Source organism: Pezoporus occidentalis, unplaced genomic scaffold (genome assembly GCF_034315485.1).
Source record: "Pezoporus occidentalis ecotype Australia unplaced genomic scaffold, CSIRO_AGI_Poc_V1 ctg184, whole genome shotgun sequence".
Lineage (NCBI taxonomy): Eukaryota > Metazoa > Chordata > Aves > Psittaciformes > Psittacidae > Pezoporus > Pezoporus occidentalis.
The window spans coordinates 321,439-582,500 of record NW_026913683.1 but is presented as its reverse complement, the minus strand read 5'-3'; the positions used below and the strand labels follow the sequence as shown (position 1 = coordinate 582,500).

Sequence of the window (261,062 nt, the reverse complement as noted above, 5' to 3'; positions counted from 1 at the left end):
GAAAATTGGCAATTGAGATGATAAGAAAGTGGCTTTCTTGTGCGAAATCACTTCAGGTAACAGAGATAACATTAAATAACATACATTCTATGCACCAAGAACAATGTTTTATGTACCAAGTCTCTTATCTGTCTCTTCTAATGACTTCCCTTAGCGGGTTGTTAGTACTTGACAGCAGGTCTCTGTGCGGGGAACTTTTTTCCAATTCCACATTCAAAGGAGGTCCATCAGAGAACATGATTGGCAATTTTCGTCATAATCTGCACATTATTAGCATCAAAATTGACATGGCAGTAACACTGGTGGTTTTTGATGTGCCTTTCTTCAAGTTCAAGGAAGTCCCTCCAGTAGCAGTGGTTTGGTATAGCAGGTCTCAGTTACCCAGTGGTGGCTTTTCAGAGGCAAAGACGCGATAGAGATGCGTGAGAAATAAATCCAAGAGCCGTTTTATCGGGAGGAGAGAAAGACGCGAAGAAAAAATAATTAGATTTAGAAAAGTGTCTGGAAAGTAAATGCTTCAGGACAACAGCCTACACCTAGAGAGATTCAAGTATTTCCCAGATAGTGTGGATGATGGTAGTTAGAAAGCGTGAGTTTAAAAAATGCCTCTCCCCATCCTGTCAATCTCACACTTCCCTTCCCGTTACTGGCTCGGCTGCGGCAACCTCATTAGCTACCGCTCGTCGCACGAGACATTGTCCGTTTTGTCGAACTCAAACCGAAATAATAACCAAAAGGAAGAAAAAAAAAAAAAAACAAAACCAAAACCAAGAAACACATTCCCTTCCGCAGCATCACCCTCCCTGCGCCCGCTGGCCCTGCGCCGGGTACCGGGCACTGCACGGCAGCGCGCACCGCGGGGCCGCCTCCGCGGGGGCGCAAGATCCGCGGAGCGCCCTCCCCGCCGGTCAGCAATAAAAAAATAGACGGAACCTTCTGGCCGAGGCCGGGGTCTCCCCGGCCCGCCCCCCCCAACCCTGACCCCTGTACAAAACACCCCCCGCCGCCGGGCCCGGTAGTTATCTGGTGAGCGGCGCCTCCTCCCGCTGATCCGGCGAGGCGACTGCGGCCTTGCTGAGCACGGCGGCCGAGTAAGGCAGGAAGCCGCTTTCAGAGCGCTGCCCCGCCGCCGTGCAGGGGAAGTCGGCGGCAGCGGCGCCCCTTGAGCCCAGCGCCGAGGCCGCCGCCGCCGCCGCTGCTGCCGTCTGGCTGCTGTGGCAGCTGAGGCAGGAGCAGGGAGCCGAGCCCCCCGGCGGCCCCGACCCCGCCGCCGCAGCTGCTGCTGCCGCCGCCGCCGCCGCCGCCGAGGCGGCCGCGCTGCTATTGAGGCCGGCGGTGGCCGGTGTCTGATAGAGGCCGGGGTGTCGGAAGCTGCAGAGCAGCTCCGGGCGGGAGTAGGGGTGCGAGAGGGCCCGGAAGGTGTCCAGCGGGCGGATGGAGGTGGCGAAGGGCGCGGCGGCTGCCCCTGAGGCGGCGGCGGCAGCTGCTGCGGCGGTGACCCCGACGTGCGGGTAGTAGTGGAGTGGGACGTGGGAGTGAAAGGGATAGGGCAGACTGCCTGTGGCAGCGGCGTGGGTCATCATGTAGGTGTAGAAGCTGGGGTCGGCCGGGTGAGGCCAAGACATGGCCAGGCGTTGCCTCTTGTCCTTCATCCGCCGGTTCTGGAACCACACCTGCGCGGGGAGACAAGCACAGTCCGGCCTCAGCGCCTTTCCACTCCTCACCCCACCGCACCCGTCGCCGGGCACTCACCAGTACCCAGCGCCAAGGCGGTGCGGCCTGTGGCCATACCGCTTGTAGAAGACCTCTCTCCTGCCTGTGTCCTGTGACCCTGCCCTAGGGGACCGGTGGGCACAGTCAGTCCCCTGGGTCCGGGGGGGACCCTTCGGTCTGAATAAACATTTCCCCTTCAGTCGCCCCCTCCCTCCACGCAGGGCTGTGTCTTTAAGATATTGACGCGCTTATCCCGCCGTGTTTAATAGCTGCGTTTATTTTTCCTCCCCTCTTCTCTTTACAAAATGTGCTAACGCGATAAAAAACGATGAGGAAAATAACTTCTTAAAACGCAAACGAAAAGTGTGAGGTGTGGAGCGGCAAACGAGCACAAGGGATGAGTGCACCTAAGGGCCCGGCGGGCCCTCAACCCCGGAGAGAAGCCGGCCGCCGGCCCGAGGGAGCCGGGGTACGCGGGGCTGCGCGGGGCGCGTCGTACCTTGATGGTGGTCTCGGGGAGGTTGAGGGCGGCGGCCAGCTCGCAGCGCCGCGGCCGTGACACGTAGTTCTCCCGGTAAAACTCTTTCTCGAGGCGGGCGATCTGCTCGCGGGTGAAGGCGGTCCGGTACCGCCGCACCTGGTCGGCCCCCGCCGCCGAGCCGCCCAGCGTCCCGCCGCTGTGTAGGCTGCCGATGCCGCCGGCGGTGGAGGGGACGGTGGCGGCGGGCGTGCTGGGTGCCGAGCTGCTCTCCGCGTAGCCTGCGGGGCGAGCGTATGGGTGAGAGCGGACAACGAGGCGGTCCCCAACAGCCCGGCCGGGCCGAGCAGGACCCGGCCCTGGGCGCCCGTCCTTCAGGCCAACCACCCTCCTTACAAATCACTGCTCCTGATAGAATCGATAAAGATGGATTGGGGAGGGGATGAGGGTATAGTCTGGGGGTTTGTTTGGGAAGGATTTGGTTATTTTCTTTTTGAGTCACTTTATAACCCCGTGGTTCTCAGCAGAAGGGGTAGGGGCTGGTGACTGCAGGCTGGCCGAGCCCTGGGGAGAGCGGGCGAGGGTGCTGGCCTGGGCTGGTGCAGCTCTTCCGGGCTGCGAGGAGACAGGGCTCGGAGCTGGCTTTCTCTCCTCCCACTGCAGTTCTTATTTTCGTTTGAGACTTAAGAAATAAAAGCAGCCATAAGAGCCTTTTTTTTTCCTCCATAGTTACGTCCAGGACCCCTTCCTTTCCCTGGCACATTTGACAAAAAAGGCATGCACTGTGGCCCGTAGGAAATCCACTGCTCACCTGGCTCCCCCTCCCCAATTACAGCAATAATAACAACCACCGTCCGTCACCATGCCCCGCAAAGTGCAGGGAAGGCGACAAGGCTGTTTCAAACCCCCTGTTACAAGCAAAGGAAAAGTGAACAATGCCCAATTACCCGAGGTGGACACAGACGGCACGTTGCATATACACAGAGCAGAACACACACAGACAAATACTAGCACTTTCCTCGCATTCCACCCTCTCTCTAATTTAATCTATGTCTGTATATACATACATATACAGCTCGAGAGGCGCGGAGAGCTCCTAAAGGGCAAGGGAAAATGAGGAGAAAGCTTTCCCTAAATGTTGATGGGTGGATATTTATGCCCACATATATTCCGGTTATATATCTGTATAGCATGCACACACACACGCACGTACCCGGGCAGTGTGTCTCGGCTATCGGGATAGCGCTGTAATTGCAATAATATTTTACAGCCTGAAGCTCTGTCTTCGCAGAAGAGAGAGCGCCCGTGCAGAGGCGAGCAACTTTGGCGGTGGTGGTGGGTTTGCTTTGTTTTTTAAAGCCGGCTGGCAAAGTGCGGGGCTTAGATGGAGATGATAAAGGGAGAGTTACCTTTGTTACTGTTTTCCTTCAGCTGGGAGGAAGTGAGGCTGGCTGGGGAGCGGAGCGCAGAGCAGCCCACCTCCACATCACTGTTCATATCTGCCTCTTGAGCAACTTCGGAATAAAGGTTGATTTTCTTCCTGCTTTCCGAAGGCGGGATTTCGGAGGAGACGGTGCTTTCACTGCTGGGATGCTGAAGATTGAATAAAGTGTCTATTTCAAATTTGCCTTTGGCAGAGATGTCCCCTATAGCGCTGTGCAGGGAAGCGGCAGTCAGTCTCGGGCTGAGGCGACCACTGTGCGGAGAATTTTCAAGGGCCTCCAGCACCGCATTTCCAGCTGAGTCTGACAAATTCGAGAGCCTTTTGCCAGCTGTAGGGCTGTGCAGCCCTCTCTCCATCAGGATCATCTCTTTTCTTATTCTTTCCATCATCTCAGCTTTATAAAAAATGTCAAAGTTGCAGGGCTGGTCCTGTACTAATGATGAGCTGCAGCAGGGGCTAATTCACATTCAGCCCGGCAAGTGTCTCTAAATATTATTATCTCTTTTTGAGGGAGGTGTAAAAATTGTGGGATGCCAAAGCGAGGGAATGACTGGTCAAAATGACCCATACATCCTTTCTAGCCCGAAATGTCATTCATCAAAAAGTGGTGCTCGTCATTAAGGTACGAATGACGCTGTTCGAATAATCATTTATTGTAACAGGTTTATAAGCAAATAAATACAAGCTCCTGTCAGTGGATAATGAAGGCGGCTTCAGAGCAGACAAATATATCCAGGTGGAAAGAAAGAAAGACAAGAAGTGAAGAGTAAAGCTCTTGTCCTTAGCTTGATCAGATCTTGCTTGAATTGCTCTGGGGTTTGGCCTCTGGGGTGGAATTGACAGTCTGATTAATAAAATGAGCTGTGCAACATTTCCCCCTTCATTTAGGTGCATCATTATGCTCTGATTTTTGTTTTGTTGCCTTTTAGGTCCTAATGATGCAGCTTCTCTCTCATTTGTCCTCGGACAGAACTACATGTTAAATATTAGATAATGCTTTTCTTTATTATTATTTCTGAGGCGGATTTTAGATCGCAAAGCGAGGAAATGCTGGAAGAGGACCAGAGGACTGAGAACCTCCTGCCGCTGTTATCTCTTTGCTCTTCCCTCCCATTTCCAGACCACATTAGTACTTTTATTTAGGAATTTACCCTGACACCCCCACGCAACCCTCATACACGCGAACCTTATACCCAGACTTTGTAAGACCGCTGCTTCCGGCGCGCATTGATCCTGGAAATTAAAATATTTGTTTTTAATCTAATATATTAAAATTCGAAAGTATTTTTCTTCGTTGCATCTTTAAAGACGATCTCTCTTTTACTTTTTAAAATCCTGCTTATCAATGAAGCTAGCCTTCGATTTATTCTCCCCTCTGGAACAACACTGGCTGTTGTACAGTGTGATGGGGGAAAATAACAGAAGGACACTAAATGCATTCGTGATTTTCAAACACTCCGCTGCCGTGCCATTCCATCCTCCCGGAGGGTTTCTCTCCAGCCCTCGCCTCCTTCCCTCCCCACCGGCAGGAATGTCTACGTATTGAAAGAATTTAAAAATAACAATAGAAATAAGTGATGGGGGTTTAGTGCCCGCAGGCTTCGAGCTAGCAGAGACACCACCTCTAGCACCCTCTCTCCAAAGTTACCTGTGGCTCAGCCAGCTCATCCCTCCGCTCTTTCCAGGGTGCCGCTCTGCAGGGAACACGGGCTGCCGCGCTCGGCAGGCGTGACAGTCGGAAAGTCTCCCTTCAGCGATAACTTTGCTAGTAATAATGACGCTGATGGCAACCATTTAAACGAAGATAAATCCTTTGTCGTTAGCATCTCTGGAGTGCGCTTCGGTAGCTGCCCAATCTTTATTCTCGCAGTGATTTTTTTTCACCCACATCATCTAGTATTTAGACCCTAAAAAGCTGAGTTTCATCTCCCGGAGAAACACCCCAATGTTTCCTGTGATTAAATGCGGGTTTGATTTTTTTGCGAGAGCTGTTCCTGCTAATGTTAGTCACATACATCTCCTAAGTTCTTGTGCTCTTGCGCATGATTCATAGATCTAAAATGGGATACTTGTCAGATTTTTTTTAATAATGTGTTAAAGTCTCCCTAAACATTCCACCAAATATTTGGGAAACATTCTAGGCGTTGTTTGCAAAATCCAGCCTTCTATTAAGGAGCGTTTTATGTCAGCCCTTTGAAATGTAAATTTAGACTGCAGTGTGGTGTCCTGCATTTTACAGGCCCAAACCCAGATAAAAGTAAATAACTTTTCCTCGCCCGCGAACGATGCGGAAGGGAACGGAGCTAGGCGCAAGCTGAGGGTAGACCCCCAGGCTACCCGCCGCTCCCCGTCTCCCGGCTTTGAGCTGCCCCCCCGGCCGGACGGAGGGCAGGGTGTCCCCTCTGCTACACCCACCGAGCGTGGCTGAGCGGGCAGCAGGGTGGCTCGCAGGCCGGCCGGGGTCTCTGAGCCCCCGTTACCCCGCCGCGCCCGCGGGAGGAGGAGCGGAAGCCTGCGGCCAGGTTTATTGCTGTCGTTTGGCGCCCTCGTCTGTTTTCTTAAGGGCTGTAACAGGGAGAGCATCTTTCCCCCTGCTCTTTCGGAAACCGCAGACGAGATGCCACATCTCGGAGGCACTCGTGTGCTTGTATGTGCACAACCAGAGTCGGCATAACATTACACTCCAGAAATGTTACTGCACCACTAAAGAGGAGGGAACGCATTTTATGTTATTCGGTGCGGATGGTAGAGACTAAAGGAAAAGCCCCAATGTGAGAAAAATGTTACACACAAGTGTGGCTGTGAATGATCTTTATTAGTGTTATGTTATATTTTGCACCTTTTAATAATACTGATCTTAAGTTATATACAGTGTATCTTAAAATATAGTTACACTCATATGCAAGGGAAATGACGTTATAAAAGACGTTAATAATCCACTAAGTAGATGTGAGGTAACAAAACTGTTCCCTGCCATGCAGTTAATCAGTTCACCCCAAACTGTCAGCTCACTAATAAACAAGTCATCTGATATTTATATTCCCAGCAAACTAGAGGCATTTACCGCACTGATGTTTATCGTGCTTTTTTTTTTCTCCCCCACAACAATAGCACAGCCTAAAAATCTTTCAACATATGTTTATAGAACTTCAAAACCAACAGCTCGGCTTAAAGAACCTTCAGCATCAGAGAGATATTAGTGAGCAATGGGGGAGGAAGTTTCAGAGACCGCCAAAATATGCGAGGTTTTGTCAGACGCTGTTTACTCAGTTGTTCTTGTAAGTTTAAATGGCTGCTTAGGCCTATGGCCAAAAGTCTTAGCACTTTTACCTTGGAAGCTATTACTCAAGGCATCAAAGAACATTTCAGTGCCCGTTTATTAAATCTGAGCTGGGAAAAAGAGGTCACGCAACCTAATTGAAATGAAGTTCGTATGAAATCAGCCAAACAACACCTCGGTCAGCTTTTCACGACTCCGAGCGTGCTTGGGAAAACGGACACGAATATCTGATTCCTCCTCCCCGGTGGGGCAGGCTGCCAACAGGGGCCCGGGGCACCAGCAGCTACTCGTGGCAGCGCAAGGTCTCTGGGACAGTGTCCGCGGAGGGGAGCAGGCTGCGCTGCAGGGTTCCGGAGCTGCGGCGCTGGGGGCATTGGTTACCGGGGGGTGCCGCAGGAGCGGGGCTGCTACGGCGGACCCTGCGGAGCGGGCGGGGGGAACACGGAGCCCACGGCGTCGCCGGCGGCAGGCTCTGCGGCGCCACCTGGCGGCGCTGCGGTGGCACTGCGCAGCGGGGCCGCGGGCTCTGCCTGCCCTGCCCGCCGCAGGCCGCCTGGCAGTGCAGCTCCCCGGCTTCCACGTGTCTCGGTACGCACCCCGCTGTCGCTCAGCTCCGACTCTCCCCTCCGGTTCAGATTGTGGTGCAGGGCCACCCGCGGGGAGTCTGCCTCCTGTTCAGTCCTGGTTCTCCTTGAAATGTCACCCCTGCAGCGGTACAGGGCACGAACCCGGTGTGTCCCGAGTCACGCGGGTCCGGCAGCACCGTCCATCCCCTTGCTTCCCATGCGGACATCCCCTTTTGCGGGCTTAATGATTACATGATGTCTTCTGGGGCTGCCTTTGCACACAAACAGGTTTCAATTTAAACGATAAAGCCTTACTCCCGACGCAAGGCGACCCAGCCGATTCTTCGTCCTAGGTCGCGTCGGCGTCAGGGTCTGAGTACCCGAGGTCCCCGTGTGGCCTCAGAGGGGAGGTGGGAGTCAGGCAGCGGCCAGCACCGCCCGTGACCTTAGAGCTCAAGTTCAACGCCCGCAATGTTCTATCGCCCGTCAGCTCTCCGTCTGGGCCAGGGCGCAGAGAGTCCTGAGAAAATTTTCTCCGTCCGGCTCGAAATGGAAAATTTAAAGCCGAAATAAATAAAGATATGAGAAACTATGGCACGGATCTGGAGGGGAAAAGTAGTTTATTTTTCCACACGTTGCTGCTAAAGCTTTTCATTATCGTAATTCGGGCAGAGGAAAATAAAAGTTTTTCTGTTCTGTTTAGCTATTAAAAGTCCACGCAAGTTAAAAGGTAACGGAACGCAGTGTGCACGGGGCAAGGTTTGAGGGAAGTATAAGCCGATTTTTTTTCTCTTAGTTTACCTTCTCCGTTTGTCCTGGAAGACCTTTTCCCCTTCTTTTTCTTTTACTATTTTTTTTTTCTCCCTACAATAAACACTAACAAGAGAAGCTACTTCCTGAAACAGCTGAAAAAAATGTTTTTCCTGGGAGAGACCAGGCGGAAGACAGAGAGCAAATAATAAAAGACTGTCCTAAAACTTGAGTGGAGTCCTAACTCCATTAAATCATAGCAAATGTATCTGAGGAAATGAGATTATTTCAGGGAGTGGGAAACAAAAATAACCAAAACCCACTTATTATTATTCGGGAGCAGAACACAGCCAGCGATGCTATCTACTTCGTGTGCTACCCAGATTCCCGTGCAATGTGTCAATAGGTAATGCGGAGCGGCTCCGCGGGAAGGCAAGTAGTGTCCGCAGCGGAGGCCCGGCCACACCGGCACATCAACCTGCCTGTAGCTGAGCTAACTCTCGGTGAGGACTGTCCCGCCCTGGCAACGGGGACAGCGGGTGGCTCCGGACTGGGGTTGGGGCGGCAGCACGGAGCCCTGCACTACCCCTGGGGCCGGGGGTGCAGGACGTGTCCTGTCACTTGTAAAATGGGCGGATGCTCCCAGAGATCCGACTTTGCCTTATGAGCTCATTATTTTTATTCGTGTGCATAATATCCTGCCGTGCAAGTCAGTGCTGTTTTCTACACCCTCCACAAAACGGCTCATTATAGAGTTGTTGTTTGTCGTAAACCCTCTCAAAGAAACTGTTTTCTAGGACACCGAGGGGCTCTCGTTGGATAGAGTTGCACCGTGGTTTGTTTTGATGTTTCGGAGCTCAAGCTCAAGCTCCGAATCCCTGAGCTTTAGGTGCTCATTTCTTTCGTCGGCCTTATTTAAAATGTCGTGACGAGAAAGAAAATTTCATTGCATTTATGGCAATGGGAAGCACAACGGAAGATGGAAAATCAAATGGAAAGATGTCCGGAGAAATAGTCTCTCATTTCTCAAGACTTCAGTGCGTTAGCAATGCTTTCACTAGGAAGCTGCATACAGGGAAATAAAAGGATGAGAAACTTGTGCCTCGACAAAGTGTCCTAATTATATATGGTTTCATGTTCTGAGAGTAAATACTGACTCCATTTATAACCGAGGGAAACCCCTAATCACGCCTGGCTCACTCAGCTGATTATGAAAGATTAATAGCAGTTAACTGGTTAGAACTCTAGAACGTGTTTGCCATCCGGTTGTTGATGTGCACCCTTTGTCATTCCACCCGGCTTCCAGAAACTGCCGACGGCTACTAGACTGCTAGTCCCCTCCGCGCCCGCGTCAGCCCAGAAGTCAGGGGGATGCCCACCGCCTGCCCTGAGAAGTCACCCACAGACCCCAGATCTTGTCAGCACTGTGTTTCACCTCTACGGCAGTTGCTTCTTCTCTCCTGCGCCTGAGCCTCCGTCGGGACAGCAAACACGGCCTCAGCTCTACTTTTTTTCAGAGAGCGCGAAGTTTCCCTGCCTTTCCCAGCGGAGCTGCCGTAACTTGTTGCCCTCCCCGCCGCAGACAGGGCTAAATGTCTGTAATACACAACCGCGGAGCGACAGGAGCCGGCCCAGAGGGGCAGAGACTCGTCTTCTCTGCTTTCTCTATTTCGAGCTCTTCGCACTGCTGCAACTTCCACCTCGACCCAGCTGGAGAGTCTAGAGAGACGACAGAAGGATTTGCCACAGCATTGGGTAGTCACCACCAGAACAGCCGTCAGCACAAGCAAATGCTGCTATTAACTAGTCTGCCTTAGCAAATGCTGCGATTTAACTAGTCTGCCTTACCACGACACGGACTGACACTGCAATGGTATAAAAGCCACATCTAATGAATGCCAGGTTTAGCATCTTGTGCTGCACACAGCCCTGGTGCCTTTTCCTGGCTGGTAGCGACATCGGGGGGGGGGGGCTAAAAGAGGGATCTCCTATGGACCGAGAGCCCAGTGGAGCCGGGATTACCTTCTCCCCACAACAAAGCCCTCCTACTCCATACATGTCCGGGAAGGAAGGAGGTGTGGAGGATGGGATACAAAAACCGTGCTGGGGTTTTCTTCACCCTGCCGCAAACACAGCAATGAGCTGGGGAAGGCTTCCCCGGGGATCCGGTCAGATCTCTGCCCTCGCCTTCGACCAGAGCCCCTGCCTGCGGCTTCAAAAGTGCCAGCGGAGGTTCATGGTCCTTCCCTGGCCCTTTTGAAGCTGCAGGCAGGAGGAAAGAGGGGATGAAAGCGGCGGGGGCGAGGCTGGCCCGCAGGGGCATCTCCGCCGCCCGTCCGCCCAACCCCTCCCCAGCGCCGGGGCCGCGGCGGGGCGGGAGCTCGGCGGCGGGGCGGGGGTGGGAAGGGGGGGGGGGGGGGGGCTCCGCCGGTGCGAACCGGGGGGCTGCTAGGCGAAAGGGGCAGTACGGGCAGCGGGAGGGTCACATGTTTCGACAGCAGCCTATGAGCAGCCCCCCGGCCTGCGGCAAACTAATCTGGAGCCGGCCGCCCCCACCCCCGTCCCCCCTCCCAACCTGGACTTCGTTTTTATAAACGTACCGCCAGGATCCAACCTGTTGGAGGCAAATAACCATTTGCATCATGCCCGGCCGGGGACCGAGCCGCCGCCGTCCGCGATGTGCAAGGCCATGAGCAAAGCAGCGAGCTGGGAGATGGACGGACTGCGCGCCGACAGCAGCAGCGGCGGCGGCGGCGGCGGCAGCGGAGCCCCAGGGCAGTGCCGTAATTTTCTCTCCTCGCCCGTTTTCGGGGCTGCGCACACGGGTCGAGCGGCCGCCGCCGCCGCTGCCGCCGCCGCCGCCTCGGGGTTCGCCTACGCCGGCGGAGGGGAGCGCTCGGGGGCGGCGGCGAGGCCCGACCCCCCGGCCAAGGACTGCCCAGGCTCCGCCGCGCCGGCCACCGCCCCTGCGCTCGGCTATGGGTATCACTTTGGCAATGGATACTATAGCTGCAGGATGTCCCACGGGGTTGGGATCCAGCAAAACGCCCTGAAGTCTCCCCCCCATGCCTCCATTGGCGGCTTTCCTGTGGAAAAGTACATGGACGTCTCCAGTCTGACCAGCACGAGTGTCCCAGCCAATGAAGTCTCCTCCAGGGCGAAGGAAGTGTCCTTCTACCAGGGCTATACAACCCCCTACCAGCACGTTCCTGGGTACATAGACATGGTCTCAACGTTTGGCTCTGGGGAACCGAGACACGAAACATACATTTCAATGGAGGGCTATCAGTCTTGGACTCTGGCTAATGGCTGGAATAGTCAGGTTTACTGTGCCAAAGATCAGACACAGAGCTCACACTTTTGGAAATCGTCCTTTCCAGGTACGAGAGGGAGAGAAATGGTCTGACCTGCACCCCCCCCCCACGCCTCCTCCGCCTGCCAGTCCCCTCCCCCGCCCCTCGGGCCGCAGGGGCGGACTGCCGAGGTGGACACGCCGCACAGGCACAGAGAGGAGAGACCGGGGGGACGGTGGATTTTCCTTTTTCCTTCCCCCACCCCACCCCCGAGGAAACCTCACCCTCTGCTTTCCGCCCCGCGGGACAGACCCTGGAGCGCCCCCGCCGCCCAGAGCCAGGGTCCCGGTCCCCGTCCCGAGGGCACCAGGGCTGCCGCGGGCTTCTTCTCCTGCTGCCTCTTCCCTCGGCGGCTGCTTTTGTGTTCGCGTTAGCAGCTTGCAGGACGGTGCGCGAAGGCTTGCAGTCCTCTGCCTCTCCGGCCGGCCACTGACCCGGCCCCAGAGCACTTAAGAGGCTGGAAGTAATGAGTGCACAGAGGCACAAACCACATGCAAACAAACCTGGGAAACACACACCAAAGCGAGTTGTGTGCGCGCTGCCAGCTACGACCTGTCCTCGGCCCCCCGGCCAAAGAAAGCCCCCGACGTCCTGCACGTTCCCTAGCGATGCATGCCTGCAAAGTGATGACAGTCCATCAAGGTCGTAGTGCTTTACTAACGCGCAAATAATGTGGCAGTGTAAATAATAATAAACTGTAAACAACTCCGCATTATTTATTTGCCCTTGAAACCAGTGCCCAACAAGTACTGGTTATTTAAAAGCCTGTAATAAAATTCTAATTTTTCACATAATGTCTTTTACCATAGGGGACGTTGCACTAAACCAGCCCGATATGTGTGTCTACCGGCGTGGGAGAAAGAAGCGAGTGCCCTACACAAAACTGCAGCTTAAAGAACTCGAGAATGAATATGCCATTAACAAGTTCATTAACAAGGACAAGAGGCGAAGGATATCAGCAGCCACAAACCTGTCTGAGAGACAAGTTACCATTTGGTTTCAGAACAGAAGGGTGAAGGATAAGAAAATAGTCTCCAAACTGAAAGACAATGTATCTTGATCTATTAGTTGCGGACAGTGGTGGATATATAAACTCAATTTACGACCAGCTAAAGACTTTTGGAAAGACTTGAAAATATATTTAATTTTTTTTTTTTTCTCCTTCCAGCGGTGGTGAAATTTCGGGAATTGTTTTCCATGAAAGTCAGCGTTTTTCTCTCAGTGGAAGGGAGTGCTGACAAGTCTTGAATTATAGTTCTGTTTCTTCCTTTTGAAAACAATAATATTAATTATATTTTCTGTTCTTCCCTCTAGGCCAGTATAAAGGAATTTAAATACGTTGAACAGTTGCAGTTATAAATTTCTTAAATGCTTAACTCTTTGGGGGGTTCTGTATTATTTTTTTTCTGAGCAACAGTTAGTGCCAAAAAGTGTCAGTTTTGATTTGGTATCGTAAACTTCAAAACACACCGACTGAAAAAAAAAAAAATCAATTGGAAAACGCAAGAAATCCGAAGTCCGGACCCGTGGCCGCACCCGGCTGCTGCCAAAACCCGCCGAGCGCCCCGGGACCCAGAGAGAATCCCAAATTGCATGGAGGGGTAACGCCTGCAGCTAGGTTTTGTCTTTTTCGAGGGAAGGAGAGTATCTCCGAGCTGGTGTGGGGCGAAAAACACAGTGCCGGGCATCTCCCACCGCGCTTCCGGCTTCCGTAGGTTTGGGTTTGGTTGAGCCCGGGTTTTGTTTGTTTTGGGTTTTCTTAGAGTGTGGCCTTTTTGTTTGTTTGGGGTTTGTTTTTTTTTTGGGGGGGGGTGGGTTTGGTTTTTTTTTTTGGAGGGGGGTTGTTTGTGGTTTAGGGTTTTGGTTGGTTTGAGCTTTTTTGGGGGGGTGTTTTTTGGGTTGGAGGTTTTTGTTTTGTTTTGATTTTTTTGTGTGTGTGGTTCCCTGCCGTTCCGTTTTCAATAGAAGTATTTCATATAGTTCATATTCCCCGGTTTCCAAAGGAGCAGGCTGTTCCCAGCTATTCGTGTCCAGGCGCTCCTCGGAAGAGTTGGTGGGAGCACCTCAGGAAAGCGCTTTCTTTTCCCGGGACTGACGGGCCGGTTTGTCCTGCAGTGTATAAACCTGCGCAGCCTCTGTGTAAAGTGCCCGCTCTAGCTTATTTGACCGGACCAGCACAAGATTCTTCCCCTTTCTTCTGCCATAGCTCTTAAAAATTAAAATAACAAAACAAAAAAAAAAAAACAAAACAAACTCCTGGTCGGAGAAGTGAAGTTCACCGCTAACTTTTAATTTACAAAACTAAACGGGTGTTAATGACAGAAGCAATAAATAAGGGATTTCAAAAGATGCCGTAATTTATATAGGCCGAAAGGCCAGTATTTCGTCGGGTTTTTATTATTTTAAACCTAGTGTGCATGTTAAGATATACACAGGGTGATCAGACATGCTAGTCAACTACTAAGAGAGAGAAGCAGTATCTCTCTGCTAATGTGCCTCGTCTAATTATTAAAATGTGTGTGTTCCGAACTAGTATTATTTATTTTAATATGCTATTGCTCTAAACACTTTGATTACCAGTGTATGTGTGTAAGACCTACGGTAAGACTCTTTCTCCATAAACCATATCTTTTCTTGTCTTCAAGTCTGCTTTTACTTTGTGTTAGGATTATTGGCTGTTCCAAGCTGTTAACAATGTTGCCAAACTGTTTCTGAACCGTCTTTAATAAAATTATTTCTTTTCGATATATATATATATAAACGAGAGTACAAAATTCGCCTTCTTCTTGCAGCACGGCGTTTATCGGCTTCCAAGTTTGCCTGGGATCTTTCCAGGACCACTTAAAGACCGCGGTTCTTGGGAAAGGAGAGATAGGTACGGTGCGAAGCACGCTGAAGTAGGGAAAGGCGTGTCCGGGCTCGCCTTTCCACCGGGGAAGGGTTTTGGGAAGAAAGAAGTACTTGCCGGTGGAAAATATCCGAGGTGGGAGACAACGGGGTGTCTGTCTTTCCTTCTCCTCCGAGCCCGGCTCTGCCTGCCCGGTGCCTAGAGCGGCCCAGCGCACCTCAGTTTCCACTTCCAAGCTGCCCTTTGCCGGTGCTCCGGGGGGGGGCTCCTCAGCGGCAGGAGCGGCCGGCCCAATTCGGCACCCCTCCGTTCGCTCCGCACCCGGATGGCTCCAGTGGGGGTTATCTTCTGCCTCCTCCAACCTCTTCCTTCCCCTTTCCCTTCCACTTGCACATTCATGGGTTTTGAAACGTTTATTTTCCCCGAACGGATGGGGAAAAAATCCATCTCGGAGCATTTCAGATTTTATCGCAATATGCATTTTTGTTTGATTCTGGGAACAGAGAATACTTGTGGGACACATCATTTAGGTATCTGGAACGGCCTTCTCTGTTGGTGCAGATTTGTTTTCCTTGAATATTTTAAATTCTTCTTTCTCCCTTTCCTTGACACCTCCCCATCCTCCCTACTTTGGTCCTATTAATTACGGAGTAATTTTTCCTTCCGAGGAGTCTCCCTCTGGCCGGGCACTGCCAGAGCTGTCGTATTTCCCGGCAGCGGAGCCTTCATGGGCTGTTCCCTTCCTCCTTCCAGGCTTAACCTTTGGCTTTGGTGGACTCCGGGCTTTCAGACGACGCAGCTTTGCCAAGGCCAAAGCTCCCTTTCCAGGGCAGGAGGAAACACGAACTGGCTGGCAAATGGGTACCAGATGGAGAGGACCTTTAGTCTTGTAACAACGTGCAGAAACGTTAAGAAACCAGCAGCCACAGCCGGGAGGAAGGGGAGGCCAGGGCTGCGGCACTGGACACAGCAGCCGTCCACCTAACAGTGCAGATTAAAAGACTTTTTCAAGCCTGGAGCTGGGGCATTGACAAGCATTATTCAAAGCTCCTGCGCCGGTAGCCTGGGCTCTTCCAAGCGCTCACGGACCCGGCAGGGCCGTGGTGCTCGGCGCTTCACCCAACGCGGACGCGGAACCCCCGCGCAGCCGCAGCTGCAGCCGGGCACAGCCGGCCGTGTTTAGACAGAAGGGCATAACGCTTCGCCGGAAATGTAGCGCGCATTAGTACAGATAATTGATATGAACCTCGACAAAGTGGCTTGCAAATGCGCAGTGGCACGATGATGCATTGCAGGCCTGCCGCCTCGCCTGCACCGCAGCCACCATGGAGCTTGCTTGGCTCCTGCCAGGCAGCGCTATTTCCCAGCCATGTCTGAGGCAATCCTGCCATCTCCTGGACAACCCCGGGCATAGACAGTGGAAGCCTTAGCCTCTCTTCAGGAGCTGCGTTTTCGAGTGATAAACGAGCGAGGGAGACTACTCGGTCACACGCAGAGCAACCTTCATCTGTAAGCTTGAAGAACATGTATGCCAGTGAAATCATAGCGTGTGGTCAGCTCTGATGTTCAGGCGATCCGGTTGCCTACTTAAAAAAAAAAACTAAAGAGCGGAAAGGAGCGTGTGAAAGCAGCCCTCCGGGTCGCTCTGTTCCTCAGCGGTGATATTTCCTGTACAGACACAGGCAGGGGGACACCCGCGGCATTCTATCGCCGCCCCCCAAACCAGAAGCCGGCTGGGGCTGGAAAAAACAGCACCAGTCCGTTCGAGGCTCTCCGCCCCGCGGAGTGGCCAGCCGCCCCTGCAACGAGATGTTTCTGTCAGTGCTTTTCCCTGCAGATTTAAACGTAAACATCACTTTCCGCAGCTGTGTCTCCAGCTACTCCCGATTTTTCTTTTCATATTTTTTTTTTCGCGGTATTAATTAGCAATTACAGATGAGTTGAGCATTAATTGAAAGCTCTGTTTTCTCTAACCCCATAAAAGTTAGTTTGAAGTGTCACCTTTCTTTCCGGTAACTGGGAACTCACATCCATTCCCTGTGTTTATTGAGGGCTGAAAAAAAATATAGTCTTTGAGCACAAAAAGTTCCTTCTGTTTTCTGAGAAGCGAAAATCAGAGTCAGCTTTTTTCGTAAAAGGCGATTATGAAAATAAACTATTGCCCATTCTCATGGGGAGAAAAAAAAAAAAAAAGCAGAAAACAACTAAGCTAATAAGAGGGAGATTCAATTGGTAGACATAACTCAAACAATAAAAATTAAAGGCAGTGGTCAGTAATATCTTCCAGCGGTGCTTGTGTGGTCCTGTGTGGTCTAGGAGGGAGCAATCATTTAAAGCTTTCTTCCAGGGCAATGAAATTACTGCAGAATTTACCCCAATTTCCCATTAAATAGAAAGATGAATTTGATTAGGAGAATGTCAAGAGGGGCAAGCGTCTCTGATCTCGGAGTAGAAATAAAACCAATATTAAAACTATGATTAAGAGGACAATAACACGGAAAATTAACCCTACCTGTTAACTAGGTTCAGGTTTTTAACGGAGGTAATGAAAGTGGCTAAATCCGGGCATTAAGACTGTTGAAGATGGGCTCGCTTAAACTCGGGGAAATCCTATTGGAAAAGAGGTCGGGGACAGAAAGGCCCGGTCCGGGTGACGAATGGGCCTCCAAAGGCGCCCTGGGGCGGCGGCACCGGAAGGTGTTCAGGAGCGCGGGTCTCTGTTGGGCTCCGGCAGGGTGCTGCTCCCCGAGTCGCCCAGTGGCTTGTCTCCTTCGGGGGCCTTTGGGTGAAGCACACTGAGCCTCGGCTTATCTCTGTGGGGAGAACACCGCCTGCCGATCCTCATGGTCTGGGAAAGGACACGAACAACATCCTGGGAGGATACTCTCAAATATGATTTTATTTGTACTTACTCCGGTGTAAAGGGGAAAATGGGAGAAATAGCGGAATAACTGGGCTGTTGTTTGATCTCTTCAAAATGTAAAAATATGTATAAGATCCCCAAAACAGCACCGTAATAACACCGTAAGGGATATAATTTTCTCTTCAGGGGAGAAAAATTCCTCATACGCAGCTTGGGAGATAGCAGCGGGGTACCCAGCCGATCTGACTCTGCTCTGCCCACCGCTACGCTCCCATCCTCTGCTGCAGAGCAGAACCGGCCAGTTTCTTTTTTGCAGTCTTTCCATTCTGTTTGAATGTTCGTTTGTCTGTTTATCTCGGCGGCTCCCTCACGTAATTCCGTGTTGCTGTTGATGTTATTCTCAGTCTGTTGGTGGTTTTTTGTTTGTGTTTTAAAGACAGAATAAACTCCGGGATTTAGAGGTGTAGTTTAAAGTCTTGCCTTCTCTTTAGAGTGAAGATGAAAGGTAAAAAGGGTAAAAAGGGCAGACTTGCGTACCTAAGAAAATACTAGTCATTAGTGTACCAGAATGACGATCATGGCAATATCCGAACAATTAATTTAATTGCAAGCATATGCAGATGCATATCATGTTGCTTGCAATTAAAACAAACGCGTATATAAAGCGGACATAATGCGTATTCTGCGCACAGACACACACACACAGAGGCACAAGGTGTGCTCATCTGCACAGAAACAGAAACACATCCGTGTGTCCTAAGCACTCGCATATACTGGAAAGGAGACAAACGTAAGTTATTCCGAGCCCGCTGAGCACACTTTTATCGCGGTGATAGTTTTCGCCCCAGCAGCTGCCCAGGCCTTGGGGAACTCCAGACCGGGGGGTGCTGCCAGGCCCTGGAGGGGGTCTGTCGGATCTGGAGGGGCTCCGCCAGGCAGGGGCTGCGCCGGGGACTGCCCTGTCCCCTCGGCAACTCTGTAAATGTTTAGTTTCCCCTCATCTCGCTAGCGCCGCAGCTTTGTCAGCCAGCCCCGGCCACTTTTATAGAAGCGGAGACCATGTTCTCCCCTCCCCCTTGCGAGCTCGGTATTTTCATATTTCAAGTGTTATCATAAGACTTTTTAAAAGGGGGAGAAAAAAAAAGAGACGGGGAAAAAAAAAGGGGGGACTCTGTGGCTCGGTGGCTGGAGGCGGTGCTGAAATTACCGGCTTTGAAGAACCTGTCTGCAAAGTTTCGTCCAATCGTTTCAGGCTTTCCGCTTATTCCCTGTTGTAACTAAATACTGCTGTAAGAACAGCTGAAGTCCTTTGTTGGAAATGTGTGATCGCAGTCTCTACAGATCTGGCTACGTTGGTTCTCTCTTGAATTTGCAATCTCCAGATTCCTTTTATTTTCCCAATTTGCGGGCTAATGGCAGTCAATTGGCGGCTCTGCCCACCATTTCCTACCCCCGGAGCTCGATCCCCTGGACTTGCTCAAGTTCGTGCGCAGCCCAGCCGCAGAGCCACGCGTTCGGCGGCGCGGCGCAGCCTTACCTCCCCGGCTCCGTTCCAATCAACATCAGCTCCAACGGCAACAAAGAGTGCCTGGAAGACAACAATAAATATTACGCCCATGATGCGAGCTCCAAACAAGAGGAGAGATGCAGGCAAAGGCAATCTTTTGCAAATGACCCAACTGTTACTCACGCAGCCAACTTAAAGCCCGTAAAGTATGACCACTCGAGCCTGCAGAGGGGTTTGCATGGCTCGGCTGCTCTTTTTGAAGTGAATTCCTGCACTTCCAGCTTAAAGGAGGACATCAAGAATTCCGTCAACTTGAACCTGACAGTTCAGCCCGCAGCAGTCCAGTCATGCCTCAGACCTTCAGTGCAGGATGGTATGCCTTAAATATCTCGCTTTAGCTAGAAGAGAGCTAGCGATACTTGCTTTCTAGGAGATGCCTGTAATTGCTCTGTAACCCCCCCGTAACCCATTCGAAGCGATAATCGCTTAATCCAACTCGGATGTAGATAGCAATTGCGCTGTCAGATGTGCTTTGCCAGATTTGCCGACCTAGTTTAGCCCTGTTATCTTGCGGGTGGTTTGGTTTTGGTTGTTTTTGGTTTGTTTTTTTGTTCTTTTTTTTTTTTTTGCATATTCTTTCTAATGCCCAGACCTGATCCACTAAATTATCGACGTGTTTGTTGTAGGTTTGCCTTGGTGCCCCACCCAGGGGAGATCAAGAAAGAAACGGAAACCTTACACAAAACAACAAATTGCTGAATTGGAAAACGAGTTTCTCCTCAATGAGTTTATTAACCGACAGAAGAGGAAAGAACTATCAAACAGACTGAATTTAAGCGATCAGCAAGTTAAAATTTGGTTTCAGAACCGGCGGATGAAAAAGAAAAGAGTAGTAATGCGAGAGCAGGCGCTTTCTATGTACTAGAGCAGAGTCTGCCCGTTTCTGCATGAACTTGTGCCCGGAGTGTTCACCCCTAGAGTAGAGCGTATTCGTGAGTCAAACGCGGGGACTGCGGTTTGTGGGTTGCTTTTGTTTTTACCGTTTAAACCAAGTTCTCGAAATGCGTAGGACCCCTTCGTAAATTGGCAGGCGCAGAGTTCTTAGCCAAAACAAAGAAGACAAGCCGGACCAGCATGGAAACCTGTATTATCAGCTTTTAACCTTTCTTTCTCCATTTATATATAGTTCCTCATGCTTCTTACCCTCTCTTTCCTCGGAGAACGAGTGGTGCTAAACTAAAATCGATTTCTTCTGTCTGTATGTAAACACCGTTTTGCAGCAAAAATAAAGGAATAACGCCTAGTAAAGACGTCAGCTCTGTGAATCCTGGCCGCTCCTTTCATCTGCTGCTCTGCACGCCAGGGCAAGCCTGCGGCGCCGTCTTGTTTTGTGGTTTGGAGTAACCTGCTCGAGCAGCGATGGGGAAAGTGGTTAGCAAATAAACCTTTTTCTTGTTTTCTTTTTCCTTTTTTTTTCTTTCCACCCTCTGCTCGGAGCTCCAGATCCGGCAGCAGCCTGGCAGAGAGGGCACGTGACACCCACGCAAGGCCAGCGCGTAACCTGCGCGCCGGCTCCGCGGTGGCATCCGCTCACGCTTGCCCGACGGCAAGGGCACGGGCCTGGGTAATGGGTGGAGGGGAGCCTGCGTGCGGGCTGGGGATGGGGGGAGTTGCTGCTGCTCCATTCCCCGGGTACAGAGGACCGGCTCCCCCTTGGGAAGATGCTCTCCGCTGCCCCCGTCGTGCGCCAGACGGACACCGGGGGAGCGCGACGTACCGCGGAGGAGGAGGGGCAGCAGGGCCCGGAGCAGGCAGCCTCCGAGGCGTCGTCGCCGGTGCCGCCCCAGGTGGCCGGGCCAGGCCGGGCCCTGCCCTTTCAGCGCCGCTGACTTTGGCCTTGCCCAAGCGCTGCCCCAAACAGGAGGAGGGAGAGCGGGTGGTTTGAGGCCGTGGAGGGCTGGGGTCGGGGACTGGGCTGGGGCAGTGCTGCGAGCAGCCGGCGACAGCCTCTCACCCCGAGGTGCTGCCGGCGCAGGAGAGAGGAGAGCCAGGAGGGTTTGGTGGGTTTGATTATCTTGAGGGACGGTCCCCATGGCCGTTTCAGCAGAGTCTTTTATGAGGGAAAGGGGAGACCGCTTTCAGTTTTTTCCCCCAGATATAAACCTCAGAGGATAACCCAACCAGAAGGGGCTGGGAGCATTGCCCAAGCCGCTTGATTATTGGTTTAGGACGAGAAAGTAATCGATTTTTTTCCCGCATCTTGCTGACAGACTTTCTCTGCCGGGAGCCACCAGGTTCTGCAGTACCAGAGGAGCCAGGCTGGTAGGAGCTGCAGAGCTGGGGTAAATGCGGTTGTTATCGCCTTGGTCTGGTACTTCAGAAAATAAATAAAAATAATAATAATTTAAAAAATCACGGAATTTTAGGGCCGGATTAAAACTCCTTTTGGCCTCAATTTCCACATAAATCTGTTTCTAATGAAGAGGCGTTTCCACACGCAAAATCTTGGGTTGTCTCCCGCAACACTAATGACAATAACGCTGACAGAGCCTGCGTTATTTTCTGGTCTATAATGTAAGCTCAGATATGGCTGTGCTGGCCGTACACAAGGCTAAATAACCAGAAAGAATGGCACAATGCAGCTACCTATTTACACGGGGCGATTGCCTTCCTGAAGGCAATAAACTCATTATTTCATAAAAGGGTATATTTGAACTTCGTTCCTACCCACTCATTTTCTTGCGATGTCTGCTCGCAAGGGCACTGTGGGACACATGATTTTGGATCCCTAAGCGGGCAGAGATGCAGTCATCTTCCCAAAAGCTTTCCAGAGATCCCCAAAGGTAATGTTCGGGTGGTGTTTTGGGAGGGAAAATGAAACCCAGCCCATCTCGGAGGCGGCATTTCTCGCCGTCCAGAATGGCTACCCTTGCCGCATTGCCCATTTCAGACAAAACCTTGCCTCGCCTTGACGGGGTTGCTGCCAGGGGAAAGCAGGGGTGCGGCTGCGCAGGGTGGGAGCTCCCTGAGGGTCGGGGTGAGCACCTGGGCATCCACAACCTGAGGCACTACCCCTGGGTCCCTCCAAGTCGTCGAGACGTCCAGCCCCGTAATGGGAAATGGTGCATTGCGGACAATGGAAGTCTCTTCATTCTGTAGCGTTTCCCTAATTAAAAAAACTAGAAGCAAGCTCAATGGTGCAAGCCAGGAGAAAAGAAAAAAAACAAAAACAAACAAACAAAAAAAAACCCACAACCAAACCACAGATCCACAGATAAAGCCTCTTTTCTTATTCTGTCCTGGAAATACATTAATTCGGCTACAGTCCATGAGAAATGGACCCTTTATGCCGTCATTCCCTATCCTAACCAGCCCCAGTACAACCAGTCCCTTTATTACATGGGTGATGTGAAATCCGAAGAAGGTCCTCGGGCGAAAAGATGTGAAAGGCGATGTACTGTTTATCAAACGTATCTGACCCACGATGATGGCTGATTGTAGAGCTTCTAGCCTAAAATCGCCTACGGAAGGACCAAAATCAGAAGAGGTAGGATCTAAATTGTGATGTGATGCTAAAGTACGTGTGTTATGTATCTGTGTATGTGCCTGTATATAGAGAGGCACATATTTCAGCAGCGCCCGCTGTGTGCAACCGTGTGTGCACATACACACACACGCAGACGTGCATATCTGTGGGCTAAAACTGTTCACAGACACACAGGCGGTAGAAAATCGTGCATGATTTCACGCGTGCCCATGCCCCAGGTTTCAGCCGTTCCTCTGGAACAGCAGGCGACGACACACAACTGCACACACACACACACGCACACGCGTGGCAGAGCTGCAAACACAGAATGCGCGCTGCCTGTGCGGCTCTGCCTGCGCGCACCCGCCTCACCCGCCCTGTGGGCACATGTGTGCGCACACGCGTGTGCGGCACGCTGGCTGGGAGGGCTTGCAGGAGATGCGCCCAAGTGAGGTGGATGTACCCCCCGCCCTCCGGCTGGATTATTTCGGGTGTCCTTTCCCCCCGTCCCTGCTTTGCGGGTACATGGGGTGCGGTGCGGGAAGGGCCGCGTCGTCCCCCCCCAGCATGCAGGCGGCCATCCATCCCTTTATTTATTCCAACATAAACATCTTTGCATTCCGACCGCAGCCCTAACGTGATAAAGCCCTTCCGAGGGGACTCTCCATTCCTCCTCTTTTGATAAGGCTGCAAACGCAACTCGGCTTGTTGGGAATGGCTCTGGATGCCTTTGTGCTTCCTAAAAGAGCATAAATAATTAAGGTTTGGCAGGGAGGAAAAGCTTTCTTGCAGAACTGTAGTGGCAATAAATGAAATGACTCAGAATCTCTTCTCCAGTCGGTTTTTACGAGAGCTGCCAGACAGTGTCTGTTCACGTTCTCCAGATACTAGGGGCGCCATAACAAAGTTAAGGTCAAGTTAGTGTCTTATCTTGGGTGGCACAAAACACCGCATCTTCTCCAGCCGGACTGGGTGGATTTTTCAAACCCGAATGTTATGCGAGTCGCCTTGATTTTCAAGGAGGGCTTTTGGAAATGTCACTTGGACCTGAATCCTTGGTAATTCCAGGCAACGGCTGCAGATGTTTCAAGACGCCTAACGGTAAAGTATTCGCCTGACTGTGGACATGATGTGCATTTATGTTTCTATGCTGTCTAATCTGCTTGAAGGGGAAAGAAAAAGGGGGGTGTATATGTAATGCTCAGAGCTGGGCTGGGAACCGACCCCAGGATGAAAATGCTGTGGCAGGCAGGGACCCCCAGCTCTGCCTTATTCCAGCGGGGTCTCTGCTATGGTATTGGTCTCACATTCTCCAAATTAGATTGCTCTTTAAGGGACTGTTTCCTAAAAGGGCTTAGTATTAACAAATCGTCGCCATGTCTTTGAACTTGAATTAGTTGAAACCGGTTGGCTCCTGCGCCAAAATTTAACTGGTGCTAGGCTTGCTGCATCGAAAGGAAGGTGAAGGGTTCTGGCTAAGGCGTTATTAGTGTTTGAACGGGAAAGAAAATGAAGCTCCATAGGTTCCCAGAGCCATCTCTCCTGAGGAGATAGGCGATGAGAAACCTGGGGGCACAATCCAAACGGGTCCCTGCCCTGCTCTGCTGCAAGCTCGGGGTGGTAAGTGACACAGGAGCCATTTTAACTGCGCAGGCATCGTTTTTAGGAGGTTGTTCATGTGTTGCATCAGAATCGAAGGGGCTCGAAAGTTATCTACAAAAGAAGGGAGTGGTGGTTTTGTGCCTTGATTTCTGGTGATAGCTCGCGAGGGTCTATCTGCTGCAACCAACGTGTGGCGTCTAAGATGGCTTGCAGGCGAGGCACCAATACAAAACCCACCATATTGTACAAAGAACAGAAAAAAGATAAAGGGAGGAAAAGGGGGAATGAGTTTCATCTTATCTGCTTGGCTTTGGTCTTTTGCTTTTTAGAAAGGGCAAGCTGGGCTGGGGTGAGGAAGCCCCTTGGGCAGCCCTCGCATGCTGTGGGGGGCCGGAGGATGCAGGAGGGTCAGCGCCGGTGGTGGTGGAGCGGAGGGCAGGGTGCGGGGAGCAGGGCGAAGGGAGCAGGGTGCAGGAGGCAAGGAGCAGGGCCCTGGGGGCAGCCCGTGCTGCGGGGCTCCCCGCATCGAGACCCTCAGCGGCGTGGAGCAGAGGTCGCGCTGAGGCCCCTGTCGCAGCGGGGCCGAGCCCTCTGTGGGCACGGCCGCCTTGCAGAGCCAGGGAGCCCTCGGGCCTTCCCCCGGTTTGCCTGTGATCTGGGGCCAGTTCTCTACCTGCCGGGCTCTCTGCATGCTGTGGGACTAGGCGGCTGCCTTTCTGGAGGTGATCTGGGGCCTGCCGCCTGGCCGGAGCTCCCGGAGATCGCCTGGGTCCAGCTGGTGGCCCCCTCGGCGTGAGGAGCTCGCTCAGATTTTGGGTGTATTTGGAGAGCGGCATGTGGCGAGGCTGCTCTGGCTATGCTGTACAGTGGTGGAAAAAAGGCATTCCCATAGAGAGCTGGCAAACGTATCTGGAATGAGGGATTGCTCGAGCATAGGGCTATTGCTGGAGCGTATTATTTATTCTCTTCTTTTTTCAGCCTTTGTGACCTGGGTTGTGCTCGTGTATGTAAAATAATATTTCAAGGCGAAAAAGAAAATTGACAAAAATGAGCCCTCGAAGGCAGGGCGGCCGCGGGGCTGGCGGCTGTTGTGCGTGTCGCCCGCTCCCAACCCTGCTTTTCCCTTCCAATGAAAATGGACATTTTGGTGGGAGTTGGAGGCACGGGAACAGAGGTCACTTTGTGTGCTGCTTTGCTTCCCAAGGAAACCGTGCGGGGTGGACCTCTCTTGCCTCCCTAGCCCTCTGCTTTCCAGAAGAGCCCGAAAGTGTCTCCCTTTCATAAAAGCGGTTTCTGAGAGATGTTCTGTTTGCGTATCTCTGATCTCAGTTTGTCTCTGGCGCCCTGGCACAAGCGCGCACTGTTTGGGCTTGTAAGCTGGGGAAAATGAGGTGATCGGGACTCGAGCTCTGGATTTTGTGACCGGTTCTGATGCCAACTGTTGATTGCTGGACCCGGGCGGGCTGATCCACACGTGCGAGTGGCACTTGCCTTTCCTGAGTGAATCACCATCCGCTCGCTCACCATCTGTGCGAGCGGCGATGGCCGGCGAGCATCGCTCCCGCTAACGAGGAGCCACCGAGCTCCAGAGCCGGGGGCGCCCGGCGGGCTCCCGCTCCCCTGGGGCTCCCTTCCCCGACGGGCGGGCCGGGCAGTGATGCGGGCGGGGGCTACTAACCGCGGAGTTCCGCTCCGGTTTGCAACAGCGGTGGGCAAGCACCCGCCCCGGCGGAGCGGCCCCAGGTGATCACCGGTACCACCGACGTATACCTCACCGCCGGGGGAAAGGCTGAGGGTGAAAACCGGCTGTATTTGTACAAAGGCTGCTCTCGCCTCTCCGTGCTGGGAAGGCTCTTTGGAGCGGTGTTAGGAGCCTTTCCGAGGGGCTGATATAGATATAAGGACATTTCTGCATCGCGTCACGTGACATAATTACCACTAGAATCAATCAAGATGAATTGCACGTCAGCACACGGTGGGGATTTTTTCTTAGTTGATCCTGTCCAAACCCTCTTGTGCAATAGATGGATCTTGTTCAATGCATTGAAGCCTCCTGGTTGCTTGCAATCGCAAAAAGGAAGACATGACTGAGTTTGACGATTGCAGTCACGGCACTTCCAATATGTATCTGCCAGGGTGCACTTATTACGTCTCACCCTCAGATTTCTCTACGAAACCCTCTTTTTTGTCGCAGTCGTCGTCCTGTCAAATGACTTTTCCTTATTCTTCCAATTTACCTCATGTCCAACCTGTGCGCGAAGTGGCATTCAGGGAATACGGATTAGAGCGCAGCAAATGGCAGTATAGGGGCAGTTATGCTCCTTATTACTCAGCTGAAGAGGTGATGCACAGAGACTTTCTGCAGCCTGCGAACAGGAGGACGGAAATGTTATTCAAAACGGACCCTGTCTGCGGCCACCACGGACCGTCTCCCGCCGCCTCCAACTTCTACAGCTCGGTGGGGAGGAACGGCATCCTGCCGCAAGGCTTCGACCAGTTTTACGAGGCAGCCCCCGGACCCCCGTACCAGCAGCACTCCGAGGGCGAGGGGGACGCGGACAAGGGCGACTTGAAAGCCCAGAACAGCACTTGCAGTAAAACACCTTCCAGCCAAGAGAAGAAAGTGACACCAGCAAACAGCGCCGATTCCCCTTCTGGTGAGGCTGTTGCAGAGAAGAGCAACAGTTCAGGTAGGTATCAGTAGTAAATTGGGGGCAAGAGTACAAGGCCAACACTTTGTCAAGCCTCATTTTATGTGCAATTTTATAAGCATCCAAAGGATTTTATATATCCTATAAGATTTCCTTTACCGTTGTAAAGCGTGTTTACGATAGGAAACCAATTTAGGTGGGCTTAAGGTATTCTTGGAAGAGGATATTAATTGTTATTAAATTGTTGATTTGGCGGGGGGAGACGGGGAAATTTCACAGGTACTGCTCAGAGCTGCCTTCGGTTTAGAGCTTAAGATCTTCGTTTGTTTGGGGCGGGGGGTGGGTGAGAGGAGTTTGAGAAACTTGGAATTTTTCCAGCCCATTTAAATATCTCTCTGTGTTGCTCGAAGTGCTCTCTTTTAAGGAGAAGTTGGAAAATATTCGCTTTTTTGTTAACTCATCCAGAGAGCAAAAGCCCAGGGAATATTTTTTCTTTTAACTGTTAGAGGGCTGTTATCCAGGCAATGTGATATTGTCAAAGTCTGACCTCTTCCTAGCTAAGCGTGTTCGCAGCAGCACAAATCAGTTTCTTCTCTCTTGAATTTCAGCAATTCCCCAGAGATCAAGGAAAAAGAGGTGTCCCTATACCAAATATCAGATAAGGGAACTGGAACGGGAGTTTTTCTTCAACGTGTACATAAACAAAGAGAAAAGACTGCAGTTGTCCAGAATGCTCAACCTCACTGACCGGCAAGTTAAAATCTGGTTCCAGAACCGAAGGATGAAAGAAAAGAAACTGAACAGAGATCGACTCCAATATTTCACTGGGAATCCCTTGTTTTGAAAGGAATAAAAAATTAAAAAAAAAAATAGAGAGCAAGAGAAAAGGAAGAAAGAAGAAAAAGAATATCTCGGTCTCTTTGACCTGCCATCTGAATGCAAAAGTAAATTGGTTTACATGACACATCCACCCTGCGGAACTCAAAGTTTCATTTTCATATGCAACTCCACACACTGAATGGCCACTGGAGATTTTGGGGCTTGGAGGAGCAGATTCCTGATAAGGGGAAACTAGGACAAATCCAACTGTCCACTCTCCAGTGTTTCTCGCCAAAGGTGCTTTTTTTCCTCTCTCACAGTGCCAGCAATGGACCTGCAGTGTGTCTGGTAGTTTTTGCTTACAATTCATTGAGTTCTGGGGGGGGGGGGGGGGGGCCCTCTGTTGTTGCTTTTGAGCTAGGGTACCACTTTCCTCCCTTTAAGTGAATGCGGTTTATTTAAGAGATGGTAAATGTACGTTCGCTATATATAAAATATATATATATATGTTTCTATTGTCATCGAAAAGCATGGGCCACTGTCTTTTTCATGTGAATAAATGGTTTCTAGTAAAGTTAAGGTTATAACTTCCGTGCACTCTATGGATTTCCATCTCCAAAGGATTCTAGCTCTTCCCGGGTTAGAGCCAAGTTCAATTGAATAATAATAGGAAGCTGCCTAGTCGGGTTATTTTGAACGCGTTTAAATCAAGATTAGTTTAGATGTGTAACTTTCTCTTTGTAGGTATGCGTAACCTTCTCTTTTCGCCGTGAGGCAGAGCCGGTATGGCTGGCTGCAGCCCATCACTTCTGATGGGACTGCAACTGCTGTAAACATCGAAAAAGGCTTTTATTTTTAATTAAAATAACAATAATTGACAGTCTCACAGGAAGGCCAGAATCCCCAACGCCAGTGGCTGTTTACTTGTTAGTGAAGAGAGAGGCAGAAAGACGGAGGGCTCGGAGCGAGGCAGACAAGAGGGAGCTATAAACAATTGGCACTAGTTGGGGGGGGGAAGGAAAGGAAAAAAAAAAAAGAGACCCTTTTGGAGGCAGACGGGTGGATCTCTTGGATGCCGTTCCTGGGGAGGGCGAGCGGAGAGCCGGGAGCGCAGCCCGCGGCCCCATCCGCGGCTGCGGCGGGCCCTGCGCGGGGGCCGGCATCCGGCAGGGCTCTGCTCCGCGCCGCTTTATCTTGCGTGACCTGGCTGGGCTGTTTACAAAACCTTGAACTGTCTAGACAACACCATAAAAACCGAGGTTCTAAACAGCTTAATTGGGTTATATTATACACCTTCTGGTGGGTGAAAAAGAGATTTCCGCAATGTGCAATAAAGGCGAGGAGTGAGGAAAGAATTTGCCTGTTTTGAATAGGACGAAGCGGCGGCTCTCACTACGCTTGCACGCAGGGAAGGCAAAAGTGCACAAATAAGTCAGGAAAAGCCCGAGAATTCAAAAAATGGAGAAATAGAAGCGGAGGGAGGCATGACTTTTAAAAAAATTATTTTTAAACCCTTTAGCAAGAAAAACATAAGTGTATGCCTTTGAACTTCCAAAATGTCAAGGTCATCACCTTTAACCTTTCTGAATAATTAGGCGCCTTAAGGTTCCTCTGTTATTTTCAACCACCACCCACTCTCTCTCTCTTACTGTGTCTCCCTCCCTCCCTCTCTCACACACCCGCACAACCACACACACAGTTATTACCGCATAGCTGGCCGGATTAGCAAATGCATCATAACGCAGAGAAAGCCCCGGCCGGGTCGAGGTGAGCTCTCGGCGGCGGGCGGGAGCGTGCCCCGCTCTGCTCCGCGCCCGCCTTGGCCCGCCGACTCCCGCGTCCCCTGCCCTTCCCTTCCGCTCACAGAAATTCACCCCAGATCTCCTTTTTTTTAGCTCTAAAAATAAAACAAAAAGGGTTTGGGGATGGGGTTTGAGTTTTGTTTTTTGTTTTGTTGTTTTTTTTTTCTCAAAATGATAATAGGTTAGCTGTTGGAAATGCTTCGTAATGTAAGGAGAAAGATGATCTCTCTATGCCTTTCTCCACAAAGCCCATTAATTAGAAATGCGCGAAGCGGCGGGGAATTTCTCACAGCGTTTCGCCTGACCTTATAGCAAAATTCTCGCGTCTCTCCCGAGCCTTAATCCGCAGGACAAGAACGAGGCGTTTGATTTTTCTGCTCCCTGCAGCGCTTTAACAGTCTACCTCAGCGGATTAATACGCCTTTAAAATGCTAAGACACCGCAAAAAAAGAGCCGCTGAAATAGAAACAACTCAGCATTAATCTTGCATAAACGCTCAAGGACAGCACGGTTACGTTTCTAGTTAAAAAGAACAAGAGAAACCCGTGATCGGGAGCAGACGGAGCCTCGAAGAGAGAACCCCGGGAGAGGCAGGCGGGCGGCCGCGGCAGTGAGCGCAGCGACCACAGGGAGGCGCCCCGAGGCGCTGCAACGCCCACGGCCGCCCGGCTCCCTGAGAATAACCTCACTGCTAGTAAAATAGCTAATATATAAGTAACGATAAGATTTCAGGGCCTTCCAAATGAGAAAATAAAGCATCAAAAAGATTTATTAAACAAATAACCCATAACCGTGACGGGATGGAGAAATACGCCACTTTAAAGGAGAAGAAAAAAAAAATTTGGTCGTAATCTTTTATAATGCATCCGAGCTTTAAAAAAAAACCCACCATAATTTTAAGCAAGAAAAAAGGCCACCAAAACTCCAGTGATATCCCGAATTCGTTCCCTAGAACGAAAATATGTTCATTCCTTTAAGAGCAGCCTTAACGCCAATGAAACAAAAGTAATACAAACCCCATGCGTTTCCACAGTTCATCTTCGGCTCTTAATCCAGGCTTTTCTTAAAATAAACCTTTAGGCACAGAAAGCATAATTTTAAAGACACACTGTACTTAAGGGGAGATTACTGTTAGATCCTAGAGAGGGCTTATTTTTTTTAGAAAGAGCGAGAGACTAAAGCAAAAAGGCAATCTTTTTTAATATTCGAACATCACTTTGCCAAGGCATTCCTGAATGAAATCCCTCTCTTTAAAAGTACTATGGAGATCTATTAAAATGAAAGTAGAGATTAGAAAATTAAAGTGAAGCTTATGAATTTCCTGGATGCTCTCCAGTGATCGAGCATGTTCCGGTTTTTGTTGATTTTCTTCTTTACATTTTCCCTCCAGTGCGCACTTTTGGTCAGAATGTGAGGAAAGAAAGGGCTTCGCTGCTTTCTGCTTTTTTTTTCAGAATTAATCGAAATCTGTTTCACGTTGTTTCAGCCATATTCTGCATTTTTTAAAGTCCCTTCTCTCGTGAAAACATTTGCTGGCACTTTGTCTGCTGGGTTGTTGGGGCTTGGGGTTGGTTTGTTTTTAGAAGTTCATTGTTAACACTTTCCTAGAAATAGCCTTTCCGTCGGTAATAAAATGGCATTGTACAATCTGAAATCCTTGGGATCCCTGACGCCAAAGGTAGTCCTTAGAGGCGCAGCCGGATCCCGAAGGAAAATCCCCTGGTCTCTCGGTGGAGATACCCATTTCGAGAGGGAAACGTTTAGCGAAGTTTTTGTGTTTGTTTTTCTTGGCTTGGGAGTGTTCCTTGTAAGCATCCACACCAACCCCAAACCCATCAGGCTTCATGCTAGGCGCTTTAACAACTCGCAGTTACAGTGAGGCTGATCGCAGCGAATGTGAAGAGTGATGGGAGCCAGGATGTGTTATTAAAAAAAACACAAACAACTATATACCAGAATATGGAAATGCAGCTTCTTTTTTGAATCCTCGTGTAAATGTGATGATTTCCACGATCCTATAACCCCTTCTATTATTCCCCCCCCCCCCTTCTCTGTTTTATTCCTTTAGACAGAAGAAGCTGTGAGCTATTTCCAAGTGTCTATGGGCTTGTCCTTTAAGGAGAACGAAATGGATATTTGCTTCTTTTCTGATTAAACTACACATGCGGTAGGAATCTGCCGAAAGATAAACACGCAGCCCAAATACCGAGGCTGAGGTCTGCATCTGCGGCCAACTTACAGGCTAAAATCTCATCGTAGCAGATACTCGCTTCTCTGTCCGCAGAAATATAGAAATACAATAGAGGAAGGGTTGAGGCTTCGGGTGATGCTGAGAGGACAGTCTGGGCTCCTGTGCGATCCCCACGCTCAAAAACACCTTTGAAGAAAAGACCATCATACTATTTTATTTATTTTATAAGCTTTCATATTTAGGAAGAGGCATAATGTCATCAGTATGTCATCCCGTACCCCCCCGCGTCCGGTCTGCCCCCGACCCCCTCGGTCAAAAAATCCAGGGAATCTGAGCCCTCAGCCCAGACGCCGACTGTCTGTGAAAATATGGCACATAGAAATCTGGGCAACGTGACAGTTGTATTATTAAAAGAAGAAAGGACACGATATCGTAGCCAATTTTTTTTTTTCGTCCCTGAAATAAAAACTATTCTTCAATCTCCCTGCAATATAACATCATGGCATAAAATATACCATCCTCGCCTTTAAAGACACCTTAAATGAAATGCTGAAATCGAGTAAATGAAAGGAAACTTCCTAAAAGCTTCCTGGGTTCCAGCCTGGTTTTTAAATAAGATATTTCCCTCAACACCTTTGTTACTGAAGGCATCTGCAAAATATCTAGCCTGTTTCGTACCTCGCTCCCATCCCCCTCACATAATGAGACACAAACAGAGCAAATTGCAACTATGAAAATCCTCAGCACAGCCGAGACAAGAAATAATAATCATATCACCAGTAATAAGGTTTAGGAAGATAAGGCAGTGAAAATTAAGCCCTGCTGCCACGTCTGGTAACCTCAAGTTTTAGTCCTGACATTTGCTAGAGGAGAAAACTGTAATGTCCACCTATGCTTTATTACAAACAGTGATTTACATCTGCATGGACCCATTGGTTGTTGGTTTTTTTTTGGTTTTTTTTTTTTCTCCCTCGTTGGGAAAAATATGGGGCTCTGAGAGCCAAACCTTTATATTAATGTAGATTGTATATCTCATTTATTGCACAATATTGATTTATTTATTAATGTTAATTACTTGATTCCATTTTAATATGATTTAGAACAAGAATGACATTGAATGCCCAGAGCCTAAGTCCCCAGTTCCCCAGTGGCTCTCACATGTTTATTCAACTTCTATTTACATCAAACTTAAACTTTCCTACTGTTCATTTTCAATAATAAAAAAATGCTGCCAGCTTTTAAACTCCCTAATGATTTATCATGAGCGAAGTGTCTTACGGAGCCGTTTACCAGTCCTGAATACGATATTTAAGTCATTATCATCGCAACCATCAGCTGAGATCCCGTGTAGTGACATGCGAGAAATGCATATTTTCAGTTGAAAAAATCAAAGAACCCTCATGTCTAATCAGGAGCCGAGCAGTCAGCTCCCTCAGCACCGGCCAGGCTGGCGTGGAAGGCAAGCGCAGCCTTTGCTTATTGTTTTAACTTCGCTGCCGGGCGAAACCCGCTGTAGAGCTCTGGGCTCACACTTCAGCTGGGATATTTCTGGGACCCCCTTTTCTGCAAGTGTAAATAAAGATTATGAAAGAGCCATTTGATGGGCATAAAATTCCTGATTAGATTTAACAGTCGAGTCTTAAACTGTGTCAAGGAAAATAGTATTTTGTTTCTTTAAACTCTGTGGGTTGTCCGGGCTGTTGTTGCAGAAGAGGAAATTGCTGGAAAGCGAGGGGGGGATGCGGGGCTCGGAGGGAGCGTCGTGGTCTCCGCCGCAGCTTCTCCTCCTCCTCCAGCGCAGGGAAATCTTAGCCATGGCTCTGATAATGATCTTAACTTGCCATCCTGGCGGAGCTCGACCCTCGGCGCCGGCGGAGCGCGCCCGCGGAGGGGCCGCGCCAGGCGCAGGGGATGCTGCTGCGGGAAGATCTTGAGAGCAGCGACTATGCCGAAGGTAATATTTAAACTCTTAGGCGAGCCAGGAGCCGGAGACTGCAGCTATAAAAGACTCTGGCTCTTAACCTGACAATGATGTTGTATTTGAACAGCTGCGATAAGGTTTTAAAGGGTCTGTCTCATTGCCACAGCGAAATTTTAAATAGGGTTATTGTTTCCAGCAGTGCAAAGTGTACGGTAAAAGTGCAAAACATCCAAATGCCAAAGAAAGGGGGAAAATGCAAAACTACGCTGGTGGGTTTTCCGCCGTGTGAAAGGCATGTTTAAATTTTTTAAAATCCTTTCACGTGCTGCCTGCTTCTGGGGACCTGAAAGGGCGTTTTAATGCAAGAAAGGCCCAAAATAAACAGGCGGGGGAATCAGAAACAAAAATTATCAACAAGTTCAGTTTGTCTGGATAAGAGTCCTTGACAGCATCAGCCCCAGATAGGAAACACCCCACTTTGAGTACAGTAAAAAAAAAAAGAAAAAGAAAAAGAAAAAAGAAAATAAAAAAAGCCTACAAACCAAAACAACACACACAGAGAGACACAAAAAACAAACCAAAAGAGAACACACCAAAAGCACCTAAAACCCACCAAGAAAACAAGGGGAGGGGAATTAAAAAAAAGAAAAGCAAGGGAGAAAGATTAATAAACAGTTTGCGCCGTCACTATTTAAACTGTAATAGATGCGGGTGTAGATAGGGGAAGGAGATGTGGGGGGGAAACAGTAAAACAGATTTAAAATGTTGGGGCTGAAAACTCTGGTTTGTCATGTAAACAGTTGCTGTTGCCTTCGGTATTTCTTTTGTTTTTTATCATACAGATGCATTTGTCATTCTTCAAAAACAAGACAAGGAAAGAAAAAGTTGCTGAAAGAGTTGCAGTGAGGTTATGAGTTTCTGTATGTTTTTTAATGAGCAGCACCACAGAAGGAGAAATTATCTTTATGATGCTTTCGGTTTCCAGGGCAAGTGAAAAAAAACCACTTTCTTTTTTTTAAAATGTCTTTAATTTCTTTTTTATTTTTTCCTCTTTTTTTTTTTTTTTTTTTTTTTGCTTTCCCTTTTCCCAGACGGTCGGGCGAGAGCGTAGTAAAATAATTTTAGGAATGTGGCTTCCCTATAAAACTCGAGTTATGACAAAAGTCTAGCTTTTAATATTTGACAATTTGTGTTAAAACAAAAATTGACCTTCTCGGTTAGCAGCAAGGCAAAAAATCAATAGTATAATTTTCAATAATTCATAACGCGAACGCCATTATGCTAAATCTTAACTATTAATCTTATCCTTTACAAAGTCTGGATTGATTTGTTAATAAAATATCTTCCCGTGCGCGGCAACAGAGGGTATAACTCTGGAAAAAGCTTCAGAAGCAAGAAAATTACCAAGTAGCCCAAGAATGTAGATGAGGGTTTTATTGATCGCCCCTGATTCTCCTTAATACGCATTAATAAATCCCGCAACCTTTTGTCCCCGCACTTGTCAGACGCGGGGCTTTTACGGGAGCCATGGCGGACAAGCGCCGGTTTGGTTTTCAGCCCGCCGTGCCACCCGGGGAGGCGGTGTTGGGGGGAGGGGGGGGGGGGCTGTGTGTGCTCCGCACCCGCGGAGGCTCCGCGGCTGTGGGGGGGGCCCGGCCCGGCTGCCGCAGCGCGGGCGCGGCGAGGCGGGGCGGTGCGGTGCCGGCGCGGCGGCCTAGGGGTCGCTGTTGACCGCGGCGGGGCGCGGCGGGGCGGCGCGGCGGGGCGCGTCAGCGACGGGGCGGCGGGGCGCGGGGCGGCGGGCGCTGCCATTGGCCCGGCTGTCATGTGGTCGCGCGGAGGCATCCGCAATTACACGGGAATGTTTTCCTAGAGATGTCAGCCTACAAAGGACACAATCTCTCTTCCTCAAATTCCGCCCCAAAATGTCCTTTCCCAACAGCTCTCCTGCCGCTAATACTTTTTTAGTAGATTCTCTCATCAGTGCGTGCAGGAGTGACAGTTTCTACTCCAACAGCGCCAGCATGTATATGCCACCTAGCACAGACATTGGGACGTATGGGATGCAAACCTGTGGACTCCTTCCGTCTCTGGCTAAAAGAGAAGTTAATCACCAAAATATGGGTATGAATGTACATCCTTATATACCTCAAGTAGACACTTGGACAGACCCGAACAGATCTTGTCGAATAGAGCAACCTGTTACACAGCAGGTCCCCACTTGTTCCTTCACTACAAATATTAAAGAAGAAAGCAATTGCTGCATGTATTCCGATAAGAGATCCAAACTCATTTCTGCAGACGTCCCTTCCTACCAGAGGCTGGTGTCTGAATCATGCCCCATTGAGAACCCCGAGGTTCCCGTCCCAGGATATTTTAGACTGAGCCAGACCTACGCCACTGGGAAAACCCAAGAGTACAATAATAGCCCTGAAACGAGTTCAACTGTAATGTTACAGTTAAACCCTCGCGGCAGCTCCAAACCGCAGATATCTGCTCAACTTCAGCTGGAAAAGAAAATGAATGAAAACCCGAACAGCCAAGACAGCACCGCTAAAGTCTCTCAAGTGGAAAGTCCCGAGCCCAAGTCCACGTTGCAAGAAGAGCGGAGCTGCCTGCCCGAAGGCTCCGTGTCCAGCCCAGAAGTCCAGGAGAAGGAGAGTAAAGGTCTGTATTACCGAGTTTAAACCGTGCCGTGGTGTAACTCCAACACGCCAGCACCATAAAGCAGGCTCGAATATACTAACGAGCATCACAGCCATCACATTTAATGCAAAGGAGTATTGGGCTGCAGGTGCTGTATCGCTGAAGATTTTGGCAGGAAAAAAAAAATGCCACACTGAAGGGTCCAGGGATTTTCTGTAGAGGTCTGCCTCTCCTGTGCATGCAGACCTGCAGACAGCCTCCGTGGTGCGGGGAATATAGCCGTCTGCTCCTTAGTGCGCTGCAGCAGCCAAAAGCAGCTCCATACCTCTAAAAAAAAAAGCAGGTCTGGAGGTTGTAAAATACGACCAGCTCAAGTTTTCTCTCGTAAGATTTCGCTGATTTTTTTTTTTGTTGTTGTTGTTGTTTATATTTTTTTACTGAGCCTTACTGCGGTTTGATTGCATTTAAAGTTAATTACGATCCTATTAAAATAGGTGAGGAATAGGTGCTACCAGGCTGGTTAAAGTTGGAAATAAAAGCACAATGAAAGCAGCAGTCCGCTATCTGCCTGGTCCAAAGATGGAATGTTTCAGTGTGATGCTTTAGATAACCTTGGGTTTGTCTCCAGAAGTGCTACAGTATTTTTGAAATGCGCTTGAAAGCTAAAGGTGGTGTAATCTGATTTTATTTTCCCTTTAAAAGTGCACTAGAGCTTTCCTTTTGACCGGCGTGTTTCGAAGAATCCTAAAACGGGAATTTTTTTTCCATATAAAAATGTACTTTGCAACCTCTAGGTCGATTTTTACCTTACGTGTGCATGGAGATTCTCTTTATCTGAATTATATTTAACATCCCAGGTCTAGGTTGATGTGGGGCAAATTTCTTTCTGGCGGGAAGAAAATCTAAAAAGAAAATGGAAAAAGAGAAAGAAAAAAAAACGAGCTGTGGGTGTTAATTTCTTGTACGTCTTTATGTCATTTTGGCTGGCAAAACGGCCATGTCTGTTCCTAGGTGTGCTTGTGTAATTCAGCTGATGGCTGGGGAGATGCTGCTTCCAAATACAGAGAGAGGGGATTTTGTGATTGGGATATTTTCCTAGCAACTGTCGTGGGAACCCGAGGCGGCCATGGCGGGGATAGGCCCGTTAAAATCCGGCCATGGGGCTCATGGCAGGTTAAATATTGTTGAAATGCTGAACGCCAGCTGAGAAGTGGAGAGTCAGTTGCGGGCCGGGGCAGGAGGAGTGCAGGGCGGTCGCAGGCAGGGGCCGGGTGGCGGGGCCAGGCAAGCCCAGCCTGGCAGCGGGTCCCCTCCCAGTGCCCACCCCGCACCCGAGCCCTGTGTAGTGCCCGCATCCACCATATCTGCCAGACACTGCAGAGGAGGGGTCATGGCCAAGGGTACAATCTAACAGCCTGAGGTATTTTTGATTTTTTGTTCTTCTTCTTCTCCTTCTTTGATTTTGATAGAGGAAATCAAGTCTGATACTCCAACAAGCAATTGGCTAACTGCAAAGAGTGGCAGAAAGAAGAGGTGTCCTTACACTAAGCACCAAACACTGGAATTAGAGAAAGAGTTCTTATTCAATATGTATCTCACTCGAGAGCGCCGTCTAGAGATCAGTAAGAGCGTAAACCTCACTGACAGGCAGGTCAAGATTTGGTTTCAAAACCGCAGAATGAAGCTCAAGAAGATGAGCAGGGAGAACCGAATCCGAGAACTGACCGCTAATCTGACCTTCTCTTAAACCCTAACCCCGGGGGGGGCACCAGTGAGGAGTGGGCACAGCACCGCCACTTGTTAAAGGCAGGAGAGACTGTGGCAAAACCCGGCATTTCCCAGTTATGTTTTGTTTTGTTTTGTTTTGTTTCTGGTAGAATGTGACTTTTCGTCCTTCTTTTAGCGCTGCAAGTGAATATGTATTACTATGACGAGTATATATAAAACCTAGCACGTGTAATTTATTTTTGTTCTCATCGTAATGCAGGGTAACTATTATTGAATATTATCATTTGGTCTTAACTTATTGGAACTGTCGAACATCCAAGCAATGTGACTTTTTCATGTTTTTACTAACAAAATGGTATTTATGTGGGGCTGTTACACGGGCCATAACGTTTGGAGTACATTCAATACTTTAAGAAAAAGGGGGGGGGAGGGAAACTTTGGGGGCGGGGGGAAAGAGAAGCACATTATAAGGTAACTATCCTCGCAAATGAACTTCGAGATTGTCCTTCGTAAAATGGAATATTCCCTTCTTCTCCATTGTAGACATTTCCTTGTGGTGCATATGTGGAATAGTAGTCGTTCAGCAGCAATATGTCCTACTTGTGCATGTTCTGTTCGCATGTATAATGCAATAAACTCTGTAAACTACTGCGGTTCCTTTGGTTTTCTACAAATACTGAAAGTACAGATGCAGGTTGGTCTCCTGGTCTTTCTCTGTGAGCAGCTCTTTGGACTGATGTACCTTCTTTGACATTTTCTGGTCTTTGTGTGTATCTGCCTGGGTTTCTTTCTTTCTTTCTCCCCCCTTTCCTTTATTTTCTTTTTTATTTTTTTTTCTTCTCCCTTCCTTTTTTAGGGGTGGGGTGGAGACTGGGGCGGGAAACGATGTAAATCTGATTCATTTATAATTGTGCCTGTAAACAAATGATTAATTGATAAAATGTTGTGTGATGTTCCCAGTCTGACAAACTGAATGCAAAAAAAAAAAAAAAAAAAGAGAGAGAGGGGGGAAGGAAACAAAAAATAAAAACGTAGTAAAATACTATGACCTCAACTGGACATCCTCATCCAATCAACTCATAAATGGTAAGTGATAAAAATTCTTTCTACTACAAGCTGTCAGCAATATGTATGTCATTTTATTTGACGTTCGCATGTTGATTTAAAAAATATCAGTCACCGCATGCTTACAATGTGTAGACTTTGATTTCGTGTCTGTACTCTCTTAAAAGAACCCCATCATGCCACATGTAAAGCTGGGCACAAGATAAATGTTAAGGAGTTCAGTTCTTGATCAGCTCAAGAGCTTTCGGAAGATGGTGGATGTGAAAATGTTTCCTCAAACGTCTGGCAAGGTTGGCTTTTTTGAGCAGAAACGCTCCAAGCGTGCTTACAAAAATACACCGGCCTCTTCAAACCTACTTTTGTCACCCTGCACCGTTTCTGTTTACTCAGAGATCGTTTTATTTAGCGCAATTCCATTTTAGTAGAACACATCCAGATAATGACGTTCGCGACTCTTAACCCTTTCTGTACATAGTTGAGAAATGTTATTCGCAGGGCTCTGCTGAGGAAGGGTGTGTGTGAGACAGGGAGCGGGTGAGTGCCTGTGTGAGGAGAAATACTCAGCAGAACTGCAAATGGCTTGCAAATGAACATGACTCCAAATTGAAGTGCAAATACTTGGGCATACTTTCACCTTCAAACAGTACTGGAAAAATAGCGCGGCTACTGTTCGCGCTGAGAAACCAGCTCACTCACCATCAGCGCCCATTCCTCCCCTAAGCAGTTTCTAAATCAAGAAATTAAAAGCAAGATAGTGCCAACATTGTATGACTTGGTGGCACTAGTACTGGTCACGTTGCAGCTGGTGGTGTTGCATTTTACTCTTTTGTTGCTGAGATTTAAATTTATATCAATTAAGTACTTAAATTTAGGCCAATACTTCCTCATGTGCACGTTCACTCGTAGGGCAGAGGTATATATTCCTCAAACCAAAGCATCATAATTTTGATGCTGCGGGAGCCGCAAGCCCGTAGGTATTTTGTGCTTGCTCTCCTTTCGAAAACAAACAAGAAAACCGGTGCTCAACAGCCCCCGCCCCCCCGCCTCCCCCTCCCCCCCCCCATATCTTTAAATATTGCATACATTTGAACCGTCTTTTATTTTCCTTTAAAGATACTGGCTACATCACCAAAGAAGTTTCAGCAGTGGGAAGTAATTAGCTGGCTACATACCAAGTGTTTAACGTATATAGGAAAAAGGAGGCTCACTCTAATCTGCCCGCTTTATAAATTCTTATCTGTGTAAAGCGAGGGACAACTTTTCGCCATATCAAAAACCCAGCTTCTAGAGAAAAAAATATAGAAGTATGAGAAGTAAAGGAAAATACTGAAGTGTGAGGAGAGAAACAAACAACCACAAGGGGAAAAAAAAAAGGATTTTTTTTTAAAAAAAAAAGGTTTAAAAGAGAAGAAAAAAGGAAGAAAACAACCCCAGAGAGTAATAAATCATTAAATAAACAGGAATTTCAGTCCCTTCCTCATAACGGCCTGGGAGTAGGAAGTGTTTTCGCAGCGCTGCTGTCGCTGGTGCTCTCGGCGGGCTCCCCACTAACCGTGTGCTTTCCTCCAGATCCCGGCACAGCCGCCGTCCCTCGCTCGGCAGAGCAGGCGTGGGGAGAAGACCATGGGTAATCTGGTTTTCCGTACTAACCGGGCACCGTGTCACTCGGGGAAGGCTAACCGGGCAGGGAGAGGGGGGAGGGGAGGAAGGGAAGGCAAAGGAAGGAAAAGAAAGCAAAGCGGGCAAAAATCTCACGTAGGCATTGAACGTGGCCAGCGCGGCCCGGCCCAGCTCCCCCACTAGCTAGGGGCGGAGGAGTCAGTTCTGCCGGGGAGGGGGGCTGCCCCTGCCCCGCGGCCGCGGAGCTGCCTGTAGCCGGGCCTGGCTGTCTCCTCTGGGCAGCGCTGGGCATAGCCGGGGGGGCTGCGCTGGGGCTGCGTAGCCCCAAAGTTTCGCAGATACCGGAGCCTGTGTTCAGCCACACGTCAGTTGTGCTTGGAGACACAGGTTTTGCTGTTTCCATCCGTCCGTTTTATTAGGGACACATTAATCTATAATCAAATACACCTCATAAAATTTTTATTGAAAGGCATAAAATCATTACAGAGGTCTTCCACCTGTTTTAAAACAACACAATGGGCATCTCTTTTTAAAAGTGTACCCTTTCCATGGAAACTTTCTGTCAAAGAGTAGGTGGGGGAGCAGATAATAATACCCGCACATGCTCTGAAATATGGAAGTACCGCAATGTGCTTTTACTGTAACATTTTCCTGTTTTATGAGAAGTCGTTACAGTCCCAGCTTGCGATGGTTTGTTTTTACAGGCAAGAATCCCCCTTTCCCAGCGGGTTTCCTCAGCAGCTTGGAGTGTGATTAGCAAGCCAAGGCTGTTGGATTTATTTAAACACCCTGCCTCTCATTGATTAAGAAATGAGTGGCAGAAATCACTCAAAGGAGGTGAAGAAATAGTGCGCGCCCGCCGCGGCCGTGGGCTGCCAGAGCGGCCACGCCAGCCGCGCCCGGGCAGGCAGGGCTGGGCACCGAGGACGGGCAGGGCAAGCAAGGCAGGGCGGGTGGGCAAGCTGGCAGAGAGGACGGGCAAGGAGGGCAGGGCAGGCGGGCAGGGCGGGTAGAGCGGGCGGCCCCTGCGAGGTCCGGGAGCGCTGTGCGGGGCTGTTGTTGATGATGATTTTTTTTTTAAATCACAGCAGCCCCAGTTTAGCGGATTGATTTACTCTCAGTATTGGTAAATATGATCACGTGGGCTGCGCAACCAATGGTTGAGGGTTGCAGTCTGCAAAATACTACGATTGTTCTCCGGGAGGGTATCATATACAGTTAACAGTGTAACCTTTTATATGACTACGAGGGGAGCCTAAAATGTCGTCTAGTGGCACCATAAGTAACTATTATGTCGATTCTCTCATAGGCCATGAAAGCGAAGAAGTTTACGGGAGTAGATTCGTCCAGGGAGGTCACAGTGCGACCTCCAGGCCATCAGGTGTTGCAGAGAGTTCAGATTTTTCTTCCTGTAGCTTTGCACCAAAATCCACCGTGTTCTCCACCTCCTGGTCCACGGTTCACCCTCAGCCGTCTGCGGCAATGACCGGGATCTACCACCCCTACATGCACCAGCCCCACTTAGGGGCAGCCGACGCCGGCCGCTACGTGCGCTCCTGGATCGAGCCCTTCCCGGGCTTCCCGGGCGGCGGCGGCGGCGGAGGCGGCAGCGGCTCCGCTTCCAGCTCCGGCTCCTCCAACGGGCGCCACTACGGGATAAAGCCGGAGACGGGAGCAGCCGCCTCCTCGTCTTCCTCCTCCTCCTCCTCCTCTTCCAAAAGGACTGAGTGCTCCTCGTCCCGGGAGTCCCAGGGGATCGGTGTGCCCGAGTACACGTGCAGCTCCTTCCTCCAGGAGCCCCGAGAGAAGGCGGCTGCCGGCAGCTCCAAGGACCCCGCCGCTTGCAGCCACAACCCTAGCCCGAGCAGCGATCTGAAGGAGGAGAAACAGCAGCAACTTGACCCAAGTAAGTAAAAAAAAAAAAAAAAAAATAGGGGGGAGAGAGAGGGAGAGAGGGGCAGAGAGAGAGAGAAAGAAAGAAGGAAAGAAAGAAAGAAATTGCCCCTTTGATTTATTGCCGAAACCTGTAAGGCTCGAATGTGCAAAACTGATAGTTTTACTAACCTATAAAAACGTCTAGACGCCTACCCCAGCGCAAGCAGCAACAAGCACCCATAAAAGACTCCACATAACCACCTACCATCAAGACATCATTTGTACAGTAAACAGACTGGGGCATTAAGGCTTTTATGATAATTCCTCCAAAGTTGTGAAAACAGTCCATCCTTCGTTAAATTAATTTAACGACCTTTCTCTCTCCTCCCCACCCCCCCGCCCCTGGCCCCCTTTCCCTATATACATCCCTTCTTCCAGATAATCCTGCAGCAAACTGGATCCACGCTCGTTCAACGAGGAAAAAGCGTTGTCCCTACACAAAGTATCAAACTCTGGAACTGGAAAAAGAGTTTCTCTTTAACATGTACCTCACCCGAGACCGCCGTTACGAAGTAGCTAGGATTTTAAATCTCACAGAGAGACAGGTCAAAATCTGGTTTCAAAACAGAAGAATGAAAATGAAAAAGATGAACAAGGAGAAGGGCAATAAAGGAGACTAACGCTGGGGTAGAAACGCAGTTGGGGAATACTGCTTTAGATTTGAGCTTGGGAGGTTTGGGTTTTATTTTGGATTTGGGTTTTTTGGTTGTCGAGTTGCCTTTTTGGGGAGGGGAGGGGTCTTTTTCTTTCTTTCTTTCTTTTTCTTTTCTTTTTTCTCTTTGTTTTCTTTTTTTGTTGGTTTGGTTTTATTCATTCTGCCCCTGTACTCTCAGCCTCACATACGTTTCTCCTCCTCCTCCGGGTCCCCCCCCCCATCTCTCCCAGGAACTTTAAATCAATCTGGTCCTTTTTTTTTTTTTTTTTTTCCCTTAGCTAGAAGTGAAACGTGGTCTATGTCAGGTATTTTCGGAAATATTGTCTTGCTCGCCAACGTGTTTTGCAGAATCGCTTCATCCCCCCTTCCTCCTTCCCAGACCGTTTGGTTGATATTGTGAGTGCACGTTAGCTTTGGGAACTCTATCTGATGCTAAATGTTTGACATGTTCCTTAAAAGTGATGTAGTCTAGATAGTTACTTTGCCAAAATAAAGGTAAGGGAATTAATTATAATTACGGTAATAAAATATATATTAAATTACAGTGACTTAAATCAATGGGGTGCTGTGTTGTCCACGATTTACTAAGAGGAAACCTCTCCCAAAACCTCTGCTTTCTAGGTCTGAATTTCGCTCCTTCGCAATAGATGTCACAGAGAGGCCACGAGCTATCCCACACACACACCTTTAGTGCACTGGTAGGAGGTTGTCTCATCCCTGAATCCGTTCGCAATAGGCCTAACGCCTCCCGGTCCCCGGCTAGCTCGCGACCCAGCCCCCGGTGACTGTTGTATTAACTGCCCAGTGTCTCGAACTACAGACCTGTTGTAATTGTTGTCAGTTATTACACAATAAAGTCTGCCGTGACCGAACGACAGCGCTGCGGTGAGAGGACAAATCTGTGCGCCCCTCGCGATGCTCTCCGCGCAGCCGACCCTACCGCGCAGGTCCCGCGGGGCCTCAGCGGGCCGAGCACTGCCGGGCTGGGGCCGCGGGAAAGCCCGGCCTCGCTGCCGGGCCAGCAGCACCTCTGGCAGCCAAAAAGGCCGGAGGAAAATCACTTCCCCGCCGCTCTCGCCTAATCGACGTTTGCTCTCGGAGGGCAGCGGTGGCGAGGCCGACTCTGGCCTCTCCATGTAGGTGCATGGGCCGCGTAACCCTCCTGAGCGCCTGGGTTACCAGCGCTCTCTGAAACACCAGCCAGCTCTTGGGACACCTTAGGAAATGTTCCCACACCGGTCCTCCAGAACCAATGGAGAAAAATGACGCCTATTCGCTTAAACTTATTTTATTGTTGGGGGCCGCTTCCAATCTCTACACTTTAATCTGAAGATTGGAGGGCTCTGGGGGGACCCGGCTGCTTCCAAACGTTGGGCTTTGTTGGCGAGAGTTCATTTAGCAACGCGTCTCCTGCCTGCTGCATTTATAAGCTCACATGACTTTATCAAGATAATTGAGATGAAGTTCATTGTAAAAAATGCTTTGTTTAAAGAGTAACCATTAAAATGAAGGACCCGTAAATATTTACGAGCAGTTCGGTTAAATCAAGAATAAGGGGAGAGCTGAGAGACCTGGTGTTTAATGTTTTTTACCTCTGTAAAAAAAAAAAAGAGCAAAAGCCTGCAGTGCCAGGAAAAGGTGTTGCATTGCTTCCCATCCATTGTGGAGAAGATACCTATAATTCTTTTAAAACAGGAAGAACCGTGGTATAATAAAACCATTGAGATGGCTAGACGTCTGGACCTAATGAGTTTACGATATGCTATGGCGCTTTTCTTTGAAACCACCTTATTTTGATGTTTGTGTTTGTTAAAAGGGGGGAGGAAAGGCCAAAAAATCCAGACAAACTAGGTCTTAAAATCTTGGACTATAAATTTCAATATGTCAGCTTTGGGCCAAGGCAACAGACTCAAAAAAGACCCGAAGGTCACTGAACTGAGAGATTTTACAAAGTCCACTGATTTGTTGAAATGTATTTTATTGGATCTTCCACTGCGACGTTAGCCTCTGTGTTTGCGGAAATAACTATGGAGGGGGGTGATCTATAACTAACAACAAGTAAACAATATTCTTGCCACACAACAGTTGATTCCAGCAAAGGCTCTGGTAAGAAATTGTCAAGTCCACACCATCTCTTTTAAATATTTTATTTCTGTCAGATTGACAGTTTCTACCTTGTCTATTCCCCCCTCCCCCCCCCCCCCCCCCGCCTTTGTTTACCTATTTCTAATATGGTGTGCGTTGTTTCAAAATGGCAGAAAGAAAACCAAACGTCTTGAAAGCCGAAACGCGGTTTTTCCAGGGAAATGACTTTTTGTGTCAAACTGAACAATAATTTAATTGCTACCCGTTGGTTGTGTTAATATATGTTTGCACGTATGCGCAGTCGCGTGCACACGCATCATACCGAATAATTCACAGGCATGTGTGGTGAAGGGGGGGGGGGAGGATGAACAAAGATCCATCTTTACTTTCGTTTACATAAGTCAATCCATAAATACAGAAATGCATGGGCAAACGAAATAACATGTTCAAGACAAAACCGTGTAACTCTGAAACTGCCACACATGGAGAATTCGTGGTGTAATACGTGGGGAAACACGATCGAAAACGCGATAGCAGCGGTCTTCAAAGCTCAGGCGTCTTTGCTGGCTGCCATGTGTAAACGAGGCGCATTCTTTGTATGTAGTTAATTATAGCACTGAGAAAAAAATAAAAGAGGGTCACCGAAATGTGCTAAGAAAATGGCATTCTGAAGTCCGGCTGACAAAAAAAAAAAGGGGGGGGTGAAAAAATGGGGGAAGGAAAAGAGGGAAAAGGAAAAAAAAAAGGAAAAATAAAAAGAATGAAAACCATTCCAGAACCAGCTAGCACAGGAAGGACCGCTCAGCGCTGAGGCCCCGCCGGGACAGTGCAGAGCCGGCCGGTGTCCCTCAGTGTCCCTTCGGGGTTCTGGCGGAGCCGCGGAACGGCGACGGGGCCGGGAAGCTGCGGGCAGCGCGGGGCGGGAGGACGCTGCCTGCCATCACACACCGCCAGAGGGCGCCCGCGCTCCACTTTAGTGCCGCCGCCGCGCCTCGTGCTCCGCGCCCCGCGTACTGCTCTGCGCTCTCCCCGGCCGCGGAGAACCGCTGCTGGGACTGCAGCCCCATAGGGAGTGGCAGTGCTGACACATGGGAGGCGGGTGGTCTGGAGTGGATATGGAAAGCATCCACGCTGACCCTCCGCGCCTCTGCGCGGAGTGAGGCAGTTTGCCTGCTGCCGCCATTCTGCCAACACACCGCCTGGCCTGGTCTCCTGCCTTCTTGCTGCTCTCTTGCTATGGCCTTTTGCTTCTGCTTCTATCTATCCTTGTAGCATTAAAAGTCCGTGCGCCACCTCCGGGCCTCTCTCACTCCAACACCCCCCACCCGCCTGCTCCCCGGCTGTCCCTGAGCCTTTGCCAGGCTCCAAAAGGCGTGTGTTCCAGGCCGCCGGGCCCTTGCTTGGGCGCGGGTGTCGCTGCGGGCCTAGAGCCCGTTCGGACACTCATGTGGTGGTTAGCAGGGCTGGTCACCTAGACAAAGCAAGTTAGTTGTGATGGGGACCGGGAGGTCGGAGGGGTGGGGGAGCAGAGTGTGATGGGGAAGGAGCCTGCGATGCCTTTTATGTAACCACAAATATTTTTTTGTCAATTCACACCAGATGGTCACACGTGGCTCTAGCGGGGCCAGTATTATATTTCACCTAGATTTTTCGTTTCTCTTCAAAATAGGGCGGACTCGACCTCCTGGGGGTATCTGTCCAAAAAGCCGATTCCCACCGCAGGACAAAGCAGCGAAGAGAGGGCTGGAGACAGCACTTCTCGAGGCTCGGGGCCCCGCGATGGCTGTCAGCCCGAGGAGCAGGGGCAGAACCGAGCCTACCGGGCAGCGCTTTCCTTCCTTCCTCTAGTATAACGGGGCTCGCTTATTTGGGACCGCGTCCCCGAGCGATGCAAACCCCTCATCCACATATTTTCCTATTTATTTTTTATTTTTCCCTCCATCTCTCTGCCTCGGTAATGACGTCCACCAAGGGTGAAATGATGGAAAGTATATTCATAGGCATGATTTCCATTGTCAATTAACCTGGAGCCTCAGCCATGCGTGCACGGCGTCAAGGGTAAATGTGCATCTCATTTCCCAGCGCTCTGCTCGCCTGCAAGGGAATGACTGGAGGGTCCGCAGCACCCCTCCGCCCTCGGGGTCTCCCCGGCTGCCCTCGCCGGCACCCCCGGCTCAGTGCGCCGAGCACCGGCTCCCTCGGCTGGTCCCCCTAGCCGAACGGCGGTGCAGGCCGCGGTTCAGAGCTCAGCCGCGGCCCTGGGCCCCTAGTGGCCTCGCCCCGGGCAGCGCGCCCGCGGTTATCGCGCGGGATCTGCGCGGCTGCCTCGCCTGTGCGCGGCGGGGGTTTCGTTGGCTCCTGGCGAGCGCGCACCGGCGGGGGGAGCGGAGGCGCAGCGGCTGGGGTGGATCCGGGCAGGACTGGGCCGGGTTTTTTTCTTGCCTGAGGAGCGGCACATGTAAACTGAAGCCAAAAGTCCCCCCTGAGCTCATGAGCGTGTGTGTATGTGTGTGTGTGTGCGCGGACTGCTGTGTGCCTAATAGGAAATAGTAAAAGCAGTGAGGCAGGTCATTTTGGGAGCGATTATAATCCAGTCCTGGTCACCACATACACGGAGAGCGGGAGCGGTGAGCGCACAGGCGAGCGGCGACGGCATGAGCGCAGCGTAGAGGCACCAGCGGCGGCGGCGGCGGGAGCAGCGCCCCGCGCCCGCGCCCCCACCCGCCGCTGCCCCCTCCCAGATGAGCTCCTACTTTGTCAACCCGCTGTACTCCAAGTACAAGGCGGCGGCGGCGGCGGCGAGGGAGCCCATCAATCCCCCGTACTACGACTGTCACTTCGCGCCCGAGGTGAGCGGCCGCCACGCCGCCGCCGCCGCTGCCGCCGCCCTGCTCTACGGGAACGGCGCGGCCGCCGCCGGCTTCCCGCACCCCGCGCCCGGAGGGGCGGGGGGCGGCGGCGGCGCAGCAGCGGACTTTTACCACCCGGCCGGGGGGAGCCCCACGGCCGCCTACCAGCCGCCTCCTCCTCCCCCCGCCGCGCCTCCGCCTCCTGCCCCCTGCAGCGGGGTTACCTGTCACGGGGAGCCCGCTAAATTTTACGGATACGATAACTTACAGAGACAGCAGATTTTTACGACACAGCAAGAGGCCGAGCTGGTACAATATCCTGACTGTAAATCGTCCAGTGCTAATATTGGCGAGGAACCAGACCACTTAAATCAGAGCTCGTCTCCTGCTCAAATGTTTCCCTGGATGAGACCACAAGGTTGGACGCAGTCAAAAATTTGTGCTTCCATCTCACGTCTGAGTTCGAAACTTTCTTTTCCTCCTCCCGCTTCTTTCTTGCTGCATCTCGCTCCCTGCCTCTGCCGCCCTCGCTCCCTGCGTCTCTCCCCGCAATTCCTATCGCCGCGGTGGCTTGCGATAATAAAGCGATACAGTAAGCAAACAGAAAGCTCAGCAGAAGGCGGCTGTCACCCCAAGAATAGCTTTAAAGTCCATTTGGACACCGAGGTGTATCTGCCGCTCTCGCCCGGCTCCTGCCGCAGCCGTCCGAAAGGGAGGGAGCAGGGCCGGGGGACCGGTCATCAGATAATAAAGTGACTCGGTCCCGCAAAGCCCAGTGGAGGGATGGGGAGCCGAGGCACTTCGTGCATCTGCTACTGCTGTTTGTCCCGCACTCGTGTGTAGAACTCGGCTCTGCCGAGCTCTTTGCTTTTTCTCCCTGCGTTTCTGTGGGGTTTCTCTCGAGGGATTCCAGAGGGGCCCGAGCCCTCGCTCCCTGCTTGTGCCTGGTTTTGAACGACCACACCAACTTCCAAAACCTTGTGTTTTTGTTTTAAACAGCAGCGCCGGGTAGGAGGAGAGGAAGACAAACATACAGTCGATTCCAGACACTAGAGCTGGAAAAGGAATTCCTCTTTAACCCCTATCTGACCAGGAAGAGGAGAATCGAAGTGTCCCATGCATTAGGACTCACCGAAAGGCAAGTAAAGATCTGGTTTCAGAACAGGAGGATGAAATGGAAAAAAGAGAACAACAAGGACAAATTCCCCGCTTCCAGACAGGAGGGAAAGGAAGGAGAGACCAAAAAGAAAGCACATGATCTGGAAGAAGACAGAGCTGAGGGCCAGACGAATTAAATTTTGCCCGAAAAGCCTTTGCCAAAGACCATCAGAAACAACCAGCGCCACAGCCCGACATGTCAGCCTGTCTCCCCCTGTACGAGGTCCTGCCGTAGGACGAGTGTACCTCTGCTTGACGTTTCTCTGCTTCGGGTGCTTCAGTTTATGGTTTTGTTTTTAACCATATCCGGAACAATCTCTAGATTTAACAGTTCATCTACTTTTTGCAAATTTGATACAGAGTTTGTAGCAATACATTTCTAATTTTTTTTTTCCCAATCTTAAAAGACGGTGATTGCGAGAAACAACATAAACTTCCTAATAATGAATTCCAATAAGCAAGACATTTAACGACGGTTTATTAATCAAGTGCACTTGTACTATTTTAATTCTTGTTCTTATGTTGACTAAATTAAATAAATTTAATAAATTTGAAGAACTTAGAAGTATATTTAACCTTCTGCTATGATATTTGATTAAAATAAACCAAATTTATTCAAATATAAACTGTATCGGCATCTTCGTATCTTTTTCGTAATCCACTCCACCAGTAAACCTCACTGCCCCTCCACGTCTGGAATAATCCCCCCTGCGCCTTTATCCGTACTTCCCCCTGTGCTGGGTGTTTCGGTGCGGTCTGGGAAGGTCACATTGGCTGCAAATCCTGGGTTTCTCTCCCTGCTGCCTGCACACCCCGCCAGAGTCTCCAGACATGGCTCTGCGGGATCGTGGTGGAAGCAGCGGACAGCAGGGACCAAGGGCCCACTCTCTGGCTGAGCCACGCTGCGGCCCGGTCCCGGGAGCCCCCTCGGTGTGTGCGCCCGGGCCTTGCTTTCAGCTTTCCCACCCTCCCTGATCTGCGGGACGGAGGGCCCGGGGGCTGCTGCCACCAGACAGGGGCTTTGCCTTGCCGAGATGGGCGTTGCTCCTGATCGGTGCTGGGCTTCCATCCGCAGCCAAACCCGGCGTAAACGACCCTTGTGGATGGTTGACGAGTGGAGAGATTAAAAGCTTCTGTGGCCTTACGTGGAGTTTTCTCGGGAGCTGTAATGGTTAGTGCTCCCAAACCACACGTAAACGGAGAGAAGGGCATTTTTCCCCCTATTATGGCATGTCTTGAGTGCGTTCCCCGCGAAGGCCACAGCCGGAGAGAGCAGATTCCCCGCAAGATTCCCCGCAGCCAAGGGGAGAGGAGCCCGCTCTGATCAGTAAAACGGTTTATCTCCCCTTTTCCCCTCCCTCCCCTTTCTCCCGCTCCTCGGCGAGGTCCCGCAGCCTGCAATATCCGAGAGGATGGCCGACAGCAGTCCTTTTTAGGAACAGTAGCCAGAGCGCTGGGGTATGAGGTATAAAACCCTACTAAGATATTTGCGTCATTTTTTCTCCACGGCCTCACGTCCCCGTGAGTGATGGCTACGTGAAGAGGACCTGAGGGACGCGCCAGCCACTGCCACGAACACGAGAAATTTACATTATCTGCCCGGGAAACTATTAGGGGCCGAGCCGGGCCCCACTCGAAAACACATCGAGGAGCCTGGAGGGGTGCCTGCCTCCGCCGTCCGCGCACAGTGCTGCGGCCCTTCTCCGGCGCCCACCGCTTCGCTCCAGGGAACAGATCCGGCACGGCGGGAATCGCCATGCCCGGTGTCGGGAATTGTATGGTGGGCTTGGTTCATTTCGTTTCCCTTCCCTTTACCCCGTTCCCGCCACCGAGCCAGGCACATTTCCATTCCTGCAAAACAGTAGCTCTAGAGGGAGTCACAAGCAAGCGGAGCTATTGTTCTAGGTTTATTTTAATCACGTAGTTGGTTAAAGGTTGTAAAAGAGGGGAAACTGCAGCAAAGAGGTGAAGTAAACATTTTGCTGCATGGATTTGCATAAATACACGGGTACCCCTAATGTCCAGGAAGGATGTGGAGCTGGTGGCGGCGCAGTTTAGGAAACCCAGTCTCCACCTTGGTTTTCAAAATACCAGTTGCCACTGACACCGGCGTGTTGGGTCTCAGGTCAGGGTAAAAGCCTCTTCCCTGCGCTGCGGTTGTGGCCAAGCCCTGGTGCAGCAGGTCCCTGCAGGCGCTGCCACAGAGATATCAGTGCCGCAGACCGGGACGGCAACAAGGGAAGCGCGTGTCGGAGACCTGCACACCTGGGCGAGCACTAATATTTATCCGGGAAAGTTCTGATGCTGTGGTTGTTTTTAATTTCCAGACAAAGAGAATAAAATTGGAATATTCTTGGGGAAGTTTCCGTTAAGCATCGCTCACCCTGGGCCGACTGGGAACGCGGCCACGTAGACAAAAGCTGACTTCCTTGCGCGCACATCTGCAAAGGCCTAGCTGTAACTGGAATAGTCCCTGTCTTATTAAGAAAAACAATAAAAATTGATGTAGTTGTTAAGGTAGCTCCCCCTTACAGCCTGGCAGCTGAATCTCCCCTCGTTCGTAGAGTCTTGCTAACAAAAAGAAAACTGATCCAGAAATTGTCCCGGGCTGTCAGTAAGCCCCCGACTAACAGGACTCCTCGAGATCCGGAGCAGGCAGTGGTATTTTGGCAGAGAAAAGCCGTAGCTGTGTGAGTAGCGGAGGCAATGGAGGAAAGAGGCCGCCTGTGGCAGCAGCAGTGCGGATATACCACACCTTTGGTTTCCGCGGTATTTCTCCGCTTCCACCCCGGGCAGCTCTGCCGTGAGTGCCGCAGAGCGGCCGCGAACGGTGCCGGTGCCGGTGCCTCGGCCGAGGGACATGACACACGCCTGTGATATTCACGGGTGTGCAACTGCCAGAAGCAGCGTGCTAAAAGGATCTTCCATCTTTGGAAGTGTTTACTTTTGTTAGCTCTATTTTCGAAGCAGGTACAATCAACACGGCGGTCACTGATGGAGCGATCTGTTTATTGTCTAGAACAAAAATTGAGCAAGAACACTCCATCTCCGAGCAGAGCATTCCCTGTGGACACGGGGCAGGTTTTAGCTTTTTCTAGTACTTTCTGCGAATTTTGCCCCACATCCTAGTAGCCGCGGTAAGGTTTTCTTGGGGACAGGGGCATCCCCACCGGCGGGGCCGTGGGCAGCCTGGGCGCGATGTCAGCGCCCGCCACCACCCTTGGGCAACGGGCACACCGGGTGGGGAAGCAGCTAAGACTATTTTTAGGTCAGGAACGGCTTCGGCTTCAGTAGTGGGCGCTCAAACAAGTGTGGATGCTTTTAGGGCAAGCCGGAGCGGAGAGGGGGGTGAGGTGGGGGGATGAGGGTAGAGCCCTCTTTCGTTGGGGACCGACATGGAGCCCCCGGCGCCGCGCGGTCCCCCTCTTTGTGCGGCTCCGAGGAAGCTCACCCTTCTCCCTGCGCGGATCTTCTGCGAATGGCCGTGCTCGAGGGCCTCCGCAACCGCGCCCGGGGCGCGCAGGCCGCGGGCAGGCGGGATCGGGGACTCAGTACAAGCGCAGCACGCAGGCGAAAGAAACATGGCGCTGGGAAGCAGTATGTGCAAAATCCGCAAGGAATTGCAGTAAATTCCTTTTTGTTTGAAGAAAATTTACAACTTGGTAATAGACCTTTTTATGACCTATTTGGGCTCGTCATTGGCTGCGGCTGGTCATGTGCAGGCAGCGAGCGCTTTCATGGCCTTTTCCTGATTTCCCTGGCGAATTTCCCCCTGCATTCTGCCTTCAGAGAGCCTCAGCCCCTCTTTTTCTAACCTTTGTCTAGGCTGAGGTGTATGGCAGTCGCCCTCATGTTTGTGCCCTGCACCCTAAAGCCCGCGGCCGGTCGCGCCGTTGCCGTGCTGACACGTCCCCAGACCCGCTGCGCTTCCTCTCCCGCGACAGGGGGGGAATGCGCTGAGCTCCGCGCCCGCCGCCGCGCTGGCTCCAGCCCCCCGCTCCTCTCCCGCCGCTTGTTGCCGACACATCCTCCGGCACACGGATTGCTACGCGGGTGCAAAATGGATTACAGCGACCGTCCCGGGCTCCTCCGCCGGCGGGCAGTGCCGCGAACCGGTAAGCACTTGGCTCCCCTCGGGATTGCAGCTGGTTCCGCACCCGCGTACCGTCCCCCACTGCAGCACGGCGACGGCTGCCCTGTCCTTCAGCCCCGCTGGTCACCTGTCCCTCACAGTCCCTTATTTTCCCTAATGCCATTTGTATTATTGTTACTATTATTGCTATTATTACTGTTGCTGTTATTGCTACTGTAATTATTGGCATTGTTATTGTTATTAATAACGGTTGTGGGTACGCCGCGGGTTGTATAAGGCTGCTGCGTTGACTGGAACGGAAAAGGCGTTGGGGCCCGAGCTGGAGTTGCGACCCGAGCCCCTCCGCCCCGAGGGCCGGAAGGCTGGGGCGTAGCGCTCGCAGGCAGCATTTCTTATGAGCGGGGTTTCTTCCAGTAAAAAAGGCTTTTTTTTTCTTTGGGTACTTTTTTCCCTTCCAGTCTGAAGCGCGGTGTGGTGATGCTGCGGTTTGATTTCCTCATGGCGGAAGGGCGGTCGCGTAACTTTAAAGCTTAACAGGTGTTTTCTCAGGAGAACCGGGGTCAGAGCTCCCGCAGAGGCGGAGGGCGCGGGGCGGTCCCGCCGAGCCGGTAGCGCCGGTGGTTGTGCCCGGGGCCCCGCCGGGGCGGTTTAGCATATCCTTCTCTCTTCACTGTGCATGAGCCAAGGGTGAGGTTCCGACCGGCCCTGTGGGAGGCACAAGGGCCGGGCTCCGCAGCCGCACAGAGCGGGGAGGGCTGCGCGGAGCCACGGCAGGGGGACACTTCGCAGCGCGGCTGCTGACCCGCGTGGAAATCGTGGGGGACTCAATAGGGGACGAGTTTGCGGGAAAAAAAAAAAAATCCTCCACCCAACCCAGGTTTATTTTGAAATATGTAGAGGAGGTAGAGCAGTCATATAAACTATATCTGCGATACCCATACATGTGTATCTACCCTTATCTACCCTTAAGTAAGAACATACTTACATACGTATGTTCTCTGTAGAACATTGGTCCTTTGGAAGTATATTATTTTGAATACACATGTATTTTACATATTTCCTCTTAATTTTCAAGATGTGAATGCACAGTAGAAAATCCGCTGCCTGGCATTGTTACATCGTTGGTCAGCGATGGAAATGCACTATGCCATTGCACTGCAGAAATTTAGTGAATAGGCAATTTACCTCAAAAGCAGCCGCTTATTTAACGGTAAAGCAAACCGCCTGAATAAACCATCCCTAGTGAGAATGCAAAGGGGTGGGTCGTGCCCAGGTACATATTTTGAAGCAGCAGGAGAAATTATTTAATCCATCCCTGAACATGTTCCCAGCTTGCTGAGCCCAAGACCAGCTCAGGAAGCAGTAGGACGCTTTTTCCTCCCGCTTTGGCTCTGCAGTAGCCGGCCGCCCTCCGCTGCTGAAGGACTTGGGAATTATTTGGGGGAAATCGTTTTCAACATAGCAACAGTCTTTAAGAGTAACTTGTAAAGTATGTATTGAGTTAGGTTTCACTCTCAAAATCTCTCCTAGGTGACACAGTAATTGTAGCTGCTTGGCTATAAATCTCTCCAAAAACTTAAAAAAATCTCGTCCTTGAGCTGTTTTGAAATTATTTGTAGCCTGGGGAAAAAGAAGGAAACAAAAGCAGGATGTTCTAACGAATTCTTATGTGCATGTACGTCTGCGGGTCCATATGCTGACACATGCGGATACACATATGCATTTATGGTCCCACTGGTTTATGTGGGAGTTCGTTTTTTTTTTCCTTTCTAAACGGCTTCCTTCCTTGCTTGCTTTTGTTCGTTTTTATCTTTTTTACTCCCCCTTTCATTTCTTTCATTAACATTGAAGCATAAATATGTGTATGCTCTTAAATATACCTGTGTGCGAGTGTTCGTAACGCTGTATGGATGTGTATATATATATTTATGGCACATACGAGAACTATTTTTATATACATTTATACACAAACGTGGGCGCCTGTGTGAGTGTAGATGTGTTGGCGTGCTGTAATTTTTGGAACACAGAATCCACATTTACATTTCTCACACCTGCTCCGTTTTCCGACGTGTTTGGCAGAATCTGAGTTATCTCATTTTTTTGTTGAAAGGAAATAGCAGAGCCCTAGCCTACACGTTACTGACTCAAGGGCAGTGAAAGAACAGCAGCACAAAATAACCCTCAGGACAGCGCAGGCTGCATTCCCCGGCAGTGCCCAGGTATCCCTGGCGCCAGCTGCCATTTGGGGTCAGGCTGGGCTCCCTCTTAGCTGCTCCAAGTCGCCTGAGCGAGAAGAGCAGCCTCTGCTCCCCGACCCTGGAGGGGTTTTGGGGCAAGTAAGGGAGGCGATGTGAACCGTGGATCCGGGAAGCCCGAGCAAAGAAACACACGTTGGGTTTGCGCTCTTAAGAACCCCAAAACCCGCCGATTCTTTTATTTCCCAATAATGTTTCTCTTTCCCCAAACAAATATAATTCTCATGGGGTGTTTTATGAGTGCTTGGGGCAGAAAAAAATCCGAACAAAGACAGTATTTCACCCCTCAGTTGGCAGGCAGCTGTTAAAGGTATTTACGGCTCTACTGCAGTGCGGCACTCAATGCTGCTGAAGCGGGAGAGATAAAAACAGGAAGCGAAAGGAAAAGATGAGGCACAATAAACATTGCAGCAGGTCGCAGGGGCCGGGCGGGGCGCGGAGGAAGGGTCCTGCCAGAAACAAGAGGCAATAAAACTGCATTCAGCGGCAGCAGGCTCTGTCCAAACCCGGTACTCGCCTCCCACCAATGCGGGGGAGGAGGAAGAAGGGGGGGGTAGTCCACATCGCCCACCCAGCGCCTCACGCTGGAGCCGACCCGAACTGGACCCCGCCAAGGTGCCGAGGCTGAGGGCTCAGCCCAGCTTCCCGCCCGGCGCCGCCGTCGAGGCCCGGCTCCGACGCATCTGCCCGCGGGTGGTGCCGCCCCGACGGCTAGCGCCGGGGTCACCTGCCCGCTGCTTCCCCCCTCGGGTGGTAGGGCCAGGCCAGGCCGGCGTGCAGAGCGGAGCGGCCGCCGGGGGCGCGGTAGGCCCTGGCTGCCTCCACCAGCCATTTTGTCTCCACGGCCTCTTCCAGGAGAAGGCGCTGTAGGACAAGCCTGGCCGCTCTCCCAGCCCCGGAGAGGGGTCTGCCTACCCGCCGCCCCCCACCGCTTGCCCCGGGCCCCGACCCGGCCTCCCGCCTGCCCACGGGAGAGGTCCACAGGAGGAGCCCTCCCCAGCCGTGGCTCAGTTGTCCCACTGCTTCCAGCCCTGCGGCCTCCCTCCGCCCCGGGTCCCCGGGCTTTTGCACGCACCCGTGCCCGCCCCGGCGCACTCCCTGCCTTTCCCCACGGTGCCGGCACGGCTCACCTCGAGTGCCCCGCCGCCCTCCAGGTCACCGGCCGCCCTTTGATGTCGGGCAGACACTTTTTCCTTCTCTGCCCCTTTGATGTGGGTGCCAGAGCACCATGGCGGCCCGCACCCTCCTCCCTGCTGGCTCCCTTCCACCGGGCAGAGCCCCCCTACCCTCTGCAAGAGGGGCCCGGCAGCTTTCACTGCCTCCACCTCACCTGTTACCTCCAGGTTTCATCTGACCCAGGCTTGCCCGGACATAACCCTGGTGATCCACAACCCCTCCAGGCCGTGCCTGCCCCACCTCGACGCTCCCACGGCCCCCGGCCTCCCCTCCCTGCTCCGCGCTCCTCGCCCTCTTCCCCCGCGGACCCGGGGTGCCGCCGCCGCTGCCCCCGTTTGATGTCGGGGTGCGGCTCGCTAACCGCCCTGCCTGCCCCGGGTCTCTGCTGCCGCCGGATCTGCCCGCGGGCACGGGGAGCTGCGGGCAGGGGCCTTTGCATGCCCACATCCTGCTCGGCGAGGGCATAGGTGGTGAGGTGACTGCTGAAGGGTCAGGGTTATGAGAAAAGTGAGGGCTGTTTTGGACGCTATCAAGGTGCTCTGTAGGTCTTCAAAGTCAGAGATGGAGCCTGTCATTTTCTGGTGGTGTGGATGCTGGCAATCATGTCTATCAAGTGCCATCGAGAGCGACAGTGGTTTACACATGTGATTCAATTTCCCCAATCCTTTTAACTCAAGTTACCAGAGGGAAACCAATTGTTAGTGGGTAACTTAATTCCACACCTTATCCACCTCCAGATCGTCAGTCCTGAATATGAGAACTGGCATAAAAACCTAAATGAACTGGCCAGAGCTTCAAAGTCAACTTTCACATCTGCATTTTAGAATAAGAAATGGGAAAATCCTCCTAATTCCCTCTTCAAAATGTCAGGGCTGGAATTACTCAGTTACTGAAACATTCTTCATCTTGCCCATGATCACAGGGAGCTGTATCTCATTCATCACCTCCTCACTACCCCACAGCCTCACAGTTCCCAGCCCCAGCCTCAAGGCCACATTTGCCAGAGGCACATGCCCGGCCCGGCTTTGCAGGGGCTGACTCTCCGGCCGGGCGCCAGCAGTGCTGCCACGCCGACTGCCTCTCCGTGGCTCTTCTCCCACACGCGTGGGATGCGACCCCGTCCAAACCAGGGTCTTTTATTGCCCACTGGGTAGGCCAAGAGAGCCGAAGCTGTCTCGAATACCAGGGAAGGTAAGGGGAGCCGATCACAAGGGCTGGAGCTCACTCGTGGTCCCCGTTGCCCAGGACCGCACCTCCACTGTATCCAGCACCAGCTGCCAGGCCTGGGGCAAATGCCTCTGCATCACGGTTCTTGTCGTCCCAGCCTCTTTTCCCTACATTTTGTTGCACTTCCCTATTGCATCCCTACCCCTCAAATCCTGATCCTTATCTTTTTTCCCCACCTTCTCAGGGGACCAGCATCCTGGCATCTTGCACCTGCCTGCCGCTGAGGCTGTTCCCCAGATGCCAGAGAGAACTGCTTGTTTTGGAGCAAGGGGGTGCCTGGAGGCTGCCACAGAGCCTGGTCCCACACAGGGCAATCCACTCCTGCCTGGGGGTGAATGGCCGGGCCCCCCGAACTTTAATCGGCAGTCCGATAAAACTTCTCAGACTCCGTCTGAAAGGTCACCTTGCACAGTGCCCCTGCCAGCTATTCTTGGCAGGGAAGGGCGCAGGGGAAAAAGTCATTCCCCGACTTAGGCCATTATAAAAGCACACAGGTGATGCCAAATGATTAAAGCATTGACACAGCAAAAGAAACAGCGGAATGCAGAGTAACTCTGCATCTTAAGGAGCGAGCAGGGAAGGTGCTCAGGACACCTCTTGTGCTATGAGGGAAAATGAATTGATCAGCTGTGATGTGAGCCACCTAAAGAGCACAGCGAGAGGTGAGCTGCCCCTTTGGGGCAACTTAGAATTCGTGTAACAGGCAGATTGGGCAGGACATGGCCGATTCAGAGGAGATCAGGAGGGACTTAACCAAGCACCACCCAGCTAGTGCCAACATCAACAGGGAGCTGAAGCTGTCCCGCTTTTCAGAGCTGAGACCCAGAGCAGGAGTGAGACTGTATCCGCACTCGCGGGCCGGGGCAGCAGCCGGTCCCCGTGATCTGCGGCTGGTCCTCGACGGGGCTGACGCGACTCCTCGCCCTCTGGGGAAGGCACAAGCCACTCCTTGAAAGAGCTGGGAGCTGCTGGCAGCTCCGACTTCCTCATTTCAGCCATGATAGATTAGGAGCTGATGCCCGGGTTCCTTTATGCTATGTGGCTGCCAGGGACATTTGACTTCCTGTGCTCGGGCTCCTTGAAATTCTCATTTGCTAACTCACACCCTGCTCCCTTCACACCAGGGCTGTTTTATTGTTTTATAACCGTCCTCAAACTTCCAGTCCTCAAAGATTTCATTGTGGCAGGCTTCACACTTTCTTCCTTTCCAAAGCCCGGAGCCCTCTCTGTTTCCAGCAGTTTGGTCCCTCACAAGGGTCCATTGGTGCCCGGAGAGTCCGCAGTCCCTGGTACAGCTTTCCCGAGATACAGCTCAGGAGATGAATAAGTCAACACAGTTTTCCAGGGCGCCTGACCAAAATCTCAGAAATATCCAGGGAAGGGAGAGGCAGAAGTCCCTCTCTCTGAACTACCTCTCCTTTTTTTTTTTGCCTTCCTGGCAATGGGCTTCCCTGTCTCCTAAGAGGTGCAAAGAAAGACTTGAATGGGTACCCACAGCTAAATTAACCCGGCTCCTTTCGCAAGAGCAATTTAGCAGTGGTAACTCTCCTCTTGGCAGCTTTCCCTACAACACGCTGCTCAAAAAGGCAGCTGAGCTGACCTTCTGCCCATCCCCGCTACTCCGACCCATTCCCGTTTTATAGGACAGATTCAGAGAACCTTTATTTAGCGAATAAAAGTTTAAAGCCGAAGGTTATTTATGGTTCCGCAGAGATAGGTCCTGAGTGGCTATTTAGGAGCACGTGATTCCAATAAACTTTGTTTTATGGCTTGAGAGTTGACAAGCCAAAATATAATTCCCACCATAAATTAGTTTAAGAGCATACAAGTGCAGATGCTTTCGTTCCTGGAAGCAGTAATCGGGAAAATGTTAGCAGGGATCCGTCTGCGGGAATGCGGCCGTGCAGGCACCTCTGCTCCCGGGTCTCCCCGGCCGCGGGGGAAGCGCGCAGTAAGTCCGCTACCGGCCTCCCCGCCACCAAGCTCGGGATGCCGCTGGGCCCGGAGCAGCGCTGCGGAAGCGGGGCACAGGCGCTGCTCCGCATGGCCCTACGGAACGGCTTTGCGGGGAAAACCGACAGGTAGAGCCCAGGTGGCTAGGGTAGCTCAGGGATGAGCGGGGTGCTCCCGACGGAGGTTTCGGAATTTAGCGGGACATCTTATCCGGAGCTAACCTTTATTTATTACCCAAGAAAGATAAAAGGGAAAGTAAGGGTAAGGGAACGTTTAGTGCTGAAATGCTGATATGACTCCGCCGTCCTGGCAAGCTCTGAATGCTAACCAGAGTGGGCAGAACTAAATATACATATATATATATTTATTTTTTTTAATAAAAAACCAGTCTTGGGAAGCTCTACCTAATGAGCTACTGATACCTGGGCAATTGCGCTGTGTGTAATACAATAACTCTTCAAGATATCGTAGAAAGGCAATAGAGGAGGTTGAAAAATCGCTCACAGAAAAGAACCCCCCAATATTATTTACTTTTGAACATACGATGCGTTTCAGGAGCGTTAGGCTGGGCGGTGGTTTTATTTTGCTTATTGTGATCTTTGAATGCATTTATAAGAAGATTTGAAGGAAAGTTCAAGTCAAATCTATCCTTCTATAAGGCAAACAAAGACACACGTCTCGTGGTTACTGTTAGGTTAATTGGGTCATCTTAAAGGGGACCTATTTTAGAGTAATCCGAGCTTTATTCTTATCAAATTCTGGCTCTTTCTGTGCTCAGCATGGTTATGATGCTGCGTGTCATATTGTGATGTTTTATGGGTGATGGTTTAGCAAAGGTGATCTGAATATTTCATTTGTGACTGGGTTGCCACAGAACAAAAAAAGGCCTTTGTTATTCCTTTTTCCGCCACTGAAAGAGGGAGGTCTGGTTTTCCATCCTTTTAGAAATTAAGTGGTATAAAAATCTAGACTATGAATATTAAAAGTGAAAAAATCACACCCCAGGCACAGGGAAAGCGTGTATTCATAAAAAACTGCCTGAATGAAACGTGGCCCTCATTCGGAAGGGGCTTCCACCCCACCACTCTGCTGCTCGCAGGATTTACCACCAGCTCCTCTCTGCCTTCATCTATCAGATGTGGTCTGTAACTGATCTCCAGAAATATCACCCGTATGTGGAATACAACAGTAACAAACGTTTTTATTGCAACAGGTTCGCCAGTATGGAAGAACATCCACTGTGAGTAACCTTTTATTTCTTGTAGAGCTTGTGTTGCTTGAAAATCCTGTTTCTTCCCTTCAAATTGGAAGAATTAAGAATGATGTATCTCTGAGGAATATTGCTAACCACCCAAAAAAAAAAGAAGAGGCAAAAGGCTATGTCAGCATGGGAAGGCTCTTGTGGTGTCAGTTTGTGGTATCATGTTGTAATCCTGGCTAGCGTTAGAAGTACAAGTGCAGCATCCTGTGGGATTATTATGGCTGTATAGGTGTCCTCCTGCTTTTAAGACACTCTGAAGCAATTAGCAGCGATTCCATTTCGGCTCGGCTGGTCTGTACAGCGCCTCCCCGCGCAGATCCTGGATGGATCACTTTGTATCCCAGCGCCTCACAACCTTGGCTACTCCCACTCCTCTCTAGCCTGGATTTGAAGCAGAGACGTGCTTGCTATCTAATGTTAGCCTCGCTTGGCACAGCCTAGTGAACGGGCGAAAGAGGAGGCGGGCTCTGGAGGCTGCCAGCGCCAGAGCCACCCGGGTCAGCCACTCCTGCAGCCGGGTCGCTCCGATCCGCCGCAGCTGAGTTTTCTTCAGGCAAGGGACACTCAAACGTGGACTGAAATGTTGGGAAGACAACGGAAGGGAACGGGTGTCTGATCTTAGGAGAGCTACCTTTTACTCTAGGGGTTTTTGCATCCCCGATGCTCCCACGGGATTTGGCCGGGGGAACCGACGGGAGGGCAGCAGGTCCGTGTGTGGCAGGAAACGCTGTTGAACCTCTCTGGCTGCAGGATGGAGCCAAGTGTATTAGTCCTGGTGCTTCAGGCTGAGAGTGGCTTGTATCTCAAACAGGAAAAGAAAGCCTGGGCTATTTGGAGATTAGTTAGGTACACATTGCCCTCCCCTCTTCTGCCAGCCCTGTTCTGGCCAGGAGGAGCATGTAGAGGAGCAGAGCTGTGTTTATTTGCTTTTCTCCCTATTTCCCCTCTCTGCTTGCTGATAAATAACCTCTTTCACTGCTTGTGCCAGCTGCTTCTTTTTTTGCCTTACGTTGTGATATTGGTTTTCGAGCCCTTTAAATACGAATTAAAAGATCGCCTCCAGCGTTTAAGTTTTAATTTTGTTCCATAGATAACTTTCCTCCACTCGTAGATCAGTTCTGTGCTATATAGATGCCCTTGGCATTTTATTCCAGGGCCGGCCCTAAATGTATGGATTACTTGTTTTCTGCCCAAGTAAATTTAGCATACTGATTATGAACCAGAATACAAAAAGCCTGATAGATCAAAAGTATTTTGTATGGGCAGTTGAACAGGAGGTGAATATATAACGCTTTTGTTCATCAATAACTCTTTGGCTTTGACCTGTCTGAGCAAGTCGTGCAATAAGGTGAAACGCAGGTCACGGCGTCTAACAAATATGAAAATGTGTAGTATTAAGCAGTGCGGGGAGCTGCTGCTTCCCCGGCCCCATTGCTTCTCCCTGGGCAGCCCTCTGAGAGCTCGTCCACTCCCGGGGGCTGCCCCAAACCCCACCTCGCTTTGGGTGTGTGTGTTTCACCCTGACAGTTCAGCTGGGTGGTTAACACACCCACCCGGGGGGGAGGTATCCTCCTTTCCCCCGGAGAAAGGAGGAGAAAGCAGAGAGAGACGCTGAAAATAGTTGGGTGGAGATTAAAATAATCCGGGTGGGGGAAGAGGGGGCCACAACGGCGACAGAGAGGGGGAAGGAGATTAGGGACACAAAGTCGTTTCGAGTTGCACTTGCTGTGAAGAAGACACCAGGGCAGTGGTAAGAAAGCAGATGTTTAAAAATAGCATCCCCAGACCAGGCAGCTGGGAATTGGAGCCAGGGAAACAAACCGGTACACATCGCTCGGATAAACGCAACACCCCCAAATCTGCCCTCCGCAGTGGCTGGATGTATTACCCCTGCACCATTATTTGTCCTTATGGTGCCTGTTTTAAATAGTGGAAGGAGAAGAGGTTGACCGCAGGACAGCAGTGAGGAGCTGGGTCAGACACAATTCATGAACTTTTGTACTCCTGTGTGCCGCTGTCGACAAAGTAAAAATAATGAAACTTTGTGATATGTTTGTAAATGATTTCGGCTGACCTCTCGCCCTGCCCTTCACCATAAACGCTACGGCGGGGAGAACCTGGGAGGGTGAGAGGCTGCGGCTCGCAGGCAGCTCGCAGAGATAATAGCTAGACCAGCATAATAGGATGAAGGTAAATTTGGAAAATTTGGAAACTCTCTTCTTCCCAAAAGCGACTAACTCCAGCCTTTTCTCTTCTCTTTTTCACCAATCGCTGTTTCTGTTGTCGGCTGTTTTTCTTCTGTTTCAATATCTCTTTTATTATTATTTATTATTATTTTATATTTTAGGGGGAGGGGAAATTCTGACCATGGAGAATATCTTCAGATTCGTGTTAGTCTAAATATATAAAGACTCTTTCTAAATTATTTTAACCATTATTATTCCAAGTGGCGTGATTTGACCGGTAACGTCTGTTTTCTTAAAAAGGACGTAGACGGCAGAGCATTTAAAGTGAGCAGCAGGTCTTTCTGAGAATTTTGTAGGCGAAATTCGTCGCTATAAATTGGTGGAGAGTCGTATGGCTGTATTGCAGCAATAATAAGAAGCGTGAATCTTTTCTGAAATCCCACCTTCCTGCAAATCCGTATCTCAGAATTGAGTCCCAGCAGAATAGTTTGCATTCCTCAGAAGACAGTAAGGACTAAGAGAATTGCAAAGCCCTGCTATATTGTAGATGAAAACAGAATGTTATTACGTTGTCTATATATACCCTGTAGAACCGAATTTGTGTGATATTCATATAGTCACAGATTCGATTCTAGGGGAATATATGGTCGATGCAAAAACTTCACCGTTCTGCAAATGGTTAGAAGTTTAAATACGGGCGGAATCAAAAGGCATGTCCGTGATGAACACCCAGAAATTACAAAAGTTTTTGTGCCTCTCTCCTATTTGCCAGGTTTTAGGACGTCTCTTCAATTTCAGTTGTCGTTCAGTCGTAACTTTCACTGACAGACTGTGAATCCAAACAGTTAAATCTCAACAGAAGTTATACATTTTATTTAAAAAAATAACAACAAAAAAAATCCACTAATCGGTGACTGAATCTTTTTAAAGATACTCATAAATTAGCCAGATATGCCAGACCTTAGCAAAATTTTCCCATCAAGGGCTCAGATCGCATCCAAATATTTACAGCAACAGCAAAAGAGCAGCACTCGCCTCACTGGAATATATTTACTTGTGCTCCTGGAATGATACTGATGAATGAAGACCGAATTTATCTCATTAAAGCCGTGATATTTTTAACTTAAATAAATGCCGTCTCTAGTTCAATTGATTGAACTTTAGTGGTTAGTGAGCGATTTCTTGCCATCTGTATGGTTTTACATGCATACGTGTATAGCTTTACATATATAGGCGTGCGTTGGCGTCTGTGCGCGCATACGTATGCATGGAGATATATATTGAGCCTTGAAAGTGAATTGAGAAGTTACTGATTGCCTAATTTTATTCAGCAGAACTAAATTCTGGTAACTTTTGGATGACCTCTGCGAGACAAAGGCAGAACAGATCTATTGTACAACATATTACCCTCTTCTTGGATGGCTTCGCTTTCTCTCGCCTCCTTATCGGTTTCCTCCCTTTTAACCCCACTTCAGCTCCTCACTCCGAATATTTCTTTCGGTGTTTTACTTAAAGCGAGGTAACAAACCCCGGTGGCGGCCGCAGATGGGAAGTCTGACGGCACAGCACAGTCAACCGGGGCGGAGGGCCGCCAGCTCAGACAAAAGGCTGGCCCTACCTGCGGGCCAGGGGGAGCACCGCTTCCCCAGGGGTGCCCCGTACCTCGGCACCTGCTCGGGGGGTGCGACCCGCCGGGAAGGGGGGTCACTCGGTTACGGGGATATTCTGGGGTGAAATCGGTGGAAACACTGAGCTGCGGCGAAATCCGGTGATGGGCTCCCGGCTCCCCATTGGCCGGGCCGGTCACATGCCCGCCTAACTTTATTCAGTTGACAGCAAGTAGGAGGGCTCTATGGCAGGGGGAAAAAAGACAACACGAGAAAAATTAGTATTTTCTACCTTCAGAAATTAATGGCCATGAGTTCGTACATGGTGAACTCCAAGTATGTGGATCCTAAATTTCCTCCTTGCGAGGAATATTTGCAGAACAACTACCTAGGCGAGCAAGGGGCCGAGTACTACAGTGCCTCGCAGGGCTCTGATTTCCAGCACCAGGGACTCTACCCACGGTCAAACTACAGCGAGCAGCCCTTTAGCTGTAGCAATGCCCAAGGCTCTGCCGTGCAGCCGCGGGGTCACGGACAGGAGCAATCCGGCCCGGCGAGCCACTTCCCCGGCCAAGCAGAGCATTGTCCACCGCCTCCAATGCCCAACTCGCGAGCCTGCAGCCAGCAGCCGGCCCTCAAACCCCCCCACGGGTCGGCACTTAAGCAGCCAGCAGTAGTTTACCCCTGGATGAAGAAAGTCCATGTTAACTCGGGTAAGGATCCTCTTCTTACTTTGCTCTTCTACCCTGCCTCCGGCCGCCCTCAGCGGCGCTCGCTCGAGTCCCTGCCAGGCTTCTGGGCGAGCTTTTTAAGCCGAGGTAGCCAATTACACTCATCATAAATTTTTATTGCCGAGGAAATAGGCCGTTGGCCATGCGGGGCTTTACCGTGCAAGGGGAAAACTCTATTTCAGGAGCCTGCTAGGGGCTCCCAGCCTACCTAGCTGCCTGCCTTAGTGGGGGGAGAGCAGCCCGTCCATTGTAAGGCACCGGGACGAGCCCAGCCCGGCCACATGCTCGCAGCTCGTAAGGGTTTTCTTTTGTAAAGTCGAACCGGCAAGTCAAGATTAGCTTTGTAAAGTTCTCCGTATTTTTTTCCCAGTGAATCCCAATTACAACGGAGGGGAACCTAAACGCTCTCGCACAGCTTACACCAGACAGCAAGTCCTAGAACTGGAAAAAGAATTTCATTTTAACAGGTACCTGACCAGGCGCCGCCGTATCGAGATAGCCCACACTTTGTGTCTCTCTGAGCGCCAGATCAAGATCTGGTTTCAGAACAGAAGAATGAAGTGGAAAAAAGATCACAAACTGCCCAACACGAAGGGCAGGTCTTCTTCCTCTGGTTCAAACTCCCATTTACAGACTGGTTCCAAGGACCATCAGACTGACTTGACAACTTTGTAGAAGAGGTGAAATTTTCCATTTCATCCTTCGCTTCTGACCAGTACTGTACATAACTGACACTGTCCAAGCAGAACCTGCATATAGCAGCTAAGGACTCGAGAAACTGTCATCTTTCTTTAAGGTACTGTTGTACAAAGGAGACAAAATGACGCTACTTTGGACTTTATTTTATTTGCCTCTGCTAGCACAACCTAAAAAAAAAAAGGGGGGGGGGGGGAAGAAAAGGAGGAAAAAAAAAAAGAGAGAAAAGAAACATCATGCAGGCAGTGGGAATTAAGAAAATATTAAAAGAGACCTTCTGTCCATAAAAAGTAATAAATCATTGAAAATGAAACTGTCCTGTGTTTCAGTTTTAAATTCGAAAGTGAAGGTTTGATGCTTTATACTGGAGTTTTTACTTTTAATTGTCTTTTTATCCCATGCAATTTCGGGAGGATGCATTTGGGCAAGTTAAAGACAGGAAATTTATAGCGTAGTCTTTTATTTGAACATGAAGACTACTAATTGTGAACTTTTTGTGCTGCTTTACCTTTCTTGGTGTAATGAAAATACTTGCTCATTTCCATAACGTCTCAGAAGGTGTTCATAGGACTTAAGTGAAAACGGGTTATTCTATGTACTGATAGTGTTTGTGTATTTATTTATTTGTTAAGTAGAAGAGTGAAGATAAAAAGAAAAATAGTAAAGCCAAAACCAGGAAAGGGGAGCTGAAATACAACATTTCTCCTTTCCAGTCTCATGAACACATGTATAATGTTTACTTGTCTTGAATGTACACAACTTTCTTGTCCGGGTTTGGTTTTTTTTTCATTTCCTTCTTTGTGAATAGGAAAAGCATCCCTGCTCCTTACTGTGTGCCATCCAGGGCTAGAAGGCTTGAAATCTGTTTCCAAAGTCTGCTCTGCTCAGTGTTGTGCTTTAAATCATCGATACCTCATTTAAAAATGGATGGGGGTGGGGTGGTGGAAACAAGAAAAAAAAAAAGAGACCACAACAAAATAACTCCCCCGCCCCCCCCCCCAAAAAAAAAAAACCCAGAGTGAAAAATGTGTGAGATTTCTGATCTAACCTGAGCCACTCAAAGCTGAATGCATTCTTTCAACCAGATTTTTAATATCTTTTCTTTCTGAGACACAGACGGGAGATGTGGGTTGTGCTTTGCTTTGTTTGGGTGTTATTTTGGTCTTTTTTTTTTTTTTTTTTTAAAGAACAGTGATTGTTTTTAAGCAAACCACATGACTGCCATGGCTGAAAATCTCTGAGAGAGTCGCTTTCAGGGAAAGAGGAAAGGCTTGGACGGGAGCAGAGCTGGTCTAATACCCATCTATTTGTCCCTGGGTGTTGGATGCATCATGCCAAAGTTTTGGTGCGCTGTAACTCCCAAACCCAACCAAACCAGCTCTCTCAGCCACTTAAACCTCCTCTCAAGCGATTTGAAAGCTCAACCCTTATCTCCTGCACCCTCAGGGCAGCCTGGGAGAGGAACCAATATCAGCGAAATTGTAACGAGGTGATCACTTTATTAAAAGAGAAAAGGGGCAAAGAAGGAAACTCGGAGCAAAGGCGGAAGGGAGGTGGAAGGAGCAGGGGGTGAGTTAACGTGCCCATCTCCAGGCTGGGTGCTTCCTACCCAAGACCCACTGCTTTTTGGGCTTGCTCGGAAAAACGTGGCCAAAACGGGTTTGAATGCATTCGAAAATGAAAGGCTAGCTTTTCATCAGAAATGTATTCGGCAGCATTAGCTGTGGCCAGCGGTTAATTTCTGCCCCTTTCTCATCCCTAGAAGTCCGTAAAGTCTCTTTAAGACCTGGTCTTTTGTTTTAGAGCCTGGAGAAAACTCTTTGTTCTTCCTTAGGGTTAGCCCAGTTCTCAGACTTGCACATGGCAATACTTGAATATCTCCACGTCGTGATATTAAAGATGGATATTCCCGCATTATTCGCGTCATTGTTTCTATGACAAAAAGCACCGAGTTCATACATAGTAAAGACGTTTTTTTTCTGACGCCTTCACGTTGAGAAGCTGAAAAGGTATTTTACTGAAGTTCGGCTAAATTGCAGGAGCAGGTTCACCCAGAGGACAAATTTTCTATTCGATTAGTTGTATTTCAGCCGGGAAGAGTGACCTCTAAACCCTTAACCTTTTGGACCCAAACTACCCTTCCCTTTCTCTGGCATGGAGAGCAGCTAGCAGCAGCGCTTGAGGAGGGAATTCCTGAGACAAGTTTTCAAGTTTTGTTATACCCGGATCCTGTGGTAGCGGCCTTTCGTCTCCAGAGCTGTCCAAAGCCCTCCCTTTGCTCTTCAGATGAATCCAGGGAAAGGCAAAAAAAAAAAAAAAAAAAGAAAAGAAAAGAAAACCCACCCCCAAAAAAAGGGGGTTGGGGGGAACCTTCTCTGGCTGTTCTTGAAAATGCCCCTCCTGGACCCCCGCTGTTCACTCAAAGTCTGTGATAAGTTGGTTGGGAGCAGGGCAAAAGGGTTGTCAGAGAGAGCCACCAACTTTGGTTTCTGTGGTACAGTTCTGGAAAATAATGGCCTAGGATAAGCAAATCCTTACTTTGGGCTTCTTATCAACAGAGATGGCTCCCAAAGTTAAAGGACCAAATTCTGCTCCAGATTTACTTCCCCCACCCACTGAAGTCAAACAGGGATGTATCTGCGAGCAGAATTTGTCTCATTGTCTTTTGAAATGTTAATATCTCCAGGATGAGTGTTGAGTTCAACACAGCTCTTACAGCCCCTGTTGCAAGCCCTCTTTGAGCGAGGCTGGGGGCACTGTCAGTTTACACAGTTGTAATTGCGCTGTGAGCTTGGATAATACGTGAACTGGAGGCAAAAAGTACCAAAAGAAATAGTTTCCAGATGCCAGTGCTCTGTAATAACGACCAGGAGCACCCACTGGTCACTATCTCTCCTGCAAAACGAACCTGACATTTATTTCTTATTGGTTTTTAACCCTCCTTCAGAGTTACTTTGTGTCGAAAGGGAAGGTGGTTATTTTTGTATATCATGAGTGAAACGTTGTGCGTTGGAGCCTTTGTTAAACGGTTGCATTGTCCAGCAATACTCTCATCTCTGTTGAAGTGTGATGCTTTTTATAGACTTTGCCAATGTTTTGCTGCCATTGATTAAAGCGTTATTTATACTAAATGTCGCCTGTAGTTTTGATGTAAGCCCTCCGTATACATTTGAAATAATAAAAGGTGTAGAGAAATAGATTCTGGTTTGTACCTTGAACAAACAGTCCTTACAAGGTGGGTCTTTCTGCTGTGAAAATGCTGGTCCCTCCCATCATTACAGTGTTAAAAGATGAGTGACTGCATAGCATCTTTCCAAATGTCCCTTTGAACAGGTCTGATGATCGCCCCAGCTATAATGGTGTGACTTTAGGCCAAGCTGGAGTCTATATTTACATTTAGGCTGCAGTTAAAAGTGCCTGTCATCCATTTGCTACTGCTTTGCATTTAACAAGCCCTCCTAGAATGACTCCCGGATTTATGCATGTGCGATAGGAGACGAGGAGCCACACCTGAAGTCACCTCGATCCCCACACAGATGGGTGCCTTTTAGGTGAGTCCTGGACGGAATCCATTCAAAAAAGAAATTTGAAATGGAAATGCTGGAAGTAGCTCTTCCTGAGCAGTAAGCTTTCCTTTTTTTATTTTTTTATTTTTTTTTTTTCAGCCGATACAAACCAAAGACCACGAGAAAACACAAACTTGGGGAGTTTAAACTTTCCTGTGCACCTAAAGCAAACATTTATTCATTTATTTTTAATCCCGCTGACTAAGCACCTCAGACAACAACATGCACCTCTGGTCAGCAGAAGTCGATTGTGTTATTTGTTACAAGTATTTGCCACTGAAGACTTATCCTCCCCTGGAGCGTGGTCAAGGTAGGGTCCAAAGGGAGAGCACCCCATTCGCACAGGGCAGGAGAGGGGTGCCCGGGTGAGGCGAGGGCCCTTCCCACCGGGGTGTGCCGAGGTGGGTGCGGGTGCGGTTCTGAGCACAAGTTGAAATGTCGAGGCACATTTTGTGATTATACTTTCTCTCTCCTGTTTAATGGCTCCTCCTGTTACTCCCGATACATCAATACGGTTCTGTATATTATATCACCACTAGTCGTTAAGGTAAGAATGAAGAGGAAAGGCAGAGTCAATAGCAACCCCACTCACTGTACAGTACAGTAAATAGGGACCTCTCTGTGCAGAGCCACACCGTTTCCAACGGCCATGTTTGTTAGCCCTTTCCCCTGATTCTTTTCTCCTTTTTTTTTTTTCCTTCCCCCCAAGCCTAGAGACCAAAATAACCTCGGTAGGAACAGTCATAACAGGCAGAATTTCAAAGTGCAAGGAAGATGATAAGAATAGATTTCTACAAGTCCTGACCACGTGATTTGCGAAATAATTAATTCAGCACGTCCCTTAAGAAACACGGAGTCGTCATTAATCTGCCAAGCAAAGGACTCTATCAGACTTGAAAACTGAAGAGATCCCAAGAATATAATATACAAAGGGTGCAGTCCCTCTCTCTGCACACCTAGCTCTTTGCTAGCTGCCGAAAAAGAGACGCCCGGTACGTAAATATTTTTTACTTTTATTCCTTCTTATTTAAGCCTTAATGAACTCAGCTGTCAAACGCTTGACAAATAGGGCACGTTGCTTCCTGATTTCCAGCTCGGCAGCGGCCGGGAACCGGACCGGGCGCAAGCGGTGACCTTTGCTTCCCAGGGAGCAGGGGAAAGAGGGCGAGCGCGGAGCAGCGCGGAGTGCCGCGGAGGAGGCATGCTGACCGCCTCCATGGGCGGCGGCGGTGGCCGCGGCCGCCTGCGCGGGGAGGCGCGGAAGGAACAATGCGGCTGTCAGGACAGCCGCTGCCCGGTGCTACCGGCAAGGAAGGGCCCTCAACTCCTTTGCAAGCAGGGTCGTAAATTTTGCCGCGCGTCTTTGACAGCGGGGCTGCAGCGGGGCCAGAGCCAGCACAGGGCGCGCCTTCCTCCACCGCCCACACAAAGGCCGGCCACGGCCCCGCTCCCGCAGCCCCGCTCCCCCAGTCCCGGCCCCGCTCCAGCCCCGGCCGCCGTTCGTGTCATCCCTAGCCTCGCCGCCCGGGCGGAGGAGTCCGGGAGCATCCAGCCCCCGAAACGGGCTCGCCGCCTTGCAAGTCTCCGATCGATAGCTCGGACTAGGGGGAAATGGTATCTGTGTTTGTATATGAAGCCACCGTCTATGAACTCCACAGAATATGGACAACGAGGCTGAGATTTCTCTGTGAAATCCCAGAGTCAGCTGGAAATACTTTCTGCAAACAGGATATTCTTTATTATTCCTTGCTGGAGTAATTTCTAAAAAAAAACTAGATTGTAGCTTTTTATTACTTCCGTTTCGGTGGCAGGACAGAGACAAAGTTTCCTATGTTATGAATTATACATTCAAACAATAACACATTAATTCAATTATTCAAAGATGACAAATGTTTATGTGCTTTGGTAGTGACTAAGGAACAGATTTGCTACTTCACGAGAACTCCTACGTTTTTATCAATGAAGTTTTATACTATCCTGTTGGTCCGGGAAAGAAACCAAACTCCACCAAGAAACGCAGTAAAACGGACCCGAACATAAATCGCAGCCCTTTCATAAAAGCGTTTATTCCCGCATATAGCCCGGGCTATTTTATCAGTTTGACAATTGCCGGAGTTGTTGTTATAAATCATCATAAGTAATTCCTGAAAGGGTGCGAGGCTGCTGGGGGGCGGGCGGAGACTGTAAATCTTTCTGTTTTATTGCTCTATGAACATATGCTCCGATTGAAGAAGTCTTAGATCCTTTACCAGAGACAAATTCGTGCAAAGCTGGAGTCCCACCAGCCAAAGGATTAACATTTCCTTAATAGGCTTTTTTTCAGTCCCCTTTACGATGTCTTAATTCTGGTGGCGGTGGTGAAGGTGCTCCTTCCTTCCTTCCTTTCTTTCTTTCTTTCACCCGCCCTCCATTTTCACATTATATTTCGCTTTTTTAGATTTTGTAATTTATTTTTATTTTTAAGCCCTAGACTCAGACAAGACACCCGAGGGCTGTGGGGCTTTTTCCAGGTGCTTCGAAACTGCCCTCCAAAAAGTCATTTTCTTCTGAATCCTCTTTGTGCTTTTTGCTCTAGTGGTGCCCAGCTTTTCCCTCCACTTTTGTGTAGGAAAAGAAAGACCTCTCCGTCATCCAAAATGTCTAAACAGCGGCCAGAATTATGTTCGGCTTTGTGTGTATGTACACAAGTATGCAGAACACGCTGTGAGTGTAGGGGTTGCTGTATGTACACACAGACACGCGAGCGCGGGGGGCTCTGCAAAACTACCCAGACACCGAAATATATGGCTGACGGAAAAGGATATAAAGAACCATTACCTCTTACTTGAGGCGAGATTTAAGTGCATCATTTCGAAGAAATATAGGGTTATAAATCCGAAGCCGTACACAATAATTTACATTGAACTTATGTTTCCATCACTGGACTCCAATCTTTTTATAACTGGTTTGCAAAGTCAGGAAAAGCAATGTTAATTTAGATAAATGTTACAATGCACTTACGGTTAGTATTGTAAGGTAATACGTTACTGTCACATCCCCATGCTTTGGATGGTAATGAAATCATAGCAGATGTTAGATTAGGTGTAGTGTATTTATAGCCACAGATATGTTAGAAAAATCAAACAGAGGAGCTAATATAGGTGTTTTTTGTTTTTGGTTTTTTTTTCTTGTTTGTTGTTTTTTTTTTTTTCTGAACTGGAACTGTTGGGTAGCTTTGTGGGTACACATGACGAATATACTTCGGGTTTGCTCTATGTCTCTTCATACACACAGGGAGGGAAGGCAGGCTCAGGGCAGACACACACACGCACAAATGTCATGAGGTTGCTGGCATGGCTTTTTTCTTCCCCAACGCTTATTTAGCCTCCAGACAGGGGTAGTCCCTGCTACCCCACATCTTCCCGGTACGGAGAAGGAGAAAGCAAAAATTCGCTCACGCCAGCGAGTCCCAGCGCCTTTCCACCAGAGCAGCGCTGCTGTGGAGCTGCCCCCTGCGCAGGCTCTCTTCTGCGGCCGGTCCCAAATACCTCATCTTTCTCCTCCGGGAATTTCTGCGCCCTGGGATCATCCCGCGGAATTCACCTTTTCCCCAGGCTCCGCCGGCCTCGCGGGGAGCGTAAGTGCGAGCGCCGCCGCCGCCGGCCTCCGCGGTGTAGCGCGGAGCTCCGCCGGGAGGAGAGCGGGCCAGTGCGCGGAATACGGGGTGCGGCGAGCGGCCCGTCCCGCGGGGCCCGGGGAGGCGGCCCCGGTGAGCAGGGGTGCGGGCGGCGGCGGGGTGCGCGCCAGGCTCGGGCCGGCGAGCTGCTCCCGTGATCACGTGGGCCCTGTTCCTGTATTTTAAGGCAGTGCCTATATTTCTGATTATAAAGGGGTTTCTCCTGCTGGCCCCCAAAATTCATCAATGGCCGCACGATTTAAAACCAAAACAAAACACGAGCCGGCCAATTGCCGCCTGTGGTTGCAGGAGGCTGATGGCTGAGGGGTTGTGTGTTGACTTTTTTTTTTTTCCTCTCTCTCTCTTTTTTTTTTTTTTTGTAAGCCCAACAAATTCCGATTTCCACTCGCTCTCTTTTATTGGTAGTTGAGCCTGAGCTTGTTTTCGCTCTATCGGGAATTCTGGTGTATGGAAATGTCTGTAAAACCGCAAGATCAGGTTTAGGAGAGTATTGTCTTCAGACAAAGGGTGAAGGATATATTCTAACAACTGCAAGAGCAGATCCTGAAAAGTGAGGAGTCCAGGTTTATGATAAATTGATGCACAGGTAAGCAACTGCATGACAAAATGGGACCTTTAACCACAGGGGCTGCATTATTGCCTTTGCTCAGAGACTATCTGGAATTTGTTTGCAATCTCTGCCCATAAGGGCTGCAAATGCATGGACTGGTCCCCACCTCTATGAACGCTTTACGCTGTATCTTCTTTTAATTATGCTCCTTAAAGAAAATGTAGACTCCTTCCCAAAGGCTAGGGGAAGACGTTTAACCCTATCCTCTTCCCAATTTTTGCTGGTTGCAGGAAGGGAATTGCAAACAATCGAAGGAACAAGGGGCAGACGACTTTGCTAGATGCTCCCATTGCCAAAGTAAGATTGAGCATCGCGTTAATCATTGCCGTGGGTAGCCGGGCAGGGGGTAGCCGTGTTGATTTGTAAAGGGCGATTTAAACCAGGGTCATCGGTATTGTAGCCCCTGCATAGGGTATCTTAAATATTCCTGCCAAATGTCTTCCAAAATCTTTTCCCCTCTCCGTGCATTCCTGTTCCTCAGTGGCTGTTGTTTTCATCACCCAGTAGTTTTGGTGTTGATACTACCGGTATGCTCATGCTTCCTAGTTACATACGCTGTCTGAAACACGACTTGATATTTACGTACCGAGGAGTTTATTGCCCTCCATTCGTGCAGTCTGATGAACCCGGCGGTGGGAAGGTGCCCAAGGGGATCAGCCTGTGTCCCTTCTGGTGGACGGGGGAGCTGACAGGGGCCGTGCAGCCTCCCCGCACACATCTGCAGCTCAGCTCCCTCTTGGGCTGTTGCAACTAGCCCGGCTTTCTCAGAAGCGCCTGTCCCACCGGTCTGTGGCCTGCCTGCAGCCCGGGTGAACTCTCGGTTATGTTTGTTAGACAGCCCCTGCTTAAATCCCAGCTTTGTGCAGGCTGGCAGGAGTGGGTGTAGGGCAGAGCCGGACATTGGTCGCCCCGGCCACCCCGGCAACTCCTCAGTGGGGCCGAGGTGTCAGTGGGATGCAGGGCAGGAAGGAGAGGGAAAGGGAAGAAAGGAGGAAGTTGGGGTGGTTGGTGTGATTTTTTTGTTTGTTTGTTTTCCTTTCTGTTGCGTGTTGCTCTGCTCGATCAGAAGTTAAAAGCAGTGAACATTTTTCTTAGCTCTATGCCTCCAAGCTGCTGGCCTGCCAAGTTAGTCAGCTGAATCCAATTACTGCAAGCAGCATTTCATTTGGCTCGATGGAAGCACTCACTTACAACTTCACCTAAAATTTCAATAATACCTATATTGGGCCCACGCCTGAATAATTCTAAAGATTTCCCTGCGTTTAGCTCTGGCGACTTCTTCTCCGAGGTGGGCTCTGCGGGAGCAGCGCCGGGAGCAGAACACAGCCCCAGCGTGCCCGGGATCCCCTCGCCACAGAACAAACTTTGGGGGCTATTCCTGTGGCCGTGGAAATCCCGAGATTTGGCCAAGCTCTCACCAAGTACAACATGTTTAGACCAAGAAGGTTTCCGCTTGTGAGGCTCAGGAGCTGCTTCAGGAAGGAATGAGAAGTCGATAATTAATTAGGCACAAAATGAAAACTTACCGTATTAATCAAGAGCGGCTAACAATGACTCGGTTTGCAATATTATGATCTCTCCGCTCAGGGGCTAAGGTGCAACGCCACTTACACTGCCTTCAAACACTCTGTAAAGTGCTATTTCTAATGACCCGTCTTTAAAAAAAATAAAGCACTTAAAATTGACGTACACCCACGTGAATATATTATATAAGACGTTGCCGGGACAGGCCCAGGCCAAGAACCCGAGTGAGCATCATGTGTAATCATGAAGCTCCACTTCCCCAACTCCAGTTTGCCAGCATAAATTAAGGTGATAAGAAGAGGGAATGTTGCATCCTACTTGGTTTGGGTAGGGAGAGAGAAGACTTGGTGGAAAGTTGTAAGGTCTGTTGTGTTGTGAGCTATTGGAGGCGCTTCCGTTGGTTGTTCATTAAGTGGTGAGTTATTGCTGTACGAGGCAAAGGTCATTTCAAAGGCTTATGGTGGCTAGATATCGTCTTTATAATGACCTGGGCTTCTTTGTGGGGGATTTTCTGACACTCTTAAGTTCTTAAAGTCCTGAGTCGACACATAACACAGCCAAATGCAAAATGCTCATTTCGAGATGCAAATACTTGCGGGGCATTTTCAGCTCTGGGGGTTCTCCGCTTTTCTCTCTCTCTGTCTTAACAGGGGTCCGGGGGATAGGAAGGGAGAAAGACCTGCGCTAGCTCTGTTTCCCCAAGGCCCTCCGCGGGCCGTGAGTTGCGGGAGGCAGGAGCGGTGGAGGACCGACGGGGAGCGGGGAGGACCCCGCAGCTCCCATGCAATGGCGGTCCCTCTCCTCCGTGCGCTGAATCTCTGCTCTCCTTCTCTCCTCGGCCCGGGCTGAGAGATCGGGGAGGCACAGGCGGCTCCCCTCCGCTGTCGGTAAGCGGGGCCCGGCAGAGCGGCTGCCACAGGCAGCCCTGCCTGGGTACGACCCGCAGCCGCGGAATTTTGCGCGTTTTTTCGCTCCCCGCCTCTCTCAAAGCACTATTAACAAATGGAGAGAAACATCTGCCCTTTGTCTGGCAATAGATCTGACGCGGACGGAGAGACACGGTGAGGGGCTGAGAACGAGATGTGCATTTATTAACAAAGTCCTAAGGAAGAAAGTCCAAAACAAAGCAGTTTCCGCTGACAGTTCTCATTTTTTGTTGCAGGTCCGTGCCCACGGATTATCCAAAGGAACCTGAAGATCCTACCCAGACAGTTAAAGTCAAAAATCAAGAAAAAACATAAGTGTGGTGAGTTCTCTAAGTTTCCTTTTCCATCCACCTCCCGCTTCCCCCAGTGCTGCAGGCCCTCCGCAGGGACCAAAGCCCGGGCCCGGCAGCCGGACCGCCGAGCGGGAAGCGCTGCTTGGCCGGGCGCGCCACAGCCTTCGACGCCAGATTATACCAGTAAATACCAGCCCGCAGGAAGCCCCGCTGAAAGCGGGGTCAGAGGGAGCCGAGCCCGGCTGGGGAGCAACCTTGCCCAGCACCCGGCCGCGGGGAGCGGACGTCTACCCGTGGGGGTGCTCCGTAGCTGATTTAAGAGGCCTCACGGCGGTCACTGCTCCGTACCGGAGCGCCCCCGCTGCTCCTCTGTCCGCGGGCCCTTCCGCGCTTCTCAGTGCTCTCAGCTCGGAGCAAGACCTCCCGGCTTAGGTCCAGGTCCATCCCCAGCGGTGGGTGCCCGGCTGCCCACGGCAGCCCGCCCAGGGCAGAGGGTTACCATAGCCTGGGTCTCCTGCCCGCGGCCCGGAGCGGCGGCTGGGTCCGGCAGTGGGTCCAGCGTGTTCCTTATATACAGAGCTGCCCCGGGCCGGCTGCCGGGAAACGTGCCGAGCAGGGGATTCTTTTGCCGGGCTCCCTCCTACGCGCCGGCTGCTTTGCACTTCTGAAAGTGCCGTGGCTTGGGAAGTGTTTTCCTTTTCATTCCTGGCCGGAGCGTTTACTGCCACGGCACTAGCAGTCATAAATTTTGTTACAAACCGCAATGACAGGTGCATTGATATGCACCCTGAGAGCTCCAGCTGCTTTAATAACCGCTCCGCTGGCCGCGCTCACCGCCTCTTATTTATTCGGTATCATATTAGATATTGATCCTCAGCAGAATTAAGTGTAGTGGAAGTTTTACTAGAGAGCTGCTTAATATGGAGGTGTCGAGAGGAAAGCGCCGTGTGGACGCTCAGGCTCCCGGCTTCTCCCCAGGTATTGCCGTGAGAGGGTCGGTAACCTCCAAAAGCGTTGGAGCCAGCGGCAGGACGGACAAAAAGCCCCATTATCGTGTCCAACGCCAACAGTTCAGATAAGGTTAACCTTTCTGGAGCGCAGGAAGGGAAATTTGAAACACAGGCATGGATACGTGGTTTCCTACCCTTGGAGACTCTGAGCCCACCTCCCACAGCTCGGGCCCACCATTTGGATGTCACCTTTTTTTTTTTTTTGTTTTTCCCTGGAGGCTGTTTCTGGCCAAACCACCAAGTGTTGAGCCCCTGCTTTGGTGTTACCTATAAAAACATCACCCCGGGCCTTGCACTCGTGGAAAATCAAACCCTGGAGAGGTCTCTCTCCCCTCTTTCTCTCCCTCACTCTCTTTTTAAGATCTAAAGATGAGCCACCAAACAGTTGAGCATTGTCTATGTGATTTATGGCCCATAGCCTCCTTTTTAGGTTCAAGCAGAGTTCACAAGCAGTTGGTATTTCAGAAAAGAAATAAGGCTTTTAACAGCTTAACAGCAATATTCTTTCTTAAGATTCTGCGTATTCTTTTGGGAACTATATTTCACAAGGCACATAAAAGCCCACGCTTAAGGCGGTGTTGTGCTAACAAAAGTCCTCAGTCCAGACCGCTCCCGAAAATGTAGATGATGGAAGTGGAAAACGAGCGACAGAATTATTTTGTACAAAAAATACTTTCAGGACTCTTCAAGATTGTCACAGCATATTAAAAAGCATCTGAATCGCCACCGCCCATTTCCATAGACAACTTTTTTAAACTAAATTTTCCAGGAGAGGAAAATAGCTCTTTTTCCATTTCCATCAGCTTCGCAGATCATCCCAAGCTTTTGTTCAGGGAAGAAAAGGACCCCGGTGGTTTGTGGCAGGGGATAAACCGCCGAGAGCGGCCGCGGATCTCAGGTCGCTAAGGTTATTCTGAATTACACAGACGTGTATAATCCCGGTGAATTTTAGGGAACAGATGAGCGGTACTTGGCGGTACCAAAGGCTGCGGGACAAAGAGCAGTATCCTGGTAGTATTGCTCAAGTATAGGCCGGAGAACGGTAATTATCGGACACTGGTCAAAAATACCTAGCTACTCTTCTCTCGGATGCTAATAGGCTTAAACCCTGAAGAAATAAAACGAACTCTGCAGATACGTTGAGTTACAGGCTTACATTGGCAGGTGAAGCATATGGCATTTTACAAAATTACTGAAACTGTCGGACTAAAACTAAACCTATCCCACAAGAAAAAAATAATGGCAGTGAATATTAAAAAAGCCGCAACAAAATCACAGAACAGTTTCTATCTTGCAAAAAGTGCAGGGAAGTTGCAAGGGAAAAGGGAGCAGCACTCTGGCCCAAAACATCTGCCCCGAGGGGACAGTGAGTTTTCGGCTTAAACAGTCTGATCGGGAGGCCGGTAGGCGGGGAGGGGAGCGCCACAAATTCGCAAGCTGGAAAAAGAAGAGAAACCCCTAAAAATTATCTCCCATCGCTCAGGTTCTTTCTAATGGGGACAAATAAAAGCGACGAGAAACGCCGGGTGAGGGAATTTAATTCATCACAGAAATAAAACAGGGGAGCTGACCTGAGACTTCCTTTATAGTGCAAAGTGAAGGGAGTGAATGGCGCCGGTTACACTTTAACTCCGGAGGAATCCGGGGGAAGAAGGAGGGCGGGTTTACAAAGAGGACGGGATTTTTCTGCCTCTGCCCGGCCGCAGCCCGGGCTCAATCCATCATGTCAGCTCTGCGCGGCCCTGCGCACGCGTGCCGGGCGGGAGAGGGGCGCGGAGGGCTCTGGGCTGAAATGAACGGGGGGGGGGGGGGCCTGGGAACACCACCCCGCGCGGCCTCGCCTTGCTCAGTGGGAGCCCTTCCCTTGCAACCGCGGAGAGCGATTCGTCCGAACTCCTGGGGTCCACAGGCAGAACAAAGCAAGAAAATTCCCCCAAATGCCTCAAAAAGTGGACCCTGGGAAGTCCCGCCAATATGTTCCCGTTCCCCTCAGCACACCCGCTCTCGGTGGCTCCTTCCCTGCTGTCCCCCTGTTCTTCCCTCGTGTGCCCTGCTCTTCTCCCTGGTGTGCTCCAATTTGGCCTGGCTCCTGCCTGGTGATCCTGCTCCTTTCTTGGTGTCTTCTGCTCACTCCCTCGTGACTCTGGTCCTTCTCTGGGGTCCCCAGATCCTCTCTCAGGTGTCTCCTGCTCTTTCCTAATCCCCCCTGCTCCTTCTCTGGTGTCCCTTGCTCCTTTTCTGGTGTCTCCTGCTCCTTGCTTTATGCCCCGTGCTCCTAATCTGGAGTCCCTTGCTCCTTCCTGGATGTCACCCTCTCCTTCCCTTCTGCCCCTGCTCCCGCCCTGCCGTCTCCAAGGCCTACCGGCCCTGCCGAGGCCGTTGGTGCTTGGGTGCGGGGCATTCCAGGGACAGCCTGGAGGCTCCCAGCCGTCGCCCCCCACTGAAGGTCTCTTTTGTGTCCCCACTGTCCCCCTTCCCAGGTGGATACGAGTGGCCCGGGCCGACGACGTGAGGCGCGGGGCGGCGGTCAATGTTATTTGAGCGGGGGCCGCGGGCCTCGGAGATAGCAGAGCGGAGGATGCAGAAAGCCGCTTACTACGACAACGCGGGGCTCTTCGGGGGCTACAGCTACAGCAAGGCCGACGCCTACCCCTACGGCGCGACCCACCAGTCCTACGGCCAGGCTGGCCTGGACGGCGAGTACCCCGGCTCGGCCTGCTCCGTCCAGGGCTCGGCTCCCGGCCGTGCCCCGGCCCACAAGGGCAGCGAGCTGAGCGGCAGCTGCATGCGGACGGCGGGGGGCGGCGCGGGGGCCAGCCAGCCCTCGGGCATCGGCGAACAGCAGCCCCCGGCGCTGCCGCCCTCCTCCCCGCCCAACCCCCCTCCCAGCGCGCCCCCTCCGAAAAAAAACAAGGGAGGCCCCAACTCCTCGGGCTCAACCACCGCCACCCTCAGCAAGCAGATATTCCCCTGGATGAAGGAGTCCCGGCAGAACTCCAAGCAGAAAAGCACCTGCGCCCCTTCAGGTAGCCCGACACCCCCGACCCGGCCCACTGCCCGCCCTGGGAGCGGGGCAGAGCCTCTCGGGCTGAGCCCCTGGCCCTGCACCTTGTCCCCTCCTCCTCCAGGGGCAATGGCCCCCAGAGATGGCTCGGGGGTCTCAGCCTCACCGGGCGCTGCAGGCGGGGAAGGCTGGAGGCTCCTGCCCTGTTCCCCCCGCCAGCCCAGTGGCGGAAGGCGCGGCCACGACTGGCCTGGATGGGGCCTCTAGGGTCCCTGGGGGAGGCAGCTGCGGGGGTCGGTGCGTGCAGGGCAGGGAGGGGTGGAAGGCCTCCCCCGAACTCCCTGCTCCCCCTCTCCGGGGGCCGGAAGAACGAGGGGGGCTTCGGGAGACCGCGGGGTGGCTTTCGGGGGGGACCAACTTGTGGCTCTTTCCTGCAGGAGAAAGCTGCGAGGACAAGAGCCCCCCCGGGCCGGCCTCCAAGCGGGTGCGCACAGCCTACACCAGCGCGCAGCTGGTGGAGCTGGAGAAGGAGTTTCACTTCAACCGCTATCTGTGCCGGCCGCGCCGGGTGGAGATGGCAAATCTTCTCAACCTGACCGAGCGGCAGATCAAGATCTGGTTCCAGAACCGCCGGATGAAGTACAAAAAAGACCAGAAAGCCAAAGGCATCATGCACTCTCCCGTTGGACAGTCCCCGGACCGCAGCCCCCCCCTGAGCGGCCCAAACCACGTCGGCTACTCCAGCCAGCTCCCCAGCGTCAACAGCCTCAGCTACGATGCGCCCTCGCCCACCTCTTTCGCCAAGTCCCAGCAGAGCATGTATGGGCTGGCCGCCTACACGGCGCCGCTGAGCAGCTGCCTGCCGCAGCAGAAGCGCTACGCGGGCGCGGAGTACGACCCCCACCCCATGCAGAGCGGCGGCGGCGGTTTCGCCAACCCCAGCCTGCAGGGCAGCCCCGTCTACGTGGGGGGCAACTTCGTGGACTCGATGCCGGCCTCGGGCCCCATGTTCAACCTGGGGCACCTGCAGCACCCTTCCTCCGCCAGCGTGGACTACAGCTGCGCCGCCCAGATCCCCGGCGGCCATCACCACGGACCTTGCGACCCCCACCCCACCTACACGGACCTCTCCTCCCACCACAGCTCTCAGGGACGGATGCAGGAGGCACCCAAGCTCACGCATCTGTAGCGGGGCGGCGGGCGGCGGGGCCCGCTCCCCTCTCCATTACCTCACTTTTCTGACGGGACAGTGTTACTTTGCTCTCGAGTGCCAACAGTGTTAGTGGATTTGTCTCCCCTAGCAGCTCCCTTCTTCCGCAGCCCCGGGTAGGTCCGCGAGCAGGAGCCTTTCTCTTAGGGCTGTGTTTAAGCATGACAGTGCAATATACTGCAAACCGAGGGACTGGTAAGCTGGTAATGATGTACTTGAAGGTAAGTTTTAGACATGCCGTAGTGTTAGCAGCTCGTCATGCTGAGGTGTTTTAGAGCAGGGGTGAGCGGTGGGAACTCGCCCGCGCGTAAACTTATTCCAGAGAAGTTAATTTATGAATTCTTCCGTAACGTAAGGATCGCATTGGACTAAACGATATGTATTTATTATTTTAAGCGAGACATTTTTGTATCACTGATTATTTATCCTCGTCTTAATGTATTTATGTGGGTATTTGTAGAGTTCCTTCACCAATACTTCGGGAGAGCGATTCAGGTCCGTGGTGACTGACATTTCCACCTATTTAGTATATTCGGTCTGAGCTAGTTGAGAGAGTAGTCTTGAACAGTTGTAACAGTGGCTGGTGTTCGTAGTTTATGTAAGGATTAATTAAGACAGCAAGTCGTAAGTCATGAATAGAGTAAAACAAACTGTGGCCATCACACAAAAGAGCCGTTACACTTTAAAAAAAAAATTAATAGTATCGGAATTATTTTAAAAGTATTTATTTCTGGCTGGCCCCGAGCGCCGGGGTGGCTTGGGGGCAGCTGGCTTGGCCGGGTGAAGCCACCCTTGGCTGGAATCACAGCCGCTTGGAGGAGGTGATCTACAAAGCAGGGACGCTTGGCCATCTTGTTTCAGATCAAATCCTGCGTACAAAAGCCTCGGTGAGGTTAACATTTATTTATTGACTGGGTATCTATCACACATATTATTATTTGGGTGGGCTATTTTATTTTCTTTTTTCTTTTTTTTATTGTTTTAAATTACACTCTGGCTATCTGAAATAGGAAAGATTAGAAGCTTAGAAAGCAAAAAAAAAAAAAATTAGAAATCCTCTGATAGTGCTAATTTCATTAGGGTCTCCATAGCAATCTGCGCAGCAGCTGCTGCCTCCTTTGTTATTTGTACTGTTGTCTTTATACTAACCATAAATCAATTTTTTAGACATCTTTGAAAGCCCGAGCTTTTCCTCTTGTTTTTCATAAAAATAAACTTTGAAAGAAAATTGACAATCAGGTAGATGCAGCCGAAGGGCAGTCGCAGAGGCGGGGTGCGGGCAGGGTCGCCCGACGAGGACGTCTCCGTCCCCCAGGACCGCGGCTGCGGGGCATCGCCGCCTCCTTCCGTCACCAACGGGACCGCTAACACGAGGCGGAATAAATAAAAATTAATTAAAAAAAAAAAGAAAAAAAAACAACAACAAAAAACAACCCCAACCAAACCACAAAACGATGCTCTGAACCCTCGTGTTTCCTCCTCTTTAGTTACACGGCTGTGTTGAATCCCTCGCTGGATTTACAGATACTTCTTTTGTAAACGTTGTCATTAAAGTCTCTTCCTGACGGTACACGTCTCTCCGAGAAGACTGTTCTTACCTCTTTCTAAAAGTGTCGAGTTCAAGATAAATCCGAACTTCCCTATTCCCCATCAACCCGTCTGACGCGCCACTTCCCAGTCTGACAAACACTGCAGCTCCTACTCCATCCTCTAATGAAAGGACATGGCATTCCTATTGTGGGAAATATTTTAACTCCTCCAATTCTGGTCAACACAGACAAGTTTTTTCTCTCTCTTTCTTTCTCTCTCTTTCTTTTCCTTCCTTCTTTTCTTTCTTTCTCTCTCTCTCTCTCTTTCTCCCTCTCTCTCTTTCTCTCTCTCCCTCTGTCTCTCTCCCTCTGTCTCTCTTTCACTCTTTTTCTCTTTCTCTTTTCTTTCTTTCTCTCTTTCTTTCTCTCTCTCTCTTCCTTTCTTTCCCTCCCTTCCTTCCTTCCTTCCTTCCTTCCTTCCTTCCTTCCTTCCTTCCTTCCTTCCTTCCTTCCTTCCACCCCCTTTCCCTCCTTCCTTCCCTCTTTCCCTTCTCCCTTCCTCCCCTTCTTTCTTTCATCACCTTCATCACCTTCCTTACCTTCCTTCCTCACCTTCCTTTCTTCCTCACCTCCTGGTATTTATGTTTGGCTGGACAGTAACAATTCAAAATCCTACTTAAGGTTTTATTTTCCCCTCCATGCAATTTTAACAATGTTGTGCTATGTTGAGAAGTGGAACTTCTGTTAAATTTCACTTTTACCCTAGCAAATTTGGATATATGTGTTGTAGATCTGTAAACAATACAGAACAGAATAAACTACTTTGTTCAGATACATATTTTAACCATTTTGAGCCCTAAAATTGTTTTATCTGGAATTTTCCACACAAATTGTTTCATAGAAGCTCCATTTGGGAGTAAAAACCACATACAAGTAATGCAAAAAGTAAGGCTAAACACCACTTGTGAATTACACTTTATAATATTCCATAAATATATATATGTTTGTATCTCCAGAATTTTCTGTAATCAATGTACCCAGGACTGAGATTGTACATGTGGGTTTTTTTGTGTGTTCTTGAAAACACCATGTATTTTGTACCACCTGCTTCTATATGTGAAATGGCAAGGCACCCCTATTTCTGCAGGGCCATTCCTGGTGTAACCCTATGTGCTTTCCTCAAGAGTTTCCCACCTCCATGCTCTGTAGGTTGCTCTTCAAACAGTGTCCGCTCTGACTTACATGATTAGTCCTTCATTAAATCTGTTAGGAAAGAAAAGGCCGTTTATAGGTAGCCCTTCCCATGATCTGAGGAAGAAGGGGGTTTGAGAGGAACCCTGACCACAAACACAGAGTTACTGAGGCACACTGCTCTGAGATATTTTCGTATTGCAGAAGGATGGGGTTTGCAGACTTAGTTTCCAGTGGGGGGGAGGAGGAGCATGTGCGAGGGGAAATCTTGTAAATAAATTCACTTTTCTTCTCCGTGACTCCGGCAGAGGCGTCTTGTTTGTGACACAGGAGAAGTCCATGATGATAACTTAATTATTGGAAGCAATGTTACTTTAGTGAGATCACTGGCATTTTTACAATGTTTGTACAAGCATCAGCAATCTAGAGGAGAGAGACACTTTGGCACAAGCCAGACTTTTTCTTGGCCCATCATTTAAAACCCATAAATTATAAACAGCCCCCTTTCACACTCAATAGGAACTCAGATCTTTTGCAACAGCATCTGATGTGATGAACTCCAGTCACCTATTTAAAACACAACTAGTCAGCCAAGACCAGGCCTGGGGCTGATCCTAGCCTTGCTTTTCTTTGCATGTAGGAGTCATATCATCCCTTCCCCTCCTTCCCTGCTCCCTCCATCTGCTCCAGACCCGTAGCAGGGTCACTGAACCAAGGCCTCTCAATGTCGGCAGCACTGCTGCAGTGTTTGGAATAGAGAGCTGCTGACAGCACTGGTTGAGGGGCGTCAGGGCTGTACTGAGCTTCAGTGGGTCTGTGAAGGTTCCCCTGTTCAGTGGGTTTTGGGTCTCCAGTTGCTGTTTTGGCTCTTATGGTAACTCACTATTTAATGGGGGCCCAGCAGTTTCCCTGCTGCAAAAGGAGATGAAGCTTTGTGTCAACTCTGTGCAGTCAGTACAGGACTGAGCTGCACCTTTGTACCCTCTTTCTTTTGAGGGGTGTCCCATCCATATCCCTCTGTCTAGGGCCTGGTGAGCAGCACCAGGGCAGGGGAACCCAGTCAGGCGCAGCCAGGAGCTCCCAGGGATGCCACTCTCTTGCAGGTGACACTTATGTGAGGCTGGGGAAGCAAAACCAAATGCATCCTGCTTCATTAGCAAGTGGTCCCTGGGCAAAGTAGGGTTTACAGCCCTGGTCCCTAGGTGGTCCAGGGAGGGATTCCAGGGCACCCCATATGGCTGCCACCGTGGGACTATGCCTGGGTCGTCTGGGCTGCACCAACCTATCCATGGGTAAAGAGGAGGCAGCTGGCTGCAGGCAAAGCAGGCAAGGACAGGCGGCAGCGGAGGCTAGCTAAGAAAGAGGGAGCCCACCAGCATCAGCTAGAAGCCCCCTGACTTTCTTAGGGACCCGCTGGATCATTGATGCTCCGTGGCAAGAAGTCTGAAGGCAGGACCCACCACTGGGGTCTCTGCACCGCTGAAACAGCCTGCAGAAAGGTCTAGGCACAGAAGGGATTACTCTGCTGAGGAACAAAGAAGGTAAAGCGGTTGGGGGTGCTGGGGTCCTGCTGGGAGGGTGCCTCACTGACAGCCGTCAGCCAGGGAGGCAGGGAAGGAGCTGCAGCTCACAACACCATCCTTCTACGTGCCAGACTGCTGTGTGTGCCCAGCAGCCACACACAATGGCAGCCCAGCGAAGGCACAGCATGCTGTGTGGTGGAGAGGCCCAGGCATCCAGCAGACCTGCCTGGGAACAAAAGCTGGAGCCAGACGGGCAGCACAAAGGGGCTGGTGCTGCTAGGGCAATTAGGGCTGCGGTGGTTGGCTGGGCACCATGTGATGTTATACATAGACGAACTGGCTACCTCTGCTTTTAAAAGGCATTAGATGTGCTGGACCACAGCTCTGTTGGCCACAGCCACTTTCCAGGGACTGAGTGGCAGGTTAATCCCTGAACAGGCTCTCCATTCCCATGTGAGCAGCAGCAGTGGCAACTTGGTCCTGGCTGGCAGTGGAGCTGGTGGGGGAGGGAAGAGGCTGGCTCTATTAAGGGTCATCAATCACATGATGAACACTTTTCACTCGACAGCGTTCCTCTGACTTCTCTTCTAGCCTGAGCCAGCTGGGACTCGATCAGAAACTCCAGCAGCAGAGGAATAGCCCAGTCCCAGAGCCCCAGAGCCATGGAGTAATATGGCAGGATGGGACGGAGCCCCTTTGGTCAGAAAGGCTGAGATGCAAAAGGGGACACAGCAAGGTGTCGTCTGTACCAGCACATCCACAGACCTCTGCAGAAACTTCTTGGGAGCAGACTTTGGCCTTTGTGTTCACCTTCAGGGCCCAGGATCCTGGAGCTCCTTGAACCCAGAAAGGCTCAGCTGCAACGATCATAAGCACAAAGCTGAATGAAATCAGCATGGGATCTGTACTATTAGTAGGATGGAGTCTTCTGGGTAAAAATACTCTTGAATGTACAAGTTGAGCACTTCTTTCTTTCTTTTTAGTTTGTTGATGTGCAGTTTTTCTTGCAACAGCAGAAGTTTTGAAGAGGGCAGACAACCTCCAGCCCCTGTGTAGTAACAATCTTTCCTCCAAGGAACTTGGGCCACTTTTTAGGACCTTTGGGAGTAAGAAGGGCTAGGCAAAGCAGAAATCCTGGCTGCAAACCCTTTAACATCTCTGTTTTGCACAGAGCAGCATGGCTTACCTTAATACCTCTGGGTTATCCATACATGTATATTTTCCTATAAAATTCATAGCCATGGGACAGGAAATGGCATTACATGGCGCAGGGGCTCGAGTGGAATTACTCTCCTTGGCAAATCTTTACAGAATGAGGGAGAGACTCCTTTTCTCTGTGTTCATGTGGAGGATCTTTATAGTTAATCCCACAGACTGTGAGAGCAGAGGTCTCTGTCCCAGGCCTGGTGAAACTGCCCCAGGGGTCAGCCAGGAAAGCGGAGCTTGTGGCAGGGAAATACTGGTGGCAGAGGGAAACACGCTTTCCTCAGGAAGAGCGCAAAATGCGCTGCCTGTTTGGAAGGGCTGTGCTTGTGCTGGAGCTGAGCCTGCCCCACCCCAGAGCGGCAGAATGATTTCCCTTCTTTGCCCTGGGGTCTCTGCACATCCCTGGTTTTATTCACACTGTACAAAATAAACTCCCCGGAGCTTCTCCTTTTTCTCTGCTAGCCTTCCTTCCAGGGGCCTTTTATGGTTTGCCTGTGTTAACAGGGACAATGCTTAAATCCCCAGTGTTTGCTTCCTTCTCTTTGGAATGCCCACCCATGCCCTGGCTGTCTCCACACGATGGAGTGCATCCCCACATACCGCTGAGAACCAACTCTCTCTTGCTGTTATGTTGTGGCAGCAGAAGGGCAAGGACAAGGCCATGCTTTAATCAGACCTTCTGTATCATTTTCCTGAGGACAGGGTTGAGCACGGGTCTGTTGAATCTCCTGTATGTTATTGAGACAAGCACAGATGGTGGAGGCTTACTCCAGAGAGGAAAGGCAATGTGCACCAACATCAAAGTAGTCCTTGTGGCCCAGGGCTGCCATTGCCTTCATGCATGTGCGGCTCAAGCAGCCTCCTCAGTGCACTGCTGGTAAGCATCTGCACTCAACGGGGCTTTGGGCTTTTTCACTGGGCTTGTTTCTACATCACATCTTAATTTCCCAGTGGTTGTGTCAGGCTTTGCAGTGGCCCATGTGCTCCCAGAAGTGTGGTGGCACAGGGATTGGTTTGGTCCATTGTTCTCACAGGGGTTTCTGGACCAGCAGCTCCTCTGGTTCGTGCCATTACTGCACTACTTGACAGGCATCCCCAAACCTCCCCGCCATTCTCAAATTGCCTTTGACAGCATCACATTCCTCCCACCCTTCTTTTTAACTCACTTTTCTTCTTCCTCCTTTTGACTTCCAGGGACTCTTTCCTATTAGACCTCTTGCAAAAAGCCAGCAAAACCAGCTGCAGTCTCTCAATTTCCTATCACTGGGACTTAGCCATATAAGTATGAACACTGTGAAATTCAGAAGCATAGAAAATCAGATCCCTGTCAAAAGCCAAAACAGCAACAAGAGATGCTCTGCCTGTGTTTAGCCACTGATTCCTGCTTTCCTCACCCTTGAACAGTCCTGCAAAAACAAACAGGTAGTGAACAAGAAACTCAGTAACAGAATCCAGCTGTGTGAATGGAAAGATCGTATGTTGGTGTGAACATGGACAGCTCTTCTAGCATTTAAAACAGAGCTTTAGGTGTAATTAAACCAGTTGTGTTCTGCAAACAGAAGACTCAAGTAGAGCAGCAGCCCTCCTCCAGAGCCAGTGCTATTTGCTTCATTGCAGGCAAGAGTTTTTACAGCAGGGGAGACTGAAAAGCACAGATGCTCTCCTGCATGGCCAGCCTTTCTCTGCTAAAGAGCTTGGTGTTCCCAGGCTTCTGTTTTGCCAGAAGATGACATTTTCCCAACTGCTCTGATTGCCATGGGTGTGCTGAGCAAGTTTGTATCATCCATAATTTAACCCCTCCCTCAAAATGTAGGTTTCCTGACAAGGTATATTTAATTTGAACTCTTCTTCTAATGTATACAACCAAATAGAAATACAGGTGATATCCCATTACTAGTGCAGCAGGGTAGCATAGATGAGACTGTGTCTGGAGAACACCTAACTTTGTGTCTCTGTGCTTACCAGTGACTGCTCTGTAGATCCCAAGTCCCAAGCACATTAATGCTGCAAAGCCAGCCTTTGCTCTGTAATAGCTGCTTTATAGCAGGTGGGTTGGATGAGCTGGGAAGAAAGCAGGGCTAATAGAAATTGACATCAGTGATCAGAGCCCATATGCAGTGAAGTACACCTATGTCCTTGTGGGCTTGTATCTGCCTGTCCCAGGGATGTGTCATGTCAGGGCCTCTGCAGGAAAGAAATAGAACAGGCCTGCTGTGAACCCTCAATTGGGTGTAATAGTGGGGCAGCTGGGGCTGAGCTGCAGAGCACTTCTTTGTGGGAAAGAGTTGAGGTTGAGTCAGTGAAACGGTCTGATTGTGTCTCCCAATGGTCTGATTGTGTCTCCCAATGGTGTCCCTTCTCTGCTACCAGCCCTCTGAAATCTGTGGAAGACCTTGTGTAACTTTTCCTTCTCTGGAGATCCTGGTTGCCCTTGGTTGGTTGTCACCATGTCAGGTCCTCACAAAATCTGTGGCCTCTTCTTGACCACAACAAGCAGAGCTTTGGCCAAGAGTTTATTGAGCTATTTGGGCTGTTGAGTCTAAGGCACTGAATAAAGGCATTTAAAGTTTGTGGTTTTATTCAGAAATATACTTTTTTATAAGGTACCACCTTGCATTTCCCAACTGATTTCACATCCACTTCCTAAGACTTAGAAGGTTACATGTGCAATTTGAAGCAGCATGATGCAGCTATTGCTCGTGTTCTTTGTCTGTCCACTCCCAAGTCACTGAAGCCCAAGTGTGCTCTGCCCAGAGTACTCTTTTGCTGTTCTGAACTGCACTGACACATGATTATCAGTCACTTAAAAATGCTTCAGGTACATCTCAGCAGTATGCGTAATGTCAGGGAAGTATAATCTTGTTTGAACTCAAAGTTTTGTACAGAATGAACAGTCCTCTGTAAAATGTTAAATTTAGTATGAGTCCTCCATTCCTGGTGAGGTACTAAACACAACATTTTGTATTCAGTGTGAATACAGGTTTTATGGAGAGGGGAAAAAAAAAAATCCTTTCCATTTTGATGCTCTTCAAAATCCATAAACTAAAATTTGTTTCATTAAAAGTAGGTTCCTTGTGGGGAAGATAAGAAAATTAAGTCTTAAAGCAGTTCTCAGATATAAAGATAGAATAGTTTTGGGGCTTTCATTTATTAATCAAGTAAATAGGGTGAAATAGTAAAAGATGAGGATGTGCAAATCACTCTTTCTAAGAGGGATTCAGCAGTCATATTGATTCCAAAGTACGTAATGCAGCTACACTAAGGTGGGAATACTAACAGTTTTCCTGCGTGTGCATGGCAGTCCACACCATACATGGTCTAAAAGACTTCAAGTAAGAGCTACTGGGGCCCACACATGTTTACCTGTAACAAAGACTTATTTTTTTCCTAATTCTGCAAGCATAATTTATAATAGGACTGCTTAGGGATCTTATGGAGATGAATGTTTTTATTTCCCTCCAAATCAGATTTCCAGTTATGTTTCAATACAGTGATCTTTAAGTATTGGCATCTTAATGATTGACTTCTATAATCTGGGACAACTTTCCCACATTTTGTAGCGATACACTTTCAAATCGCAATTGAAAGTATCTTGATACCTCTTTTTTTTTCTATTTTATTTCCCTCATCCTGTGAGTTCCTGACATATTTTTATCAAGGTAAATCCGTTTAATGGAACAGACCTAATTTTAATTTTGCAGCTGATCATTACAGGAATTATCCTGATAGGCACCATGTGGGAGCAAGGCCAACCTCTTGCTATATTTAGAAGGAGAGTTTTGTGCAACTTGCAAGCAATTTTTTAATTCTAGTGGTTGAATTTCCTGCTGCATCCACAAGGAAATAGGTCTTGGCTTCGCTTGCCTGAGTGCAAGAGGTATATAGATGCCCCATCCCTGAAGACATTCAAGGCCAGGCTGAATGTGGTTCTGGGCAACCTGATATAGTTGAAGATGTCCCTGCTCATTGCAGGGGGGTTGGATTAGATGGCTTCTGAAGGTCCCTTCCAACCCAAACTATTCTATGTTTCTATGATTATCAATTGACAAGTTAGATAAAACTCATCATTATCCAAATCAAGCATGTGTAGCTCAGACTGAATGGTCAAGTGTCACTTGGAGCCATGTAGGGAAAGACCATCCTTCTTGGAGTCCAGGCTTCATATCCTTCGCACTTGTTCTTGTTGCCTGCCATTCTGAGGGGATGAAACCAAGAGAGGGAGTTGGAGTGGTTGCCTGGGCAGTGCAGCTTGCTGCAGTCTCTGCCAGGTGAAAGCGCTCTGTAAACAGTACTGAATCGCCTAGGGAAAAATGAAAGCCCATTAACGGGGTGAGCCCGGGGATTCACTTTTGAGAGGCTGCAGAGCACTTATCTGATGGAGCGAGACCATTAAGTGCCGCGAGGTGCAGCATCCCCCAACCGGGTGCGGACAGCCTGGGGATGCTTGCGCATTCCTCCTCTCCCCCGGCTGCTCCCCCGGGCCGCGCGGGTTCCCGTGGAAGCTCCCGGGGGCTTGGCCGACAGCAGGGCAAGGGGAGGGGGCAGAGCTGCCCTGGGACGGGAGCCCTGCCAGTCCAGGGGAAGCGGCCTGTCCCGACGGGGTCTGGGGAGGGCTCGGGGTGCTGCCCACCCGCAGCCCCGCACCGGCCCTGGGCAGGTGGCCGTGGGCCGTGAAGCCCTCGGCGCCCGGGACCCCCGGTGCGGGCTTCCCGCGCAGGGTTCCCATTGGCCGCGGGGCGGGACGTGCCGCCCCACTCCCAGCCCTATATTAGGGAAATATTGCCCCAGCGGGGTGTGGGGAGCGGTGCTGCCCCGCAGGCCATGGACCTGGGGTACTTTCCCCTCGCCTTCCCGCCGGGGCTGTGCCGCGGAACCCCGGAGTCACCCTTTTCCCGGCTGGCGGACGGCACCTTCCTGGCGCTGGGCACCGCAGCCAGCGCCGCGTCAGCCCCGCCGCCGGCTGCTTGCGCAGGGGCAGCGGGGTACACGGCCGCCGCCCCCGCGGAGCCGGGCTCCAGCTACCGGCCGTCCCGCGGAGCCGGGCTGCCGGACTGCTCCACATCCATCTTCCCCGGGAGCGGCCGCCCCCCGACGCCTCCGGAGGTCGGCCCCTCCTGCCCCGGCGGTGTCCCCCCGCCCGGCTCCCTGGCCCCCTCGGCGGCCCCGGCGGCGCCCCGCACCTTCGAGTGGATGCGAGCGAAGCGGAGCCCGCCCGGGAGAAGTGAGTGGGGCGGCGGGGGGCGGGCGGGGGCTGCTCCCATCCCAGCTCCCCTCTGATCCCCTCCTGCCCCGACCCCCGCCCAGCTCCCTTCCCCTTCCCCCCGCTGAAGCGCGGTGTTTTTCGGCGTTGCAGGCGGTGCGGCGCCGTGCAGGGGGGACCCTCCCGCCTGCCCCGCACGCACCAGCTTCAGCACCAGGCAGCTCACGGAGCTGGAGAAGGAGTTTCACTTCAGCCGGTACCTGTCGCGGGCTCGCCGTCTCGAGGTGGCCCGCTCGCTGCGCCTCCGCGACGCCCAGGTGAAGGTCTGGTTCCAGAACCGCCGCATGAAGCAGAAGAAGCGGGAGCGGGAGGCGCTGGCCGCCCCCACCGCCGCGCCCGCCGATGCCCTGGGCGGCCCGGCGTGAAGCCCCACGGCCCCCGACGGAGGGGTCCGCCGGGGACGTCGGGGCAGGGAGGGATGCTGCAGCCGGCGGGAGACTCGCGGTGCCCTTTGGCGCGGGACCGCGGCGAGGCAGCTCCCCTGTGGTTGTTGGTATTTTCTTTCTTTCTCTATTGCAACTTATTTACAGTTTTATTTATGAGGATTCAGGGAAAAGTGCCAGCCCGGAACGCTGCTGCTCAAATTCTGCCCGTGGGAGCAGTCTGGCACAGCCTGGAGATACCGGGGACTGCCGCTGCACCGGCTGCCCTGGGCTCGGCGGCTGCCCAAGCAGCCGGCCCCTTCCCCGTTTTCCATTTAAGGAGAGATACGCAGGCTAGGGCAGAGTTCATGCAGAAGAAGGGGGGAAAGCCCGAGAATAGAGCAGAACAGAGCAGGGAAAACTTCTCACAGGAGTATGAGTCCAGGATCCCCTTCTGGAAAAAGTGCCCTTGTCTTGTGCCCTACCCTTCGCAAAATTGCTGCAAAAAATTATGCTGTTTCTGCTTGTATTTATTCCTCGTTTGTTCCTATTCCTTATGCGGCTAGTTTAGTCCAAAATCTGCTTAGTAACCGTGAGGGAAGATTTTTAAAGAAAGTCAGTCTAAGGAGGAGCACCTCATTCAAACTGCAGAGGTGCTGGGATTTTCCTTACAGAGGCTGCACAGGACCAGACAGCAGCCACTCCACTGGCTTCCAGCACCTCTTGCATGTGCCTAGGCAAGGACAAGACAATATAAAACCTCTTACAGCATCTAGATGTAAGATCATCCAGCTCTGCAGGCTTGATTATATCTTACAGTTAAAGAAATGCACCATGTGAAATCTGTTTGCAACAAGTCTTATTACATGCGAAACCTCAAGACCTGTTAAAGTACAGAATAATGCTTGGGTTTGACCACAGAACTCTGGCAGCGAAAGACCAAGAGGATTCCTGGGTCTTTTACCATTCAAAAAGAACAACTGATTACCGCATACGAGTGCAAAATTCACCAGTGTTCTTCACATGTCCCCATTTCATCTTTCCCAGAGGTAAAATAACTGTACTGAAGTGCATAGAAGAGTCAAGTTTAGATTCTTTTCCTACCTGTGAACTGGAAAGCATAACAAGAATGTGGAGAAGAATGACATCTGGATTTATGGGAAGGTGATTTTATTTATTTGTGAGACAAAATGATTTTGGACAGCACATTTGTTGCTCTGGATTTCTGCTGGGTGAAGAACAACTTGTAGCAGGAGGGGAGATGTATCTCAGGGGACCTGTGAGCACCAAGTTCCTGTTTGGAAGCCAGCCCCAGACACAGACAGCTGTTGATTTTTGTTGAGTGCTTGTTGGGCAAACCAAGACAGAAGATGAAGATGGATGTCTCAAGTCAGAAAGTCCATAATGTTGGGGATACTTATTCTCTGTAATACCTTCCATTCTCCAATGTACCCCTCTGCTTATAAGCTTTCCCATGAAGATTTCTCCCTTGGACTGGGAAGCCATCGCTGATGGCAGCTTCAGTAGAGGTTGGCAGGAGTCCTGGGAAACAGTGTGCTCCAAAAGCCAGGCAGGCATGTTGGGATGATGCCATGGCTGAGCATGAGCAAGCAGCCTCCTTGGCAAGGAGGTGGGTGCCCCTGCAGTGAGCATCTGCAGGAGAGGACCTTCTAAGACAGAAGGATTTGGTTACGCATCATATCCCAACTGTACCTGGAAAGTACAATGAGGCTAAAGGCTTGTGGTTGTGCATGGACACAGGGACATTTTTGTTCTGTATATGGTGTTACGGTTCATGTCCCACTGATTCATTTCACAGGTTATCACTGAAAAATTCTCAGGACTGAAGTACTCGTGTGGAACTAGTTGCAACCAAAATATACGGTTTTCAATTCCTTATTAAAGTAATGACACCAAACAAGTGTTACACTGCAGGCTGATCATTCATTAAGAAATAGGAAAAATTATTTCTGTCACCTGTTTTTGAGAAGATGCTATTTAAAGCAGAATAAAACAAAATCTGGTAAAATTAATAAAAACTCAAGGAAATAAAATTTGATTTACAAGCTGAATATTAAAGTCAAGTCAACTACTAATCAACCCTTTTCAGGTGTTCTTAAGGTACATATCTACCAAGTCTCCTGATAGTTTTTGGTTTTTAAACAACAATAAGCATGGACAAGTAGTCAGAATAGCCCATCTTTCTAAGAGCACATGGTTCACACGCAAACTTTATAAAACAGCTGTGTTTTCAGTTACCTCCAAATTTGTCACATGTCTATGGGATTGCCGGTTTGTCAGCCTTTTATTTTCCTAATGATTTTGACATTTGTGCTGGGCACTTCAGGCCAGAGGAATGTTTTCCATCCTGCTGGCATGTTCCTGCGCTACCAACATGGAAAGAAAGATTCTCATTGATTTCAGTGGTGCTGGATCAAGCCATTACAGCACACTAAGTCTTTTGTAATGAATGTTTTCATGCGGTATATTTTCCTGAATAAATAAATACATGTGCAGGCCTTGTAGCAGTGCACAGTTCTGTATCCATCAAAATGACACAGCCTGAATATATATTTACTTGCAAATTAAGATGAAACCTTACAACTCTTTTATGGCAGTCTGAATCAATTTGCTGTTATGAACACAACTGTATTCTGCCTTAAGAGCCAGTACTTAGTATTAAGTGCAGTTTCTGCTCACATGACAGGGCCAGTTTAATAGGATCTTTCTTCTTCACCAGCAGTTTTAGCTGTATGAGAATTAGATATTGCTCCTTTGCACTGTTCTGTCAGCAAGATACCCAGAGGAAGGAGCTAATGCAAGTCATGTGCTAATTCCTGAATAATTAAATGCTAAATAAATGATAGATAAGGTCTAAGATTCCCTCATTTAACATTAATCCCATTAATTGTGTCTCACACACATTCAGTTTGAAGCCTAGCAGTTGGAAACAGGTTTTGGATTAGGCACATGGAGGTAAGAGCACAACCTGCAGTTCTCACTGCAATCTGAACAAATACCCACCACCATATAATTTATCACAAGTTATGAAAATACTATTTCCTGGCCTTATTTTCTCTCAAACATCATTAGAAAACACAGAAAGACCATTCTCTTTCAGTCATATATTAATTTTTGCCTACTGACTGTTGCTCAAAGGGCCACAGGCTACAAAGGGATATGAACAAAATAATATTTTTCATGTGTTCCCATTTTGCCTGAAACAGAACAAAAATATTGATTTGGAAGGCTTCCAAGGAGAAAAAACTTGTAAAATTACTGTTCCTAAGCGGTATATGTGAATGTAGAGAATTCATATCCTTTGGATAGGTAACTGATAACAGAAAATCACACCTCTTTGAAAACCAAGCTTGGGCAAGAACCCACGCTTGCTTTGGTATCTAGCTTTCCATGCAGAACTGAATGTTACTGCTTGCAAATACAGCACAGGGAATGCTTTGCCGAGGGTCAAACCAACGACTCCAGGATATGGTATAAACTGCAGATACAGGTTTATTTCGAGCATGAAAGAACACAGCAGTAAACCAGAAAACAAAAACATGCAACCCAATCCCCACATTTTAATCTCCTTTTAAAAGTGTGCCATTTCCTCTATTTATTGGTAAAACCTGGAATGGTGGCTTACGCATAAACCAGTACAGATTATTAGTAGAGGAGAACAGACTATTACTTCTTTTAAGAAAAACCTTTGCAGGCAAAGTTACAAAATGGAAAGACCTCCTTGTAGTTCCAAGCACTTGTCTCTAACACCTAATAAATCATACTTATGATGTGTCCTGCACTACTCAGCCTAAATTCCAAGGAAATCCCGAGAACACTTGCAAATCCCTGATGGCCAAGGAGAAAGAGGTATGGAGAGAAACCCCAAATAAGACATGGTTGTTACCAGTTTATCACTAAGAGGTGACTGAAGTTTAGGGGAAACACATTCTTTTCTATTAGTGATATATGGCTACATACATGACTCAATCTCAAGCGTTATTTTCTATGACTTTTCTTAATGTCAGTGAACTAGAAGAGTCTTTGTCCAGGGAAAAGCACCCTGTTGAAAGAAAGGAAGGTGAACCAAACGACAAATAACTCTGCTCCCTGAAGTAACAAAGTCTGGTATTCATTCTTCCCCCAGCCGTATCTCCAAAATGCCCCCCAAATAATTATGAGCAATATATAGGAAAAAATATTTCCCGGAGCCAGTGTCTTATTGTATTTTACATTTATCCAGAAATTATTTGCTATTCTTGAACGCCAGCCAAGTGAACAAAGTAACCCTCAGCTGTGCAACATGTGAACCTTCCTTGTCTTAAACTTATGTCTGCACAGAGTGTTAAAATCTCAGATGAAGATACAGTCCTTACAACTATTTGTAAGCAGAACAAGGCTTCCTTTATACTGAAAACATTTAGACCACATGCCCACAAAAGAGCTTTTCATAAACAGTTTTGTTTTTCTTGTGTTTTTGTTTCCTTAAAAAGCAACAGATCCTGGTGATTAGCAGATTGAAAACCAAGCAGTTTAAGTAAACAAACAAATACATGAACAAATACAGTCAGTTCATTCTCTACCAGCCCATCAGACTTCCCAACACCTGGAAAATAGATATTTTTTACTACACTTCATCAAAAAGCATAGTGTTACAGATAATAGACCACAATTTTGAGTTTATTCTGGAAACCGAGGCACCTTTAACCAGGATAGCATATCATGCCTTGTGAAAACGTGTAACAGGTCCAACTCCAGCAGTCTGGCCCTGGCCTTAAGAGTGAGACTCCAACACCTACCACCATGGGGGACATACCTAACCTGGGTGCTTGTTCCCTTACACAGAGAACAAAGAACTTGGCAATGCATCGATCCATGCTGCTGTGGGTGTGCATAGAATTACACCCATATGTGAATTCAGTGGATCAGGAGAGCTGCTTCTGCTGGGCAAAGGAACTATTCCTTCTGCCCATACAGCCTGAGAAAAAAATACCCGCATCCCCGTAATATGATTTCGGTGACATTAATACAGCAGGAGAACCTTGAGAGCTAAGGCTTTCCAGCCATTACTCTTCATCTTAATGGTTGTTCTACACTAAATCTACAGTTCTAATGCCCCTTTTTATGTTCCTTTAACAAGTAAGCTAGATTAAACACAATAAAGTTGATAGTGGTATTTGAAAATAGATAAAAATCTCACTAAATTTTTTAATGACTACTCAGATCGGATTTTGCCCAGTTACTGTTCAGATAATGGAAACAATTTCTAATCCTGGCAGTCTCTAGTATCAGATCCATATGTTAAGCACAGATATTGGAATAATTATTTTTAAAGCACACACATTTATAGATTTATAAATTATACCATTTATGTGGGATAACATTTTCTTCAACATCAGAGTGTATCAAATGTAATGATAATTATGAAACAGTGATAAAGCCCTATCAATAAACAACATCTATCTTTCTCTTTAGAAATTCAGCTGGGTAGAAACATCATAGGTACCTGACACCAGTGGGTTATCAAAGCCGTTTTCTCCTCCTGGAGAGACTAGCCCCTAAAACACAGCTCACACAACAGGGAGATGTCTTATAACAGGTCCAAGATTCTGTAAAATGCTGTGATTGTAACCAGCACTGTGAGCACTGTGACTTTCATTTTAATGTGACCAGGCAGACAGTGCAAAAAAATGGGACAGGACTGTTGAACAGTCTTAATATCACGTCTCACTTAAGAAATGGTCCACCTGGTGCATCTGGTTGCTTTTCAAATGTGGTACCAAATGAAATAGATTTGGTAATCTGATTTGGGACATCACAAGTGTGAATTGTTACCGCAAAAGCCACATGAGGAAAGGATTATCACAACTCTAGAGCTAATAATAACTGTGAAAGAAAAAGGAAAAAAAAGGAAAAAAAGAATTATGTCCTGTCTGCATGTTGTCAGTGTCATTTATGATGTTGTTGTGTCTGCCACCTGTGATCTAAGTCCCGCAACAGAGCTCATCCTCCCCAGGGGCAGATGGCCTTGCTTTCAAGAACTGGGAGAGCATGGCTCTGACCTGTTCTTCTGAAGACTTTTTCCTAAATTTAAAATCCATTGTATTTAATAAAAAGGTGATGGCATACCTGGAAGTTGTCAGCAACAGTCACATCCAGACAGGGACACCAGACACTGCCAGCCTGCAATTTGTTTTGTAAAGCCATCATCAGCCTGAGCATCACTGGTGGCTGCATAATATCCAAGCAGTGCAACCGATTGCTCACGTTTGCTGGGTTAGTCAGTCTCAGGGCTTGTTTTGCATTGGTCCTGCCTGCATTCAACCATGTTGATAGTCCAGGTTGACTGGCCATCTGACTCATTAGTGTACGTCTTCTGTACCAGAGCTGAGATATACTGGCAAGTCCATGTATTCATCTTATTAAACACATTTAATTCAGATCTTAAAAACATTACTCCTTGTCCTGGTTTCAGTGGTAATAGTTATTTTTCTCCTTCCTCGCAGCTGCTGCAGTGCTGTGTTTCAGCTTTAGTCTGAGAACAATGCTGATAACACACCAGTGTTTTAGTTGCTGTTAAGTAATACTTACCCTGACCAAGAACTTCTCAGTCTCAGTCTCCTCTGCCAGTGAGGAGGGGCACAAGAAGCCAGGAGGAATCAGAGACAGGACACCTGACCCAAACTTGCCAAAGGGGTATTTCATATCACAGCACATCATTCCAGTATGTAAGCTGGGGGGAGTCACCTGGAAGGCACAGATCACTGCTCAGCTCAGGCTGGGTGTCAGTTGGTGGGTGGTGAGCAATTGTACTGTGCACCACTTGTGCTTATTGATTTTTTTCCTTTCCTCTTTTAGTTTTATATTCTCTCTCCTTGTTACTTCCTTATCTTTATTATTATTATTATTATTAGTAGTAGTAGTAGTTTTGTATTATACCTTAGTTATTTGACTGTTCTTATCTTAACACGTGGAGTTTACATTCTTTCAATTCTCCTCCCTCTCCTGCCCGGAGTGCGTGTGTGACAGAGTGGCTGCATGGTTCTGAGTTACAGGCTGGGCTTAAACCATGAAACTCCTGAAACTCTTGCCAGCTTTCAGGGAATTGAGAGGCGGTGATGGATTGGGGAAGTTACATTTACACATGGCTGCTAGCCGGACTGAGCTGGAATTCAGATAGCCTGTGCTCTCTGCGCACTCATAGAAACTGAATCTGGCTCATGTGGCTCAAAACATTTCTCAATCAGGCATTCTTTTTCCATCTCCCAGTGTTCAAAGGGCTTCAAAGTGCATATTCGTTGAAAAATGTTGTAAAATCATTGCTGCACTACTTTTTATTTCTGGTTGCTTGGTCTCAAAAAAGACTAAAGGAGACACCTGGTGCTTTTCTCACACCCTTCTACTGGTTCCAGGAAAAGGATCAATCTGATCTGCCACATCTCCTCACAAATCTCAGGAGTTACTCAGCCTCACCAGCTCATGCCCGCTACTAAAAAGACCATATGCTTTTAATCTATATACATTCAAGTTCTTTCAGTCAGTGTGATTTTTTTCCTTACCACAGTTATACCCTGGGGAGAAACTATGTGAAGTATGAACTTCTACAGCTGTAATGAAGATATGGCAAAGCTTTTCTTGCTCCTTTTATGGAGCAAGACAATGATTTTAGATGGAATAGATTCAACTTCTGAAGTTTCTGCTATGTCATATTTAGTGAATCAACTCAGCCTCAGTTAAAAATATAGCAGGGTACTCCTGTATAGTCAGGCTACGTGTTTAGATTGGAAGTGTTGGCAAAAATAAAACAACAATAGGGAAAATTATGCCTTATTTATGAGACACATGGGGGAAATGATTCAGAAAATAAAAAGTCAATTCCATGTAAGCTTTTTACAAAAGGAGGTTTCCCATCTGGAGGCAAAAAGTTTATAAAAGGTCATTCAGCTCTGCAGCATTTAGCTGTAAAACCAAAAAAAAGTCAGTATAAATAACAGATTGCTTCTCTAAGAACTAAGCAATCAGGTAGAACCAGTATGACTCTTATGCTGAAGTGAGAGGGATAGCACAAAAAGCCAAGAGAGAAGCCCCATTCCGGCTCAGCAGAGACAGCATTAATGTGAGGTCAACAATGTTCAAGTCCCTGCTCCAGTGTGTTGGTCTCCCCAAGGATATGGAGGTTGAATGGGATGGTTTGACCCCATGAATTCTCTACCAAACTTTCTTCTTAGTCATTAAGATTTTGTGTTGGGCTTTCATGTTTCAAGAGAGTGCCACACATAGGACAAATGAGTATTTTTGTAGGTCTCTTGCTTTCTCTCTCTTTCTAAAATCTTCTAAAGGGGTTTTGGTTTTATCCCAGTGTGCAACAGGAACACATTTTTAATCTCAAAAATCTTTTGGGACAAGGAAACCATTTCCTGCCCGGCTCTACAATTAATCACAGCACATCCTTCTTACAGTGTGCTACAGATAAATAATTCATTACAGCTGCTTCTTCTCTTCATTCAGGCAAGGCAGTTGTGATCATTTCTACAGGAAGAAGAAGAAAGTTAATTCTTTCTATGCCTGCCTCCAGAGAAGGATTTAGACCCTCTCACAAGAAGCTTTGATAAATTAATAAACCTCCTCATTATTTACCACACTTGTCCAGAAACTGATTTCAATTGCAGCTCTTTAATTTTCCAGATAACATCTTTAGAGTTTGAGAAGATTTGCCTAACCAGTGCCTACAGTCAAACTGTGAACTATTATTCCTACTTTTATTAACAAGATGGGTCTGGATTTTGCTGCACTATGAGTTACACAAATATCAGGATGAACCCTCACAGCTCTTGTGACTGCTTGTTGGAGTCATGACTGTGGCTTTGACATCTGTGCCAGTTTGACGATGCAGTGGTGATCCATGCTTTAAGAAAACAGATTTACTTGTGTCTGGTCAATCATGAATTACAAAAAGATAGACAAATATGGGAGTAGTCTGGTAACGTAGGTTGGATCCAAGGGAGCCAAAGATAGAGTCAGTTTGGCATGGAAACCAGGGCAAAGTCCTGTTGAAGCTATTGTCTCCCTTCTGAGAGCTCCTGCTTGCAGTCCCCTCTGATCTGAGATCGTTTAAAAGGCAAACCCTGGTCCCATATAGCTTAAGCTATGCGAAACCCACTGCTCTAGAAACATGCTCCACCTGCATCTGAGACACTACCAGGATGCTGGGGGCATTGATAGGCCTGATCAGCCCCACCTGGCACCCACATCACAACCTGCCAGTGGTCCAGGAGATCTATTTAAAGCTCAGCCTAAGGCAATTGCTCTATTTGCTCAGTTATGGTTCTTCTTTGGCTGGACTTTGACCTATGAATTGACACTCCTTTCACCGTGGAGGTGCCTGATGGCCTGGGCAGTGAGCAGTGCTAACATGCAGAGTTCTCTCCATGAAAGTTTAGGTAAAGCTGGGAAGATCAAGGTTTGGTTTCAATATCTTGGCTATTTCAGAGCATGGGGAAAGCTGCTCAGCAGCTGCTGTGAATGACAGGGATATGCAAGGGCCTGGGGGCTGGTAATGCTTCCAGTGGGTGAGACAGTGAAGTTGGGATTTCAGCACAACTCCTTTGATGCCTGTTCAGTGCAGCTGTGAGGATGACAGATGTGCTAAAATAGACTTGGCACCCCTGAAAAATCTCACCCTGCTGCATGGAAGAAGGCAAGAAAAGAGGTAAGAAAGGAAGGAGAAAATTGTTCATCTAATGTTTTTTGTACATAGTCTGAGATCCTGTTTGCTTTCATAAAAGCTATTCTTGTGCCTTTTAAAACTCCAAGAAATTTTTTTCTGTCCTCATGTGGCTTGTTGGAAATGCATCAGCATTAATTGATTTGTCAATTTAGTAGGCAGCATCTTCCATTAGTGCAAAGTGGTTAGTGTTAATACTCTATTGCATTTTTATAGAAGCGTGTTCCTAGAAATTATATCTTATCTTGTTTATACAACTGTTAGATTAAAACTTGTACCTGCCTGATTATGAAAATAAGGGAACACTCAACAACATGCAGTTAAGTTTATCATAGTGTGAAACTATTGTAAGATACATCTGAACTGCTGTGAAGCCAACTTAATGTTTTATTGTGTTGGGAATGCTACCACAGGGTATACATGCCAACTTCCCAAGGAAGTGCACAGGAGCTGCAGAGGTGAGTTTGGCCTCAATTTTCAATTCAGGTTCTCATATAAAATGGCACCTCCTTAGTAAACTCACAGGACTGTGTGTGTAATTGAAACTTGCAACTTGGCTCATACTTGGACCATTTTAGCATCATTTCTTACACTGAAGAGCAGTGGATTGCATAAAATGGCAAACACTTGAATTAAAGATACACCAAATGCCTTGTGAGATCCATTTGATCACACTAGTCCAGATCCATCTGTTTCTGTTGTTCTGTGTACTTTGCCAGGTTATTTAGTGTACAGAGAACCTCTGGTGTGAAGTCATGCTAAAAACACCCTCCTGCGGCTGCCTGGCACTGTATGTGTTGGCAGGGAAGGATTTACTCAAGTCTTCCTTCATTGCAGAGATTCCCAGAAGCCATAATAGCTTTTTAAAGACACTGACAGGCAGCATAATGCAGAGCAGCTCCCAGGATGCCCTAAGTTATACCAGAGGGGTAGCCTGGCTGTGGGCCAGGCAAGGAGAAGGCATTTCAGTGCTGGTTTGTTTGCCATCTCTTGCTACCACTTGGCCTATTCTCAAACACCAGCCATATCACACAAGCAGCCTTCAGAGGTTTCACTCGGTGAAATTGCCATACAGTTCTCTTACAGAGAGAGCCACTCCTAATTGAATCTATGACTGTCAGTGCTCCTCCTGTGTCTTGGAAAGGCCTGACTTGTTAGAGACCTGCTCCATGGAAATGGAGAACAGAGGTCCCCAGTTGTGTGCTGAGAAAGTGCTCTGGTGAGGTCTGTTGAACAGCACGTGGCCCCAGCTGGTTGTCTTGTGATGAATAAGGTCATGACCATATGACAACACAGGAAAACTCTGCAGTGTCCTCTTCGTCCTCCAAAGAGGAATGTCTGCTGTCAGCATTTGGCACACACAACCATTGTATCCACCTTAAATTGGACTTAACCTGCTATGTGCTTCGTGAATGAGAACTGCATGTGGCACCTAGCAGAACTCAAATTTAGAGAAACTCATTCAAAGGCCTCTGCTTTCTGGCGATTTGCCCAATCTTATGTTCTGCCATACACTTGGCCACCTAGACTGTAATTTGAATGGCCAGCAATAGTGGCTGTGTTAAAAACCAAACAGTTTAAATTAATCAACAGACTGAAAGTCTTTCATTGCCACTTCCAACTCCTCTTGTGAAAATATTCCTAATAATTCTGTCTGCAAAGGACTTGTACTGCAGGTTTAGGTATCCACTATTGATAGTAATACATTTTATTTAAATATTACCACAGAACAAAAGAACAATACAAATTAAATACATGTTAAGCTGTCTAATATTGAGGGAACTAATAAGAACAGTCTCTTTTTTTTCTAGGCAGGAGATTAATACTATTCAAATTCCATTTTATTTGCAATGGAGCATATGTATATATAGCCTAGTCCTGTTTCTCCAGTGGGCAGTTTAACTGTACTAATTAACACCTTAAATGGTAAAGGCCTCCTCTCTGCACTGAGCACAAGAGTGATGCCTTTTCTCGAAAAGCTGGGAGAGGAGAGAAGCCTATAAAATAAAGGTGAAGGTGGTGATGGAATTGGTTTTACTGGAGATCTTCCTGGAGGCTTTCCTACAAGACACTCTGCTAAAACAGTCCTTTCAGTGGGAGCAGGGAGGAGGACTGGGAATGCTGAAACTAAAACCGCTGTCCTGATCTCCTGTCCCAGAGAAGGGAGCCTGAGCATCTGTGCCATGTGACATGTCAAGGCATGGGCTCAGCTCCACTCAGTTTTCATCCTGTTTGGCAAACAGTTTGGATTTGTCAGTGTGTTTCTGTTCGTATGTATTTGTTGATACTTGATGAATTGTTTTCTGATTTCTGTTCCCTGACAGTTTCCATCACCCACCTTAATTTCTGGAGCTGAGCTTTTTGTATCAAACTGACCTCTACAGAGGAACTGTTCTCTTTAATTGGGTGTCAAGATGAGGATTTGGCCTGGCTCATACCTAGTTCACTCTCAGCCTTATCAGGGCAACTTTTGCATCATGTCTTGTGTTTTTAGCCTTCTAAGTACTGTTGGTGAAGAAAGAACTCAAACAGGACATACCAGTTTAATTTAGACTGTTGCAATCTCCTAATACAAAGGCACTCAAGTTCTTAAGACCGCTCAGTTTCTGTAATTTGGGTGCTATTCAGCTTGCAACTGTAGAAATGTAGCTTTCATCAACATTTGAAAACAATCAGTCTTCTTCCTCACCACTGTTTCAGTCCTTACTCTGTTCCAGTTTATTTACTGTCTCTTCTGCTTTTGCTACTGCTCTAATAGCACACTTAAACTACCAAGTGAAGAATATATTTAATAATTATGCTTAGTGATTCAACAGAAAGTGTCACCAGAGGACTTTCATATTCTTTCCAAACATTAACGCATTTCTGTATTTGTTCCCTATCTTCTAGTACTTGCAGGATTTAAGACTTTTACCTTGTGACAGTGAAATATTGTTATGTTATATCCTTTGCAGTAGATTAAGTCTATTTCATAAAATGGGATAGTCTTAATTCTTACTGAAGTGTCTAAAGAGATGAGGATCAAAAGGCACTGTAGGATAATGGAGTAAGTCTTTCACATATCCACTCTCTTCTCTGCAACCTACATATTGGATGCATAATTTTATGTCATTTTTCCAAAGTTTGGATAGCCCTTTTAGAATTAAGACTAAGGAATTAGTGGTTGTTTAAAGGTAAGACGTATGTCCCAAAATGAAGTTTTTCTGAAATATTAACTTGGGGTGAAGAAAAGGCAGCTGTATCATTTACTGAGACCTTTTAGTTATAGCTTTAGTTATAACAGGACACTTTAGGAAGCATTTAGGTACCAGGATGTTGAAAACAAAATATTCAGTATGGTCATTAAAGAAAGCACCTAAGACTCTCAGAACATCCTCCTTTCATTCGGATCATTTTATGATGGATTTGCCTCCTCTCCTCCATCATTCGTGTTTTAAAGGTAAAAAAAAATAAATGGTCCAGCATTGTTCTGAAACAATCCAGGGGAGCAATATATTCCAAAGCTGTATAGCCATAACTAATCACTTTCATTCATGGTTTATGTCAGGGTAGAATTTTAACTTGCAATTAACTTGCAATTTCAGGCAGTTAGCGGTTGACCTTTTTCTGCTTTCAGGCTCTAAACCAGATTTAGCTATCTCTTCAGAGAACTAATGTGATTAAACCTTCATGTGTGTCAGAGCTCCACATAGATGAGTGGCAGAGGAACTTAAGATGGCTTGAGTCACCTTTCTTGGGAAACTCTAGAGCTGGTTACAGCATTCCAAACAGCTCTTTCTACATTGAATTAGAAACAACCAAACAAAACACTCAACCACAAAACCAACCCCAAACCAAAAGAACCCCAACAAACCAACCAGCAAATCCCCCTGTTGAGATTCCTTCATAAAAAGGAAATGTAAAATAGTGTGAACTTGTGTCTTCAGCTCCTTTAAGATATTGCCTCTACATGTTATGTGGAGCATGTTAAGCTGACTTTCTATCAGTAACAGGGATTCCCTGTGACAGGGGATTTTGAGCCACTGAATTTGTAAATGTTTCTTTTGATGTTGCTCTACTGGTCCAGTGCAACCTTGTCCCTGGATATTGGCCAGTGGTTCTTCCTACCATTCAACAGACAGGAGTTTTGTCTTCACTCGTCTTGTGCTTGTATTTCCAAGTTACGAGAATTACCACACTGTGGCTGAATATACAGTTGGCCTCAGTAACGTTTCCACAGGATGTGGATTCAAAGGGTTTTTCCTCAGACTGGATTGACTGAGAGCAGTAACATGAGGATGTGGACCTTTTGGACTGAGTCCAGAGGAGGGCCATGAAGATGGTCAGATGGCTGGAGCACCTCTCCTATGAAGACAGGATGAGAGAGCTGGGCTTGTTCAGCATGAAGACTCCAGGAAGAGCTGATAGCAGCCTTCCAATACCTAAAGCAGTACAAGAAATCTGACGGGGGATACTTTACATGGGCTTGTAGTGCTAGGACAAAGGCTTTAAACTAGAAGAGATAGATTTAGGTTAGATACAAGAAAGAAATTCTTTACTGGGAGGAGGGTGAGATGCTGGAACAGGTTGTCTAGGAAAGTTGGGGCTGCCCCATCCTTGCCAGTGTTCCAAGATCAGGCTGGACGGGGCTTGGAGCAACCTGGTATAGCAGGATGTGTCCCTGCCTATGGAACTAAACGAGCTTTAACGTCCCTTCCAACCCAAACCATTCCATGAGTGACTCCCAAACACCGGTGTATTCGCAAAAGCCTCTCTCTACCCGTTAAGCACCGTTTAACCGCGGAAAGCCTGTTTCAAACAGGCACCTGCCCCCCACACCGCTTCCCCGTCCCGCGGACCGGCGCGGGTACGGCGTTGGGGGGAGCTGGCGCGGGCCCCGCCCCGCGCGGCAGGGGCGGGGCGGGCCCCGGATGCAGTTGCTGCCCCGGCGGCGCGCGCCCAGTTCCTGCGCGTGTCGTCGGCCTGCTGCAGCCCGCCGGTCGCGACATGTCGCTGGTGGCGGAGGCCTTTGTGACTCAGCTGGCCGGTGAGGGACGTGCGCGGGCGGGTGATGGCACAGAGAGGGACGCGAGCGAGCTGGGCCCCGCTGCGCACCGGGTCGCGGCCGGAGGGAGGCGGCGGGGCAGGAGACAAGCCTTCGCGGCCTCGGTGGCCACGGCCCGGAATGACCCGGGGCTGGGGCGAGGCGGCCTTGTCTTCCTCGGGGAGGGGCGGCCGTGAGGGCTGGCGGCGGTCCGAGAACGTCGTCTGCCTGGCGCTCTGAGGCAAGGACAGGTCACGGCCCGACTCCCCACAGGGCACGGCGGTGCCGGTTCGTCTCGGGGCCCCATTACAGGGTTCCTAGGGCGTAGTTTCACTTTCGTTTAATAACTTCTCTGTCTTTAAAACCATTTACTTTCCCTTAGTGGTCCAAAAACCGGCATCGTATTTATATTTAAGCAGCTGGAGTTGAGTTCCGCAGCATGGGAGAGCTCAGTGCGGTGCCGTCCTCTCCCCGATCCCCATGGCTGAGTCTTGCGTTTCCCATGTTGCTCTTGTGATAAACTGAAGCTGGGCCGCGTCCAGCTGGACGTGAGCCTTGTCATGAAACAGAAATGAGTATCACTGTGGAGTTACGTAGCAAAAAACTGATGTTAATCTGCTCTGAACAGGAAAAATCCCAACATGCACCTCTGATAATTCCAGGCTAGGAAGTTCAAAATACATTTAGTGTTTCACACTGAAACTGTGTGCATTGATCAATTTCTCCTTACTTGTTATTCTCTGTTCCTGATTTCTTCCTGCTAAACAAGCAAATTGTAAAATATGGCAATGACAGACCCAAATTAAATACAGTGCGAAGAATATGTGTGTTTGAAGTGCTGGAAACAAGAAGACAAAGTTCTGCAACAACTGGCTCTTTTCCCTCCTTGCTGAAGTGTTCTTGGGGAGATTCTTGCCTCCCTTTTGGGGTCGTTGCTCTCTGCTTATACAGTCTCATTCGTGTGTTAACAGTTGTACTATTAAGGTGGTGTTTTGAGGGCACCAGAGCTACTCAAGTACTTCTGGACCCTCCTACAATTTAATAAGCTTGAAACAGTAAGCACCTCGACTTTACCTGTCAGTCATGGGTTAAGTGATGCTCATTTTCTTTTTATAGGTAATTTGTTTGCATGTAATAGAAAAATACTGGCAACACTCCTTTTGCAGAGCAGAAATGGTTGGTGCTTATTTTATTAATCATGTACTTCTGCTGGATATGCAGGTAATTACTGTGACTCAAGGTGCAATACAAATCCTTGTTGCAGACCTGAATCATTCTTCAAAACAAAATTATTGTTTTGAAAGGCATTGTCTTTGCTTTCTCAGAAGCAAATCAGTGTCAAAAGCAGTTACCTGCCTTGAAAATAATACAAAAAAAACCTTTTGCCAGTGGGTCATGTCCTTCCCAGCTTGTCTGTACTGTGTACCAGTCCCAGACTAAAACTAAATAATGGCAAAATCATTCAGTTTGTGCATATGGAAGATTTTTTTTTTTGGAAGGGGAGGAAGTTATTCAGGATATTGGCCAATACCCACCACACTTCTAGTTTTCCTGTGACATTGCACAGACACAGAAATTATTTCATTCTCATACCAAGAAGATATGAATATCCCACAAACGTAGGAATGTTTGTGCGGAAGAAAAATGGTGTATCTGCAATGAAAAAATAGCACTTAAGAGTGACACTTGTTTTAATAGTGTCTTATCTGTGGCTGTGAATACTCCCTTTCTGACATGTATGGACAGAAGTGTAAGAATGATTGAGAATTTTTTCCGTGTCCATAAAAATGAAATTTCATAGGCCTGTCATCGGGGGTGCTGTTCATGAAGACAGCCGCTTTGTCATGGCGGGTAAAATGAACTAGTGCTGCTCTAACACATAACAGCTATGAAGCATGGGTCTTTGCATGCAGGTGTTTGAAGACAGTCATCCCAGCATAGTTTGTTTTCTAGAAATGTTTTAAAAGCCAAGGGGAAGGTTTTAGTAGGGAAGAGGATCACAGCTTTGTTTTACACAGTCTTGCTTGTGTATATATTAGAGGTTTTTTTTTTCAAATACTACCTATCTTTACCTTTCCTCCATCTTATGCATTCACTTCTGATATCCCCTATTCACTGTCTTAGTAGAAATTGAAACGCAGAAAATACCATCTGAATATAAGAAAAACTTTTATTTTACTGTGAGGGTGGGTTAATGTTGGAACGGGTTGCTCAGAGTAGTTGTGGAGTCTCCATCCTTGAAGGTGCTCAGTACCAAACTGGAGGTGGTCCCAGGCAACCTGCTGCAGCTTCCCCTGGACCTCCAAAAGTGCCTTCCAAACTCAGCTCTTCTGTGGCCATCAGTTGTTCAGCCCACTTGTGCTGCTGCAGTAGTTCAGCACCCTGTCTGTGTAACATGCATTCACCTGAACATGCTGAGTATTGCCTGCTGCTGTAATGCATTAACAATTAAATACAAAACGATGACTAAATCGCTTATGTGGAGTAAAACACCTGCTTTAGTGCCACTCAACTGTTTGCTTATTCAGAAGGATAAAGAGGTTGATGCTGTGACTCAAGGAATAATAAATATTTCTAGGCTTCATGAATTGCAAACATGTAATGTCATATTTTAAATAATCTATTTCTGAACTGTAGAAAATATTAATTAGATAATATGGTAGAGAATTTGTTTAGAGTAGCTCAGCATCAATCATATATTAACAGGATAGGAAATGAGTGTTTATACTGTAAGAAGAATTAGAGTGCCAGCTTTCAAGTGGTCCAGAACATTAATCTTTCTAACTGTACTAGTTTTGAGAAGCTGACTGCTCAAATCATCTATAAAAGATTGTTGAAAAGATGTTTAATTGATCGCTAAATTACTCAATATGCTATACTTTCCACCCCCCCAAAAAACCCCCAAAACATTAGCTTTAGATTAGTGATCAAAAGAGAGAAAATAATATTCTTGTTTGTCCTTTGATGTCTGGAAAATTACTTCTGTTTATTGCCACTGAGTTACGTCCAAGGATCTTATGCTAGTTTTAATACTAAAGAAAATGAATGCAGTTTGAAAAACAGATGGCCTTCTGCCTTTAGATATTTTACATTCTTAGTGAGTCTACCTCCAATGTGACATGCCAGAGCACAAATAAATCTCTGACATGCATGTTTTATGTATTAAGACAAGCTGCAATTTGGCTAAGAACAAATACATAGGGAATGAAACCTGACCACCTAAATTGTTCCTGCCCATAAAGACATAAAATTTAAACCAAGTATGCATTTTGTACATCAAAATGTGCATAGGTAAATGTTAACATTTCCTGCATGTGTAAGGTGAAAAAATAAAGCTATTCTTGCTTAATAATAGGTTGTCTGCAGCACAGATTGCTTGAGCCTGCTGCAGAGGTGCTTGTAGTCAAAGAAGTGGTTTGAAAATACCAAGTTTTCAGGCTGTATAATTTTATCTCAGTGCTCTTTTATGTGGGCTTTTTTTTTGTAATCAAATGAAAAGGAATCCCTTTAACTTTTGTTCAGTTTCAGTACACAAGTCTCTTACGCTGCTCTTGCCAATTTGTGCTCAGGCCACATACATTTTATGACTTGATTTAAACCAATCCTTTGTGTGAATTGCCTATCTAATTTTTTTATTTTTTTGCTCGGGAAAAAAATGATTTTCACAGTTATTATAGTACAGTACATATTTCATTTTGAGGTAGTGTTATTTCTTGGTTTCAAGAAGCAATACAATTACAGTTTGTAATAGAATATGCTTCTGTAGTTGTTTCTGGCTCCATTAAGACTAAGCAGTGTTTCTCTAATCAGCATTTTATTGTTACATATTTTCTGCTAAAGTAATGTCTTCTTTTCTCATGCCAAAAAGAGATTGCTGTAGAGATAACGGTAACAAAATTAGTAAATAAAAAGTCCCATGTATTTTGATGTTGTCCAGTTTGATTTGCAAGTGAGCTTTCATCAGTTGTAGGATGATTCAGACATGAGTGCTGTTTAGGAGCCTAACTGTTCAGCTCACAGGAAGTCATTGGAGAACAACTTTGGAGAATAACCAGACTTTTCTTCTCTTTCTCACTCCTTTTTTTCTCTCTGGTCCTTGACTGCTCTGTTTTCTGACTGTCCCCAGGCACTAACCTCGCTTTTTCCTGTAGGTTTGGACCCTATGAGCCACTTCCTTTTCAAAACAAGAATGAATGGAAGAGCTTGGTTGCTGTCTTTTGCTCTAGTTGGAAGGTGTTGCATGTTGCTGCGCTGCTGGGCATCTTCAGCTGTCTTTTTTGAAAGTGGGTGACAAACTGCAGGTGCATGCAAGCCATGGGGAGGGCAGAGAGAAAGTCCACACCAGGTTCTGAAATGTTTATTATTATTATTTTTAAATTCTGGTCTTCAGTTATTGAGAAGGTGACATAGATTTCACGTGAAAATGGATATTTTAATACAAACTGGAAGAAGCTACATGTAGTAGTAAAGCCTATGAAATGCATAGGAAGGACTGGAAAGATCCAAGGGAAATTTTACAGTTATTACAGAGAATGCAGGACAAATTGATACCAGTCTCATTTGGTAGGGGAGGTGGGAACATCCAACCAAAAAATTGGAATGTGCATACTGAATTGGAAGGTAAAAATGCTGAGATGGGAATTTTTAACAGTTCTGCCTTCTAGCAGTTTTATAATGAAATTGAAGCCAACGTAATGCTTGCATTCTTAGCAAGAACTTCCAATGTCCAACATTTTTTTTCTCATTTGAATGCCGTATTGGAGAAACTCTGGATGCATTGGAGGGTGTTCATGGAAAGCCTTGGAAAAGAAAAGAGGAAGGCTGTGAGGATATGATTAAGACAACAGGATAAATGTTTTCAGATTTTGAAGCAGGGAATCTGCAGTGTTTCCTAGAGGTGAGGAAGAGCTATTGCAAGTGCCATAGTTTTGGGCCGTCTTAAAGGTTGAGCTTTAAAGCAGCATTTTCCTCCTGGCTAGGGGCAGTGCTTGGTTGGCTGACTGCACCAGTGCTGTTTGCATTTCTACCCTGCAGAGTTCTCCTGCCTAGACATTTTGGCTTTTCTTGCCCCTTTGCAAGACTGGCTCAGAGACTCTCTGTAGTCATCACTTTGTGTCTCCTGGTACTGCTGTGCTCAGGCTGTGAGCAAGATAAAGAGATAATGAAGGGGAGCCTTAACAAAAGGCCAGAAGGGGCCAAGGCTGGATGAGCAGGAGTTGTGTATGTGGGGAGTAGCTTTTAGAGCAGGTATGGGATAGTAGGGTGCTGACTGGTGGGACAGATTTGTAGTATCTCTGTTGTGGATTACAGTAGGGGTGGCTTGGATGAGAAAGCAGGGAGCTAGCTCCTTGAGGCACTTTGCAGAAATGGTGCTAAGACTGCCTGCCAGACATCCTGAGGGGGGGAGGATTTCATACTATCACAGAGAAGAGGGGATCTCAGTCTAAGAGAGTTTTCAAAAGACTGATTTAAAATATACAGATGTCAATAACATGGCTGAGAAACCTCCCAGTCCAGTAAAGCACTTAAGGCATTCATTGGTATCATACTTCTACCATCCTATTCTTCACAGGTCCTATGCTTGAAGTTTTACTTCTTGAGTAAGGGCCAAAGAGCACAAGGTTCTTAAGTAGCACAAAGGGAAGGGACTGATTTAGAGATCTATAAAAAGCTATAATTAAGAATTACAGAGCTTTGAGATGGAGCATTTATGCTGAATAACAGGAATAAGTAAAATAGCTCCAGCCTGTCAGGACTTTATAAATAAGTCTTTTGAGATCATTTAGCTGGCACGCTCTCTGATTTTTCTGAAGAAATCCAGATGTTGATTTAGGAACAAGTTTTATTTATGGATTTGATTTTGCTGAGGTTTTTGGCCTCCTCTCCTGATGGGAGGCATGATTCTGCAAGTGCAGAGCTGCCAAGCGGTCACCCTCCTGTGGCCTCCCTTAGCAGTGAGAATGCTGAGCACCCTGGAGGATTGAATCCACAGATGTGTGTACTCTGGAAAGTCAACTCAAAGACAGTAACAGAATTGGACTAAAGCTTAAATATATGCAATTAATAGCTTTCTTGGAGGGTGAAGAAGCAGATCGTGTAATGTTAAATGGCTGTTGCAGTAATGTCACACACTGACTCTCTTAGTGGTGCAGCCACAGGGAACTCAAGTTTGAGAATTGCTGCTGAGATTAAGTCTTTACATTGACAGTCTGCTTGATCAATAATTACCGAGCAGTCATGATTTATCTGAATTGTAATATCTCTACAGAGGAGGCCTGGGATGGATTTAAGCAAATGATGTAATTATTTGATACATGATTTAATGCATACTGTTTAACTTATGTGAAAGTCAGCTTTCATTTGGCAAGGCACTATGAGACGCTTTTTGGTCCCTTGTCAGCAGAGCCTGGGAGTTGCTGATGCTTTCATTTTTTCTTGGCCCTTTTTAGTTTACATGATCAGGCAAATTACTTGAAATTGATTTGTACTGGTGCGGGTGGGTTGAACCAGTGGGTCTTATGGAAGCTAATTCACAACTTTCTTGTACTTCCTTTATTGATCACTGTTAATGTACAAGATGTATATTTTTAACTGCTTTGGTTCCAAAGTGGCTGCAGCTTCACTGGATTAAACAAAAGATATTCCTCCACATATTTCATGTAATAAGGATATAGAAGCACATAAATTCCTGTCATTTTCTTTTTAAACAATGTATTGGTACTTGAAAATACCACTGATTTGTATTATGAAAAGAGAAGAAGTGATCATCTGCTCCATTTTGATGCATCTTGACATCAAGTGGTTAATAATCCTTTCTTCTCCTGGAGTCTGTGGGATAGCTTTCTGTGTGGTTTTCTTGACATTACCACATTCTAGAACAGAGTGAGCAGCAGGTTTCCCCAAAGCACCAGTCTTGGGAAACCAAAAAAAAGTAACTATTTTCCTGCTGATTGCTGCATAATATTTGGAGATTGTAAGTAATAATGTTGGATGTGGATGTTGCCCAGTTGTACGACTAAATTTCTTTTTAGTGTTTACTCTTGTGAGAAAACAATTTTGAGGTATCTCATTATAACTTAATGAAATTTTTACCTAGGGAGATGCTGAAGGAAACTATGTGGAAATAATGTGTAAGTTAATATCTTCGGTGTAATACTGCATTACAGTGATTCAAATGCCAACTTTTGTGTTTTTTTTTTTTTTTTTTTTTTTGGTTTTTAATAGAGGATATCTTGCCTCTTGGCTGTTTTAGCAGGCCTTTAATGCCATGTGAACCAAACCGGTAAATACAGATGTTTTAGCTTTCCTCCTTTTTATGCAAGCTTAATATAAAAATGTTTAAGAAGATAGCAGAAAAGAAACTGGGCCATGCAAATTTGATTACTTTACAGAAGAAGTAGTCTTTATTTGTATACAATTTAAACTTCTTAAGATTTCAGGGAATCGCTCTCTCTGAGAAGATCAAGTATTCCCAGACCAGGTCCTAGCCTCACCTACCCAACAGTACATAGTGAGCTGCGTGGAAGAGGTTGTTAGTTGACAGAGTGCTATGGTTACAGAAGCAGAAAGAAGATTTCAAAGGATAAATTGCTGGCATACTGAGAATTTAGTAAATTTTGTTTATAAGAGATTTGGGGCAGAAATTGCCTTGATTTACTTCTCACTGTATAGTTTCAGTACTTGAGAAATAATAACAGGATAGTTACATTCAGTGTTAATTTGGTAGCTTCTTATTAGGCATAGGCTAATCTTATAGCAGAAAATTATTTCTCTCTGCGCTGCTTTTCAGAAATGTTCTTGCCCCACTGAGTTTCTGTGGTATTGGTAAGAGCTGGGAATAACATAATTGCAAGTTGGGTGTTTTTATACAAAAGCTTTCAACCTGTTGATAACTTCATTTTCTGTGCAGGAGGGAACATCTTGATGCCCAGACCCAGAGGTCTGGGTAGCTTGACAAGTGTGCTAAAGGAGTGTCAGAAAAACAGGGCAAACCACACTGCCTACCCTACTGTTTGAAACTGCCTGTTCGTACTAGACTGCTGAAATGGCGTAATTGTTGGTTAGCATATTCCACAATTTAACATGCAAAGGATTTAGCATCTTCTCATTTTCACAGTCAGGGTAATTTTTTTTTAAGTAAAGGATTAATGAGTAAGGATTAACGGCATAACTGTAAAGCATTTATTTCATTACATCTTTTTCATCATTGTGAAGCTGCTTGGGGACGGTGGATAAAAATGTCTGTTTCCCCCATCCATCCAGGCAGCACTGACACAGAATAGTTTCCTAGTAATTCAGAGTGTAGGAGGTGGAACTGAGTTTTGTATGCTCATAAAGAGATTCTGAACAGCCTGGACAAGGAATTGGTGGGGCTGAGGCACTCTAGAGCATCTTGGTAATGTGGTACTTTCTGTTGCATAGATTTCACTGGGGGAATGTTATGGCAGGCTCTCATTCTTTGAATTAAAATTCATCATTGTGCAAGTATAGTATGTCCTGTTTTGAGAGCATTAGTTGGAGCTGAGATGTGTGTAGGCCTCTGGTGAGCTGCTGATCCCTTGCTGATAGTGAAGTCCAATGGTCTTAAGTATTTCTTCTTACAGCCTATGTGCATTCTCTTCTCTTGTCCCAAAAGGATTTGAGTGGATAAAGTATTATTATTGAAATGACAGCCTGAAACATCTGGTAATGTTGAAATAAAAATGCTATATGGATATCTGTCTCTGGCCTTAGTGTTGCTAAGTAAAACATCAAGTAAACGTCAAGTAAAACGTTTCAGCACAAAATCTGAAAATTGTATTTAAGCAGCATATTTTTAGTGGCAAAGAATTGGACACAGTGGTCATGACTCACTACATTTTGGAAGGTTTTTGTGAGAGCAGAAATGATGTATTTTCTAAGTCATTCTTTGACATGACAGGTGAGTAGTCTAGGAATCTCTTTTAATAGATAGTTACAAACCTGAATAATTAAAACTCCACTGGGAACATGCAGCACACCAGTTCACAGAATTTTCTTCTTCAAAGTTTAATTTGACACCTAAGAACCCTGTTTATAATTTGAAATCTGCATTTTCTATGCTAAGCTTTAAAACACTTTGACTAACAAACACATTGAGCTTAGTTAAATTTCCACGCATTTTTAGTTATCCACAAAACCAGAGATGTTATGTAGGTGGTCTGCTTACCGGTTGACTTCTCCAGTTGTGATGCTGCATCTGCCAATTTCTCAGTACCTAGGATAACAGGGCTTACACAGTGATGATTTCTGTGTCCTTCTCCCTTTAATTTTCACTTCCCAGTAACTTTTGAACTCAGGCTTATTTCAGGCAAATTTAACAGCGAGGACTGATCCTGTAGATGATTGTTTCCTATAACTGGCATTAAAACAAGCAGCGTGGTAGAGGAGAATTAGGGAAAGATGATAGTATGAGGTTTGCTTGTCCTGATCAAGCAGCAGGCAATCCACATGAAAGACTAAATATCTGAATTTGTTAAGCATGGGAAAAGTTTTCAGTAGGGTGGGAAAACAGCTTTTACTAAAGACTGCAAGCCTGAGAGACAGACCCATTGAAAACCACACAATAGTAATTCGAGGCAGAAGGAAGAACCAGGTAGTTCCTTAAGATATGTAGAGAAGCTGTTCCTGTAAGGCATACTTCCAGGCAGTTATTTCATCCTGTGAACAGCTAATGATAAAAATGTCTCTCGCGTAGGATGTAACACATAAATGTGATTCTGTGTTGAAAACTTCTGAAACTGAATTGACATCACATTTGTTAATTTTCTCTTTATATACCTAGAGTCACAGTAGCCGTGGTTAGCAGGGAAATGAACATTTAAAGACCAGAAGATTATAGTTGCCAAAGGATAAACTGGATTTGACTTCATTAGTGCACAAATGATAAGTTTGTGAGGAGTTATTATCGCATTAATCAACTTGATGGATTGGAAATATGACAGAACTGAAGCAGCGTGTAATATTAGTGCCTATTATTCTACAAATTATGTCTTCACCTACATTCATAAGGCAAGAGTCATTGCCGTACATTAAAGATGTTACACATTTTCTCCTCTTGTGGAGGCATGTGACATCCGTTCAGTGATTCCTCCTCCTCTCTTCCCCAGCAGAGTTCTGGTCTTCCTTAACTGCATGTTTTGACCTTTCAACTAATCGAAGCAGCTTGGGAGCTGATACTTGAATTTAGTGTACACCTTGCGAACCTGGACCTCTCATGTAGCAGTGCCTATTTAAACTTCTTGCTCCATCAGAATAAAAGTATTTCATACTCCAGACATCTTGGAGAGGGAAAGCGAGTAGAAATTGGAAGATATGGAACAGATAATTAGTAGGTATTTAATGATTTGATTTCCAGAGGATAGCACAATCTTTGTGTTGTGCCTCCAGTGTCATTGAACATGATCTGCATGCAGTTCTGAATGCATGCTGCAGAATATTTTTTTCTAAGATATGAGTAATAAAACATGAATCATCATGTGAAGTTGATTGTTTTAAAATCCAGTCTGTGGAGTGATAGCAAAATCAGTTATCTTTTGTCTGGTCTGTAAGAACTGAAGGCCTCACTTCAAGGCTTATGAGCATGTACTCACCTCATCCAGACAGGGTCAGAATTGTGACCTCCCTCTGGAGACTATCAGGTGCCAATGGCAAGGGGGTATTATTCATTCATTTTCTTAGAACTGATGAAATTTTAAGTTTAAGATGTGCTAATAATGAAGGCTTAAATTTATATGTGGCTGTTTGTTCTCATTTCATTATTTGTCAGAAGACATATGTTAGTACACAACTAAACTGTCAATGAGTGAATGCAAAGATTTAAAGCTCCTTGCCTTCCCTCAAGTTAGGTGTGTGCTGCTGTGTACTAAGACTGTGGGATAAAGACTTCATATAATGACTAATGAAGTTATGGTCAGCAGATATGGTTCATGGAAATCTGTTGTGTAGTTTTGGATTCTGTGTGCCAAGAAGTCTTTATATGTACCTATGTATGCATACCTATCTTCACAGCTGCATATAGCATAGTGCCAAGATCAGACTGGAACTAGTGTTTGAATTTCTTGAAATATACCTAGCTTTTTTGTTGGAAAAAGAAAAGTCCACTTGACTTTTGTGTGTCTGAAATATTTCAGCCCCATGCTTGTGTAAAAATAGGCCACTTCCAGTTTGGGCTAGAATTCAAGAAGTAGATGTAAATCTGTCATTTCAGTCTGAAGAGGGGCAGGCAAAAAAAAATCAGTTGAAATGGGCACATGCGATTTGAAGTTCTCTGTACTCTTTTCGGCATGTAAAAAGGATGTTTTCCCTGGCTGGTTGCAGTATTTATGAGATTGATGTACATTCATGACTTAGTTACTTCTGTAAGTATCTCGGACTCCAACACTGGGAAGTTTGCTAAAGTATAGTAATAACGTTCTTAATTTCCTCATTCTGTTTGTTCTTGCAAGACTTCAGTGGACCTGAAGAAATGTATGTTAGATAAAATACTTTAAACAGTTAAGGCTGTAGTACTGCAGGCACTATCTTAGTCCTGTTTAAAGAAGTAAATGTACTTCCACCTGAAGAATTTTTACTCCAGGGCAAAACTTTAATGGAGAAACCATTAACCATTAAAACCAATAACTGCTACAATAAAACATAAAACATTTTTTGATGACACTTAAATGTGATTAGTTGCTTTCTCATGCCCATACTAGTATAGCTTTGATAGGCTCTGTGCCTGAATGTTAGAAGCAGTGACCTTTGCAAAACTGTGTACAGTGTTAGAAGCTTTACAGTTCTATGTGACTTACATAAAACCCAGTACTTCATGAATATCCAAAAAGAATGATAGTTAGGAAATTGTGTAGTCTTTTTTTTTCTTTGAGTTCTGAGGACAAAGACAAAAAGCATGACCTTACTGAAGCCAGTGGTGTATTTCTATTTGAACTACAGTTATTTATACACATCATTTCTTTGAAAAGAATAATTTATGTGATTAACACATCAATTTTGTTTACAAATAGCTAGTTTGCATAGAACACAAGGTTTGAATTGGTATTTAAAAATAAATTGTTAATCAGACATGAAGAAGGAATGTAATGGAGACAAAACAGTGTGATAACGTGTTACCTTAATGCTGCCATTAGCAGTAAATCAGTACTGATTATATTTTTGCCTTCCCATAAATTCAAGTCCTGTATGATTGATATAGTGCAGTGGTTCTCAACTGGAAGATGTTATTGTCTTTTATTTCCTTGCCTATTTTTGTAACAACTGCTCAACTGTTTTGAGCAACTGATGATGCATTTTTTTAAATGCATATTGACATTCCCATTTTAGGGTTCACCATCATTTAAAGCAATAGGTAGTCCCGGTCGTTGTGATGGGTAAGTTTCTGACATGCCCAAGTACTTGGTTTGGTGGGTATTACATAGGACCAGTGAGGACACAGCTTTAAAAGGCAGAAAGCTTCTCCATTTCCCCAGTGCATTCTTCACGCTTCGTTTAGAGGTTTGTGCTTCTCTCCTGTGTCTTGTTCTGTTCTTTCCAGAATTCTTTGTTTAGTACCTTAATGAATAGTTGCTCTTGAAAGTGGCTGGAATTGTGATGGGAAAGTGCACAAGGATGTCTTTATGGTGGAGGTAAAAGAGCTGCTTTAGGTGTTTGAGAACTACAAGACCATTCTGTAATGTAGCATGTATCTTGAATTCTAGCTTTTCTTGCAGCATTAAATTTTGGGACTTGGTTTTCTGCTCTGTATTGTCCCTCTGTGAGCAGGAGAGAAGTATGGGAGAAGAGAGTGACAGTGGGATATTTTTAGGGCAGGTAAAATCTTGCATCAGCATCTTTGCAGTTTGAGTTCCTGCTCTAGGTAGCGTTCATGTTCAGTTAGCATCTGTGAACATGTTGTTTGTCTTGCTTAATTAATTCCTCCTCTTCCCACAGCTGCAGAGCCTTGGCCTGAAAATGCTGCATTGTATCAGCAACTAAAGGGTGGGTACACTGTTCTTTTGCAATTAATAAATACTCTATTTTTAGAAAACACATTAAATATGCACTAAGACAATTAACTGAAAGGAAACACAGAAACTGTAAAAGAGTCCTTTGTATTGTTTGTCTGGTCAGAGGTTTTAGCTATGCTTGCATCTGCCGATATAAACCAGCTATTCATGGCCTATAAGGTCCTTGGTTTATTATTGACTCATTATATTGGCTGCTGTAGGCAGTGTAAAATGATGTGGTTGCAGGCGCAGTTGGCAGATTTACTGCACCAATAGCTGAGGCAGCAGATTTTTGAAGTCTTGTGGTAAAGTGGGCTCTCAGTAAAAAGGAACTGTTAAAATGTATAGGCTAGGATGGTTCAGGCTCCCTTTAGCAGCTCTTCATATATCATCAGATCACATTATGGCCCCCATTTGGGGCTCAGCAGCCTGCTACAGTTGTCAGAAGACTGCAAAGTAATGAAGACTAATAGGTAGCAGCCCTAGTCTTCTAAGCATGGAATTTTTATTGCAGTGAACTTGTCATCTTTCTTTTGTGTGACAGACCTAGACACAGTGTGCAATATTAACTGCAAGCTGCTTTTATAGGTTTCTGAATACTTATACTTTTTAGCCAGAGGAGTTATGAAGATGCGGTTTTATTTAACTTTGATTAGAAGAAGAGTAATTGGCATAAAACTCAAGCATTTGGCTTTTAGTTGTGAACATTTTTTTTATTGTACTTTGAGGTAATGTATGATAAGTGCGATTGCATTTGCGGGAGAAATATTCCTGGTATTCTGGAATTCCTTTTTTTTAAAATTCTTCTTTCTTTTTTTAATATTCACATCACAGGTTTTCTAGTCCAGCTGCATAATAATTATATAAGTGCTCCTTTTTTTATGCGTAAGAAATGCAACCCAGAATGGCTTACGGTTACAGGTCAGTGGCTAAATAGGTACTGTTGTTTGTAATTTTGTTTGTTTTTCTTTCAACAGAGGAACAAATTTTGCTTTCTGATAATGCATCTTCTCTTGCTGTTCAGGTAAAATGTCATCTTTTCTAAACTAAAGATGTTAATTCCATTTTATTTTTTTTTAATAATCACCTAGCTAAAGTAACTGTACTTAGCTAAATGAATAATATAAGCATTATTTCTATCAAAATCAATTACTTATTTCTTGCATCTGATGTGCTTTACATTGTCATTGAAGTGCCAGAGCTTAAAGGACATGAGGATTTTGAAAGACCCATGTAGAGTGCTGCTGCTTGTACTCATATTTATATTGGTCTATGTTTGTACAGTATCTGCTTGTCTACCTATTCTGGGGACTGTGTGTGCATGGTTTCTGTCTTTTGTCTCTTGGTATGCTAGTTTGTCTTGTAACATCTTGCATGAAGCTTATGGTTATTAATAGTATGATATAATAGTATAATAGCCAGAAGTTACTAATTCTCAAACCTCACACTGCCCCAGACTCAAAGCGTGTTTGCTTCATGCTGTGGGCATCAAATCTTTGTATGTCTCTGATAGGTTTTTCTTCATTTCATCATGTATACAGAGTTGAGATCCAGTGTGGTTTTTAGAAATAGTCCATATAATTGACAAAGTTGCATCTTGAATTGACATAAAAGCACCTCTGTGGCTGTGAAGTCCTCATAAACTCCATTAACCTGTTAGGTTCAGTAACCCCAAGTCTCGAGGGGATGTTTTGCCCATTAGTAGAGAGGGCCTGGTTGTCAGAAGTGGTGGTGAGCAGGATGTCTATAAGGTTCCTGTTCTTCAAAGCAACTTTGCTGCTGATGTGCTTAGTAGGGAGTTGCACTGTTCCCCTGCTTTTTGCTTTTTGTGCGTGGTCTGGCTCAGAGCACCTAGAGCAGGCAGTCTTCGGTGGCTGTCCAGAAAGGTTGGATCTCATTTAGCCAAAGTGGGACACTTGGAGACTGTAACTGACATTATTGGTAGAAAGGTTAGAATCATTTGATCGTGGTAACTACTTTCAGGATCTCAAACTTTTTTCCTTCAAGCTAGCAATCTGGGAGATACCTCTAAGAGTAAACTGTCACAGCAAGAAGACACCTTTATCCTTTGCTGGAATGGGGAGTCATCTTTGATACACCAAATAAATGGCCAGTGTTTATTTATTTGGGCAGTGTGTTTTATGTTGTGCCTCACAGCAGTGCAAATAAGCGTTTTTGTTGTTCACTGTGCTCCTTTTAACTCCAAAACCTATATTTTTTGTGGTTCTCATGAATTTTTGCGCTAACAATATATATAGGTGTGGTTTGTATTTAAAATACACAGAAAAGAAACAACATAATTTTAACATTTCCTTTTCTAATGCATCATTTTGCTTTACTGTTTCCAGTCCATTGTTATCCTACACATGTCACTTAGATGATAAATTAACTATAATATATTAAAAATGCTTCTTTTTCTTCAATATTCTCTAGCTGGACAGCTGATAGTAGCCATGGCTATAAATATGGCTCTGGTAGATATCTGATCTTAAACTTTATAGAACAATTTTGTATTGGAGAATCATATCTATTTTGAAGAATCTACATAACATGGTTGTGACTGCGAAAGAATAGCTATCCCTTGTGTCCTTGGTCCATTTTGAAATGATACTAGGATCTGTAGATCTGTAGTTATGTATTACTAGCTTAGTGATCAGAAAGCTTTAAATGTACCAGTGTGTTTCGCATAAGGGAATTGCTGAGTTCCTTTAGAATTTATCTTTTATTCTGATGTGAGCCTGTTTATCTTTTTACTGTTTTTTTGCTTGTTTGTTTGCATTTTTTTTTTCCCCTGGTACTAAATTGGGCGATAGCAGATACATATCTTGTTCATCACTGTTGAACTTCCATCTGGTGAAAACGCTCTTTTGATCAACTGGGACTGGGACTCCAAATCCTGATGCATATGGAGTCAGCCACCATCAAATCTTTAAGAAACACAGTTTGCAACAAGACTGTAAATGCGCTGCATCTGGTCTTTCTGATCTTTCTCAAAATCTCCTTGGAGCACCTTTTCATAATACTGCTGTAATAGATTTCATAGGACATATATGCAGATATCTACATATAAAATAAAGAATAAAATCCAATGCCACAGTAAGTAATTGGAGTAAAAGCTGACTATTTTAAACTTGATGACCCTGCAATAGAGATGACATTTCATGTACATCTTGTCAACAGAGAAGATTAAGCAGACAGCAGAGCAAGTTACTCTCAGAGTAGGTGTAACACATTGTTCTAGGCATTATGTTTGAATTAATGAGTGGTGAGAGCTGCAGACTCAACACAGGAAGTTGGTTGAGTCTTGCTGTTTTAATAATGATTTGACTTATGACTTCTCATTGCGCAGTGAAATCTGGGCTCCTGATTATAGCTACATGTCAGATCAGAGAGGGGGATTGCAAAGTAACTGTGGTAGTGTTCAGTAGTTAAAAACCGGTCAAACCAACAGCAAAAAAAAAAAAAAAAAGGAATTCCCTTTCATCTTGTGGAACCTCTCTGCTGATTCTGGTAGTTGTCTTTTGTTGTTGTTTTTTAATTCCTCTTCTGCCCATTGTTATTGGTGTCCTGGTTTAAACCCAGTCAGGTAACTCGTTAACTCACCCCCCCCCCTGCCTTCTTTCCCTCCCCCTACTCCTGGAGGAATGGAGAGGAGAATCGAAAAGAATGCAACTCCCACAGATTGAGATAAGAACAGTGTAGTAACTAAGGTATAACACAAATCACTACTGCTACCACCAACAATAATAATGATAAAGGAAATAACAAGGGAAGAGAATACATCACCTCAGCACCAGCCGACCGATAACTCGGTCCCCCAGCCCGACCAAGCTCTGATCCATACCTCCTCCAACCCTGCAGTCTCAGCCCTTCTGGGTAACTCCCAGTTACATCCTGGGCATGACGTGCTGTGGTATGGAATACCTCTTTGGCTAGTGTGGGTCAGGTGTCCTGTCTCTGCTTCCTCACGGCTTCCCCTCCTCCCTGGCAGAGCATGAGGCTCACAAAGTCCTTGGCCAAACCAAAACATCATTGTTATCAGCTTGTTCCTGAGCTAAAAGTCAAAACACTGCACTGCACCAGCTACCAAGGAGAAAAATGACTGCTACTGCTGAACCCAGGACATTATCCACCCCTTATTCCATACCATTCACGTCATGCTCAGTTCCCACATTTTCAATATACCATCACTCTTATCTTAGTGCATGGACCAGTCCCTGTAAAGCTGCTAAATCCATCTGGTCCATGATGTCAGGCTCCATCTCTTGTAACAATCTTCCAGAGCAGGAGAGACTGTGTGCAGTGTTCACACTCGTGAATAACCTGGGCAATAGTGTCCATTGCTAAGTCCACCCCTCGATCATGAGTCCATCTCTATGTTGCATCTCTGCTCTGATGGCCTGAAGTGCCATGGGCCCACCAGGCTCAAAATAATTCACTGTCCCCTTCAGCAGTTTCTGCAGCTTGTTGCTGGGGACTCCATACAGCTGCCTTCCATCTCCGATGCTTCCAAAGCACTGGAGGGGCCCAGTGGACTAGATACTTCCCCATACTGTCCCACACACCCTGCCACTCATGACTGTCCTTTGGGGAAAATCTCCTGGTCCTCCTATATCCTTGTCTAACCGCAGACAAGGCCCAAACCCGACTCTGCTTAACTTCTGAGATCAGACAAAATGGTCGTGGGTAAAATACATTCTGTGTGTGTGCCAACATGCTGATACCCATCACAATCAGCAGGCAGGTCCCAAGGACACCCAAATGCCATTCAAAACCTTCAGAACTCTCAGTTGATGCTGCTGTACTTGTCACTGGGGCTGGTGTAGCTGCTGTGCTTGCCGGCTCTCCCACCGCCAGCTTCTCTTTTTCTGAGTCCAGTTCTTCCTCCTCTCCCTTGCTGGGAAATGCTGCGTGGTCTCCTGCATCCTCCTGGAGCTCGGCGGGCGGCTGCCGGGGAATGCTCTCGGCCGTCGCAGGGTTCGGTTCCTCCTCGGGGCTCGGCTCCTCCGCCGCCTTCTCCCGCTGCTCAGCAGCCGCCTCCTTCCTTTCCTCGGCAGCCGCCTCCTTCCGCTCCTCGACCGCCCCGACCTCCTCCACCGGCAGCCGTCCCCTCGCGGCCTCCGGCTCCGCTCCCGCCGCCGCTTGGTCCCCGGGGCCGCTCTCCCGGGCCGCTTCAGCAGCCGCCGGCTCCCGGGGCCGTTCCCCCTCGGCTCCCCGCATCCTCACGAAGACGGAGGCGAGGACGAGGGCCAGGACGGTGAAGAGCAGCCGGACGGCCAGGTACAAGTCCACGGCCACGTCCGTCCCGCCCTGCTGCTGGAGCCCGCCCGTATTACAAGCCATTGCCATAAAGCACAGTGAGACAAGAACCTTAGCCCAAGCCCCACACTTGGTAAACACTAACACAGCAAATACCGGCTCTACGTAAGTTACAACGGTCTGAAGCTGTGAGATCAACAAGAACAACTCTGAGAGCCAATAAATCAGCATTGTGACGAGTGACTATAAATCCGGTCAGATCTGTCGTTATCTCAACCCCTCGTGCCCCACGTTGGGCGCCAAAAAGGACTGTCCTGGTTTAAACCCAGTCAGGTAACTCGTTAACTCACCCCCCCTCCCCCCTTCTTTCTCTCCCCCTGCTCTCGGAGGGATGGAGAGGAGAATCGAAAAGAGTGCAACTCCCACGGGTTGAGATAAGAACAGTTTAGTAACTAAGGTATAACACAAATCACTACTGCTACCACCAACAATAATAATGATAAAGGAAATAACAAGGGAAGAGAATACATCACCTCAGCACCAGCCGACCGATAACATGCCCCCCCCCAGCCCGACCAAGCACCGACCCATACCTCCTCCAACCCTGCAGTCTACCAGCCCTTCTGGGTAACTCCCAGTTACATCCTGGGCATGACGTGCTGTGGTATGGAATACCTCTTTGGTCAGTTTGGGTCAGGTGTCCTGTCTCTGCTTTCTCCTGGCTTCCCCTCCTCCCTGGCAGAGCATGAGGCTCACAAAGTCCTTGGCCAAACCAAAACATCATTGTTATCAGCTCTGTTCCTGAGCTGAAAGTCAAAACACAGCACTGCACCAGCTACCAAGAAGGAGAAAAATGACTGCTACTGCTGAACCCAGGACAATTGGAAACAGAATAAATTAACAATTCCTTTATCTTTCACCGGGTTCAGATTCTTTACATTTGTTGAAAATGCAACATAACTTCAAATGAGTTAGTGCATTATCTCTGGTACCTCTTGGTGTTTGCACTTCTTGTTTGTTAACTGGAAGTAGTGTATTACGCAGTTGTGTTGAAAGTGAAGCCCATTTGATCTTAGGCTGTAAAATCTTGATACTGAATGAAGTTTTATTTTCACTGCAAATGAAGTAAAATAAAATACCAATCAGTAACGATGATCCGGCTGCAGGAAAGATAACATTTTATGTAGAATGAAGGCTCTGTTCTTGTGAGATGTTTAGACCTCTTCCCATTAAAGTTAATGAAAACACATACACCTCCTGGGTAAAGCAACTCATGGTTAAAACCGTTGTCTGCTTATTTATTGTACAGCTTCCATTATAGAGCATTCTTGCTTATCAGCCTTATCGTCGTAAAAAAGCCACCAAACCCCAGAAACGAATGTACAACTGTATTCCAATAAGAAAACAACTCCACGACTTCCAGAAGAGGAAAAATGGAGTTTTAAATAGTATTTCAGTCTGAAGCAGAGAGCCTGTCTAGGCTATTAATGCTTGGTACAGGTAAGTTTAGTGCCTAGGTGGAAGTGCTGTGGCTGAGTAGGAGGGAGTGGGTTAATACAACTGTGCTGTGCCAAGCCTTTTGCTGCAAATGGAGCATCTCTGTGCACTGTTCCAACTTGTCAGGAGGAGGAATGTGGATGTTGAGACTGTTATTACAGGGTCTTCTGAAATCCTTATGCAGGTAGTCTCAGAGTCTTGCTTAAAAGGCTGTCTAAAATGTTCAGGATTGTGAAATTGTCATCGCTGTCCTGAGATTCTAAAGCCTGTAGCTCATTGTGTTAGGATATGTATTAATTGCTCATGCAATTCATGTTGTAAATGGTCTTAATGTATTTCAGAAAAGTGCATTTAGAATTGTCTGTCCTTAGTCCTGAATGACAGAAGGGTGTTTGGACAATTTAAAATTGTGTTACACAGACCAACTGCTTATTTACTTCAACAAATAATCGAATAAATATGTAAATCTTGCGTGATTAATTGGCCTCCACAGATTTATGATTTTTTTTTGGTGTGTACATGAACTGTGGTTTGTTTTTTCTCTAGACAAAACATTAGCAGAAATTTGAACTTGTTGCTGAGGCTTGAACAAAGGCTTAGTACTGAAATGAAAATCTGATGATCCCTTTTTTAAAGAGAATAAAAGCTGGAATTCTTCATGATGAGAAATGCAGTATCAACATAATCAATCTAGCAGCATTGCGTTGTAGCTGAAAACGTGCTTAAATCCCAAGCCATACAGGTGCTGTTTGTGAGTGAAACATCTTTCATATAGTTCTAAGATGAAATTACCCCTGAATGAATAGCATCTTCATTTATCTTCAAAACCTCTGTGCTACCTGCGAATCTACTCTTTCTGCATTCTACAAGAATTACATTATACCATTAAAGCAGTGTTGTGCTGCAGTGTAAAATAGATTGTTTTGGAGAATGAACGTGGCTTTGCTATAAATTACGTTCACAGGTACAAAGGAATTTGTTATTTTGTTTAAAATAGTCACAAATATAATTAAGCTCTTAATTTATGTTAAACTACACATGTGGCCATTACCATAACTGGATTAGGAATTTAATCTGTCACTCAAAGAGTGATACTGAACAGTTTTCATTTATAACCTTAGACACACTATTTCAGTTACAGGGTCTGCAGCTGTTTGATATGAAAACTGAATTATTCTGTAGATTTGTTCATGGTTTTTAATTTTAAAATGTGTTCCTGCAATAAAGTAGAGAATAACTCTTTAGTTGTCATCACATATTTTCCTTTGTATGCTCATGAAATAATGTAAAAATGAAAACAGAAAATGCCTTTCACTCATTCTTACAGCAGTATTGTGTGAGTGCTTTTAGAAGTGCTGCTGAGTCAGACATGGCTTGGAATGGCTCACCCTTTATTAAAAACTAAGCATGAATATATCTGCTTCAAATGAAGCCTGGAGTGTGCCATCTGAAAATAGTGTTCCTCATGTGGGAACGTAAGTTGTGAGCTATTTGAGTCTAGGCATAAGTAATTTCATTCTTGCCTCTATCTCAGATACTGCAATGTGGATATGATTTACATTAAGTTGTAACTAATTTTTAATAAGTATATGTGTTTGCTCATATGTATTATTCTGAGAGGGAACTGGAGGGGAAGAGGAGAGCATTGTGGTGGAACTCTGACAGGGTGATTCACTGCCCACTGTCTGTTACGTTTCCTATTGATGGTGTCCAAACAGGGAGGGGAGGGCAAAGGGGAAGAGAAAGCAAGAGTAAAAATGGCATCTAAAACAATTAACTGTAGGAAAAAATAGAAAACTCCTCCCTCCCTTTTCTTACTCCTTTCCATTGTATTTCATGCATAGTAATTTTCCATCCTTGTCATCATAGAAAGACACAATGGCATCCCTTTCTTGTATTGTTTCAAGGGCGGCAGCAGCAGCAGAGATGAGAATGTCAGTTGCGTGAGAAGAGGATGGAGAGGGTGCCATTTATTGAGAAGAGGATGGGGAGTTGTCCTGTGCCTGGCTGGGGTTTCTGGGCTTTGGGCTTTTGAACTGTGCTAAAGCAGCACAAAGATGATTGCTGTGATTATTTTTTTTTTTTTTAGGTAATTGGAATCTAACCTATTACCTACATTTTGAATTTGAAATTGGGCAGGCTATAGGAAGACAAACAAGCCTTAAGCTGATATTGTCCTTTAAGCAATGCTGTTGTAAATGTATTCTCTATCTCTGGCAGGTGTCACCTGCAATGATTGAAGTGAATGATAGGTATACGATTGTTGCCTAATTTTATAACTAGTGTCACCTCAAAGCTTCCTATCAACCCTTTCATATAGCTTCTGATACTTCATTTTCACAGAGCAAAACATATGAACTGGTTTGTTCTGCACTGACTTTGAGAACAAAGTGGCTCATGCTACTTGCTGGGAGGAGAAGGCAGGGCAGTGCAAGACATAGGCATGTGTGGATCAATGTGCAGTAGGACAGAAAAGGCACCGAGAGGCGTCTCCATGCTTTTTCTTCAGTTTGTTTTTCTTCCTCCATGGCTCTTTCTGTCCTAGTCTGTAATGGTAAATATTGGGAGGGCAGGGAAGGGCAGGCATAATTCATGTGGCACATACTTTTTGCCCTCTGTTCTGTTTTTCCTCATGGACTTGCAGCAACTCTCCACCTCCCTGTTAGAGGAAGGTCTTCCATTAAAAACAAGATGTACAAAGGCAGTAGCAACTTTTTAGACTTGATGCTTTCAGTCTTGAAGAAGAGAAGAAGTTCACTTCACAAGTGCCAGAAGTGTAGGTAATGATACAGGTAGAGAGGCTGGAAGAGTGTGAGAGGGAAGACAGCCTGCAGGGAAGCAAGACAGAGAGCATAAGTGGGAGAGAAGCTGACAGACCCTACTAAGCAGGATCTTTATTTTTAATGCCTTTATCTGTTTCTTACATTAACTTCATCCAAAGAAAGGACACACTTTGTTCCAGAAATAACTTAGAGAAAAGTATTTGTAGCAGACATGATATTAAACAGAAGTTACTAAACTGGACAGTTTTCCAGGCATCTGCTTCAGTCATTGACTGGTGCTGATACTGCACAAGAGATTAGGACCCTGTTTTCAAAATGACAGAAATGCAAATAATCAGTGGAATATATAGATAAAGGAAGCACTCCTGCTGATGTGAGGGGAATAAACTCAGTTCTTCACAATCTGAGATTTCATTAACCTTGTTTTATGCTGCATTAACTAGTATAAGCCATGAAATTACGTATTCCGTTTGAAAGCCTAAGCGTTTTGGTTTGACGTCCTTCAGTTGTAGTGAATTCTGTATATTTACGCTTGAACTAAGTTTTCTTTATTTGTGTAAAGTGTGTTGGGCAGTCATCTCTTGATCTTCTGTAACATGGGCAAGGGGAAAGAAGAATGTTAATCCCTTCTCTTTATGAATTGATACATATAGTTAACTCTTTGGGTAGGTGGTAAGCATACCCCCCCCCCCCCCCCCCCCCAAGTTTATGCTTTCCTGAAGGAATTTAGTTCTTTCCCTGCTTCGAGTTTATTTGAAAGAGTTGTTTTCAGAGTATCGATAAACATTTTCAGTGAGCATCCTTACAGTTACCTTGGACAAAGGAACTTTATCTAAAGTAATGTGTACCAGTTTTACTACAGGCATGAGAGCCAATACCCTCCACCCCCATTCTGAAGAACTGCAACTGCCGTAGTATTATTGCGTGAGAATCCCAGGTGCTGGAATGGATCCAAGTTGTGGCCAGCTAAAGTCACCCTGTTCATTCTCTGGTAGTACATTTTTATTTCCAGAGGAGAAAGAGCAGGAAGTTTAATACTGTTCTTTGGAATGAAAAGCACCTTTGAAAGGCTGTGCTCAGTTAAGTGTTTTATTTGTAATTTTCCTGTTACTTTCTTATCATTTTTAAGTGAATTTTCACAAGGGTTTGATTTTGTGTCACTTGGAATTCAGTTGGCCCCTTTCAGTCCCTTTTTAAGTTGATCAGCCAGATTTATGATGTTAACAACAATCTCTGATGTGCAAGAATAAGCCTGGACTTATTCTTTCAGATCTTTCAGATTGCTCAGCTTTTGATGCTGTGTCTTTGAAGGGGTGTTGATATCTTAATAAATTTCAGCAGAACTGCACTGGGGTGGTTTCAGACTTCAATCTCTCACCCTGCACTCCAAAAGCACTCAGAGGAGCTGAGCTCACTCCCTTTAGCTTATGGTTTCTCTCACAAGAAAAGCAAGGGTTTACTTGTCTGCTGAAATTATATGTGTGAGGTACCCAAAGGGAAATGAGATGCTCTGAGCTGGAATAATCAGTGTTCCACCACATCTTTTGGCAGAGTCGGAAGACATTGCGGTCTGATACCATCTGCACACCAAATGTGCTGGTTCCTTACATTCTACATGAGAATTCAAAAAGAGAGCAAATCCTCCCTTGATCATTAGACTAAAGCATTAAATGAGATAGACTCACAAAAATTGCTGCTTTGGCCTGTTATCTTTAATATTGCTTTGATCTGTGCCAATTTCAACTATTTTGGTAATAGTTCATGCCACTTTCTGTTGAACATCAGTTATCTAAAATCTAATTTATGTAGTTTGAATGTATCAGAAAATAAGATACAAGTTTTCTGGTGCTAGATGTTTTTAAGAATGCATTGGTCATGATTCTTGTCTATCTCTTTTCCTAAAAGAAACCGTAATTTCCATAAATACGAAATGCATTCACTGTGCTCTAAAACTCAAATACCTGTGTTGTTAATACTGATAATTGCCAAAGCCTGTTAGTTCAGTGAAAGCATGTAAGCTCTCTCATAGCAATGCAAATTGAAAGGCTTATTTCTTAGGTTGAGCCCTTGTGGTTTGAGGTAGTACTGTCTCCTTTTGTCAGTTGACATGTATTTTTAGCTAACTTGAAGGCTATACAGTGGACCATTAGCTTAAGCTGAATCAAGAAATTGATACTGGCCTACTTCTCTAGGTAAAGATTAGTTCAGCAGTGTGGATCCAATAAGGGCTGAACTTCTCTCATACTGTGGAGCTTTCCTTTGTTTTTCTGCAGAATGATATGTAAATTAAAATTTAATAGGATACAAATTACAGCATGACGTATTGGTCTTTTAATTCCCTGGGCTTCTGTCTTTTTAAACATGTGATAGCAGGATTGTATTTTTTTTGAAAAAAGGTTTATTGTATAGCATTACATGATTTTTGTCTTCAACTCTTTCATTATTCAGTTTCATCTTGTTTTTGAATTTCATTACTATTTCACTACTCATCTTAAAGTCAATCCTAAATATGGACAAAGTCTGAAGTGGAATAGGTGTTCACATGTTGAAGTTAGTTCCTGGAACAGGCCTCATAAGGCTGCTGCAGAGGCAGCTGCAATGGTCAGTGTTTGTGAACCTTGCGGGACTGCTGGTGTGAATGCAGAACTGGATGGACATGCTCAGTTTTAATCTTGAATCACTCTTCAGTTTCTCAAGCTCAGCCCTGGTCATCAGTTTCATTAGTTTCATTAGAACTGAAGATGACTATTCCAAGGAAGTTTCCTCAGGTTTTTGGTTTGGTGTTTACTTCGGGGTCTGTATTTTTTTTATATTTTTTTTAACCCCACTGAAGGTAGAATGACTTATTTCTAAGCTTACCAGAATCTGCACTTTATTATACAGAATAGTGAGCATTTTTATTTAGTTAATATTTGTTCCCACATTAGAGCTCAATTCTAGTTCAGACTTCTCTCTCCTCTTTTTATTTTTATTACAAAGTGCAAAAAAGGCACATGGACACAGTGTGTTTGCATTTCTGAGATGCCAAAATGGCAACGTATTCTCAATCCTCTTTGCACTAGGCCAGAGGCTGAAGTGGAATTTTCCTGCCAAGTGTAATAAAGGTTCATATTCATTGGTCTGTGGATATTTACTGAGAAGAAGGAGGGAGATAAAGTTCAGATTCAGATTTTTGATGGAAACTTGGCCGAACTCTTTACACTGAAAAGATTCTATTTATAGTTCAGTCTCTATGCTGAGGACTGTTTTTGGTAGAAACCTTGTACTGTGTAGGAGCCAATATATGATGTGATGTACAGTAGGCAACAATTTGCTCAAGCAGCTCATGTAACTTCAGTTTTCTGTGCCAGTGTGTCTTATTTCTGATATGTTGATATGAAAAAGTAAAAATTGTGATCTGTTGACTCACCTCCTTTTGCTTAACTGTGTCTCTGCACTTCCAAGCTTTTCAGTTATTTGTGTGTTGCCCTAACTCCAGTGCAGTTCAGACTTCTGAACTTGCAGTGAGAATAGTACATGACAGTTAAAAATTAATCTCTAGCTTAATGCAGAATTTCAGAGTTAATTTAGTGCCTTACTGTGAAAGAAATTCACTCAGTCTAGACCAAATGGAATTTCACATATTTTTGAGATGAAATTGAACAGCTAAATATTAAGTAGTATGGTTGAATTTTGCTGTACTCCTCTTACCCAAAGGTGAGATTCTTAAGACCTGTTGTTTGATGCCATCAGTTCCACAGCACAGTACTGTTGAGATGATTCTGTTAGCTACTGGTGGAGCCTTCAGAAGAACAGAGTCTTTGTACTAGTTAAATTAGGGTGTATATTTTTGGTGGGTTAGATTGTGTCCAGGAATGTCAAGGGAGCATTTACTCTAAACCAAGTTTCTGCATTTTTGTCCATCTATTTCTAAAGAAGTTGCGTATGAAGCCCCAGTTTGAGCAGAAGACATGATGGAACAGCCTGGACATTGCTAGGTCTGGAGGCCATCAGACAAAGGAAGACATATAAGACTGACAGACCAATTCCTTAAATTCCATTAAAGAATTAGTCTTTTGGGTACTATTACAGTTTGCATGGACTTTGGGATGCTAAGACAGGAAGAGCCTCAATTTTTGGTGGACTCTGATGGGCTCTCAAACTTAAAATGCGTGGTGATGTCCAATCTGGCTAGTGCTTTGTATTTTCTTTAGGTGATAGTTGCACCTTTAAGCAGTAATAGAGGTTCTAGTTGGGGTGAAGCATACTAGAGACCAATTTATTGGTAAATAGTGCAGGACCTGCAATATATGGCTTATGTTGACCATGACTGGTACCCTCTCTTTGTGTGTCTGTCTATATGTCTCTCTGTCTGCATGTATATGTAAAGTAATTGGCTCTTAAAGTTAGGCTAAGGAAATCAAAAGCTGTATAAATCCAGGTTTCCAGGGGATTTTGCAGAGCCTCCACAGTTCGGAGGTGGCTTCTTGTCAGCCATCATCAATGTCTTGTGTAGTAGCTTGTCATCCTAGTTCCTTGCTTTAAACTGGGATTTGGATTTGAGTTAGGTCATCTAAACCTGCAAGAGCCAATGTTGTAAAGCACAATGCAGTTCTTGGATTTTTTTTGGAAAAGGAACAAAGCTTCTGGCTTTTTTGCCCAGATTGGGTTGAGGTTTGGGTACAGATGACTTGGAGAGCAGGAGAGAGGGGAGGGCTGTTTGGGTTATTTTTGTTTGTTTGATGGATACTGGCAGAAGCCCCAAAGTTAGGAACAGGGCTGATACCAGTGTTAGTTCTTGCCTTATGGTCTCATTTAGTGCAGAGGTAAGCAGTCTCAAGGTTAAGGTTTAGGTTACTTTGATGTCTCTGATTAGGGTCTGAGCATCTAAAACTGAGAGAGTGCAATTTACTGCCAGGTCCAGCAATCAGAAGAGGTAGGAGGAGGCTCAAGTAGAAAGTGCTGTGTTGCAGCAGCATTTTTCTTCATGATGGTAGCCTTCTTGGTTTAGGCTTTTTTCACCTCAAGCCACTGTGGATAAACAGGTATAATTTTGGAATCTGGAATTGTGACCTGTCTAATTGCAAATTAAAAATGATTGCTAGGACTTAGCCGAGATGACCTGTGAGAGACTCGAGAAATTAAGAGGTTCCTTATTTGCCATGTTCTGCCCAAATTACAAATATTTTTCTTGATATTTTGGTATTCAACAGAAACATACTAAGGATTTTGTGGTGGTGGCAGGTGCTGACAAAAATTGGTATCCTACTGAGAATGCTTTGAATCTAAGTTTACAGGTAGAAACAGTAAATTGATCACTTATGCTGTCTGTGATTCACATAAGTTAAAGATAGTAAATACTTCCTCCCAAAGCAGACTTGTGCTCTGACAGTAGAGCACGTAGAGCAAAACCTCTGCTAGCAACTGTAAATACAATCATAGAATGGTTTGTGATGGAAGGGACCTTAAAGGTCACCCGATTCCAACCCCCCTGACATGGGCAGGGACACCTTCCACTAGACCAGGTTGCTCAAAGCCCCATCCCAGCCTTCCAGGGGTGGGGCATTCACAACTTCTCTGGGCAACCTGTTCCAGTGCCTCACCTCCCTTACAGTAAAGATTTTTTTTTCCTCATGTCTAAATCTACCCTTTTCTAGTTTAAAGCTATTACCCCTTGTCCTGCCATGTAATGTTGGATGGTGCTGTATGTGCTTGCTGTTACAGAACATGAACTTTGTTAGCCAGCTTTAGCCAGGAGAAATAACTATTATTCTTTTCAGGAGGGTTAAAATATCACTTAATTTTATACAGCCACAGCATCTAATTGTGTCTGTCAGATACCGGTTCTTTGCTCATCTTGAAAAAAACAGTAACAGTAGATGAAACTTCATTTGAAGAATTCCAGTCAATGACTGGATAAGAAACAGTGGTCTAAGAAAGTAAAAAAAAAACCTTGTTTTTATTTTACCTACCCTTTTTTCTTCCTAAAAGTAGTATGCAAGGATCTATACTTTGTAAGCGTGTGCTAAGAGCTACCTAAAACTAAGAGAAATGTATTGAGAACACATTTGTTTGTCACTGGTGTATTAATACTTTTTAAATGTGACTCTTTGTTTCCAGGCCTTTTTACAAATGTGCAATCTGCCAATCCGGGTGGTTTGCAGGGCAAATGCCGAGTACATGTCCCCATCTGGTAAGTGTGGCCTTCATTTAGATTACTATGTTATACCTCCATTTTGATGCCATGGCAACTACGCCTTGTCTTGCTGATAACAGTCGGTCAGTGCTCCTGTGTGTGGGTTGCCTTCCCCCCTCCTCTCCAGTGCGGTTTCTCCTCTGCAAACAGTTAAACCAGTCAAATGCAAAGTAACGCTGGCACAATGTATAACTGCCCTGTGGATGCAGTACCTATATAGAATGCTCGGACAGTTCAAATGCCTGGTGGAAACCTCTCAAGTGCCTGAGGGTGGTTGAATTCTAAAGCAGAAAAACATATGTTTCCAAAAGTGGCTTTATTCTGCATCCAGGGAATATTCCAGTAAATGCTGTTATGTCTTCCCGTTGCTGGGGTGAGACAATGTTATAGAAAGATGATCTTTTTCTACCCTCTCTGGGAGATGATTGCCAGGATGTTGATACAGAAGAAGACTGAAGGGTGCACTGTCATTGTTAGGGGTGACAGGCAATTTTAAATCATCCGCTGATCCATGAGACTCTGGAAAAAATCCAAACCCACCAACAGTAAATTATTAGAAAGGTGACTGGTTGCCTGAAAACATCAGAGGCTGGCCTCAGAAGGTTGCCTGATGATCAGAGTTGCTGAATGCGGGGCAAAATGTCTGGCAATCCTTGCACCCTGTCCTGGATTTTTGTTGTCTGAGAGAGGTTTTTATTTACCTGGTACCTGGCTTTGGCTGATGACTGCCACATGGAAGTGCCTGTCAGTATATGTCTCCCAGCTGCATGGGTTCTGTTGCTGCTACTGATACTTTGGTCAAAGCAGTGAAATTATGCGATTTATAAAAAAAACCAAGTTGGTTGGTAGCAGTGAAAAAACAGCAAAATATGGAGATACATGAATTGTTTGTTAGTAAATAAAGGTAGCTTTGAAACACTGAATCCATGCATAGAGGAGCCTCTTATGTGCACAGAGGAGTGTCTTGCATGTGCAGGAGGACTGGTGACAGTTGCATGCTATTACTTCTCTGCCACTTGCACCCTTGTCCACACTTGCTGGTATCTGATGTAATTTGGGTCTGAACACTTCCTTCTTCTGCTGAAAACAAGGAGCACAAGAGGGAAAACGATGCTGCTTCAGGTTTAAATGCAGGTAGAAATACATGTGTTCTTTTTGCCCTTATTCCTGCAGTCATTATTTTTATTACTATTTTTATTCACTTGCCCCATTTGCTTTCTTTATATTGGTCCTTTAACAATAATTCAGACATGATTTTAATTTGTTCCCTTCTCCCTCCTTAGTACCTTGTCTCACAGCAGCAGCAGAGAGAGATCTGCATCTCACCGTTTTGTGGGGGAAGGTTATTTATGTCATAGTCATTGTAATGACAAAACCCATTCTGAGGGATTTAGGAGTATGATCTTGGTGTGTGAAGCACAGTCTGGTTTAAAACACTGAATTCTGAAGCACAAAGGGGTCTGTGTTTCCTTCCGCAACATGCAGCATGTGCATGCAGATGAAGCCTTTGTTGGTGTGATGAACTTCATTTATTGCCCTTAGGCTGATAGAGCCAGTGAGAAGTGAATCTCATGATTAAGACCATGACTGAATCTGCTATTAACATGAACAGTGTTTGAGCTAAGCTGAGCAGTAGGTTGTGTTTCAGTGAAAAGAGTGAATGTATTGATAATAACATGTTTGGAGTCAGGTGGGTGCTGATCTTGTTCTTTGGGCTGCCTCTTGAGAGCAGTTTGCCCACAGTGAGACGTGGGCAAAGTAAAGTAAAAGGGTTCTCTGCCCCACTGCACTGTGCAGACTTATTTACTGCTTTTGGGCTTGGGGATTGTCGTGGTTTAAACCCAGTCAGGTAATTCGTTCGCTCACTTCCCCCTCTTTTCTTGCCCTCCCCCTGCTCTCGGAGGGACGGAGAGGAGAATCGAAAAGAATGCAACTCCCACGGGTTGAGATAAGAACAGTTTAGTAACTAAGGTATAACACAAATCACTACTGCTACCACCAATGATAATAATGATAAGAATAACAAGGGAAGAGAATACATCATCTCACCACCAGCCGACTGATAACTCGCCCCCCCCCCAGCCTGACCAAGCTCTGACCGATACCTCCTCCAGCCCCTGCAGACTCCCAGCCCTTCCGGCTAACTCCCAGTTACATCCTGGGCATGACGTGCTGTGGTATGGAATACCTCTTTGGTCAGTTTGGGTCAGGTGTCCTGTCTCTGTTTCCTCCTGGCTTCCCCTCCTCCCTGGCAGAGCATGAGGCTCACAAAGTCCTTGGCCAAACCAAAACATCCTTGTTATCAGCTGTGTTCCCGAGCTGAAAGTCAAAACACTGCACTACACCAGCTACCAAGAAGGAGAAAAATGACTGCTACTGCTGAACCCAGGACAGGATTTTTTCAGTAATACAAAACATCCAGCATTTTATGGATTATTTCAGGCATGTAAATAATCGTAAAGGATTTAGTCTTAAATATAAGGTTGATGTTTATCAATTGCACTTGGATGAAGATTTGCAGGACAGATAACCTGGTTAGGGTGGATTGGAGCAGGAGCCCTCAGCTTCACACCCTGAGAGCTGGGAAAAGGGGTATGAGGCAGCTTCTGGGCTTGCTGTGTGTAACAGGGCCTCTTCCTCTTGTATCTCTGCTTGCCTTAAAGCTTTAGCTCAGTTCTGCATGTAGGGAAGGTTACTAGGCATGCAGAGTTGGGAGCCCTTCACACCCTGACAGGTTCCATCAGTGATACAATTATTTCCCAGTCTCCTTTTCAGGACTGGCCATTTTTATCCCTGCTCCATGCTGGACCCTGTGGGCTAAGCTTCATAGTCTGAATGTTGAGCCTTACTAGGGTTAAGTTTTAACCCCATTTTACTTCCATGATGATGAAGCACCTCCTTACCCCTCCCAGCTCCCCAGATTGTGAAGCTGTGGGTCTCATACTGAGAACCTCTTCCTGACCGCAGGACCATGGGGCTAGAAAATGCCAGCTCACAACTGGAGAGTGAAGATTAGGGCAGCCAGTAGGAGCCAGCTGGCCCAGTTGTTGGAAATCTGAAGGACTGGAGGAGGGAGAGTCAAGACCCTTCCTTGCTGAGTGTGTGCTTGCACTTCCCCCTGCTTGCATTCCTGGGCACAGTGCCACATCTCCCGTCATCTTTTCAGCAGCCTTTTCCCCTCAAGTGGGTTAGAAGGGAGGGTGGGAACATGTTGTGTCGTAAAGCTAGCCAAAGGCTCTGTCTGCTTTCCTGGGATTTCCCAGCTGTACTTCAGAGAAACATTGAAGTAAGTCTTTCCAGCAAAGCAAAATCCATTATTAAAATACAAGTAGATAGATTTCACTCAATAACTTTGAAATACACAATTGCAAGTATTATGTGTAGAGGAGGTTCAGAAAGAAGAGGATGTTTGTTATTACAATGTTCTCTGGGTGAGCTATGCATGCTAGAGCTTTGCATGTGCTCATTTGAAAGAAACAAAACCCTGCTGATGTTCAGGGGTACCTACAATATTTAATTGCTTTGAAAATTGTAAATGATGTTTTACAGGTATAAAAGGCTCTTACTTAAAATACATTTCTCATTTTACAGGCAAAGTACCCTTTATTCATGTGGGAAATCAAGTAGTATCTGAACTTGGGCCCATAGTCCAGTTTGTAAAAGCCAAGGTAATAGTATGTTGTTTCTATCAATTAGTGAATAGCATGTTAATCCTATTTAGCTTTGTGCTGATTTGGTGGTCTCTTCTGTAATGCTTCTTAAAAGAAAGATATGCTGGAGTAGGAGTTTGTTAAGGTGGAAATGTTTTTCTTTGTCATTTACTCAAATTCTGGAAGTAAATTCTATGCAGCATAGCTGTATACCAGTGCTGGTCTCTGGGACTGTTCTGTCCCTGGGTCGTGGAGCTCGTAAGCCCAGAGCTGACTGGTTTAGATCCTGAAATGTCAGATACCTGTCCAGATTTGCCTTTACTTCCCCTATATTTTAAAAACTACTGTATTTTCACTGAGCAGTTGGTAAAGCTGTATCACGGATATGAGTTTGGGTTTACTCCTTGCCACAGATACACACTAACGAGGAAGCTGTGTGCTCAAACTGTTTTCACCTATAACTGATAATAGGCTATATTTCTTGCAGATTAGCTATGTTATGTTATGATGATTTCTTTTTAATTCTTAAGGATGTGTGTAAAAATTGCATATGTAATTTGTTACTGAACTACGTAAGAGATCGGGTTCTGAGCCAAAGCTCATTGACTTAAGAAGTCCTTGGGTCAGGCATTGCTGAATATACCAATATCCTTTCTTCCATGTGTGTCTTTTTTTTTTTCCTCTTTTCCCCATTAGGGCCATTCTCTCAGTGATGGATTGGATGAAGTCCAGAAAGCCGAGATGAAAGCCTACATGGAATTAGTCAATAATATGCTCTTGACAGCAGAGGTACAGCAAACCATAGTAACTCCACATGCTTACATAAGTAACTATAGGCAAGAAAGCTTTAGGACGTTTTCCTATATTGGAAATACTTCTTGTTCTTAGATTAGGTTGTTAACTTTTGAGGAGAAAGGAGGCAGGAATAAATTCTCTGTGTGCTATGGGTTGCTTGCTGAATGAAATGTTCTTGTAGACACAAGCCAAATGTATAATCTCCTCACCTAACTGAACTGTGTCGTAGCAAAAATAGTAACCAACTGGAAAATGCCAGTGGTTCCTGCGAACCCACCCAACCCACAGCTGGCCAGGCACCCTGCTATCACCTTCCACAGTGTATGTGCTCACATGCCTAGTGGGAAGCTGGATTTGTGTCCATGGCCAATTAACATGATGCAAGCCCAGCATGGGAACAGTGTTGAAAATGCTGGGAACCTGCAGGTGGCAGGTGAGCTGAGGGCTGGCAACCTGTGCACTAAGTGCAGCTTGGGCAGTGGGAATGGGTCTATGGTTGCAGTTTGGATCTGGTACTGGTAGAGTAAGCACTAGGAGCTGGGCTTTTGTCTTCCAGTTTTAAATTCTTTTCTACATTCAGAGGTCTAACAGAAGGAATGAAATGGACATTTAATCTAATATAGAAAAGAAAATTCTAGTTGTGTGAAATGATTGTCTCTGTATTCTCCTTTATTAAGAAGTTGTGGTAAGTGTTCTTTCTGTTCCTAGCTCTATCTCCAGTGGTGTGATGATGTTACAGTAGAGGAGGTGAGTGGTTCTGTGGCATTTATCATAATTAAAATTTAATGAGAAAACACTTTTGCTCACAATTGCAAGTCCCTACTCATAAATGAAACATTGAGGTTTATATCAGTAATGATACAGTCTTTTCACTTTAATTTCGCTTGCATATACATTTTAGGGAAGTTGTGTCATTACTGAAGGTAGCCAACTGCATAATAGATAGGGCTTTTGTATATGTTTCTGAAGCAATAGTTTTAAATGGTTGTGCTCTAAATTCTGCGCAAATAATTACAGCATATGACACAACTCCCTTTATCTTCTACAGCTCCCTTTCTGATAGAAATTTTTGAACATTAGCTGTTTTGTGCTTAGAGATATCTGTGTTTTCTTGTATGATAACACAGTACCTCTCTGTTTTTAAACAAAGATTACTCACCCAAGGTATGGCTCCCCTTACCCGTGGCCTCTTAACCGCATTTTGTCCTATCAGAAGCAATGGGAGGTAAGGCGAAAGATGAAAGCCATTGGATGGGCTGGGAAGACGCTTCAACAGGTCAGTATGAAAAGTGAAGCTTATTTCTTTACTATGTTTTTTTTTTCTTTTTTTTTTTTTATTAGCAGCAATAAATCTTAAATTATGTGCAACCTGATGGGGTGGGAAGAAGTATGTTTTGCTATGAGCGTACATCTATGGAGATGTTAGTTTTTTAGACTATAGTCCTGAAAATAGGTTGTTAAGTTACAGCCCCCACTTCCTGTATGATGTTAATAGGCACACTTTGCAGGACTGCGGCTTCCCTTGTTAGAGGTCTGAAAAAAAACCCTTCACAAAGCAGTTTTGAGGTGCAAGTTAGTATCTTTCATTAAGCTGTTATAAATGTTATGGGAAGCACTTAATCAGAATTGCCTTATATCGAATGTTAGATTAAGTAACACTTAGCTACCTGCCTACTGTATAGGTCTGACTGATTTTAACAGCTTTTGATGTTACAACATTATATGTTCCATGTTCCCACAATCAGTGCAAATAGAGTAAGGAGGTTATTTTTTGCAGTGTTGGTATTTCCTGACAATACAGATTTCTTCTCTTTTGTGTCTTTTGATAGGTGCTTGAAGATGTAGATCAGTGTTGTCAGGCTCTCTCTCAGCGACTAGGAACACAACCATATTTCTTCAATAAGCAGTAAGTTACTGAAATATTACATACAGAAATGTGAGATACAGATATGTATCTATTCACACACACACGTATACATGGAAAACTCCTAGTTTATTTTAATGTTACATGATTAGTTGTGGAAATACGAATGTGTGACTGGAATATAAGCGTGACATTCCAGAAATAAATAATTAAAGGTCTTAAAAGAAAAGTTTCTGCAAGTTTCTGGTGCTTTTTTTTTTTGTGGGTGGTGGGATTTTTCTTTCTTTTTTTTGTATTTATGGTTACTTTTGCTCCTGCTTGTCTTCTTTACCATTTACCACAATTTATGTAGGCTACAAATGTACACTGTTAGTTTCTCACTTAAAAATTATACATTTAAAGCCCTACTTGTATTTCTTGGATAATCTCTACTAGGAATGAATGTACATCGTGCTGTCCAGGACAGCTTGTCTTGCCCCTGTTAACACTGGGGCAGTTCTTAATGAACTAAATTAATGTGAGGGTGCCTGTGATTTTTAAGTTCTGGGGGAGAAGCTAGCCCTCTATCAGTAAAGGATTGGTTGCAAGCAAAAGCTGAGATTCGCATTCCCAGGGGAGAGAAAAGGAACAACTTGGTCTTCATGGATGTCCTCTGCTTTCACCAGTTTCTGCCAATTGCAAAACATTTTTTTTTCCGCCCTTCCCTCCCCGTGATAATTCAATATTCTTGAAATGTTACGGATTCAGACATCATTGCATTAGTTCCCTATTGTCTCCTGTGCATAGACTGGACTAGAACTGCTTGGGTCTGGATTTCAGTTAATGGTATTTGGATAGGTGGACGTCTTCAAAAGGCAGTATATTGTCTTGGTTGCTTTTCTGTGCACGTGAGTTTGCCCCTTAATCTCTTCCAAGTTGAAAATGGGTGGGTGGTATAAATTGAGTGGATACAGAAATATGCATTATAGAAGACAAGTTTGAATTGCATCTTCTCAAATAATTCTTGAACGTAGTATATACTGAATTTTCTTCCTGTATTTCTACAGAATTGTAGCTTGGGTATTTTGTTTTTGTTGTTTGTTAACCAGGTTTCAGTTACAACCAGTTTCAACCTTTAAGTTCTTTAGCACTCTGAAATATTACAAACAAATTGTGTGGTTTTTGTCCAGTATTTTTCAGTCTGTGACTTCTGGGAGCCTGTAGGAGGTAAATAAGAAAAGCAGTCTGTTGCTGACGTATTTAAGTTATTACACAAGGGTCCACATCTCCACTGGAAAGTTCTTAGTGATCCACAAATAGGCAAAAATTTGTCAGTTAGAAAACCCTTGTTCTGCTTACCTTGAACACTGGTATTGAACGACTTGAAGTTATAAATGTATTTTGAAAAAAAAGAGCACACATGGGCTAGTTATATACAAAGGTCCAAGATGGCTATTCAGAAGGCTTATACTTAAATTAAGGTAGGACTGAAAGCATTCAATAGACAACTGTTTCCCAAAATACCTGTTTTCTTCTGTGTAGTCCCCCTTCAAAAAAAGAGATGTTTTCAGCTGCTGTCATCCTGGAGCTCCTTTTATTATTGGTTGAACAGTTCCTCACTATGTAAAAGCACAAAAAGACAAAAAGGGAATTGGGCATTTATGCTTCCCCCCCTTCTATATTTTTTTCCCTTTGTGAGATAATATTTGGGGCTTTTGGATATACGCCTGCAGAAGAAAACCTCTTAAAATAGACATAATGATCATTTCCCCTTGTTACAGAACTGAAAGGTGGAGCATGATTTAAAGTTGGGTCAGTAACTCTGTCCATTTTTAAAAGTGTTATTTCCACATTTTGAAAGCAAAGAATGATGCCATAGTGAGAACAAGCAGTATACTTTTATGCTGTATGCACAGTTTTAATGTATTTAGTAAGCTCAGTGTTGCCTGATTCTTTACCAATTCTTAGATTGTGTAGCCATCAAAAAGTTATTCAGAACAGCAGGGTTTTTCTTGAGGACTTGCCTTCCAAAATACCTGTTCTATTTTTGTGTTTGTTTTTACAGACCAACTGAATTAGATGCTCTGGTATTCGGACATCTGTTCACAATCCTTACTACTCAACTAACCACTGATGAACTCTCTGAAAAAGTAAAACACTACAGTAACCTCACAGCCTTCTGTCGACGAATAGAGCAGCAGTACTTTGAGGGTAATGATAAAGAGAGCTCCTCAACTGCTGCAGCCCGATCTGCTAAGAAGTCCTTACTGAAATAAGCATGTTGTTTGGCAGCCGTGTGAATTGCATTTCAGTGTTGGGGTTTGTTGTTCAATGGATTGATTTTGAGAATGGAAATGTGTGTTAGCTTTTTAAAGCTGCCAAATCATTCTGGAGCAAGAAAAACCTCTAAATGCGGGTTTTGTGTTGTAGAATATGCTGTGCACATTTAACCTGAAACAACTGTGTGGGCACTTCCATTTTAGAAACCTGTTTGCCACTTACCCTAAAGTGACCTCGGAAAATGTTGTATCTGTATTAAAAAAAAATAAAATACTTCAAAAAGTTTCTCTCTCATCTTTTCAAATACCTTTCTTACGAAGTTTTATGTCTATGTAGTTAGTGAGTGGGATCCTACTGGCAGGAAGATCCTGTTGTTACCTAGTAGACTACAGTAAACTAGTTATAATTACTAAGATGGGAATGAAAGGACTCTTAAAGATCTTAAATTTGTCTGCCTCAGCCAAAATTCATTCAGAAATTGGGTGAAAAAATTGTCTTGGAGCTCTGGAGCACACAAGTGATGTGATTTTATTCAGTCAGTTCTTACTTTGTGTCAAAAGTAGCTCCTGGCTGTAATTACTACTTCTTATGTGTGTCCTGTTTCTGCTTTTATTTCTTGTTCATCTTTGGATTTACATTTTTCTTTCTTTCCTGTGATCTCCCAGTTTTAATCCTCAGCTTGTCTTGCTCTAAAAATGAATTTGCTGGGTAAGATCTGTCTCACTGTTCCGATTTCCAGTATGTTAATGTTGCTTCTGAACTTTGAAGTACTTGCTGAGGTGGTTCTCTTAGCAAAAGCACTTTGTACGAGCCTGTGGGTGGCATGCCTTGGTCCCTCTGTCTCCATGTTATCCTATGGTACATATAGGCACAATAATGAACAGTAAACAAAGAAATATAATTGTGGTGCCCCAAGACCCCTGGCAATGTGGAACTTTTCAAGAGAGATGTCCTGTGTGTAGGCAAGGACTTGATCTGACTAGTATTTCTTTGAATGCATTAAGTGGTAATTTTCTGTTCTGCTTTGTCAGTTGTCCTTGATGCTTTTTCCCAAAGCACCAACCACCCCAGGAATGTGCCGGTGGCAAAAACAGCCCTTGTGAAGTCCTAGGCACAACTGGGAACCAGCTCAGGCTGTTTGGCTAGTTGGAACTGCCGAGTTTTCTTACTATGAAATATATTCTTTTGACTGTAGTACTCTATGTCAGAATACTTAACAGCTTGAACTGGTTATGCAGTGGTCATGAGATTTTTGGCCATTTACTTCTGTCCTAAAATCTGAACAGAAAGCAGCTGTGTATCTTGTGCTGGCTGAGTCTCCCTTGACTGTGCCTCATGAACCATTACTGCTTACCATATCCTTACTGCAGGGGACCACTCTTGTCAGCTCAACGGGAAAATGGAGCTGAATTCTTACTTCTTTTCATCAGTTTTCATTAAAAAAAAAAATCAATTCCTGCTTTTTGTTGCAGAATTCCTACTGGAGTCAAATTCACATAAGCATCAAAGTGTAAGAGGGTCTTTGCCTTTTATCAAATCACTCTTGCCCGGAGAAGAAAACTGCGCTTGTCCTGCATTTCAGTCTTAAAATTTCACTTGTGTATGTTGAATACCTTTTCAAACTAAACCCCGTTAACTTTTGACTGCTTATTGATAATTTCTGCCCTCAAAGTGGTCTGTAGCTATGAACCCAGCTATTTCTGTTGAACCTGCTTTTCTACACTAATGCAACTTTTGGAAAAACTGGAAAAGAATTTGTTGTGGCTTTTCTTCTTAGTTTGGGAAAAATATGATGATATACACTACTTTGAGAGAACATTCTCTAATAATTTCTAAAGCTAGCAATGCCATGGTGGTGGGGAAATCCTGTGTGAAAGCTGAAGTATCTTAATCCAGAGCAATTAAACTTGCCTTTTACCTCCTGCTGTTTACAGAGGACCATTCATGAGTACATTTATAACCTAGATTCTGTAGTTTTGGCAGTTGTTCTTTTACCAGTAGGCAGAACTCCAGGAGTAGTTTACTCGCTGGATTTCTAAACCCACCTATGCACAGGTATTAACTTACATGCAGTCTGAAAAAGGGCAGATGGGGATGTATTCTTCTTCTTTTCAGGCTGTAGTGGCCATGAGCTGCCTTGTAACCTTTTTTTAGCAATTGCTTTAGAACAGCATTGAATTAAACCATGCTTTTATATTTTGGCAAGGCTTCCTTGAGGCAGATCGAGCTCTGGTAATACACCATTTTGAATGTTGAACAGCTCATTATTGCAAATGTTGTTTGGTAACATAGAGCAAGCTTTGTAGCTTCAGAGGATAAAAAAATCCCACTGAGGTAGCCATATGCATTAACCCACTTTGAATGTCTCATCTAATATATACACTCAAATGCTGTGGAAGTGGTTTGGCAAAAGACAGATACTCATCTGTTACAAACAAATTTTGTGTAAATCCACCTGAGCTGCTCAGACTGCACTTAAGGATACAGAGACAGGCAAATTACTGGCATTTTCAATATTGAAGTGTTGGGACAAGCAGAGACTGAGCTCTGGAAGCTAAACTGAATAGTTTCTGAAAGTTTAACCACCCCTTGTTCCTTGTGTGTGACTTTGATAACTTAATTAGTAAAACAAAATTAAATGGGGAAAAAACATTCCTTACTTCCTTGGCTGAAGAGCATACTTTATGTGGCATGTTTGCCACAGGCTGCACCTCATTCTAAGCAATACCTAACTTAAAACTACATGGAAAATCTTGGCTTTGCTACCAGTGTTGAAAATAGCTATTAAAATCCTAGCTGAAGGACATACTTTGTACTTCATAAATACAAAAAAGCATTATGCTTTCTTTAAATGACACTGCTAGCATGACTAGTGCTACAGAGCAGACTTGAGCTTGGAAGTGCAAGGGCCAAAGCTTGTACTCCAGGCTATAACTCCAGTAAGCTGCAATCCTACACAAGACACGAGTGCTGAAAGGACACAGATGCTGATTGCCCCGAAATGCTGTGAATAAACTGGTGAAGAAATCAGACAGCTGAAACTTCTGAAGTTTCCCAAAATTAAGAAATGAAGTAGATTTCTAACAGAAAGAATGGCAGGAGCAGCTGCACCATGGCTTAACATACATCCTCTGAGTATGCCCCACCAGGAACTAGGGGAGTCACTCAACCAAAACAGTACAGAGAGTCCTAAAAGTGCTCAAAACTACAAGTGGATGGACATTACTGAGCCTAAACAACGTATAAATCACTTGCCCCTTGTGGTTTGCTTCTCGCAGTCTTTTGTTTCACATAACAGTAGTTTCATAGGGTTGAGCTAAATGTTAGTTGGAAAGTAGCAGACACTTTCCTTGCCTGATGGAACTAAAACAATTGGGAAAGTCCTGGTGAACACAGAGCTACTCCTCCACTCCTAAAATGCTTCTTTGGGGTTCTGGAAGAGACTGATCCCACTCAGCACAGTTACCTGGTTGTGTCCTTGCTGCATTTTGGTGTCTGGGTCCTAGCTGAAACACACATGGTGCCTGTTCAGATGTGGAGGTCTCATTGTCCTGACCAGCACAGCAGTGTATGCATGGCTAAACTGTAGATCCTGCATACCCTGCAGCATGGCATGTACAGCACAGAAAATGGAGCAACATCTTGCTCCACCACAAGCTGTGGCAAACTAGCTTGGATTTGAAAAGGGCCAGGATTTCAGCCACAGGCTAATTTATAGTTCATTGTTTCCAGCTGATGGCCCTCCCTGAGCACCTGGTTTTCTGTCCCTCTGCAGAAAGCTCTCTGACTGGGGAGTCTCTGATGCTACATTGTATGATGAGATTTCAAGACATGTGAAGGAGCTTTGGTGGTAGCAGCTTTTGCTAGGACCTATCACTCTTCACGTATCAGTAAAACATATAATACTGAGTGGTGTTAATGAGATTCTAATCTGCTGTTTTTCTCTGCCTTTTATTTTGTTTCTCCTCCTTCTCCCCAAGGAAAGAAAAAAACCTGGCAATCTCCTGCCTCTTAGATGTACTTCAAGCTCAGTGTTGTGGTAAAAAAGGAGCCTAGCAGGGCCCTGCACATGGAGAACGCTGCTGAGCTGCACTTAATGATGCCTCTTAGGATCAGCTGTGCTGCTAGAAAACACTTCATTTCCTGTGGCTTTCTTTCTTTATAAGCAAAGTGCAGCTCCAATGGCTCTCCCAACAATTAGCACCCACTTGTTCTGCAGGTTTGAAGTTTTTTGCATTAGTCAGGTTGAGAAATTCATGGTATTAATCATGACTGAAGTTGTTATTTATCACCTGCTGGGTGAGAAATAATAATTTTGGCACTACTGGGGCAGCAGGCCAGAAGTACCAAATTAAGTAAAACATCTAAACAGTAGCAAGGATCATTTCTCTGATTAATGAATTGTTACAAAGAAAAAGTGCTACTCGTTATCTGATCTTAGGATAAAAGTGGGAGTTGGAGGTAGGAAGCATTAGCAAAGTCAGGCTGTACCCTGGTGTAGTTTGGAACTTTCCTGGCTGATCTCTCTTCTGTCGTTCACTAACTGCGAACATGCACCCATCTGCGTTGCAGGGTTGCGGTACTTGGCTCACACACCCAATGCCAGCTTCTTAAAGTAGTATTTGGCAGGGAGCTCAAGGCCTGTTGTGTAATCGCCTCGAAAGAACTGTTGAAATGACTTTAACCTTCTAGGGCTTGTCCAGGCTGGAAGTTTTGCCATAGGAACAGTTGCCAGCCTGGCAAAATACCACTGTCTGAAGGCAGTAATGGTGCAGGAAACAAAACCAGTGACACCAACAGAATTATATTTACGCCCAGGTAAGTGTATCCATACTGGGGCTGTCAGTCACCTATGGGATTAAAAGAGCCCACAGATTCCAGCTGCGTGATCAGAAACATTTCACATATAAATACAAAAAGGGTTGGCCTATACAGAAGTGGTTACATTGAGATAAGGCCTGTGTGTGCTGCTACAACCCTAAGCTACCGTGTCACCATGACATATCACATTGTCTCCCTGCAAGACCATTGCGGGGAGCTGAGGACTTGACCTCATAGCAATACCCACAGAAATGCTATTTTCTGTGTTCATAAATAAGATGTAAAAACTGACTGTTAGCCTTGAATTGGTTGAAGAACCCAGCCTGCAAGAGAAGTGCCACTGAAAGTAAGCAGAAACTTCAAGGGTAATTCTGTTTGCTTGTTGAGAACACAAGAAAAAAGTACAATTTTGACCAGGTTTTCTTAACTTCAAAGCTCTCTTCAATGGCTGGCCACACCATTCTCTCACTGCTAAGATCAACAGTTTTTGTCACCGATACATAGGATTATTGCCCAAGATTATCTTGTGAAAATTATCTTGTGAAAATTATCTCAGATGTTATCTCTTGGGCTGTTACATTAAGAGCTGCCCACTTTCTTTTCTTGTCAAGACAATAAAAACTTCCCTTTAGGTCCACTGCTGTTTCTAGCCTGATTCCTGCAAATTCCTTTGCAGTTTTTATTGGCTCCTTTCCTTAGAAGTGTGTAGCATCTTGATCTACAATGCCTTCTAGCCAAAAAGTGTATAGCTGAGATTGCCGACTATCTGCATGATCTTTTTCGTTTGCAGTTTTAAGTCTTTGTTGTGGCATGTTTAAGGAACCAGTTGATGAAGATGAGCAATTTGGGGCATTATGGGAAGGGTACGTTTTTATCTACTTAAATAAACTTCTCTCCAGCATATTTTTTGTAGGTTATAACATTTTGTAGAAGGCAGGCAGGCTGCTGGGGGGGGTGTGTGTGTAAACATCACATACCTGACCGTGACATGTGTATTGCGTACAGACGTTGAGTGCAAAGGTCTTGCTTTTATGCCAAAGCACACTTGTAGCAAAACCTAAACACACCACTGTGGAAAATGCTACCTGTCATCTGATGGAAATGGTTTTGACACACAGCGGACAGCTCCTGCAGACCTGTTTCTATGGAGGCGCTTTCATTTGGTTCAGTGCATCTTCCTGGGGCCTGTCCTGCTGCCCCTTCTCTCTGACATCTATTTGTGATCCCCCTGCTTTTGCTGCTGCTTCAGGCTTTTCCTGCACTGGGGAAAGGAGGGTCATCCTTAGGAAAGGTTTTCATGCCTGTGGACTGTATTCCTCCCTCTGATTTGAAAGAGATTCCTTGTGCCAGTAAAATCACTCCAGCGTGAACAGAGAAACCAGTAAGCTTTCTAGGAGCTGTTTAGGCAGACAGCAACATCCTGCAAGCCTTCTGCTCTGTGTATCTATAGCGAGTCCAAATGCTACTGCCACAGGAAACACATGGTGTTTCCATGAATGATGATGCTGAAAATCTGCTTTTCTAAGTTACTAATCACAAACAATTCCAATGAAAGGTAATTTGTGTTACTTTTTAAACAAGGTCCGACAAAATTCAACATTGGAAAAATGGAAAGTAAGATCAAAACTCATTTGGATAATGCGGTTTTCTCCAATTTGTTTGGGATTTTGGTTTTATAATACTAAGAAATTATCAATGTAGTCATAAACTGTGATTTACTGAGAAGCAGGCCCTGAAAAGCTTGGAAGCGCAAGGAAGAGAATCCTCACTCCCGAGGGGGTTAAAACTGCAAAATGCTTAAACGAAGCTTCCAAAAGAGGGTAAAACTGATAGTGAGAAGAGAATGGCATTGCCTTTCAATCCTTAAATCAGCTCAGTGAGTTCCTCAGTATATCGTCCTCCTCACTGCAGCGAATTGGAGCCATCTCTTGCACCAAAGCCAACAGAAATTGTTTGATGCATCCCATTTGAAACGTCATTGATCTGTAATTGAACGAGTGATTTCTAGCCAAAGATTACAAAATACTTGGCAAACTTCTCCAAGTGGGTGAGTCAGAGAGAAAAACCTGCCTGACAGAAGAGCAAGTCAAGCTACAGCAGTTGCAAGTAATTTGTCCCAAATGTGAACAGGACAAAATCTAGAGCAGGAGGCTGGGTCGCCAGCTCCATGCTCCAACCACCACACTGCATTCTTTGATGCTTTTTTAACCACAACAGCCTCTAAAAATCACCCTTTCAAAGGCATTTCTTGGTAGTAATAAATGAACCATCCAAACCTAAATAAAGAACCCAGCAGTTGAGATTATGCAATTTAACAAATAGAAATGATTGCCTTGTCCTCTGCTTATTTCCAAAAGAATAAAGCCCAGGTCATTTATAAAGCCTTTCCCCTTCCCCTCTCCTTTGCAGCCCCTTGGGAGTTACCCAGGAGACAGCACCACTTTCCTCTGCTTCCCCATCTTTAAAATATATTCATTCCAGTTTTCAAATTGCTATTTTGTAGTGCTAAATCTTTACCCGCACTAATTTCTCCAGGTCAGAATCTCACCCTGATTTGAACAAAATCTGGAGTCAAATATTCACACCAGAATGCTTTTGCCTTGCTGTGTGTCAAATGCCATCTCCCTGCAAATGTTTCACACACCTTGGAGTGCAGCTTGTGGAACTGATGAGGTGAAGAGCACTGCAGAGCAGCTCTGTGCTGGTAATCACAGGATTGAAGAAACACATACATCATCTGCCACATAGGTTGGCATTTCAAGTAAAAAACCTTCACAATGTGTAAGATGTTGGACAAATGATGGCCATATGCATGTTTGTCTCTGCGCAGATGTCTTTGCATTCTCAGCTAGGAAAAAGCTGAGGTAGGCTTTTTTTTGCCAACAGTTTAATATTAGTGACACAGTTTATGTCCTCCGCAAAAACAATAATGGAGGATAAGGTGACATAAATTATTTGCAAATCGTTTGACATATGCAGGGCATTGTCCTTGCAATAATCACCATCAGTCTGTCAGTTTAAGATATGAACCGTGCCACTGCCATTTTATATCATTGTGTTAAGCTTTCACATGTTGTAATTTTACAGATTTGTTCTTTGGAGAACGCTGCAACACAAATCAAGTCGTATTATGTTTAGTCATACGCCGTGTGGAGCACCTCCCTGCAATTAGGGGTGCAGGGAGATGAGGAGCAAACAAACAGTCCTAGATAAGAAGCAGCTCCTCAAAAGTTAGGATATTTCCTAGATACCATTACTCAGCTTTCATGGTCATTATTCAAGGCAAGAGGAATTATTGAAATTCATGCTAACATCAGTTGCTGGCTGCACGAACAAAGTGAGCACTGGAAAGCACCATACTGACAGATTAATTTAAAACACCCTTGTCTGTTTTGTTTCTCTATAACAGTCAGGCAGAACATTTGATTCTTATGAATAATGTGGGGTTTTCTAAAGTAAATATACAGTTTTCTTTTCAGCTCACAAAAGATCCCTTCAAGACCCGATAGGTGCCTGTAGTATTAACCCTGCTGTCCCATAGACACACAGAATGGTTCTGGAATAACAATGAACTCAGCATTGTCTCTTTTATTCCAGGCAATTTAATTCCTGTGTTATAGCTTAAAAAAAAGCCTGAACTGCCTATTTTTTAGTATTTTTTTTTTTTTAAATTTGAATCGCAGGTTACTGTGGGAGTCATTCACAAGTACATTGTATGTGTATTCAGTGCCAGATACCTTACGTAAACTGTTTGAGAAATGCATTAGTCTGCAAGTGTACTTAATTGGTAAAGGAATCAGTAGGAAATACTGCAATATACATTCTGGAGAATCACTTTTCAGAGACTTTTAACTGTATTTTGAATACAGAAACATTATTTGTTTTCCCCTGGGAAAGCTCCCCACATTCAGTTGTCAGCAGAACAGAATCTTTCTGCTTCCAGTGAGCCCTTAAACTAGAAAGATTTATTGCACTTACACCCTTGAAAGAACATATCTTTTTCTTTGAAGGCAGCCATTATCACCATCCCATTTTATATCTTTTCTGATAAGTGCAGGCAGTAAAGCAGATAAACTCCTTGCATACCAATTAAAGACACATACACACTAAGACACTGTATACTATCAGAGATGCTCAGAGTAATATTCTTCCTAGCACAGTAGATATATCTAAGGAGTTTGACTTTTATTATTCTCAGCTTTACACCTCTGACATTTCTAAAACCAGGGAGGAAATTAATGAATTCTCACCCAAGACTCCATTGTCTAATCTTGCCCCAGTGCTCATGAATTATGGAAAATGACAGATCAGCTGATGACGTACAACAGGCTATTTTAAAACAACCCTTTCTAACAAAACCCGGACCATGAAATGCTCACCACTGAATTTCATGCCATCACCTGACAAAACATTGGCCTCTTGTTAATTGAGACCTTAAATAACTGTCTCGCTTCCTCGCATAGAAGACGTTGTGCTCATTTTTTATGCACAAATGGTATGAAAGCCAGACTGCTGAACCTCAGAAAGCCTCTATTTTTTATTCTCAGATAGGATGCTGAAGTGCAGACCTAGCTCCATTTTGAGATTGAGCTCAATAACTTTTTAAGGTTTGTAAACACAACCTCTTCCACCTACCTGTGTAACTACTTATTCTTCTAGTACATTTTCCCAGGCAGATAAAAGGTCTCAGCTCATCCTCAATGGTGAGACCAAGAGGATTTGTATGAGAAGGGCCCACTCAGCTGAGATAATTTCAAGGATCTGGCTTTAACAACTGAGCCTTAGCAGCAGCTGTGCAAGCCCAAGGGTTGTTTGACCCATAATGCTTGGGCAGCCTACGAAGCCTTTGGCTAGGACATGTCCCATACCTTCTCTGTCCCAGTTAGTGTGCAAATTCAGTGGGGTAGGAGCCACCCTGGTGCATTTCTTTCCCAATAAATAAAAGCCCCTGAGCACTACCAAAGGCAGTAATGCCGGTGAGGGTCTGCCCTGCTCTCCCCTCACAGCTGGGACCACTGAAAGCTTTAACCTGCTCCCCAACAACCCCCCAACCAAGAAGCCCCACACACCCACCTCCTTTCTTCTTCTGCACTCCAATTTAAGATATTTTAGTATATTTACTCACAACATTATTGTCAGGTGGACAATCAGCTGTGTGCAGTGTTATCTGTGAACTTATTTTTACCTCTCCAAGAATCTCACCCAGGGTTTTTCCTGAAGTACAGCATCTGAGCACATCGGTGACTGCCTTGTGCATGGTGGCTGAGATACCAGTTTTCTGTCAGGGTTCCCTTTAGATAAGAAACTATGGAAAGCCATACATCTCATTCAAAACACCTGAAAGAGCTGAAGATGCAGAGGCACTAATCAGTAATTAATACAAATAAAAGAAACAATCTTTCATGTAGGTGGTAATAATAACACTCTGGAGTTTGTTCTAATCCATCTTTTTGTCAAATGAAGCACCAGGGAATTTGTCTGCAACAATCGGAGTATTTTCAGAGCCTCTGCTTTGATTTGCAATATGTGCTTTAGTCCTGTGTTAACAGAATGAATAATCAAAGGGAATGGTTTAAAAATTGATAAGCTAGGCTTCGATATGCAGAGGAATTCTGCTATGCCTTTATACCCAGCTTACAAGTCAGTTATCCAATTTAAGAAACCCCCTGTTCACCTTATACAGAAATTGAAAAAGTGCAACAGTACCCCATTGCACAAATTCTGATTGCTCTCTTTCTTCTGCATTAAATCACTGAAAGCAGCTGGAATAAGGGGCTTCTACCCTCCCTCTCCAGAGAAACAGTGTCTTCCAGAACATCAGACAATCCTGAAATCCTTTCAATAGCCCTGTATTCATTATATTTAGTGACAATTACACAAGTGGCTTCCTGACTGCAAATATGATTCATTACTCTGCAGCAGAAGTAATACCTCTAATAGACTATGCATTGAGTTGACCCAAAATAGCTGCTGAAGAACAGTTGTTCCTGAACTACTCCATGGATAGATGTTTTTAAGTGATTATAACCATATATAAGAAGAACAGATTATCCTGCTGTGTAATTGTTTAGCACTACCCCCAAATCTTTATGTAAACTAAATTTCAAATATGGACAACAATAAGCAGTGTTTAACAAGGACTTTTTTAGGAGCAATTTCCCTGGAACTTGCTGGGAGGTTTTAAGCCGTATTTTAAATTAAACAATTTGCAGTCAGTGTTTAGTCAACCCTTAGCTCCACTATTACCATCACTCTTCAAGTTAAAAAAAAGAAGAGAAATATAACAGTAATTCTTTCTTCAGAGAAAAGGGAGTAGAAATTGAATATTTCAACCTTGATAGACCTGAAGATGCAGTTCCAGCTCCCTCTCCACTCTGGAATAATGCAGACAGCTTAACCTTGCTGGGGACAGCACTACCCCAGCGCCTGCAAGCCTGGCTTCAACGCGGTGGTGCTGCCCTGTTATTGAGTTTGAAACCTACACAGTGCTGAGCAGCAGCGTTTCACTGCATGCACAAATTAGGAAGCCTGGAAATGATCTCAAAAGGTTACTCCCCTACTGCAGAGCCCTACACCGTGAAGACAAGCCTATTTTGCTTGTGCACTACCACTGCCCTCCTAGGAAGGGATAGCTCACAGGCCTGCACTGAGCATCTTCAGGTCACCCTCAGTGTCCAAAGCAGACCTCAACAATGCTGTGTGCCACCCTGGCTCCATCTCCCTTACACAGAGCTCCTCAGCACATCCATTTCCTAAATTCACTACCCCAGAGCAAGGCAGGCAGCAGGTGGCTAAGGGGATTTTTGACATAGCCAGACTCATGCCCTTCCTCTTAGGGCAGGCAGAAAGTAAGGACTAGGGGAAAATCGGGGCCTCACATCCTCCCTCTCAGTGATGCCAACTGCAGTTATCCGTGAACTTCAGAGAGGCCAAATTTTCGTCTGCATTGTTCAGGATTTCTGTGGGCACAGCAGGCATGCCCAAGGGGAAACCCAATCTACCAGCTTTCAAAAGAAGCCAAAGAACTACTCCATTGCTTTTACATGGATGATACTGAACACTTGTGCCATAATCTTTTTTCAGCTCCTTTTGTATTCGTTTTCATAGCAGTCGCTCAGAGTAGCCTTCCGGACAACAGCTACTGCCAAAGAGGAAGGCTGGGAGGCCTGAGCTCAATATGAAATGATCCAGGTGGGTGCTCTCAGCTCAGCTTTAAAATCTTTATTAGTTTTTCAGCTTCCTGTCCAAGTGTTGTGCCTGCTCCCTTGATCGGAGCAATTTAAACCAAACCTCACCACATGCAATGGCTGGTGCTATTGCTGAGCACCTCACTGATGTGGTCTCATCGTATTCCCAGTGTCCCATCTTGCTGCTCGTCTCTCTGATCTAGCTTGTAAAACAGCATTCTACAATGCTGGTATGTAATTTAAAAAACATAAGAAGTAATAATTAAACATTAAATCAGATTAATTTGAGGCTCCTTTGCCCTGGATAATAATACTATTAATTCTGTAGAGACGAAAGTAAGACAATTGTGTGAAAAGAAAGCACAAATAAAGTCCATAAAATGCAGAGGAAATATTTAATTTTGTTTTGTTTTAATTTTGTAATGCCGAGTATTCATGTTGTAATGTGGTGGTGACATAAATTATGCAACAGCAACAAACAGAGGAAAGCTGATAGACTGTTTCTCCTTAAAGCGCACATTGCTCTGGAACAGTTGAGTTTGGTCCTGAGATGAGACTGCCTACACAGGCATTTTCAAAGGGCTCTTTCAAGGCCGTTGTGCCACTTTCAGCTCTGACATGGGATCAAAATTAAAGCTGGGGAATCACATGAAACCGCAGCCAGGCTGTGTGGGCCAGCTTCAGAGAGGACAGCTACAAGAGCTAATTTTTTGTGTTCTTGTGGGTGTTCCCATGCTTGCTGTCTTCATATCAAAGGTGCTCTGTTTATAGACAGCAATCTGTTGGTGCCAGGCAGTGATGGCTGTGTGATATGAGGGAGGTGAGGCACTGGAACAGTGCCAGAGAAACTGTGGATGCCCTATCCCTGCCAGTGCTCAAGGCCAGGTTGGATGGAGCAACCTGGTCTGGTGGAAGGTGTCCCTGCCTATGGCAGGGGGTTGGAACTAGATGAGCTTTAAGGTCCCTTCCAATCCAAACCAGTCTGTGAATCCATGATTCTATGATATATGGCCATGGCAAAATGAGCCCTTCCATGGGTTATCACTGGCTCTAATTAAAGGAAGACACAGACGAGCTCTCTTTCATGGGAGCTGAGAGGACAGCAATCTCCAGAGGAGCTGCAAAAGAGCACAGATTCATTTGACTGACTGCATGATGTCTGAATTAATGGCCAGGAAAAGAGCTATTATTGTGCCCTTGCTGGTAGGCTGCTTCAGAGAGCTCTTGCTGCACTATCTGCTTAAGTGTGGAGGCAAAAACTATGCACTCCTCTACACTACCAAGCAAGGCAGGAGCCAAGCTGATGTGTCGAGCATTTCCTGGATCAATTTTACAAGGCTGAGTGTCTGATACATAATGAATGTTCAATAAGCTGAAATACAAATACTCTGCAAGCAGCAGGCTGTTAGTCAAACCAATGCTGCTCTAACTTTTAAAACAGATTTTTTGTTTTATTGACAACGCAGGCAGCAGAGACAAAGCAAAGCAGCATAAACCACAGCTCCAAGCAACTTTGGCTGCTGGTCTTCTTTGTGTCTCCTGGTTTCTGAGGCTGGGAAAAAAAGTCACTAATTAAGTCAATGTAGCTAATCTGGAGCTGCTGGGAGGAAAGGGGTAGGGTGTAATTGCTATCAAATAGCAATGGCTGTTGTGGTTTAATCTCAGCCAGCAACTAAGCCCGCCCCAGCCACTTGCTCACTCCCCCTTGGTGGGATGGGTGAGAGAATGAGAAGAGTAAAAGAAAGCTCATGGGTTGAGATGAAGACAGTTTAATGCGTAAAGCAAAAGCTGTGAGTGCAGGCAAAGCAACACAAGGTATTCACTCACCACTATATCCAGGAAAGCATTGCTTCATCATATGTAATGGAAACTTGGGAAGACAATGGCATTGCTCTGAAAGTTTCCCCTTCCTTCTTCTCCCCTCTGCTTTATATGCTGAGTATGACATCATATGGTATGGAATATCCTTCTGGTTAGTTGGGGTCAGTTATCCCGGCTGTGTCCCCTCCTAACTCCTTGTGCAGCCCAGCCTGCTTGCTGGTGGGGTGAGAAGCAGAAAAGGCCTTGATGCTGTAAAAGCACTGTTCAGCAATGACTAAACCATCCCTGAATTATCAACACTGTTTTCAGCACAAACCCAAAACACAGCCCCATACAAGCTATGAAGAATATTAACTCTCTCCCATCCAAACCCAGCACAGTTGTCCAGCACGCTTTTGACAGGTGGGAAACCCTTCTTCAAGCCCTTGGTATTGGGGGCCACTTCTTTGGGGGGAGGGCTTAATTCTTAAGAAAACACTGTCAAGTTATTCTTGGTGTGTGTAAGCAATCTGCCTTCTCTCAGCATTTCAGTAACCTTACAAAACTGGAGCAATTTCCAAACCTAAAATTAAATACACAAGCTGTAGCAGGCTTGCAGGCTGGAACAAACTTGCAAGCAACAACCTGCTTCCAACATCGCATTTGAATGTAATACTTACATTTCTAAGCTCTTCAGGATCACAACAGACTTCTGGCTGAATGGAATTAACTCCAGACTAGAGTCTGCACTACATGGCTGGCATCATCTCTCGCCAGGAGATGCTGGATCAAGGTGTGGAGGTACTTTAGTGTGACCCGTTAATACAAGTGAGACTCATGAGTCCCACCCCACTCCAAGTACAGTACCTAGGTTTGCCTTTGTGGCAAACTTTTCTGCTTTCAGGAAACCCCTTCTAGTAAGTGAAAGCTGCAGAAAAGGAAAAACTAAGGCATCAGAAATGACAAGAGCCTGGTCCTGGTTTCTGATTGCCACTTATCTTTGGGAGCCAGTAGACAATTTGAATATAAACAAATTACAAACCTCCATGAAAACCACCTGGCAGTGACCTCCTTGGGCCTTCTGCTCTAGCTGAGCACATTGCTGAACGCCACCACTGCTACATGGCCCCTGGAGGTGGTGCAGCACCAGAGCAGGTCAGCCAGGAGGATGTCAGATCTTCATCCTTGGAGGTCTTGAAACTTGAATGTAAAAGCCATGGCTGGCCTGGTCTGGAGACAGCCATAGTTCTGATCTGAGGACTGGAGGCTGGATTAGACATCACAGTGGTAGCCATCTGCCAGCAGCTCTGATGCTATGGCTCTGTTAGTCCTTCTTTCCTTCAGCTGTTTGGAACTTCAGAAGGCAAATGTTTTGGTCATGCATCTCTTCAGCACTTCTTCCTAGGGTATACATGCACTTCTATGATTCCCCAGGAAGAAACATGGCCACTTAGCCAACAAAAGAAGCCCCTCATTGAGATCTTGTTTTCAGGAATTCAGCCTTTGTAAATGGGTATGTGAGAGCTGATACAGAGAAGCGCACTGAAGAACTTTATCATATTTCTGTGGGAGCAAGATAACTTATATTAAACTGTTAGTAGCCATCTAAATATTTAAACCAGTAGATCATACAAAGAAACAGGAAAGATAAAGTTTAATCATGTAGCTCAGTTCTATTAAATATATCTGTGAAGTGGTATTTCTGGTTATTTGTGAGTAGAAAAACATTTACTTACTAAATTGTTTCTCATTTATAGTCATCATAGGTTTAGGACTCAGTGATTTGTATGGCCAAAACCATTAGATAATCTGTCCAACCGTGTAATGTGCAGAGAATCTCAACTACCAAACGTTTTCTCAAGCCCATGGGATACATCTTGCTGTCATGGATCATTGCAATTGCAGGAATGGTACCTGTGTATATAACTTGAAAGTAATTGCTTTGTTTCTATTTAAGGAAACACAAGCAAACTTGCCTGAAGTACTCCTTGGGTATATATTAATAGTTGGCAAAACTTTCAAAGTAACCTTTTAAAAATTTCCTTTAACTTCTATGGAAGCTACTTACACACTTGAAATTAAGCACATATTGTAGTGCTGTGCTCCAAGATGATGATACATATACACAATTCTGAGCAGGAGTAAACCATCAGGAGTATGACATTGTGTTCCTCAGTTCTGAGAATGAAGTTTAAAAATCCCTAAATTATTTTAACAAAAATTTTTCTCTGTTAAAAGAGGCACTTTTCTAAACAATTTAGAGCTGGTATAAAACACAGCAACACCACAGGGTCTGGGGCCCATGGTCATTGTGCAGGAGATCCTTGCTCGTGTCCTGGAGGTGATGCTTTTGTCAGGCACCGTGAGTGACTAGTGGAGTGGCATCTGCAGAGACCGCATTACTAAACATGACTGAATCTCTAAGCTGATGCAAACTGAATTTGCCTCCTGGTTTACTGCAGAGGGTTTTTTTTTACCCTGATTTTAAAGGCTTTGCTGGGTGTGGTAGATTTTCTCACAAGAATAGGAGCAGAACCCTGCCAAGTCTCCTGGGACAATGCACGGAAAAGCTTTTCAACACCTGTTAAACTTATTTTTTTAACAGGAACAAACCAACCAATTTTTCTCGCAGCTTGTTATCGGAGATGGTTAAACATTATTAACGTTTTTATTTGATTAAAAAAATTATTTTGAGCCATAGCAAATCTCAGCTGTTCTGATTAAGATTTTGGAGAACAATAAACAATTCAAACCACAGTCTCATAATCAAAAATGTGAGTGATTTTAACCAGGCCAACACCTGTATGAGAAAAGCAGGAATAAGATGACATATCTTGCTGTGTGTTAGAAACGGTATAAAAATGCTCTAAGTTCACTATACTCATTTCTGAAATGTCCCTTCTTATGAAAATCTAAAAGAATCCAGAATTGTTTAACAAATTAGGAAATATTTAATAAGAAACTTCCTCCGTTTTCATAGTGTGCCTTTACTTAGTCCTACCAAGATACTTACTCATGAGCCAAAGTTATTCAAATCAGCTTAAGGATAGTATGTGTGTATGTGAATGCTTGTACACAGACTCAGTCAGTATATGTGGAGCTCACACTGCTGTAATAAGCTGGAATAGCAAGAAGAAAACACAATGAACAACACTTTAGAAGAAAGAGGTAAATAGGGAGGAATTACATAAATATGCTACAAAATGTATTTCTTCTTTATTCACTTAGTGCTGATTCATTCTCATTAAACGATGAAATCAGCTTTGATATCACTATGCAAAAATAGCTTGATATTACAGCTAAATGCTACTTAGATATTACAGCTAAATGCCACTTATAATAACAGTGATCTGTTATAAAATGAACTTTTGTATTAGAATATTCAAATATTTATATTGGAGTAAGGGCATATTGATTTGGCTTTTCCATGAATACAAATGCCTTCCTAGCAAGTGGGGACACTATGTTACAGTGATGAAACGTTTAAGGCTGTTTATTTACAGCATTTATTTTAGTGGCTTCTGGAAAAGAATATTACATGTTTAAACTGTCAGCAGTAGGACATGGAATTTATTTTCTCTGCACCAATTTAAAAGTCTTTTAAAACTTTTTTAATATGTCATGGCTCCAGGGCTCTTCACAGCTGGGCTCTCGAGAGTCAGAAACAAATCACCATTGCAGTCAGTATATTCAGAGGTCTTATTCCTATTAACTCTGGCTTAAGAACAATGTCCAATTCCAGAGCTGCATTTTGATCATCTTTCTCTTTCAGATAGTGCTCCAAGACCATGTGAGGCTCGCTACAATCACTGTATGCCCTGTTTTAGACTGTTAACTTCGTAACGATACAGAGCTGATGCTGACCCTCCTTTCACTCCCAGACACCCTCTTTGCATGCTCCCTTGGCTGCAAAAAGTTCGTGCATACTTTAAAGCAATCTGGGGCTGATTTATTCAGTGCACCTGCACGAGGCTTGAGGGAACATACTGCACCACCCATCGCCTCCCAGGCATATGCATTCCCTCTAATTCTTGGTCATGACCCTGTCTCCTTCTCCCTCAGCTCGGCATTACATATCTGAAATGCTTCACAGAGAAACATGTCCAAAGGGTGTTGGTTAAGCAGTGGGGAGATGGGGCCAGGACACGTGTGCTGAGTCTGGTGAAATCTGCTGCTGTTTGCGCTGGCTGTCCCCTTGGTGTGCTTTTCTGACCCGGGCACTGTGCAGAGAGTGGGTGAAGGAGTCTTACGAGTTTCACATCACATCAGAAGACAGATATTGTGGTAAGTCTCCAGGGAGGAAGCTCTGAGGAGAAGCGGGAATATGGCAGTCGTTACAGTTCCCTGAAATGGAAGCTGCTCTTTCCATGGTGCCTTCACAAAAGCAGAAGTGCCCTGGAAATCTTACAGGTCCAGCATCTGGCCCTGGTGCTCTTTCTTTCCTCCAGTAGGAATTTTGTCTGTCTGAATGAGTCAGAGAGGAAGTCTCTTTGAGTTACACAGCAAGCCATACAAAATGAGAGACCGATGGTCTCCCGGAACGGGTAGCACTTTAGCTAATGTACACATGCACAAGGTCAGTGCTCCAACAAAGGAAGCTAGCAGATCTGCCAGCCCTTCTTTGGACAACCTGTTTGAGGATTAATCATATCAATGCTTGCTCCATGAGGTTGTGTGCATTCAGGCACTGTTCTCTCCTCCAACTCTTTAAACAAGGAAACACTTCCTTTCTAGGATACAGGGGTCAAGTTTGGTCCCCTTTTGACACCTCAAATCCTTTCAATTTGCCTGCTGCTGCTGAGCTAAATAGTGGCATGAGGTAATTTATTTGGGATCAGGGTTAAAGTGTTAATGAGAACACCACATTTCTCTGAAGCTCAGCAGAACTGAGAGCAGCATTCTCAGCCAAGAGAAAAAGAAATCCTCAGCACAAGAGGCATATGGAGCCATTTTAGTCCACAGTTGCATAGCTTCTTCTCAGGTTTCAATCTGAGATTGAAAGACTGTAAACCTGAAGGGCAGTTTGAATCCTCATATATGTGCAGGAAGTCCACGCATTCGGAATTACTATAAAAGACGGCTAATTAGAGCCCTTCAGCTCCACTTGGAGTTGAGAGGACTGGTATGTTTAGCACCTTGAAGGATTAAGCTTCTAAATGTTCCTACTGCTGATAGCACATTTGCTAGGAGGATTGATTTGACAAGGGTAGCGATGTATGGCCATTAAATTGTTTGCAGATTTGACCTATCTGTCCATAATAAGAAATAACATCTGAAGTGCCATAACTCTGTCAAACATTTCAAAGGAATACTTGTTTAAAGATCGAATGAATTATGTAATCTCATAATGTCAGATTAGGACATAAAGCTATGGAACATGACACAGAGCAGCATTACAAGGCACTGTGTCAGAACTTTTATAAACAATTTCTTCTGGACCTCTCACGTGTTATCAGTTTGAGCAGTGACTATGACGCATTTCATGTTCCTTCTGGCAGCTGGAGACAAAATGATGTGGCAAAAAAGCGACTGGAAATATCGTCCAGGGGCTCTTAAAAGAGAATTTTTTCTATAGCAGAACAGTACAGACCTGCGGATTTTGTCCTGGTGTGAGAGAACCAGTGGGGAGAAGGGGAAAAGAGAAAGGAGAGCAGAACAATCAAAATCAAGGCAAGCTGGATCAGAGTTACCCAATGCTTATGCCTACGTTTTCATGAGCATAATGGATTTATTTTTATCGCATATTGTTTGCCTGAGCATGAGACTACCTAGGCAAGATAAATATCTTTTACCTTGGAAAGATCTAACTGTTTTCTTTTCAGAATAAAACAGTTTGGAATTTGGGGACATAGAAATGCAAAATAAATTCCTACATACTAAATCTAACATCAAGACAGGTATGAAAAAACAGAGCTGAGAGAAGAAAAGGAAATAAACTAGCAGTGAAATAAACAGTGATCATTTTCTATGAGACTCAATAAAGAAAAATTATTTCAACGTTCTTTAAGTGACAACTAGTGGAAAAATAAGAAGCAGCTAAAAAGTAACATTGAGAGTGCTTGGCTGGTGATCATCAGCTGGAGTTGCCTTTTCTGTCACTTTCATTTTATGTGTAATCATCATTTTTATGACCTTATTCAATTCAAAGTATCTATAAATGTATATATGTATATAGAAGTATATAGAAATGCCATATATAGCATTTTTGTGAATTGAAATTTAATCAAACAGAAGCATATGGTGGGGCACTTCAGCAATATCTACCTTACGCAGTGCAGAATAACAAAGCCCCCAGACCAGTGCTGTGATTGCAAAGGTCATGATTTTCACTACCACATACCACCTCTGCCACTGGCAAGACATGAGGGGTTAAAATGAAGCTATACAAGGGTGGGGGCCAGCTCCCATTCAGCTCCTGTTTTTCTACTGCAAAGCAGTGTGTGGTGAAGGGACTGCAGCCCTGCAAAAGATCTCAGGAATTGAGAGTTCAGGTCCATCAAAGCGGCACTAATGCTCTGTGGGATGTGCCACCCCTTCCTGGGGAAGCCTGGAGTGCAGCAGGGAAGTGGCGCTCCAGATACCGCCTCTCTTGCCTTGCTATGTTGCTGTGCCTTGAGGAAAGGGTGACAAAAGGATATCAAGATAGAGCTTGGATGGTGACAAGCTGAGCAGACCCTGGGTTTTTGTCTTGCTTGCCTTGGCACTGTGAGTGGTCCTGCACTTCAGGAGTCAAGAGTTTTAGGGAGAAATGCACAAGTGCTGCCCTGATTAGCACAGTGGGTTTCAAATGAGCTTGTCTTCCTCTTTGAGCCATGGAGCAGCATGGGTACACATCATGCACAACGAGAGGAGGAGCTGGGAGCTCTCTGCGCTTCTCTACTGTTAGCATGAGTTTTGCCCAGTAGCTGCTCTTGCCCTAGCAGGATGTCAAGCCCACACCCTTGCTCTTTGCATAGGCAGCATGACCTTTGCTTCTGCCCTAGGACAAACTGTAGACAACTTCTCCTGAGACAATAAACAGGCTACTAACCTGGGACCAACACTTCTCTCAAAGGCCAGATGATCCCCTCCACCTTTCCCTATCTGCATCTCTCCATGCTGGAATCATGCAGAGTAGGGCTGTGTGGAAGCTGGGATCAAACTATGTTGAGCAGCACTAGCCTTGGTAGCAACTTCCAGGATGTACACGGGCCAGAAACATCGGTGCTCAGTGACTCCCCATGGATGGCTGCTCTCTGACACCTGTCAGCCAGCACCTTCACATTAATAGATGCTAACTGGGTCAGTATTACTTTGTGTTAGATGTAATAGCACTTTGTTCCCTCCTTCTTCTTGCTAATAAGTAGCTACTTCCTTACACCCCTTCTGGTCAGCCCTGCCTGCCAAATGACATGTCTGTCAAAATACACATTATTCAGAAACGGACCTGTTGCCAGCTCTGTGGGGCTGGGGGATGGGCTCATGTATCGTATCACTCTTCCCTTCCATACATCTCAATTTCCTGCTTTCTCCATGATTAATGCACATTTGCTTCCCTCTACATAATGTAGACAGCGAAGAATGAATTATGCTGCTTCATTACGTTAACTAGTAACGTCTTACCATACCTATATATGCTAATTACTGCTTTCTTGTGCCTTATGTTTGCAAATGAACTAGATAGAAAGAGTAAATACAGAATAATGGCACGTTATGCTCCCTTAATGTGTAACAGAAATCAAAGAGGGGGCCAAGAAAGTGTTTCTCGTACTACAGAGTTAGTCTAGTAGGTTTTCATAATTTTAAAGTCATCACTGTCCTTGTAACACATTTGATCTTTAATGTTGAGTTTCAGTAGTTTTTACTGAATTTGAGGCATAAAAGATAGACCTGTCCTGCCGTTGATAGAAAATAGATACCGGTGACTGAAAATAATTAACACATGCATTGGAAACACAGACTACAAGATATTGTTTGCACACTGAGTGGTTAATCTCTGCCTAAACGTTATACTAAATAAAACAAGCCAATATTGGCACTCTCCAGTATTGCATCTGGAAATAACAATATTATGCAGACTTGAACATATTAGTAGCTTGAAAACAGAGAGCAATAGCAGATGCTATAAAATACACAGAATCAATCCTGCTTGGACATTTATTGCATTAATACTATTTTCAATTTATTTAGCAGCAAAATGCTTTTATTACTGACTACTGACTATGTATGAGTGAGAATGTGTGTGGGTGCTTTACACACAAACATGTGCATGTTAGCCGCTCTGCCTGGCATAAACGATCTCTAAGAGGACAGCAATAAAATGTTTTGCATCATACAATATGGCATAAGGACAGAACACAAGAGAATATTGATGCCACAGATCCTGTCATAGCTTAGAGACAGGGGATAAAAACATTACCAAACAAAGAAACAGAATTTGACTAGAAAATTAGCACTATCAGCTTATCATTGAGAAATGCCATGGGATCTTTAACTATACACAAGAAACGAGCTGTTGGTTGTTGTTTGCCTTTTTTCCCCTGTTACTTCACAGAGCCTCCAGAAGCTTATGTAGAAAGAAAATCAATTAAATAAAAATGGACAATGATGAAGAAGTCAAGAGAGCAATTTTAAAATCAATATATTTCTTCAAAAAAAGCTCACAAGGTGGTTGCAGAATATGGAGTATAAGCCTGACATACCAAGCAGATACAATGTGAAGAACCAAAGGAAGATCCCACAATACTTTTGTATTTGTCAGCAAGGATGGCATGGAAAGATTTGTAGTAACCCAAGGTTGTGCTAGTGTAAACACATCAAACCAATCCTCTACTGCCTCTCCTGACTCCTAGAGGATAGCCAGTGAAGTTTCAGACACCAGGCTGTTTTTAAGTTGACAGTTTGGGTTTCAAAAACCCAAAACTTCAAGAGTCAGCCAAGAATGAGCTTTTGTAGTAGCAAACATCAGCACAAATATCACCAACTTCTGCTCTAAGTGCAAAACATAATTCTTCAATTTGCAAATAAACACATGCCACACACTTCTTATAAAAGGCAACAATTAAACAATAAGACTCCACCAAAGCAAAATATTCCATTGTGCATGCAATTTTCTCCCCAAGGAGAGGACTGAAGAAAGAACGAAACCCACATGTGAAATGTTAGTTATTTGTTTGACGCACTTTCGTGTGGTTCGCGAATACTGTGGTAAGGACAATACAAGAGAAATCATGGAAAAAAAAACCAACAAACAAATGAACTTCATCTTAATGCTTGCTTACAAGCTGATGTGGGCAACTTTATGAAACCATCAGCGATAAAAGTCACCTAAGTTGCCATAAAGCATGGTGATCTCAAACTATTTCACTGGATACATGATTGGCAGAAAAGGATCTGTGAATAGTGAATTGCTACAGTTAGCTGTATTTCAGTGCTGGCAGATTTGCCAACTGTAAAACTCAGTCCAGAAAATTTCTTGACCTTTTTTTGCTGCAAAAGGCAGAATTAAATATGACTCAAGTAGGCGGAGTATTGAGTCAAAAAATTCTTAGCCATATTCACTTTCACTTCAAACCCATTTCTGTTTTATTGCAAGTCTGATTCTGAAAACACAGTTCAGAAAGATGACTTTAAAGAAATTCCTTTTTTTTCTTTTTGTACAAAACATCTGTGTAGTGATAAACCATGATGAGCATGAGGCGTGCAAATACAACTCAGAGCAACTGGCACTTCTGTCAACACAGCACTGAAAACACTGATGTCATTTAGTATTTGTGGTAAGCCCCAAATATTCCTCTTGCAACAGAACATTTGTTGTCTTCTTCCTACGGAATTTCTGAGCTGGAATCAGGTCCAGCTATATTGTATTTTATTTCTTCCCTTACTCAAGGTTTTCTTTTTTGAATTCTTCAGTATCAGATGCACACAAGTTCACATCTGAACTTATACGTCAGGAAGTCCAACCTCTCCTTGAAAACAGACTTGCTGGTTCTTCTTTCAGCTGTTATTCTTTGCAGGTTTCTCATCCTTTCTCATGTTGATGAAACAAAACAATGTCGAGTCTTCCCTTCAACCAGTACAGCATTTTCATTGATTTTAGTCACAAAAAAATTGTAATGAGTTTTTAAATTAAATTCTTATTTGTCTCTAAGGTGTGCTTATAGATCATTAACACTAAATCTTTAATACTGCCACTGTGCTTTTTAACATCACCAGCATTGAGTATTTTTCCATAGGTACTGGCCAAATTCATGGCAGAGACAGCACCTGTGATACTCTGCCATCAACTGCCGTGAAGGGTGATACTGTACTGTACCTCCAGCTCTCCTGTGGTTAAGGTCCTAGGATCCTCAGGGATTATCATAAGAGCAGTGGCAGTGGCTGAAGGACAAATCCACAGTCTGTTTTCTGTCACTGCTACCCTGAGGTTGAGGTACTGTTCAGGTCTGTGCTGGTTGCCTCTGGACCAGGACTGGAAAACTGGGGGTAAAACCAAATATGAGTGGTATAGGTGAGATGCCTGGCTTGGGTTCAGAGGAGGAATTTGCTACTGGGTAGGCATCATAAGTGTGTTAAACTGGCAGCATCACTACTAGAAAAACTCAAAACCGCCTGACTTACTCCACAGCAGCCACACACTGAATGGTGACTTACTGCTGCTGAAATCACACAGGGCTCATGATGGGCACAGCCAGTGCTGTCACCCTTCACGCCACTCCCCCTTGCGGCCTTCACAGAGCTCCATATTACTTTCTATGGGGACATAGTAAAGGATTATCAAGCAGCTAATTTGTCATATACTGCCTGTTTTGAAATAAATACTAGTAGCTAGGGTGCCATGCAATATGGAGCCCCAAGTGAGTACCTGCAAAGACTGTATCTCTGCTTTGAAGAGCTAATCTGGGAAAACAGTCTCACAGACCTGGAGATCAAGCAAAATACAAAACCTACACAACACACTGGGTTGCAATTTATCTCCACGCATGAGCCCTGTTTTCTAACCCAAATTCATCGTAATCTACCGAAGGCCCTGTTCTAGCAATGAGCTCTGCTACAATGACCCCACAGACACACGTGAGGCAAAGCTGAGACAGCTTTTTGGGATACTCTTTTGTCTATAACTTTGGTAAGCATCACACATTTGGAAGTATTATGATTATATCAAATGCAGCTTCATAAGGTACTGCAAGTCTTTACTGGCTACTTGACAGCCGAAGTCCTGTCAGGACTTAAGTTCACAGCACTAAAACCCCCTAAATATTTTCCATAAAATATCATGCTTTTTGGAGTTAATTTTGTATAACTTCCTCTGTTTTTAAAAAGTGCTGTCTGATTTATCAGGAATGAACATCAGAGATGATCGTGATCTGCTCATGCCAGCAGTGGTGTCTGGGATCAGGAAACTGACACCAGCAGACACACACAGCACTCAAAAAAAGCAAAAAATCCCCCAAACCGAGTGCTACATTTCAGTATTTACATTTCAACATGTACGTTTCAGATACTTCAAACTAATATTCCCTGGCCTTTCACATATGCATCTGTGATTTGTTTATAGAAAACCTTGAAAATCAACAAAAGGAACCAGAACAAAACTAATAATCCCTTCCTTCAGCAAATTAAACTTCACTCTGCTAAATTAGTTGACCTTCAAAGTTTGCCCCAGGGGAACCACAGAAGATTGGAGGGTTTATCTGAAGAAACAAAGATGGAAACGGGGATGAAGAATGTGAGGTGGCCAGTGGAACGGATGGTCCTGGAAAGGTTTGTTTAGTTACCTTAGAAAAAGTTCATTGATAGGGGGAACTGCCACCACCTCTAAATAAAGGTACATTTTTCTGTGACTTATTTACACAAAGGGACTTATTTACCTTCACAAGAATGTGTGTAGAGAGGAGAAAGAAGTATATTTCACAACTGAGCACAAAGTGTGCTGCACCAGCTCAGACAGGGAACTGAAAGAGAAGGCACTACAGAAAGACGCTGTTTTTTTCAGTAGTCCAAGTTGAGGTACAGTGAGAGTGTTACTCAGCTAACACAAGTGGTTTTCAGAGTGGATATTATTCAAACCACTCCAGACACATCAACTGAGATGACGCAGATGTCTAAGAATTGTAACTCAGCTCTAGGGTATCTTCCCTCTGGTATTTCAACACATTGGGTTTCAGTTGCAATGAACTCATACAGCTGAACATCTAATAATAAAAGAACTGGAACGAGTAGAAAAGACAAGTGATTGTGTGGCCGCTTTAAAACATTAAATATGGAGCATTCACCTGTTCCTGCAGACTTACGGTCTTATCCCCTTGCCAGAAGGGATTCAGTGCCACACCATATGGACACTTTTGGGACAAACATGCATTTCTGCTTATTTTGTAGTTTTTTTTTAACGGGGGCTATTGCTACACAATTTTCTAAAACTGATGATACAGGCTACCTGTGTGATGGTTGATGATGGCAACTGTGTGAGTAGGCATAGGTACATTAAAAAGACCCCCACAGTTTCTCAGACTACTTAAGTGTATCGGTAGTCCTGACTACTAGGGAGACTTGGACACATCTTGATACAGCTGTGGTTTTGCTAACTGTTACAGGCAGATTGTCACTAGTATGGTTCTTGCAAAGAGGTGATCTGACTAATATCTGAAAACACTTACATGCTGGTCGCATTGATGGAGAGCAGGAAGCGTAACCTTTGACCAGAGAAGTAATAACAGTGTAAACTTTTCTAAAAACAAAACCTAGAGGAATTAGTGTCCAGTATCAGTCACAAAGTGCATTTGGGCTCTCTATAAATCTTGCTGAAGCATTTAATGAAATGGTCATCTTCCTGTGTAATTTGAAACAGATGTAAGAGTTTTGCAATGAGGATGTTTAAACTTCCAGAGGACTAGGGCAAGAACCACAGGAGCGTATGACACTGAGGAGTGGGGGGATTTCATGGGCTCTGACCTGGTACCTCAAACCCCTATACAGGACTTTGATGTCTGGAAAAGCAAGTAAGAGTCAGCTACCCCAACATGGGATCTTCAGCATCAGTATGCTGAGCAGGGGCCACCTACCTCCAATTGCTTGGAAACACGGAGGAAAGCAGGCATAAACGTAGGTGCTCCTATTTTGCGCATCCCTTTGTTTTTAACACTCCCCACATATATCACAGTTCATGGGTCAGAAGATTTTTCTGGAATGTGGAAAGTTTAGACTCAGTTGCCTCTATCCCTTTGTGATCCGACTGATTCAAATCTATCTGCTCCATTTCCAATAGAGTCTCTCCAAGGAGCATTAGATAAGGACTTCATCCTAACAACACTGAGGCATCCTCACTGGCTACTACAGCTCATGGGAATGGCTGGTCTTTTTCTTCCACTGCATGTACTGGTGCCAGGCATTACTGTCATAAGAAATCAGCTTGTAGGCACAAGTCTATAAATATTAGTAAACAAGTGATGGACCAACAAACACATTTTAAATTGGCTTCCATTAAGTAATTAAAGAAGGTTTATTCTAATATGGTGTTTGGCATCAGCTAGGTTGCTTCTTTCTTCATCTGAGGAAGATTAATTGGGCTATTTTCTACTTAACTTTCATCATGATAGTACATTTTTACTGTGATTTTCTATTTAATGTGCTTTTACCATGATTTTTTTAATCATCATATCTCGGCTCCCCTACTGTGAAGCTTTTTCATGACCTTGACAAAGATTTCTTTTTGATGTCAGAACCCCTGTGTGAGCAGGTGTTACATGCTTTGGCAGTGATAGAATTATTATTTCATAGTCTATAGAAGCTCTTAAGCTGCCTTCATCCCCATAGCATCTAAACTCCATTGAATAGCACATTAACTGGCAAGACTAACATCCATCATTTTTCCTTCGTTATCCTCTCTTGAGGAAGTGTGTATGTAGGAGAGCATATGGTTTGGGTGGTGTTTTCACTGTGTTTTGTTTGTAAATGTCCATGCTGCTAGGTGTGTAGCTCAGAAAATTCCTCCCCTCACATGGAGCTGAGGCTGCAGAGAAGGTTCTAAAAGTCTTTCTCTCCTGCCATTTTTTACACTCGTGCCTTCAGTCAGTCTCTATCTTGTCCAGAAATGAGATTTATCGTGACAAACGATCTAGTCCAAGTGTTAAAAAAAGGGATCCTTTATTAGAGCATTTTATACCAATAAAGTGCTTTGCATCTATAATAGAGGTTTCCAAACTAAGAGGTTTTTTTTTAATATGGTCTCCCAAGTGAGCTGTAACACTGGCAGCTACAACCGTTACTCTTTACATACATAGCTACCAATAAAAAGACATTCAGTTGGAGTTTTGCCACTGAGTAAAGCTGACGATTGCTATTAAAGTCCATACTTAACATTATGGTTTACTTGTTGTTTTACTTATTCAGCTTCATATTCTAGGAACATCTCCAGGATAAGGGGATCCTAATATTGATGATACTAGAGTATTCTACTGAGAGGGTACTTAACCTTGGAAAGACAGACAGTCACTCTTTTATTAAGAGATGTCATGAAATCAAAATATACTTGACAGTGTTACCATGCTGACATCAAAACATTGTATAGGTATCACTCCCTTACCACACTTTAAAGATAGATTAGGAGAGCAGTATTACTACCCATCCAGGACATGACGATCCTGTGATTGTATTGCTTCACCTCATTCATGGTCTCACTTCTGTGGTGCTTCTCAGTCTTGGCTCACTGTCACTCCTCCTCAGGGAGAGGAGCTGCCAAGTCCTCTGGCACCGTCATTTACCCTTGTAGTAAGATACAGCAGCAGATTAAACAGGAAACAGACTCACTTCAGCGTGCCATCAAATACATACATGATAAAATGCTCCTGGACCACAAAGAGTTCTCATCTAACCTAATGTGGCCAGTGTTAGTGCAGTGAAATACCAGCTCATATGATTTTGTTATCAGTTGTGGTGAATTTATAAAGCTTCAGTTCTCAAACTGGTGATTTTTTTGAGAAACACAATTTTTTACATTACTTTTTAGCCCCATGAAAACAGAATTCAAGTATATAAGGCGCCAAAACCATAAAGAAAACCAAAAATGTATTACTGTAAAGAAAGTGTCATTGTCTGGGGAGGGCTACAGTTGTGATTTTTGAACTCTCAGGTTTGATACTGCTAACGTTGCCAAGGATTAAATAGCCCTTGTTGGCAGACCTATATGGAAAACTGGAACTCTCTGAAATTGCTGTACCTCCCAATTTTCCCTGCTTTGTTTCCTATTTCACAAGAAATCTCCATTAATTATTCTCCTTACTCTTGCCACAAAGCCACTTATACCATTTCCTGTTGGCTTTCATCCTCCACCTCCTGCACAATTAGCAAAGGAGTTCTTATTCGTGCTCAGATTTCTTTCCACTGTTCTGCTCTCTCCCCATCTCTCCCAGCTCTTTCCTTTTCTTCTGCTGTCTGATTTTTCTCCATCCCCTCACTCCTGACGTTAGCCCTCCTCTCCACCTCCTGCGCTCTCCCTCTCCCATCGCACCCCTCCATTTTGTTTCCCTGTCAGTGCAGCAGCAGAAATCAAACTGACGAGCATCCCAGTCCCTTGCTGGTATTTCAGAGCTCAGGAGCCAGATCAATTTTGTGTGCTGCTAGCGGAGGCAAGGGAGAGGTGGGACGCAGCCTCCGCCAAAGGGGAGGGAGCAGGGAGGCAGCACAAAGGGCACAGTGAGGAGGCAGGCAGAGCGAGGCTGCATGGCGAGCAGGAACATGGCTCCGACATGGAGACATGCGGCTCCATCCATCGATCACCATGCTTCATCTCCCCTCTTGCAAAGGCTGTGAGCAAACGTCAGTGAGGGGATACCTGCAGCTGAAATGCCTACGTGCCTGCGGAGGCTGCACAGGCAGGTCTCCGTGAATTCTCATCGAGAGCTAGGAATGACTTCAGGATTTCCCCCGTAGGGGACTTCTGGAAGGAACTGAAACGTGTGAGTGTTTCAAGGCTTGACTGACATTTCAGATTGACACAACACAGATTGCTCCCAGGTCTGGGGAGCGCAGAGTGGCCAATTCCTTTTTCTGTGAGCACAGCATCGAACTTGCTACCTTGCCAATGTTGGGATATCCTGAAGATGGAAGGAGCAATGTACACTACATCTACAGTCTTATTATTAGCAGTTGGCACCAGAGAAATTGTTACTGACCCAGTAATCCAAAGAAAACAACTTTTAACTTCCCATGTGCTGTGATGGTGGAGCTCGCTGTTACCCTCCTGTGTTCTGGGGTTCTTCTTGTAGGGTCTGTTCGCCCTGGCACTGGGTGTATTTCCAAAACTTCCTCTTTCTTTGGTAAAGAGATCACATTATGCTGAACAGCCTTGGTACGCAGCAGCAAAAATACACACTCCTGAGCATGAATATCTTGTATCCTGCTGTGGGGAATACTGACTTGATATTTCACTGGCATGAAAACCCCATACTGTAATTTACCATATCAAAAGCCATACACCCCATACATCCCACAGTCTGTTGTTTGTGCACTGACTCATCTACAGCAACCCCTGTGTTGTTTCAACCCCATTCAGTATGATGCTGAGCTGCCATTCACAGCTACACACATTCTTCCCATCACCCCATTCAAGTATTCTGCCTACTGGACCCCTAGAGCAAAGACATATCAGGAAAAAGACCCTGAAAACAAAAATGAATTAGAGGAGGTAACCAAATGCTTTCATTTATATCTTTGCTCCACTAGATGTGCACAAAACTGAAACACAGCAGCCTCAATAAAGAGAAGAGGAAATGACTTCTGGCCAATACCAAATTAATCTGTAGCTCTTGTTGTCACAGAAGTCACACAGTGCATTCTGTGATAATTCTGAATAGGTGCTGCAGAATTTGCAGTCAATGAATTATGATATATATTTAGTTTACATATTATTTTCCATAGAATTCTCTGTCCTTGTGTTTTCTGCAGGGAATCTAGGCAGTAAAAATATCAGAATTGATTATTCATATAGGCCAATCCCAGCAAACAACCTAAACTCCTCTTAAACCAGTTTCGAGCTTCAAGGTTGCTTGGCCAGGCTTTCTGAAGACCAGCACTCAACTGTTATGGACAATATCAGTCCTACTTTACATGAGTAGTCCTTCAGAACTGAACCCTGGAATGAGCAAGGCAACCTGTTATGGTGCTTCTGGATCAGTATGGAAAGGACAAACTGCAGACCCCTTTAGATGTTGCCATGCATTTCCAAATAGGAAACATTCCCTCCTACCTGAAAAGTCTGTGTGGCCAGGGAGACTTGACACAGGTCTTGCGTTCTCTCCATCCTAAGCTAACCCACGTTTGCAATAGATTTCCTTCTCTTTCTTCATTGAAACCTACAGTCCTGGGGAAGAAATTCACTTTCTGCAGACAAAAAGGAGCACTGCACTAGTTGAAAGTACGTAGCCTCTGGTAAACAGCAGCTTTTGCAACATGCAAATGTGAAGGCATAGAGATGTACCAACACTGTAGCATCTCTGCAGGGACTCAGTACAAATTCACAAAGGAAGGGACTCTGCCACAATTTAAAGCTCATACAAAATAACTTGTCAACCCACAATACCCGGGCTTTATCAAATAGATATTTTAAGAAGAAGTCTGGAATTCTGATTAATGCTCATGGTGTTGATGGGTTGTTCTCACTGCAGAGCAGTCCTGTTCTGCTTTGACCAGAGAAATATTTTAGGCCCAATTCATCCTCACTGTCTCTAGCAAAATTAAAGTAACAGCTAGAGCCTGTTCTTGGCCTATATTTTTTCCATCCTCATTTTAAATAATACACTGTATTTTAGACATAGCTACTTCCTCTAAGACACAGTCTGATAATGAATGCATCATTAATCTATAGTATGGAGACAGATAGATATTTGACAAAATACCTTGTAAATGGCTCTAACAGAGTAATATTGACTGATTCTGTCAATACTTAGCAAGGCATTTGTTGCAATATCACAGAATCATAGAACAGTTTAGGTTGGAGGGGACCTCTGGGATATCATCTGCTCCAGCCTCGTGCTTAAAACAACTCCAACTAGATGGGGCTGCTCAGAGCCTTGTCCAGTCATGTTCCGACTGTCTCCAGGGATGGAGACTTCACCTTTCTGGGCCCCTGCTCCAGCATTTAACCATCCTCACGGTGAATTCTTTTTTCTTACATCTAATAAAAATATCCTGTGTCACAACTTGCAGTTGTTGCCTTTTGCCATATCACAGTGCCTTCGAGAAGAGTCTGTCTTCTCTACAGCCTCTGATCATTGCAGACATCAATAAGATCCCCTCTCACCTTCTTTTCATAAGGCTGAATAAGACCAGTTCCCTCAGCCTCTGTTTGTATGTCAGCTGCTCAGAGGCCATCTTGGTGGCCATTGCTGGATTTTTTCCCAGTGCACCAACATTCCTTTGGTGACAGAAAGCATTAGACAATATCCCAGATGTGGTGGGAATAATTGCTGCCCCTGTCTACATGGCTACTATCATGCTATTATGGTACAGTATGCTGTTGTCCTTATTTGCCACAAAACCACACTGCTGTCTCTTTTCAGCTTCTTGTCCACTGGGACCTTTATGTCTTTTTCTGCAACACTGCTTCCATTGTCCAGTCTGTATGGTTGCACAGGATTATTTTGTCCAAGTTGGAAGAGACTGCACTTGCCTTCCCAGAGACTCATGAAGTCCCTGTTAGCCCATTGCTTCAATCTGTCAGGGTCTCTCAGAATAGCATCCCTTCCTTCCAGCATATTGACTGCTCCCCATAACTTCGTGTTGTGCACAAACTTGCAGATTATGCCCTTCGTCCCATTGTCTGGGCTGTTAATAAAGAGGTTGAATGCTCTGGCCACAGTGTCAATGTAACACGGAACCACCTGCTAGCTGGACTTTGTACCTCTGAACACAATCCTTTGAGCCTGATAGGCCAGCCAGCTTTCTTCTTGCCTTAACATCCACTTATCCAAGACAAATCTACCAGTTTACCTACAAGGATAGTATGGAAGACTTTGACACAGGCCTTACTAAAGTCAAAGTAAACAAAATCCACTACTGTCCCCATGTTCATATAGGCAGTCATCCTATCAGGTTGGTCAGACTTCCTGCAAATCAGAGTACTGCTCTTGTGCTTTGAAGAGATTGTCCTTGCAGATAAAATATTGATGTAAATTAAATATATGTATGCACTTTGAACACTGCTTAAGAGTGTACACTTTCATTTAACATATTTAAATAATTAAGAATTGGAAAGCATACCTGAAGGAAGGTTTCCTTGGTGCTGGGTATTTGGCATGCCTGGTGCTATATACTGGTTTCTCATTCCTGAAACAGAGAAGTGGCACAAACAAAATCAATGCAAGCTTGCCGCCAAATACCTGCAGATTCATGTTGTCTGCACAGGCAGTTTCTGTTGGGGACATTTCAGCAGCATCACAGGTGCTGACAGCCACTTGGAAAATGGGATGATGGTACAAGCTTTGAGCAGTACGAATTGCAACAGGAATGAATTGCAACAAGAATGAATTGCAAATCCTCAGCTCTTCTCCATAAAAGGGTGACTACACAGGTGAGATGAGTTGAATGACAAGCACTGTGAACTATATCCAAATGCAGCTGGAATATACTTTTGCTTTTATCCCCCCTCTCTAATGTAAATTACCTGCAAAGTTCTTCAGAGGTCTGGTTTTTCCTCTGTGTTGAGACCTCATCATTACAAAGCAGGTATTGGTCTGAATGTAAGCTTTCAGGAAATCATTTATTTTCAAAAGTATTTATATGGTGTTAGAGACTCCTATGAAAGAAAGATCTTTTTAGGAAGTGACTTGTGCTCAGTGTGAGAATACAGTTAAAACCTTTGGGCTACTGTGTCCCACCTACGGAACACCTGTTGCTTTATTAGAGTGACATAGAAGAATTTGTTAATTCTGCTGTGAGCTACATTATTTCCAATTGTGATAGAAATCATGGACTGCTTCAGGCAATAACTACGCTCTGAAAAATTTGCCTTGTGGCAGGACTGTGCTTCTGCTGAGCCCCTGGCCACCTGGGCAGAGCTGCAGAACCAGTCCCCTGCAGCACATCCAGCTGATCCACGGGTCAGCGTGCGATAGCCCATGGGGGCCCTATCTGAAAGCTGGACTCGAGTTCTTAACAGAGTACAGGTTATTTGAAGCACTTCACGTGTGTACTGTGCATATAAATAAAACATGAAGCATGCTATGCTAGCTCCAATTAGGAGCAGCAGCACACTTGTGTGAAATGGAACTGCATTACCATACAAACCGCAGGAATTTTCAGAAGCATCTAAGAAAGACTTTTCCAAATATTTGCAGACAAACCAAAGGGGAGACTAAACAACATGGGGTGAGAGTAGTAAAATGATGTTCCTCCTCTTTTTCCTAGAGAAAGAAAGGCTTAGAAGGAGCTGCAGCTGTGATTACATATAGAGGAAAATTCCAACAGTGTGGTAAATTATTAATTAATATTGATGCACTATCAATCAGTGTAGTGCATTTATGGAGTATTCAAAATTAGAGAGAGGCTGATTAGCAGTCTAGAGGGAAGGCCATTTGAGAAAGCATGGCAGAAACTTCGGCTTAGATTTGCAGTGGTATTTATCTACAGATTTCATGGGCGGCATTGAATCTGTGCATCCAGTGGTTTCATAAAGTTACTTACTAGGTACTTCATAGTGGAAAAGTAAATCTGACTAGATATAATATGTTTTTTCCAAATTAAATGTAATGGAAATGCATACACTGGACAGGGAGAGGAGTTCCCGCAGACCAATCCATCACACCAGTTCCAGAATTACTCATTTGATATAAGAAAATCCATACTTCAGTTATTTAGCCAAGTGAATATTGAATTTCTATTCACCCCAATAAAACATATTTCTCTGTCAGGGAAATATAAAAATACAGCTACTATGACAGTTAAAGACTACAGTGATTTTGGATATTATGTGAACAGGGATGCACATGTATACCAATTTTCTCCTGACATAACATCTATTGAACAACAATATAGATTAATTAAAATTGTTTCAGGAGGTTTTCTGCAGCATTTATGGTACTGAGATTCAACTTCATACTTATTAAAATCTATAACTTTCAAGACTATTTAGAACAGTAGTGCCTAAGTTTCAAAATTGCATTTCTGGATTGAGAAGACTGAACCACAGATGAAATTTTACTTATGATTTCATAATTTCAAGCAATAAATCAATCTCTTGTTGTTTTTGTTAAAACAGTGCCTGCTGACAGCCACTTTTATGGAGTGGTTTGTTTTATATTGTTTCAAGGCCAGTCGTCAAAATCAACTTTGATTCTTCTCTTTAGGATTGCTGTAAGGGTTAATGCCTGCATGATGTCGGTTCATTCACATTTCCTATTCAATCTCATTGAGAAGTTAAAAAAAAAAAGCAGATTTGAAACTGTAATTCAGATTTCATTTTAAACTGCTTATCTCTGTTCACCTTCTGATTAAACATAATTTTTTTTTGAACCAAAATGTCACATTATCTTTATGACCACGCTCTCCATCAAAGCAGTAAAAGCTTGATGGTTTACTGCAAGAAGGGTTCCCCTTACTGGTGACTCCGAGTACTACAGCACTCGACTCCCCAGTACGGTTTAAACCTCTAGGATGATTTAACCCGAAGCAGCTGAGGGTTTTACATCTTGATTTGAGAACCCCTCACGCAGTCTTTCTTCAAGGCTTATGCATATGTTTTGCAAACACATGCCAAATCATCTTCAGTGTCTTTTCCAACCTAGTTGATTCTATGATTCTAAAAACTGGCTACTAGTTACTGGATTTGCAAGTGTTCTGATGATGTTTGGATACTTTTCAAAAGGAGGGACGTATCTGTGCATGTGAGTAGCCAAACATTATGTGCTAAGATACCAATCACATTATTTACAGCTATATTACGTAGACATGATAATTATATAGGATGGTTGGAAGATGTTATTGGCAGCTACCAAGATGAGACAGTGACAATCATGTAAGTCATCCTGTAAGTACTGCTGAAACTGTTTTCCCCTGCTAGTGTACAGAGAGAATATAGAAACCTCATGGCTTCAGAGAGAGGGGGCTTGCAAGTACAGAGGAGGGCAACACTTCAGCAGTGCATTTTCACACCATCACACAAAGAACCCCGCAGGAGAGAGCTCAAGAGATGAAGCTGTACAGCTAATCCCCCAAGGGTATCTATCTACTCCTCTGCTTTTCATTTGGAACATTGGAAGAAATGTTTTTTCATTTCCCATGGATGCAACTAGGCACTTCACACTGAAATTTCTTCTGCTGGTATACACACATCCATAGCATACAGAGAACACAAGGTGAGAAGGTCTGTAGTTGTACTTCCTCACACTTAACATAAAGAACTAACCTTAATTTGGAAGGCTGTTTTAAATGGCTGCTGCAGCCAGGTCAGAGGCTTAGGAAACATTTCAGGTGCCTAAGCTACGCAGGCTCCTCTGCTGGGTGGTTCTTACTGTTACATAGTTAGGATCAGCTCTGAGAGAGCTGGGGGCTGCACTGCAGCATAAGATGAAGTATGTTCAACATCCATCAGCACTGAAGGACAGAGCTGCAGCCTCTCCCACTCTTCCTGTCACATATATTTGTTGCATATGCCCCTATACTTATTCCCTGCTACAGGCAGATGGGCTGTCAGAAAGCTGACTTGGCAGAGAAGGCTCCTTCCCTCACCAGAGCTCTCCTGTGGCTGGATTGCTGGACTGCAAAAATCAAACAAAAAATCCCATAGCCTTCACTATCCCCTGCATTCAGCTCACACACAGGTACATGCCTCAATTCAGGCTCAAGTCAACTGCCAACACCTTCCCAAGACAAAAAGCTCCCCATACAGTAAAGAAAAGTGAAAAAGTATAGCAGCAATGAGCATGCTAAAGCCCAAATCACCAGCATCACAGCTAAGCTTGATTCTGGCTAAGCAGTGAATGACTGTTCCAATCCTAATTGAATCCCGTGCCACAGCCCCAGTGAGGCCACAAGGCTTCCTGGGACTCGACTGTCACATCAGGCAAAGGCAGACCGATCCGGGAAACCCCTGCTGCCAGGACATCCCTGACCAATAACCACTGCTTCCATGGCTCATTTTGTAATACCCCTTGCTGTGGTGGGTTTCTTCCTTTTAAGTCCCACCTTCAGGTTTTTAAGACGTTCAGCTGTGGGGGTTGGTTCAGAGGCTGTATTTTTTTAACCATTTCCAGTCTGAATGGAAAAAAGACATTCCGTAATGTCTGAGGTTGGAATAGCTTTTATTCTCGTGCACTAGAGGCAGGCTCGGTGAGTATAGTACCCCATTAACTACCAAGCTGGGATTCAGAAAAATACATGAACTTCTCAGTTACACAACATCCCAAAGTCACATTCTTAGGGGAAGTTACTAAACTATAGATTCCCACTCATTTCTGAGGATTTCCTCTTCATTGTATGTGATAGCAACAGCACTGGAAATCTACACTGGATTTCCAATGAACTCTGAGCCTAAAAGCTGTGAAAGCAAGTCAGAACACTGGAATGCTGCTATGAAATAAAACAAAGCACAACAGCCTGATGCTTCCTTTTCCATAGTCATTACTGTCATCACTTTTTTGCCTGTGTTCTCAGGCAAAAAGATTAAACTTCTAACGTTTCTTAAGTATCCCATATCCTCTGCTCCAAGCACCAATCTATATAGGAGTGCTGAAAGCTGACAGAGGAATCTCCTGACAAGAGAATCAAGCTCCAATGAAGTAACTTTTAATTTAAAGCTGAAAAATCTTATACGATGGTTGGCAGAAAACCGTAAAGTGTTACTGTGCTCTGGCTTGCTTTCAAAGGAAAGAGAATCTATCCTACAAATGGCTAAGCGTCTGAAGTGTCTGTCTGGCCAGGTTGTATGTTGTAGCTAATTTAGGCATCTGCTTTTGATGGTGCCTTTCTGGGCTGTTGTAGGAAGTAGCCTGTGCTAATAGTCATGCATGCCATTTTTGGCAAGGGGCCTGTTTCCTTAATTAAAGTAATTTCATTCATACAATCAATAAACACACATTTCCTTCCTAAATATATCTTGAAAAAACATTAATTTAGATAAAGTGTAATATAGTATTTGGCCCTGCTATAATAATATTAAATAAATATTTGAAGGAGATTAGGGAACATCTTTGAGAATATCAATAGCTTCACTATGGGATTAATAGTTTGTCACATACTTAATTTAAAAAAAATATTTAAGCCATGTCAGAACAAGTAACAAGAAAAGTCTGGATTAAGGCTGCTTCTTTGGTCCCAAATTTAACACCACCTCCTCCCCCCATACAAGCAAAATGACATAAATTAATTGGTGCTTAGGATTTCCTGACTCAATGTCAGCTTCTTAACATTGTTTGAAGCATATTTATGTCCTGAACAGCTTTTTTAAACCAACCAACCAACCCCCCTACTTTTAGATGTAAGTTACCTACTTTGACACCTAAGAAGTTTAACTAGGCTTGAATAACAGACAGAATTTTGAGAACTTGATGAATTTTAGGTTAGATGCCCCATCCCCCAATTCTGCTCCAAAGAGAAGTTTGCTCTAAGCAGAGTCAAAGGCGCATATTGGTTTTCTCCTATTTATCTTTTCCTGGCAGCACCGAAGCCTTTCCACCATTTGATGAACCAGCAAAAGCTGTGTGTGTTTGGGACAGGCAGGCTACCCAGAGCAACCAGTGTGCTATCACAGGATGGTCAGGTGGATAGAGCTGCTCTCTAAACCTCCATTCTACCAGCATCTATATCAGAGGTGATTGCTTGCCTCCCCACCCAGGAAAGCCATATATCTTCACAGCAGAGATTTGAAGACATAAAAAACAGCCTGTTGAGGCTGTGCTTTGCGCACAGCTCTGCCTTTCACTCCTCCACAGCAGAGAAACTCTGAGATGTCTTTCACTACATCAACCAGGGTGGAGACAGACTTGCAAGGTCAGGGAGTAAAGGGAAAAAAGCTTTAGCCCCCAGCTAAAAGGAGGGAAAGCTTTAGCCTCCAACTGCCAAGAGGTGACGAGAAGTCCAGTGCAGAACTGTACCTCTGCATAACGAAATCTCTTCCTGCCTTCTCCACTTTCACTGAGCAAACACAAGAAGACCTGATGTAAAGCAGGCATCACGCTGTCTCTCCTTGCCTCGTCCTTACCATCTCCTTAACTTCTCTCTGCACACATTGTAAACTCCCTGCGCCCTAAGTTGCACTCTAGCTATGTGTTTGCATAGTTTTGTTCCCTGTGTAGTGATGGCCGTGAGACTGGATCACAAGGAACTTTTAAAAACTGAACTGCAATGACCACAAAATGCCCGATCATGCTGAGTGATGCTTGGATACTCTCACCTGAAAGGTGAAAATGCAAGTTGCTACAGGGAAGGGGCTAACCCAAATTGCTGTGCTAGAGCAAACGATAATGTACAGCTCAGGGCAGAAAAAGCACAAAAGATGCCCAAGGCATTTATCCTGTCCCTAAGAGCCAAAGTTCATCATGCATCTGTGCCCTAAGTCTGTGATAACTGTGTCGTGTGAATGAACAGATCCTGACAATCATCTTCGGCATGTTCGCGAACTCAAAAGAATGATGGTTTTCCTAAATGCACTGCTATATTAAGGAAGAAGAATCACGCATGCTCAGCATTAGAGTCCCAGTTGTCTGAATAAAAGACATTAATCACGTAACAGGACATACTTTTTCAAGCTGTAAGAAAATACTTATTTCCAAGAGAAATTCCCTGAATTCAGATACATCCTGGGATTTACTGAGAATTGACCGTTTCACGTGCATTCCAAGGGACAGAGCATTTTTGGTTTCATGGCCTAGAAAACAGATGAAAAATAAAACTATAATTTGAATGCCAATGTTAAGTCCAAGTTAAATAGGAACTTAGGCCGCTCCAGCTTCTTGTTAACTTGGCTCTGTGTTGCATAATCCATCAGCCAGCAGACACATTATTTGTGGGATTTTATTTGTGAGAGCAGCTTTGCTCAAACCACTGCACTTACTTGCAACAGTAACCGACCATCTCTGGGAGAGAAAAGCAAAATCTAGTTTTTGATGTGTAGAAAAGCAGTTTGGCAAAATACATTTCAACAAAAGGCCTCTGTCTATGTTGAAGCGTCCCTTTTCCCAACTGCACCAGGTACGATCCCAGGTAGTTGATTTCCCTTTATTGAAGTGGTTTTTGTTGTCTGGTGGTTTATGTTATTTTTCTTTAATTATTATTATTGTTTTCTGCTTTGCTTTGTTTGGTTTTTTAATGGGGGCTGGAGAGGGCATTAACTCTTCCACTCAGGACAAGATCCAGACATGAAGGCTTCAACCAGTGTGAACAGTTGGTCTCCTTTTGAGATTCACTCAGCAATAGTTTTGTAAATAGACAAGTTAGCAAATGACCAGGGATAAGCAAAGTTCTTGTGCTGTGCTGTAGTTATTGTAATTTTGGCTGGCCATAGAAAACACCCTGTTTTAGAGTGTTTATAGGAAGCTATCAGAATTCCTTGTTGTATATATTTTATATTTACTTGGAAATTAATATAGCTCACAGTGTATATAAATTTCACAGACTTATAGGTGGCAAATACATAGCACAGGCTCTTGAGAAATACTGTAAAAGTCTCCCAAGGTTTGTTTCTTCCCCATCTAAAATCTGCATTGAATGAAGCATCTGGTTGCCATTCTTAATTCCCTGCAAAATGGCTCAGAAAAGACCCATTTCTCATTTCCAGAAAGACCACTTAATTCTATCTGTGTGGTACTATAAAGTGAACATAAATTACCCATTCTCTTCCTACTTATATTATTGTAAGTCAAGAGACTTCAGTGCAACTAATCCTGATTTACATCAGCATAAGCCAGCAGAGACATAAGGGCTCTAAATTTCCTCAGTGTTTGTTTTCATACAGTATTTTCTCCTTCTGATGATTATCCATTAGCCTATAAATCTTGGTAGACCCAAACTCATACAGCTCATTAATTTTTGCAGTGGTTTGGCCTACTCTGGTATATACTTGAGCCAACTCTGGCAGTTATATCTCCTGATCCAATTTCCTGATCCCACAAGAAGGTGCTAGTCTGAGGAACTTAGTCTCAGCTTTATAGCCATACAGGAGCATCACTGTCCTGACTGAATGTCTTAGGGGTGCCCTAGGACACTTTCTCAGCAGATGCAGTATTTGAATATTTACATACACTACTTCTGTAACTTCTGCCATTAACCAAAGGCACCAACTCAAAAGCCTGTCTTTAGCACTTGCAAACACGGACACCAGTGACAGTAATGGTACCTATAAGCATTCCCAAGGGAAAGGATGAACCCCATAGATTTCCAAGGTGTTCATCTCCCTCCTCACTGCTCTTTAGATAACATTTTGACACCTGCTGAGTGGAACAGACATCAGATTGAGTCTGGACAAACAATGTTAATCAATTAAGATAGCAGTTAAGAAATTGTTCTAAGCACTACAGAATTTTAGGACTTTTCATCCACACTGTACCTTAGGAAACAAATGACATACTCCTGAAACAAAACATTAGAACCATGATATCATCAGAATGATCCTTCCCTGCCTCATCAAGCCTTTAAGCTATGACTTGTTCAAGGGTTTTAGAAAGTTGATAACTCTCTTCAATTGTTACAGGGCACTGGGCTTGCATCGAATAGTTTTTCATTAAAGGGTGATATCACTAGAGATTTAGTGGTTTAAAAATACTTGTTACTTTGATCAATTAATGAGCATAACACCCCTGGTTAGTCTTCCCATTCATATGAGCCCTCCTAAAGTGACAATTGCTGGAAATAACTCTATTCTTGTATAGGAAACTAAAATTATTGCATAACAAAACATCAATCACATCTCCCTGCTTACAAATTCCTAAATCCTATAGTACTTTCTATTTACACAGTTTACATGTTTTTCCACCTGAATGATTTCAAGTAATTTTACAGATCACACTTAGAGATATATTACTTCAGCCTTCCCAAATGCCAAGATACAATTCCTGTAAGAAACAAGTCACTACGTCGTTCTTTTGCTACCAGCATGCCATCACTGAAGTTAGACAACATTATTCCCTTCCATAGTGAAGCAAAAAAAATTAAGTGACTTGTCTCAAACCATACACCAAGTAGCAGTACAGTTAGGAATGGATTTTGGATTTCTTCATTCCTTGTTTTTCTAACACAAGCAGTGTAGTATGATGAGGACACGTGCTTTAGCAATATAACCTTTCCATCCATGCCATTTTACTTAAAATAATTGTTCATTTTGTCTTTGCATAGGGTTGCTATTGAATAACGAATACTGCATTTCCACTCCAGAGATACTTGCCTATCACCTGGCATGACAGGAAATTAAGATTGTACTTATAATTTGCAAAGTGCTTTGGGGCTTCTGTGGAGCAAAGGTACCTCAGAAAATCAAAGTATTTCATAAATTTAACTGAAAAGCTTAGCTTCAGAGTTGTTTCTCTGTGAGTAATAAATTAGCATTTCCTCTTCTAGTTGCTGTCTTTTGGTCTCTGCTATCTTTAATGTGAATTTGCAGCTGTCAAAATGAATAATATGCAGCATCAATTTAAACCCTGCTTTTCGATAAGTTCAGTGTAATAGTTTCACTTTGTCTCGATTCTGTTGATTGCTATTAAATTCTAGATTGTTTTAAATTCCTTGAGAATATCTTGGAAGTATCAATTACAAACTGTAGGCATTTGTAAGAATTCAGTTTGAGACAGAGCCCTCTCATTTGGCTGGAAAACATTTCTTTCTGCACTTTGCACTTAAGACAGAAGAGGTCATGGAAATATAATTTGCCATTTAAGAAAGTAGACTGTTTAAAGAGAAATGTTATAAATTATTGTAGAGATTAGAAAAAAAGAAAATAGCCTTCATAAAGAGCATGGACCAAGTTGAAGAACCATACATAACTTGCTTTTTGTTCATCTACAGAGTTCACGGCTGGTCAAAGTCATTGGAAGAGAATCAATCTGAAAACATGAAGCTCCCGATTCTCCCCATTCACAAAGTAAAATTCCCTCAACTTGGAAATGGAAAATGAGGTCATCAATTTTTGCAGGTGATAAGATTTCTAAAATTATATGGCTTACAACACCCTCCCTAAGAAACACGTTATTTCTGCACAACTAGATGTTTTAGCGCATCACAGCTATGTATGCCATGTGACAGTAAAATCCTGCAGAAGTTGTCCCCCCCCGCCTTTTTTTTTCTTTTCGCAATATTTGTTATTCCAAATGTTTGTTGATACTCAAAATAAACAGCAACATTCACATTTTTTCTCCACTGAACACAGCTGACATGTAGGCACTTTTCACAGCCTCAGCTATTTATACAATATTTGTGTAAGAAATATCCTTGTCCCTCTGCTTTACAACAAATAAAATGCCTATATAACAGAGATCAGTATTAGAAATGGGCTGAGAAAACAATGCCTAGGAATAGATTAGGGTTGGTCTTAAAATGGAGACTGGAGTTAAAATTCAGACTGGATGAGACTGAGATCTTGCTGGCTGGTCTTTTGAATTTTTTTCAAGAGCATGGATGATCTCATAAGGTTATCTGGAGGGTGTTCATAGTGTGCTTGACAAATACATTCAGGTTTTTACATCTTATTTGTTACTTTACATGTTCTTTAACTACAAACCATCCAATATGTGAATTTTCATCTGACTTGTATGCAAATATTGAGCAACCATTATTTAGGTTAGATGAGGATATTAATTCTTTCCTTTTTAATCTACATCCTGCTTTTAAATTATTCTTTGACTTTTTATACTTAAATCTAAACACCATATTTTCTGTTAATTATTCTGACTGAGGTCATCACTAATGTTGATACACTAAGTCATCTTGATTAAAGCTCAAATGGCAACCAAATTGCTACCAAATGTGTACTGGTTTCCATTTTTAATTTTTGTTTCAAGGATGCTGACAATTTCAACCAGAAAGATTCACTAACAAACAGTTCCTTACTGCTAATAGGAGTCTTCGGTATCTTACTTCCCTGATCTGGAGCAATACTGTTTATTTTGTCCAGACCAACAAAATATATAGGGCGCAGCCTTGGCTCTTGGCCAGCTTCACCTAGGTCTTGACTCTAGTGTTGCAGGTGAAACTTCATTATATATGTGAACAGTTATTTGTGCTTGAAATTACATGTCTAAATTATCAGGCAGAATCACTGATGCAACCTTTGGCAGAGGTGCAATCCCAGCATGAATCAGTCAACCTTAGCATGATTAAAATGTACATACCTGAACACTGATTCTTAATTCCTCATATTGTTTCCAAATAAACGATGCAGTGCAAGAGAAAAGGAAATTTCCACACCAATGAGCTATGTCAGTTTAAGGAATTGCATACATATGAAATTTAATTTAATTGAAAAAAAGTGGCAAAAGATTATTACACTTTCAGATCCCCAAAGCCCATGAGATGAAATGGATAACAAATAAATACTATATAGTTATAGGTATAAAGAGAGATGTAGAGAGGGAGAGTGATAGAGAAGCAGCTAAAGGTACAAGGTAGACAATAAAGTTTTGCACAAAACACTACATAAGCATCTCTGCTCTTATTATTCATAGTCTCTTACTTACTTTTCCTATTGTATTTTTTTTTTTCATCTCAGTTTGCCATTTTTTCTCCCCATTTCCTTTCTTATGTTTTTAACCTGTAGCCCACATTGTCTACTGTGGTGTCTATCTCCTCTTTTCTAAATTCTTTCTGTTTAAAAAAAGTCTTTCAGAAAACTAGCACTGAGATCCCTTTTAGAACAATGAGCTGATCTGGCAGAGGACTTCTGGAGAGGCTATTATTTCATTATTAAATGAAGCCAACTACCTTAGATGGTAAGTGGATAAGTAAAAATAGATGATTCATAGATAGCCGTGCATGCACACAATTCAAATCTGGGGCTTCCCACAGTGATGGTACTTGTTGTTCTCAAATCTAGGCATTCATGCAAAGGGTAATGAATCCAGGAAACTGAGCTTAAAATGTCATTTTAGATTTGTCGACTTGTTTGCCAGACACAAACTTGAATTCTGTTCGGAGCATTTGTGCATGGTGGTAAGAGGCAACTGCCTTCCCTTTTGCTTTTCATCTCTCCCTCCGCACCCAAGCACAGCAAATAACCAAGCAATTGGGTAGAAATGAACTAGAGTGGTCAAAGCAGGAGGGTTTCCTGAAGAGACAGGGAAAAGAGGTTGGGATTTCTGCTTCCCTTGCTAGTAAACTACATTCTAAAACCACTGTGAAATCTCTCACCTCTTTGTGAAGTGAGAAACTGCCCTGTACTCTGCCTGACGCTAGTGCTAGCCTCAGCCCAGCCTCAACACCTTTGAGATGCAGCTTACTCTTGTTTTCGAGCTTATCCAGGGTTGGTGAACTCCTTTCACCAGGAACTGGACTGAGCCCATGTCTGGTTGCAGCAAATGTCAGGACATTCATGCTGCTTATGTTCCCCACAATGCTGACGGGAAACAGAAAAACTGCATGTCATCAGGGCCGTTCAGCCGCAGAAGAAGTGTGTTGCTTTATTCAGTGCCCAGAAATCCAGATTTACACTGACGTCAGAACTGCAGTGAATCCCAGCACGCTCCTGGAAGCTGTGAGGGCTTATAAAGCCACCAGACTCACAAGAGCCAGACTGCTTCCCCAGACTCTGCTGGGCACAGACACAACTGGGGAAGCAGAGCAGAAGCCTCCTTCCAGGGCTCCTGGCATCTGTGTGCCCCTGCCAGGTCAGATAAAGCTTTATGCCACTGGGAACATTTTGTGGGTAAATGTTGGGTTATTTGAGTTGATGTGACACAGGCAGCTCTGTTTTCCATAGCAAAGACAGCAACTGAAACCTGAACAGAGTATTACACAGAGCTGCAATGACTGTGTACGCTATACGACATTCATCATTGCTATTGAAGACTGACTTGGACCATAATAAATACATGACTATTTGATATATGTCCTCAAAAAGGTCATCCAGAAGCATATCCTGGGAAGCCCCCCCTGGCATGAAGTGCACGACCAGCCAAATTGTTTTAACTTGCCAGTGTATTTTTGGAGTTCATTTAAAACATTTTGTCATGTATATTCTCTTTTAAAGAATGATACATCACCACTGACAGGCAGTGCATACTGTTTTCATAGCCTCGCTTTCATAAATATTATGAACAATATCACAGTGGTATTGTTATAATGAATTACAGTATGTGTTTCTTGAGAGTGTGCCAAAGACTGGTTTATATCCTCCATGAGGTTAGTGTCATAAGAAACGTGGCACAAATCTTTTCCCAAGGTTCACCAGTGTCTTTAGGCCAATAATGCTACACTTCTTTAGCAGTTTCCGCTGAACATTGATGTACAGCCATCTAAAATTCAGTTTTAATATGGTCAGTGATCTAGCAACACTTACCATGTTTGAAGTTCCTTTACTGTAATCTGGAAATAATTTTCATTTGACTCTCACCAACAGCCAAACATAATAAAACATGTATAAGCCAAGTAATGTTACATAGAGGCTCTCAGGACTACATGAGGTTCCCATACAGTCCTGCAGTATCACAGTTAGAGAGTACTGCAGTTCAAGCAGAAAAGGATGCACTGAACTCTTCCCATCTACCCGTAGTTTATCTGGGAGGGAAAGAACATTTAGCAATGGTGCAGAGAAACCCCACCAGATTCTTATTCACACACTTGACCATTAGAGGCTGGGACAAGCTCTGAGCTTCCCCTGAGGATGCCTTGCTCCTAGTCACTGTGCACTGTCTCTGCACTAGAGAGACTGCCAGTCCCTTCACAACCTTCCCAGATGGACAGCTTCCTTCAGGAATGATAAGCCAGCAGGCACCCATAGAAAGACATGGCTGGATGAATGTGAAATTCATTTTTGTAAGATCTTGGGGGGGGGTGGGGGGGTGGAGGTGGGGAATGTCATATGTTTGTTTGCCAGCTGCTTATCTGGAGATAGGCTTGTAGCTGGAGCCATTAAAAAAAAAACCCAGGATTTTAAGATTCTTTCTTTTTCCTGTTTTTTTAATCTAGCCTGCACTGCGAGAACAATAGTTCATTTAACTCCAGCTGTGTTCCACCACATTCATTTCAATAATATTTGGTCTACTGAACACACAGAATTAAGTACCTGTGTGTTCTGAAGTGGCATGGATATTTTGTCTTAGGCTCTCGGAAAAAGTTCTCCACAAAAATATACTAAGGAGCAATTATATGCAAATGTATACCTGGCCGTGGCTGAAATGGCAACATTTGCTATCACATACACCACACAGTCTGGTAAGCATGTTTTAAACATACAGAATAAGATATAACAGCAATTACCTTTGCGTCTTTGCTAGTCTACCTAACATATTAAATGCTGCCTTCACAATAGTAACCATCCGTAAGAAATTCTAAATGCCCTGACTCTTTCAGTATCCCAAGGAGTTTGGGATTTCACAATGCTCCTTTTGCTTCCCACACAAAGATATTGCTGTCATTACAAGAAGAAACCCACCCCCCACTAATGAAACCTAAGCAAGAAAATTTCCCAAATGATAAGGAGATAAAAGTAGTGAGTGAAAACAAAAAAAGTCTTTGCCTAAAAGAAGGAAAAACCCTGAGGGGCCCAGAGCTGCATTTTTTTAATTTGACAGGCATTTAGAAGTGTAATTGATGGGGCAGTTAACATGGTTCTTGACCAAACCAGTTCATATACGATAGCAATGTCACATTTATAACATGCCAAGAATCATGCTAATACGTATCCCATGAAAACACAACTACTTCATAAAACATAAAAAAGATCTTGTTCATTAATATATTAGAAGTTTCAAGCTGGAAGTGCTATACTGTTATATCATATTAGCTCTGCAAATAAACACAAGGAAGACATTTTCACAAGCTCCCTCTTCCCTCTGTTCCATTAGGCTGTACTACCTTTGCTACAAATATGATGAAGCAAATTGTCTGCAGCCCAGGTTTACAGTGGAAACCAATTGCCTCCCACGCTGGGGAGAGGGAAGACCAGGTCATTTATCAAAAATCACTAATGCCTAAAGCCATGGGTCACTTTTCAACCTAAAGGATAATAGTTTTTCCTTTCAGCTACAAAATCTAGTCTAGACGTGCTTTCTGATACCTTTTGAAATGCCTTTTTGCCTAAAGTGTGCTCCAGTGTCAGTTACCCTTGTCTGAGGCTTCTTTATGTGAAGCCAGAGCCACCTGCCTTTCAGGCAGTAGGAAAGCCTGAAACAGATAGGCAGAAGAGTCCCTCAGTGCGTGGTGTTGTTTTTTTTTTGCAGGCTGGTGTTCACAGACTGTCTTTCTGAGTATATATATATTATACTCACCTATATTATATATACTCACACTATATATATTATATAGGCACCTACTGAGTATAATATATATATGCACTTAAGAGTAAAATACATATATATATACGCACACATGTAATTTGGCATTATTTTACCCTGTAAATATTTGTTACTATAGTAAGTTAGGTGCATAATGAAGCAGAGAAACAAAGAGACACTCATAATGGAGGTGTGCCTCTACAGGTATTCTGTTTTGCACTAACAGGGTGTGGTAAGCTCCAGAAAAAATGTATGGAAAGACAGTTGCTGCCCCAAGGATCCAAGTCTAGCTCTGTCATCAGGCCAGACAAGCCATAACTTGATAGTCTCTACTGACAACATTAACTGGTTGCCTTATATTACACAAGAACTTTCGGCACACCACAGTGAAAATTAATCTTAGTATACCTGTAGCCCTCTGAGACAGCTTGCTACTAATTACAAAGCTTACATTTATTGCAGGTGCATGGGGTCACTGTTGACATCTCAGCTCTTAATGGCCTTTCTTCAAGTACACACCAGAGCACAGCATGTCTCTGTTGTTAAGTGCCGTACAGGTCTCAAACCACCAGTGGAGCCAGCCGTCAGCGAGTAATGACAAATTCACTAGTTGCATTTAAAATTCCTACTGTATATTATGAATTGCTATAGAGAAAAGATCAGAAATGAGTACTCGGTTGTCCTCTACCAAATGACTTCAGAAAGTTAAAACACTGCACCATTCTACCTGCTACATGACAGCAGTTTGAAGTGACTAAGTTCAAGTAACCTGAAGGCTGTGCATTCCCCTCAACCCTGCAAAGCACAGATGAGATACAAGACACAACACAACCTCCCTCTGCCCTACTTTTCTTCCCTATTCTATAGATCAAGGACTGTGATCTGCAGGAGCTGTCAGTCCTGCAATTTGCACAAACATTAATTTCCCTGAAAGATAGCAATTCTAGCATAGAGTGGGTCACCTCTCCATGCCAGTTAAACTAGATGTCCATGAAAAAAAAGGAAAAGCTCCTGGATACCACCACATGATAGCCGTAAATGTTAATTTACGAATCATGGCTAACTTGAAAAACATGAATAAAGATGAAAGTGAAAACAGTGACTGAAAACTTTATGACTGAACATGCTGAATTTGAGTAGTTATGATTAATGGGGGTCACATTTTGTTCCCTTTAAATAGCTGAGTAATTGCTGTAAATCCATGAAAACATTAACAAAAAGTGAAAGGTTTTAGCAAACATCAACCCACACAGGAAATGTGTAATGCATTACTACAGAGCTGTACCAAACCTAAATTCTTTATAGCTTGTGATATTACAGCCAGTTTTCCCTTCAGTTTCTGGCATCATTGTCCATTTCTTCACCCAAATATGATCACAAAACATCTCTGTTTTGTGATCCAAATACAAATCCAGTTATGTGAAAATTATCATTAAAACCCCCCAAACATTCACACATCATTGGCTAGTTTGAATCTTTACTTTAAAAAAAGTACAATCACTGTGTTCATGGACCTGATAACGTCACTAATGTAACAGCTAAAAATAGCTGGGGCCAAAATGAGGATGTGTCAAGAGGCAGATCTCGAATGCTGATACAAATATCTGCACTGAGTTTCACTTGGTTAGAGAAAGCAGGAGACAACTTAGAGACTCACTTTTGTCAGAGAAATCTCTATCATGTTACATTCAAAACATGATCAAACAGTCGGCAGAGGGGAGAAATGAAAGGTCCTGTTTGGTCTGTCCCTAGAGCTTGGACACTCTGCCCATCACCCACCAAGCTGCCCACCAGCATCATGGCCCTCAGACAGGAAAACTTGCATGGCTTGTCATAGATCTAGTACTCATGAAAAATACCTGTTTATGCTAAAAAAGCGTTACACTTTTCAGAGCAGAAAATTTCTGAATTCTCATCTCCTGCACCTTACCTAAAGAAACCTTACAGGCACTTCAGGCAGACTTTACAGTTAAAACTGTTTTAACTCTGTCTCCAGCAACAGACATCTTATCCAGTGGTGATTTAACACCCTCCCAGAAGCCTACATTTGAGTTCTTCAAACTTAAAATGTAACATGACTGCTGCTAAAAACTGAACATGCAGCAAGGTGTATTTATCAAAGTCATTTCCGTATTTGATGAATACTGCCAAGCCGTGCAAGTTACATTATCGAACTGTATCTGACTTAAGTTAAAAATATCAGCCAGCAAATGCCAGACACGGAGTATAAGAATGTTCCTTGTTGGTGCATATTTACTCAATCAACTCTGCAGACAGGAGCACAAATGACCCACAGGGAATATCTTTCACCTGTCAGGCAAAGCTTGGGTTGGTTTACTGAAGCACCAAAGGTGTTTATGTTCTGAAAGCCCTAATGTCTGCAGAGACTCTCTTCTCTAATGAAAATCTGAAACATTTGCATCATCTTTAAATTTCTTCAGGTTTTGTGTTCTCTGCTTCCAGTGCGGCTAATGATGTAGGTTCATAGGAGCTAAAATTTCCTTTGTTAGCAATGAAAATACATCCTAATTCCAAGTACATTTCTATCTTTTTTCTCCCAATAACAAATGTCCAGCTTCATCCCACGACTTTTGTTTTCTTCATCTGTCTTGCACAGATTTGCCATAATTTTACCAAAAATGCTCCTTTCCATACTGAAAATGAAGACATTTTCCCTTTTTTCTTGTTCTTTGAAGCATTTTTTTTTAAACTTTTTCCTCCTCAGTATCCTTTGGCAGTGGTGAATCTCTGCTTTCCTGCAGAGATCCCTTGAATATGTCTTTCCTTCAAGCCTGGTATTGCTGCTGCTTGTACCAGCCAGGACAGGCTGGATAGTAACTAACTTCATGTGCCCCAGTCAGCGAGTCCTTTGCAACTGTCAGCCCAGAGCCTGGGTTTATTGGAAGACACTGCTCAAGGCTAATGCCTGGCAATCTGGGTATGAGGCTTTTTTGGAAGTGCAAACATAAACTACTATTATTGGTGGTGTCGCAGTATTAGCTGAACTGAGCAGCTCATACAGGATGCTTATGAAATTAATGATTGTAGAATTGACCTTCATTTTACCTTCATGAAACTGATACAAGGATTCAGTGTTGTCTTCTCAATCCACAGTGTAAGTCTTTGCCACTGTCCTCTCATGCTCAAGATGTTTCTGTACCAGAAGGAAATTGTCAAAGCTAGTTCAAAGTAGGAGATTATTTTCAACCCCAGATATGTGGGTTTCTGATGTCTGAGAAGACTCTATGCCAATGTCTATCAGGTGAAAAGGTAGGAATTTTCACAAAGGACCCAGGTTGCAGGGGAAAAGCCTATAGTCACTGGCCACTTTGGTACTGTGACACAAAAGGGTGGTTGTGAAGGTTAAAATCAGACTACTGAAAAGGAGCTGGGCAGGACTTCCACAGTAATAGCCTCTAAAAAGCCGTGTACGAGGCCCAAAGGACAAAAGATCCAGAATGCCAGGGCATGGAAGAGATGATGATGTAGACAGCAGGAATTTAGCTATGCTGGGAACCAGGGACCCATATAAAACAGAGGAAACCTGTGTAGGTTGCATGGGCTGCCTGTTCATGGTGAAAACCAGCACATCACTATGGAGAACTAAAACAGCGGGCAAGCCAATAGAGGCAGGAATACTCAATTCAGACTGATGCAACCTATGAGGTGGTCCTAACTAAAGTGCAATGCATTTCTGAGAATCAGGAGAAAAACAAGGAGCAGATTCTGTGTGAATAAGGAAGGGTAAATTAGACTGCCACCATGCTTACTGAATTGCATGGGCAACAGTAAGCAGTGGTGTAAAAACAATACCTGGAAGTATTTCTACATTAATTCAAGAAGCCTAAAAAGTTAAGGGAGGGAGCTAAAAGGCTTGGCACAAAAAACCAACCTGATAGAAGAGGTTTCTTGGAGTGTGAGGGAAAGAGGACAACTAATGAGATGTGGTACTACCTATTTGATAGGAAAGACGGAATAGGACACGCAGGTCAGGGAGAGGCACTGTATGTAAAGGATATTATACAGTGGGACAGCAGAAAAATATTACGGGAGGAAAAGAAATGCAGTGGAATCCTTGTGGGTGAAAAGCATGGACATTAATAATAGCATAGCTGTACCACCAACCCTCTGAAGAGGGCCATGCCAGAATCACTGGCTCAGGAAAAGCTTCAAGAAATTAGAGAAGCTGCAAATGTAGGTGAGGTACAAATTCAAAGAGACTGCAATTAACCTCACCAGACTGAGTTAATGCTTTATTAAGATACAGAAATCTACTTTTTTTGACACACAAATGCCTGCTACTTAAAAAATGTATTGGAGTTGGTCTCAGCTGATGCACAGGACAGCAGCTAGTAATGGGAGAGGTGTTCTGTATTGGTGATCATCATACAATATTGCTTAAAACTAGAAAAACGGAGAAGGCCAAATAAATCTAGTCCGTGGCTATTCAATTTCAAGAAAAAAAAAACATATGCTGAAAAAATTAATTATTATAAAAAAGTAAATCCCAACACCACCTCTCCCCTCCAAAAACTCTGAAAGGCTTAGTTCAAAGGCCAGTAAGGATATGAAAGCCTGATAGGGATGAAATACACTGTACTAGAAGACGAGGTAATGTGTGACACAAACCATGAAAAAACCAAAGCGGTCCAAACCACCTCTGCATAGATGGCTTAATAGGAAAGCAAAGGAAACTTTCAACATTCACTATCAGAATGAAAAAAACCCAAACAAAAGTCAAGAAACATCAAAACAAAGCAGAAAGCTTTCTGAAGTAAGGACAAAAAAATCCCATAAAATAAAGCAGCTCAAATGTAAACAGGACATAAAGAGAGTTAAACCAGAATTTTAAGAGTGACTTGTAAATGATGCCTAAACTGATAGTAAAGCATTCTTTGAACATCAAAAGCAGGCAGCTATCCTGCGATTAGTGGGACCAGTTGATGACAAAGGCATAAAAAGGAAAGGGAAGGAACAGCTATCTCATCTATGTAGTGTCTCCTACACTACACAGTCTAGGAGCATTCCACTGAGAGGGGAAAGCTAAAAAGGAGGTATGAACACAGTTTATAGTATCAGAAAAAAAAAGTGGATAGCGGAATGCAAGCAGGATCAAACAGAATGAAGTCCTGGAATGCTAGGAAAAGTAGTAGGGGACACTGTGAAACTGTGTCTGAAACAGGAGACTGATTTAATTCAGATCAAAGTACTTTCCACCAGTGAATAGTGAATCTCTGGAAATTGCTGCTAGAGGCAGAGTATCAACAGTTTCAAGTAAGAAATGTGACAAATCTGTAGGAAAGGACCCTTGAACACTAGAAATAATATACATGGCCTCTAACATCCCTAATGCACAAACTGTTATGCTGAGAGCATGAGAATGTACCCTGGAAGTGGCCAAATTTGCATGCTATCCTGCTCTCCTACTGCCTCTGCTGGAGACAGAAGCAGGCTACACCGATCATTGGTCTCACGTAGTCGGGCATCTTCTAATGAACTTTTGCCCAGATTCTTTATCTCAGCTTGTGTTATGTTGCCTTTTTTATCTCTCAGCTGGACAGCCCATCCCATAACAGTCTGTGTCATTCTTTTACCATTTCTGATAGATTGCCATTAGTCCTACAACTCAGGTACAGATGTTCTTCTGGGGCTGATGGATGAAAGAAATCTGAATCATCCATGAGTTGAATACCCAAAGCCAAAGTGGACACCATTCCACAGCAGCAGTTATAGAGAAATAAAAAAACCTAACCCTTAGCATGTTGCAGATTTAATTCTCAATATCAAATACTTTTTTTTTTTTTTTATAAAAGAGCAAGAAACTGAATTGGGAAACATGTTCAGAAAATTGTATTAGCATTTATTAACCAGTACATTGCAGAAGTTAGTATCCTAGTGAGACCTATTCTAAGAGTAATAAGTAAAAAAAGTAAAGGAAAAGTTGGGGAACATCAGATCCCAGTTAAAAGGAGGAAATACACTCTTCTGCTGAGTAATTTCTGCAGCTTTTAATCTACAGTGTTGTAAAGCATACCACAGCAGTAACAGTTAGTGAAAACATGAATAGTCTATCCCAAAAGAATTGTAAATTACAGCACATTAACAGAAGCCATTTGGATATGGTCATTAGTACAAAAAATAATGCAATAAGGAGCAGCACCCCCACTGTCCTTCACTAACAATCAGAGGAAACACGAACAGATTCCTCAGCGCACATGTACCAGACTCCCATCTGGAGTATCCTGTATTTTCTTTCTCCTCAGAGTTTGATGAAAGGTGATAACAGATACTACAAATCATCAGCACAAGCTCACTTATTGGCTCGATGGAAATTCTGAGCAAAAAGATGTTGACAACAGTATCCCAACCATCTCTTTTTCTGATTTGTTGGTGCAGTACAACACACAATCATCACAGAGAGAGTTTTACAACCATTGCAATAGTGTTTTCTATTTATAACTATTGGAATGTGAATTTATGGTCTGTGAAAGGCTTTACAGTTCTGACTGACAGCCTGGGAGTCTTTTATTTCATAAACACTACATGATTTAATAAGCAAGAGATCAGGAAGCTGATTCTAAGAAATGAACCTACAGAAAGTATTTTTCAATCTGAAGACAACCATGCTAGTAAGTCTGAGGTTATGTTCTTCATGTTGTTACACACAGATGCACATGTCTTGCTGTACAGCAACACAGCAAATTACATGGTTTATACAAACTCCTAGAAGGAAGAAAATGTTAAACCAGCATGCTGGGGAGACAGCTGAACCAGAAACCCACCATAAGAAATAAGTCACTTTTCAAAGGAAGTGTAATACATGCTTTTTCCAAGGACCATTTATTAGTAACTAACACATCGTTTATTTTGAGTGCAGCTTTGGAAAACCATTTGCAAGGGCCATTATAGTTAAATCCAAAGATTAAATTTCTAGTTTGGAATTTTCAAAACATTCTTTGCTAGTTTAACTTTGCTCCCCTTAAAGTCAAGAACAGGTTTTTCCGAGGATTTTAACGGGAAAGGAACCGAAGCAAACAGAGCAATTCCAAGAGTTCTTCCATGCAGTACTTCAGTTTTCCTCTTTAGAGCAGTATTAGTTGCATTCTTATGTAGCTATGTAGGCAACCTGGGCTGCAAGAGCTGGCTGAAGAGATAAAGTTCTTATTAGCCCAATCGGTCTAGGAGTTCAATCAAACTGTTAAATGTTTTGTTGAATTAACTTCATACAAGAATTTACTGATGGGTCACATCTTTCTAAATGTGAAAGCTGTTGGCAGAACTACATTGTCCAACTTCAGAAGCTCTCAGTGAACACTACAGTAGATGCCAAAGTTTATACTTTCACAGGTTTTCCAACTGTCTTAAAAGCATTGATAATCTTAGCCTAAAACATCCTTGTGAAGTGGACTATACCCATGATTGCCCACCTCCTCTTTTTTAGTACGGATGAGGAAGATAAAATATAGAGGCTGTAGCAGAGAAGAACCTACGTGGAAATTTGTGGCTTCAGGCCATTCTTATGCACAGAAAAGGAGAATTGCTGATGGGGAAAATATTGACCAGCACAGTTACCTGCTAAAAGATAACTTCCTGCCTGAAGGCCCATGGGTTCCAGGAGGCTGGAAGTTGCACAATAAGACAGCCAAGTAATCATTAAAGTATTGAATGGAAAGGGGAAAGCAATCAGTCCTTGAAGGCAGGAAGGGTCTAAAACAAGCTGGACACTTGGAAAAAAAAAAAGGTGAGCATGAAAAATACTGTGAGTCTGGTCCCCTTTTACCAGGACAGGGTGAGGTTCACCTCATTTCAGGTGTCTAACAGTTACAGAAGTCCCACCTGAGCTGACTGTCCATCCTCCCTTTAGCATTAATGGAGAGATCAAGCACTGCTGGGGTACTCCTAGTTCATCCCTCCACTTCAGAACGAGTTCCAGCACAATAAGCTGCAGGCAGCTGAAGCTGATGACATGAAACCCACCTTGGGAGTGTCAGCTAACAATTATTTTAAGATGGGGCAAATTTTCAATGAGTAATAGATCTTCAGCTACTCAGGACTGCATGTGGTCCCAGGCAGCAGAAAGCTGTACAGCCTGCAACTGCACTGGGCAAACATGCAGCCCTGGCTATATTAACTAATCAACAATTAACTGGTTTCATCCCATCTGCACAGAACCTAATGCAGTAGATGTCTAGCTAGTGCCCCAGTTTGTGATTTGTGCTCACATACACCATAGCATTTGATAAAACAATGCTGTGTTTCATAAACTGCACACAGATCCAAGGTTGGAAATTACTAAAGGACATAAAAAGCTTGCATTATTACAATCAGATTTAGCTGCTTCAGTGAATAGCTGAAAAAGCTGAATACTTAGCATCACCAGATATAACTTGTCCTTGAATTTGCATAGACAAACCCTGCTTTCTCTCTTCAAATTTCTTCTTGTATATGTCCTTATAATATGAATGTCCACCACTATTCATAATCAATTGAACAATTGCTTCCTCACCTTTAACTTTACTCCTTTAGTTGCAGAAGTCAGTAACTGAGATGACAACTTTAAGTGTTATACTTGTTTTCAAAGAGGAAACTGCTACAATTTGCAATGGAAAAATTACTTTGAACATTTTCCAAAATAGCAAAAAAAAATTACATCTGTCAGCAGCTGGAACAGATCCTACATTTACTTCTTAGGTACAGCTTCCTTTTGATATTATGGAGATTGAAGGGCTTATTTTCTCAGCAGCAATTTAGAAATGTCATCTAGAAGCTTCAGGAAGATAACCCTTAAAGGTACTGTAATCACACCTCAAAAAGAAAACTGATTTAAAAATCATCACTGACCTACACTTCTCCCTCTGGGCACACTACACACCAGTCTAACATCTGCACATCTGTTCTTCATACCTGAGTGTATCTCAAATGCAGAAATACAGAAAATAAACTACTGTCTAAATCAACAAGATATTGTATTACACTTTGTGGTTCCCATTAACTTAAAGCCATCACAAAGTCTTGGAAAGAAAACCACACCATTAATCATGTGCATTTAAAATTACAATTAAGAACCACCTAGACACAACTGATTGGTATCAAAACCTGGAAATTTATTCAGATTCTGATTTGTGCAAGCCTGGCCTGCAAAACACAAAAGTAAGTGATATTCAAAATGGCCGCTACCATATGGTAGTAGCACTTTTCTTTCCAGCTAAAGCAACCTATTCTGCTGCTCAGTCTGTCTCTGAACTTCTCTTTATCCTACCAAATTCCCTTTTCTTTCTGTCTTTTTGATCCCCTAGATAGCCAGCACTGCTAATTTAGCATCTTGAAAATACATGTCAGCTTATTTGCTATGCCTGGCTGCATGCAGATTTCACTGTTATTACCTTTTTTATTTTCCTTTTCCTTTTTTCCTACAATGATATGCTGTCTGTAATAATAAGGTCACAAAAGCTTCTGCAAAAACAGTCTAATGATATTCATTAGCATGTATGATTTCACACAAGCATAATCAACAGGTCAATATGCAATATATATGTTCTTCCAGCTGTTGCTAGATGTGATCACCACTAAGATACGAAAGAAAGGAGGAGAGGAAGAATAATTCTAAAAAACAACCCAGAATAAAAAATATTTCATATAGGAAATAAATGCATAGCAAGCACTAGTCTTCCATGCTGAACCTATCCACATTTAGTGGTAGGTCATTGTTCCTACCCCTCAGTGACATGAATGCATTCTTCTCAGGCCCTACAAGCATCACTAAATTGGGAGAGGCAATGATCTTTCATGGCCTTTCAAAACCCTATTTGGAAGCAGATGTCTGATGAAATCCTGTGCCACTGCACTTGTGAAAGAGACAATTCGAATACTTTGCCTAAGACAATGTCATAAAGTATCACATCAAACCAAAATGTTTCACACTAAAAATCAAGCATCTCCTTCAAACTCCTTACATAACACACTAACACATTCAAAGGCATCTAAGTGCTTTTTGCATATCCTTGCACAGCTCTGCCTGCAAACCGTTTTGTACCTACTGATACTAGTACATGGACAGTGTAAGTAATGCAGGTGATTGGGGTATGCCCTATAAAGGGTAAGTAACAGTAAGAAAAAGACCTATTAGGGCCTATTGTGATAATGCGGTCAAGAGTCAAAGCAAAGAAAGAACAGCCATCAAAATTTCTATGCGAATTATTCACACAGTATCTGTGGAAAATCAGTACTGAAATATTTCAGTTTGAAGATGTGATTTCAAAACACACACTTCAGTATTTTGCTGAATTGGATCCTCAGCAAAATAAATGCAGATATTTAGCTCTCACCAGGAACAGAAGTGTTTTTGGAAACCCTCATTCCAGTTCCCAAGACTTTGTAGTTACAACATATAACCACATCATCAGCCCTGTCGCAAAAGAGTTCACATTCAATAGCAATGGAACAGATATAACACCTTAAATCAAACTAGAGACACTTGTCCTGAAAAATACATGAAACACACCCACAGCTCAGCAATGCTTTTCTCACTCATGTTAATTGGGTCCTTCTTCAGTGCCTGCAAATGCACAGGAACTCAAGCTCACTATTTAACTCTGCTTTTGCAACTCAATTCCTACCATTTCCTGGGACTGTCCACCATAAAACAATTACATGAAGTATTTCTGTTTGATGTTGTCTAATTCTAGAAGTGGCTCATATAAAAAACAAACTCTTAACACATTACACCTAAGATAATTTTTTTTCAGTACTCATTACCACAAAGTCGCTATTACTTGTCCACCCAGATTGAAGTATTGTGGGGTTTTGGCATAACATTCTTTTCACAGACAGATAAAATAAGATGGCATTATTGCTCTGCACATGTTTAGCATGCTCCTAGAAGCTAAAGGCACAGAAGACAAACCCTCCAGACACGGCTGTGCACTTCCTAGAATGGCACAAACACTGCTGCATTTCCCTTCAGTTTGAATATTGGTCCAAACCACCCACTGCCTGCACACAGGAGCAGTGGAATGACACAAAGTATTAACACGAGAGCTAACAAAAGTGAGAGGAAGTGTCCTCTCCAGTCAAGCCAAATTTATAAATTCATCAGTCAACACTACATTAAATACCTAAAAAGAAAAAAAAACCACTTGAACTTCGACTTCCTTTCAACGCACTTGATGCTGTTTACAGTATTTTAGCATGTGACCAGATTTTAATACAATAAATGTTCTCAGCTACTGTTGTAGTACTCAGTGTTTAACCCTGCGACACCCCTGGCCCAGCACACGTGACTGCTGCCAACAGAATGCACGCTCAGGGAGCTTAAATCTCAGCAGCGAACACGCCTGAATGTTTCCCTTCTCAGTACTCCAAATGCTTGCAATAAATTACTTGCAAAATATAGGCCTGACTCACCGCCACATTACACCAATGCACTGTACACAGCTGCCTTCAATAGAGTTACACTAGTGTAAAAGAGAAGTAGGGGAGGGGTGAAGCAAGCCCTGCGTGCAGATAATTAACTATCTTTTTCATTGAACCATAATATACTTTCTCCATAAACTGGCAACAGAACCAATCAGTGTACACGTTTCATTTCAAATACAAAGTAATTTTAGGAGCTAGCATTATTGTACCATTTGAAATATTCTCTGTTACCATCAAATGATTCCCTCTGTAATTGATGTCATAAAGAATATCTGTGTTAAGCTGTCTTCATTTCCACAGTTTTCAATCCTTATGATGATCAATTATTTATATACAGACTAGATGAAAGGCAAGATTGTAATGACTCCAAGAGATTTAAGAGTGATATAATAAATCCTGAAAGCAGAACTCAAGCGGGTGATAGTAACAAAAGCCAGTACTGGACGATCTTATTTTACTATTTTTAGAAGTTCCCTTTCTCCGCACTCCCCAGAAAAGATCACCAGAACAGCACCTCCTCTTGGAGTCCTTCTCCTTTTGTGCTATAGAAATACAGCTTCTGCTTCCCATGAGATCCCTGTCACCCTCACCCTCTCCACCTTATTCTTCCTTTAAAAAGAAAACAGAGCCTGTTTGTTGCTGTCCTTATCAGTCCAAACATTTTGGTTGCCAGGATGTCCTCACTGAGTGGCAGGGGAAAGTCCTTGATCTAATTTTTGAAGAAGTGCTTCCGTACAAAGTACATTAACACATCTTCATCACACTAATGATGACTCAGGGCTTCAAAGTTTACATTTATATCCAAACTTTCCAAAAACATCTGGCTGTCTTTGGTTCAAGGTCACAATATACATAAGCATTGTCATCAGTCAGTATCCCTGTCATATGTAACTTAAAAAGGACATACACTTCTTCATATAACTTTCATATAACTCTCATCAGCCTTGAAAAAGAAATCTGGCAAAAATACCACTTAGATAAATCAAAGACTTTAACCCATGCTTCCGTCTGCCTCCTTTTATTCCACAAGTCTCTAAAGAAAAGATTCAACAGCTAACAGTCACCAGTCTATTTTCTGTGATCGCATTGAGACATCAGATATGTCTAAGCATGTGGGTTCTGGCTTGCTTCCAAGTGTAGCTTCCATCTGTGTTTAGGGACATATATCCTTATTAATTGTTCAAACAAAGAAACTTACACCAAAGGATATCCTTTGGATTTCTCTCAAAATATAATACATTGCCCTAGTCTTACATGCCTTCATGCTTGCAGTAATTCTTTGTAGTAACTTGAGCACATGCGTTGTTACAATATATATTTATCTGTTGCAGCAGTGACCAGTAATTTGGGCAACTGTAAAGAACTTGATTTTCAAATTTGCTCTTCACTGCATGAACCCCAGGCTCAGTTGGAAGGTTTTCAGTTGGAACAACAAGAACAAAGGATCAATAATTTTTCACAGTCAAGGCCAAAATCCGTGGTTAAATATAGGGCAAATTCCAAACCCTTGAAGTAATAAAAGAAAAATCTCACATTTTATTTCAACAAGCACTTTAGAATTGTTACTTATATTAAAAAGATGTACAGCAGTTACACATTGCAATGTGATCTTACATTTTTAGATTGTACTAAAGACGGTGTTTCCTATAGGGCTAGACAGACGGTGTGGTTAAAAGATTACATATTCTAGGACCAAGTTTTGCAGTAAAAAAATTCTGTTTTCCTCAATTCAGACTCACAAAATATGGTCCTAATTGATTTGTATAACAATAAACGTGGTCATGGTTACAATTAGTGCCAAAGTCTTTTGCCAATTTATTTCTCTTTTGCTCCTTTGGGATTTCTCCTTTTCATAATACACTTGCAAGAAACAATAACTCTTCAAAATGTCTGCATGGAGTTCATTCTAAACGATAAAGCAGTCCAGTCCAGAAAGCAGCTAAGATTGAGCTTATGTCAACAGGTAGAATTTACAGTCCTGCAAAAAGAAATGTTTAACAGTCAACTATTTAGCTGCAATAAATTAGACTTTCACTGTGTTCTTCTTATCACTGCAATCTATAGATGAAAAGCAGTATATGGTAGCTAATTATTAACTTTATTTATTACCACAGGCAGGATTTTCTAGTAGTACTCTGTTCCTTAATGTGAAACTAGGGATCAGAACTTCATGATGACCTGAAGCTGATTTCTTAACAGTTTTGATTTCCTGCTCTTCATAGTCACCATAAATCTTGTTTTCTTCCTCAAAACTTCAGATGTTTCTAGCTTCTTATCTATCAGCCTCTAAAGTGCTTCCAGACTCCCACAAATGTTTCAGCAGACTCTGCAGGCTTGCCTGCCACTCTGCTAAATGTCAGGCCATATATCTCTTTTGGGGCAGTTCCCCTCTGAAGAAGCCATACCACCCAAAAAACATGCAAGTAAGAAGGACCCAGAGGCATCCCAGTCTTGGCTGTATTTAAAGTCTGAACCCATGCTGTCATCCTAACTTGCCTAGCATACAAACTGATTGGACAAGACTGTGCTTTAGATCACCAGGCTAAAACAAGAGACAAGCTTCAGCAATTCTTACCCAGATCATGGACCGTATCATCCTTTACTGAAAACTTTGATTGCAGAGATGTCATCATGCATTGGTAAGTTTCCAGCCTTAAACCTGGTTGTCTTTAACAGGAAGGTGGGGACGGGGGAAGGGCAGCATGGACACTGGCGAGAGTGGTGGTGATGAAGGAAAAGGAGTTTGCAAAGACATAATTCATCACAGCTTAAGCATTTGAGAACTGGAATAAAAATGAAGTATTTTGCTCTTGCCCCATCTATGCTCTTTACAAATCACAGCCACCGAAACAGATCGATAGAACAGACATTTTTCTGTTCAAATCTGACTTTACCACTTGGTTGAACCCCTTGGAAGTGTTCTCAAGGAGCAAAACCAGGACTTCTTCCCAGCTCTACTGTGAGCTGTCAGGAATTGTGACACTTCTAGGAAAAGCATGGGGCAAAGTCAGAAGGAAAGGAAGAGGGGATTTAAAATGCTTACATAGCTGTTAGAACTGCTTCTGTAATACAAAATGCTAACAGCAGTGCAGCTCAGCAAAGCCATTCTTTTGCTCAAAAGTAATCTTTAAAAGAAAGCCACATAATAAAGGATATCCTGGTGCTGAAAAACAAGCAGCGTAACATGGAAGGACAGTGTAGTATGGAGTAAGAAATCTTGTATGACACACTGGCTCCTCGTGTGAAAAATGGTCTAAGATGCCATTTATTACTTTGGTCTGCGGTTCTTAAAAGAATACAAAGTGAATATACAAAAGGCTTCTCTTCTTCGATAGCATTATCCTTTCAAGTGTGGCAGTATGTTTGATTAATGTCTAGCAACTAAGGGATAAGGTGTCGCATTTGTGTCGCATGAAATGTGAAATGACACAGGACTCACTGTCATGTTTCCTGATGGTGCTTTCATGTTCAATTTTGTTGGGTTTTAAGCTGTTTGTTTTGCTTCTGCTGTTTGCATGGGCTCATGTGAATAGTTCAGGATTTGGGTCATGTGGCTTTAGTCACATGTGGCAGAGTCGATAGTATTTTATACATTCTTCTATAAATAGGTGCTGAGAATATCCTGCCTCATGGCTGCATTTGACTGCTAGATGCAGCATTCACAGATGAAACTCCCTTGTGTGAAGCAGAGCTGAATGTTTACAGATGTGTTTGACAGAGCTAGCTTTTCTGCTGAGAACTCTTTCCAAATCATGTTTCTCTTACTAAAATGAGGGAGAGTTCATAAAATGGGAATCTATGTTTGATGGAAAACATGCTGCTAGGAAATAGTATGTTCATGTTGTGAAATATAGGCTATAAAAATGTGAAGAACAGTTGTATGATGTAGGTAGGCCATATTTCTCTAATTTTGTGGAGGTAAACAAATCAGCTGCAACCCTGTTTATTCAGCTTTACCCACATCTAGGACACCCTGTCTTGGCTGGATGCTTCATAGGCGCAAGAATAAATGACTACTCTCCCCAAGAAAAACTGTGTGCTCTTCTATAAGCTTTTAAATTATTATTTTATTTTTTTAAGTGACAATTTTGTTCTACCTTCTCCACTGCCTGCAGCTGCCAGGGCTTCCTTCTCTCTGCTCCATTTGCAGCCTCAGGCAATGGGAGTCTGCTGGGAAGTACAGGAATGAAACAGCGTTCCCAGGATTCCTTCTTTCCCCACATATCCTAACATGGACCTCCACTGCCAATGTAATTTGTTGCCCTGACAGTTATAAAATTACCCTTCTGATTCTAATTACTTTTCCAGACAGATGTCGCTAGGTTGCTTTGTTATATTTTGGATGCATTCTTTTTACTACTTACTAATTCACATTTCTAAAGGACAAGGCTTGCCTAGGATCAGCAAAAGGCAGAGAAGTCCACATATACTCTCAAGCACCTCTCTCTGTTGCTGCTCGCTCCCTCCCTCCTCCTCTCCTAACTCTTCTGAGCCTCAACATTTCTGTCCACTTTGCCAAGTCCCTCAAACATCTGCTTCCTCCACCCCGCTCTTGCACTCAAGAATGTCTCTGGCAAAAGCCTGTGACCAGAATGACCTTCCCCACCAGAAACCTATTCTTCCCTCATTTGGTCTCGCCCCAGCAGAACACCTCTTCCAGCACAAATAAGCCTCTGGACTGCAGTTTCTAGGGACCTCAATTCAGATCATCTTTGCTTTTTTCTACTTCCCTTTTCACTGCACAGTATCCAGAAAGAAGTTTGACAGAGCATGACTTGGGTTTCCTCTTATTAGCTTGCCTTTGGTGATTACCCAAGTCTCTTCCATATAGTGTCTACTGCAGATGCACAGGCTTCTCAGCTTTTTCCTCCAGCCAGTCAATGACCACCGCCCAAACTTCCCCCTCAGGCTCCAAAACACAACAGAAACACAACTGATTTCTTTCATCTCTAAGATCATCCTGTGTTGTCAATATTGTTACACAGAGGTGGAGCTTTTTTTCATCCTGCTTCCAGCTAAGATCCTCTCTAGTACAGGTTTTCTCTTCACATTTCAATAAAAATGTCATTAGAGTTTCAAGTGATGGTTTCCCTAGACAAATCTCACAGCCACTTATTCCATTTTCATTCCCTTCATGCATCATTATTCTTAACATTCTCCAGTGCATATGTTCAAATAAATATTTACCTCCTTGTACCCCAAATATCACTGACATCATCATATCCCAACTGCCTTATTTCTTGAACTGATGCTTTAGAAGGACTCTCCTTCTCTCTCCTCCATTTTTTCTGTGGGATTTCTGCATATCAGAATTAACTTATCTTTCAACATACCTCAGCCTCTTTTCAAAACTAAAGACTTGTTTGACTCCCCATGTTCAAGGAAGGAATCTTTATTGGCATCACTGAAACCTAACAGATACGTGGCCACCAGCTAAAACTCAGCATAGCTTCAGTACAGTCTTCCTTCTTACTCTATTTTAAGCACTTGCCACTATCTATTTCAATAGTCATAGTGAACTACCCCACATAAGTACTAGCCCCTATGGTCATAAACTTGAGAAGATTCTCTTTGCCTTGACCTCCCTAGTGTTCACATTCAGACTGGGTCTAGTTTTCATAGAGGAATTGCCCATAGCTCTCAAACTTTTGCAGCTTGGCTGAAAACCTTTTGTCATCTAGCTGAAGTAGCTTTGCCTCACTCTAAACCCAAGCAAGTCACAAAGAACCTCCTGCTAGCTTCAGCTCTGGAACTTCTCTCTAAGTATCTCTTGAGTTACTGCTCCTTCCTTACTGTATTTTCTTCTTATTCTTCCCATGGAATAAATATAGCACTAATTTGATTTCTGAGAGGCTTAAAACATTGAGACTAAAACAGCCATAGGAAAAAAAAAACAAAACAAAAAAACAACCAACAAACCAAACCCAAAATTACTCACCTCCCTCCTTTTCCCCTAAATTGAGCAGAGCTCTTGCAACAGGCAGGAAGGGGTAAAAAAGCCTGGGAGACCAAAGCAGCTGGTCTCATCGGACAACCACACCCAGCTGTTTTATATATGGGACAGGAAGAGGAAATTAGAAGATGGAGTAGGAGGATAATTCGCTGTTAGAAGCTTAATGTGTAAAAGACTGTTGTATTAAAGGCCATATTTGTTTGTACTCCAGAAAGATTTGAACAAATAGGAAGTATCGCCACTACTGCAGAAAAAAAAAGGGAAAGCATTTTTATTTATTTTTCCTGTGGTTTGTGTATTTTTTTATCTTTCCTATGACACTTTTGCCTTGAGTATGTTTTACCAGGATGCCAAAAATTGAAACTGGTTTTTTGGATTTACCTTTCCGATTTTTACATGTTTTTGCTTTACACAGTCATTTGTCATAAACTGCAAGTTATGAAAATTATTATCTTCTTTAATTTATATGAAGGTTTTAGTCTTGACTCCATGCCAATTTAAATAATTCTTCCAACCAAAACTTTACCCAGAGGATCACATAGCATGCTTGGTGTCCAAAATGCTTGTATTAAATTTTTATGTCCTATCAAACAGCCGGTTTGGACTATCCAAAAGGTCACTGGAGCAAGCAGCTATGTCCCTTTTAGTTTGTAAAGCATTTTTGGAAAATACTGTAGCTAAATTGAACTTTTAAACTCAGTAACAGAAGCAGCAACAAGAAGGAAATACCTGTTCTCCCCCTGCTCCTACTCTGTGAATAATGTATCAGTTTCTCTGTTACAGTGCTAACTTTGTTAATACCTAACTAAATTCCCTAGTTTATAGGAAGAAGCCTCCTCTCATATGGAAAGAGAGAAATACTGAGTCTCCCGTCTTTCTACAGTTTTTGATTACATCATTTTTTCATTAGGCATAGTTTGTATTACAAGCTACACACTGTTTAGAATTGCCAATCTTGTCAGAATCTGCAGAACTGCTATAAGATGAAGCAAATTCATTTCTAAACCTCATTACACTCTATAACTTCATTCTTGTTTTTTCTTTCATTAATAAAAAGACACAGTCCATGATATATTTTCTATGAGTCACTGAAGACTAATGGAATCATACTTCACACACATGAAATGAGAACTAAGTAAAAAATGAATATGGAAATTAGTACGATGCATTTACAAATTTACCCTGATGGCACTAAAAATTACAGCAACATAAAAAAAGTGCATAGTGACTGCAGATCTATTTCATGGACTCATAGTTCCTCTTTTTATCACAGAATATAACTTTTAAAAATGTTTGAAAAGTTTAATTTTTTACATTTAGTTTCTAAACTCTTGCAAAATATGTCTACTGTATAATGAGAAAGTTTTAATGTAAAGATCACCCGGCGTATGTGAAAAACAGACATCATCATTTTAACCTGGTTCTTATAATCATTACCCGTTCAGCAGGTGTATAGCGCTGTATTTTTTCTTTGCATTTTATCATCCTTAAAGCTCAGTGTGAAAAAAAAACACCCCACAATAAATTATTGCTGTTGATACATCTCAGGTTGATAGGGAATGCTGTTAGAACGTCTTCTGTTCCATGACATTCATGGAATGGAGTTTTCTTCAGTTGCACATGTCATCTGTAATGATGATGCTTCTTTCAAGTCTGGGAATAACAAACAGAAGTGGTTCTGCATGAACTAGTTGTCTAGAGAAGCCACTTGCTGTAATCATCTCACAGTAGCTGCACACCAACTGAGTTTTGATGGTGTTCCACCTTCTATAGGAAGATTCAGGCATATGGTAAATTCCCAGATTTAATCTAAACCTGTCTCGAAGCAAAATGAGCCTTGTGCTTGCAATCCAAATCCTGTCAGTGCCATGTATTGTTATTTACAGCTATGCCAATGCTATTTTTTTACTAGGATTTTTTTTTATTATTATTATTATTACTTTTACTTTTACTTTTGACAACATCACTACAGTTCCAATGAAATGCATTACTTCCAAGTATTTGGCATCCCTGGAGTAGAAATGGAGTATGTGAGCTGCAAATGAGGTTTTCTTCACATACACAGGATTGACTTCTGTGAGTAACCCTACTGAAATCACTTGATTGACTTGCTTTTTAAGAAGTCTGGCGGCTTACATACATAGTAGAATCTCATATGAAATATTCTTCAGATTATTTATCTTTGATGAATACATATTGAATATGGGAGGAGGAAGCAAAATGTTTACACTCATTTTAGCCATAGCTGCTAACTGATGATATGATATTAAAATAGATATTTGCATTTATTTGTATATGCTTAAATATGAAGACTGAAAACCTGAACCAGCGTTCTTAAGTATGTCTTTATGGACCACCTAGTGGACAACCTTTATATGGCAGTTTCATACAAACTACATCTGCAGCATGACACACTCCTCTTTTGGAAAAAACCCTATGAATCTATATAGGGGTGTAAAGGACAGGGGAAGAATTGCACTCAGTTACAGCTTTGTTGCAGACTTCCAATAATATTTATCTTCTCTTGATAAAAGTGTAGAAAGAAAAATTTGTTGCCCAAATAGATATATTAACAAAATTAGTATGTTGAATTTGTTATGTTGCTTTTCTTACATAGAAAAACACTGGAACAAATGGACTGTTCAATGAACGTAGAAAACTGTTTTTTTTTTCCTACTAGATATATGTATAAAATTCAGTAAAATACCTGCATATTTCTAACAGAACCTGCATTCGACGCAACTACATGTTGCATCTTCAGTCTCCAAACCAGAGTAAATTGTAAAGTGGAAGCAAACAACATCTATATTAAAAACTAATGATGTAAAAAATGTCTTCAGTAATAATAATCTAAAATGTGAGTAACCTCAGACATGCTGCCTTCCTCCATTATGGAAATTTAAGAATACATTTTCTCAATTCAACTGTATTCCAAATAATTAGCAATACATATCCACCCTATTACATAAAGCATACCTTGTCATGTGCAGTGTGGAGCTATTGCCTATGTTATAAAGAATAAAGATGTATTTGTTTGTCTTTGTAACAGGATTTCCTCAATTTATCTTCATTCAGATTTGTTAAATATTCATTTATTCATTGCAGAATTGTGCATATTTCCTTATTCTGCACTCAGACAAAGTGTTAATAAGGGACCTTAACTACAAACCATATTTTTCTGTCATTTGGTTGTTTCTAAATATACCAGGAAGCACTTGAATGTACACTAAATACACCAGGAAGCACAGCTTGATGGAGGTATTTTTTTCCTCTTGCCCTTCCTATTACTGACACAAACCAGCATATTTTGTAAAATGTAAAAAAGGGTTTGATGTTTTGTGTTAATTATTCTGCTGTCTTACAGGTGCTGGAAATAAGGCAATTACTGTGCAGCAGGAATGTAAATGAATTTTTACACTGCATTCTCTATGGCATTTAATTGTTGTTTCTCATTATCTTATAAACCAAACTCTTCCTATCTCAGGGACCCCCTCTATACCCTTTTTATGGTCCAGGGCCAACTAGTTCTGGGAAAGTTTTTGTGTTCACAAGTAATACGATGTCATGGAAATTCCCATGGACCAAGTAATTTCTGTGGATCATTCTACTGCTGGAGACACAGAAGAGAGAGGGGAAAAGAAAGAAGTGCACATCAGGTTTGAAGCTGAAGTGTGAGTGGAAAATACATGCTTTAGCAGCTACCTCTTTGTAGAAGCTGAAGTGGGTCAGTTCCAGCTGGCTAGCAGCAATTTACAATTTGAACATACTTGCTAATGAAAGGACAAGTTTTCAAAAAATTAATGTAAATGGGTGAGGTCAGAACTGAGCTACAAACACATCTCATCAGATTTTAGACATGGTAACGATTCATATCAAAATCCTAGTACTCCTCTGCTGTCTTAGATACGGCCAGAGTCCTCTACAGAGGTCTCTCTTGGCCTGAGTGCTGTTTTCATGCCACATAAACAGGACTAATCAGAGTTACTGATTAATCTGAACTCCCAGTAATGGGAGGGAGGGAATGGCCCAGCCTATTTGAACCCTAAACTACAATGGACCAGTAGGACATCTGGGACCTCTTGCCACCTGCCACTTCTGAACTTCATCATGAGTTCATGAGTTCATCTCCCCCTTGCCCGTGTGGTCTTGGCTCTATGCAGATTTGGGTAGGTGGGTCTGAGGTTAAGGGAGGTTGAGCAGCTGCATTCCTAGAGGCTGGATTTTACCTGTGGGATTAGAAAAAGATACGTCACACTCTAAATATTGGAAAAAAAATCTTCAAAACAACACATAGAATATATTCCCACTCACTTGAAACAGAGCTACTAGATGAGAACCAGGAATGAAAACAGTTATAAATAGCTCAGAGTAGCTGCACTGAACATAAACTGAATGAAGTGGAAAACCAAGGAAGCAACACAGCTCATTTAAAGTCTACTTGATGCTGAGAGGTTTTCTGCATGAATGAGCTAGAATTGCTTCAGGAATATGGGTGATGTGAAGATCCTTTTCATCTTTAATATATATGAAATTATTGCGAGGGGATTAGAAAGTTAGGTTTAAAGTGTCTTTAAAAGACTTTCCTGGCATCCAGAGCCTGAGTTATTCTGAAGCCTCTAGTAAGACTGCGAAGTTACTGTAGTCATGCAGAGGACTATCTGAATTACACAGGTCCCCCCCAGTGATTGTAGGGGCCAGGACGCTGCTTGGACATCACAGCACCTCCATCTAGAACCCCTTCTCCTCAGCACACAGTGTACTGGAGTTCAGAAGACCTCTACAAAACTTATTCCACATTCTCTATACAGCTTATTCCACATTGTCTACATCAAAGGAATCCTTTTGCTGCAGAACTGAGACTTTTATGACTCCTTTCTGCTACATTAAAGGGACTGGATTGAGGATCTTCACCATTTGTGCAAAAGACTTCCTTCTTCTCTGCTTACTTGGGGCTAAATAAACAACTTATTTTTATATGGCCCTCAAAACCAGCTTGAAAGCACCAGAAAATCAGCTGCAGCAAGTCGTGTTCTGCTACCAGCAGCAAAACAGAGGAAGACTTCAACATCTGTGATTTTATTCAGAACAACTGCGCCTGGGACAATTACTACAACTGCTGGTTGACAGGCAAAGAAAACTCACTTGCCTGTTCAAACTCAGTTCAGCAGCCTGAAAGGACTGGTAAGTGTGATCATCTGATGGTCACCCATATAAAAGAAGTTTGCAGCTCTAATGGAGATTCTCTTTGATAAAGACTGCTGCCACCAGTACGTCTTACTGGCTGTATTAGAAGAAGATAGCATTTCTGCCATAGGTTTTTTGGTTTTGTTTTTTTTTTGTTTTGGTTCAGGATGGTCAGACACACCTTGGGTGAATACTCACATTACCTCTGCTGTTCATGTTTTATTTATTCTATGGATAAATTCACAAATGAGCTTGGAATTAACACTCATAAGGAAGAGAACTCCCTGATGAACTTAAATCTGATCTGTCTAGTAGAGAAAGAGTTACACATTCTTGGGGGTGGGGATTGGCTTCAACATGTCCAATTTTGCAGTAGCTGCAAGATGCTCTTTTATGTCTTTACTGATGTTAGGCCATGATATGAACTGTGCACAGCAGATTTTGGGACCCTGACACTTTTCCTACAGCATGGTTTAGAATGCCCATAAACCATGGAATTGCTCATTCATAAAAACACGGTTAGTAGACCTGTTAAATGTGGTGGATTAGCCAAAACATAAAAATGAAAGAAAACTGTTCTATTAAAGAATTCTTTTGGTACTCATTTGATGCTTTCTCCAAGACTTGTTGTAGCTATCTGTCCTTTCTGATTTGTGTGAAGCAGCAGACACACTCAGCCTAGGTGCAAAATGCTTTTACCAAAGGTCAGCAGGCTGGTGGCCACCAACTCCATCTTAACAGGTTGTTTGGTTTGTTTTATAAAGACATTTTCAACTTGAGGACATTCTAGCTAAACTCTAGCCGGAACTGGCAAATTTAATTCTTTTAACGATCATGAGAAGTGCATGGGTAAAAACCATGAGGGATGATTTATGCCTGTCTAGAAATGCTTGCTGTTACACACTTGTTAGCTATTTGCTGTCAGAATAGACCAGTGTGTTTGTGCTTCTGTGTGTGTATGAGGAGGAAAAACCAAACAAAACATGACTGGCTCCCAGTCTGTCTCTGCTGCTACTGTGAGATGTCTTCTCATAGACTGCCAATGCTTCTGGCATCAGTGCTGCTGGTGTTGATGAATGTAGATTTGCCATTTGAACTGCAAAACGTTAAAGCTGAATTTACACAGCAGTTTGCTGTGATGAGAAGAATTCCAAAGTTCCCCTCTGTTCAAAGTGAATTTGCAGCGCTCTCCAAATGTGTCATTTTATCAGAGAGATACATAACACCTCTCCCTGTAAACCCAGGTTAAGAGCCATAGTCAGGCCTTAGAAAGTTCATGGGCAAAGGAGGGAAGGAGATGGGCAGAAGAACATATTCTTGTTCATATTGTAGTAACAAACTGCCACTGCCACTGTAACAAACTTCTACAACTTGCTAAGGCATCATAGACCAGAAGCCCTGCAGTGTCCGTCTGGTGACAGCTGTGGCTGTGTAAAGACCTACCAGGCTATGAATGAAGGGCTGCATTCTGCCCCTCTCCACCTCAGTTTTGGAAGGAGGAAAGGTGTAAAATCCACAGACATCTCCCATTCCTGCTCTCTTAACTGTGGCAATGTGGAGAGAAAATCCCACACAGTAGAGGTAAGAGCCTGCCTCTAAAATGCTGCTTGAGCTGAACTATGTGCTTTAGCTGTTCTGTCATTCTGAGCAATTCAGAAACAGACATCTAATTCTTCAACATATCCTCATTCAGGCTGAGTAGGGTTACTGTAACAGTTAAAAAGCTTGATTCTGTACTGGTTTGCACTGAGTCTACCTTTTTAAATCAATGGCTTATGTCAGGGTAGAATTGGGCCCTTTACTTGCCTGAGGCACTGAGCATCTTTCACCTCTGCACACAGCTGTCATGACAAATCATTCATACTACAAGCTTCTCATCTCCTCATTTCCATTTTTCTTCATGTTGTTTTTTCTACTGAGTGCTCAGAATACCCCTGCACACACAAGTGGTTGCAAGCAGCAGCGCCGTAGGGATCCATCTAAATGTGTTCTGTTGTTGAACTGTGGCCCTAGCCAGAAAGGCCCCTTTCATTATACTACTGAGATATTCCTGACCAGGGCTTGCCAAGTATGACACACAGTTGTGTGACAAACCTACCCCTGCATTGCTGCAGGCACTGTCCTTGCCTCCCCTTCAGTGGAGGGTCACCGGCAGGGGAATGTCACTCTGTCACTCGGGACTGCCTTGGGGATGGGAAATCACCTTCCACTCGGGACCAGGCAACGCCATCAAATGTGCTCATGAACAGCACAGCCTAAACTACCCTCCAGGGACCAAATTAAAGTGGAGGAAGGGGTAAGTTACATGATGAAGAACGGCCCTCAACGGAATCTTCCCACGGAGGGACAAGGAAAGGGTGTAAATTTCCCCAGCTCTGACTCCACTGTAAATCCGACTCCAGGCGTGTGAGAGAGACAAACCCCCAAAGCACCTGCTGGGCATTTACACCTCACAGCATCTCCCCATGTCCTCCCGCTTCTGAACGTCAGACAGCTCAGCGTGTCCAGCGTTTCTACAGCAGCAAAACATGTCTTCATCTGTTATTTCAGGGACAAGCCCTTGTTCAGCATTCTTATCACTTTTCTGTCCCTGATTTGATTTTCCCTTTGCCTCAAAATTCAATTTTCCAGCAAATTATCCCAGCTGCTCGCGAAGCCTCCCCCAAGCGCAGGCAGCAGGCTGCGCTCCTTTGTGGCGTCTGCACTGACCCAGCCACCGCCGCTCGCCTCTTCCCTCAACGAGGCCCTCCTCCTGCCCCTCCGTGACGGCGCTGCCATGCCGGGCTTTCCGGCAACCGACAGAGAGGGGAGCGGTGCGGGCGGCCCCTCCTGAGGGCGAGAGCCCCGCTTGGTACCGCCCCGTCCCCACTCATACACGACGGGACACCACCCCACGAGACAAGATGGCGGCGGGCACTCACTCACAGCGCCGCCTCGCCTTTTGTGTTGTTGTCGTCCCCTCTCCCCGGCCCTGGCCCGCGCCGCCGCCGCCCGGCAACAGCGACACCCAGCGGCGCCTTGCGCGCTGCGGGGCCCGCCGCCGCGCTCCCGCCCCTACTTCTTGTGATGCTGTGACGTCAGAAGGATGCCCACCCTGGCGGTTGTTACTGTCTGTGACGTCAGAGGATGCCGCGTAGCACGTGCGGTTGGCACGGATTTCCCCGCGATTCCGCCGTGGGAAATTTTGCCGGTGGGGGCGGCAGGGGCTGGCACCGGTTACCGGTTCCCTCCCGTTCCTGCCCTGTGCCAGGTGGCGGAGGCCACAAGCAGTTTGTCTCTCCCAGCCTTCCACTCACGGGCTTACGGAACATCCCACTTTGGGGTCGGGGGAGCAGAAGAAGATCCGAGCTGAACGGGAGCATGGAGGGGATGGACAGTGCTGACTTACCTGACAGCCACTGGGGGTTGCCCCTGGGCGCAGTGGACGAGTGGGGGTGATGAGTGGGAAAACAGCTTGTACTTTTGAGCCCCTTGCATTTAAGCAGTTAGTGTGGCTTGCAGTAGTCATCTGCCAAGAGTCAGATTCCTGAATCTTACCAAAGAGGAGCAACAGATTTGTCCCTGAGTCATTGAGCACTGCAGAAGGTCTCATCCACTGCAAACAAAAATACGTTTACAGTTGGATATTTCTAGGAATAAACCTCCTTATGATCTAGACAAAACCATGGTATTTGTTGAACCTTCCAATTAGGTGTTCATTTTCATAACAAAAACTCCACTGAAATTGTACATGAAAAAATAATAAGACCTGCTGTACTTAAATCAAATACATATACAGATTCATATGCATAATGATTCATATACGTAATGAGCTTCATATTCCAAACACACCATTTTGCATAAATGTAATACCTGCAAGGGCCCTGAAGCAGGGTACACTTCAGGTTTGTGTTACATGTGTGACTGACCCTATTTGCATGATATACAAGAAAATCATTGTTTTGCATGCATAACAAACAGCAGTGCTGTAATACCAGTCGACAGATTGGATTGGGTGAGGGATGACAACCAGCAAATGCTGATGGTCTGCAGAAGGGATGGAGAGGATGTGTGGATGAAAATAAAGGGTTACTTCTATGGCAGTTAGACACAATTCCTGCAATTGCTAGAAAGCTCAAAATCCCTGTGAAGTTCAACACCAGCCCTCACCTTTACTCTGGGAGGAGGTGGATTTGAGATCACTGAGTGTAACTGAGGAGTTTTCTTTGCTATCTCATCCTCCATTTCTACAAGTCTCCTGTGTCTAATAATGCAGCTAGCCTTGGTTTCAGTTTTCTGTAGGAAAAAATGTCCTCAGGTGACAGCGCCATGCATGCTCCGGAGCTCACTTGTTCTAAATAGGGTTCAGAATCTGACTCTGTGTGCTTTTCAATAAGCACTTAATTAATCTGGCACCATTTCCTGCCAAAGTATTAGGGTGGGAACTGTTCCATTGGCAAGATTATGTCTAAGTCTATATTTAACTTCAAACGACTTTAAATAATGTGGCTGTCAGTTATAGTTGTGTCAGTTGCATCACAACTAATTCAGTGCTTTTGACACATACACTCATCTGTAACATCTTCTCTTTGGGCTAACTCAAGAAGAAGGAAAAATAGCATAGGGTATATAGTTTTTTTTTTCCAGCCTACGCCTACTTAGCTTTTTAGGAATCATTGCTTTATGTGATTTTGCTTGGTTTAGTTTGATTTTGGCAAGTGTGATGAGTCTTAGATTTTCCCCAGTGTCACTTTTCATTTTCAGGCAGCGTAGGACATCTTCAGTCCTTCTTACAGATTCGTCCATGCCTAACTAGTCTTCACATGTTCTTCGCAGTAATTTTACTCAATACAGCAGAAAACATCTTTCTGGTGCCTTTAAACAAAATCCCAGATATATTTCTTCTTTATACTGGCAACAGGTGCTGGGAATATGCACCACCAGCCACCTAGTGCTAAGAGCCAGTTGTACGTTTTCACTGACACTCAGGGTAAATGGGGAAAGATAAATATGTACCACTGAGCCTTTCCTTATTGGAGATATAGGTAATAAATAACAAACTGGAAAAGGTGCAATTCGTCACCATGCTATGGAAAGTATCCTGAGATTTTTCTTAAACTGTTTTTTTTTGTTCTTTTTTTTCTTCAGTCACAATGTTTTCCTGAGGAAGTCACAGAACTGACATACTTTTACCCACTAACAGACTTTTATCCCCTTCCTTTGGCTTCACTGTTACTGTGAATAATTTAGATTCCTGTACTGCCTTGCTCTGTGCATCACTGTCCAACCTGAAGAAGCACATACTGCCTTTCTGTCTGGTAAACGCTTTCATTGCCATCAGCTGCAATACTGTCTAATGTTCTGCTGAAGAGTTCACTTGAACTTCCAGATTTTGTCTTCCTGTGCATGCCCTGACAATGGCTCCATGCACATGTTTCCCCCTTCCACCTCCCTTGCTGCCTGCTGCCTGTGTCAGAACAACCATTCCTGTAAAATTGCCTTTGGACAAGGTGTTGGTCGGTTGGCTTTTTTTTTTTTCCTCCTTCATCACAAATTATAATTACTAAAAAAACCCAAATAAATAGAATTAACTCTTGTACTGTTTCCTTGAGGTTTTTGTTCCAGTTCACAATCCCTAAGCCTTACCAGTGGCCCACCCCAAATGGCTCCATAGCAAATCGTCACAAACATTTGCAAGAAACTCTTTTGTCATTCCCCTTCACCCAAAGAGAACAAGTTTGCCCTCCCAGCTAGTGATAGGACCTTATATAGACAGATCTCTGGCATATGTTTGGTTTTTGCTGCACCCCGTTCTCTCCAGGCAGAATCCTGAGTTGAGGAACTAAAAAGGACCCATGACATGGCACTGAAGAGGAAACTTCCAGAACTGCAGAGAAGGATGCAGGATAGGGGTTAATTGAGGGAGGTTATGGAGGCCATCATTACACATGCTGAATCCATGACTAATTTTTTTCTAGCACTTTCTTCTTATAGTGTCAGCCTGAAAGACTGTAGCCTGTATCTTGGTCACTTGGTGGGGTGTGTAGTCATCACAGTCTCTCTGTGTGGTTCGTAATCATCTGTCTTCAGCTAGAGTTAAAATAAGCTGTTAAGAGTATAGAAAACTCAAAGCAAGAAATAAAACCAGCTTGTCTTCCTTTTACTTGCACATAGAATTCTCTGTCAGTGAATTTGCATGTGGGGGAGGCTGAACACTTCCTTAATTCCCTTTTACTCTCGTGATCAAGAGTTATTCAAGCCCAGACAACAATGGCCTTCACACACCTTGGTGTCACTGGGAGTAAGGTACCCATTGCCATTAGAAGATCTCAGATCTGACACTGAGTGGCATTTGCTGCAGCCCCACTCTGTTCAGCCTCCTTCAGCCTTGGTGTTGACACTAATAGTTAAAGTGTTTAGGTCTAGGTAACTGGCATTAGCTTTTAAAAAACTATGATAGTACTACGGGACTTGAGTGCCTAGATGCTAATGTAACTTATAGTAATAGAAAACAGTGATACATTTGAGTGTTTGAATTATAGGAATTATTTCAGAACAGTAGGACAGAAATGGTGCTCTCCTCAGCCCTTCCAGCTTATTGAAATGGGTTGTCTTGTCTTGCTTTTCTTGGTATATAATAACTGCTATTTGCATCTAATTTATTATAAGCACATGTTGAGTAATAAACCACCAAGCTTTTGGAGCTTCTATTTTCAGTTACATTGTGTACTGCTGCTGAATAAGAAATGCAATTGCTGAAATTTCTTTTCAATGGCATGTTGATTAAAAGCTGCTTGAGTTTAAAATTTCCAACCATCTAAAATGAAAACCCTTCATATGCTTCATATCCCTGGCCAGCAAGTGAATTTATTTTCCTACAGTGTATAAATAATGGATTTTTCTGTTTATATGTATAAATCATCAAACTAGGTTGAATTCTCAATTGGCAGTGTGAATTGTCTTGCAGTGAAGCTAACTAGCTGGAACTAATTTTGAAATGGGTATAGTGTGTAATTATGGTAACCTAGTGTACAGGGATGGATCCACCTGAATTAGTCATATCTGATGTAGAAAAACATGAGCAAAAATGACACTGAAAACATAGCTGCCTGGTTGTAAACTAAATCCATTTTTGTTCAGTGATTTGAATCCCTTGGCAAGTGTTAATGTTGAATATAAATATTTCACAGTAGCTTTCTCAGTGAATGCTTTAAGCATAACTATTGGCCACGGTTATGGATAACCTTGCCTCTGGAGAGGGGGGAAAAGATGTCCACAGACATGGTAAAACAATTCAAACAAGCTTCCTGGTATTAAATCTTACTTTGCTGTTATTTTCTTTTTTTTAGGTTTTTTGGACCAGGGTGGTTCAGAAATGAGCGTAGAAGGAAAAAAGAAAGTAGCGATGTTGATTCCCATGATGGAAAGTTTTTGGTCGAAGGGAAGTTGCCAGCAGAAGGATTCAGCAAGGATGAACCGAGCAGGTGAAGTGTTGGAAGGAAATTGGTGGAAGATATAGAAGGAAGTATGAAGGGAGAGATAATTTAAGGAGATTAATGCAGATACTTGCCAGTTGTGCTGGAGTCTGAGGATATCTGAACTAGAGAGAGACTGGGGGATGGGATGGAGCCTTTGAACACACAGAAATTTATGGACTTCTGAAAGCAGAGATAAAGATAAGGCCTTTCAGAGATGGCTGAAGATGAAAGACTTACAATTAATCTAACTTTGGGAGATATATCTAGCTAAGGGAGCTGTAAGATTTAAAACTTAAGTTGCTGCTGCATGACACGTGTTATGGTGTTGTGTCTCCCTGGATAACACCCTGTGGCTGGATGAAGGAGGATTCCGGTTTCCTTCCAGCTCCATGCCTTGCTAAGCTTGTACCACTTCTCTGGTGCCGTTAGCCAACCATGAGCTTCCTGACATAACCACAATAGTTGGGCTTTGCTATGCAGTTATTTTTTTTTCCCCTTAAAAAGAAGGAAGGTGCACTTGCATCTAATATTTACCTTGAATGTAGCTCATCATAACCCAACTGACTCACTGAAAGGCTCTGTGGATGTCAGACTGCTGATTTGTTGTCTGCATGCAGTCGTGAGACAGGTGCTGAGATTTTCACCACAACCCTCAAGTAATAAAACTAATTCTCTAACAGCAGCTACTGTTTATTTTGGCTTGATGAATGACAACATAGCAAACAGCACAGGGAGAAACACAAGTAAGAATGTAGCATCTTTACAAGTACAGTCATTTCTCCTATACCTAATTCACCTGATGGGGTGGATTGGAGTGGTCACTGAGTCCAGACTTTTGCAGTTGTGGACACATATATTTCCTAAGGGATTTTTCAAGTCTGTGTTTAAAAGCCACAAGTAAAAGCTCCCTGTCCTCTCCACTGGGGAAATTATTCCACATATAATTTACGTTCAAGAAGCATTTCTTGATACTCAGAACATGTTTTTGCTTCTCAGTCACTCTCTGGGCTCCTTGCTGTTCCCTTTGGATCCTTCTGGAAAATGTCTTTCCTTCACTGGTGGTCTTCAAATATTCGTAGGCTGTTATCATGTCTCCCATTAATCATTTCTTAGCCAAGCAATTTATGTATTTAACTCTTCTAATCTCTTCTCATAAGTCAGTCCTCCAAGTCTTTGGATCATGTTTGGTGCTCTTCTCTGAACTCCCTAACTTGTCAATATCCAGAAATGCATATAATATTCCATATTGAGCTGTACTAGCATCATATAGAAAGTGGCTATTTCTTCTTCTCTTGTTGATGTGATACTGTTTACTCTGTCCAGTATTGTACTGGCCTTTTCACACCATATCATGTTGACAATTCATGTCATTTAGCAGGAGCTATCCCCTTCGATCTCTTTCATCATTATTGCATCCCAGATTTCTCCTTCCTGTTATTCCTTCTCAGATGCTCTTCCAGCCTGCATTTTTTTCCAAAGGTGAATCTCATTTAGCTATTTTTCTTTCTTTTTCTATCTTCTCTAGGAAATTCTCTGTTATTTTCTTTGTACACTGATCTTTCTGTCTTACATACTTGTATCTCTGAGTTTCATCAAAGTGCTGTGCACTTTCTTTTCTAGACCATTAATAAAGAATTTCAACAAAGACTGCTCCTAGCAGTCATCCACCTGGTAGCCAGGAGACAATTCCCACCACCTTGTTACATTGCAGGTTATTTCCTGTAATTTCATTACTTCAGCAACTTGAAAGCCACATGGAAATGGCCAAGCCAATGTGAATTACTTCTTCAGCTAAGATCCTGTGAGATACAACATCATACCTCTATTAAAGCTCATCGGTGCTTGCGATAGTTCTCTGTTCTTGCTAAAGGCTCTGTACCTAAGGCTTACTGTGATCAGAAGTGACTATTAGGAACAGAAAATGGATTTACCTGAGAGTGGCTGCCTGCAGTACCCTTGCTGTTGTTAAAGTTGGTAATGTTAAGCTTTCCCTCTGCTCTAATTTTTCTGTTATTTGGTTTATGCATAGAGGACATAAAGGAGTTTAGGTAATTCTTTAAAGACCTGTAGGATGCCCGTTGCCCAGCTTTTTAAAATTTGTTCACATTTCCCTAATGTGTTTCCTTATGTGTCCTTTCTCGATTGTTGCAGTTTCTTTCACAGGATCCTTATCCCACCCTCCCTCTCTGTGCTCCAGGCATTTCTTCCCGTTTTTTCCCACTGAGGAAATACTTGAAAAGGAACTCGGTGTCAGAGCCATTTTTGAGTCTTTCATTTATTCTTCTCATGTGTGAAAGGATCTGTTCTCACTAGCATTTCTTTTCTTCAAAGAATACTTATAAAAGCTCTTGAAAGAGTCAAGGTCAACCTCCCTGAACTCTTTAGCTACCATGAAATTTTGCAATATGTTTTTTCCAGTTGGTTTGGGAGGGTTGGAGGTTCCAGGGAGGGGCGCCTTTTGGTTTGGGGATTGTTTTTTAGGTGTGTTTATATTTAACTTGCAATTCTTGATTGACCAAATAGTCAGAAGAGAATATATGTATATTTTTATACATATAGCTCCATGATCTGTGCAAGGAAAATGAAATCTTCATTGTGAACAAACTTTTGCACCATATTTCAATTCCAGTCTTTCTGTCCTGAAGCACTGGTGAACTTACACTCTTTGAAATAAGCATAACTGACCTGGATTTCTTATGCTAGACCCCAAAAGTGTATATCTAGCTTTTCTTCATTTCATCATTTCCCTGTACAATTACGGTTAGTGATCTCCAGAATAAGATGAAATAGAGTGATTTTATACCCTTTAAATTATACAACTAAAAAAATAATTAGAAACGTAACCTTGGATGACAGTAACTTCTTCAAATAATTGATGAGAGAAGGAGCAGAACATGATAGCTATCAGAAACGAGTCTTGGCTCTCAACACAAAAAGGAAGTAAGAAACACAGTGAAAGACCAAATTATGTCTCATATTGACTCTGTGACACTTCTTGCAGTTTGAAAGATTTTGGCAAGTGATAAGTAATCAGCACAGCTGTCTTGGGGAATAGAGAGCTATTACATCCTCTCATTAAAGATGAAGAATCAAAGGGGCGACAGGGAGGAGAATCAACCATGTGGCACGAACCAGACCTATAGCAAAGTACAGTAAAAAGAATCTCTTCATTACTCTGTTTAAAAGTAACAACCACAGAAAAGCACTATGAAATGTTTAATTGTTAGGAAAAAGGCATGAAGTCTGATCTAATAATTCTTTCACATTTCTAATACTTGCCATGTTGAGCTGTATTAAAGGATAGTGCAAATTTTTGAGATGCTGGCCAGTTCTATCAACATCTAAGTTTATTTTATTTGGGATATTTTTAAGGTGCTTAATTTGATTAAAGGTAAGGCTCACTTTCAGAAAAGAAGTTCCTCTGGAATATGCTATAATGATTGTAGTTCCCTCAGGTATGTTAGCAGTGCACTACAGATGGGTTAATTGACAGAAGCATTGTTTCACCCCACTGTATGTTGTTCTTTTTCCATACTGCTGGATGCAGCTAAAGTTCCATACTGCCTATGCAAAGTCTGCTATTGATTTCAGTGTGCTATGATTCCATCATGCTTATGCTGAATGGACTCAAAGCAACATGTATTTATTCTGCATGTGTCAAATGACATTCTGCCACAGCTTTGGGCCTTACACATGGATCTTATGAAAGAAATGGATAAAAATGGTGAAAAGTACCACATTAAGAAGGCCAGGTGTCTGGCTTTCATTTGATTTTATCCTTTAAATGGAGGAATGTCTAATTTTATATGGAATGCAGTAAATGTCAATGTTGAGTTAGAAACAGAATAATAATAATAAAAATATTTTGGGCTTGCTCGGAGATGAGGAGGAAAGACATGTCAGTTAATAGTATTGGCTGTTGAGAGCCTACATGTAATGAACAGCTAGTTTAAGTCATGTTGTTAGAAAATAGATGACTTCCTTATAAACCTTTATCATAGTTGGCATTATTTCTTGAATTGAAAAGAAACAAAAGACTGATCTGGCATGAAGCCTATGCTACATTTTACCTTTAATGGAGATCTCTTCAGATCTAAGATTTAGGCAGACTCATGGGTTATATTGCAGTAAACTTCCATCTTTATTGCTTGTTATGAATGTGAGCTTTATGGAAAACAGGACTGCCAAGCCAACAGCTTTGTGTGCTTATTAAAACTTAAAGTTGGTTTTGTTTTTCTTTAAACTGGGACTAGCTCAGTATGGTTTCCGCACTGTGTGCAAGCTCAAGAAATGAAAGCACCTGGAAAGTAGCATGCATTTGGGTGACTAACAGCAAATGTGTGGGGTCTAAAGATGGAGCAGTCAACACTGAAGTGCTGGTTGCTTTGCCGGCTGCCTTTGCTCAAAATAGGTGTTGTGTGGGGCTCCTTCCCTCTTCCCTTGCACAGCTGCTCAGGACATGCTGTTGGTGCATTGTGGTGGAGGCATAAAGGTTTAATGCTTCCCAGTTGTGGATTGCTTGAGCCTGGTGGCTGATCAGTGCCAGTGGCAGTACTTCAGAGCCAGCCCTTGCTCTGTGCTGGGATGGGGCTGTGGGCACTGGGAGCAGCTGGGGTGAAAGTGAGGGGGTTCTGCCTGACCTCAGCCCAGCAGCATGGCTCTCCTGCATGCAGGCGTCTCCAAACTGCTTTTGTAGGTCCTGCTGGTCTTTGTAAAAAACTGTGTTTTCTGAATTTATTCTTAGAAAAACCATTCTGTTACTTGAATCTTGTTCTTTGTGTTTTCTGATGTTTATTCATTACGCTGGAGAGGAATGCAGTTATATTAACATTTGATTATCTCTTGTATTTCTGTTCCACTGTTGCATTTCTGTAAGCCTGTTTTTCCCTTTTTTGGGCTGAAACGCTTTTCCCCATGTTGTGCGGCCTTGGTCCCTCGCTGTGTGCGCAGTAACCCTTGGCAACACCCGCACCTTGGCACAAACATGATGGATGGATGGAAGTTCCCTGGGTATGAGCGCAAGTCTCTGGCGCCCACCAGGCGGTGGACATCACCCTGGGTGGCTGCAGTGTCCCAGCACGCTCCCCTGATTGCTGCCAGCCAGAGCCCTTAACCCCAGCTGGTTATTGTTCGTTAGCAGCAGTGCAGCTAATGAAGTTGCCATGAACTTCTTCGTGGTTTACAGCATGTGTGATTTTCAGACTCGTCCATCACTGGGTTCATTTTGTTTCAGCGGGTTTTGCTGACATCAATAGAGACAGAATGAGGTCAGCACTGAATTCTTCTGAAAATCTGTCCTCTAAGGAATTTGTTTTTCCCTAGTAAGCCAGTAAATAAATAAATCTGGTGCTCTATAACAATTTAGATTCTTGGGAAACTTAAACTCAGCAGGGGTCTGTGACTTCCAGAGAAGACCTGATTTTGCCCAGTTGTCTTGCTTGTCTGGCAGAGGAGCAGCAAGGTCGGGTCATCTGTCCAAGGGCTTCACCAGGAGAAGGATGGATCTGGGTTGTATCCAGGCATGTCCTGGATCTGTGGATCCTCTTCAGCTAGAAGCGTTCTATTGTGCTTTCTCTCATGCTTCTGCATCCAAAATGCACTGAATAGCAACACTGGTTTCAAATAGCCCCTCTCATAAGGAGAAACAAGGAAAAGTGTGGATGGGCAGCTATTTCTGTTGTTGTCTGTGCGGAGACAACTCAAATTAATGGAAACCCCTGGGAACATTTGAACACAAAAGTTGACCCACTGAGTATTTTGCCATCTGCTTTCTTTTGGAAGAAATGTTCTAGAGAAAGTTGGGAAAAAGTCATGAGTGCTTTAGAGCTAGTATTGTGATATTATTTCCTGAAGATTTATTGCCTTTTGATGGCAGTCTTTCAGCAGAAACTCATGAGTAGTTATGTTGTGAAGGAATTAGGAACTTCTGTGGCTTGTCTTCTATTTACAAATCAGCAAGAGTGTATCTCTCTGAGGTGACACGTGATCTTGAGTAATTTACATTGTATGACACAACAACTTTCTCATATACACAAATTGCCCTCCAGGAATGTGACAAAGTGGCAGTGATTCACATTTAAATGTGAAAAAATTTAGATCCAACTCAAAAGTTTTTTAGAGTTGTGAATGTCCCCATTGGTAGAGATCAAAAAGCTGAACTCAAATCAAATTGCAGTATTGCCTGTAACTTCAATTTGTTTGGATATAGGATTTCATTTGGCTCATCTTGTCTTTCATGACAACTTCAATTTTGATAGCCCTTTTAGTGTTCAGTATCTCATTGTTTAGAAAAACCCTTCACATCTTTAAATCTTTCCATATGTCTATGGACTTTTAATTTTTGTTCTTTTTTAATCTTATTTTCTTTTGCTTCAGGAGCTGGATAGTACATTAAGTATGCGTATTTGTGTTGGTTGTCTTCACCCTTATTGCCTAATTAGTAGAATATTTTCCTATTTGTGCCTGGGAATAGCAGATTTCTAAAGCAATTCCATAGATCTAGGCTTACTGTGAGGTTTTATTTTGGAAGGAGTTATTGTCCTGATGAAAATATAACCATCATGTCAATTTAATATTAGGTCTAACTCCCTGAATCCTATGTTTATGGTAAGGGATCAAGTCAATAAGGCTTTATGACTTTGTCACAGTAGAGTCCTTTCCTCATTCAAGGAATAAATCCCAGGCCACACAGAAACCCATTATGTATTCTTGATATGTAGACCATTCCAGACTAAAATTTCATAACAGTAATGCGACTAAATCCACATGACAAATTTCAAACAATGCAGTGGAACCATTTTTTTTTAGTTTTTTATTTTAAATCCTCCAGCTGTTAAGACTAACTGAAATGGCAGATTCATGATGTGCAAAGTCCTGCAGAATAATGCTGTGGGTTTTGCTGCTGCAACAAGACACAACCTTTATCAAAAAAAATCTGCTGAGTTCCCTTTGCAATCACTGGCAGCTGAGGCACAGTAAATTAGTCTCTCTGTTCCATCAGCCCTCTTCTTTATTCCTCTGATACAGCATACGTTGCAAAATGGTAGTTACAATACTTGTGCTGTGTGTATGCTTGCTCTTATATTTATAAATAAAGGGGTAAAAAACAATAGGGCAAAGCCCACATACATAAGGTTTCTTTTCAGGGCTTTTGCCACCTATGTATGTTTAAAAGGAGATGAAAACTAGATTTAGAGACCTTAATCTCATCTTAATCCAAAAGGTAACCTGCTTCAGATTCTATGTCAGGGAACATTATCTGGGTAATAAATATGATTGGCCAGATTTTTTATTGATTCAAATTGGTGTATAGTGTGGACCTGGCCGAGTTTTTGCTAAGCTCCTTCTTGCTATTGTTGGAAAAATTCTGAAAGTTGTAATTTCTATCAGTTTATGCTACTGGAGAGCTTGAAACAAAGTCTATGTTAACTAAGAAATCACCTCCCCAGAACTGTGGTGGTTGCTGACATGATGGATGGTGCTGCAACATCAGGTAGGGCCCTACTTGGCTCCCACCCCCCAGGGGCTCATGAGACTTCAGAAGGCCTCATGCATTGGTTGCATGTCAGGACTTCCCATGGAGAAGGAAAGTCAATCCCAGTTTGCAAGGCCCAAGAAAAAGAGCAAAATAAATTCACAGCTTTCCACTGTGCAGTCACATAGCTGCTTCTTATCCAGCCTGTCTGCAGCAGTTCTTCATTTACTCTGTCCCATGACACCCAGTCCTGCAGCTGGTAATCTTCCCTCAATGAAGCAACAGCAGTCACTCTAGCCCTAAATAATGCAGGAGGGAGAGGTTTGTGATATGATTTGGGGGAAATAACCAAATCTGTATTTTTAATATGCTGCCAAAAGAAGCAGTTAACACCTTGATCCAAGAAGGCTTCCTGATAAGAATTTAGTTGTGTTATGGGTGAAAACCTTGAAGTATTGAAGGGCTGTTGCAGAGGGCTAGCATGTTTGTTCGGGTTTGCACCACCTGTGGACACTGTGGAGAGTATGGAGAAGCCATACTCTCTGAAAATAGAGCAGTCAGGGTCTAGATAATGGTCTAATAAGTAAATAAGTGAATGTGTCCAGCCTGTGCCCATCACTCTGCCAGCTCCAGCGCCTCTGAAGACTACAGAAGACAAGAGCAGCGTGGGGCCAGGCTGCCAAGGCAGGTTGTGCTTGTAGACCTGCAGCTGTAGGAAGGGGACACATGGCTTACGTGCTTTTCGGAGGGGTAACAGAAGTCAGCTTTTTCCTTGAGGGGAAGTGGGGAAGGTGGGCCTGCCTCATGGGGGTTTGTGCATGTGGAACAGGCTGTTCCCCTTGTGCCTGTACCCTTCCTGTTTATGCATTACTCCCATCAGTATGATAGTTAAAACCCACTCAGATCCTGATAGTATTTTTAATATATATGGTCTGCAAATGTAAAGGGCTATTCCCTATTTATATCATTCAGTATTTTTTAATTACTTGATGTACTTTCACCTCTGTGGAAAGCTTGTTGTGCTTGTAAAGCTATTTACAGTTTGCCTTGTCCTGGGACTATCAGACCAGTTGGTATTCAACCTTTCTGAAGAAAAGTCTTTAAGCTCTGGAAGGAGGCAATAAAAACTAGAATGCACACAATGCAACAAATAATACCAGTTGCACCAAATCCTATTAATTATTTTTAAATGTCCTTCAGCTCAATTACAGGGGAAACTATTCGCCTCTTGGCTTAGAATAAAAGCACAGAGGCTGCATGATGGGCTGTGGTCATAAGCGTTCCCCTGAGCTCTAGCAGGAATGGAGAACAGGCTTGTGTTCACTGCCCTCACTGTGTACTTAAGGTCAATGTATCAGAAAATATCCAGTTGAGCAGCTAGTTTCAAGAACTTTCATGCACTGATTACGAATCTTATTTTATTGTTAATGTTCCTTCTAAGCTTGACATTAGTCTCCTTATTACATTATGCACACGATACGGTGAATTATTTTTTGGATGTATAAAAGAAGATTAAAAATACTGTACACAAAAATATTAAGCAACAGACTGAATGTGTGACAAGATGGGAATCCTCACCCTCTGGGATTTCATAAGGGAATAGGGAGTCACATGAAGTCTGGTCTGGAGCTTTGCATGAGAAAACAATGGTATGTTTTCTCATAAAACCAGTGAGTCATTGCAACCAAAATGATTTAAAGGAAGGGTCAGTTTCAAAATTGTTTAATTCAGAAAGTACTGGGAAATTTTGTTAATTTTTAAAGGACTTGTGTCAACATTTTCTTAATGGAAAACAAAAATGGTTCAAAGTCATCTTTTCCTTTGAAACTCAGGCTAACTCGATGCAAACTTAAATGGTCAGAAGGGAAATACTTTAAAATGAATATTTTAAAATCAATAAGGACACGTTTGATTCACTGTCACACATATTTATTTTCAATATAATGAGTTTTGATTTTTCATATTTTTCTTGACTTGTCGCTCATGGTTATATAGATTATGAGACAAATTTATTTGGAGTAAATATACAAAATCTTATTAACCTGACAGTGCTTTTGAGTGAGGTCTCCTTTGACTGACCACAAGGTAATGGTTTGTTACTCACGTCTGCCTTTTTCCTGCTTTGCTCTGAGGTAGCCCATGTTTTGTAAGCGCATGTTACCCATCCCTGAATGAATTTAAAAGTGATCAGTTTGGGGTGTTCAGAACACCCAGCACTTGTGATACTGTCTCTTGGTTAGGAGAACCTGAGAAGATGATGTCCTGCTCACCTGCTTTCACTAGATAAATATCTATTTTGTGGGATGAAAGAGGTAATAGCTGGTGCAGTGTCTATAGGGTAGTTGGTAATCTGAGTATAAGAAAAGGTTTTTTAACTCTCTTGAAACACACATACATCTTCAAAAATGTGTTTAAAATGAGAAAAAAAAAAAACTAAACCAAGAAGTATCTATTGTATGTCAGTGTTGTCACAGTCTAACCTGCCAATTTTTTAAGTTCTGATTCCCTGCTCGCTGGTTACAGTTTTGCTCAAGCTCATCTTGCAGTCCAATTCAAACAGCATATGTACCAGGTATAGTGATAAAACTGGTTACTGGTATTCTGTATAAACACGTTTGTGAGCTGGGCAATATCAAATTTCCTTGTATATCTTGCAGTCCCTTATATAGCCCATCACTTTGTTTACACTAATCTCATTTTGATTTCCATGCCATAAATACACAGGAAGACAGGGCCATGTTTTCAAGAGGTTGCCTGAGAGCTTTCCCATGCAACAGGAACTGCTAAACCCCTGACCCAGTTACAGCATGTTTGCGGTGGGAGCTGTCTATAACTGTGGTTTGTGACCAGGACAAAACTTTCCCAGAGTCCCTCAGTCAGCTTAAACTGCAGGGTATTTCATTTGGTTTTGGCCAACTCTCATTTCAATCTGGATTTCCAAAGAGGGAGAACAGCAAAGGTGAAAGGTGTCGTGGGGCAGAGGGTAGCTCTCTCACTGGTCTAACATCCAGCCTGGGTGGGCTGCTTCATTCCAAGAAGGACCATGTCCAAAAATAAATGTTCTCAAGCATTTGTGTAGCTATGAACTGTGAGGACTGCTTAGCCAGGCATTGATTCCTGGACTTGTCCATCTCTCTTCTGTAGAATGTGTAGGTTTGACTTTAAAATTAATGTTATCTCTAAGTGCTGTGCTGAAATAGGGCCTCCCAATTACTGAAGAGCAAGAGATGTTTTATAATTTGCAGTAAAAGTTGTGACAGTTAGAACCTTCATTTATTTTCCTTTTACATGTGTGCGTAATAAAGGTTAAAATAATCCTTGTTATCTGAATTATTTGAACACCACAGTTTTATTAATTTCCCTATGAGTATATTTGGGTAAAAGTCCCCCTCTTGTGACAGCCACTACTAAGAGGACTGGCTTGCTGCAATGTGTGAGCTATTTTGCAGGTATCATAACAAACCAGGCTAATTTAGCAGGGTCTGGTAATATTCAGCCTTTCCTTCACTGACTCTCTGGAGATAATCAGGATTTCTGACTACATGTTCTCATGTTTGAAAAATCCAAATTAACAAACAGTTGTTAGTTAAAAAAAAAATAATTCCCCAAATGTTGTTACTCATGTTAAAATATTCATTAAAGAATGGCTTGAGGTTTTTCTTAATTATGCTGCTGTTAATCTTTGAACTGTTTTGCATGGATGTGGCTTTACTGTTCTCTAACCAACTGAGCTTATAATGCTATTGCTATATTTGTGGCTGGCCAGGCATGACACATTGTACCACAGTAACTTTTAAATTTTTTCATCATTCTGTTATTAACAGCTTGGTGATTCGTTTTTCTTTTTTCCTAAATAAGCAGGAACCCTATATAACCTGACTTAGTCGTATCTTGAAGTACAGAGGAGAATTAGCATGTGGCAATAAAGATCTAACCTCTTGCAAGAAGAGGAATATGAAATTATGAAGCCAAACCAGAATTCGCTATTGTCAGCCTTCTAAAACAAGGCAAAACCATAAATCTAAGTGAATAATTTTGTGGTTGGCTTTTGAATACAGTTGCCTAAGAAATTAATATATGCCATTTAATGTAATTATATTAATTATAACTAATTTTTCTATTATTGACATAATGGCAGTACACATGCTAAAGTGGGCTGAAGTTCTGAATAACTTTCTTTTGCTAGTTTTGCTTTAGAGAACACTAACACTAGTGTAGCAGTCAGATTTGCAGCAGTGATGATGCAGCTGGATATTTTCAGCATTAGTGTAAATGCACCTCACTCCTTTTCTGTATCTCTGATAACCTGGTTTTAGGTGCTCTTAAATCGTGGGGTTCTGCAGTCACACACAAACCCCTAGAGGCAGTTGAACAAATCATCAAGGGTGGTGGTAGGTGCTTAAAAAATCAGTTGCTTCCAATTGTTGTAAGAATTTAACATCCTGTTTTTGTCTTTCTACAACCTCGGCCCTCTCAGTAGTTCCAAAGCTACATTCCTGAATGTTTTTAACAGGATGCAACAGCCATTTCCTTATTTTGTATGGCTATTTTTATTAGATTACAATTACTTTACATTATGATTAATTGAGGGCTAAAACTGAGCTATTCATTTGATGTACATATAGTAAAAAATATTTCTTTGAAGTTACAGTTAACACAATATTTTTCCTCAATTTTGTATACAGTTTGCTGAATTAATGGACATGCTATAGTACAGAGGAGTGCATATCATCTGTGTTCTGTGGTTGCGCAGTCTTTATTGCTTTGCATGAATTGAGCTAATGTTAGAAAGGGATGAAATAATTCAAACTGTGTAAAAAAATTTGTTTTGTTAAGAAGACATGCTTGCTTTAAAGACTACATAATGCACTGTATGCACACCTCATTTATTACTCTATGCTGTTCTGCTGCTGTAAAACTGCTGTCAAAATAGATCATGCCAGCAAAAATATCCTCAAGTTTCTTGGTAAAGCTAAATGAAATCAAATATAAAGTTTGTGATACATTAAATCACAAATATAAATATATTCTTTACAGCCAGCTGTTATGTCTAAATGTGCACATTTTAAAATGGAAATATTTATCCAACATGCTGATTAGCAATTTCAGTTCTGAAAAGCCTGATTACATTTAAGATGCAAAAGATTAAAATGACTAAATTGATAATGTTAATAGCTCATCTTCCTTGATGTTTTTATATGTTTAAAATCACAAAAGTTACACCAGAACTTCCTGCATAGTTAACTCAGCAGAAATAGTATGGTTGTAATGTATCTTACTGCAAGTTGTAATCTCTTATGGCCAGTGTTTGAAAGAAAGATTCTTGCTGAGAATGCCTCTCTGTGCTTCCTTTACAATATTTACACATACATGTCTAATTTAATCCACAAAACTACACAATAGATGGGTCGTGTTAAAATGCCCCAAAAGAATAATGAAGAGTTAGCTTAATTAGTAGTAGAATATAACTTGTGTGAAAGTTCATGTATGTTGTTAATAATTTTTCAAATGTTCTTTGTCTCTGTGAATAAAATTAACTAAAAAGTCTGGGTTTACATTTCGTCTAAAATCCAGTCCTGTGTTACAGCTTAATTCTCCCATATTTTTAAATCTATTTCGTATACATTTGAACATGTAAATTCAGAGGTAAGAATATTGCTAGTCTTTTTTATACATTAGCAATCAGTAGTTCAAAAGTTCATGCAATACCATATGTCCTAATAATATTTATCTAAATCTAAAATAATATGGAACTGTCAAATAGGATCCCACATGGTAACAAATGATGGAATGCAGGGGAACTCTTAGATTTAGCCTTTTCTTTTTTGTTCAACAAGCTAATGCAATAAGACTAATAATAAAAGGTTGTGTAGTAGGCCAAAAGTCTGTGACAGATAAAAAAGAAATGTTGGAAACCGATGAAGCTTTTGCACAATTAGATTTTTTGAGGCAGTGCTGTAAGGACTGTCCAGGGCCTGTTCAGTTCTGATTGATGGTAAAATTATAACTACATCATATTAGCTGTAGAGTTCACTGACAGGTTACTGCAGATTAATATTGCTACTGCTGTTCACTTACCATCAAACTGGTGGAAATATGAATTGAGCTGCTCCTACAACAAACCCTGCATATTAAAAGGTTGAGTGTTTTACTGAACTATCTCCATTCTGTCGTTAGGGAAGGAGATGCAAACAACATTTATCTCCAAGGTATGTAGATACACAGTAACATACTAATTGGTTTTTCCAGGGGACCTTGATGATGCTGACCAGTTAGCAATCATGCACACTTAGTGTTGCTTTGAGGTTTAGTCTATCATTAAAATGACACTTGCAAATGATAATGAGCAATATTTTTCTCTGATTTAAATATTTAATCTCAGGCAATGAATACATGTTTGTTCTGGAAGATAAAATGAGAGACATTTTTAGGGCCCAGGCTGAGTGAAGGAGGTGCTGCACCCCTTCAGTCCTGGCTGGAGGTACAGGGTTGGGTATGCTGGAAGTCAGGCTGGGGTGCTCGGCATCCACGGCCAGCACATGCAGCTTTTTGTGACATGGAGAAGCCTGGGACTGAACCTCACTAATCGCAATGGTAGAGGTGATATTGTATGTGTTTGAAGTCACAGAAAGTCCTGTGGTTTTTGTTTGTTTCTTGGTTGATGTTGGGACTTTGCTCTGCCAGGATATCCTCTTACCCAGCATCTCTGGCACTCTCCAAGTTCTGGCTGGTATTTACCCTCTGCCCTGCAATCCTTAAGAGATTAACTTTCTTGGAGGAAAACAGCTCTGGCTATACCCTCCTGGGCACCCTGTAGCTATTTTCTTCTCTTTCCCACTGCCAATGACTGTGACAAGTAGCATTTCTCACCATTCCCAGCTATGACAAAAGCATAACAACACCCCATGGTGGGTACCTGTTCCCTTCCCCTGCCCCAGTTGCTCTACTTATTTCACCAAAGTCTGCCTAAAACCTCCTGTCTCTTTCCTTGGTAACCCACACCATACCAGACTGTCTTTGGCTAGGGAAAAATATGTGCTTCCATAATAAACAAAAAGTCTAAAAAAACCTTTTTAATCTAAAAAAGGGCATCTAGAGGAAAGGTACTGCTGGTGGGTAGTTAGAGTGGAAGCAATGTTCTTGTTGCTGGAATTGGCAACAGGCACAAGTTGCCTAAAGCAGCATTTACTCCTGCGCTCTGCTTTGAGCTTCACCTCTCTCCTGGTCACCTTCGTGTGCTTCTCTGCCTCAGTTTTTCCATCTGTAAAATGAGAATAATCCTTCCAGGAACATGGCAAGAAGCAATTCATTAGTGCTTTCTGGGACTCACAACAGGAAATGTACTACTGAAGTGCACAGGTTTACGAAAACAGTTCCCCAAGTGTAACATAAAAGCATTTGTGATTTTAAAAATGCAGGCATGAATCTTTACGGCAAATCTCAGCTGAGCTAAATGTATTTTTTGTCAGGGAGACATTGTTTTTTTTATGATAGCTACTCTGTGATTCATGAGTCAACATGCTATACAAATACCAGAAGGCATATGTGAGTTATAGACATTTCTCAGGAGTGGCACAGCAGTTCTCCATTACCCAATTCAGTTAAAATATCCTATTTATCATGCCTCTTTTTTTCTTTTAATACATGAATTCTGCAATTTTTAGTTAAGTGAAAAATCCATGTGAGGGAACATGCTCTTTGCTGGAAATTAATTTGGATAAGAATTACAACGTATTTATTGCTATAAAAACAATATAAGAAAAATTACATACAATAGTGCTGCTGTAAATTAAACATCTTCAGTGGCATTTAAGAGCCTTTCATTTCTATCAGTTGCTCATTTATTTTACAAGATGCCTATATTCTTGTATCGAGGTGGTTTTGGATATTATTTCCCTTTGACACAAGTAATATTTAAATTAAAGTGTATCACCCTTTTATAAAAGTTCTGAATGTGTTTGAGGATGTAGGAGGTCAGCAATTTGTGGTTGTACTCTGTTCATTGAAAAAAGCCTTTCTGCCAATATGCAGAAGCTTTCAATGAGAAAAGTCAGGTTCAGAGTTTTGCTTCAGTCCATACACTGGTGTATCTACCTGTGACACGTGGAAGACCCAGGTTCAAGCCCTTCCAGGAGTTTGAACCTGGGCTTTCTGCTTGCAGGTGAGTACCCCGGCAATGGGGCATGGTTAGACCACGACCTGGTGGGTTTTGGAAGAACTCAGAAGATTTTGCTTTTCGTTCCAGGGCAAGAAGAGAATTCTCTGGGGACTTCTGGCATTTTCCAGGACAGATAAAGCTGTTTCTTTGACATCACTTCTCTGCAGCCCATGTTTTTGGAAATTTTTAGGAGACTGGATAAGCTTAGAGTTGCTTAGAAGTTAAATGGATCACAGAGGGACAAATTTATCCATGACATAAACTTGCTGATTTCCAAAATGCTCTTATTACCAGCAGGATTGAATTTGGCCAGTTGACAGCATTTATGCAGAAAAGCAACATATTTAGCAAGGAGAGGATCAAATGCTCATGGGGGGCAGGGGAGAGGAGGACATATGGGGGTGAGCTGGAGAGAATTGAGGGGAAAACAGAAAGGAGAAGGTCATAGCGTGAAAGGGTGCTGTGAATTCCAAAAGTGTCTAATTAGGTTTCTGGCTGTGGAATTTGCCTTTGCCCCAAGCCAAGAAGCCCAGCTGTTTTACAACAGGGCTTTTGCCTCCTAGCAATGACTGCAGACAATGTGTGACCTAAACTGCAAGTGTATTTATAAGGACAACTTCCTTCACTCTTCACAACAGATTCCATAAAATATGTTCAAATATTATTAAAAGTGTTGCATGACTGCTTCAGTTTTTAATGCACTTTCCTTGCTTTTGTTAGGTGTTTAAGTACAATTTGGAAAAGTCCTAAAAAGAGGGGAATGAATGTCATTAAAGTTACTCCTCTGAACTTGTATTCCATTGGACTAGTTTTTAAAAGTGTCAGTCTTCAAAATGAAATGTTTGATGGAATATTAAATTTGATGAATCATTGCCAGTTTCCATGTTTGTTAGCTTTTATATACCACATTAAAGCAATTCATTAATAGTGTCACACAACAGTGCTTTGATTGAGTCCTAAAAGGTTAATGACTTGATACAGGCTGGTATTCTGAGCTTTACTGTTTGCAGGCGGTTTGTGGTGAACGTGAAGTGCTTTGAAATTGTAACAAAGAGAAATCTTTTATTTTCCTTTATTTCATGTCCAGAAAGTGTTCTCAACCGATCTGGATGTGCAAGGTGAACTAGACTTATCACCACTAAACTACATTCATTAAACAACAGGAAGTAAAGCCGTGAGAAGCAGGGATTTTGTCTGTTTTGTTTAGTTTGTTTTTTTTTTTCCTTACAGGACTCACTCAAATTTACCAGTAAAAAGCCTCATGTTCATACAGCTCCTCAGAGTAGGGTGGACTAAGATACATACAAACCTCATGTTTGCTCTCCACCTACTCCTCTTTGTATCTTTAAGCTTCCCTGTCAACTGATTCTGGGGGCTGTAACTATGTCTCCCCCATTCTGAAAGTGATTAACCAGTCCAGAATTATTCCCTATTTTGAGATATGCCAAATATTTTTCAAATTGCCAGGAGCTCTCAAAAGTGCCTTTTAAGTGTAACTGCTGTGGATACATCCATAACGTTAGGGTTTGAAGAAGTCAGAATGTGGGTCAGAGATGGAACCAGTATTTTGCCCACTGCCTTCTTGGTAATGGCAGAGCTGGGTAGCCTGGTCAAGTACAGGCATTTTTATATGCTGAGAAAGTGTTGTATTTATGTTGCCTGGTGAATGGGCAGTATGGGCAGCACAAGGAAAGGAAATAACATTCCTAAAGTCTAACTACGCTGTGTCAAGATTTTATGGAATTTGAAGTCTCCTGAGATGGAAAGAAGCTTCTTGACAAAGTCATGCGTGAAGTTAATTTTGTTTTAAGATAGTATTGAGGTTCTGCTCTGAGGGGAGCTGTTAGTAAAACAAATGACTTTAACTGTTTTAGTATGGAAGACAAATCAAAGCATTTCCATGAAGTAACAGGGGTGACCTGCTGTAACTTAACCATTTCCTGAGCAAATACAAGCTGCTCTATTGGATGGGGGAAAGCTCCCATGTTAGCCATTGTACAGAGAAAAATAAAAGTTCATATAAAAGAGCCCACCAAGGGTTATATGGCTGCAATTGTTTCCAAACTGAAACAACTTAGTATCTGTTTATGATTGTCACTATCATGCTATATTGTTCTTGTAGAATCCATAAAACCTAAAAGTCTGCAGTATTACCTCTAAACATTCAGCGTCTGCAGCTGGGAGATTTCAGAGCCAATGTGTTCAACCAGAGGGGAGGTAAAACCCAAAAGTTAATAAAAAGTTGACCTTGATTTTATTTACCATCTTAATCTAATTTTGATGAGGTGCTTCATTTCAACATAGAAGAACAAAAAGCCAAGCTCAAGCTGATAAGCTTAAGGTACTTAAACTTGCATCCTATAAATGTTTCTTTCTTTTATTCAGGGATTGGAGACGAGAAGGAAGAAGCAGTAAATCTGAAATCCAACTTTCTCACCATAGCTTATGTTTCCACAGTTCAGAATGGTGCCCATGAGTTTTCTGAGGTATTCAGATGTACAGCGTGCTATCATATTAGCAGTGCTTTGACAAGGATATTCATTTGCATTTCACAGTCACTTCCTTTGCATTGTGTATGACAAGTGAGGCAGAAAACAAGTGGGCAAAGATGTGGTTCTCCACTCAACAATACTGTCCCTTGGAAGAAGCTACAAAGCAATTCAGTGTCTCAGATGACAGAGATGTTGTCACTCAATACAAATATAAACTATTCTCTTTTCCAGACAATGCCAAAATGGTCTTGCTAATTAAAACGTGTTTCAAAAGCTAATGATTGAAAAACAATGCATACTTGGACTTGAAAGCAAGCTGATGGAAAGATAGATAGAGCAGTCATTTGTTGGTAAATCAGACCTATTGTCAAGTACTTGTAGTGGCTAATTGCAATGGCTTTTTAATGTCTGATTTTAGCAGTTTCAGATTTCTGTGTTACTTCTAGCAGTTCAAACAGTAATATGGCTCAGGTAAGATACAGATAATCTGCTCACAAGATATACATATATCACAAGGGTAACTGCAGTCCACAAACTTTTCTGTATGAATAGGAAGATGATGATGACAAGAACAATGAGAAAGAAAGAGGGAAAGAGGGAGACAAAAAAAAGAGCATATCATCTGGTTAATCCCATGTTAAAGATACTTCAAAGCAAATTGTGCAAAGTAGCTCTTATCAACTGCAGCTGCTTAGTAGGAGTCATCTGAGCAACACAGTTTGGAAGATAATGGATTTATGTCTAGCAGGAAGTCAAATGTGTGATGACTTCGTGCAGATTCTGTTAGGAATCATGTTGCTAATATTTTTTCCTGTCCCAACAATGTCATATAAAAACAATGAAAATTTTATATTTGAAGCCCGTATCAGATGGCACAGGGAATGCAGATGAAAGGGAGTTTTATTTCAAGGACAGATTGCATTAGGAATGATTCCTTTTAGAGTTGTCCTTGCCAGAAGCAAAGCTCTTGGCTTTCCTGATTCAAAAATAAGAGTCACATCCTCATATGGTGTAAGTGGTGTTGCTCTCTTAAACCCAACAGTGAGATGGCAATTTATGATTTGGACCATGTTCTGATTAGTCTGGTAGATGAGTTTATATTTCTTGCTCATAAACATACCCAATTTGTTCCAGTTCTCAAATTAGGATTCTATATACTTACAGACAGGCACTCAGAAAATGAAAGAGAAAAATCAGCACTTCCTATTTTAAACCAGTTGTTATGTTTCTCATAATAATTTCGTGTTTTATTATCCTTGCTTACAGTGGTCTTTTACCATGTCTATATAAACCTCATTTCTATTGGTCTCAAAGGACATACTTGGTATTTCCAGAACAAAACAAAATTAAAACATACACCCAGAAACCACACACATGCACACACAGTCCCAAAGTACTATAATGCCTAAGGCTAGATTCAAATCCTATGGAGGTTTCAGTGTGGAATCTGGGCTGTGATGACTGACAGATTGGGCTAACAGTGCTGTGACATGTGGAACAGCAGCTGAGCCTATTGCCTTCTCGCTGGTTTCTCTAGTCAGCAGCATTTGTGGGGTAGTGCAGAGAGATGTTCATCCTCTGTGGAGATGGTGTTTTGTGTCACCCTGAAACAGCCTCATCTGGCTACCATCACTGGTGAAACATAGACCCCAGGGGGTAAAAATGCTGCTCAGCCCAACAGCAGGCTTCAGAAAAAGGAAGGCTAAAATGGCCTGTGCGGGGAGAAAAGCCCTTGAAATTTTCTTAACTAATTGTTTGTTTTTGTAAGCTTATGGAAAGAGCAGAAGTGATCCAACAATATAAATGGTAAAATATGTGAAATGGCTAATGAATTTAAGGACTCAACAGTAGGAACTCTACTGAACCATTGCCACTGATTCTTGCTTGCAGGTTTTCCAGGAATAGTACATGCATAAAGCACTCAACAAGGCTTCCAACTTCAATTTGAGCTCCTGTCATGATCCAGCGGGGGGGGATGGTGTACCCATGCAGCATGCACACACACAGAGCACGCATGTGCAGCTGTGCAGCATTGGCATGCAGATAACATGCAGATAGCAGGTATATCCTTATGCATTTTCATTTCCTCATATACTATCTCGAGCCATGCTACAGGTATTACATATGCTTAGGTCACAGAAGGGTTAGGGATATAACTACTGGGTCCCAAGGGACAGATGGAGCAAAGCCAGCATAAGCTCTGAATCCAGCTCTTTACTGTTACTCTCTGATCATGAAAAGCCCAGTGAACTTGGAGCAGACACTTTCATCCAGCAGCTCTTTGCATATCAGCAGCTAAAACCCTGAATAAAATCCGAGAGAAAGATTTTCCACGGAGGCTCAATGCAGATGGGAAACCAGAGTCCCTTTTCTGCCACGGCAGCAGCAGTGAAAGTCCTGCTTAAAGTTTCTGCACAGGCTGCTAGAGGCTTTGGGGTACACTGCTTTCCCAGAGCATGGACTGTCCTCTTCCCATGTCCTACTTTCTTTTTCCTGTGTGCAGCTCCCAGTACAAAGAAGGTTCTATCGAAGCAGAGTACTAGAATTATACAAATGTTTAGTGCTATTACTATAAAAAGTAACAAATATCCTCATATACCCCTGCCCCTCCCCATGGGAGTTCTGGCTATCAACTTTGGCGGTCTGAACTCAAAAGTACAACTGTGGAATTGCACCCTATGCATTTGCTCTTTTTGACATAAGGCTGGTTTCTTCCTTTTTTCTCTGTAGGAAACTCAAACTGTTTCTGTTTTACAGATCCCTTTCAGGCATGATTAAATTGGCCTCAAAGGAATGGGATTTAACTGAAAGAAGGCCAACTGGTATTTTTTAACCATGCCCAAGAACCCATGCTTCATCAGTAACAACTGGAGAGACCGTCACCATGAGCAGTCAGAACTCCACCAGATGAACTTCAAGCAAAAAGCGTGTCTTTATCACACTGTGCTTAAAGGACAGAAGACACATATTTTAGAACTAATATCTTTTTCCTTTCCCTCTTTGCTTCTTTCCCATAAGTTTGTTCTTGCAAATAGGTGCATGTTTTAGTAACAGCCACATGGATCTGTTATGCTGCCCTATAACATCCCACTTATTTGACTTTACTATTTTTTTCCACTGAGCTGTTTTTCTTTAATAGATTTTAAGGACTTTCACCTCAATCCTTGAGCAATTAAGGGTGTAAAACCCAAAAAAAAGCAGTTTCTGCATCAGATGCAGATTTTCTGTTTGAGAGAGGAAATTTCTTTTGTAAAGATGCAGTCTTGATTTAAAGACTTCAAATGATCTACCACATCCTGCGGTAGGTTGTTCCAGTGATTAATGGCCCATGCTAGAGAAAGTACAGCAGCCTCCAACCACTGGATCTTATTGTGCCTTTTTCAGTTTGACTAAATAGCTATTTGTTATCAGAAATCTCCTCCTTATGTAGATACCTGCAGACTTTGATTAAGTCACTTTTTAACTCCTTCTTGGATAACCTGAACAGATTAAGGCACGTTTTCCTGACTCTTTTTTAATTTGATTTTTTTTTCAAACGTTTTTCTGTTTTTTATGAAAAAAATAAAGAACTTCAAGAACTGACACAATATACCCACAAGCATTTTCACTAATGCTATGTGCATGTATAAGAGCACCTTCTGAAATCTAGTTAATGCTTTGTATCTGCTTGTCTTCACATCCTCCTCTGTATATTGTACTGAAAGTCTGTATTGCATTGTTTAGCTACTATTATTCCCAAATCCATGCTGAGGACCTGAGTTGCTCTGCAGGGTCTCCCCCCCCAGACCTGCCATGGCTTTATGGCTTTGGCTGCCTGTGTGCCAGAGCTGCTCTAACATGGTGAAGTTGTGTAACCCTGGACTGAGCTCCCATGAAAGCAGCTAAGCTGTGAGAAAGAGTTGGAAGGAGCCTCATGTGTGGCTTTTGTCCACTGGCTTGGAAGCGGCATTTAAGCTCAGGCTTTTGCACTTGATCCTAGCCCAAGTTACATTTTAGGTGTGTCTTTATCAGCTTTGTCCTGTGCTAAACCTGAGGTAGCTTTGCAGACCGGATGTCTCAATTTAACCTCAGACCTGCCTTGACACTGTGGACTGGTCTGAGTGGACTTTTGGCTGACTGGTTACTGCTGCTGGTCCTACTCTGCTCTTGTCTGAGTGGTGTGTCCCTGCCCCTGCCTCGTTGTCACCCTCAGCTACGGAATAGGAGTGGAATAAGGGTCAGTGACTGTGGGGCTTCAACAGAGGGTGATGGGTTTCAGTTCCCAGTCGCTCAATATCATCTGTAGGGTTGGTTTAGTCCATTTAATGTATGTTGCTTTGTTGGAGTTTTTAACTTTACCAGTAGAACTCGCTGTTTTGTAAAAAAGACTAAGATCACACTTTTCTGACAAAACTTCCCTGAAAATGTGCTGAGACAAATGTTCTGTTGTTGTCATTTAATTATTTACTGATTGTCTCCAATGGGAAGCCTCTAAGACCAGGACAATGTCTCTTTTGAGCTTAATGGGTTGAGTGTCTGTTAGTCATCACGTTTGCCATCTTAAAACAGTTGTGCGACCTTAGCTTCTTTTACAGTCCTCTCTGACTCTTCCAGCTTTTTAAAAAGTCAGTGTTTGTAGATCAGAGTGTTCCCTGGCAAGATGCTTTTATACCCCTGAGTAGCAGTTGGCCAATGCCATTTATTTGCTGCTGGGTAATATTTATCTGCTGGCTGATGGGACAAGAGGAGGCTCCACAGTCACCTCAGGATCTATGAGCCCTCCTATACACAGAAGTGCTGGTTGGAGTATGAATAAATGCTATCATTAGGAGCACTATAAAAAAAGTTAAAATATTTGCAGAAAGATTAAAAGATCGGATTTTCCATTATTCTGCTCTGCAATGGAGACAGAAGAGTAGCCCTGGCTGTAGCCCTCCCTGTATTATGTATATTAAATGCTGCCTGCCTTGAACTTGTCTAATTTATGCCTTGCTTCACCATCCCAGCCCAAGCCCCATCTGCAATTACGGCCAGGCCATATTCCCTAGACTGCTTCACGGAGAAGCTGGAAGCTTCAGCCCAGCTCTGGTCCAGGCAGGAGTCTATGTACACCAGCTCCAGCCCCGAGGAGCTGCCTTCCCACTGCTTGGGTCGGCACAAAGCAGCCTCAGTGCTCCTGACAGCTCCTCACTCTTTTGAAAAGCACTTCAGTTCTCAATGCCTGGGCAGGAAGTGCCCCAAAGCTGCAATGTTTGGGTCTTGCAGAAACATTTTCACTCATATTCTAGTGCAAAAACTGAAGAATAAACCCAACACTTCTTTTTCCCCTACAAAAGAAAGCACAGTAAAACTAGCCCCAGAGTGATCAATTACTGGTGAAAGAGCATTTGTTTTAGGAGGTAAAAGACGTGGGGAAATGGTCAGAAAAATCCAGACAACTCTAAAGAAAAAAAATAGCATGAGAAATAGTTGAAGCCATCAATAATCATGCATGGGCAAAATTCTTAAGTTTTTTTCCTTTTACTTTGTTTTTCTTGGAAATCTTTCTGAATTGAACAATATATTGAGAAATTTCATGGTATGTTAGATAAAAGTGTACCAATAAGCCAAAGCCATCTGCCTTATTAAAGTATATTACAAACTAACGGTATCCTTCCCAATTTGTAACTGAAATTTCACCTCTGCAATAATTCTTGAGCTTCACTCACCATTCTCTCTAAACTGAACTTAACTGTTTATTTTGACTGTGCCAATGAGAAAAGCAAAGGCAAAAGGAAACATCATAATGTTCCTAACAACTATTTCTTAGAACAAGATCCTCCAGCTGCTGCAGTAAAGATGCTCATATGGTAGGTGTTTGAGCTTCTAGGATACAGCACTTGCTGTGTCTGGGTTAGATCAGGGTCCCATTGAAGTCAATGGGTGTTTTGTGCTAAACTGGATCTTGTATGCTGTCACTTGGGCAAATGGCCACCTCAGGCTACAGCAGAAGCAAAATCACCACATTTGTTTTCACTTCTGAACTGCTGAAAGTAGGATTATATTACTTGTATATTTCATTCTGATTTTTTTTTCCTCCTGATTTAAACAAAGATACCACTGTGGTATGATCTGATACCAAGTACTGTGCGAGAGGCTGGAGAAGTCAATTACAAGTGAAATTGCAGACTTCTTTTACTGTTGCTTTGCTTTTAACTCAATGTTTTTCTTCATAGGCAAACAACATGTAATTTCCTTCCTTCAGCTGGTACTGCTGTGTCTCACAACACTAGCAATGGCACTGCTCATCTGAAATCCCAGATTGTTCTCACTTTGTGCCACTTCTTTCATATTATTTAACTCCATCTTTCTCCTGAATAGATATATTACTGGGGAAAAATGAATGTAACTTCTAACAAGTTGTCAAATGACTGCAGCAAAACTGAGCCATGCTGAGACAGTAAACACTGACTGAGTCAATTTTTCACTATGCAAAATGTATTTAATAGTATTTTGCTCAGACAATATGAGGGCTCAGAAACACTCTTCCAGTGACCAGCTAAATCTGATTTTTGTTTGTGACCAGCATGAATGCTGACCTTTGCCTTCTTGACTGATCTTTGCATCTCATAGAAAGTTCATGGAAAGGTCATGGAGCGGCACTGACTCCCTCTGCGTGTGCCTGCATCCCTGCGTGTGCCTGCATGTGCGTGGGGACACCTTCCTGCTGCTGAGCCAATGAAAGGGCTGGCCTTGCCCACCGACCGCTTTAGTTTCATGTTTATGGACATCTGGTCCCACTTACACCAACAGCAACAAAGTCAAACCAGGCAAAAGGGCACATCATTTTTTATTTACCAAGCGCCTTTGTTCACCTTAATTTTCACTGGCAATTGCTCCCTATTTATCTTTAAAGTGTTGTCTCAGCTCAGGTATGTTCTTAGTTTAGGGAAAGGGTACTACACAGAATATCCGGCTTTGTAAAATGAAAGGACTAAAACGTGGCTAGAAACAACTACAGAAGAAATTACTAACATGCCTTTTTCTTAAATATGCATGTATCAAGGAGAATGAGCTCTTCCCTTAGATTGCTTTGGCATAGGTGCATGAGAGAAACAAAAAATGGTTTGTGTATTCTTGAGCTAATTTCTCTCACAGAAAAGTTCAGCGCTGCTTGTCACTTCAAAAGAGAGCTATGAATCTCATCAAAGCTTGCTGTGCTGACACCATCAGCTGTACAGCACCGCTTTAGAAAGCAGCACTGTTAGAGGGTTTTAAATTTCTGCTCAGAAACTGTATCTATTCACAAACAGCAAGAATAGCTCTGAAATTGTGAAAAATGCACTCGAGTCATATTTAGAATGATTGCACGTGTGGGATATAACAATACTTTTCAAGACTGTAAGCACTGCGTATATTCATATCTCGTGCTATTTATCTTGCAGATATACAGTGCTGGAAGTTGCTGGCTGCAAGCTGGTAAGCTTGTAGCAGCGAGAAGGAAAGATCTCTCCGTTTGTCACTGGCTGTATATCACCGCAGCTGTGCCCTTTGATTACACAGAGGGCTCCTCCAGCCATTAATAATAGGAAACACTTTTTGTCTGGTGAATCTATCCTCTAACACCTAGGCTTTGCAGTGAAGTAGAAGAGGTAAATTAGGGATGGAGCTTGTTCATTTTACATTTACACTAGATGTGTAAACAAGGATAACCTTTGTTTCCCTTGGAAAAGAAAATATGCCATTCTTTTTACTACCACCACAGTGACTAGAGTTTTACAGAAACAATATAGCAGTGCCAATTACAACTTGCTGAGGAAGTGACACTAATGAATCACAATAATGCTGCCAGAGCATCACGGAAAGTCCTGTGACGCCAGCCTTCCAGATTAATTGCATCACATATAATAGCTGAGCCACATCTGCTGGCCAGGTGTATCAGCATAAAAGATTTTCCCCAAAAAGCAGAGCTCAGAGTAAATCAATATGCAGTCTGAATGAAACCCTAGGTATGAATACTGCATGGCCAGAATTAGATGGCTATCTGAAATTGTCACAAATAATTGATGCTAAGATTGGAAAATTCTAAACTGGTGTAAATCATTTAGCACCAGAGAGCACTACAAAAGGCATTTCATGCTTGATCTGAAAAATGGATCAAAATTAATGCTAAGCTCATGCAGCATGCTGTTGCTCTTACCTCTAGCAGTGCAGTGTATCTGAGCTGCTCCAGAGAGGTGTTTGCAGTCAGTGGTGCGTGGAATCCCTGTGGGTCTGGCCTACATTGATCATCTCCCACATCATCTTTGACACAGTAGGGAAAAGCTAAAGACCGTTCGCCTTAACACTGATTTTAGTCATGTGTCAAAACCTTGGTTTAACCCATGCCAATTTTTATTTAAAAAGAGGACTTTTGAGTAACAACACCCCCTCCCCCCAGTCAAAAAACATGAGCCCTTTAAAAAAAAGTCTGCTCTTGCTAGCCATTATTTCACATCCCCTAGTCCTCAACTGCTGGAGCTAGCCATCCCATCACTCAGGCCACAACTAGATTTGCACTGGGGGAAAGGATTCTCCAAAATGCAGTTGCTTTGGATGTATTCCAAATATCACTCGGAAAGGTATCATTCGTGTTGCTGTATCTATCCCCAGACAGTGCCCTCTGTTTATATTTTGGTAGAACCTACAGTTACTTCATTGATGGTCCTGTGACTACGATATAGTCCACTTAAATCTGTACTGACAGCTTATTTAGATCATGGAGTCAGAGTTTAATTTCCACAAGTTAGATTTATTCCCTCAAGATGTAAAGACATAACAAAGCGCATGCTTGTTGCTGAGTCAAACATGGGGCTGGAAATCTCCACAGTGGAGGCTCTCCCAGCATGCTTTGCCTCCTTTTTCAGCCTCAGTTACTCACTCCTCTGTTTGAGAACGTGGAAGCTGAAGCTTCTGCAGGATGCTCCCTGGGCTCAACAGTGGGTACGCACCAGCCCGGCTGCCCACCTCGCTCCATGGATTTTTTGCTTTATTGAGCCCTGAGTGCAGGCGGGGAGGTGCTACATTACCCTAGAAACCACAGTAAGTCCTTGGCAAGAGAAGCCACCCTGAGTTAGGTGAATAACATAACACATATGGAATAATAAAGTATTTTATTTTTATATACTCCTGTTGTTTCACAGACACATAACTTAGCTGGAAAATACCATCTATCTATACGAATAAACAAGTAAGAATTAATTAGATGTGATTGGCTAAATTGAGAACATATCCGTCAGTTTAATATATTTTTCTAGAAATCCAGAAAGCTATACAAAGCTTACTTTTTTTTTTTTCTATTTTTATAGCCTACCTGCCCCAAATGCAGTTATTATATTGGTCACTGTATTTAAATGATGAATTTCCCTGCTTTTAAAGCTAAGAGGAAAAGATCACTAAATTTCTTATCAGGAGATAGTGATAGACTTTTCAAAAATGCACAGCATCTTGAAAGTTTGGTTTCATATACCATTTATATTCCTGAGAAATAGACACGTCTCACATTCTGTAGCAGTGTTTTGTGACATTTGGATTTACAATGCTCAAGTTTAAGTCTCTAGCCCTTTGCAGTCTGTCAAAACCAGCTTCTCTGTCCATTTATTTTTGTCTTCTGTGCTCAGTCTGAATATCTTTTGTAAATTTATACTTGACAACCCTCGTATTTCAGCAGCTGGCTTTGTTTCACGATCTACCTTGCTTGCTCTGTTGCATTAGCTGAAACAACAAATTTAATCCATGATGTCAATAGTAAATTATAGTGGAGATGTAATATATGCCTGACATCACTAAGGTCAAGGCCATGGTGAAAATATCGCAAATAATAGATCCAAAGGGTCTCCTCATAGTGGTAGTTGATTGCTGCACATTTAATGTTAAGAGAAACAGATTAATGCCACACACTGCAGTATGTTAGCCTTTTAGTTACAGCCAGCATAAAACTCTGGCTAATGTGAGAGTGCTCCCTCGGCATGAAAAGAGGTTCCAGAGAAGTTTGCTATGTCATTATATTTCATATTTTCTAACTGATAAATAATTAAAACAAGAATTACTTTAGTGAAAAGATTCATTTAGAGCACACATTTTCCATTACTCTAACTGTTTGGAGGGGTTGGGGGAAACATTTATTGCATACCTTACCTAAACTACCTTGCCATTAAAGTATCTAAATTACCTCAGTGAATTCTGAGCACAGAAGTGGTTGATGAATTGCTTTTGCATAAATGCACTTTCCCTTTGCTAGACCCTAATTTTGTGTATAAACACACACACACACGGAGAATAAAGCAACTACTGAACTCTCTCAAGAAGAAAATTGAAGCCTGGAATTTTCTCTGTGTAATGAAGTTTTTCTAAACGTTGCTTGTGTTATAAGCATCCTTGGACTCTCTGAGGACAAGCCAAAAATGGGTTCTTCTACAATGGTGAAAGAGCAGTTAATGAATCATTTTCTCCAGTGTGAAAGTGCTCATTCCTGTTAATTTGTTCAGTTTTACAGCCAGAGCTTTTTTAACATCAAAATTCACTTTCAGTTTAAAAGTCCATTTAGCACCAAAGGGGGGAAAAAAATTCTGCCAAGTGAACCATAAACAAATTCAATGTATGGCAGAATATGGAGCTTTCCATTCCATCAAGCTCTAATATTTGTTTTATCTGGCATAAAGAGCATCAACAACCCAAGGACTTTCAATCTGCAATTCATCCCTTTAACTTGGCTCTAAAGTATTTTCATTCCTTAACAAGAAAGGATGGGACAAATTTAAAATGTGGCAGAACATACCAAAGTACAGCTATGGTGCTTGACTTTCCACATGCCTGTCTGGATGTATGTAATTTAATAGGTTTGCCCCTCAGAGGAGTGGGTTACCTTTTACTGCTGGTGCTCCTACCAGCAATGAAGGCAGGCTTGTGCCTTTTGGCTTCCATTTCAGATTAGTTTTAATAATATCAGCAACCCCACAGGGTTCAGGAACACACAGGGAAAGATATTTGAGTAAAGGTCTTCATGAACAAATCCACATTTGCGAACTACAGACATTAATCACCTCTGCAGCAGCTTGAGCATCATGTGCCTTTGCCCATGTTTATTCCTTCCTTCAAATCCATAGTAGACTAGAGTGACCTAGACTAATTGTCATTTATCTTGTCACTGTATTCAGTGATCTCCATGCAATGAGTTGATGGGTTTGTTTCGGTTCCTGTGGGCTGTGACTCCACTTTTTACCCATTATAATATGTAATGGTCAAAGCAGCAAAGAAATGGAATGACAGACAACATGATAATCCTTTTTTGAGGTTGTCTGGCAAGCTTGAGTGAGGCAGGATGACAGAATGGATTTCCTGAATCTTGTGCTTTTGACCTCTGGGCTGGTCCTTTCGGAAGGGTAGTTTTCATTATTGATAATCTGGTGGTTAACTGCCATGAAGGTATTGTTTTAAGGATGTAAATATTAATGAGAACACCAAATACTGAAGCTCCTATGATAGCCTCTTACATGCAAACCAAAAGTAGAAAAATGAATCAGTGGCTGTCAAAACCAATCAGCAGTCTCGGTCTGGGCTGCTCTGATGACTATTTAATCTCATTCATAAAAGCAGTTTAAATAATACTGTTATGTGCTGATGCTCTTAGCACTTGCTTTGGTGTATGATGTATGGCCACTGTCTGCTCCAAGAATCAACAAACGCGCACTGTTCCATTAGCAGCTTTCTGTATTCTTCAAAGCTTTACAATTTATTAGTTATTTATGTTAATGTACTAGTGCCTTATTTTACATATTTATAGTATCTTCTTTCCTTTGCCATGAAAAGCAATGAAAAGTTTGGGTATTGTAGATTGGTTCAGCTTACATAACATTTACAAATGTTCTTTATAAAAACAGTGTCATACAGAATCCTTTCTACATTTGGAACTGCTGTTTTAACTTATGTGAAACTATAACTGATACCAAAACAAGACTGAGGCTTTTCTAATCCTCTGCTGCTTCTTTCCTGCTGTTTTTCAGAAAGGGAGAGAAACTCCAGCTGTATGAGAAGAGATGACACCTTTTCTGCCAGTAAAATCTCAGAGAAATGTAGGAAGAAGAACATTAGCAAAAAGTTGAAGATGTGGATAAGAGGGCTTCAGTGGAAGGTAAAACTCATAGGGAGCGGCGTGGCGGAGTCCCAGAGGGTTTCTAAATGCATATTTATTCAACAAAAATGTATCTGGTATCACTGACTACCCAGCAACTTATTCGTGTGCCTGCATTATGCAGCACAAATCAGCCATTTCTCACTGATTGTCTTTTCTTGACTTCCATGGCACACTGTCTTATCTCCATGGCACTTACCGATTCTGAACATCATGGCAGTGTAAATATGTCATTTTAAGGCTTCTCCATTACACTCAGCACCTTAGCTCTGCTTGTCATTTACCAAAATGTTGTCACTCCGGGTTAAGTCAAGCAAAGGCACTGTGTTAGTGTGATGCTTTTATTTTTGGGTGCTAACTGTATTGGGTCAACACTGGAGCATGGCTAGTTCCATCTCTGCCCAGCATTGTAATTTAAAAGCGTGTGCATGGGGTGATAAGAGTTTCATACATCAGGATGCAAGTTATTTGTTGGTTGCCTATGTGTAACTTCGATTTATGTTTTTAGCAATGCTTAGGTTTTCTAGCCATGTATCATCAATGTTTTTGGGTACATTCTACTCATTCAATTTAATGACCTACTTTACTACATCAACTCATCAAAAGCTGGAGTTCGTTAGCATCTGATGTCTCCTGAATGGCCAGTGTGAAGTTGTCAGTGTTGATGCAGTTTCTAGATATTTACTGCTGAATTTTCAGACATTTTTAGCTGCACACCTGTTCTTGCAAGTGGACATGTCCCTGAACACAACACCAGTGAAAGAATAGTTTAGTAAAAATGTTAATACAGTCTTTTGGACACAGATATGCTTTACCTATGAAAGAGCTTGAATGACTTTTCATGAGCCGCAGACTGCATCTGACTTCCCCTTTTTCACCCTCACAATGTGACCCAGCTTAAACCACATCAGTTCCTAAATTCCTGGTTAAAACAATGATGGATGCCATGGAGTGATAACCCCTTATTAACTAAAAACTGCATCAACATTGACAACTCACTTTGTACAGGCCACCTAACAGACGTGAGATGCTAGTAAGTTTCAGCCTCTGCTTAGTGACATCAATTCATCTCAGTGACGTGTTTTGTTTCCCAAGCACTTCCAGTCCCAGGAAGCACCTGTAGACCCACATTCGACGGCTTCCAACAAATTTTCAGTTCTTTGTCTTTTACACAGATTTCATTACTACCTTTCCATCTGGAAACATTTCTCAGATATAGAGAAAGCCTTCTGTTTCCAAACACATTTCCAAGATTTAGGGCTCAACTGACCATGAGTATTATTTATGTAAAGGTAAATTTCTCAGAATCAGTAAATTGAAGAGGACTAGAGCTTGCAAGTGACCCCTAACCTTCAGTTAACATCAGCTTGTCCATTTGCCCTTTATTTTGTTCTGAATAGTTAGAAGGGAGAAATTTCACCCCAAACCCAACAGTTTAAAATGATCTTATGCTACCTAACAATGAAAAAACTACCATCATCTTATAACACTCATAATGTTTATGATTCTCCTTTGAATACAGGAAGCTTCTTAAGAGTCCTGATGGGATATTACGACCAGCATTGGCTGATGGGATGACAGGGTTTTTTTGGTCAGATAAAATCTGATCTACAAGGATAAAGTAACAGAGCAGAGCAAAATGTTCACCCTTATATATATAAAAAAAAAGTCTACATTGCTGTAATAATGCCACTTCTACCATTTTAATTAAATAGGAACATCCATACTGCTCTCAGATCTCATCTATAATGTCATAGTCAGGATTAATTTGGTCATCCTCTTAGAACAAAATTCTTACTTTCACAAACTGGCTTAAAAATCATGCTAACAGTCTCCAAACAAGAGTAGTGGCTCCTTGTTAATTAATTTTCAGAGAACTGACTAGAAAATGAAGTTTTCAGCACTATTTTGGTCCAACGGATTTGTGGTTTCCTTCCATTAGAGTCTGTCCTTCTGAAAGCAAGCTCTCCCCATCAGGAATACTTATTTTCTGAGAAATACTTTCTGGGAAGAAGGCTTTCCTGATGAGAAATGCCCACCATACAGGGAGGTCATTAGACAGCCCTCTTCACATCTTTCCTGGCAGAGAAAGAGTATGCAGATCAAAGTTGTTCATGTGAAATGGATTATCTAAAATGAGTAGGAGAAAATTTGACCTGGAAGGTCAGATCATCCTGAGAGTTCAGCTCCATCCTCCTCTTCCTTTCATGGTGCACTCTTCCCACCTCTGTCCCTCCTGCCATAGCACCTCACTCATTCCTCAGCAGCACTGGCTCCAGCGAGAGCTCTCCCTGCCTGGCATGGGGCCTCTCTCGCTACCACTTGTCCCTCTCACAAATATTGAGGGCCAGAGAGCTGAATTTCTCCTTAATGCTATGGCATGGCCAGTGAGTTCACTCCAAAAGTATGTTGCAGTGAGAGCAGGCTCAGGAGCAGAGATTTTTGACTGGGAAAGCAGTGTGTGCAAGGATAATGCTTTTTGGAAGAACTTGTATCAGGACCCAGGATGTCAATGGCTCCTCTATTCAGACACAGGCCAATGCATGTAGTTCTAGTTCCCGGCCCGGTGCTGGATTATACAGGGCTGCCCCAATCACACATGCTACAACCTTGCTCCTAGAACTTCTACTCTCTCCAAATGGCAACCTTCCTGAATAAAAATGTAAATATGTCTTTCTATAAAAGGGGAAGAAAAGGAGAGTTCTGTATTCTGCAGAAAACCAAGCTGAATTGAAAATAAATATAGAGGAAATATGTAGCAACCTAGAGTAAATGCTGTTTCTCTTCAAAGCTGTAAAACACTAAAAAGCAAATAGTCTTAAAATGTGCTCTCTGTCCCTGGTCTCCAGCAGCAAGCAAGCTCAGAGTTCAGAACACTGGCAGAAATAAATGACAAGTCAGTTCACAGGAAAAAATTCTGGAGCATTTTTTGTCTTGTTTGTGGAACTGTGTATCTTGTTAGGGCTTGAAAAGCACGGCTTTGGATTTCTCATATAGCAGGGAACTTCTTTGGGGAAATTAAGAAACAAATTAAAGTGCTGTTTATGGCCACCAAAACACTCTGAAAGCATATATTAATTATGATGAACATGTTATCCTTATAGATGTATGTGTTGCTGTCATAAATTATTATTTGCACTGAAGCAGCCCCTTAGGCCGTATCTGAAAGAGGAGACCCAGGAATATGTCTGGAATGTGCACCAGTGGTGGGACTGCCTGTTCCAGCGGCCTCTGAGCTTCCTGCAGGTAAGACCCAGACGTGCTCAGGTTTTCTTCCCCCAGCTTCTCCTTCACCCTCATCTTCCCACAGAGGGAAATGGAAGGGCACAGCTCTGATTGGAGCCCTGCATACTTGAAAGCTGACTTGTCAGGGTTTCCTGACTGCCAGCTCCCAGCATGTACCATCAAGCTGCCCCAGCCCTGAAAGAGGCGATTATGACCTGGACCCCTTTGTACTGGGAACCACAGAAACCCAGAGCAGCTTTCATAGTCCCTGCATCAACACTTTACAGTCTTATGTGCTGGATGCTTTCCAGATGAAGACTAGAGATCTGCCCTCAAGAGTGTACAAAAACCCAATAGAAGGGAGAAATACACTGTACTTGAGAAAAACTGTTTTTTCTTTAAAATGAGCTTAGTACTTGGGAAGGTAGCAAAGCCACATTGGATCATTGCAACATCTATCAGACACCTTCCTATGGTAACAGCCCCGTTTAAGTAAGAGATTGACAACATGCTTTGTTCTGGCAAAAAATAGTTAAAATACTGTTTTGTGCTATTTTTTTGTTGAGGCAAAGTGAAGTTTAAATTGTAAAATGCACAAACAGATGCTGAAAGTTTTGATCTTGCTCAGGCATAAATGCGTGAGTTGTGTCCAGTGGCTGGGAACTTTCTGATTAGACAATTTGGTCACAATTGTTTGTCAAAATAAAACATTTTTAAGGGGCAGTTTCAATGGCTTCTTTGTCAGGAAAGGTTTCTTAGCTTCGTTTTTTAGTTAAAAACAGGGATACAAGAGAATAGGCAGACTCAGCCAAGCCCAGCAGAAGGGTCACAGACTTAAAACAGACAAGACCTGCCTGGAAGTGTCTGCTGTCCCCAGTCCACTCAAAACTGTTTACAGCATGACCTGCAGAACCCCCAGTCAAATCCCTGGTCTGTTTATCCACTTGTTTGTTCCCTCTGCTTTTTTTTGCTATGATTTCTCGGTCTGTTTTTTTTTTTTTTTTACTCCTCACAATTTACAAAGGTTTTCTTTCTTTCTTTTTGCCTTTTTTTTTTTTCTTTATATAACAGAGCAGCTGTTACAAATGTTGAACAGTCTTGTGGGTCCAGAATAAGGTTTCTTGCCTAGCTTCAGGTAATTTGCTTCACTTCTGAAATCAGGGAACTTGTGTGTGCTTAGTCCTGGGGCATCAAGTTAGCTCCTGTGCATTCAAACCCATATTTTATACATTCTGTCTAGCACAGCTTGCAAAGGCAAGGCAAACCCCAACCCTATTTAAAGTCACCACATACTTTTTTTGCCCTCCCTTGCCTGCCCTGGGCACAGGTATTATTTAGAGCTGCTTAAGATCCACTTGCAGAACACCACAAAAATTCAAGACCCTACTTACTGCATGTATAAGCTTTTCTGAAAATAAACCCCCAAACCCTGCAAAGAGATCTTACACTTTCTTCATCTTGGCATTTGCGTCTACTCTGCTGGCACAGAGCTCTAATTGTCAGGGACACAATAGGCTCTGCTCTTATCTGTGATTAATAGACATGATCTTTCCAGAATGATAAATGCAGGTAGGTAAAGTCTCTGTGACTGTATCTATGCTACATCATAGATTATCAGAAACCCTACAATGTGGACATTATAATAAGCATCCATAGTGTCTAAAAGTGCTGGCTAAGAGTTCCTAATGTCTAGAATGTGATTTTAATGATTGAGGCTTTGTGCGGGATCATCCTCCACAACACTGAAATTCAGGGTTCAGTTTTTCTTAGCTATTCCTCAAAGCAGTGAGATCAGTGCCCTGAGGCAAAGATTGTGGCAGAGCCCTGCCTGTTCTTTGGGTCTGCTTGGGGTGAGAAGAAAGCTCCTTCCTATGATACCCCCTTCTCCTCCCTGTGCGTCCCAGGACTGCATCCCCCAGTCTTCCGCAGTGTATGTCATGGCTGGAACAGGTGAGGCCCCACAACAGAGCTATCCAAAAGTTCTTCAGAACGGTTATCTATGGGCTTACCTCTGCAGGATATGGGGTGCCATGCAAGTCCTCCCTCCTCAGTTGCTCTCTCCCCCAGGACAGAGTTTAATATTTATCATCAAAATGATAAAGTACAGTAAGTAGGAAAACTACACGCTGGATTCAACTCAGTCATTGCAACATGAAGCCAACATTTAAATATGAAGTTTAAATACTGTTTTGTTCTAGACCTGGCCTGTGCCACAGTACAAAGTTAAGCTCCAAGTGCCAGAAAGCTCGAAGGCGCCCATCCTGATGGTTGTATTTAAATCATGTTACTAGTACAATGCCTAGTACAATTCACAGCCTACTTTGGAAGTCTCTCTCATCTCTTGTGAAAAACAAGAAGCCTTAAATAAGCCCAGGAGTGAAAGGGAGTAAGGTCACAGGACTGGGGACAAGCAGGCTTCGTTTTGTGGGTGATCACACAGATCTGCACCAGACACTCAAGAGGGAGGTCAGTAAAACTCAAAATTGTTTTATTTTTCTCATCTGCCTTTACTTCCTTGTGCGCTTTTTAGTGACTTCAAAGGAAAATATTCCCTGGTTTGCAGGCAATAGTACGTATTTTTAAAGGTGATGTGGTGATTGCCAAAATATCTATTGTATTATGTGGATCAACAAAAGGAAATCAGACTGCTGAAAATGTCTTAAGGCAAGGAAAGTCGGGACTGAGAGGCCTTGCTCCTCCTCAAAGCCACAGCCAGCTCAGAGTTTGCATTTGCAAGGCAAACTAGATACAGGTGTCACAAATTGAGTCTTTTGGGAAGCTCAGACTGTTACAGCCCCTCAGGGAAAGCATTTGGAACAGCATTTTCCTTTTTCCTGAGAGCAATGTCTCAGAAGGCTGAGGTCCTCTGAAACTTGCTGCAGCGATGAACTACCACCATTAATATATGCCATCCAGCCATGAGGGGGAGAATGGTGGCTGCAAATGACAACCAGCATGATTAAACCCACTCATTAAAAAGATCAAGAATCTGCAAATGCTGTGGTGCGTAAGCTGCAGAGCACCACGCTCCTGGCAGATGGAAACATCTGCAGTAGAGACGTGACATTGAGAAATACACAACGAGTTTTTCAGACGTTCTTTCAGCCTGAGACACAGGCCACACACTGAGCAGATGGCTCAGCTACGCTTCATCATATGCAGAAACACTGATGTGTTGTCATGCCATGGTGTAGGTTTCTGTTGATAGCAGGTCAGTGGCATTTGGCAGTAACCACTGTGGAGCCTTTTACCTTTTTTTGGTGGCGGGTTATTTTTCCATGGAGGCACACAAATATGGTGCTGTGATGTTCCCTCTGGTATTTCCTCAGACCACTGTGTTGAGTTTGGGGAGCCTGTGAGGAGCAGAAAGGAGCAGCTCAGCTCTTCTCTATAATTCTGCATGGGAGCCAGCGACCAAGCAGGAGGTTTTGGCTCATATACAGCTGTCTAAGGTAAGCTTTGTGGTGAGGAAGTTTTTGGTACTCAGATCCTGAGAAGCATTGTTTTCAGTGTATATATTCTGCACCAGGCAGTGTAAGAATTAAACTTGGTGGAGAAACTTGTATAAAGTTGACATAAGGGTTGTATCTGCTTTTTTACCTCAGGTTTGTGATAAAATTCCAGCCAGAGCAGTAATGGCCAGGAAGACTCTGCAGTTAAGACTGGTCAGACTTTTACACCTCTTCCTCTTAGACAATTCCACCTCTAAAACTACTGACAGTTTTGCTGCTTTCCTCTGCATTAGATCAAAGCAAACTACGCAGAGTGCAGGGTTGTGTTATCTGAAAGCTCCAGCAGGCAGGCCGGATTTGCCATGCCCAGGTGCATCAAATCTCTGGTGTCCCTGACAAATGACACCCTTCTGGGGAGAGCTGATGGCTGTATTCTGTGTCCTTGAAGCCTTATCCACTTAACCCACCAAAGCCTCTCTCTTCCACAGGGGCAGCTCTGTTTTACCAAAGTACTTCACCTGGCAGACCCAAGTTGGGAATTTCTAAGAATAAGGAGCAAAAAAGATCTGACAAGGGTTCTTCCTCAGAAAAATGTTTTAGTCTGTGACTGGCTACATCTACTTTATAATCATTTCAGAATGACCAAGATGATAATGTTCCAACACCTGTATTAAGCACATTTATTCCCATAAAGCACACAAGCCCTAGAATCTTTGGGTACAGAGTTAAGATATATAAATGTTTTTGTTAACATGCATGAAGAATCTTCTTTCAG

The 261,062-nt window shown here is 44.0% G+C and overlaps 11 protein-coding genes and 5 long non-coding RNA genes across 29 annotated transcripts; 12 read left to right on the top strand and 4 right to left on the bottom strand.

Annotated features, from left to right (window-relative positions):
- Window positions 1-1,019: 1,019 nt before the first annotated feature.
- Window positions 1,020-4,024, bottom strand: EVX2 (even-skipped homeobox 2). Its single transcript, XM_062615871.1, has 3 exons — window positions 3,601-4,024; window positions 2,213-2,472; window positions 1,020-1,673 (listed from the first exon to the last, which is right to left on the bottom strand). Exons 1-3 carry the CDS (start codon window positions 4,022-4,024, stop codon window positions 1,020-1,022), a joined length of 1,338 nt encoding a protein of 445 aa, XP_062471855.1.
- A 6,896-nt stretch (window positions 4,025-10,920) lies between these two features.
- HOXD13 (homeobox D13) lies at window positions 10,921-13,381 on the top strand. The gene is made up of 2 exons (XM_062615814.1): window positions 10,921-11,611; window positions 12,394-13,381. Exons 1-2 carry the CDS (start codon window positions 10,921-10,923, stop codon window positions 12,642-12,644), a joined length of 942 nt encoding a protein of 313 aa, XP_062471798.1. The 3' UTR covers window positions 12,645-13,381.
- A 4,572-nt stretch (window positions 13,382-17,953) lies between these two features.
- HOXD12 (homeobox D12) lies at window positions 17,954-20,371 on the top strand. The gene is made up of 2 exons (XM_062615813.1): window positions 17,954-19,175; window positions 19,489-20,371. Exons 1-2 carry the CDS (start codon window positions 18,614-18,616, stop codon window positions 19,725-19,727), a joined length of 801 nt encoding a protein of 266 aa, XP_062471797.1. The 5' UTR covers window positions 17,954-18,613; the 3' UTR covers window positions 19,728-20,371.
- Window positions 20,372-25,634: 5,263 nt separating this feature from the next.
- HOXD11 (homeobox D11) lies at window positions 25,635-27,979 on the top strand. Its single transcript, XM_062615812.1, has 2 exons — window positions 25,635-26,620; window positions 27,190-27,979. Exons 1-2 carry the CDS (start codon window positions 26,014-26,016, stop codon window positions 27,423-27,425), a joined length of 843 nt encoding a protein of 280 aa, XP_062471796.1. The 5' UTR covers window positions 25,635-26,013; the 3' UTR covers window positions 27,426-27,979.
- Window positions 27,980-35,115: 7,136 nt separating this feature from the next.
- On the top strand, window positions 35,116-38,336 carry HOXD10 (homeobox D10). The gene is made up of 2 exons (XM_062615845.1): window positions 35,116-35,981; window positions 37,430-38,336. The coding sequence occupies exons 1-2, from the start codon at window positions 35,240-35,242 to the stop codon at window positions 37,705-37,707; spliced, it is 1,020 nt and encodes a 339-aa protein (XP_062471829.1). The 5' UTR covers window positions 35,116-35,239; the 3' UTR covers window positions 37,708-38,336.
- Window positions 38,337-38,460: 124 nt separating this feature from the next.
- Window positions 38,461-43,840, top strand: HOXD9 (homeobox D9). Of its 3 annotated transcripts, XR_009964264.1 has the most exons (5): window positions 38,461-38,774; window positions 40,323-40,380; window positions 41,683-42,279; window positions 42,687-43,359; window positions 43,585-43,840. XR_009964264.1 is itself a non-coding variant. In XM_062615847.1 (4 exons), exons 1-4 carry the CDS (start codon window positions 38,772-38,774, stop codon window positions 42,926-42,928), a joined length of 900 nt encoding a protein of 299 aa, XP_062471831.1. In that variant the 5' UTR covers window positions 38,461-38,771; the 3' UTR covers window positions 42,929-43,840. The 3 variants fall into 3 exon arrangements, 2 of the variants coding, with proteins under 2 accessions (XP_062471831.1, XP_062471832.1); XM_062615847.1 differs by having other exon boundaries at window positions 42,687-43,840; XM_062615848.1 differs by lacking the exons at window positions 38,461-38,774; window positions 40,323-40,380 and having other exon boundaries at window positions 41,370-42,279; window positions 42,687-43,840.
- A 3,518-nt stretch (window positions 43,841-47,358) lies between these two features.
- Window positions 47,359-49,681, top strand: HOXD8 (homeobox D8). 3 transcript variants are annotated; one of them, XM_062615844.1, is made up of 3 exons: window positions 47,518-47,897; window positions 48,168-48,315; window positions 48,897-49,681. In XM_062615844.1, exons 1-3 carry the CDS (start codon window positions 47,790-47,792, stop codon window positions 49,190-49,192), a joined length of 552 nt encoding a protein of 183 aa, XP_062471828.1. In that variant the 5' UTR covers window positions 47,518-47,789; the 3' UTR covers window positions 49,193-49,681. The 3 variants fall into 3 exon arrangements, with proteins under 3 accessions (XP_062471827.1, XP_062471826.1, XP_062471828.1); XM_062615843.1 differs by having other exon boundaries at window positions 47,359-48,315; window positions 48,900-49,681; XM_062615842.1 differs by having other exon boundaries at window positions 47,444-48,315.
- A 3,365-nt stretch (window positions 49,682-53,046) lies between these two features.
- Window positions 53,047-83,511, top strand: HOXD3 (homeobox D3). 7 transcript variants are annotated; one of them, XM_062615835.1, is made up of 5 exons: window positions 53,078-53,170; window positions 60,973-60,999; window positions 76,779-76,862; window positions 80,326-80,871; window positions 81,287-83,511. In XM_062615835.1, the coding sequence occupies exons 4-5, from the start codon at window positions 80,376-80,378 to the stop codon at window positions 82,036-82,038; spliced, it is 1,248 nt and encodes a 415-aa protein (XP_062471819.1). In that variant the 5' UTR covers window positions 53,078-53,170; window positions 60,973-60,999; window positions 76,779-76,862; window positions 80,326-80,375; the 3' UTR covers window positions 82,039-83,511. The 7 variants fall into 7 exon arrangements, with proteins under 7 accessions (XP_062471817.1, XP_062471819.1, XP_062471821.1 ...); XM_062615837.1 differs by lacking the exon at window positions 53,078-53,170 and adding an exon at window positions 59,660-59,757; XM_062615833.1 differs by lacking the exon at window positions 60,973-60,999 and having other exon boundaries at window positions 53,047-53,170.
- Window positions 65,050-67,233, top strand: HOXD4 (homeobox D4). The gene is made up of 2 exons (XM_062615841.1): window positions 65,050-65,526; window positions 65,915-67,233. The coding sequence occupies exons 1-2, from the start codon at window positions 65,118-65,120 to the stop codon at window positions 66,217-66,219; spliced, it is 714 nt and encodes a 237-aa protein (XP_062471825.1). The 5' UTR covers window positions 65,050-65,117; the 3' UTR covers window positions 66,220-67,233.
- On the bottom strand, window positions 82,767-83,800 carry LOC134162232 (uncharacterized). Its single transcript, XR_009964263.1, has 2 exons — window positions 83,505-83,800; window positions 82,767-82,928 (listed from the first exon to the last, which is right to left on the bottom strand). It is a non-coding gene; the product is annotated as an uncharacterized LOC134162232 (long non-coding RNA).
- An 8,529-nt stretch (window positions 83,801-92,329) lies between these two features.
- On the top strand, window positions 92,330-95,893 carry LOC134162228 (homeobox protein Hox-D1-like). The gene is made up of 2 exons (XM_062615832.1): window positions 92,330-92,733; window positions 92,881-95,893. Exons 1-2 carry the CDS (start codon window positions 92,330-92,332, stop codon window positions 93,131-93,133), a joined length of 657 nt encoding a protein of 218 aa, XP_062471816.1. The 3' UTR covers window positions 93,134-95,893.
- Window positions 92,864-145,445, top strand: MTX2 (metaxin 2). 3 transcript variants are annotated; one of them, XM_062615830.1, is made up of 11 exons: window positions 92,864-92,874; window positions 107,794-107,880; window positions 120,823-120,870; window positions 121,856-121,902; window positions 136,517-136,589; window positions 140,184-140,260; window positions 140,939-141,031; window positions 141,746-141,784; window positions 142,188-142,313; window positions 142,867-142,943; window positions 144,946-145,445. In XM_062615830.1, exons 2-11 carry the CDS (start codon window positions 107,841-107,843, stop codon window positions 145,154-145,156), a joined length of 831 nt encoding a protein of 276 aa, XP_062471814.1. In that variant the 5' UTR covers window positions 92,864-92,874; window positions 107,794-107,840; the 3' UTR covers window positions 145,157-145,445. The 3 variants fall into 3 exon arrangements, with proteins under 3 accessions (XP_062471814.1, XP_062471812.1, XP_062471815.1); XM_062615828.1 differs by lacking the exon at window positions 92,864-92,874 and having other exon boundaries at window positions 107,726-107,880; XM_062615831.1 differs by lacking the exons at window positions 92,864-92,874; window positions 120,823-120,870; window positions 121,856-121,902 and having other exon boundaries at window positions 107,778-107,880.
- On the top strand, window positions 102,542-106,654 carry LOC134162217 (uncharacterized). Its single transcript, XR_009964254.1, has 3 exons — window positions 102,542-102,839; window positions 103,268-103,312; window positions 105,179-106,654. It is a non-coding gene; the product is annotated as an uncharacterized LOC134162217 (long non-coding RNA).
- On the top strand, window positions 130,395-136,247 carry LOC134162229 (uncharacterized). The gene is made up of 2 exons (XR_009964262.1): window positions 130,395-133,939; window positions 134,150-136,247. It is a non-coding gene; the product is annotated as an uncharacterized LOC134162229 (long non-coding RNA).
- Window positions 145,446-151,682: 6,237 nt separating the features above from the next.
- LOC134162224 (uncharacterized) lies at window positions 151,683-154,759 on the bottom strand. The gene is made up of 2 exons (XR_009964259.1): window positions 154,617-154,759; window positions 151,683-151,964 (listed from the first exon to the last, which is right to left on the bottom strand). It is a non-coding gene; the product is annotated as an uncharacterized LOC134162224 (long non-coding RNA).
- Window positions 154,760-170,812: 16,053 nt separating this feature from the next.
- LOC134162222 (uncharacterized) lies at window positions 170,813-215,052 on the bottom strand. 2 transcript variants are annotated; one of them, XR_009964258.1, is made up of 5 exons: window positions 214,795-215,052; window positions 210,704-212,371; window positions 178,202-178,267; window positions 176,190-176,323; window positions 170,813-171,156 (listed from the first exon to the last, which is right to left on the bottom strand). It is a non-coding gene; the product is annotated as an uncharacterized LOC134162222 (long non-coding RNA). The 2 variants fall into 2 exon arrangements; XR_009964257.1 differs by lacking the exon at window positions 214,795-215,052 and having other exon boundaries at window positions 210,704-213,564.
- Between the last annotated feature and the right edge of the window lie 46,010 nt (window positions 215,053-261,062).

Coding starts and splice junctions, on each gene's coding strand:
- HOXD13 (XM_062615814.1), top strand. CDS start 10,921: ATGAGCAAAGCAGCGAGCTGGGAGATGGACGGACTGCGCGCCGACAGC. Junction 11,612..12,393: donor TTGGAAATCGTCCTTTCCAG/GTACGAGAGGGA, acceptor CTTTTACCATAG/GGGACGTTGCACTAAACCAG.
- HOXD10 (XM_062615845.1), top strand. CDS start 35,240: ATGTCCTTTCCCAACAGCTCTCCTGCCGCTAATACTTTTTTAGTAGAT. Junction 35,982..37,429: donor CCAGGAGAAGGAGAGTAAAG/GTCTGTATTACC, acceptor TGATTTTGATAG/AGGAAATCAAGTCTGATACT.
- HOXD9 (XM_062615847.1), top strand. Junction 40,381..41,682: donor GCGTGGGGAGAAGACCATGG/GTAATCTGGTTT, acceptor ATTCTCTCATAG/GCCATGAAAGCGAAGAAGTT. Junction 42,280..42,686: donor ACAGCAGCAACTTGACCCAA/GTAAGTAAAAAA, acceptor CCCTTCTTCCAG/ATAATCCTGCAGCAAACTGG.
- HOXD3 (XM_062615833.1), top strand. CDS start 80,376: ATGTTATTTGAGCGGGGGCCGCGGGCCTCGGAGATAGCAGAGCGGAGG. Junction 80,872..81,286: donor AAGCACCTGCGCCCCTTCAG/GTAGCCCGACAC, acceptor TCTTTCCTGCAG/GAGAAAGCTGCGAGGACAAG.
- HOXD8 (XM_062615842.1), top strand. CDS start 47,790: ATGAGCTCCTACTTTGTCAACCCGCTGTACTCCAAGTACAAGGCGGCG. Junction 48,316..48,896: donor TCCCTGGATGAGACCACAAG/GTTGGACGCAGT, acceptor TGTTTTAAACAG/CAGCGCCGGGTAGGAGGAGA.
- EVX2 (XM_062615871.1), bottom strand. CDS start 4,024: ATGATGGAAAGAATAAGAAAAGAGATGATCCTGATGGAGAGAGGGCTG. Junction 2,473..3,600: donor GAAGGAAAACAGTAACAAAG/GTAACTCTCCCT, acceptor CTCGCCCCGCAG/GCTACGCGGAGAGCAGCTCG. Junction 1,674..2,212: donor TCCCCGAGACCACCATCAAG/GTACGACGCGCC, acceptor CTCCCCGCGCAG/GTGTGGTTCCAGAACCGGCG.
- HOXD11 (XM_062615812.1), top strand. CDS start 26,014: ATGACTGAGTTTGACGATTGCAGTCACGGCACTTCCAATATGTATCTG. Junction 26,621..27,189: donor AGAGAAGAGCAACAGTTCAG/GTAGGTATCAGT, acceptor CTTGAATTTCAG/CAATTCCCCAGAGATCAAGG.
- LOC134162228 (XM_062615832.1), top strand. CDS start 92,330: ATGGACCTGGGGTACTTTCCCCTCGCCTTCCCGCCGGGGCTGTGCCGC. Junction 92,734..92,880: donor AGCCCGCCCGGGAGAAGTGA/GTGGGGCGGCGG, acceptor GGCGCCGTGCAG/GGGGGACCCTCCCGCCTGCC.
- MTX2 (XM_062615830.1), top strand. CDS start 107,841: ATGTCGCTGGTGGCGGAGGCCTTTGTGACTCAGCTGGCCG. Junction 120,871..121,855: donor ATTGTATCAGCAACTAAAGG/GTGGGTACACTG, acceptor TTCTTTCAACAG/AGGAACAAATTTTGCTTTCT. Junction 142,314..142,866: donor CTGGGAAGACGCTTCAACAG/GTCAGTATGAAA, acceptor GTCTTTTGATAG/GTGCTTGAAGATGTAGATCA.
- HOXD4 (XM_062615841.1), top strand. CDS start 65,118: ATGGCCATGAGTTCGTACATGGTGAACTCCAAGTATGTGGATCCTAAA. Junction 65,527..65,914: donor GAAAGTCCATGTTAACTCGG/GTAAGGATCCTC, acceptor TTTTTTTCCCAG/TGAATCCCAATTACAACGGA.
- HOXD12 (XM_062615813.1), top strand. CDS start 18,614: ATGTGTGATCGCAGTCTCTACAGATCTGGCTACGTTGGTTCTCTCTTG. Junction 19,176..19,488: donor CAGACCTTCAGTGCAGGATG/GTATGCCTTAAA, acceptor TGTTTGTTGTAG/GTTTGCCTTGGTGCCCCACC.